Source organism: Adelges cooleyi, unplaced genomic scaffold, assembly GCF_023614345.1.
Source record: "Adelges cooleyi isolate 19-005CV unplaced genomic scaffold, UGA_ACOO_1.1 ACOO_flye_CR_arks_rails_tigmint_CR_PRNA_23, whole genome shotgun sequence".
NCBI lineage: Eukaryota > Metazoa > Arthropoda > Insecta > Hemiptera > Adelgidae > Adelges > Adelges cooleyi.
The window spans coordinates 2,571,589-2,859,946 of NW_026095893.1; the positions used below are offsets into that span (position 1 = coordinate 2,571,589).

At 30.6% G+C, this 288,358-nt stretch overlaps 19 protein-coding genes across 59 annotated transcripts; 7 read left to right on the forward strand and 12 right to left on the reverse strand.

Annotated features, from left to right (window-relative positions):
- Positions 1–6,067: 6,067 nt before the first annotated feature.
- On the forward strand, positions 6,068–8,123 carry LOC126835406 (cytochrome P450 307a1-like). Its single transcript, XM_050567980.1, has 3 exons — positions 6,068–6,496; positions 6,596–7,393; positions 7,463–8,123. Exons 1-3 carry the CDS (start codon positions 6,112–6,114, stop codon positions 7,810–7,812), a joined length of 1,533 nt encoding a protein of 510 aa, XP_050423937.1. The 5' UTR covers positions 6,068–6,111; the 3' UTR covers positions 7,813–8,123.
- A 10,613-nt stretch (positions 8,124–18,736) lies between these two features.
- Positions 18,737–24,246, reverse strand: LOC126835260 (tubulin gamma-1 chain-like). The gene is made up of 9 exons (XM_050567731.1): positions 24,109–24,246; positions 23,405–23,610; positions 23,036–23,319; positions 22,752–22,946; positions 22,123–22,234; positions 21,906–22,040; positions 21,066–21,248; positions 20,802–20,990; positions 18,737–19,130 (listed from the first exon to the last, which is right to left on the reverse strand). The coding sequence occupies exons 1-9, from the start codon at positions 24,155–24,157 to the stop codon at positions 19,107–19,109; spliced, it is 1,377 nt and encodes a 458-aa protein (XP_050423688.1). The 5' UTR covers positions 24,158–24,246; the 3' UTR covers positions 18,737–19,106.
- A 6,092-nt stretch (positions 24,247–30,338) lies between these two features.
- On the reverse strand, positions 30,339–67,992 carry LOC126835257 (inhibin beta chain-like). 2 transcript variants are annotated; one of them, XM_050567727.1, is made up of 5 exons: positions 67,346–67,992; positions 67,133–67,282; positions 57,388–57,855; positions 32,183–32,412; positions 30,339–31,259 (listed from the first exon to the last, which is right to left on the reverse strand). In XM_050567727.1, the coding sequence occupies exons 2-5, from the start codon at positions 67,257–67,259 to the stop codon at positions 30,648–30,650; spliced, it is 1,437 nt and encodes a 478-aa protein (XP_050423684.1). In that variant the 5' UTR covers positions 67,260–67,282; positions 67,346–67,992; the 3' UTR covers positions 30,339–30,647. The 2 variants fall into 2 exon arrangements, with proteins under 2 accessions (XP_050423684.1, XP_050423683.1); XM_050567726.1 differs by having other exon boundaries at positions 67,133–67,992.
- Positions 67,993–82,804: 14,812 nt separating this feature from the next.
- LOC126835164 (growth/differentiation factor 8) lies at positions 82,805–108,000 on the reverse strand. Of its 8 annotated transcripts, none has more exons than XM_050567478.1 (5): positions 107,827–108,000; positions 96,472–97,092; positions 88,040–88,248; positions 87,714–87,905; positions 82,805–84,049 (listed from the first exon to the last, which is right to left on the reverse strand). In XM_050567478.1, the coding sequence occupies exons 2-5, from the start codon at positions 97,031–97,033 to the stop codon at positions 83,654–83,656; spliced, it is 1,359 nt and encodes a 452-aa protein (XP_050423435.1). In that variant the 5' UTR covers positions 97,034–97,092; positions 107,827–108,000; the 3' UTR covers positions 82,805–83,653. The 8 variants fall into 8 exon arrangements, with proteins under 8 accessions (XP_050423435.1, XP_050423441.1, XP_050423439.1 ...); XM_050567484.1 differs by lacking the exon at positions 107,827–108,000 and adding an exon at positions 107,622–107,691; XM_050567482.1 differs by lacking the exon at positions 107,827–108,000 and adding an exon at positions 101,925–102,086.
- A 17,006-nt stretch (positions 108,001–125,006) lies between these two features.
- Positions 125,007–133,362, reverse strand: LOC126836140 (cap-specific mRNA (nucleoside-2'-O-)-methyltransferase 2-like). The gene is made up of 2 exons (XM_050569287.1): positions 133,222–133,362; positions 125,007–128,969 (listed from the first exon to the last, which is right to left on the reverse strand). Exon 2 carries the CDS (start codon positions 128,887–128,889, stop codon positions 126,859–126,861), a length of 2,031 nt encoding a protein of 676 aa, XP_050425244.1. The 5' UTR covers positions 128,890–128,969; positions 133,222–133,362; the 3' UTR covers positions 125,007–126,858.
- A 59-nt stretch (positions 133,363–133,421) lies between these two features.
- Positions 133,422–141,173, forward strand: LOC126836137 (DNA repair protein Rev1). 4 transcript variants are annotated; one of them, XM_050569275.1, is made up of 12 exons: positions 133,422–133,708; positions 133,784–133,869; positions 133,932–134,058; positions 135,256–136,156; positions 137,904–138,024; positions 138,707–138,860; positions 138,932–139,058; positions 139,279–139,474; positions 139,541–139,659; positions 139,836–140,155; positions 140,228–140,531; positions 140,626–141,173. In XM_050569275.1, exons 2-12 carry the CDS (start codon positions 133,825–133,827, stop codon positions 140,744–140,746), a joined length of 2,535 nt encoding a protein of 844 aa, XP_050425232.1. In that variant the 5' UTR covers positions 133,422–133,708; positions 133,784–133,824; the 3' UTR covers positions 140,747–141,173. The 4 variants fall into 4 exon arrangements, with proteins under 4 accessions (XP_050425232.1, XP_050425233.1, XP_050425231.1 ...); XM_050569276.1 differs by having other exon boundaries at positions 140,243–140,531; XM_050569274.1 differs by having other exon boundaries at positions 133,795–133,869; positions 139,836–140,531.
- Positions 141,174–141,522: 349 nt separating this feature from the next.
- Positions 141,523–151,271, reverse strand: LOC126836138 (GMP synthase [glutamine-hydrolyzing]). Of its 9 annotated transcripts, none has more exons than XM_050569281.1 (15): positions 150,829–150,956; positions 150,650–150,733; positions 148,642–148,754; positions 148,095–148,298; positions 147,732–147,826; positions 147,543–147,660; positions 146,177–146,330; positions 145,166–145,475; positions 144,946–145,091; positions 144,622–144,837; positions 144,376–144,555; positions 143,304–143,429; positions 143,004–143,237; positions 142,752–142,943; positions 141,523–141,902 (listed from the first exon to the last, which is right to left on the reverse strand). In XM_050569281.1, the coding sequence occupies exons 3-15, from the start codon at positions 148,710–148,712 to the stop codon at positions 141,801–141,803; spliced, it is 2,148 nt and encodes a 715-aa protein (XP_050425238.1). In that variant the 5' UTR covers positions 148,713–148,754; positions 150,650–150,733; positions 150,829–150,956; the 3' UTR covers positions 141,523–141,800. The 9 variants fall into 9 exon arrangements, with proteins under 9 accessions (XP_050425238.1, XP_050425235.1, XP_050425236.1 ...); XM_050569278.1 differs by having other exon boundaries at positions 148,642–148,802; XM_050569279.1 differs by lacking the exons at positions 150,650–150,733; positions 150,829–150,956 and adding an exon at positions 151,159–151,271 and having other exon boundaries at positions 148,642–148,802.
- A 1,745-nt stretch (positions 151,272–153,016) lies between these two features.
- LOC126835989 (activating signal cointegrator 1 complex subunit 2) lies at positions 153,017–157,567 on the forward strand. 6 transcript variants are annotated; one of them, XM_050568916.1, is made up of 13 exons: positions 153,018–153,212; positions 153,280–153,371; positions 153,479–153,630; positions 153,718–153,898; positions 153,966–154,157; positions 154,228–154,451; positions 154,523–154,687; positions 154,746–154,883; positions 156,197–156,290; positions 156,350–156,445; positions 156,516–156,667; positions 156,749–157,137; positions 157,208–157,567. In XM_050568916.1, exons 2-13 carry the CDS (start codon positions 153,360–153,362, stop codon positions 157,348–157,350), a joined length of 1,938 nt encoding a protein of 645 aa, XP_050424873.1. In that variant the 5' UTR covers positions 153,018–153,212; positions 153,280–153,359; the 3' UTR covers positions 157,351–157,567. The 6 variants fall into 6 exon arrangements, with proteins under 6 accessions (XP_050424874.1, XP_050424873.1, XP_050424876.1 ...); XM_050568914.1 differs by having other exon boundaries at positions 153,019–153,212; positions 156,347–156,445; XM_050568917.1 differs by lacking the exon at positions 154,746–154,883 and having other exon boundaries at positions 153,017–153,212; positions 156,347–156,445.
- Positions 157,568–157,885: 318 nt separating this feature from the next.
- On the reverse strand, positions 157,886–160,498 carry LOC126835428 (transmembrane emp24 domain-containing protein bai-like). Of its 2 annotated transcripts, none has more exons than XM_050568008.1 (2): positions 160,429–160,498; positions 157,886–159,060 (listed from the first exon to the last, which is right to left on the reverse strand). In XM_050568008.1, the coding sequence occupies exon 2, from the start codon at positions 159,019–159,021 to the stop codon at positions 158,404–158,406; it is 618 nt and encodes a 205-aa protein (XP_050423965.1). In that variant the 5' UTR covers positions 159,022–159,060; positions 160,429–160,498; the 3' UTR covers positions 157,886–158,403. The 2 variants fall into 2 exon arrangements, with proteins under 2 accessions (XP_050423965.1, XP_050423964.1); XM_050568007.1 differs by lacking the exon at positions 160,429–160,498 and adding an exon at positions 160,162–160,422.
- Positions 160,499–161,593: 1,095 nt separating this feature from the next.
- LOC126835214 (kinesin-like protein unc-104) lies at positions 161,594–179,385 on the forward strand. Of its 10 annotated transcripts, XM_050567622.1 has the most exons (36): positions 161,596–161,813; positions 162,952–163,092; positions 164,595–164,853; positions 164,940–165,083; positions 166,655–166,737; positions 166,793–166,871; positions 166,932–167,101; positions 167,194–167,372; positions 167,486–167,741; positions 169,234–169,391; positions 170,356–170,495; positions 170,605–170,640; positions 170,827–170,940; positions 171,026–171,159; positions 171,241–171,553; positions 171,618–171,677; positions 171,745–171,947; positions 172,018–172,129; positions 172,192–172,364; positions 172,432–172,601; positions 172,681–172,824; positions 173,284–173,540; positions 173,610–173,759; positions 173,825–173,996; positions 174,118–174,208; positions 174,280–174,401; positions 174,479–174,630; positions 174,699–175,084; positions 175,150–175,339; positions 175,483–175,706; positions 176,246–176,425; positions 176,500–176,606; positions 176,699–176,921; positions 177,610–177,746; positions 177,838–177,939; positions 178,908–179,383. In XM_050567622.1, exons 3-36 carry the CDS (start codon positions 164,847–164,849, stop codon positions 178,990–178,992), a joined length of 5,253 nt encoding a protein of 1,750 aa, XP_050423579.1. In that variant the 5' UTR covers positions 161,596–161,813; positions 162,952–163,092; positions 164,595–164,846; the 3' UTR covers positions 178,993–179,383. The 10 variants fall into 10 exon arrangements, with proteins under 10 accessions (XP_050423580.1, XP_050423579.1, XP_050423581.1 ...); XM_050567623.1 differs by lacking the exon at positions 162,952–163,092 and having other exon boundaries at positions 161,594–161,813; positions 173,613–173,759; positions 178,908–179,385; XM_050567624.1 differs by lacking the exon at positions 162,952–163,092 and having other exon boundaries at positions 175,150–175,330; positions 178,908–179,384.
- Positions 179,386–180,960: 1,575 nt separating this feature from the next.
- Positions 180,961–185,049, reverse strand: LOC126836052 (ring canal kelch homolog). The gene is made up of 11 exons (XM_050569027.1): positions 184,504–185,049; positions 184,263–184,415; positions 183,971–184,199; positions 183,688–183,863; positions 183,516–183,612; positions 183,264–183,420; positions 183,081–183,193; positions 182,600–182,899; positions 182,379–182,519; positions 181,290–181,545; positions 180,961–181,230 (listed from the first exon to the last, which is right to left on the reverse strand). Exons 1-11 carry the CDS (start codon positions 184,533–184,535, stop codon positions 181,046–181,048), a joined length of 1,839 nt encoding a protein of 612 aa, XP_050424984.1. The 5' UTR covers positions 184,536–185,049; the 3' UTR covers positions 180,961–181,045.
- A 2,092-nt stretch (positions 185,050–187,141) lies between these two features.
- Positions 187,142–193,188, forward strand: LOC126836051 (probable ATP-dependent RNA helicase kurz). Of its 2 annotated transcripts, XM_050569026.1 has the most exons (15): positions 187,142–187,288; positions 187,404–187,643; positions 187,706–187,895; positions 187,961–188,176; positions 188,236–188,371; positions 188,463–188,785; positions 188,849–189,081; positions 189,168–189,388; positions 189,453–189,674; positions 190,465–190,688; positions 190,775–191,006; positions 191,833–191,970; positions 192,401–192,572; positions 192,645–192,742; positions 192,812–193,188. In XM_050569026.1, the coding sequence occupies exons 2-15, from the start codon at positions 187,426–187,428 to the stop codon at positions 192,886–192,888; spliced, it is 2,700 nt and encodes an 899-aa protein (XP_050424983.1). In that variant the 5' UTR covers positions 187,142–187,288; positions 187,404–187,425; the 3' UTR covers positions 192,889–193,188. The 2 variants fall into 2 exon arrangements, with proteins under 2 accessions (XP_050424983.1, XP_050424982.1); XM_050569025.1 differs by lacking the exon at positions 187,142–187,288 and having other exon boundaries at positions 187,295–187,643.
- Positions 192,722–195,755, reverse strand: LOC126836053 (uncharacterized). The gene is made up of 4 exons (XM_050569028.1): positions 195,452–195,755; positions 194,574–194,690; positions 193,108–193,224; positions 192,722–193,042 (listed from the first exon to the last, which is right to left on the reverse strand). Exons 1-4 carry the CDS (start codon positions 195,479–195,481, stop codon positions 192,941–192,943), a joined length of 366 nt encoding a protein of 121 aa, XP_050424985.1. The 5' UTR covers positions 195,482–195,755; the 3' UTR covers positions 192,722–192,940.
- A 5,735-nt stretch (positions 195,756–201,490) lies between these two features.
- LOC126835894 (glutamic acid-rich protein-like) lies at positions 201,491–203,530 on the reverse strand. Its single transcript, XM_050568757.1, has 3 exons — positions 203,225–203,530; positions 202,039–202,177; positions 201,491–201,976 (listed from the first exon to the last, which is right to left on the reverse strand). Exons 1-3 carry the CDS (start codon positions 203,327–203,329, stop codon positions 201,915–201,917), a joined length of 306 nt encoding a protein of 101 aa, XP_050424714.1. The 5' UTR covers positions 203,330–203,530; the 3' UTR covers positions 201,491–201,914.
- A 6,049-nt stretch (positions 203,531–209,579) lies between these two features.
- On the reverse strand, positions 209,580–212,778 carry LOC126835252 (peroxiredoxin-5, mitochondrial). 3 transcript variants are annotated; one of them, XM_050567717.1, is made up of 5 exons: positions 212,754–212,778; positions 212,097–212,191; positions 211,350–211,484; positions 211,096–211,227; positions 209,580–209,989 (listed from the first exon to the last, which is right to left on the reverse strand). In XM_050567717.1, exons 2-5 carry the CDS (start codon positions 212,106–212,108, stop codon positions 209,798–209,800), a joined length of 471 nt encoding a protein of 156 aa, XP_050423674.1. In that variant the 5' UTR covers positions 212,109–212,191; positions 212,754–212,778; the 3' UTR covers positions 209,580–209,797. The 3 variants fall into 3 exon arrangements, with proteins under 3 accessions (XP_050423674.1, XP_050423673.1, XP_050423672.1); XM_050567716.1 differs by lacking the exon at positions 212,754–212,778 and adding an exon at positions 212,445–212,586; XM_050567715.1 differs by lacking the exon at positions 212,754–212,778 and having other exon boundaries at positions 212,097–212,370.
- A 2,492-nt stretch (positions 212,779–215,270) lies between these two features.
- Positions 215,271–225,764, reverse strand: LOC126835445 (proto-oncogene tyrosine-protein kinase receptor Ret). Of its 2 annotated transcripts, XM_050568038.1 has the most exons (15): positions 224,962–225,764; positions 223,113–223,174; positions 221,629–221,834; positions 221,376–221,525; positions 220,247–220,401; positions 220,005–220,166; positions 219,604–219,712; positions 218,979–219,114; positions 218,801–218,918; positions 218,288–218,477; positions 218,028–218,217; positions 217,830–217,959; positions 216,413–216,614; positions 215,662–215,819; positions 215,271–215,597 (listed from the first exon to the last, which is right to left on the reverse strand). In XM_050568038.1, exons 1-15 carry the CDS (start codon positions 225,014–225,016, stop codon positions 215,452–215,454), a joined length of 2,169 nt encoding a protein of 722 aa, XP_050423995.1. In that variant the 5' UTR covers positions 225,017–225,764; the 3' UTR covers positions 215,271–215,451. The 2 variants fall into 2 exon arrangements, with proteins under 2 accessions (XP_050423995.1, XP_050423996.1); XM_050568039.1 differs by lacking the exons at positions 221,376–221,525; positions 221,629–221,834; positions 223,113–223,174; positions 224,962–225,764 and adding an exon at positions 220,712–221,329.
- A 4,067-nt stretch (positions 225,765–229,831) lies between these two features.
- Positions 229,832–236,840, reverse strand: LOC126836126 (polypeptide N-acetylgalactosaminyltransferase 5). Of its 2 annotated transcripts, none has more exons than XM_050569223.1 (9): positions 235,897–236,840; positions 235,605–235,812; positions 235,411–235,521; positions 235,166–235,343; positions 234,072–234,252; positions 232,724–232,863; positions 232,538–232,636; positions 232,341–232,475; positions 229,832–231,179 (listed from the first exon to the last, which is right to left on the reverse strand). In XM_050569223.1, the coding sequence occupies exons 1-9, from the start codon at positions 236,510–236,512 to the stop codon at positions 231,021–231,023; spliced, it is 1,827 nt and encodes a 608-aa protein (XP_050425180.1). In that variant the 5' UTR covers positions 236,513–236,840; the 3' UTR covers positions 229,832–231,020. The 2 variants fall into 2 exon arrangements, with proteins under 2 accessions (XP_050425180.1, XP_050425179.1); XM_050569222.1 differs by lacking the exon at positions 234,072–234,252 and adding an exon at positions 234,751–234,931 and having other exon boundaries at positions 229,846–231,179; positions 235,897–236,789.
- A 43-nt stretch (positions 236,841–236,883) lies between these two features.
- LOC126836127 (elongator complex protein 5) lies at positions 236,884–238,927 on the forward strand. The gene is made up of 5 exons (XM_050569224.1): positions 236,884–237,343; positions 237,546–237,866; positions 237,953–238,128; positions 238,192–238,358; positions 238,426–238,927. The coding sequence occupies exons 1-5, from the start codon at positions 237,283–237,285 to the stop codon at positions 238,520–238,522; spliced, it is 822 nt and encodes a 273-aa protein (XP_050425181.1). The 5' UTR covers positions 236,884–237,282; the 3' UTR covers positions 238,523–238,927.
- Positions 238,928–241,339: 2,412 nt separating this feature from the next.
- On the forward strand, positions 241,340–256,841 carry LOC126836124 (polypeptide N-acetylgalactosaminyltransferase 3-like). 2 transcript variants are annotated; one of them, XM_050569220.1, is made up of 10 exons: positions 241,340–241,764; positions 251,354–251,463; positions 253,187–253,367; positions 253,439–253,608; positions 254,065–254,232; positions 255,013–255,341; positions 255,406–255,586; positions 255,651–255,793; positions 256,084–256,383; positions 256,450–256,841. In XM_050569220.1, exons 1-10 carry the CDS (start codon positions 241,622–241,624, stop codon positions 256,579–256,581), a joined length of 1,857 nt encoding a protein of 618 aa, XP_050425177.1. In that variant the 5' UTR covers positions 241,340–241,621; the 3' UTR covers positions 256,582–256,841. The 2 variants fall into 2 exon arrangements, with proteins under 2 accessions (XP_050425177.1, XP_050425178.1); XM_050569221.1 differs by lacking the exon at positions 241,340–241,764 and adding an exon at positions 241,908–242,040.
- Positions 256,842–288,358: the final 31,517 nt, after the last annotated feature.

Below are 288,358 nucleotides of genomic sequence, written 5' to 3' on the forward strand. Positions count from 1 at the left end.
TTACTCTTCTCCTTATTTATAAACAGTGTTAATCGAGTTTAGCGTCACTGTCGCTTCTTCTGTTTTGCGGATGACATCAAATTATATATGCGAGTATGTAATATTGAGGATTGTCTTAAATTACAAGCTGACTTTGACAGCTTTTCTAAAATGGTTAAGTGCATTGGGTTTAGTTTATCCCTTAAACTTTCAAAGTGTAAGGTTTTTACATTTTCTAGGATCCTATCTCCAGTTGTTTTTTCATATAGGCTTGGTATAAACGAAATTACACGAGAATCCGATTATGTTATGGATCTTGGCTTAAAGTTTAGCTATAACCTTGACCCTAGACCACATAATGAATATGTGTGCTGTAAGGCACCGAGTAATAAATATGTTTATTATCAGTTACTGCCAAATTGTTAAAGTTTTCATAGTTCACACGCCACATTATATTATATTCTTTAGGATAATAAGTAATAACCATTTTCTGTGACTCACTTATACATCTTTTTTTATGAAAAATTGTATTGTTTTAATGGTAGCACTGTTGCTGTAACTTATTAACGTTTACGACAAAGCATAATTTTATGAATAGTTATCATGAAAGCTTGGTTTTTATTTTACTAGGTGTATTATCGGTAATCACCTTTTCAACTTTCTATTATAAATACAGAAAATGTATGTATGTACTTTCATGGGGCGGGGGGCTAAAGGAAATTCTGCGTGGGCTATAGTCCCCTTGCCCGTTGTAAGCCAATGGTCTGACGTTGGCGAAAGGGGGAGCGTGTTAAACATTGAAAACAACTAAATACCGTCGCAATAATAATATTGTAAACAGTACGCCATTCGTGGATGAAATTTTTAGCAAACGCCGTTTGGTAATATTTGTTTTCACAACTCGGGATTTCCATTTGGACCGGTGGCGTCGGGGAATTCCAATTTGTGTTGTTCGGCGCTATAACCGGGCAAATCGTACGTGCAATTGCTCACGTATAATATTCGTCCATGCATAATAATGATTTTCGCTTTATCGGTCACGGCGACCATTTCTTACAATACAACTCGGGCTTTGGAAATTTTTTTTTTCTCCGTCTACTTTTCTCCGCGACATGTTTTGTTTTTAATCGCCTACCGTTTGAATATGTGTACCGCGCGCGCGCGTGTGTGTGTGCGCGCGTGCGCGCGCGCGTGTATAATATGTGTGTGGGGCTTATAACAAAAACACCATGAATTATCCATCAGGGCGGATAATTTTGGCGGCTTATCTAACGTACGACACTGCGTAGTCGCCGTCGTATTGACCTAATACTTACTTATTAAAGTCGACCGGCATGCCGTGCGTGCTGTCCCATACGACAGGGGAGACGCGGCTGCCGAGACTGCTCGCTGCTGAGATCTCGGTGTGTTTGTGTGTTAGTGAACGCGACACAATAGTCAATATGAGCCGCGTAATAGCATAGACCCAATGAATAAATCACACGAGAAGCTCGAGGGGGCAGGGAATGTACCGTTATATGGAGCACGACACGGCCGCACAGTGGGTATTTTACGTATTCAGAGATGTCCTAATCTACTTATTTGCACTGGCTTTATACCTGCCTGCAACAAAATAATAAACTGGACGTCCCGAGATAACCCTTATGGAAATATAGAGATGAAAATAGAAATACCTATGTGTGTTTACTGTTTACCATTTCACGGGTTTATCTAATAAAAATGTCAAAAGTGTATGAAATACGACGTAAACCATTGTTGTTTATGGAAATTAACGTGATGGATACGCCGTATTGTTATTTTGCCACTTAAATTAGGCAGGTCGAATAATATCGGTTAATATATTTTAACGCCACGGAGTAGAAGGTTGATTTTTAGGTATTTACCACTCGCCAGTAGGCTTAGAAATTATAATGTTTGGCTATCGGGTCCCGTTGTACAAGTATGAAAAAACTATTATTTTAGACAACAATCACACGGTACTCATTATTATGATATTGAACTAATGAAATTTGAAAAAAAATCCAAAATAATTATTTCTTCCTAAAGATACGTTCATCAGCTGCACTTTTATCGTATTGCAATCTATAAACGTATCTTAAAATAATTTAGAAAAGGTTTTTCTTCTATAATTAAATCTAACATATGTATATGCATATCAAGTTTTACAAATCATTTGCAAATCATCTAGTAGACCAAGTAAAAAAATCTGTAGTCACGATAATGATCATATTTTTTGTTTGCGGTAATCGGTACGATGTGATAAAACTTAAATTATAAATATTATGTACATTTAGTTTCGATGCGATAGCTGAGAAGGTTTTGGCTTTATAATTTTTTTTTCCGAAGACACAATAACTTTTTTCCCGTGGGTCGAATTAACCGTGGAGCACCTCTATAGATCCGAAATCGTATACAGATGGTACATTAATGGGTTAAAGGTAGAAAAAGTCAACTTCTTCGTCCTCAAAACCGGGAAAACCCGAACCAAAGTTTGACCGATTTTCAACCGTCAACTTTGATTTGCTTTATCTTCGCGAAAAACAGTCGGATATTGTAAAAAATTGTATAGATCATTATGATCAGGCATGTCGTTTTCAAAAAAAAAACGCTTCGATGCCAATCGAAGTATTTAGTACGGACAGTTGATCGTTCAACGCTTGGATTGCGCACACCGGGTTTTCCCTATCGTTGAACCCATTACCGAAACCATGGTTGCATCCGTTGCTCAATGAGTTTTTTTTATATGAGATCGTTGACGTTGTCGCACGGTTTGGATAGACAAAACGAGTCGTCAGTGTGTTGGACAACGTGTCCCGCTTTAATATAACCTTTTGTTCTGTTCTCGCCGAGCAAGCGTTGACGCTGATCATTTTTTATTGTTGGTACGTTCAGAGCCACACTCAAACCTCAGACCACATCCCTCGGTCGATTGTATTCTCCAGTCTTTACGGCTTTCGTCGAGTAGTTTGAATGCGTAAATTGTCTCTTTTCAGTTCTTTACCATTTGAATTACACTACTTTTGGCGATTCCGTCGATTAGATTATTACCTTCAGTTTGAAAACGACGAATACAACCACCGAACTATAAGAATTTGATCATGACCTATAATTTTAAGGCGACAGAGCCAAATATCTACGACTAGTAGAAATGTAGCTTTCGGGTGTTACAGGATACACAAATCGTTACTACGGTATAAAAAAGACCCAAAATATATTAAAATAATTTGGTATACTCAATTCTACTGACCGGTAAGCGTTTAAAAAGTGTAGGACGTTTAAGGAACAAGACACACTGGGTTCGTTGTTGTATATAAACAAGAATGAAAAAGACCGCGTAAAAGAAGTTTCTTTTTCAAGGAAATCGAATAAAAATGATAAATTTTCATAGACGGACTTTCCCGTGACCCTATGCAGTTTAGTAGCACATACTTTTGTTTTGTACAGTTAAGGTTTAAGGAGTTTTTTCATTGTCGTCACCTGTCGTCTACCATCTCTTTTCCGCGTTGCAACTTAAAAACTATCGCCTTGGTCTCTTGGTATATGACATTTAACTAACACATTGTAGTTTTCCGAAAGCTGAGCAAACATTTCCTTGAGCTTGTTTGTCATTTGAATTTTGGTCTATCTATTTTTGCAAGTCTTCTTTTCCTGCCATCACTTTTTTATAAGAAATAACTTTTTCTAGCTTACCAAATATCCTAACCAGGTTCTTCGGAACATTACTACAACAAATCGGTATTAAACTTAAAGGAACAAATCTAGTTTATCGGGCACCCTTTTTATTTCGATTTTTTTTTTATTTGATGGTATGTTTAATGCTGATTACGAATCTGCATTGTTTTGCCGGACGAACTTAATTTGGGATCTATAGACATTCGAAGATCGCGCGTAATGCAAAGCTCCGCGACAATACTCGTGGCGAAATCCCAAAGCTATATATTTTATCCAGATCGGGTTTTTATTGCAATTTAGATATTTAAATATGCTTAAAATGCCATGAGCTACCAAAATGGCTACCGAGAATGGTATACATTTATACGGTTTAAAAGAATGCAGTTTAGAGCGGTCTCTTTTTAATTAATTATGTCGTTTAAGGTTCTTTCTATGTCTGAACACACGAAAGTATCCGAAAGGCCATTTAATGACATAAATTAGTGATGGTAGTGTCATCGATAATTTCAAATGGGAATGTCAAAATAAAATGGAAATTCGTACAAAGAAAAAAATCGTTTGCAACAGGTAAAAATAATTTTTAAAAATGAGCAAATTTTTTCGTTTTAAATTTAACTTTTATTATTTATAATAGTGTTTCGTGGCATCGACATTCTTTTACCGGTCCCACTTACCTCTACTTTCCATTTTTGGTCAATGAATTGCCCATCCAGCGTTATTCAAATGCTTAATCAAACTATTGTGGATTGGGGATCTTAGTCTGTGTCATAAAGTATATTAATATCTGTGTACACGAGCGTTATCAGAAAGATATTACGGCAAAAAAATAGGACCACGACGGGCAAAGGGAGGTAGTACCTGCGCCTGGCCGAGTGCCCGCGTATGTCGATATCGGCAATCATTAAATGTCTGCAACTCTCAAAATAAGTTTGTCCGGCTAAACATTTTTGCAGATTCGTAATCAGTATTAAAAGCACTATAAATTAAAAAAAAATCGCAAAAAAGGGTGCCCGGTAAACTAGATTTATACCAAATGATTTTTATCTTTCATAGTTTTAAGAATTTCTCTATTTAGTTGTCAGTTGATCAGAACGAGTGTGAATAACACAAAATTAAATCACAACACATTTTAGGATTATATATTACTTTTATTTTTTACACGTATTAAAATATGTACAATGACCATTTTATTAGGTGTAGAATATTTGAAAATACATTTAATAATATTTTTTTCGTAGTAACATAGTTTTAATTTACAAATTAAAACTAAACGTCGAGCGTTGGGAGAAACAAACAAATAATTTTGAAAGACAAGTTCCTCGATCCCTCTAAAAAAAGTTTATTTAAGTACATAAGCTTAGTATCTTCAACAAAACTAATACGTAAAACATATCAATGCTTAAAATGCAAACAAAACCTGAGAAATATATACAATTTCTCCACTTATTTATACATTAGAATATTGAAATGTGGTTATTTATACGTTTGTATTAATAAATATAAAATACAAATGTTTATCATTTTAATTATTTATACAATTAAATATAATTAATAGACTTCCCAGTTTACACATTATTGTAATTTATGATAATAGGCGATGCACGACTGAACTCACCCAATTTTTAAGGTACATGGACAAAACTATAAAACTGATAGCCAGAAGAATCAACGATAAACCTTTACTTTATCGAAGGCCAAAGCAATAAACATTAAAAAAAAAAAGCAAAGTAATATTACTTGACTCTTATAAGTATATTAAAAATAGTAATAGCATATAAAGTAACGTTACGTTATTAACGCAACGACTTTAATAGTATAAACTTCACATAGCCGTGTCTAGCATAATTTTTGTGGAAGGAATACTGGTTTGATTAAGATTTTTCGTTACTGAAACCATAAGATGTCTTTGAGTAGATACATTTCTGAGAGGAGGGAGGTTAAATAATGAAAACTTCCCCTTAAAATACATCTGAAAAGTGTGATGTTGGTATAATAGCCTAATAAAGTTTCTTTTGTAATTAGTTTCGTTTAAAAATTAATAAAAGGCAAAAATCATAATTGAATCGGTTACATCCAAAGAGCGGAATATTACGTCACGTTCGATCAAAGATGGTCGGGTAGTTTGTGTATCTAGCCAGAGCAACGAATTTAACATATTGTAGGTGAACAGAGGAGGACAACAGGATGAAAGGGAAAAATGTTAATTTGCAATGGAAATGCGGTTATGATCTGTCCTTTTCGACAGCGCACAGTCAGCTGACACGACGTGCATATAAAAGGAAAACACGACCGCGACACATCAATTGTCGAGCGCAGGAGCTCAGCACACATCCACTAACCACAACAACACAACACACACCTTTGCGCTGCGCTTTACACGACAATTTAAAAAAAAAAAAAAACATCAACATCAACAATAATAACGATAAATTTAATTAAAATTAAAACATATTAATAACAATGGAGTTCGTATTCAGTTCTTTGACATATTTGTTGCTATTCGTGTTGACCGCGGTTCTGCTGTTTCTGATCCGGGACGAAGTAAAGACCAAACGCGTGAACGAGGATACGGGCGAGGGACTACTTGAACCACCAGCGCCAAAATCGTGGCCAATCATTGGGCATTTGTATCTGATGGCTCGTTACAAAGTACCATACCGGGTGTTTAGAGAGATTATGGCCGATCTGGGTGCCGTATTCCGCATGGAGCTAGGATCGGTACCGTGCGTGGTCGTCAACGGACTTCAAAATATCCGAGAAGTGTTAATGATCAAAGGCGACCACTTCGATAGCCGACCTTCTTTTCGTCGTTTCAATCAGCTTTTTAAAGGCGACAAAAATAACTGTAAGTACATTGCTTTATACATTCCGATTTCGAAATAACTCGTTGTTTCCTTTGTACTTGAACCGAAAATTCATGTCGTCTGATTTTAATGTCATTTAGCTTTGGCGTTTTGTGACTGGTCTCAACTACAGAAATCTCGTCGCGAGCTGCTGAGAGCCCATACGTTCCCCCATGCCGCGTCATCCATGTACAACCGGTTGGACCAATGCGTTAAGACCGAACTCGCCGAGCTGACAGACACCGTTGACGCTATGTCCGACACGGGATGCGTAGACCTGAAAAACATATTGCTTCACTCGTGCGCCAACATGTTTATGTCGTACTTTTGCTCCGCTCGCTTCTCCAAATCGTACGACCGGTTCCGAAATTTCGTCCGAAACTTCGACGAAGTCTTTTATGACGTGAACACCGGATCCGCCTGCGACTTCCTGCCCTGGTTGACGCCGTTGTACCGTAGACATTTCAATAAGTTACGAACGTGGAGCTCTTCCATTCGACAATTTATGGTAACCGAAATTTTCGAACGGAGGCGCTCGGCGTGGACGGTCGACAGCAAGCCGACAGACTTTGTGGACAGCATTTTGGAAGCTTGTGCTCAACCGGAGAGGGATGACGGGTTCAACGCCGACATCGGTTTATTCGCACTGGAAGACATCATTGGCGGTCACTCAGCCGTCACTAACTTCATCGTTAAAGCGTTAGGGTTTTTGGTAGAACGGCCAGACGTGCAGCAACGCGTACAAGAAGAAGCGGATGCCGCCGTCCGGGTGTCCGGGAACATAGGGCTCGCCGACCGTTGTCAAATGCCCTACACCGAAGCGGTCGTTTACGAAACAATCCGGTTAATAGCTTCGCCAATTGTACCTCACATGGCTAATAGAGACACGTCCGTTGCGGGTGAGTTTACATAATATATATTTTAACACTGGAGTACGCCATGTATTTACTGAATGCGTGTGATTACAGGCATGAGAATCCCAAAGGGCACCACGGTGTTCGTCAACAACTACGACTTAAACATGAGTCCGGAACTCTGGGAAAACCCGGAACATTACGACCCGGAAAGGTTTATAAACGAAGAAGGTAGACTGGAAAAGCCCGATCATTTTATACCGTTCAGCGGCGGCAAACGATCGTGCATGGGATACAAGCTGGTACAACTCATATCGTACTGCACTATTGCCACTCTGCTTCACAAGTATTTTTTACTACCCGTGGAAGACGTTTCATACTCTGTACCAAAGGGTAATTTGGCCTTACCTTACTCTACTTACCCGTTTAAACTCCGAAAAAGAACTGCCGAATTCAAAAAATAAATTAATAATGGACAGCTATAGTCAGCAGTCAGTCGTTGTTAAACATGGATGTATTGCAATGGAAAATAAGTAAATCTATACAGTAATTGTATGTCTGTGTGTGTGTGTGTTGTGTGTTGTGTTTTGGGTGTTGTGTGCTGTTAATATTGTTAGAGAAGATATGGATATTATGTACTATTAGGCGGATTTAACTTTAAAAGTTATTTTATGATCTTGCAGTTTTGTTGTGATTCTATAACTCGTCATCAGTAAATTAGTTAATCATTTAATTGGGGTTGTTACCAAGAGAAGATCAATTAACAAAGCTAATCGTTTTTTATTAATGTTTAAGCCTAATTTAGTAGATATCCAATTCGATTTTCTCATAATTAAATATTAAAATCGTTTTTCTAGTCTTCAAAAAATTGTTATAAATTTTAAAAAAAACATATATTTTGCGATTTATGAATACGGTGAAAAAACTAGGTTATGTAAGACTTAATAAATTATTTTTTACAATAGCTAAATAAAACAAAATAATTTTAGAATATAAGCCAAAGATAAATTATTTTTTATGTAGGTAAGGTATATTATTGTTGTTCATAATAATATAGCACCAATTTAACAATGTAAATACTTTGTAAAAATGTAAAATATATATAGAAATATATATATTACATCATTATTTATAATATTTGTAAATCCGAAAAAAATACTTATATATTAAAATTAAATTTAGTACTACATGTTGTGTTAAATATTGGTTTTGTAGTAAAATAATGTTAACAATACATAAAGTTTAATTTTAACAAGATTATAATTAATCGAACTTATATTAAGTTTGTTTTTGAAGTAGATATTGATGTAATAAATAATTGTATGATCTCTTAAATACGTTGTTTGATTGTATGTAATATAAATGTCATAGCATAGTCTATTCATACTATTATAGATAAATTTAAAGTGCTTTCTATGACCTGTAAGCAATTATGCATAAAACGATTTTGATTACAACTTACAGACTATGGTTGCTTATAGCAACATGATAGATACACATATAAAGTGGCTGGACGTAAAACATATTTTTAAGGAATAATAACATAATATTTATTAATGTAAGCCAAGTTATCATGAGTAATAAATATATTTGAATGTAATCTATCACTACTTTATAAACATGTTTTGCAACTGAAATGTCCAAGGACTGAATAAATAAACGCCCATCTTCAATAAGTGCAGTTTATGCCAATAAAAGTGGTTATCTGTTATTTAATACATTATACACGGTGTCCGCATGAGAATAAATTTTAATGTTTTATATTTATTGTTACAACCAATTGGTTATTTGATTTAAGTTATTCTAATCATAAAATATCTGCCTTCTAAATTTAGACCACTTCTATTGTCATCAATAACTATCAATTAGGGCTTCGATGTAAAGGTAAGAAGGTATGTAATTGCTTTTATAACGTTGGGTTTTTATTGTTTTCTATTTTTGTGTTTAGACTCATTATGACTTTTAACCAGCTTCGTCCGATTTTAGACTTACAGCTATAATTAGTAGAGTATAATAAGTGTGTTTTTGTTTCTTAATTATGTTACCTACCTTATACAACTTGTCTGATACGACAACGTGTATCCCTGATTTGGATAATCTTTATAATCTTATATTTTAATATCTTAAATCGTTCTCGTTAATTTATATTAATCGCAAAATGTACAACATTTTGTAAATTCTACAACATTAACATATAGGTTATAACACACATCATTTTCTTAAAATCTATTTATAAAAGAGAGCAAACTTAGCAAAAACTAGCACAGTAACTCACTGTTAGTCAGAAAGTATTATACGTGAGTGAGTAAGGAAAGTTCAGTTTTCACAGATAAAAATACAAATACAAGTATTGTACTTATTTATACCTAATGATAATTATGTGCTTACAAATGAGTATTAGGGTGGGTACGATTAGGGATCTTCTGTCAATACAAATGTCTATACAAATTGCCTTAGGTACGCTTACCTATATACCGTAATAAACAATATAATGAAAATGTTTTTATTACTAGTTTACTGTTGATTCACTCACACATAGCAACCTAGAAATTGACTACGGTCAAAATAGAATTTTTACTTTTTTGTCGGGGGGTTTCCTACTTAAAAAAAAGTTTTACTACGGACATTTGAGAAAATATTGTAAGTTATAGCTCCATTCTAGATCTACCTTCGGTATAATTGTCATACCTAAATCCCTAAAACTGCTTTAAAAACATTTCTATCCTTTCTAGGGGAAAGAGTTTGTGATATATTTTTGGTTTGTCAATATTTATCGGTAATACTATGTTTAAAGAATATTCGATACAAATTTGTAATTAATTTTATTATTTTTAAAAAAGTTATAGAGCATCGTAATTTTAAGATGAAAAATGTTTACATTTTTTTTAGTGTTTTATCGATTTTGAAGTGGAAGGGGTGAATTTTTGGCCCAATAAAGTACCATTTAGGTATGATTTCTGATCAGTAGAGTTGCTACACGAAGAAATCGGTTCAGCAGTTTAAAATATATCGTGCGTCCAGACACAAAAATTAAGAATAAAAACACATCATTGTAAAAACAAAATGAGTAAAGTCGTGCTGTTTATGATTCCTGTGTTGCTAGGTGTGATTATGTATAGGTAACAACGGTATTAACAAATTAACAGACGATCAACCCTAATCGTATCCACCTTAATACTTAACATTTTTAAGATAATTATTGTTTTTACAATGCTTATATCTATATTAAATATTTCTACCATCTATAGATTCGAATCGAAGTGTTTATTTGAAGGTAATTTTATCACATTCGGTTATAATTTTTGAAGATCTACCCGGACCCAATATGCTTTGTCCCCACTATAACCCAACCCCACTGTGCTGGTTTTTTAAATTTTATTTTTAACGCCATATCCCAAATAAGGAGCGCTTGTGTTGGTCGGGGGGAAAAAAGCTGGTTTTCAGTAGTACGGAACTCGAACACACGGAAAAAACTATATAGTTGGGACAACCAGAATTATGGTTAATATAAGACACAATAATAATAGTTGAGAACCAACTGTATTTATAGTAAATGCAACTATACATTTAGTTCGGTCAACTATTTAATTAGTTATTCCAGCTAGAATATTTATTCTGTCTTATAATAACCATAATTATGGTTGTCTCAACTATATAGTTTTTTCCGTGCACGATAACTAACACAGAATAATCAAAGTTTAGTATAAATCATTCACAATATAAAATAGGGCAATAAGAAGTCAAGTCACATTTGCATGGTCCAATCTCGTTAGTCATTTAATATGAAACATCCAAAGTTAATGAAACGAAAAAAGTTGAAATTTACTTACTTTCTCTGTTTACTCTGGATGGATTCGTCTGACGGTTTTTTATACAAGCACTGTTAGTTTTTAAGTTTTTTATGAATTAATCCAAACATATCATGAAGCGTCTTGAATCGTGTACACTTGGCTAACTTAAGTTAAGACAATTATATTGTGTTGTTAATTGATTTAAGAGTACTGTCAAATAATTTGTTGCGAATTTAGTGTTAATTCAAAAATCCAATACAATAAAAAGTGGGCTAACCGCGAATTTGTATAGGAGTGTTTGGCAATAGTTAAATCGCTTTTAGATTTAATGACTACTGCCGTGACATTTTTTAATTATTATTTTTTTAAATATAATCATTATCTCATGTACGTTTATATAATATCAACAAACTCTGTATCGAAACTCGAATTCGGGAAGCATAAAGGAAACATTATTAGGCTATGACCGGAAACGTTGAACCACTAAAATTGTAGTCATTTTACTTTACTGTACAAATGTACATTTTTTTTACAAATTTAAAAAAAAAAAAAAAAGATAAAAATAATATTGTGACCTGACTACGATTTTAGATTTAAGTATATTGTGACGCAAGCAGACTTGACAATATTTCACTCACTCAAAGTAATCACTTTGTACCTAAATGATGCAAATGATCGATTTATCATTTTATTATGCATTTATAAATCAAGATTTTTATCATATTCAAAATCAATTGACCTCGATCAGAAAACATAAACATCCATGAATGAAAACTCGGCTGTCGTTTTCTGTATTGATCTAAATACTTGGTCATTGTCAAGGTCAAGTGTGATCACCTTGTTATGAGTGTTTGAATTATATGTATGTGCTCATACATTTATTATGTATTTTATTCACAATACTTATTGAAAGAGACTACACCAATATATTTTGTTATGTAGCCATTATGAAAAATAATAGTGATCACTCCTTAGCTGTTTAATTTACGTATTTCATACACTTGACCATCTTCATTTTGTCTTCTAGCAGAAAAAACAATTTAATAGTTTAATTATTATGACAATAACTTATACAAACAAATTCGAACGCAACGCAAAGAAAAATAATACAAATATATATAAATCATTTGATACGTAAAACGTACCTAAAATAAATTAATTTAGTCATTAGGCCAAATGGTTCCTAAACAGTTTTACTGTAGTATTTCGTGGTAATTTATTATAATATAATATGAATATGCTTTTTATTAAATATCGTTTACTAAACGTCAACGTTTAAATCTGATTTACAGGTTGCGATTTAAGAACAGAAACCATCTTCATTTTATTTCTGAACAGAGATGTAAAAATACAGTTTTGTATTTTCCAGTTGTATAGTACGGTATTTTTGCTAAAAATGAATTATGTTAATATCCATAACTTGGGAGTGGCGACTACAATAATTAATACTACAATTTATAATATTTTTTCGATAGTTTAAACTTAAAAAAAAAAAAACATTATCTATCATTTAGCATTTAATAGTAATCTGTAGTTGTATACATAATACATATTACAGTGTAATAGTACATTTGTTAAATTGTATTTTTTTAATTATATTAACACAATTTAAATTTATATGCACAATCCTCATATATAAAATGAGTGATTTGTAAAAATGTAAATTTGTTTTAATAATGATAGTCAATTGTCTAAAACGTAACTTTTTACAACTACCTTTTGGTAAATCATTTTAGTAAGAAATAAACAAGTGAATAACGTGTAAAAACGTTATATACGTGATATTAACTACCATGTTGTTTTTTATTTTATACCACTTGTATTTTATTATTTTATACAATATGTATTATACGCATGTATAATACAGTATAATACAAATTGTATTATACAATTTACATCACTGTTTCTGAGAAATAGAGAATTAATTTAACGTATTTTTTGTATTACATATTGTGTTACATAGTATCACGAGTAATTATGTAGGTATAGAAACCGTTAACTACTACTCATATAGTTGTCACTTGTCATTAAAAACATGTAGTCATTGAACGTATTGTATCTTAATAATTTCGGCAGTTAAAACTAATAATTCAAAGGTATTTTATCGTTCGTCGTTATCATATTGTTATTAGCTTTTTAAAAACATATAATAAGTAGGTTATAGACAATATTTATTTCGTAGTAGGCTTAAAATTAGAAATATTTTGAATTATTCATTTTTGGTTCTGGATTTTTTAAGACATTTAATACCTATGTTAATCGTTAAATATCATTTCTATTACTTTCGATGTGAAGCTGATAATATTTAAAAGAATTTATAAAATGATTCATTAATTATTTTTTATGTTTTCTCTTGGTTGATTTTCTGACATAATTTACCCTAAATTTAACGAATTACACTACCATCAACTGTTGATAGTACACACATTAATGTATAATTATTGTTTCATCAATGATATCTATCTAACAATAGTGAAACTGAAACAAAACATTCAAATAACTTCAACCCGGTTTTTTTTGTTGCTAAGTGTAGTTTTATAGTTACACTGTGTTAGACGTATAATATTAAATTAGATTGTACTATTATTTCATTTTATTATACCGAATTTCAAGGGTAATGTGTTTTAAAAATCATGTTCTCCATAAATGGCTAATTTTTTTACATTCCGTAAGGAGTGTACTTTAATTATAATATGCGTAAACAATAATATCATTAAATTAATATATATTAACTAATAAGTTAATATTTTTTTATTAAATTCTGTAATTGGGCGTTGTTTATTTTCATCAACACAATCATCTAAAAGTCAAAACTAAGAAATATCAGTTTTTAATGGAAGTACAACCTTGATATTCAAGTATTGTAATGATAGGTCTGAGTATCTATTAAATAATGTATGTAATAATATTAAATTATTTCTTTAATATTATCGGTAGACTCCCCCATCAAAATTGTTTTTGACAGTGTTAAAAATATTTTTAAATCCACCCTAAACCGTCGGCCGTTTCATCTCACTGTCTTCATGTGTCAAATTGTCTTGGTATTATAAAGTTCAACATTATAATGTTACGATAAAAAAACAATTGGATTTTGAAAAATGATTCCACTACGGCCGCTTACAAAACTTACATTTAGGTAGGTAATATATACTACTGTAGCAATGATATGAAATAAAGATATGGCATCACTTTTTGCTTTTGAATTTTGATCTACCTAACGATACATACATTATTAGGAAGGTAAATAAAAATAATAAACCACATCGTAGTATCCATGCATTACTCGTTTTGCTACCCATTGAAATCCCTAGTTGGAAAATAGATATTATCGTTCTGTATAGGATCTGTCGAATGAATTTTCTACTTGACCAAGTTTGTATAGGTTCTAAATGAGGTGTTAAATTCGAAAAACGAGATATGTGTAAGCCAGACAAAACTCGATATTCGTCAATTCTGCCGATTTTGGGAAACTACCTGTATTATATACATCTATTGCGCCGGTGGAAAAAAGGTAGGTATACGAAAAAAATATACATCAACTGCGGCAGATTTTTTTTTTTACTTTTATTTTTTTTTTCAACGCTGTTCATTCGTATACGTGATTTAAATTTGGCTTAACGTTAAACCTGTGACCTCCTTCTAGACTTAAGCCAGAAAACCTTGGATTTTTTTTTAGTTTAGCGGAGCGAAGCGATCAAGTGTCAAAACACTCGGTGACCTGCCGTACGATAGTAGATATCAAAATATAAGGGGGGGTCCCCTGATTAACATACTAAAAATCTCATCCCCCACCCTCTCTGCTATTTTTTTTTTTTAGAGAGGGTTGAACACCCCCAAAATCGGTTTTTTTCAAAAATCTAGAAAAATATTATACTTACAACATAATTTTCTTGATAAAAGTTGTTAGTCACATAATTATCTATAAGTTTTTTTCTTATGCATTTTTGTGTAAGTGCAAAAGTAATGTTTTTGTTCATGCCAAACATGTAATTAAAATCTGTCTATTTCTAGTGCCGTATTACTCGTTTAAACAAATAAAGCCATAAGTAATATTTTATAGTTTAATAATTTAACGGAAAATATCAAAACGGATCGAGCAATATCATCATTACGAATTATTGGAGAATGCCGTAATTTTAGTAAAATAATGACACGTTAACAATTAAATTATTAAAAAAATGAAGATAACGACTAATTACAAAAGTCAAATATTAATATATACAGACAAAAAATTTGAATATTCTTCGTCAGCCGACTTCAGTACACCACTTGTCATCAGTCCATAGTGTCTGGTTGTCGCTGTCCGTTACCAAGGTTTAAGTTCAAGAGCTCGTTTGTTAAGCACATTGTACTTTTCCTCTCCACGCACGGGTTTTGAGATTCGACGTATCGTGTATTATATTATAGCTGTAACTTTTACTGCTGCCTGTTGTGCATCCTTATTTTGCCAATCTAATGAGTATTCTGGTCTAAATAGACAATAGTTAACAAAATATTGCTCAGCGCTTTTCGCGTCATTACACGAGAATCCGACGTCATTATTTTTATCTAAACTAGTTAATGAGCAACTTAAAGTGTCTTCGATGTTATCACAGATCACTCCGACGAAAAGAATATTGTGCGATACACAGCAAAACTTTCGAGGTTTTAGTGGCGAAATCGTAAAAATGAATTGACTATTTTTATTGTTACTGAAACTTTTAATAAATATGATTTTATGATTTTTCTTTGATTTTACTATATTTTTTAATTGATTAACTAAACGTCTTATGTGGGACGTGAAATTTTTTATTGTTTTCACATGTGGATTTTATTTTAGCATGTTCATATATTTTAAAATTAGTGAAGTTGAATTCACCACTGAAAGAGCTAATTTTACTTTGACTCGTGGCCATACTGTTAGAAAAGTCCATATCTCGTCGCTCAATAGTCAATATTGCCCGTCAAGACTAAACCACAGGTCTCTTGGACCATGCATTTATTTTATAGGTCCGTTCTTACAGATTTAACGATAATAGTAATGTTGGTTACAGGTGATTCAATTCCGCTCGAGGATACGCGGTTAAACAATTATCGAACACTTTCATGTAACGTCGTGGCGGTCTCGAAAAAGAAAATTATATTTCATAAAGAAAACGATTTAAACGCGCGAGATTGTCGTGATCACAATCTTGAAAATAATACGATCAATATATAATATAATACGACGAAGACGGCCATTGTCGATTCCCGTATAGCACTGCGGTTGAGGAATATCATTTACATGCGTTTATGTGCGGATGTAACGTGATGACCGTTGTGTAAAAATTCAATGTTAACTCTGTGAATCTGTTTTCGGTTTCCTACACGGTCTGCCATTTTTTAAAACGCCATCGGGTGGCTTCGTACAATTCAATTCAATTCATTATTTATGTTTTATATCCTTCCTTTTTTTACTTTTCTGTATTCAAATTCATATTTTTTGCATACACAAGACACACTGATGCACGACTCGGTTGTTATAACACGTAACGAGTAGTGTGTTTTTTCTTGTAATATGGTGCAAAATTTGAACAGTAATTCATAACATTTTTTGAACTATCATAATTCACGACCGCTATAAATGTGTATAAAACAATAAGTCATGTTAAGTTCGTCAACCTAACCCACATAATATATACATTTCTTGTATGTGTCTTATAATTTAAAAAAAAATCGTATTTACTAATTATAATTTTTGAGGACGCGATACCCCCTATTTATTAACGAGTTAGGTATAGGTAATTAATTATTTCACTAATTAAGACTCATTTGTTTGGTAGCTAGGTTATTTATTTTTTGGACACTACAGCATTCTTGCTGTAAACAATTTTTTTTTTCATCTAAACGCAGGACGCGTTTTACTCGGTTCGTAGTGGTTTTAGAGCAAATAATATATAAAATCGAAAGTAAACAACATTTTGGAGAAAATGGCATAGTTTATTGTGAATACACTTAACATTAATCTTACAATTTAACAAACTGAAAATCTTTTTTTTTTACTATTTAAACAAGGTATAACTCTAAAAGAGACATTATTTTGAAAAAGGATGTCATATTCTTCAAAATGTGGCTTACTTTATCCCTGGTATTGCTCTAAAGCCACCATAATCCGAGTAAAATTGAAATTTTTGATTACAAATAGTAATAATTTATTCAAAACCCCTCTAATCCAAAAATCAAAATTGTTTCCATCCACTGTAATGTATGGATGGTATAAAGGTGTCCAATGAAGAGAAAGTTATTTGATATTATGTTAACTGTTAAGTACTGTTTTTTATTTAAATTAATTTAGAAGTTTAAGAAACATCAGCTTTAATAATATATCCATCTAACTTTTGCCATAGCAATGATCACTTTACAAATGCATTATACTTTGTGTTTCAGCAAATAAATGTATTTTAATTTTCAAGCCGATTATATTTTTATACGTACATTGGCATACTTATTACTCAATGCTATAACTATAACTTATATTTTAATATATGTACCGTAAGTCTAAACCAATTATTGTAGTATTGTATAGTTTTAACTATTAAATTATTTTTTAAATCGCAGACTGATGTTATTGGATTTTCTAAGGAAAACAAAATAGCAAATAATGTCGATACGCTTACTTGGGATAAAGAACCGACGACAGTTAGATACAAAATATATGACGCGCGCTAGTTATGCTGCCTATACAGCGCCGTGTACTGGGTCTGCTCCGGTATTCGCCTACTATGGACATTCACATTCGACTTGCTTATTGAAAAATTCCCACTAGGGACTTACCATTACGTTCCCAACTTCACGGTGCTTATTATTTTTGTATCCAGACCATATCTCTTAAGTCGCCAGACCGAATTCTACATGTAGCAAGTATATATGGATCAGAAAGCGTGCCTAATTATTAAAGTTTACTCTTCCTCGTTCAAAATAAAAAAAAAAACACATTATTTGTTTGTTTTTAACTCGAAATTACATATTAAGGTCATTTTTTTAGCACAAATCGGAAGTATCAGAATTAGTTATTATTCGAGGGAGGGGGATGACCCTTATGGCACAGAATAGATTAGAATAGCTCTATTCTGCCATACGTCTTTTGACTTTTAAACATATTGTTTTTAATTTTTTTTGAGATTTTGTTAAATAACATTATTCCTTGACAACTACAATGTTAAAACAAATATGTTTTCCTGTGTGTTTTCTGTATATTATTATTATTATTTTTAAAAATTCATATAATTAACCATATTTAAAATCCATGAGCTCCTCGAACTTTTCTCATCGATTTTAGATTTTTACGCTTTGTTTTCACACTCCTGCAAACTAACCATCAAAAAGTCACGAAAACCCAATGTTATTTAAATGCAAAACTTTAAGAGAAGCAAAATAGCCTCTAGGAGCATAATTTTTTGACCAAAGCCAAAATAACAGTCACCCTAATGTGTTTAGTCTATAGACATATATAAATTTATTAATAAATGGAAGATAATATTAGCCATTTTCTATTAATGTTAATAGTGATAATTATAAAAATAGCAGCTAAATATTAATACATAGTATACATAACATAGAAATTGAATGGCAAAGTAGATTATGATTTTAATTTTGTTTTTTAATAATACAAGTTAATGTACAATATTATGAAACATTTATAAATGAGTTAATACATTAAAATGGCACAACACAGATTAGTAACAGTGATAACAGATTCGCAATAGCTTTTAACTACATATTTTGTGTTACAATTTATATATAATGTGTGGATTAATTTATTTTAGAATAAAACTTATAAGTTATATTTATAAATATGCAAAATAAAAAATTAAAAAATATAATTCAATAAGTTATTACAAATATTATATTCCTTATTAACAAGATATCTATAAAAAAAAGTTTCTAATTTAAGTAGTTCAGTCCATGCTGAATGCAAGAGGTTTCGGTGTCCATTTGTTGCCTATTTTTTAATTGGTAGCGTTATCATTTTTCTGAAAATAAATATTTAAGTTAACATATTAATATATTAAAAATATATATAGTTATTAATTATACACTGTGAACTTTAACTAGACTTATGTAACAAAAACTGCCTCAATTTGAAAATAAGCTGAAGTCCTGTCCACATTAAGAGGCAACTTGCGAGTTGACTAATGAAAATTGTTTGTATTGTCTCTAACATAAAGAAACAACAACATTGGAAACATGATGTACACATCAATGAAACGAAAGAAAATATTGAATCATTTAAAAAAAAACTGCTAGAATTATGTTTCTAAAACTCATTGACTTCATCAACAAGGAACCCATTGCTTATAATTAATTGATTAAAAGGGCGTCACAACCGTTATTTTCTTCAAAAAACCCACCTTGCGCGGCGTAATTTTACAAAGGCTGTGATGAAAACTAAGAAACCAAATGTTCACATAATATAGACAACGACATTGTCTGTGCTTTACCATGGCCCTTTTTTTTAATATTTCAACTAATTAATGAATAATTAATTAAGAAAGGACTTTATGAAAAATGATATAGTGTCGGTTGTATTATGTTGAAGCACAGATAATTTTGTCATGTATAATATGTATGAATTTCTTTCCTTAACTATATTATATGAAGCCTGAGAAACATTAATCCGCGCAAAGCAGATTTGATGGGAAAAAAATTGTAATTTATCCTATAGAAATAATTATTGTGATAGTCTTGACAAAAAAACATGTCAATCAAAAAGTATCCTCATTACTGTATTAATAAGTATACATTATAGTTCAAACTCTAAGTTAAGATTTTTCGAAAAATTGCCTATTCTTTACTTAGAAATTATTAAAAGAACGCAGTTGAAATTCCGTGATCAGAGCCTATATAGTAGTTTTTAAACATTTTTTTCAATATGGTGATATTTTACTGTTACTGCTGCACAGTGGCGCCGAAATCTTAAAAATGTGGTCGGGCAATTCCAAAATTTAATGGCCTTAGCCTGCACTTTTACAGATATAATGAACAATTTTTGGAAAAGTGGTCGGACCAAGGTCCGACCCTAGCATGGTAATCGATGCCACTGCTGCTGCATATATTGTTTTAAGTGCTGGCAATCAAGACAAACGCAAAAAGAATTTTCAAGTTTTAATGCGATATTGGTCCATCATAATGAACCAGATTTTGACATTTGTGGCTTGAGTTTCTTGGGTTCCAAAGATATTCTCTCTTACTGTAGAGTTCGACTAAATTAATCATTTTGTCATCTGTCAAAAAAGTCATTACGAGAAACTCAATTCTTATAATTACAATTTTTTTTTCTCTAAAATTATCAAATATAATATAATATAGTATTCAAATCATCTTATAATAAGATAAAATATACATGACAACCAGGAACACACAATTTAGAGTTAACTGACTAGACCGATAAACTTGTCATGTCATGTTTCTAGTTGTTGACTAATTTTCTATTTTTTGAAGGCAAAATGTTCTGCTTTATTTTGGAATATAAAACACAGGAATTTTCGTTGCACGCGTAACAAAAATAGGAAAACGTTTAGAAATGCCACAGCAGGAAAAATTGCTTTACGTTGTCTTAGTGTGGAATAGACTACAACACTAAGCAAGCATACTCTTAATTATTGTTATTTCTAGGTTAACAATAGTTTGAAAAATATAACTACTTTAGGTTGCCATTGAAGATATGTATCTTTAGTAGCTTCCAAGTATTCATCGACAAGATTTTGAACAACTGCTCTAGAGTCATCCATTTCACACAAGTCATCTTTAAACATATTTTGTTTGCGGAATTGATCTAAAAATGCTTCTCTATGACGTAGTTTATCATACTGATCCAAGACCCTTTGGAAAAGCTGTAATTAAAATACAAATATTATTTTAAACAGGCAAAAAATAAAAAAATAAGTTTAATATATAAATTATATTACTTGTGAAATGCTTGTGTGGTTAGCTAACATAAGACCAGATACTCGGTGAGCAGTGGGAACATATGGAGATTTTTTAGAAAGTGCTACTTGGATACTAGATGGTCCCCATTCGATAAACTGAACAGTCTTCCTCTCTCGAATCCTTTGTAGAGATTTATATACTTGAGTAGGGTCAACATCACCCTAAAAAGAAATATACAATTAAATATAATATCATTCATTTAGTACTAACCAATGCAAAAATGCCAATACAACTTGTATCAATAAACAATTAAATAATCATAAATAATAGAATTAAAATTTTAATAGTATCCCTATAATATTAAGTTTATAAATGTTGAATACTAAACTTAATCATGTTTAATTGCGAATGTAGTTGTATTCAACTTCTTGTTTACACCATAAAATTTCTTATTATACATGATGAAATTCAGATAATAGTATATTCATAGTTACTTTAGTAAGTTGATACAAGAAAAAAGTCTACATATGAAGGGCTGCAGGGAAGAAAGATGAATGTCAATTTTTTTTTGAAAATGAGATTTTGGTATCAAATTACTTGTATTGACGTATTAGAGAAATTAACAGAAAAAAATAATTAAATTAAATGTTTGTATTGGTACATGACGCGAATATTATTATGTTTATACCAGGTCTAAAAGCATTTTTTATGTTAAAAAAATAGTTAATTATCAAAACACAAAACTAATCAATTCCCAATAGCTGCCCAGGTAGATTATAATATTATATTAACTGGTTAACCTAATAAAGAATGAACTCATTCAACTTCAATATCGTCAATATTTATACCAAGCACTTCAGCTAATATATTATAATTACTTGAATTATGTTTAATATAGATAAATAACAGTGTGGTATGGATGATCTTTCTTGCGCTGTCGACACCATCATATTTTTCGGTTGTAGCAATCTTCTCATAACATCAAAAACAGTTGTTTTACGGATATTAGCACCCTGTTTTTATAATTTACGAAATATTAAATATTAAATAAATATTATAAAATACAAATTATAATATAATATTATAAATGATTACTTCATGATCCGTAGTTAATGGTGTATATCCAGTCATGAGAAAGTGTAAACGTGGTGAAGGTATTAAAGGACCAATCAAACCTACTAAATCATTATTCATATAGGACGGATACCTGCGAACAATAATAGAAATAAATATGAAGAAATACGCACTTAAAAAACAAAACAGAACTAATATTATGTTAATTTAATACTAGTATTATGGCCTTCATCCTAGTATAAGCTCTTTTTTTTTATTAAAAAAAAAAAAGAATGGATAAAATTAAATTGAAAAAATTTGTATGAGCACAGAGTTTTTACACATAATACACATATTACTCATAAAGAAAATGTGTGTTCTCTAGCCACGCAATTTTTGTTATAAGTACACGCACCTGGCATAATATATACTCCGGACACTTTAAGAAGGTACTTAACAGCCTCGTTGAGTCAGCAGAGAGCGGTTTCCACCTCGCAACATCGTCATAGTTCGGCTTTGCCTACTGTGCATACAGATACGACCTAGGCGGTGAATAACGAGTTTTGGTACACCACGCAGGTACCTTCTTAAAGTGTCAGGAGTATACACTATACTCTACTGAATATTGGTAGATATTATAAATGTTAATAATATAATTTTTATGAACAAACCTTAAAGTAGCAGTTGAAACAGACATAATAGTAGATACTAATGAGTTGATTTGTGCAAATGATGGGTTTTCTATATGCAAACGATCAGTGGCAATACGGTTTAGTGCAGTATTGTCTAAAACTACAACACAATCTGCACTTTGTGCAAGGCGCTTTAGAGTTAATAAAGAATTATATGGTTGTACTACAACATCACTGTAAATAACAGTATAATAAAATATTAGTACATTTCATTATATTTCACATTTTATATAATGAATGTATGTAAAATAATTATTTATTACCTTATTTCATCTTGATTTGGAAAAACACTATAAGTTTCAATAATTTTTTTTGGGTAACGATCAGTTAAATGTTCTAAAATATATGATCCCATGCCTGAACCAGTACCACCTGCAATAGAATGGCATAGTACGAACCCTTGTAGACTATCACCACCTTCAGCTTCTCGGTCTAATATGTCAAAAACCTCTTCTTGTAGTCTTTCACCTTGGCTGAAACCTGATGCCCAATTGTTACCGGCACCGCCTCCGTGTTTTGATAAATATACATTTTCAGGGTTGTACAACTAAATTGAAAATAATTGTTTTACTATAAGTAATTACACTCATCATACATTTTTATAAAAATATATAGCGTGAATATTATCTTACTTTAGAATAATTAGACGACATAATACTATGAATTACACGTGGTTCTAAATCAAGTAGAACGGCTCTAGGAACATAATGATTGTCATCGGCTTGATAAAAAAATACATCTTTTCTATCACCAACACCTTCTGTAGCAAAATCTTCGAGGACGCCTTCAGGATTGATACCATGTTCGGCGCAAAGTTTCTTCCAAAATTCGAAACCAACTTTACATTGGATAAAAATAAAAAAAATAAAATATTATTTACTTAGATATCTCATAAAAAATATAAATATTAGTTTAAATAATTTTATTAACGAAAAAAATTATTGCTAGTACAATAATTACCTACTGTTCATTGACAAGATATTTATCTCCTAAAAATACTTATCATGTGATTAAATTTACCCGATAGTAATCCAGTGCCTGAAGATGATTTATAAAAACACATCCAAGAGGGCTCATTAATAAGTGTAAAGTAAAAAGTGTAAGAATACTATTTTTCTATACATGAGAGTTTCACCCTATGTAGAAGTTATCTAGTAAGCTAATTTTACTGATTTAATAATAAGAAACGCTAGTTTTGCGTTAAATGTAAATTGGAATATAAATATACTTAAAATATAACGAGTAATCTGTATAAAATTAAAACTACACTTTTCTATTTTGCTCTTAGATAAATTAGTTAGTGCTTAATATTATAATCGGAGTTATAGTAACTTACTTTGATTTCCACACTGGCCCAGTTGGACCGTTATCATTTCACACGGCATAATTTCAAAATTAATATTTCATCAAGAAGTACATTAAAAATTACTCATTAAGCATTCAATTCGGAAGTAACGATATCTTACAAACGATTTTTTACCTTTAATATATTTAATCAATCATTTGTTGATAACAATGCATGGCTAATAGCTATTAAAATGGCGGGAAGTTTTCAAATTGATAACAGCAGGAACAGTGCAGTGTAGCAAACGAGAGTTAAAAAACGTGGATTATTACACTGGTTAGAATTTATTGAATAATCACTGAATACCTAAATATTAATTTCACTGACTGAGGACCGCGGCCATAGTCTATATTCACCGAATGTACTGCAGATAATATCGAATTATTTAAATTGATTAAATACATGTATTTAATCTATGGTAGCGTCATCACTCATCTCAAAACTCACAGTATAATAAGTGGCCTATACCAAACGGCGCATTTTTTCTGTTAGCTACTTTTGTCGACAGTCGACACAATGGTCGTATTTTGGTAGACTATAATTCAAATGGCTGACATTAAATGGATCTATAATTTTTTAAGGACGGGAAAGTATAAGTACACAAATGTTTCTATGGCATAAATAATGGTGAAAATAGTTCTTATGAAGAAACTGCCTCAGGGAAATTTCGGAAATTTTTTTTAGTATTGGTCCATATTTTATTTTATAAAAACGCTTACATGAGTATAATAAAAACAAATTAAGAGGTAAAAATAGACATATACAAATTAATTATGCGTGAAATACAGTTTCATAAAAAATTATACAAAAAACAAAACCGCTTTAATATTTGATATTTAATTCATAACGATTAAAATAGCAACGGTTTTAAATTTTATCGTTGATTAGAAAAATAACGGAAATTGAAAAACCTGGTTGTAATTTTTCAAACACATACGTATTATGTTCAGCATTTGCTGTAGAAAAAAATAAGAACTTAAGGAACGCCAAGAATACATCCAGCTACCAGGAGCTCATCTCAGAAGTCAAAACATACAATACGATTAACTCAACAATATGATTGAGTATTATTACTCGGAATAGAAATATACCTAATATATTATCGTATAATGATTAAAAACAAATCACGTTAAAGATGTCTATTTGAAATTGTATGGCAGTCGAACTTAAGAGGAAACATGCGATTCAGTTGTCTGAGTGGAGGAAAAACGTTTAATGAGTAGAGTGTAGACCGGATATCATAAACATTCCGCATATTTAGAGCCAAATAAACGGCGATATTTATTCTGAAAAGGATCATAAATAGTGTTTTTATTATTTCACATCGTTGTTTTCTCTTGTATTTGTTGCCGTTCATCTGGTGAGCCTACAATGGATATATATTGGAGTAGATAATATAGAGTAGATGTATCGGCATTAAGTTGTTACTGCAAAAAGAAGGTTGGCTACTTGTGCCATCCGTTTTGTTTTTTTTTTGGCTCGTCTGTTTTACGAGCCCGGTCGGATGTGCTAACTCGGACCGGTCGCTGTTTGTTATTTTTTATTACGGCCCGTTATTTATTAGAATATGCATTTCTCGTCGTTTCCGCTCTTGTCTCCAGACACATATAGACAAATTAATGTGGTTTTCCAAACAAATTCGTATACGAGTCATTGTGCAAGTAATAACGCAATATACTAAATGATTAATATCGGTCAAAATTCAATTATTATAAACGGAGTGAGTACATTTTTACCAAATTGCGTTGGACAACGAAACGTGTAAATTGAAACACCCTTACGGTCTGTGCAAAAATGCGACTTGCCAAAGAAAAATGCACAAAATGTTTTGTAGGTGTTGCGCCCTCTCGTTCTCTATATTTTTTACCCGCGGACCTCCGAAACGTTTACCAAAAAAAAAACAATACACCGCAATTGCCGTCTAAACACATGGTAATTAATACAGATTTCGACCAATGTCGAACGACGGGCGACTTAAACACGAATGTTCACTACGACTCGATCGACGATTTTCAATTCCCCTTTTTTTTAGAGATGAAAACAAATACCTATGCGATCCTACACGGACGACGTCGATTAAAAACGTACGTTTACTGGCTGTGCTTATACATGCCATTGCGCTGCTGGACGGATTGCATAATATATTGTAACGTCGGTGGTAGGTATCTGAGTTTTTGGAATAAATATAAAACGCGAGTGGTCGTAACAAATCATTGATCTAAATCGTTTATGGAGTGTGACGTACCGTTTATACATTGCCCGTATTTAGTTGTTCAGCAAAGTCTGAACATCGCCGTCTTCGTGTACGGTATTCTTATGTTAAAAAATGAAGAACGGCGAGCGCACATTCGTACATTAATATGTATTGGTGCTCTCGGAGTAGTTGAAAAAATATATTTTATGTCCTTTACAGGACATTTGTAAGGAAAAGTATATACTAAATGTCTATATATATATATAAAAAAATGATCGCGCTAGATATCGTCTGCCAAACCCATTGTTGTATTTCACTCGGACTGTAATCCCGATAGTGTATTATGTGAATTAAAACCCTATCGTTTTTCTTTTTCGTCAGACACTACAGCGTGTACAACCGCGTTGAAATTAAATACTGCGATATTGATTACTGGAAAATACAAACTTCATAAAAAGTCAACCGTGTAAAATCATATTAGTACAACATATAATATATTATTTACCAATGACGCTGCGCATAATATTAAAATTAAATTTGTTCAAGTGTTCGCTCACAGTCTAAATATTGCCATTACCGTCACTGTTATTAGTGTCTTAAAAACAGTACTCGAATTGGGAGGGGGGTCCCGAGTACCCCTAACTATTATTATCAGCAATCGTAGCGTACCCCCTATACTAGTTTTTATAAGCGGTGGTTTTTTAAGGGTAAACGAAAAATGTCGCGTATGCTCTTTATTTTAAAGTAAAAAACGTGCTCCTACTTTTATTTTTCCAATTCAAGTACTGGTTTTAAGGTCACGACGGGAAGCTGGAATGGTTTAACAATTTAGCGTTTTATTTATTAGAATATTTCAAATCATAGTCCACCAAAAAAAACGTTTTAAAATATATTCATAAATTCATTATTTGTAATAAATAATAATGTAAAAGATGTATATTATTAATATCGTCTCAGCTTCGCATTGAAGGTCAAAGCTAAAAGATTAATTTTGATCTCCGCCGTACGGTTATATCTCATATTAATATTAGTACCTTATATTATTTGTAAAAGACGCGTTTAACTATCCCCGTTCACTTTAGTTGCGCCATTCATACAAATATTGAGCAATTGGTATTAAAATAATGTTGTGAAAAATACATAGAATGACATACATTAAACAATAACTAATAATCAAATTTATTGCTAACAGATTTGTTTCATTTGTTTTATTGTTTCTATACATAATAATTATAAGATGTTAGTTATAACTTATCAGACAATAGTACAAATACATTTATAAAAAGCACATAGTAAATAGCAAGGTAACAACGCTAAAAACCTAATAATACTAATGAATAACATAGGTAAGTTTTATTTATTTCCATACATCGTGCAAATACATTTATGTATATATATATATACTTAGGTTTATATTATTATAAAATATTTTAGTTGTAAGTAATACAAGTAATCAAAGCTTGTAGTATCACAATATACATGGGCAATATAATTAAATTAAACAAAATTTACACGATGCAACGGGTGAATTGTTCGATATTTTTCTAAATGTAAAAAAACATAACAAAAAACAAATGTTTTCAAAATTTGTCTAGATTAATTTCCATTGAATTCGAATTTTGTCTAGATTTCGTGTATTTTATTAGTATAATTGATTACATGATTATTATTATACGATTAAAATTAAAACAATATTGCTAACATTATTCTACACTCAATCAGTCTCTGATTAGAAGTCGCATTTGAACAATCTTAGTAAGTACGTCTATTTCGAGTATTGAATAATAATTATTCTAGAAATAATCTTTTCACAATTTTATTTTTATTTTTTAGGAATTTTATCATACTTTCGATATGAATTAGTCGTTAAAAATTAATAATTAGGTACATGTCATTATCGAAGCGATTTTCGAATTTTATTTTTCATCGAAAACTGAGATATGTATACTCAAGTATTTACTTTTCGATAATGGTAATTTTACTATTGTTTTTTTTTTCTATAAGTTATTAATCGTATAGCTTTACCCGAGTTGTTGCGAATGCATATAGCTTGTTGAAAATAAAATCATAATAATTTCGAATGACAATTATTTAACTATAACACATTATTTAATAAGAGTAGGGTAAAAAAAAAAAAAAATGATTTATTTATGAAATGTTGTTTTTTGTACAACGTGAAAAGCGCGTTGGTGTGAAAGAAGTTAGTTAAAGGGGTGCCAGTTGCTGATGAAACGCATTTGTCGGTTTTTGTTGAAATGAAAAATTACCGTGGCCCGTTTAATCAGAAGGCGTTTTTACCACACGTTAAAAAATAACACAAAACGGAAGTGTTGGACGATAAGAGATTAGGCCTTGGGGTTTACACTTCAGAAAAGCACATTAATCCATTGAAACGTCAAAACGCTGTAAAAGATTGTTGATTAATTGAAACCTTTACACTATCTTATTTTTCTGGGTTCACCCCAGTTTTATTCAACGATGGCGAGGGTGTGCGCTGTAGCCCTTCATCTGAGATCGGTTTTAAGTAGCTTTTTTATGCTAAAAAAATACCCAAACATTTCTAAAATGTAAATAATTACTCTTATGGACGTTTGTAGGAATACTGTACAGTTTTACGAGTGCACAATTTATATTTAATACGTTTAAATAATTTATAATAAATGATTTCTGCTCAATATAACAATAATTACCATTGTAAAAATGGCCTAAAAGAAATCACAGTACATAGTTTTTACTAAAAATTAAAATATAGTAGTACAATTAATCATTATTGTTAATAATTTAGAATCCATACAATTATTAATTTAAGTTCAAAGACCAGCAAACTCGTATTTTTAAGAAGTATGTCAAACACGCAAAATTAATAAAAAAAAAAACAAAATAGTGGAATGTACTAGTACTGTTTAAATTGTAATATTTTTTTTACGAGGTTATGATTTAATATTTATAGTTATCTTATAAGTATTTATATTATAAAATATAAGGGATTCGAAGCGTTCAAAAAGATAATAATACAATGCTTAAAATAATGTCAGATGGTTACTACTTACAATATATTAGAAACTATGGCGTAAAATTAAGTTTTAAGCCGTGTTATTAAAAATCTACGTTATTAAATTGTCAAATTGGAAGTGGTGGGGAATAATTTGTTTGTCTTCCTAACTATAACGAATACGATTACAATACTTAAGGTACACACAAACACACATACACACAAGTAAGAAAACAATATTTTATGTAGTTAATGTATTGTGTATATTATATTGTATAATATAATAGTTTTATTGTGCTCATTTTACTCAATTAAGTTTGATGATTAAAAAATAATTCAAATTCGTCTGGTTAGTTGGTGATTAATTTCTAATCCTTAACGCTAGCTGCTTATATTTATGCAGCATTATAGGCCGGACCGCCTACTTCCATCCGAATCATAGGCCGAACCACTTTGATTAAATTGAAATTATTGCCTTTTCCTTTAAAAGCAACTTATTTGAATTCGTACTGTATTTATCCAGTGGTTTTTTTTTCTAAGAGCTTTCCGGTCTCCAGCCAGCTCTGAACGCTTGAAGACATTTTAGTATAAAATTAATAAAAAATACGTTTGACAAGTGTATATAAGAATAGCTGCATTCATTTGGATTTGCTTACGTTAATTAATACCTATTATGTTATAATTATAAGAAAAAAGAACACGAAATCTTTGTGTGCGATACGACGACACGTGCACATAATAATAATATAAACAATTTGAACGATAATGGGCAACGCGGGAATATGTTTTTCCTGCACATGATAATTTTGTGGCATTACAGACGTTAATGTATGTTAAGAATATGTTATGGCATGAATTACTTATGGAGTGACGTAGTATAGTTTCTAACATTATGATTAGTTAAGGAACTAGGACACGACGAGTCGTTTTTATATTACACTATACACTAATATAATAACGATGTACATATTATAATAACTATTAATATGATTATTAATATTATGGTTTGTCCTACAACGGATGCATGTACGAGTATTTCCTTTTTTTTTTTTTGGTTATAATTTATACATAATACAATAGTATAAGAATCTGATAAAAAAAATTAGAAACCGTAGTAAATAGTGAGACTCGCGTTTCATGTTGTACGCGTTTCGCATTACAATAAATCACCGTAGCCGTCGCAGGTATTTCAAATATTATTCGTATGATAAAATATTTACGCGGATACGTGTACAAAACGAAGGGATCCTAATTGAAAAATCCACACATTATTAAAAAAAAAAAAAAAATAAAACAATAATAATATTTGAAATATAATATAATATGTGTGTTATAGAGGCTCATCTACGGGCAGCCGCATTCGTCGATGACCATTTTGGGAAGATCCCGTTTAATGATGTTGCCGTCGTCCGTGAAGTATATGAGCGACATCGACGAAAACTTGACGGGCGCGCAACACGGCTGGAAGATGGACGAGTGTTTGGCCTTCCTGTAGTCTTCGATCGCTTGGGTGTAGAAGTTGAGATACGTATCCGGTGTCCTGTGTACCCCGCCACAGTCACCCCTGCAATAGTTGGCGTAGTACCCGCCGGGCGCGATTATCCACGAGTCCCAGCCGATATCCTGGAACTTGATGTAGAACCGCTGCTTACAACACTGTCCGCGTACGGCCAGCGAACAGTCCAGCGCGCGACGACGCACCCGCCTGGTCACCGTCGGATCGGTGTACACCATGAGGAACGGGTTTTCCCACTCGTTGGCCTGCCTGGTGTCGTGGAACAACACGGGCGACACGAGACCACCGCACCCGGAACAGTCGATGTGGAAACGTAGCCGGTGCTTGCCGTTCGATCTGTACCACTCCTGCACCGTGTTGGTCACGTCCACCGATATCCACCCCAAGTTGTTTAGCGATAGCGATAGGGACGACGCCAAGGTGGCGTGCTCGTCAAACTCCTAAAGACACCAAAAATCAAGATAACCGTTAAGTACAATGGAGTTATGTCACGTTGCGCTCAATATTGAGCGATCAGCGGATAACTTATTTAGTGCAAATATTCAAATTTTACCGCAATAGATCAAAATGAGTTTCACATAGTTTACCCTTAAATTCTACACGTTTAGATGAACGAAAGAAATATGTATTATTGGTGTTTATGTATTAATATTATACGCTAGAATAATGTGTTACTGTGTAGAATATGTAAGGATATGTATCTTTACCAATTACGCAAAACAAAGAGCGCGTTTAATACTTATGTAATTTATATACTATATCACATTTTTGTATGGTTTGAGTGAGTTTTACTTTTCACCCGATTTCAGTAGGACATTTACGTTGAGAATACCATACCAGCTACTAGAGACGGGTGTAATTTGATATTAGATTATTATTTTAAATATTCTTAAAATATTACAGTCAAATGAATAAAGAAGGTTCAAAAATGCTGGTTCTCATTAAGTATAGTACATATATTGTTGGGTTTTAAATATCTTTGAACAATAAATGTAAATATATTTGATTTTGTTACACTAATATATGAATTTAATTTCACTAAGTTTTTTTATCAACAAATTTAGCTGCGAGCGCACGAATTGTCTAGTGGGCTTAAAATACATATATGTTGCGTCGGACTAAGTGGATAAATAGAAACAATGAGTTGTGCAGAGTAAATAGATACAATGAATATTAAAGTAGATTTTTGTATGTACTAACTATTCGATACGATGTAACATTTGAAAGGATTTGGGAACTCAAAACCATATCATGGTTTAATATTCCAAATGATGAACACAATGGAGTGCAAGAAATGTTGTTTACTAATTATTATAACAGCTACAGTAGTATTGTATTTTTTTGTGGTTGTTGCGAAACATACCTTACCACTTAGGTACGTGGTATTCCGGAATGGGTTCGTACGGAAGTTTATCTTAAAAAGCCACAGAGTAACATTGTGGCTGTGATGTGTTCTACGAGCGACCGGAGGCACGTCCGGTCTGTATTCTAACCTAAACCACAGTTTCGCAGATTTGACTTTAACTGAATCGGAGCTTCCCATATCTTGTGACCACGGGAATTCCAACAATGTTTGTCCATTTAACGTTGATCCTGAAAAGAAAAAAAACATTTCATAAATTACACAAATTAGTAACACAAGGAGAGAAAAAATTACAAAAATCAAATTAAAAAAAAGATTTGGTATCTAATTACACAAGTCAAACGGCTCGATTGATTCACAACTGTTAGAAGTCTAGTGGTAATAACGTAACGGCCCAATCTATTAATTTGGTGTTTTATTAAAATATCTCACAATAATAATAAACATTTTAATTACTTATTTTATTAAAATGCCCCACAACTGTGTATTAATCAATTTTCAATGAAATAAAATCGTTTTTTACATTTTTCTTTGTTAAACTTCTTACTGCTTTATAAAATCTTAATCTTTTTTTCTCCTCTTCTCTGCGATAGGCACCGCATTAAGCTTCCTCTTATAAATCCAATCCTTATTTTATCTATCCTAGTTACTACACATATCCACCTCAACATTCTTTTAAACCTAACATCCTTTTTTCGTCTAAGTTTCTTATTGACTCTGCCAAACGTTCTAAACTATACTCATTACTAATCTCTACTCAGGCGTTTTACCTACCGTTATGTAACACATCAAGGTACTCAACCGTAGTAACTATATTTTGTAACATTTGCTATACTTCCACTAATACTAGTACCTACATACTAGGTAGGCCCTTTTTTTTTAATTTGGAAATTATTAGTTATTTTGACCAATGATTTCTTGTTAGGAAATGAACTGCACTATGTTTGTTAGCGTAATTTATAGCTGTAAAAACAATAATTAATGATAGATCAAATCTTGCTAAAATTGGAATAATTGTTTATAATATTGTTGTAGACTAGTTGCTGTATTAAAGTTGAACATAACCTGAATAATATAGCCGTACAAATATTATCTTATTAGATGAAAAAAAAAAAACAATTTGTAATTAGAAAAAAATGGTAGTTTGGAGGTATAAAAGTATTCTCTATGGAGGCAATTATGGCTTTTTCGTGTACAACTACTACTCTGACATCTATTATAATTATGATGTTAATTGTCGACAATGTACATATTGAATAATTTCAAATACGCCGTCTTATCCCGCACCGATCGCTGGCTGTGGCCCGAGTACTCGTCGATATTTATAGACCTCGATTTGGCCACTTTTGGACACACACGATAAAAATCGCCAAAGTCTAGACGGTTGTTGTATGATCAGGGCGAGGTAGGTAAAATTGTTCGCACTGATTATGTACTCTGATCATCACGCTACGTTGAATTATTAACAGTAATAATATGGTGTCGTGCGTACGGCGAAACATATACAACGCGAAACTAGCAATAAAAATAATAACAATAATTATGAAAATGTCGATTTTCAAAGGGACCAGCGCGGGCGTGCGGTTTTTATTATAATAACGGTCTTCTCGGAACATCCATCTACTATCGACCGTTTTATCGAAATGGCTTTTGCCGTCACATTAACCGTAATGGTAAGTGTTATTATATGCGACCCGCGACGTGAAGCCATCGTGGTCTTAAGGCGAGTTCGCGGAATATAGATTATCGCTGTAATAATAGTACAAACCATTATAATATTATTATTATAGAGGATTTCGCACCACATGTAACACGACTACACACACACACACACGTCATTATTCGTAACATGCGAAATGTTATTACCTGTAGGTCCTAGATTAATGTAAAGGCGACGGGAAAGTATGTAATACAAAGGCGTAAAAGACCAAACCAGAAACATTTCTATGCACAAATCACGGTTTTATTACAGTTATGAATGTGATATACATAATATCAAGAATCGGTTTTCGTAATCGTTTTAATGCAATAGCCAAGGCGAACCGCAGACTCCACGCTATGAGCATGAATAATGACCGCACAAACTTTAGGCATTACGCCAAGTAGTATCTGACAATGTTTTACAACAAAATCCCAGCGAGCCCCACAGAAAACATAGCTCGTCTTCATTGAGGTCTCTTTTAATACCAATTATTTTAAATTACATCACATTTATGTGAGATGTATTATCGCGTATAAATTACATTATTAGTAAAATTCTAGATTTCAACAAGTGTAACGAAATAATATTTAATATTTTTATAATTAAAAATCAATTAACAACAACGTTAACATTACAATTCGGTAAAATCATAATATAACAATAACGTGATCAATTATTGTGTATTTTATATAATAGGTCAATTTTAGTAAGAATAATGTAGTAGAATTGTAAAGTTAAACGATGAACTCAAGTAACTTTAATTGTTTCATATTATAGTAATAAATTATAATGTATTGTTACATATTTTAACTTTTTACTATACTATAAAAGTAAGACAATGTTAACGTCAATTACAATTATATTATAAATCGAATACCTATAAGTAGAAAAATAGACCAGTAATGCTAGGTGCTGTAAAAATTAATATAGTCTAAACAAAATATTATGAATCAGCATTATTATAACCTAGTACAGCATAAATTAGCACAGAATAAACCAGTACAGTGAGAAGTTGGGATAGTGGAGTAAAGACAATTATTATGAAATCTGAAAGTGATTTAAATGTGAGAATATAATGCAATGACCCAGATGAAGGGGGGCCCCTAGCCCAACTCCAAGAGGCCCCTTTACCGGGGCATTGCAACTACTGCCCCTGCGGTTTTTGAGGCACTGGCGTATAAATAATAAATATAATATCAATAATAATATGATAATCTAGGATCCGCTCACAAATCGCTGCGGTCAAACCGCTATGTATGAATACGTCTATTGAAAGCGGTCAACCGCTAAAATTGTCCCTTGCGCGATTTTCGGCTCGACGACCGCGTCCGTCCATCATAATTAAACTGCATATTTTCAATCATATCTTCATATTTAAAGGGGCCTCTTGGAGTTGGGCTAGCCCCCCCCCTTTATCTGGGTCATTGCATTATATTCTCACATTTAAATCAAATAAATATTGTATTAAAATTATTGAATACATTTATTTAGCGTCAGATATTGACTTAATGAAAACATTTTAATTTCTATTAATTTCTATGTAACTAAATTTTAATATAATATTAATTATATACTTTAATTAATTATGTCTTTTGACACTGAAAAATTGTATAATACTGAAAATATTTTATAAATTATAAAAACCGCATTAATAAACCGCGTTTGATCCGCTCCGTGTGTAAGTACATAGCGGTTGCGGTCGCGGATAAAAACCGCGACCGCGCGCGGCTAAACCGCTCCGTGTGTGACCAGCTTTAATCTTGCAAGGTCCATATGAAACGAATAGTATTGTTAGTTTAAGAAATCGGGTTACAAATTTTAATAGATAAAATGGCTGAAAGCAATTTTGTCTTAAAATTAAATAATACACCAAGTGAGTCAGAGCACATTTCATCTGTCTGTGATGGTAATTTAGTGGCTAATTTATATTGTATAATATTAACATGTATTATATTTAAAAAATGTATATATATATATATATATATAAAGAGTGAAATACGGTTGTACCGATCGAGCACCGGTTAGGTACATGGCGGTTACGGTCGACGACCTAGTGTAATTTTAAATTGTCCATGAGCAATGTCTGACCCACTGAAACGTCTTATATCACATATAGTACGAGTATAATATATCATTAGTTATTTTTTGAGAGTTATATATTAAGAGTAATTATAAAAATGCCAGAATGTTAAGTATCAAAGATATATTAAAGAAATTTTTTAAAATTAAAACTGTAAGTAAAATAGATAAAAAATATAGTTGTAAGACAACAGCTTACAATGTGATTATTGAATTTCACTTTTTTTAAAGGTACGTAAAAAAAAATGTACGAACATTAAAATAGATATTTTACATTTTCCTAAATAATGCAATTTCTCTATTATAGATAGTCAACAGTCCAATGTACACAGTATCTAAAAAGAGTATGAAATAATTAAATTAATTTAAATAATTTCACTGATATTGGTGAAAATTCACGGAGCACATAAATAATTTTCATTTAATTCACGGACCTATTAACACGAACCATTCTAATATTCTGATACACGTATTTTGGTGTACACGTGAAATATAAAGCTGTTATACGTGTATAACATACAGACATTCTGTCATTATTTAAGTCTTCTATAGTTGTTTGTGCGGCATCAATAAAGTGTTTATTGCCATTGGGTATAGCACGTGCCTACACAATACATAAGTCCAGCATTAATTCGTGTACAAAATATAATCGTTAAACCCGTTTTAGTCGGGTCTAGAGGGTAAACCGTTTAACATTCGTTTCCTTAGTATATGCAATCGCAGATAGTCGCCATTTTATATCGACATTAACATCAACATGTTGACAAATATGTGGAGTAGGTCAACCGTGTTGGGTCCTTGAGTACTATGCATACAGTTATCTAGCTAAAATGCCAAAATCGGCCAAAATTTGCTTCGGGCGAAACACAGTACGAGGTCGGAGCAGAATCCCGTTGGATTAATTAAATAAAACAATATATATTATACAGGGTGATCCATCCGATGTAAGACACGCACTTTTTCAGAAAATATGATTATTTCGAAAACAATTTTTTTCCTATACTTGTAGATATACATTTTACTATAGCATTCAATACCTTAAAATGGTTTATCTTCATCCCTTTTACTTAAAACAAATCAAGGGTACAGGGAAAAAAACCAGCAGTCACTTTTTAAAAATGGCAATTTTTTTGTCATCAAATTCGTTTTGACACAAATTGAATCTGATCTTTATTTTTAAGCACAATTATAAACAAAAACTAAACATTTTTTAAAAGTTTTAAATATTTTTTTAACATTTTAAAACATTTTTTAGCATTGCTTAAACATGTTTTTCTTAGATTAGAAAAAAGTGACTTTGCTGGTTTTTTCCCTGTACCCTTAAAGTATGGGTTTCGTTTTTTTAAATGGGAACATATGTTTTTATATCCATGAAAAGGACGCTACCCACCCGTAATTTATCCACGAAAATAATTTTTTCGGGGGACAAGAGTGTGAGGGGGGTAAATATAGTAGCCGTATACAATTTTTACAATGGATAGAGAAGAACTTTATCTACGGGGTAGCGTTTTTTGATAACTTAAGCACAATCAAAATTATTCATTCGTAAATATTTATTATTTTTTCTTTTTTAATTTGTTTATAAAAAAATATTAAGTATAGATATCAAACAAATTAAAACGCTACCCCGTGGATAAAGTCTTTCTCTATGCTTTATGAAAAATTGGTAAATTTACTGTTAATACTTACATACTTGACCCGCGCAAAGCAGTTTTGATGGGAAAACAATTGTAATTTATCCTATAAAAATAATTGTGATAATCTGACAAAAAAAAATGTCAATCAACAAAGTATCCTCATTAGTCATTAGTGTATTAAGTATACATTATTGTTCAAACTCTAATTTAAGATTTTTCGAAAAATTGCCTATACTTTACTCCTTAGAAATGGTCTGGGTAGCGTCCTCTTAATACGTAAAAAAACATTTTTAATAAATGTGTGTTTGAATTTTGAATTTTCATCAATCTGTTCGTTTGCTATGACTTTGCGTTTCGCCTTTTAATTATCATGTCTTAGGTTTTCCAAATCCAGTAGCCCATAAAGTTCATATTTATTGTCCGATAGGCGAGAACACTAACAACCAGACACAATGAAATATAGATAATGATAGACAAGCGGACTTTATCTACCTATTCAAACACAGAGACAGTGTTATTGACGGGGTCAATATTATTATAACATTTTTATGGAATTAACAATATATTATGTTCCTATTTGCAAAAATGAGATCCCTAATTATTTTAAGTATAAGCGATGAAGGTAAAAATGTTTTAAGTATTGAAAAATATAGTAAAATATTATGTACATAAAAGTAAAGGAAAAAAATAATTTTCAAAATATTCGTATTTTCAGAGAAAATGAGTGTTTACATCAGATGGATCACCCTGTATATACCTTATTTTAATTTTAGTTGAATGACGTTTTTGGTGTAAGATGAATAAAAACAGTTCACGGGTGGATTTTTTTACTCGACGATTTTATTTCCAAATTCAAGTGTACAAACTTATGTATGGACAATAAAAATAAACGATATCTAACAATCGTGCATTCGATAATCGAAAACATTTTACAACTAAAAATCAATTTCCCGTTCGTTTTAAAACAACGTTTCTAACATTTTATATTACTCATACGTCCATTAATTTTAAATTTAGGGTATACACCTAACATTTTTGAAGTCTTAATCGATAAACGTGCTGATGAGTTATTGAAAAAAATTAATCTATCGGCTTTTAACTCGATTTCAAAGTAACGTGAAATTTTTGAATCAATAATAAAAATCGTCTAGTTTATTATACACTAAGAAATAAATACTACAATTTTTTTTTTTTATTAGTAATAATGGTTTTATACTTAATATATCATTGTTATTTTTTATAGTTCAACGCACAAGAGGAATGAAACAACTATAAAATGTTGTAAGTAATTATAAATAAATATGTAGATTTCCAATTTTATTACTAGTTATTATATTTGTTTCCATCAACTTTCGAATATTTGATTTGAAAATGAAAAAATATAAATAGCAACGTGTACATTCGACGAGTTATTTTTTAAAAATACTACAATTTGTTATTATAACAGTACATAGTTTACAATTAATTTTCTTCTGTGCACTTTATGCAACGTATTATATCCATTGGTGATCCGGACCTTAATAATAGCCGAGGTCCTTGGAAAATGTTTATTTTCAAAACAAGTTTTCTCATTAATATACCGCATATAATCGACCGGGCGTTGGTTTCATACGCTGGTAGTTCAACAACAATTATTCAATTGCACAACAATACGGTACACTCATAGATACGGTTATTGAAAAACGTTAAGCTACCTACGCGGTGAAGTCTGACGGTAATGGAGTTTTCCGAGAACACAATCGACATGAGTGTTAGACATGCATTTGTATATAATTTAATACTACTCGTGTAACGAATAATATTTATTATTTTATAACTAATATATTATTATGGCGTTTGGGTCCGTACACTCAAGCACGGCGTTTCGGTTATGCAAAAGCGCATCGCGGTCGCGTAGGAGTCTCCCGTTACCGTATAAATAAGTACATAAGACCGAGGGTGTCGGCGTAGTAATGGGGTAGGAGTACAGTTTTACTAAAAAATAATATTATATTACCCAGGTAGTACAAACATTTTATATTATATTATAGCGTGCGAGTTTTAAGATAATCCGACGGATCTGCGAGTGACGGCGCTCCTTTTAATACAGTTCTGCCGTTTTATTATATTTACAAAACATATAATAATAATAGTAATACATTATATTATAGTAACAACAAACGGGGACGCCACGCCGGGCCGTTAAAAAACAACAAAAGCAACGTCTTTCGGTCGTTTTAACATTATTATGCGCAACGGTCGCGTTCGGGGCGTAAGTTTTATGCTGTCTGGTAAATAAATAATATATATATATATATATATATATATATGTATAAGCACTGAGCCCGTTGCCGAGAACGCAAACAAGTTTTGTGCGGTTTCTCAGAAACGCATTTCTGTTGCACTTGTCGTCCCTTATGTGTGCGCGTCGAATGCGTTATTTATTGTTATGGATGTGGGCCGCTGTTGCACGCGCCGTCGTGGTAACGAGATTGGATAGCAGAGTGACTGCAACGTAAAAGCGCACCATTAAAAAGCGGCCGGCCCGTTTATTGTCGTGAGCGCGCGCGTCCCCGAGCCGGTGGCGGCTGTGCCGATAGGTATGTTGTATAGGGTTCCGGGCGATTGTCTTTGGCCGTTTTATGAGATTTCCGTGTGGCGGTGGCACCGGATGGATCGGTACCAAATAATATAATAAACAGCTGCCTCCCCCGCCGGTGGTTGTTACAATGGCGTGTAATAAAAAAAAAACCTGAAAACTTTGCAGGGAGACACCGTTGCTACGTTTACGGGTTTTATTACTTACGCGTACGATTATTTTAGGGTAAATCCTGTGCAGCGGCAATCCCTCCGGATCGACGTGTTTAATTTCTGTACAAGACGCGCGAGACGAATCTCGTTGGGTCGCCATCGCTGGGGTCAATATTAAGTTTACTATTATGACCTAAGTTGATTATAAGAAGGTCTTGAACGGTCACGGTCTGCAAAGACAAGCTAATCGCTAAGCTACATGACCCTTCCTTAAAATCTGACTTTTTCTAATTTCAAAATAAATCAATATCAGTTCCACAGAGTTGTATAAAATGCATTTTTTAAGAGGACGCCACACCATCTGCATTTTGGCCATAAAACTCGTGCGAAGGGCAAGGTTTTTCGGGTTATACCTACACGTGGTAGAATTACAAATGTTTTACAGTGCATCATTTTACCTGTGTCTTAGCATTTTTATATATTAATAACTACAACATAATCTAAATTATTCACGTGTAAAACTGTATACTTTTTTTTCATTTGCTTATTAAACAGTGTGTGTTGATATAAAAAAAAATAAAAACGAAAGACACGGATAGGTACATTTCTCTTCAATGTATTATGCACATTTGTTAAACCTACTGTGAAATCTGCCCTCATAAATTCGTATTTTACTTCAACAAACTTAGTCATTTTTTTATTCTGATTTACAAAAGAACTTTAGTAGATAGTGTCATAAGATTAAAGTCAGCCTTAAAGCCAGGTATTCAAGTTATTTGGACTTAATAAATAACATTCAAGAAAACGATTCGATGTGAATCTGTGGATATTGAACCCCACTTCAGTAATTTCTTACTGTGCTAGTTTTTTTGTAGTCGTTACACATTTCGTGCACAATAGTTTTAATTTTAATAATATATAATAGCAGATAGCTCAATTTAGAAAAGCTTAATAACTGGAGCTGAGTCAACTAAATTTTGTATGTTACATTAATATTATTATCACATGGATGTTATTATGCAGTAGTTGTAAAAGCATAATAGATATTATATTGTCGAAGAATGTATGTAATTTTATATCATACGCTGTAATTTTATTTTTATGTTCATAAGCGTTGTTAGATATACGCTTACCATCGCATGGAATAGCATTTTACAAAGCAATTCTCTTGCTGATTTATTTAGTGTACTATAATATAAATTGTCGGTCTTGTGTCATCGTCTACAGCTAAGCTGAACGATTTATACGATTCGTCTATCAATTAGATTGGTGATTTAAATTGTGTGCTGCACGTATACCAATAGTTGTAGTCATTATAAAACCCGATGCGCCGCATAATTCTCATTAATTTTGTACTATACAAAATACGCTTATGTATGAGAATAACCATACAGTTACACGTATACGGTTGCAATAGCGAAACGGTAGCAATAATGCTATGTGATACAGGCCACACTAAGATTTGCTATTCATAATTATCTTACTGTAATTTTATGATAACAGAGATTGTGTCGAGTGGAGGTTTAGACCTTGGGTCAAGCGTGGCCGACCCAAATAGTTGTAATTAAGGCGAAGGAAAAGATGTTGTCGTGAAGTTCTGTTATTTTTTTTTTACTTTCAGTTCTGTACAATACTGTCAATAAATTGATTTACACTTCGCGATGATGTATTGAACTTGTCGTAGTACATGATGATAATAACTCCGGAATTAACGAACCAATTTCATACATGAGTCTATCTATTTTATATCTATGATGACCAAAATTTATAATTATTTTGAGCAAGTAAAATTGAAAAGTCTACTTATAATTTTTTGTACCGAAATGTCTAACTACAACGTAACGGTGTTGTTTGTCACATGCCCTAGTTTAATAACTTTTAAGTTTAAAGAATCACCAACATTTTTTTTCATAAGTGTTAATAAGTTAAAATTTAAATTATAAATACAAATTAAAAATATTTGAATAAACTACTAAAATATCTTGTCAGTTTATAGAATGTTTTGTGATTTTATAATAAAGACTGTAGATATACTAGATTGACATCGATCAGACGATAAATGATAATTTATTGAAAAGGGTTGGCTTGTTTTAATAAAGTATGACCAACAATTTAGGTTTGATTTGAGGATAAGGGAAGGGACAAGTGCGGATCCAACATCTATTTACGGTTGAGGCACTTAACATAGTCGAAATCATGAGAGTAAATAACTTAAGCTCCTCCAAAACCATGACTAGCTCCACAGCAATTTTTTCTGCTTTAGCCATCCTAAACTTTTAACCCTGGTAACTGGTTGTGCATAATATGTCATTTAAATAAATAACTTATATTCTATTACTTAAATACTATTACATGATTAGAAAAATAAATATAAAAATGTATTATTTACTATAAACATTTTTTTTAATCATTTCTTATAAATGTGCTGAATAAATAAAACTTAACTAATGCAATCTTAATGCTTTTATTTTATATTTATGTCAATGTCTTAAAAATAAAGTAATAAATAACTTCGTATTGTTAATGCACAATGGTCACATGTTTACGTATATTATATTATACTGACCACAGATTCACATCGATGCGATATCATTAAAGTAAAGAATATATATATATATTTTAATATTTTATAATATATTATATTAGAAAATCTTTTATTCCATTCGATCAAAACAGTTATAATTGGCTTGCCAAGTTGAAATTTGAAAAACTTCCTTACGTCATAAAACAAATTGGATATGCCTTCTGATCAATTTATATGATTAAACAACGTATTCAAAGCATACAAATAAAAATGTAAAAAGAAATCAAAGCAGTCTGCAGTAGTACAACTGATTGGTGTTATCTATAAGATACCATTCACGTTAGGAAATTGCCTATTTTTAAAACTACGAGTATAATACCTAGCGGATTTTAAATTATTCTAAATATTGTAATTTGAATGCAAAGCCGAAAAAAATATTTTGAAATATTGTTCTTTTAATAATGATTAAAGTTTTATATCTTAAGTTTTTTCTGTAAATAATTAGTCAATAAAAATTTACTGGGCCATATAATGATAATGACTATATTTTGTGAAAACTAATTTTGTTTATAATTTACTCTCGAGCTAGATTAGGATAAAATGTAAGTGCAAACGAGTAGGTATATAATAAACGATTTGCTAGCTAAGTGTTTAGGCGAGAGTTGCTACGTTACTATCCGAAAAAAATGCAATATCTTTAGTCTCAACGTAACCGCTGTTATTTGAGATATTGAGATCGAGACTATTCACCAGATAAATAAAGTATACTTGTTTTATATTTTACAATTTCGCATTAAATAATAATCATTCTTATAATGTTATTCGTAATTATTATATGACCTGACATTACGATCGTTCTTTTTTTCAGTTTTGTTTTGTTTATTAGTGTCTTAACGATTACAACGTAATTTTGGAACAAGAACCAAATTACATCGATTAATAAACTCTCTAAAGTCGTAAACAACTTATAAAGTAAAAACCACAGTTTTCTCATTTTTAGTTTGTATAAAAAAAATTAAAGACTACACATTTCATATAGAATATCAAAAATATTCTACCTTTTATTAATAATTGGAGTTTTCTATTTAGAATGGCTGTATGCTTTGTATAACACATGGTTCTAAAATATTGATAAAAATGGTTAGTCGTACCTACTTGGAAAACGAGCTGTGATAGTTTGCATAAACGTCACATTGAGCATCACGAACATTGTCTAAATAACATCATTGTCATTTAACTTCCACAAATATAATTGCAAAAAATCTCATTCCATAAGATGTATAGATTAAACATTCTATATTATTATTAAATAATTGCAAAAAATATTTTGGAAAAATCTATATATTAATTTTTTTTTTTTATTATTTCCCTCGGCGGCAAAGGCCATTGGGTTACATTAAATTATTACATTTGGGTTACATTGTGCAGAAACAGTACACCCTCATAGGCAACTGCATAATTTGGTCTGGGTCATAAAACTGACAAGCCTGTTGATGGCCCCGGGTTGAGGTCCGAGGGTTTCTGACAGATCCTCCGATATTTCGTTATCAGTTCGTTGAGTCTGATATTTTATATACTAATTATATTGTGCCACATTTTAAATTCGTTGTGAGTTATTACAGACGTCGAACTTTTAAAAAAATGCACACGCCTTAAACGTTTTGTCAGACTTAGATGGAATTTAACATCTGGAGTACAGTGTCAACCCTTTCAATATACAACATGCGCAGATCAAACCGAGTGGTACGCCAAGGTCATGGAAACTTTTTAATACACAGCGTAGATGTGTTTAAATTATTGTAAAAGTCCATGTAAACTCGGTAAACTATATTATTAACCGAATATTTGCTGTACCCGGACATCCAAAAATAATAGATCATAAAAAATAGTATTAAAAAAAAAATACAATTTATAAAGGTTTAAGAATGTTGTTAATTCAAATATTCTTGAAAAAGTATTTTTATACTTTACTGCCTGGGCTATAATTGAATGTTATATCATATATGCTATGGATATTTTCTTAAAAGTAACGTATGCACAGAAAAAATACATAGTTAATTCAACTAAAATAATTATGGGTATTATAGGGATACAATAAACTTCTAGTTGGAATAACTCAATAAATAGTTGGGACAACTAAATTTTTAGTTTAAGCAACTATACATTTAGTAATTATTAACCATAATTTTAGTTACACCAACTATGTATTTTTTATTTGTGCTTACACAGTATATTCAGTAAATTTTTGAAAGATATACGCGAGTAAAAAATAGGTCTGGAAAATAATTACCTGTAATTATTTTACGAGAAATCGAGTATCTTACGTTACCTGGATCACCCAATACACAGAAGATAAGTATACAAGGGAGTTAGTTAATAAAAAATATTATCTCTTTAAAATTATAACATCTCAAATATATATTCAAATAACTTGAATATATATGCCCTTTGGGCGGAATTAATTTACCGTTATGAAAATAAATTAACTTATCTGAATAAACCCATTACTATTACGTTATAGGGGCTATAGTTATAGCCAATAGTTTACTCGTATAAACTATAAAGTACTAAATATTAAACTAGAAATTTCATACATGTCCATTGTCCGGGCTGCTTCTCTTATTTTAAAAACTTGAGATTGATATATCTTATACCTAAAAACATTTAGTCCTCTTTTTATAAAAGTCCGTGTTAACTATTAGTTTTACGGATTTAATACGAAATTGACGCCTTTTTATTTAACACTACGACATAGAAATACTAATTTTCATTACTAGTTAGAGATTTTTTTTATTTGGGCTGGACACATTTAGAATATAATTTCGAAATTACACACGAATCAATATATTTTAATGTTGGAGCTTTATTGTTTTATTCTTAAATGAAATATTTTCAGACATTTTAATTTTATTGAAAGTCGTTTATAATAATTATTGCTTGATGTCGCAATGTGAAAATTACATTTTTCGTTAAGTGTAATTTACATTATACGCTATGACTGACAAAGTGACGATTTAAAATGACCGGTCAAAAAAAAAAAAATAATAATAACAAAACATAAATGTTGGGTAACCCTTTAAGAGTTAACCTATTTTTTATTTGCTCCACTCGAGATTCTGCCTTGAAGACGCGCGTCAGCTAAAGACGGTTTAATAACCCTTATCTATCTTGGCGGCGAAGCGACGGCAGGAAAAGAACGCATGCTCCTTCCGCTCTTTCATTGCCCCGTCCAAATAGCATTAACGAACTTTTTCTACTAAAATACTATTAAACACTTAACGATTGACCGCCACGGACATAATAAGCCGACGTTTTTGCGACCATTCTATGGGCGGGTAACGTGTCTGGTCGAGTAAACCCGACGGCGGCGGTATAGTGGTATATAGTAATCGATGAGGATGTAATATCGGTGTCGAGAGGGGAAAATGACATTGAAAGCTCTCAAAAAAAAAAAAAAATAGATAAATAACTTTTCAAAAATTGTATAACGTTATCTGACTATAAATGTATGAAATAAATAAAAGTTCTCTTTTATTTTCTTCAACCTAGTCATGCATGTATGTCTTTTTTGTCGGATATACAAAATGAATAACTTCTATTTTTAAGTTTCACTTATACTAGTTGTCATGGTAACACATAATATACACTCAGAGTGTAGAATTACGTCAAAACTTAACATTCAGAAAATTATCTTTTTGCGAACGACGGTTTGCTGTCCTGCCAATCAGACACAGTCTTATGTGTTACAAGAGTACAATATAATATGTACCTATATTATATACTTAAATAAATATACACTGTTGGTAAAAATAAAAAAATTAGGCCGATGTTGCAAAATACAATTTTTCAACAACGGTTGTACACCACGTCATATTATTTTACCATTGTGTACGTATCAGCGGGGTTTGCAAGCGTTACAATAGTAACAATTATTAATAACCGTAATAAAATAAAAAAAGGAAAAATGAAACAAAACGCGTAGCCTATTTACAATGGGGTTCTAGTGAGATACAAATCACAGTAATATACATTTTCTTAACAGTCTACGCGTCCAATAGCCCTGCATTACCCTTAAAAATTTAAGCGGCGACCGTATGGCTTCGGTCACGTGTCGTTGGTACAAATCCCGTGCTATGACGGTTTTACGAGCTTGAATTTTACGCTCTACACGCTTCTGTTCCCTGAAACCGTTTTAAACGCATGCAAAGTATACACCGAACATTCGTTGTTTTTCATATTTTAAATCGATTTCTACTGTAGTGTTTATGTCTAGAAATGTCAAAAAGTAAAACAAGAAATCTAAATTTATTTAAGAGGTTCACTGCTATGATTTCTGTAAAACAATTTTTACCATACATATCATATTATACAATTTGTCTGTAAAATAAAAATAATCATGATATTCTCCGTAATATCGCGTTGACCGTAAAACTTCAGATTTTCAAGATACTCCATTGGATCCACGCTACGGTATTAGGTTAGGTAATGTAACCTGATACCTGTTGACTTTTGATACAGTCACCATTTTTTTGGGGTTTTCGTAATAAAAAAAAAATAGGTCTGAAAAGAGATTTATAGAAAAATCGTATGAGTCCCACATGTTCAGCTATTAAGCCCAAAAACTATACCTAAAAAAGCGAAAAAAATAAAATTGTCTACCCCTTTAAAGGGAAAAAAGCTTATTAATATGTTTTGTTTGTTTGTACAATAATATTTCATAAAAAATTGTTCTAGTTCGAAAACTTTAAAAAATTGTATAGCACATCGTATTGTTAAGTTAAAAAATATGTATACTTTTTAGATAATTTTCTCGATTTTAAAGGGGAAGCGGTGAACTTTTAAAATGTTTAGCCCAATCGGTTCAGCGGTTTAAAAGATATCATTGGTCCAAAAAGAAAATCATTATTGTAAAAACAATACTTTCTCGTCAAAGCTAACATTTCCCTTTTTACGAAAAGACGTCCTAATCATAGTACGTTCTTACTGGAGTTATTTACTATTCGTTGTACCTAGTTGCACTCAGTTTTATAACATACTGAGCAAGAGAATAGATATCGGCTAAAACCGCTTTTCTCCAACACACGTGTAATCCCAAACGCGTTATAAGAAATATTAATAAACTATAGTTTATACAATTTTGTATTAGTGTTATAAATATTTGTGTAAACATGAAGCGAAGAATTATCGCGTATTACGTTAATATAACGTTACGGATTTATCATTCCGACTAATCAATCCGTCTTGTGGTACAATATTATTATTGTATCGGAGCTGTTAATTTAAGTGGGTTATATTTATTTTCTATGGCACAAGAAGACTGCGAAACACCATTGGTCCCACGACCTCGGGAGTGGGAGCTATAAAACCATAATCACAACCATTATATTATTATAAGCACACATTGTACGAGTGAGTGTTGTATAAAGGACGTCGGACAAGTGGCCTAAGCCGAGCGAGTGTGTCTGCAGTGTGCGTGCGTCTGCGAGGTCTCAGACACGATCGATGGCAAGTGGCTCCAGTGAAAATCCCTTTTCCGCCGAATGCCCCACTTACCCTGTCGTGGTCGTCTATACTCACCGGCTGGTCGGCTGGTCGCCGCTGTCGTCGCCTCCCCGCCGTCACCGCGAAAAAAAAAACATTTTCATTCCAATCGCTTATCTCTCCCGTCTTCCACGTCGGGCAATTTCTCGTTTGATTCGTTATGCAGCAAACGCACACTATTCGGAAAACGGTCGTATGTACAATACTATATTCGCTGACAGTTGGTTATGACGCGTCGGCCGTGACATAGTTTATTTCCATCGCCTTCTTGTCCCAAAATTGTGGCCAATTAGTTAACGCTGTTGAGGTACAGTACATCATCTAGGAACGGAGACAACGAATTCTCTCTACACATGCAAATTACAAACCATCTGGAATTGTTAATTGTATTGAAATCGTTTTGAAACCGATCGATTTTGTGCATATTTACACGCTCGAAACGAAAAATGAAAAGTTAGGAAAACGCGGGGTTCAAGTTCATTTAGCGAATGTTTTTTATAATATTGACACGTGGAAGCTGTGACTCTATTATAGGTTACGGATCCCTCAAGATCATTTTTTATTGTAATCTATACAATTTTTATCCAGGTTTACTTTAAACTATATTGTACTAGAAGTGTATTTCGCTCTCCCCCTCCTGAATTATCTATTTGGACACCGAAACATACTGCAATCTTAAGAAGAATATAATTAATTAATGCTTTTACAATTTAATGATTCGAAAAAAAGGCAAAAATGAAGTATAAAACTATAAAAAACGTAGATCCAAAAAAAAAAATACATCAATACACGATAATTGTCGAAGCGTTAATTAGTCATTTTAAAAATTAACCATTGACCATATTTTAATTAACCCGTGTAAGTACTAAATTACAATGTACACACTAGTGATGGAACTTATTCAGAAATGCGATTTTGAATATTTTGAATTGTAATAATAATAAATATTCGAAAATTAAGATCTAAATACTTCATCCAGTTTAATTTTATGAACAATTTGAATACTTATAACTATTCGAATGAAAATATTCAAATAATTTCTATCACTAATACGAATTGTGGTCTATGTTTCTAAGTAAAACGAGAAGAAAGCATTTAATGGTATATTATGATTTTACAGGTAATTGTTCATAACCCTTTTATGAAGCTATACATTTTTAATTACTAGTTCTAGTGAAAATACCTAACACTCATTTATACTTCGTAAAATTATTCGATCGTTAATAAATATAGCCGTATTTCTTATGTTAATAAACTTAAAACTAATTCAATAATAAAATATTAAAATAATTTGTAAAGTAGTTTCAATTTTAGTTAAAATAGGTGATACAAATGTTAGGATTTGTTGTACTCAGCATCTACTCATTTTCAATTAATCCTTTCTAGGTTTTGAAAATTAACTAGATTTTATCATAAATATAGTTAATTATGTATTATCTTAGATGTGATTTAAGCTCAGGATAATGCCATAATATCTAAAAACAATTTTAAACCACGGCCGATTAGTAGGTGCGCAGGTGGACATTAAATTCTGCGAGATCTACTACAGTGTGAAATGTATAAATGGCGGCTTTCCAAATCAACGTCACTTGAGTTCAATAACAAGAGCCGCTAATGCAGGTATACTTCGTACACGGCCGTTAAAATTCCTCGTGTCGCGTAGGCGCCGCCGTAAAGGTAAAGGTGCGCATATAGTATAATATATTATTGTATATACCTCACGACAGATGAACAATACATTATGCCGTACGGCGATGTTCTTATATAAAAACACGAAGGTGAAAATAAAACACATGCACAAAATAATAATTGTACTACGAACGAAAACAGGTTCTATTAATAATCTCCAGGAGAGGCTAGACGACCAGGATGACTCACGCACAGTCGCACGACATAAAAAAAATATTAGCGTTAAAATCGGTCTCGGTTTGTCTACACTAATCCTTAACAATGCATACACACACACACACACACACACACACCACACATATATACAAACACACACACATTATATAATAATATTATTATGATGTTACTCATCGTTATAGCCGCGCCGTTGCGACTATATCAACTACAGTGGCGTGCGCAGGAATTTTGTATGGTGGGGGGGGGATGTCATAAATAATATCATATATTTGTGGTTAATGCCTTTGGTATCACTTATCACGGGTTATCATTTATCACCACAGCACATATTTTCGATGATAAATTTTGTTTTCAACGAGTACGTAAAAATTACATAGTATGTTGATGAACTTCAATGTTAAAAGTAAAAATAAAAAGGGCCCACGGGAGGGATATATCCCCCATCATTCCCCCCCTGTGCACGTCACTGATCAACTACAGTTGAATGGCGTTATGCAGAAAGCATTTTTTCATGTAATAGATTAAACAATATTACAAACCCATATCAAAATGAATACTGATATATTATGTAAGCCATGTAGTCAATATTATAATATTTTAATAATACTAGTGAGTAATTAATGTAGTTACATATTTCTTATTAGTTATAGTAACTACACTCCTAAGTCCTACGACCTACAAAATAGAGAGACGATACGATCGCAATAATTTATACTATGTAGTTTTTTATAAAAAAAAAAAAATACTCTTGTACGAATAAAAAGTAGTACACGCGTAAGATAATACCAGAACATGACTAAAAATAAAAACACCCTCTTTGCCCTAAAAGGGCTAAGCAAAACAGCCGAGGGTAGTGGCGGCATAGATTGATGATGTATATACATTATACACAAAAAGATACGCTTATAGGCTGAGCGGCAGCTGTGGCGACTATTCGATAAATGTATAATTTCCACAGCGATGTTCGAGAAATTGGTCGAAAACAAAAACAGACAAATAAACGACGGCGTCGAAACAATGCAATTATTATTTTTTTCATTGTGAGTGAGTAAATATTATATGAATGACTGAATGCGATTTATCAATGCTTGACTTAAAAATCGACTCAACATTCATATTAATTAAAGATGGTTAAATAATATACACGATCATTAATTATTAAACATGGTTAAATTACTAAAATATGGATTTAACTCTCCTTTAGTTTTTAGCATTATATTGATACTCACAATCATTACTTATAAAATGTATTATTTAAACAAAATTATATTAAATATCTACAATGACTTTATTTTTGTAGATTATTAACGAGAGGAAAACACAGTATTTGAATGGAGGGATAGTCTTTTAAGCACCTGTCCCTCCGCATTTGTGTTTTCTATAACAAGCGCTTCGTTTCAGAAGAAGAATGTAAAAAAAATGACGTAGACCTCCGTACGGCATACGCACCGGTACGAATCACAATCAATATCCTTAGAATTTCATTCAATGGAGAAATATTTTGTAATCAATCGTAAAAATGGTATGTATGACATACCGTTTATCAAAATAATATTAATTAATAAAACCTACTATGGAACAGGGAAATAAAATATGCAATCTAAGGGAGAAACCGTTAGACGAAAAATAATATAATAATTAGAGAGTTGAGGATTTTATGTTGTTAGAAGATTTAAACCATCAAAATCAAAAAATTTTCCAAGCTATTAAACGTATGCTATATTAAAATGAGGGTGAGGTACAATATAGAGTTACGAATATTCTAGAATTTATCATCGATACGCCGTTCACAAGTACAGTCTAGTTTAAAATATTATTTGTCACATACGATTGATACCTTTACAACTCGTCTGTTATTAACAAGAAAATAAAGGTATGTCCTTTTTAATTGGTTTAAAAGATATAAATTATAAGTGCAAATAACCAAAAAATGATTAAAAATTCTAACAAAAATTGAGCATTACAAAGCATTATTTGAAACACAATAGTTTTTAAATTGTATTAGATGGAATTTAGTGGGGGCACGTTTAAATGAAGTTATCTTCCCAATGTCTATCAAAAGAGATGAATTAATCATATCATATAAAATTAAAAACAAAGGAGACGAATGTCTGGTGAGAAGTTATTTGCAATCTGTATTTTTATTCTGGCCAGCATGCAATAAGTATCTGCTATTCAAAAACCTGTTGGTCAGCTGATTTCCCAAAACCACAACTGGGTTTGTTATTGACGCTAAGGACAAATATGCGTAAAACTCGATAAGAGAGATTATAATTTGATATTTATATTATGGCTAAAATTCTTAAAATAATTATTACCGGGTTAAGTAACTAAATAAAAACGATTTTAAAATTTGTGCGTATCTTTTAAATATTTGAATAAAATATATGCTAATTAAGCAATAAATGAAGAGAGCATAAAACTTAATGCGTTAAACGACTCTCCCAAATCAGTAAATGACGGTTAAATCTATTCCCAGTTCAGATCTCAGCCCACGCTCCAGACGACCAGACAACTTATTTAAATTAAAAAATCATTATCATATTAATAGAAAACCAATCGTTTGAGCATAACGTTACTGTCTTTCGACACCATAGCCAAATTTAATTCAATTAACCGTGTGCATTGAGAACGTATGTTTTTTATTTAAAAACGAAAAAATATAAGTAATTAAGAAAAGTATTAATTGGTTTGTAATACATACTATCGGAAACGCTAAAGTCCAAAGATTAAAACATATATAAATATATCACCTACTGCTTCAATTTCTATAAATTTTTAATCAGTTAAAAATTTTGAAAATTGCAACACTAATATAATAATAATAACATAATAATGTTATTTTAATTTGTACGATTATGTATCACATTTGTCATAAAACTACAGATTTGGCGCCTCTGCGTACAATGTCTAATTTAAGCATAAACCAATTATTTATACTTCTCATTTCATATTATATTATTACACAAATCATATTGACACATTACCTCAATGTATTATCTACGTGCATAATCTAAAACTCAAGATTTATAAAAATCATTATAGCACTAGGTATTTAGAATAACTTAGTTTATCCCGTTCTTCAGCTCGTACTCAAATATTTGTTCGTACTACTTGACACAGATAAGAAAATATTACCACCCTGATGACGTGGTCATTATTCATTTCGAGCTTGACTTTGCAAAAATACATTGCAGAGGGACGTTGTGTCCATTTATGCTGTGTATGCACCGACATGAGGTGGGTTAGTACATCTAGCTACTTATCCCGTCGTCCTACGCGCTCCATCGTTTAGGACAAGGTCTCTTTGTGTGTTCGGTAAATACGTTCAAACGATATAAGAAAATAAATTCGGTAAAACGAGTTCATCGAGGACTTGCCATAATCAATAAAATATTGCAGTAAATCGTGTCGGAGCTCAATTAATTGTCGGCGGACCCGGCTCGTTTGAACCGTGTATAGTGTGTATACACAGTATGTTCTCATAATAATATCACACTGCAACGTACACGTGTAACATAAACGTATATTAATAATATCATAATGGCTGTATCGGAGCTCTATAAGTACATTAATCCTGTAGGTATAAAGATATCCGCTGGCGGGATTACGTTATTTAACTGCATCGCATCCACGGTTATACATTCAGGCAGTCATGAACACTACTTATTATATATGCCTCGGCTTGCCCATACCGCAGTGTCCCAATTAGCCGTAGTATCGAAAAAGAATATAATAAAAATATACGTATATAATACTTAATTAACTTAAATAAAAATAACAAAACGATAATGATAGTATATATAATAATAGTAACAATATTATAGAATATAATAATATGCAATAAATATTTGGGCGTGAACCGATGTCTATAAATTACAGGCATAACGATCTGGGTCTAGGGTTTCTCTACTATTCTAGTGCTTCTATATAAACGAGTTCAAATAAGGCAGCGGCGGTTGATAGGTATTTCTGCCCCCAAGCCGTCTGGCTTGCATCGCGCGGGTGCCGTATTCACCGCCACGTACGTATAATATGCGCCTGGTCTGCATTTAAATAAAATTATTTTAAACCAATACTCTCAGGGCCGTATCATTATTGTTAATCCTACATGTCGCCACCGCCACTGCTGCCATTTTCGCCGAGGTCGTCGTGTTGTATTGTCTTCTACGTACACCGCAGTCCGCAGAGACTGCTCGTAGTAAGAGAAAAATAGTTTCATAGTGGAAAGGGCAGAAATGGGACCAAATTTCACTCAGTTGCCGAGTAGACTATTTGTCCTGGGAATTTCGCTTTTTTTTTTTTTAATTTATTCATATTTTTGTTTTTATAATATATTTAATCATTCTAACAAACACAACACAACGTTTCTTCTTTCAAAATTGGGGAACTTTACAGCCGGTCTCTCTCGCTCAGTATTCATATCGCCGACCACGGTCAGAGTTTTGGGACGCGCAATTAATTTCTATACAAAAATATTCTTGTAAATGTTACGGGTTACCTACCCAATAATGACAGGTGTACCAAAACGGACAGAGACACATTGCAATGAATTAGAAACGAGACGACGCGGCCCATAGCAACTGCATTATTTACCCGATGAATTTATTTGCGGACAGCAGGGAGTCGCATTTGTCCTCGATCAACGTTTTCACTCAGCGTGCTTACCTCCAAGACAGGTCGACGCCGCTATCTTCCATGTAACAGTACTAACTACTAAATCCGAAGATATTCAGCGAAATTATCGCGCGCCTGGAGTAATAATACAAATTTAAATATCCGTGAACTGGTTGCCTTACAGCTAAGTGCTGAAAACAAGAATATCTACTCGTACACGCGCAATCTATTGATTTCTGATTATTTATTAGTTGTTATCTCCACAGTTGGTTAACATTTAACTGCTCATATAGTGGTTTAACGAAAATATAAAATAGCATAATATGTAATAGTACAAAAAATCAAATACGGTACTTATTATTATGATTCTGACTTTGGAATTTAAAGCTAGGACGTTTTACAGTAAAATAGATTCTATTCTGGCTTTAGAGTACAAAATATAAAATTTTAAAAATATGAATGCAATTTACTCATACAAATTGCCATTAAATACATGAACAATATAAGTGGATATGGTATTTAAAAGTTTTAACCAGATAAAAGTATTATTGCTTGATTAGTCATTATCTACAGTGGTATTACTGAAGTGTCTGATGTCATGTTCTTTATGGGTGGGTGGGTGATAAATATTTTTTTCCCCAAGATGTTAGTGGATGGTTCGGCGCCACTGCTGATGTGTATACCTGTACATAAATACATATATATACACGAAATATTGGTTTGGAGAAGGTAGAGAAGGTCTTCCTTGTTATGGTAAGATCTCTTGGCTCTTTGCCAATCTTCTACAACGAATATACTCACTTAACGTGTGTACTCTTGACTTTTTTTGTAACTACTGTTATATTATTATTTGCCGAATATATGTATAGTTATAAAAAATAACTTTAAGGTAATCATTGTATTATATGTTGGTAATATAAATTTAAGTATTTAAGAATAAGTTGTCATTATCAAAAAAAATGTCTTCGGTATAATAATATTTACATAAAACATTAGCGCAAATATTGCAATTCAGAGAGTTTATAACTTTCAAACTCCTCCAATCTTTCCTAGAAGTTGGTTTTAAAGTAACTATAGTTTACACAAATTCAATTGCTAATATTTTTCGAGAACTTGATGGAGTTAGAAAAGGCTAAGCTTTAAGCTGTTCGCGGCAATATTGGTCTAATTTAGGGCAATAAATATACACTTGACTTACAAAAAAGAATATCAATGCTTTACTGTACTTATAAATCAACACAAAGCTGTAGTTTAACATCTATTATGTTTGTATAGCCCATTTAAAAATCCTACAAATATAAATCAAGTGATAGGAATAATATTATACTTAATCTTTTATTTTAGTGTTTTTTTACCCACTAAATATTTTCAAAAACGTGTTCTAGTTAACTTGACCCATTTATGCACTGATCCAAAACATGTTCGTTAACAAAATATTTTACTTGAATTCCACGATACTTCTGCATCTGTACCTACGGCTTAAATATACTAGGTTATTGCATATCCCCACTTTATTATATTATCAATTCACAAAATGGCAGCGTAAGGGTACATCATTGCTTTTTTTTTATAAATATATACATAATACTTTTATAAAATAAATAAATTTGATTGGCTGACTTTTACGCTGCCATTTTATTTTTATCGTCGAAAATTTCGATGGAGAGGGGTAGAGATGCAATAATTTAGTATATTTAAGTCATGTATAAACTATACATTACTCTTTATAGTTTCCAAACTAATTAACTGATAAACTCTAATAAATATTAGAATGTTACAAGAGGATAATTTATTTTATGAAATCACCGCTTCTTTATAATATTCAAAGTCGTTAATAGGTGTGTATTTTAGATTGATTTGATAATTTTTTTTTTTTATTACATACTTAACCTCACAAAAACTTTTGAAGCCACCGACTTGTTCAGCCGGGAGGCTATGCCATTACGTGGATATTCTAATAAATCAAATTTGATAAAATGCACCAGAAACATACTAAATTATATTGAGTGTGCGAGAAGAGAAGATGAAAACTATTATATTTTTAAATAAAGTTAAATGACACGGTAATTGATATCGAAAAGTGAAAGATAATGTGTTTGTCTTTAATAATAGGATTTTGTTTTATGATACTAAGATAAATATTTATTTATATAATTATTAAGTTACATATTATTTCAAGTATTTCATATTATGGAGATTAGATGTTGGTTTTTTGTCATACAAAACGATCAATAGGTGTCTATACGCCTATTAAATCATTTTAATAGGCGTGTATAATATTAGGCAATATATAAAATGTACTAAAAAATAGTACGTATAATGATAAATTCTTAATTAATAATGTCTACGACTAGGTAAAATATTATTATAATTCAGATTGGAGGCAACAGCATAATTATAAATGTCGTCATGAGTAACAGCTAACGACTTCATAGTTTGGCTACCACAATATTATCGTCACTTTTAAACATTTATTATGACTAGATTATGAAAATATTTCAAAACGTACCCGGTTCTGCGAATCCGATAATTTCCCTGGTGCGACCGTAGAAGTCGTCGGGTTCGGAGTCAGCATCCCTGGATGATACGGGCAATCGCGTGCTAGGCAGAGGTGTATTGCCCGCCGCGGTGTCCGCATCGGTAGCGGTTAGCCCGGATAACGGTTCGACGGCCAGAGCTTCAACCAGAAATCTAGTTGACCGGGCCTTAGTGACGTTTGGCTTAGCGGTCATGCCTAGTTTTGAAAGTATCTGTTCCTTTATCGCCTCTATCCGCTGTTTGTCCAGGCTAGACCTAGCGGCGCTGTCATAATGCCGCCGGCCACGCGGTCTATGCTTTCGCCGGTGATGGTGCCGGTTGACGCCGGCTGTCGATGGTAATGACGACACTAGTGACGAAGACGATGACGGTAAAACTGGCGTTAATTCGTCAGACGCTTGTTTGCACCATAGACAATGCTGTTTGCTACCTGATGTACCTGAAAAAAATAGAAAAGTAATAATATCAACTACTTTAGTCTTTAGTTTTCTTAAGTAAATAAATAATAGAATCGCTCAATAAGGATGTTTCGATGTTTTTTAACTCTCCAATATTTAATTATTACAGATAAGAACAACAAGACGATTTTTATGAATTAATAATTGTTCGGTAACACGTAGAGTTAGAACTTAACTGTTATGTCTTATTAAACCAAGTAGTGCTATGGATTAACAGCAAGAATCAATTTACAAAAGTATTTGTAATTTGATAAATTACAGTTAATGTATTTTGATTTATTACAGATCATTATGAAGATAGAATATGCAGAAGAAAACAAAATGGAAATCAGTATATTTAACGTAAAATGTAGTTTAGTATTTAAACAATCAAATAAATAACATATTACATTTTTCTTAATAAATCTAGTTTTAAATATATTTTTTAAATAAAAAAAACCGTTTATTTTTAAGGAAGGAACTTCCACCATTAACTATGTTAGACTATTAATAAATGTAATAACAAGTGTTAATACAAGCCTAATGCCTGTGGGCTACAACACAAACATACACATCGTAATTTTAAGTTTTATCACTATGTGTCATTTAAACAGAAGAAATGAGTCAACCTTTTAAAACTCGTCTTTAGGGCGTCTTGTGACAAACATTACTTATTAGTCATCCTGTAAAAAATTTAACGACTATATCCAAAAACTAAAACATTAGTAATATTTTTTAAGTAAGTATTATTGTTTTCACTTTTCCTTGTCTATCATGTTAGCGGTAGTATTATAATGAGGGTTAAAAACTTGTTACAATTTTGTAACAAATAGTTTGTATTTATAAGTGAGTTATACAAAGTTAAAATTATTATTTTTTATCTACCAAGTATTACATTTTTTATTTTTATTAAGACAATTAAGGTTTATCGAAGGTGAAGTTTTTATGTGTAATAATAAAATAATATTTCTTTCGATTGATAATAATTAATTAATAAATAAAATTAAAAACTATCGATTTAGAATACTTTATAAACATACACCTGTGTTCAGTATTTTTAAACAAAGTAGTGCAGCTAGTTTGCTTATTAAATATTGATTTGACGTCATTTCTCGTTTTTTAATACAAACATTACCTCCATTAGGTACATTACTAAGCAACATAAAACCGCATTTTCAAACCGTATTAATTGACGTCATAACACGTTCTAATTTAGGCACCTTTATACTAAAAAATCGTTAAGAATATAGTAAAATCGTATACTAAAAAGACGACGTACTATCTATATTTAATGAGCAAAGTATAACGAATTTTCTGCAAAATCGTACTATAATGTATAGGATGAGCCAAAGTCATGTTGCATAGACCAAAAGTCATAAATTGAAAGTTGAATTACGTGAAGTTTTTTCACGATTTCACGATTTATATAAAAGTTTCACGGCATGACTTTTGGCTTACTCAATACATTTATTGATAGTTATGAGAAACGTTTATTGTTAGTCCTTTTTGCCAGACTATCATTATTCATCTAAAGAAGAAACAGAATATTCCATAATAAAATATTTTTTCGTATTTCAAATATTGTTGGTACTTGAGTAGACATACAACAATAGTTTGATAACCGTTTGAAAGATGATAAGTTCAACTATGTTTTGTCGGGATCGGAAACCAATATTACGAAAACAATAATTATTAATGAATGGGCTTTGAACTCGAATTATTATTTGGGTTGAGGTGATTCAGGTTATATTCGTATTAATTTCAAAGTTCTGTAAGTGAGAATGTATATAGACTCAAGGCTAAATCCTAAGGCCGAAACCGATTAATCCTTAGAGACCAAGATAAAATGAGCCTTTAAATAAATATAATTATTTTAAGTTGTTAGTTTTTTTAATTTTTAATTATTTTTGAGAAACCTTAGTAGAGTCTAATTTTAAATTTGTCCAAATTTGTACCGAGATTTCCTAAGGCGTCAGCTGTATTTTAACAACACTATTTTTTTAGTTAAACTACTAAAACATATAGATATTTATGTAAATCGCGTGATGCAATATATTTTATACATGTATACCACTGTCGGGAGCAATTACAAGAGAGTTTGCCGATAAAATGCATATACGCATTGTTACCCCGATATCTAATAATACACAGAGGGCATTGAACAGCTCGTTCCCCCTTTTATCCCTTAAATGAAGTTATTGATTCAAGCGTCCAATAGGCCGATACATTTTTATTTCCTGCGTGAGTGTTCGTGCGATCAATGCACATAAAACACGTCATATATATATGCGGGCACCAGTGGTCTACTCTCCGTGCCTTATCGCGGACATACGCATGCAATGCAAGTATAAATGCATCGGTGTATAGGGTTGCGGCCGTCCGCTTGAAGTGTAATAATACAGTAGCAAGCACGGTGGTGGTAATAGTGCAATATTGTATCCCTGGGGAGACCGATAAATTTATGTACACTAGAACTGCGACGGCAACGGTGGCGCCGCCCTTAGAGAGGGGTTGTCTGTGGCTGCAGCGAGGCTGATAGGGATGGCAGGGATGGTATGATGCGTGAGTGCGTGCGTACCATGACTGACCTCACGTAACGACCGATGATGGCCAGACGGACACTGACCTGCGTAACCGGATAACTCTGGATTATACGTTATCGGTTATGGTCTGGTTCAATTTCAAATTAAAATAACGGACATACGAGTACAATATCCACACTAAAAGTGTGTTCATGCCACCATTCATGTTGATGCGATTAACAGTATAATAAATAAGTACTCGATAAAGTTATTATAGCGATACAATATAATATGGTATCGTTAAGGTGAACAAATTTATAAGTACGTATTATTTTAAAATAGAATATTTTTTAATCATGTTTGAATTGTAAAATAAATAAAAAAATGTACTGTCAATAAAAATATATAAAATGCATACAAATATACACATTAAATATCTTTATATTTTGCTTTGTATGAGTAATAAATAATAATCATTACTATATGGGTAATAATATTATAGTGAATTATACATGTTATATAATATAATATGTTATTATTAGCATGTACCCATAAAAGAATAACCCAATAATGAATTGTTTATTTTTTATTTATTAAACATGAATTTACGCAGCTTAGAAAATATAATATGTAATGCATTTTATTCATGAAGGCGTTCGCCTGAGGTAACCTCTTGATTAAATTATTAAAACAGAAAAGCGACGTGGGAGCAATCGTTTTTGCAACGTTACCTATATATTTTTTAATCTATGTAAAATTAATATACATAGGGGTGGTTAATAATCAAGGGCAAATAAAGTGAAAAAAATAGATTTGCTATTGCAACGTTATTAATATGGTATACATCAAAACTAATGCCTAATAAATAATTCTCTAAGTATAATCAAACATGAATGAGTTTTATGAATATTGTATATTATACTGGACGCTTGTCGTCGGTTATTAAGTGCGATACCCTACGTATTATTTGAACACATCAAAATATTAAACAAATATTATGTTATACCTTTTATTATAGTCACGCTTCGTATCACTATGATGTTTTATTGAAAAGGGGGACTCACGTATAGTGTTATAACTCGAATTTTGAAACACAATATACACACGTGTTGGCATTTATTCTATACGACAGTAGGTATATGTTTATAATTAGTATGATAGCCAGGAACGTACCCATAAAAGTGCATAATATTAAATTAAGAACGGATGAGATAGAAGTGTCATGCAAATAAGCCGAGTCCGCAATCAAGAGAAAAATTAGATTTCATTTTAATATTTTAACTAATTATGCAATATATATGTACGCATAATCCACACAGTTTGTATTTTAAAAGTATAATATATATATATATATATATTTACACAACTATAAAAAAATAGCTTTTTAAAAAAACATTCGAGTAGTTGTGTAATGCTATGTCTTTAATCCAAATTGAAAAAATTATTTCTGAAATACCCACAAGCTTAAACAAAGTAGTGATGGGAATCCGAAAACAGGATTTTTATAATAAAAAAAAATCGCTACTTAAAAGCCACTTAAAAATCTTAAATACTATTACAATATAAAACAGTGTGTCTAAGTAAAATGTTTTTGATGAAAATTAAAAAAAAAACTATTATCTTTGACTATAAATGGCTTTCGGATTTCAACAAATCCAAAAGCAATTTATCTTTTTAGTATGGTTATTTATTTTTACATTTTCATCAAAAATATTAAGTAACTAAGTTCACAGCTTTATATTGCAAAAATATTTAATACTCATACGATTTTTAAGTGGTTTAAATAGCGTCTCTTTTGTGAAAATCCGGATTCCCATCACTAAAACAAAGCAGATGACCAAAACTCTCATGAAATTCTATTATATATCAAGTCTGCTAGTTTTTTGTACCTACTTTTACTAAATGCTGAGCGAAATATATGGGAATATTCGTCAGTTTAGTTTTAGATCTCATTAATAGCTATAAAATCTATATAATTAGTGTTACAACAATGACACCATTAACAGTCATTAAACATAAGTTAACTTTATATCTTTAAACAAAGTGTATCACTGTTATTTTTAAATCAATGGTACTACTCACATTACCCAGACCTATTAAGTTTTCTATAAATTAGTAAAAAATTAGTTTGATAGTTTTAGGATCTATCTATAGTGTCATTAGTTAGCGTTTAAAACCCATTACAGCGACTAACTCTACAAGTACTTTATGAATCTACTGAGTATAGTTGCGACAGTGGAATGGTTACTAATTCTCTGAAGATGGTTTAAAACTAATGACAACATGGATATATCTGAAATTAGTTTTAAAAAAAGTTCAACCCCCCCCCCCAAATTATATCCTATATACGCCACTGTATAGTAATATATTATTCATGATTTATAAATTCAAAGTTGATAAGTTATAACTTAAACTTTTTTCCCAAAAGTATTTGTTTTTTATATTATAACCGATTTCTCTCAACAAATCAGTCTACTATTCCTTTTGCATATTCGCGAATTAAAAAAAAAATGCTTGTATCTACAAATAAAAGGTGAATTCCCGACTTGAACAATTATAATAATATGTTGTGTTAAATATTGTATTGTATAACTAAAGTTAAAATCAGATTTGCGGATATTATTTAATAAAAAACCATGTTTTACTAACTGTTTTGATTTATGAATCGTAACGTTTCCAGGTAATGTATTCTTATTTGAATTCCAAACTATAACAGTTCAGGTCCGCATGATCCACAACGATTGATCATTAACAGCGGCTATTGCAATCCATTCATTAAAAAAAAAGAATATTTAACTCTACGCCGAGGTTGTCGTAATGGTGATGCCTGAGCTTGGGTTGTGAGGAGAGTTCTAGCTAATTATATGTGTGCGACGCATTCCAGTTTGCTTGCCCAAGTCCTTTTAGGACAGCCACCTTTCACGTGTGGCATTTAAGCATATGCTTATAGAGAGAGAGAGAGAGAGAGAGAGAGAGAGATTAACAAGATAACGGCACAAGCTGAAACCCCTGCTCGCGGCGTCAGCAAAATATATAACCAGCCAAAGTGCCATAGAGTTCCAACAAAAATCTCAGGAGGCATATGCCATCATAGAAGACATTCAACACGCACGCACACGCTGATGGTAACATGCAACTGAAAAGAACTACCTACATTGTTGAAGCGTTTTTTGGCATTTAGTTTGAGAGTCTACGTATTATAATATGAAAACTGATAATGCCAATTTTATTAAAATTAATAATTTATCGCCCTGTGGGTTAAAGAGTATAATATTTAAACACTTGATCTAGTATAGATAAATAAATAAAACAGGTATTTCATGTAGACTAGAATTGAATTAATGAGAAACAACCCAGGTTTTAGATTTTCATAAGAGGTGAATGTCGGAATTAGTAAGTCCAAATAATCGCACAGTCGATTTGTATTTTATACATTTAATGTATACAGTTTGACGACATTATCAAATCACAAAAATCAGAAAGTTGTATGTAATACTAAAGTTTAGAAATCACATTATCGGTTTTTAATTTTATAAATTGTTGTACTACAATTAAACGCACACAGAAATAAAAGTTAAAACAATCATAGTTTAAAAATCGAATAATGTGTTAGCGCATTTATAACGACAAACTACTAGAAAATGTGATATCGAGGACTATATTATGACCTAAACCCCCGTATTATATAACATAACATTGTATGTATAAATAAATGAGTGAAAAATGGAAGATTGCTGCCAACCAACCCCTGGGCTGTTAACACTAGATTGAGATAACATAAATAAAAACAAATAGTTCACCCAACATTAGATCCATTAATGAAAATATAATTATAATAACACTAAATTTATATAATTTTATGTCTTGTATAGTAAGTTATTTTTAAAATTGATAATACAACCAATTTATAAAAAAACATTTTTGGTCGTTCACAAACAAAATCTAATTACAGTTTGTAATAATACTTCATGGAGATAATTAATAAGAACCTTAAAATGGTTGAATAATAATTACCACACTGTAATACCATAGAGGTTACTAACCTGACATTGGAGAAAGAGTTGTTCTTTTGACCAACAACTCGAAATTGACGTTCACCTTCAGTCATCTCAATATAATACTTTATTTTATTTTAAAAGCTATTTCCGTAATGTTATTATTATTATATTATAATTATCGACATAGTCAAGCTACAATTTTATTCTAGTGATGTGTCTAGTACAGGTTTTTAATAATTTGTACTATTTAAACGAAAACTTCAGTCTTAGTCTACAATCAGTATATTTTTTCTTTAAACAAAGTATAATTTGTCATTTGACGTCGTTAATACGAAAAATTGATATTTGTCAAGGCATCTATGACCAGTGGAAGTATAAAACTATTTGAAAGAAATACATAAAACAGATTTACATAGATGGTTATTTCCAGAATAAAAGAAAAGTATAATTTAACAATTAGTAGAGTGGATTCCAAAATCTTATTTTTAAATATTTGTAGATATTCTTAAGAAATAAGGAAAATGGTTTTTTAATTTTAGATTTCTTTTACATGAAGAAAAATACCATTTAGGTAAACTTTTATTTTTTAGCCTTTATTTAAAAATATGACGAGCCAACAATAAAACAAAACTATGACAAAATATACAAATCAGTGAAAATAAATACAAATATAATTAATTATAGTATATACAACTAATAGTGATATTAAGTAGAAAACCAAACCAAAGAGAACACAGAGAAAACTATAATAATATAGTAGAGATTTAAATAGTGCAGCCAGCGCTCAAAAAGAAAGAAATTGTGGTTAGGTAAACATGTATCTTAATTCAAGATAATAGCCATGTGTTTGAACCGAAAATGTTATTGTAGTATTCAATTGCATACGGATGTACTGATGGAAATGTAAAAATCCGGATATTCATAAAAAAAAAACGCTATTGCAGTCATTTAAACAAATTTAAATACAGTATATAAATATGTATTTTGATGAAAAGTAAAAATAAAACACAATTCCGAAAAGATAAATTGTTTTTGGATTTGTTGAAATCCGAAAGTGATTGTCATGGCTATACGTTTTTTACATCAAAACATTTTACTTAGGTACACTGCATTCTAATGTAAAAATGTTGGTGTTTATAAGATTTATAAGTGGCTTAGAAAAGGGTTTTTTGTGGAAATCCGGATTTTCGGATTCCCATCGCCAAGAGTAGTAGATTCGAACTGTTGTTTTTCTGATATATTAAAAATAAAAACCAGTCGAAAAAAATAAGCTGGTTGTAATTTGTAACAATGAAATACAGTTATTATATAATAACAAAATATTTGGACTGTTAAAAAACATTTTTAGGTAATGGCCCAAGTTGCAAAAACTTAAAAAAAAAAATTCTGAATTCCGTCGACGATACATAGAATATAGTACATACTGTCAATAATACAATATGCATTTTAATATTGGCTTTTTAATTAATATAACTGTGATTTAATTATTTGTGGGTAATTTCAACCTTATTTTTGGATGGTTTTGAAAATAATCTTGGTTAGGGGGTCTATAGACTCCCTAAATTCCCCCAGGCTATAACCCTTTCTCCCTTAAAAATATTATTGTTACACTAGCGTAATCCTGAGACTTTTTTGTTAACATTAGGGGAAGGAAAATTTAAATTTTTACTTAATTTAGTCTATTTTTTATGATACGCATTATGTCGTGTCTTTTATATTTTAAAAAAACAACTAAGAAACCATTATTAGTGACGTTAGGGACGCTATAGCAATCACATTCGTGTTTGTTAGCTTACAGTTATTAAACAAGGTTTATTCATACATTTTGCCCATATTTTTTAAGAGGTATGGGGAGCGAATATGTGGGTATAGTAAGTGAACGTGTATAATAATATATATATATATTATGTATAACGAGTTATCTAGTCATATATAAATCATTGGCCGAGAGTATTACAGTATACTGCGAGCGCGAGAAATAAAATTATATTCAGTCACCGAAAAGGGAAAGTAAATCGGGTAAGGCAAGTTAAAATGAATCCGAATCGAACAACGAAAATATTAATTAATATTAAAATAAACGAAAATATTAAAATGTCTACGTCAATACACGACGAGAACGCCGTTTTAACAGACCCATTAGTACAACTTTCAGAGGTTCTCATGTACGTATCATTACAGCTAGCGTACGGTATGTAATTTTTATTAACGACTCAATATGAAAATACCGGTTTTGTACGAATTGAAATTCAAAGGAGAAGAATAAGACAGGATAAACGAGTGCAGTCAACAGGTGTTTCGTTTTAGAACTCGATCGTAAATTGCAATCGCCGACTTCATCAAACGCCGTTGGTCGTTTAAACTCAAGTCTCGGTTTGTAAACCAACGAGCAATAACGTCGACGCCGCGAATTAGTACCACCGCATAGGACAATAATGTCGAGACAGTTACCTCCTACATCATCTGTGCACCGGCCGAGTACTTTTACGGTGTCCGGCACAGGCGACGGTCGTGGCGTTGACTATTAGTGATAGTGAAATGCTAAACTCATAAACCTACTCTCGTATTTTCTGAGATTCAGGTTTGGTCGGTGCCAAATTCGCCGCGTCCTCAAACCCGCCACCGAAGATCACGCCTGCAGGCCCTCAGCATGGCGTATACGGCCCAACCACAGTGGTCTCCTAACACCAATTGTGAGCCTACTCATCCGAGCTTACTTATAGTTTAAACGAAAGGATATGGGGTTTGACCGTGCTTACCGGGCGTGTTCGTCTGGTGTTCTGCACCGTCTTGACCGAAGGCAACGGACATGAACGGAGCTCTCTCCAGTTGTGACGTGACGGTGGCAGTAGCGGAGGACCCGACGGATTCGCGTGGTTCGGACATGGCGACCGTGACGGCTGCGGCGGCTACAATAACGACAATACGTATAGACCACGACCAATTGTATCGGTTACGTGTCTTCCACATACTTCTCACAAGCGCTCAGGTCAGCGGCGGCGTCTTTACACACGCGACTTTTGGCCGACAACTCATCGGGCGGCCGATAGCGTACACTGCAACGGTACCGACATGGCCGCACGGTATGACTATGGGGATTGTTGTCGTGCCGTCGGGAATATCAATCGATCGGTGGGCGCTACGCTTCTATTATTTTATTATGCGTAAAATCGTCACCTTCTGTAGTATCACAGGGTGTAATAATTTACGGCTGTTACGGGCCCGGCCTCGACGGACGCGTATCAGTAAGCCGCGTGCCGAACACGTGTCGGCCGCAAACGCCGGTTCGGGTCGTCTGGCAGGGACATCATCGCTGCCGCTGCCGCCACCATCGCCGACGCCGCGCCGCCTCCTCCAGCACTTGCGCCACCGAGGTAAACGACAGTTATTAAATCGAATCGAACGGGACGTCCGACGTTAATAACGCGTAAGACGCGAGTCGTTAGACAGATGGTGTGCCCGCGAGAGTTGAAACAAAAACTGTAAGCGAGCAAGTGAAGGCGAATCCGCGGGTAAAACGAAGTTCGTCGGATCGCGGTTACGTCTGCGGCGAGGATCGGAAGATCGGACGCGAACGCGTGTGGATCGTAGGTCGGTCGCTGTACACTATAAAACACGCGCGCCGCGGCACATCAGTGTACCGGCCGGCCGCATTCGCCGTCGCCACCGTAATGTGGCTGGCGCACCGCGCATGCGTAACCGGCGCACACCACGTGTCTGACACCTAGACAAGGTTCAATTTTCAGCGCGGCCGGTGGTCTCCCGACGGTTTCTCTTGGCTGACCACGACACACGAGACTCCTCTGGCGGTACATGTCATTCGATGGGGGGTTTTTTTTTTTAGGGGGGCGGTGAACAATAATAATTGTAATAACACATTGCAATAAATTAAAACGATGTCGAGGTGTAAGTTGTGCATCACAATTATTCTTATCGACATGACATCACTCATTGATATGGCAGAATATTAATCATAGGAAACTTTTATATTTATACAGGCCACGGCAATAAATGATGACGATCGCCTCGAGAGAGTAAACAACGTTGTAGCATAAACCGCAAATGAGTACTCGCGATACTATAGCAAAATACTAGATAAACGGCTGAATCATCTAATACCTTTTAAATGTGTAATCCTTACGTACTCGTAACTAATAGCCTAATCCGGACGGATATCCTAATGTCACTTCAAAAATATTACATTATGTCTAAAGAATCTCTGAAGTAAAAAAAAAGCAAGATGTTTTGTTTAGGAAATGTACAGAGTTAGTTTGTAGTATATGCCAAATATCACGTGTATTATTAATTAAATGTAGTTTAAAAAAAAAATAGGTATCGTAAAGATAAAAGGTTACAGAAACGTATAAAATGTTATGTAATAAGTTGTCCTTTGTTTTAATTTTGTGTATATCTATTAGCCACTCTTATATTGTTTAATTTTATGTAATTGTCGAGATATATTGTATATATGCAGAATCTCAAAAACAAAAAAAAAGCTGTCCGTTTGTAAATAGTTCGTTTGAATTATAAAAGAAATATTTAATTTTGAGCCTATAGGTTGCCGAATTTCGGAGCGTATTTACAGGGGGGATATAGAGGATATTCATACATCCCCTATGAGCTGTTGTCTCAAAAAGTATATTTAAAATGGTCAAATAAGTCCATTTTTGAAACGGTCGCAATTTCACATTTTATGTTTCGAGTATAACTCAAAAACTAAGTAAGACAAGAAAAAACTATCGTATCGTGGAAAAAATTGCTGGGACTATACATAAAATTTAATATTTCAGTAAGACATGTTTGATGGTAAATAAACAAAATTGTAATTTAAATGTTGATATATCATCTACCTAGTACCAACCATGATATAAAATACTGTTACTATCTATATCACAATAATTCCAATAGCTGTGTAAAAAAAACTATTACCAAAAATATAAATTGTCTAACACGTGTAGAATGTGGGCTGTTTACCGTGATTATTCTTTTATTTACTTTACTAACTGGCACGTGTTTAGTTAAAAATCAAATTTGTGTAATGCGTATATAAATAAAAGAGTGTTTGATTTCAAAGGTTATGAAGTCATAGCTCAAAGAAATTTTAAATCGATGTTCTATAACCAGCCATAACTAAAAATGTAGTAAGTATATACTCTCGATACAAATATCAATTCTAATTCCGTTTAAGACTATTAAAGCGTTTTCAACCAACGACCGTCGATAAGCTCAAACGTATTATAATTTTGAGAAAATTGTATATGTTATAGCTCCATTCTAGCACCGTCGATCTAATTTTCAAACCTAAACCCTTAAAACTGTATGGAAAAGCAAAATAAAGAAAAAGTTCCGACTCCTTCTAGGGGAAAGGATTTATATTTGTTTGGATTGTCAACGTTTATCGGTAGTACTATGTTTTAAAAATATTCTACACAAATTTGGAACTAATTGGACTATTTTTAAAAAAGTTATGGAGCGCTGTAATTTTAAGTTGAAAAATATACTACCATACGTCATAGTCCTTAATGTAAAAAACGAAAAAATTACATTTCTAATATTTTAATACTGATTAATGTATGTGTAGTGGTGGTAGGGTTTAATCACTAATCACTTACCCCCTCCCTTCCCAAGGATAATAATTTTAACATAATTTATATTTCTCCTCTTAATTAAACTCCTATTTGGCGATACTGTAATCATACTCGTGTTTAAGTACAGATCAAATAAAATGGTGTTGGTGATAGTTTTATCTATGGCGTAGGAGAGTTCCTTTTTTATAATGAACAAGTTTGTCTACGTTAATTTAATCTTCTTAGTTCTTCTTATCGACCGTGAAAGTTTGAATGTTGATACATTCTAGCACAGAGCACTGGTGTTTGCAGAAATGGTTTGTAGAGATTTGTATATTTTAAACTCCACAGTTCTAATGGCACCTGATTGTTACTTATAAAGTTGCAATATTCGTATAGGATCTTTCGTTGTCACCCGTTTAATAAAAGTTGGCCTGTGTCTATTTATTATAATTTTTTTTCTAACTGTGTACCTCCAAGTTATGGTCAACATTTTACATAATTGATAATGGTCAACGGTTAATTTGTATTAGTCGCTGATAAAGCAACAATATTCGTGGTTAGTGGTTACTGAATAAGACACTTCTAGACTGTGAAATATAAGTGTTTTCCATTTTTAAATGTCAAAAAAATCCACAAGCATGCGGTTAATGTTAAAAATATTACAATAATTTAATATGAAGCGTCTGAAATAGTAAAAAGTTTAAAATATCACTGGGTCTACGGCTCGGTTCCCGTTCAGACTTGGTACTCCGTCATGACGAGCGACGACTATTAAACACGATTAAAATCATTATTGCTTTTAAAACCTATTCCATTGTTTTTTTTTTATCACATTCACATGTCACGGCAATTCGGAGAAGATCACTTCTTATTATTATATTGTAGTTGAAAGAAATCCCATTAAAATAGACGCTAATAGTCAAGAGATGTATATTATGTAGTATAGGTACTAATTTAGTGGTCTTAGTTCCGGGAACAACATAAGTGGACCCTGCATTGTCGATGACTGGAAGCAAGAGCGGCCACGATCGTGTTTCCGATGAATATTCAATATTTCTCCAGTCACCTAGGTCCTAGGCACTATATATATATATATATATATATATATATACCACACAAAGTGATTTGTCACACGAGACAGTTGGTCAATAGCAACAACGCAACAGCGACAAGTTCAAAGAACTAGCAATCACAATGACCAGATGTGTCTGTCGCACGTTTTTACTTTACTACAGCGGCGTAGCTACAATCACTAACAACGTGCGCTAGATAATCAGACATTATGTTTTATTTATTTGTACAAAACTGCCTTCAAAAATTACGTTCCCTGTTTTTAAAATTTTATTGTCGGGTGAGATATGATTTTATAAACACCCACGTGTATGGGAGACAGATCACATATATTTATTAACGCTGTGGTTATTTTACTTTTTATAATAGATTTTTTTATATTGTTTTTAACTACAAATATTGTTTTTTAACTTATTCAAAATGCGCGTATAAAAATTAAGTAAAAATTCATCAAACAGTAGCGTAATTAATAATTATCAATTTTTTGTTAACTAAAAACCATTGTTTCATGTAAAGTGTAAATATTACAATACCTATTGTATTTGGTTTTCTTATAATATTTGGGCGTTAAAATAAGTGCATGATCGAAAAGAAAAAAAACCATGTAGAATTCAATTTCTCGTAACTCATATCTATTACGATATTTTGGCTGACTTCAAGAAGCATGTACGTTAAAAATGAGAAAGAAATTGTAGAATCATTAAAAATCAAGCCTTGACATTTTTTTATCAACAATTAAAATTTAAAAAAATAATAAATGTATTTTTACTTTGGGTTTTGGTGTTTCTAGGTTGTGTAGTAGCCAGAGACGTTATCAGAAATTTGGCGCCCGGGTACTAATGTTTTTATGCCCCCCCCCCCACAAAAATTATTTGACTTTTTCTACCTACCGAGCGCTCCGGAGCTTACCTTCTGGTGACCACCCGTAATAACGGCCTGTACGTTATCGTCATCTTTTCTGGCGGTTTTTAACTTACTTGTTACATTTTTGTTTTTAATGTATTCACTTTTTGTAATCTCTGGTGGAACCAGTTGACATTGACTATTTAATCAAAAATTTCCATTAAAAAATGTTTAGTCGTTAGATAAAATTACTCTTCTATATTGGAATCTATAGTCACAAATATAAAGTAGGTTTATTTATTATCCACAAATTACAAAACAATAAATATTTACAACTCATTGATTATGTCATCTTACTCTAGTGATACTTATTATAGTGATACTTAGTCGTTCATCGGTTATTCTCGACCGCAAGTAACTTTTAATGCTCAAAATGATCACTCTGAAGAGCAGTTTGATACAGGACAACATAGTACATCACATTCTCAGAGCAATATTTACATAAGGGTATATGTCTTCAAATCTTTAAGTTTGTAGTGTTAGATACATCTCTATAATTGGTTCATTAACAGAATATGGGCTATGTAAAAATCTGTTGCTGCGATCGTCCCCTTTAGCGATCAACCTCCCCCCCCCCTAAACACGACACTGGTAGTAGCACTCATTAAACACAGACAGTATGATACAATGCACGAATCGTCGCTAAAAACCCTGGTTAGTCACCCATCCGGAGTCAAGTAGTACGCAGCTTAACTTCAGGTGCTAAGTATCACCTAAACAGACTATTGCACCACACCATGCCCACATTTTATTTTATTTGGGTAAAAATATTATAATAGACATAAATTATTGCATTATAGTTATTATTAAATTACATATTTTGTGTACCTATAAAACTGTATACATTTTCATGACCAACACTGAACATCATATAAGTACGGCCTATGCGACGTACCTACATATATGAAACCTACGCATATGAAACCATTCTCAAAAGGAGGGAATACCGAATACTTAAATAATAAATGTATCAATATATTATTGACATGTATATTATATAGTCGTAAATATTCTGGTTTTGCTTTCAGTATTTTGATCAGGTTAAAAACAAAAATAATTTATAACGAACATTGGTTTTATTGTTTTGTACTTGTAGAGTTGTAAACGTGTACTTATTGAAAACAGTCAATATATAGAATATCTTATTATGTCTGTAATAGTAAAAATATAATTTACTATTAGCTACTTGTAATATTTATCTATTTGTACGTTAAAAATCAATAGAAACAACACCGTTTAATATATACGCGTAGGCATATATACTTAAGTAGGTACTTATTAAGAGGATTATTTAAAAATTAAAAAAAATTGTTTGTCTATAATTTGATAAAACGACTTCTTCTCAATTTATATTCATTGATTATATTATTTTTTTTTTTATTAAAATATTTTCTTTACAATCTATACAAAATATGTATAATCAGCAAGTCTGATGACAACGATACAATGACATAATGTGTGAATAGGCAGGCTCTCAAGAGTGCCACCTGACCAGAAAAAATTATATTATCTTAAAAACGTTTCGGAAGAAATTTCAAATAGACGTAATTTATATAGTTTTTACTAAGGCCTTAGATCGTGTTTGTCATGTAGCACTAATTTAGATCCATTGTAAGTCTGAGGCCGCTGGTACTTTGATTACTTGTGTTTCCTCGTATATTAAAGACAACAAACAATATGTCAGAGTGCGGGCCTAAAATTTGAAGTTTAAGAGTAAGCTACCCAGACCATTTTAAGGAGTAATATATAGGCAATTTTTCGAAAAATCTTAAATTAGAGTTTGAACTATAATGTATACTTATTAGTTATTAATACAGTAATGAGGATACTTTGTTGGTTGACATTTTTTTTCAGATTATCAAAATCATTTCTAAAGGATAAATTACAGTTGTTTTCCCACCAAAACTACTTTGCGCGGGACAAGTATGTAAGGCCAGTATTAACAGTCAATTTACAAAATGTTCACAATGTATAGGGAAGAACTTTATCCATGGGGTAGCGTTTTAAATTTGTTGGCGTCTATACTTAATATTTTTTTATAAACAAATAAAAAAAGGAAAAATAATGAATACTTACGAATGAATAATTTTGATTGTGCTTAAGTTATCAAAAAACTAAAAACGCTACCCCGTAGATAAAGTTCTTTTCTATCCAATGTAAAAATTGTACACGGATACTCAAAATACCGCTCTTACATTTTTGTCCTCCGCAAAACCAATTCCTCTTAACATACTCACAATCAGTATAGGTACATATGAAGTAATAATCATATACTACAATTTGATTTTATAGGTTTTATAATTTAACTTTTATTAAATCATTACGCCCGTAGGTTATCAATGCCATCCAAGGTGAGGTTATGACCTTGCTAATTTTAATAAGACCAATTTTATAATTGCACATAATAATATCATCATCAAAAAAAAAATAATATACTATTCTCACACAATATGGAAAAGAAAATAATCTAATTAGATTTGCCGCCGTCGCACAGTGGTCTAGAATCCGAAAAAGCTGATCGAAACTGGATTTTTCAAAATGATCGTAGAGACCTAATTTGTTTAATAGTTGTTAACTAAGTACTGCAGTATATACAAATACCCAGTTTTAATTTTTAACATTTATTTTGCTACTCTAACTGCTGGGTTAAAGTTGAGAGGTCACCTACTGTTATTTTTACGTTTAAAAATTCTCTATATTCAATCAAATGTTTAAGGTATAAGAAAAAATATTTAAGAAAAGTTATGTCTTTTGGCTGGGGGGTCAATAAGAAAATCTGTGGGTGTGTGCATCACGCTGAACGTTACCGTAGAAAATATGTGCGTGTAACGCGCTTTAGCGTTGATAAATAGCTGAGAGATATGAGAGATAAGAGATAAGAGATTAGGTACTCCTAATTTTATTTAAATTATGATGTTTTCACAACGAGCACAATTAAATGAATGGTTTAATTTATCCAAAATAATTGACCAGGTGAATGTTACCAATAAACCGATTTAGGCCAAATATTAAAAACTGCTAAAAATCATTTGGCCACAACATAAACTTAAGACAATACTATACTATATTATCATATTTGAACGTTGCTATCGTTTTAAGAATGGTTTCAAAAAAACCGAGTAAACTCGGTTAAGGGTATCCACTCTTCATGCAGATATCAGCACATATCAATGTATTGATGTATCTGCTTGCAGTGTGGATACTATTAACTGATTTTACTCAGTTCTTCTTCTGATTTTCTTTTTAATTAATTTTTCCACTCTTTCTCGTTATTTTCATTTATACACTCTAATGTACTCTGTATTGAACTTCATTTGCCAACACCCCATGACTCCGTTGAAAATAGGTTTACACATTTGTCTTCATACTTAGTTTTCATAGGTTCTCAAGTTATTTTTTAGGTGACTAAAAGGTTATTCTTAAAAGTTAAATATGCTACGTATTCTCTCTTTTCTGCTGTTGCAGATAGCACTTTAGACTAGATAAAATTTGATTATTGCTCAATAAGATGTGTCGGTCATGCTTAATCGAATACTATTTTGCATATCCAGTAATTTGTTTAGCGTAATGTTGTCTTAACTATTTAAAATCGCCAACTTTAGCAGAAGTCGGACATATTGACTCATTCTAAGTCATGGTATAATTGATTCATTTCGTAATAATTTTAGTCTTACATCAACATTATATGTAAACCTATTTATAATATTAACAACGTGGATTATACAATGACATTTAAAATAGACATGCCGACAATGAAGCTTAGACTAATGAGATGATTTTACATTAAATGCTAAGAAACATAAACATTTTTATACACATGAACGTAATTCGTGCATTATTAGACAGACGAAAGTTACACCATTGATAATAAATTGATAACGTTTTACATTTATTACATGCAAGTCTATTGTAGGAAGGTCCTTTTGTTTGTATGTGAGTATGTGGTCGTTGGACGTCTTCCCGCAACAGCAGGCGGCCATCAAACATGCAGCCAGATCTGTATCAGTAACATTTTACATATAACATCTACTTCAAGATGTATCGCACATTCTTTCAAACGTGATCCGATCACTTAAACATTCAACTCAAATACATTTGTGAAATATGTATATGTTTAAATAAATATATATATATATATTATATAGAGTGTTTAGAATTGTATGGCCTTCCTGATTTATGAATGATATACTAAAATGTTGAAAAAATAACATTTGTAAAACTTTCTTAGTTATTATCAAATGATACTAATTTTAAGTTTTTATATATATTTTTTTTCAATCGGAAGACAGATTTAGGGAGGGTTACTTTTCAAACCTTATTGGTAACATATACATTTAATTAGTTATTTATTAAGAATTATTTACTGAACATTTTGACTGATCGAAAACCAGTTTTGATTCATTACTTTTAAAGTTATTATGGAGTTTAAAATGTAGGACAGGAGTCAGGAGGTGGGAACAGTTTAGTAATGCGCAAACATAAAAATATTACTACCTCCACCATTTTTCCCGTAAGTTTAAACTTTAAAAGTTATTATGCGAAACTGGTTATCGACCAGTCACATTTTCAGCAAATTATTCTTAATTTAAAAACGAATTAAATGTATACGTTACCAATTAGGTTTCAAATGTTAAACGCCGTAATCTTGTTACCAAAGGAAAAATAATACAATGACCATAAAATATGATTGTACGAGGTCCGGCAAAAAGAACTCCTTGGTTTTAGTGACGTGTTGCCTTAGGTGTGAAAGGGGTACAATAGTGGGACCACGGCTTTGTTTTTGTTGTGTTTAAGAAATCAAAAAGGTTTAACATAGGTAATTTTTTCATCATTTTAGTATATCATTAAGAAATCGGGTGGGCCATTCATTTTGAATACCTTGTATATTATAATATATAGTGAGGTTAATCAGACAATTTATGAGTTCTCAGGCGTTATTTTACAAATACTCAATTGATTATTTCACAATAAAGTTCTTATTTTGTTCTACATATTGAAAATGAGAAAACGGAGAGGGGCGGGGGTTAGTAAGTTTTTTTATTTAAATAAAAGGTATATCCATGGATGATGCCAAACTGTTTTTTAATTGTGTAAAAGGTTTCCTCTGAATCGAAAAAGGATGCTGTTATGAATAATGACAATAATACTTTTAAAACACATTCTTTTTTAAATAAAATGGAGACTATAAAAATAAGAATTCAATTACAACGCATTCCTAGAATAGCAATGAAATGTTCTCGAGAGAGTACTACAGAATTTATGTTGTACGAGTTCAGTTAGTAGAATCAGAATAGCTAAGTATAAATAACTTCTGTGAAGCTTTTTAAAACGAAAAAACGTACATTTAACAAAACAAGCGAAAAATATTATTAACTGAACTGTGCAAGAATTTAATTTAGAATGGGTAATTTTAGCTTCCATGCAAAGCTTTTACAATTATGTGTTTTTACTTTTGTGTCTGGGTCTGCAATCTGCGTTCATAATAACTAAACTGAACCGATTTCTTTTTATTTAATATATATATATATGTTCCAATTTATACCAACGTTTTTTTCTCTTGACCATCATTTTTTTTTTAACTTTTAAGGGTTTTAAGGAAAACTCCCTTTTTAATAAAAATCATTATCTACTGTCGGTCGGATTAGCCATAAAAATGTTGAAAAAATAAATTACGATTACAAACGCAGTAAACGTAGACTAAATTTTATATATTTTTTTAAAATTTAATTGTGTGGTTTAGTGTTTATTATATTTAATAATTTGTATGTATATCACCTTCATCAATCGACGAGATGTTTATTAAAATTATGTTTTGCCACCTAATAAATATCTAATAATAACTTAACAGCATAATGTAAATATTTTCCTTAAATTTACAAATGAATAATTTGACTGACTTATCATTGAAACTTGTAGGTCAATTAATATATTTGAAATATAAAATATATGCGATATAAACGTTATTGGGGAACGCAAGACAGGATATCTTAAGAGGGCGTCGCACCGCCTATTTTTAAGGAGTAAAGTATAGGCAATTTTTCGATAAATCTTAAATAACAGTTTGAACTATAATGTATACTTATTAATACAGTAATGAGGATACTTTGTTGATTGACTTTTTTTTTGTTAGATTATCACAATCATTTCTATAGAATAAGTTACAATTGTAACAATTGTAGTGCCCTCTTACCCACCCGTAATTTATACTAAAAATGGTTAGTTTTTGATAACTTAAGCACAATCAAAATTATTCATTCGTAAATATTCATTATTTTTTCCTTTTTTTATTTGTTTATAAAAAAATATTAAGTATAGATGCCAACAAATTTAAAACGCTACCCCATGGATAAAGTTCTTCCCTATACATTGTGAACATTTTGTAAATTTACTGTTAATACTGGCCTTACATACTTGTCCCGCGGAAAGTAGTTTTGATGGGAAAACAAATGTAATTTATCCTTTAGAAATGATTTTGATAATCTGAAAAAAAATGTCAACCAACAAAGTATCCTCATTACTGTATTAATAACTAATAAGTATACATTATAGTTCAAACTCTAAATTAAGATTTTTCGAAAAATTGCCTATACTTTACTCCTTAAAATGGTCTGGGTAGCGTACTCTTAAACTTTAGCCATCATAGAGATAATGTTTTAATTTATAACAAAACAATTTTTTTTTTAATTCGGTTCAGTAGATACTTCAGTACTTCATGCTTTAGTCGTTATTTGTTTATACAATTTGGCGCTTTTCGTTTCCCTTAAGAATAATTTTAGACGATATTTCAAGGAAAACAATAATAATAATATACTCCATGGATATAGTTATTAAGTGTATTCATAATAATTATTTATTGCTCAGTGTGTTGTGAGCTAAAAAAATTGTTAAGATTGTTTGTCAAGAAAGTATATACAGAGAGTATAGTAAATATATAATATAAAGCAATCGGAACATAATATAATTCATGACGCAAGTTTAAAACTATATTTCTGAGTTCTTACGATGTATTTCAAACAAAGTAAGTATTTAAACCTTTTATTTCATGTATTTTTCACGATATAAAAGCAGCACATTTTTTATAGCATTAACTGTCATTTTAATATTTGTTCAAGGTTTGCGTTTGGCAGTTTTTGAACATTTAAAATAAGTAACGGCCTCCAACCGTTAGTTGTTTTAAAAAAGTAAAAATAATTAAGATATAAGCTACATAATATCTCGTACACCGAAGAAGTGGTTTGCCCACGATTCGAAATACGATCAAGTTGCCCTTAAATACAATTTCGCCGTAAATCAAGTCGTAGAGGGCGGAGGCGCCAATATTCTGGTCTGCATAAATTAAATGTATATATTACGGGCAAAAGAGACAGCGTAAATACATTTTTTTTTACTCCTATTAACGCGTACGTTAAATAATACAATTTAGACGGCTTGCCATAAAAGGCTATGATATGTGTGTATGTAATAAATGACAGTTGTACAAATAAAATGAATTGCAATCACCTGGTCAAAAAAAAAAATCCCATCAGGCTATAGAACACATTACGAATTCGAAAAAAATATTTAATTCGCAATACCGTCTTTATGGTATTTTAATATCATAAAAAAAAATATATATATTTATTTTTTATAACGTTTTTTAATACATATGCACACGAATTTATTTTCCATAGTATATGTACTATGTATATCTATGGATCAACAAAATTAATACTTACGTAAATAAAAAATTATGAAAAAAAAAAAAATGTAGTATCACATTTTGTACGAAAAAAAATTAAAGATACAATTGATAAGAGAAAAAAATGTTTTTGTTGGTATTTTTTTTTTATTTAAAAATTAAAAAAAAATGTTTGTCTATAATTTGATAAAACTGCTACTTCTCAAGTTAATATTCATTGATTATATTATCTTAAAAACGTTTCAGAAGCAATTTCAAATATACGTAATTTATATAGTTCTTACTAAGGATCGTGTTTGTCATGTAGCACTAATTTAGATCCATTGTAAGTCTGGGGCCGGTGGGTTTCTTACTTGTGTTTCCTCGTATATTAAAGACAACAAACAATATGTCAGGGTGTGGGCCTAAAATTTGAAGTTTAAGAGTACGCTACCCAGACCATTTAAGGAGTAAAGTATAGGCAATTTTTCGAAAAATCTCAAATTAGAGTTTGAACTATAATGTATACTTATTAGTTATTAATACAGTAATGAGGATACTTTGTTGATTGACATTTTTTTTCAGATTATCAAAATCATTTCTAAAGGATAAATTACAGTTGTTTTCCCATCAAAACTACTTTGCGCGGGACAAGTATGTAAGGCCAGTATTAACAGTAAATTTACAAAATGTTCACAATGTATAGGGAAGAACTTTATCCATGGGGTAGCGTTTTAAATTTGTTGGCATCTATACTTAATATTTTTTTATAAACAAATAAAAAAAGGAAAAAATAATGAATATTTACGAATGAATAATTTTGATTGTGCTTAAGTTATCAAAAAACTAAAAACGCTACCCCGTAGATAAAGTTCTTTTCTATCCATTGTAAAAACTGTATACGGCTACTCAAAATACCGCCCTTACATTTTTGTCCCCCGCAAAACCATTTTTAGTGGATAAATCTTAAGAGGACACTACAATTGTAATTTATCCTATAGAAATGATTGTGATAATCTAACAAAAAAAAATGTCAATTCACAAAATATCCTCATTACTGTATTAATAAGTATACATTATAGTTCAAACTGTTATTTAAGATTTATCGAAAAATTGCACTTAAGCACCTAAAATATTTCTGTTGTCAAAAATACACACATGTACGTTTGGTTGCATAGCAAACCCCTGTTTTAACAACTTGTGTTTATACTATTAAATAAAAATTCGAACAATTTAGTTATAATTTTTTTTATCACCATAATCTGTTAAGTGCTTACACTAAAAAAATGTGTACAAACATTAGACATTAATATAGCATTAAATTATTTATATTTCATGTACAACTTACAAATTGATTAAGTAAACTGTTTCTATTATATTTGTATAATTACATAAATATTATGGTATTTTAACCTACCTAGCTAACTTTTTTCATTCATTAAATGATGAACCATTTTAACATAGACGCAACTAGGGGGGGGCTAGGAGGACTTAAGCACTTCCAGACTCAAAAATAGCACCCCAATTGAAACCCCAATCCTTGAATTGTACGCATACAATTTTAATAATGTACATACTACATAGTAATTACTCTGTTTAAATTTTAGAATATTTTTGTTTTGAAATGTTTTATTTTATATCAAATGGTTTGAAGATAAGATTTATGTTTAGTCAGGTACACATAATTTTAGCATCCCCTAAAATGTAGGCCTAGTTGCGCCTAAGCATTTTAACCAAATTGTATAAAAATTGACCGTTTCCGGTGTTTTTTGTTTTCAACATATTGAATATAAATTTTCGATTCTAAAATTACACTTAAAAAAGCGAAATAAAGAGAAAAAGTTTCAACCCTTTTTAGAGGAAAGGGTTTTTGATAGTTTTTTAGTCTGTCAGCGTACATAGATATGAATATTTCATACAAATTTGGAACTAATTCGTCTTAGAATTACATCGTATGTGCAGACACAAAAAATAAATAATCAAAAATGATAAGAAAAAATTGTTATTGTATTCATTTTAAATGTGACCATTCATACTAGTCCGGACTATGCACGGACCGGGCGTCCAGTGTCGAATCCGGGTCGAAAAAATATTGTTCTAGACAATTCTCTCACCGAGTTTCCGAACGGGTTTAGGAGTTCTTGCTATAAAGTATTAAACTCCTCTTCAGGTGTTCGCGTTTTCCAAGCTTCATGTACCTAGTAACGTTTTCGTTTCTAGCTACTGTCATTTCTAATGCGGTTTTAGGTAGTTGGTTTTCTTCTTCATCGTGTAGTAGTGCAGTACCAGTTCGATTTTTAATGTTTATCATAAAATGTTATCGGTGAATAAAAAGAAAATAACGTAGTGCACTAACATCAATTGCAAATTATTAGATAATTTCAAAATTGTTCTATACTCAATTATAAAACCAATGTTGATAATAATAAAAATTTATCACCAGACGTTCCCTGAACTTGTCACGTACATGTGTAAATAGGAGCTTCCGTTAAATCACGGATACGTGGAAATAGACTTTTACTCTCTAACAAAAGTAACTTTTTTTTTTAAATAAAGTATAATTTTTTTAATTATACACTTTTATTCTTTGTAAAATGATTATCCAATGTAAAAAAAATATTTTATATTAAAGATTTTCTTCGAATAATTAGAGAGTAATATGTACATTTTTACCGGAATTTTATCATTGAAAACAATTTAAAACACATTGAAAAAGTCAAGACTTTCGATTCCATTATTTATAATTCTAAAGACAAAAGTTACACGGAATTCATAAAAAAATAATTTTTTACAAACTTTTTGTAATCAATACATTATAAGAATAAATAAAATGTATACAAATTTTATGTATCATTATACTGATAAATAATAATAATAACAAGTTATATTATAATATTACCTATGTTGTAATTGTAAAGTTTTTTAAATTTTAGCACAATACATTTGTAAAATTACCCATAAAGAAGAATTGTAAAAAACTATAAAAGTTGTAATTTTGAAACATTTTGTTTTTATTTTTCGATTAATATCCAATGTGATATATTTAAAGAATAATTCACATGAAAAATGTATTTGTTTTGCCTAATTGATTGTTAAAAGCACACTTGTGTATTAAAATAAAGTGTATCCATTACAAAATAAGCAAATACTTACTTAGGTATTTAATAATACAATTAATAATTCTTATTAAAACATTATAGTGTAAATAATAAAAATGTAAAAATAAATATCAAATTTTGCAACATTAAAGTACCTTAATTCTAGTTTATTATATTATATGTACAATGAATTTGTATAGGATTTATAAGAAAGTACAAACTATAGTTTAGTTTAAAAATATAAAGCTAGGTAATAACATAGTGAAGTAAATACTTGATGCATAACAAAATAGATAGGTGGGAAACCTGAAGGTTAAAGAACTGTGGGAGGTAATATTAGATAGAAATAACTTATTACACTTTATAAATTATATACACGTTATAAGACTTTACAAATATTATCAATACTTATTATCTAAAAGCAAAACGGTCGGATGTTTTTGCGGGACATAAAAATATGTATTTACAAAACGCTTTCTAAGCTCTTTTAATTCTTGAAACGATTATTAATTATGTTCTATAATAATTCGTCTATAATCAATTATCCGCTTAAGCAGGCAATTTGTTATATTCATAATACCACTCAAAGCAAAAATAAAATAAAACCCGGTTTGAACAAAGAGTGTTGTTATAATGAATAGTTATATATTTTTTTCTTCTTTTTGTACTTAAAAAAATCGGAGCAGGTGTTTATTCTTAAAGAGCTTTTATAATTTATAAAATTTTAAACGTATTTTCATATTTCGTGCATGTTTTTATATTGTTAACTCGGGTAATTGCAGTTATTTAACACACCGTAAGAGCGCATTTTTTTTTAAGTGTAATTATTTGATATTGGTGTGCATACTTAACAACTTTTTTATTTCTGTCGGTGTAAATAAAATATTATATTATAAATCCTCCCTTCATTAAAAAAAAATGTAATAAAAACAAAACATACAAAATGATATTAAACGTCAGCGGCGTTAGGTACTAAAATAATTAACTGCACCCACACCGATCCACCACCATTCCAGGCAGCAGGCCATAAATGATGTTGAAGTCGTGGTCGAAGTACAGCATGGAGATGGCGGACATTTTGCGGGGCGCGCAACACGGCCCCGTGCCCGGATACATTCCTGTCTTGTTGGTAAGCTGCGCCAGATGGGTGTGAGGATACTTTTGCAGGAACACCATGGGACACTCGCCCGAACAATAGTTGGCCTCGTATTTCTTGGGTGCTATGATCCAGTCCCAACCAAAATCTTCAAAGTCCACGGTAAGTGGATACCGGCAACACAGCGGCTCTTGCGAGTTTTCGTGGCAGTTCAACCCGAGCACGTTGCGCTTGGCGCGTGTCCGCCGGCCGTCCTCCATTAACACCACCAGGTACGGGATCTACGCAAAACACACGGTTTACACAAACAATAAATTTCGTTTTGGGTTTAGGTGTATTGGTTTTATTCGGTTACAAATTTTGGTCGAGTATTGTCAAGTCGATCCAGTACCACTGTGTAAAGTTCCACAAAAATTATTATTTTACTCTATTACTATAGGTTATAGTAGTAGAAAGGTTATAGTATAAGTAACGTTATCGTTTTAAACTGGTACGTGAACAGAACATAAACGCAACATATTATTATTGTGCATGTATGTATTGTGTGTTAACGCGCGGGTTAGATAATATTATTATGTGATTTCGAAAAAAATACAAACCATAACAAAAAAAAAAAAATAAAAAATAATTATTTTATTTCTTACACAGATGTTATAATTATTGTATAAATATTTGGATTAATATTAGAATAATAATTTATTAAATATTATACTTTATAAATAATGTCACATTGCATATAAATTAAAATCATAAACGCTTCGACGCGTTTTGCACTAAATATTAATCAGTCGGTGTGCAATCAATATAAAATACAAAACTAACAGTTTAATACGGCATTGATTAATATCAATTATAACTATGCATTATAATAGCGTACAGTTAATTGCTGTGGCGGCTTTAGCGATAAACAAAGTCAATTAAATAAACTTTTTCTTTGGTTTTTATTGCGATTATAAAATCAGTGGCTCCTATTCTTAAATATTAATACTTAACTTTGGAAACATGATGTTTGGTTCTTTATGCTTAAAAATAGTAAATAGTACCAAGAAAATATATAATTTCTAAATGTACTACACAAATTTTGCAAAAAAAAAATATGTTTTTCAAAATATTAATTTGGTTATTATGAATCTTACTATGGGTAATAATTGTTATCGGTAATTTTCTAGGAACCCAAAAAAGTATCTACTTAACTATTTGGATAAAATATATGTAAAAAACACAAAGGAGCTGGGAAAAACACTAATATTTAGATACTTTAAAAAGTTAAGATAGAAGTCACTGATAATAATAGTTAATAAAAAAAGTAGTTAGCAATTTGTGGTTGATTAGACGATAAATGTTTTATACAATTTTACTATTTGTCTAAATGTGTGATTATATTATACAATTATACAATATATTAACTTATATTCTATACTAGTTTTTAACATAGTATTACCTAAAATGTATTAATAATTGGCGTTCATATAAAAGTTAGCAAAATGTTGTATTAATAGTATTAGGTATAACTTAAGCAAATACAAGACTTGTATTTTAAGACTTAAAACTTTCTTTCTAACAAATCATTGCATACTAGTTAGACAAACGGTTTTTAAAATCAATTCCATTTAAAAACGTCATACTTATTGTGTGCAAGTTTTACATTATTAATATTATTACAAAACATTTATATTTAAGTTTATATTAAGTGTGTAAATTATGGATATGGCATTGGCTTCGAAATATTAGTAGGTGTTATTAAATAGTTTAAATAATTAAAAATCAAAGACAGTAAGCATTGAACGCAAGTTGAGGTAAAAAAGTATTATAACAATACGCACCATGGTAACAAGTGTTTCCTCATTTGATTTACTCATTCCTATGTTATCGACATTTTTTCACTTGTACAATATAATATTATGTTTATAACATATTGTTAACATCTAGTGTTGGTAATACAAGTTTTAATTTTAACGCGTCGTCTAAATAGTGGACTATTCAAATTAAAAAAAAATAATAAATAAATAGGTAGTAAAAACAAAAACGTAAAAAAAGAATTTATTTACAATGAGACGTGGTGCAAATAAATAATACATAATGAATAAATATGTGTAATCTTTAGAACACGACAATACTATTGTATATAAACATAAATTATGATATATATATATATATATATATAGATTTAATGAGTTTGCTATCAGTACATTTACAGAAAAACTATATATATATTATAATAGTGTGTATACGTCGTGTTTGAGTGCGACACGTTTTTTTTTTGTTTTAGTTAAGTACATTACTGTTATCGACGCGATTTTGTAAATGTATAATAATTCATAATTGTATATATTTGTGTATGCGTGAGCGAGTGCTGTTTAGCGTATGAATGATTTACAATATATGACCGAACGTGCACGATTAGCTACAGCCACACCTGTCCACTACCATACCGGGCAGTATACCGTACACAATATTCAAGTCAACGTCGAAGTACACCATCGATATGGCGGACATTTTTCTGGGCGCACAGCATGGCCCGACGCCGAACTTCGTCATTTGCACCAGATGCGTATGCGGGTACTTCGTAAAAAGCATGGGGTCGCACGTACCGGAACAGTAGTTCGCCACGTACGTCTTAGGCGCGATGATCCAATGCCAGCCGAAATCTTCGAAGTTGACAGTAAGTGGGTACCGACAGCATCGGGTCTCCGCGGACGTCTCGTTGCAAAACAGGCCGGCACCCGCGTTCCGCTTGGCCCGGGACCGTCGGTCGTCCACGGTGTGCACCTCCAAGTACGGGATCTAGCAAGAGTACGGACCAATTGGATTAGAGAGAATGGGGGCACTCGCGGCTGCCAAACAACCTAAACGTTTGTACCGTGTAATACTCAAGGAACTCGAGGGAACTAGGGGAGGAGTTTGTAACGTCAATATTTACCTAATGCAGTAATACATTCTTGTTATACATTAGCGGACCGGTCCAGTTTGACTCAGACCGACCTCGCTTTGGACCCTGTCTGTTTCAGTAGTGCAATAGTCCTAGTCAGGCCGAACTTAATTACAATAAAAATAATAAAAATAATTTTCAAATAAAACCCGTTGTTGCCGTTTGTTATACCCCTTAAAATACTCCTGGGCCCAAAAGAAATGATTCAACTATTAGGCCCATATGTACCTCTACTATGTACATTGTCTTTCACTATTTATAACAAACAGCTGAGATCATTATACCATAATGGTTAAAATAACGAGTACATAGATAGAATAAGTAGGTAAAAATTAAGAAATTTAGCTAATCATTTTTTCTATCATTTTTTTTTATGTAGCATGTAGGTGTTGTCTCGCCGTAACAGGATCTGTGTAGACAATAATGTTATAACTTATATCTGAACGTTGTCAAGGGTTACACGCGCCACGCAAGATAATCGAAACACGAGTGGAACGTGTATCAAATAATGATTCGTCAAGAATTTTCTTATGCGTTAGATCAGTGGTGCGCAACCTTTTTTGATGCACGACCTCCAAATTGATTTATTTCGATGAGGAGACCCCTACCAACATTTTATAAGTATACATACATATTCGTATTACATATATCAATTATGTATATAAATTGGCGACCTCCTATTAAAATTTCGTAATCCCCAGGTTGCGCACCACTGCGTTGTATCACAACTAATCGGCATGATCATCCGTAACGTCATACCGTGTCCGATAACGATATAATTAGGGTTAAGATAGTTGAGTTGGCCCTACTTATTTTCGGACTGTTCAATGTTCATAACAGCAATAACATAATATTATAGTATACTCATTTCTTAAGGTCCATCTCCTTCTCCTAATATACGTCCTTTTGTGTTTCTATTTTTTATTTATCAATTTCCACTTTAACCACCACAGTAACGTCATTAATTTGTTCTCGATTAGAGTTATTCAACGTTTAAATAATAAATCATTACGTACCTCCATCATGTCGGCTCTTTTTCGAGCATCTGTAACGAACGGCGTTTTGGCGTGCGTCATGTTTGCGTGAACATAGGACGCATGCACCATGAGCGTGAGGTTCTTTGCCGTATTCGTGGTATCGAACCAGTCTGCCATGTGTCTCTGTAGGTTAATGGACACCCAGGTCGGTTCGGTAGTATTTATCACACGCTGAAGACACATAAAACAAACGAAACTAAGACAACCTCGAAATGTCGTTACGCACGAGATTTCTCATGCTTCATAATATGTTTTGAAAACGTTCTGTCACCGATGTTTTGTTTGTTTATATTTTATTATTTTACCTTTATGGTGGTCATGTACAACGGGTGCATAGTGACTGGATGGATCCTGTTCACTTCGAGATTGATCACCTGGTCGGTTTGATGCAGTTCGGTGGTTGTGCGCTTTTTGTATACCCACAGAACCGCCTTGGTAATCTGGTGCTGACTTGTTTTCTCAGAGAACGTGAAATACAGCAAATGGTGGCCCCGCAGTTTCGGCGTCGTGGGATCTATCGAAACAAAAAAACCAACCCCAGAAAAAAGGTAGCGGCGATGTTTTATTATTATTACACAGTACTATAACACATGTGTATATGTGTATGAGGTTTCAGCTATTATTACTGTTATCGAAACAACACCGTCATTATAACCTCGTTAAGTCTCGGGATGAAAATCATCGAAACCTACCCCAGCGGCGAGTTCCCACGCAATAGTACCACTGCATTTTAATGATCTCTGAACTTTTAAATTGTTGTTTTTTGTTGTAACTCAATCGAAGAAATAAAAAAATTAATTAAATCTCTTAAAACTAGATTTATAATTTACCATGGAAGCTGTATGAAGCTGATAATAGACCAAAAACATGATTTGAACCGTCTAGAACTGCAAAAGTGATACAAATTTAAAATTTTGCTGTAAAGTCTGTGATAACCATAAACAATCACTGTCGAAAATGTAACAATTTTCTAAACATGATGTCTAATCATATGATAATGTGTATTTGCAATTGATTTCCATTTCCATTAAAAAAGTTTAAATCGTATATATTTCTTATTTATTCGCCGAATTTATATGAACAAATCATTTTAACTAGAAGCATTTAAAGACAAAGAACTTCTAGAATTCTCATTGAACAGAGTAAAAAAAAAAACGGAATAATAATATTAAGAAGGGCAAAATGTAAAAACAGGTTTTACTTGTTGAGAAATATCGATAGAATAATTCACAGATACTACAATGCTGTACTCGGTACTGATCGTATGTCTTACGATTTGATGGATAGTTTCCACCCCTACCTCTTAATATATTTTATTACAGGTAAATGTTTACAATTTTTAAATACGCAATAAATAACAATACAACGTGTAGTCATTCCGTTATAACAAACATTGCCTCACAGGACATACATCCCACGCAGCCAACACAATTAATATTTAACAAACTATAATTATTGAAAATGTAAAGAAACTATACTTCATTATCGAAATATAGTGCTAAGTTGAAAACTGTTCTTATATTTTTTTGAATTGGCTTTTAAGACGTTATATTTTAATGTAATAATATTAACTTTTAAGCTAAAATAATGGTTAACTAAAAGCTAAAAAAAAAAAATAACACACTAAAGTAGTTTAACAATTGTTATTGACTTCGATGCGTATTTTCTTTAGTTTTTTACAATGAGCGTTTATTAGACTTTGTCAAATACAATAATGATATTATAACTGTTCTAAATTATTTTACCACTTATAATAGTGTAAACAATCCAAAGCGTTATTTGGTAAACATATTCTTAAAACGTCGAAGCCAAAATACTATTCAAACGGCCGGTATAAAAGTTGTCTTATTCCGACATTTGACGGTAGTTGTTTTGAAATCCATGAAAAAACATGTACTTCCAACTGGATGTGTGAAATACAATTTTAAATATTTATTCGTAATGGTCTAGAACTTATGTACCTATATCTCAACTGACACAAAAGCAAGTGGAATTATATCGGTAACAATGAGCGACAAGCGTTATTAATTCACTTTTTCTTCTTGGAATTCCTCTCCTAACGGAGGTTGGAAATCATCATATTAATCTGGATTGTCTCTTGGGCCGCTTTGAATACTTGGTTGTTGCTGTAATCAAACCATTGCCTCAGATTGTGCATCCATGATGATTTTTACTAGGAATAATTAATAATGTGGTGGGTCTTCCGTCTCCTTCCACATCGCAGTGATGCAACCATACCGCTGTACTCAGCTCTGCTTGCATTTCTTCAAGACTAAGCCGTTCCAATGTCATTCATTTTCCGCCTTAGCTTGATACTGATGCAGCTGCTACCCTGCATCAGGTTCTTTTTGTCGCCTCTTACGACAGGAGGAACATTCCGTGGTCCTATTCTTGCCCGGAAACCACACGGGAAAGTTAATTCACTACAGTACGTAAATTCACAGTTTTTGAAAATTACCGACAGTACTTGATTAATAATGATTAATGTTTTTTTCTACCTATTCTACGCTCTTGTGGAACGTTTGTAAATTTGTTTATTTTTTTTTTACAATTATTTTGCATTTTTGTTGTCACGTGTTGGTTATATTATATTTAAGCTCTGTGCAAAAGTTTAAACAGCTTGCGTACGAGTCCGCAACACCACGGGATACATTTTTGTGTATTTAAGGTGGCTAGTAAACATATCAAGTTTCTCGCTAATATTTTAGTGTTTTCATAATATCTGGCCTAAAACAATTCATAGAGAATATTTTGGCCCCTTAAATTAATGAATTTATTATTCATTTCTATTTTGAACGTTGTGAATACAACATATATGCCCCACCCCCATTCCCATTTCCATCCCCATTGCCACCCTCACAAGAAGGACATATAAGGATAATATATAAAAGGATATATTTTCGATGTCGGTGTTGGTGTCGGTGTCGATTTTTCCGGTTGTGTTCTAAAGTAAAAACCATATCTCTTATCTTTCTTATCTTATCAGATAAATCAGCTGATTTTTGGTGTCGGTGTCGGTGTTGATTTTAAATGGTATCGATTTTTCCGTTTATGTGCCAAAGCAAAGATATAAAAATGTCAAAAACAAAATTGATCGAAAATCATTTAAATAATCGGTGAAAGTGGACGCGTTTAACCCGAGTGTGTCCGGTTTTAAAAATTATACATTTTTCATGGCCCACGTGCAATTTTTATAATAATATTAGTATTAACCGACTTCAAAAAAAGTATAGAAGGTTCTCTATTCGACGTTGAGCGATGGAATCGATTTCTATTTAACGGAAGTAAAATTATTGATAAAACTTTTTTTAACATGTAGTTCAAGTTCTAATGGTAGTACCGTTATTAGCTTTATTGCTAAACAATGTTTATACTTTTTAAAAAATGCGAATAGTATGAATCTATGTAAACCAATACAATAGTAGGAATTAGACTATTATATTTATTTTCTTCAATACATAAATAAATAATATAATATAATATTAATAATATTAATATCATGATATTTATCAATATATAACATAACCATAATATATTTCTCAACGTTTAACTATTATCCTTACCACTCAAAGCCTAAAATAAAATTATTTTTAAAAAAACCGACATCAAAAAATTTGGTACATTTGAGTGAATTGACAATTAAACGAAATGTCTGGCACTTAAAAAAGTAAAAACCTAAAAAAAAATGAAATGTTTAAGGTTTAGGGCCAGACTTTTTATTTAGTTGTCAATTTGTACCACTTATGTGTAACAATTGTTTTGAAGTCAGTTTTTTTCAAACTCTATAACGCAGACAGACTTTTTTTCTTTATAAAACCATATGTTTCTAATTCGAACAGTATGTTCTTAAAAATAATCCGATTTAAGTTTTGAAAAAAACGTTTAGATTCTTCATGAAATTAACAAGGTATCGAATATCGATTGTGGCACAATTCTAAAATTATTTTTAATTAATTAATTAATAATTTATAAGTAAAAAATTGCAATTTTTAAAGATTTTTAATGGTTTTTACAATAGCATTATAAAATAAAATAAAAAATGTGCTTTGATTGATACATCGAACAAGTTTTGATAAATCTAAATTTGTTATCAAAACTATTTTCAGATCACGCGTTTCAAAGAACTGTTAAAACTGAATGAGTTTTTTCCGTTAAAAAATACGCAGATGTAGAGGACTCTTAATGCAATTTAAAAGAATTTACAATAATTGTATATAAAATTAAATTAAATTCTATATTAAATTAAATAAACTTATATTAAATTCTTATTTAGATTACCTATATTTTTTTATGTATTTATTTATTGACTTATTTATTTTACTATTATTATTATTATTAATAGTTTGTTTTATTTTTATTGAATTTTAAAATGTTTGTGATTAACAACTGATAGATTTTTTTTCTTATTATTGTAATTATTGGAGGTATTGTGATTTTTACCATTGTGTTTATATTATTATAGGCTGTATCCTCGTAATAACCCATGAATTGGGCAGCTCGCCGATATTTTATTAATAAGGGTTGTATCTTTTTTTTACTAGAATAAACGAGTATGATTGTGTAATTATTATTATTATGGTATTTTCGTCGGCTATTACATTTTCAGCCATTTAGTAATCTTGCGGTTTACCAATGGGTTCTCGTAATATGTACCTTCGTTTTTGTAGAATAATTTTAATTATTAAAAATAGAAGCGATGCAAAAAATAACTGGTCAGACTTAGAGCGTCCGTTGTAATTAATAAATCTTTAAAATATTAAGTCCAAATGATTTTGCTAAGACAGAACATAAATAAAACGATCTACAAAATACGAAATAAGTTGGTCGATAGTCTTAATAAAACCGTATGATATTTGAAAATCAAGTTGCTTATGGCGCTTTCAAGTTATCGACTATATGGTTTCTTAATTATTAAGAATCATTTATTGCAGTACGTGATTTGCACGTCTAGTAACCTGGGACGCGCACAATGACATGGGCACATACATTTCAAGTCATAAGTGGTAGACCGCCCCGGTCGCGGTGTGGCGCAGTGGACACCTCAGCTGCCGCATGGCATACAATAATAAGGGCTTATGTTTTCATAATATAAGGAAGGTTCTGGGTTAAAGTTTATATACCCAGGATAATATTTGGATTTGTCGCTTATATTAGGTGTTTAGACGGTCTTTGGCTCTTTGTCGAGATACAAAAAATAGTATTTTTAATCTAATGATGTATAATCGACAATGGGAGAGATCCGGCCAAGCTAAATGCTTTAGGTCGATCTTAATTTTAAAGCGCCAATGTCCCCTTGGTCCATTTGTAGTCTAGAACTATACATTGGATTGAGACTTTTGAGTAAACGATTCGAAGCAGCTTTTCATAAAAATGAGGCATAATCTTGTTTTAATAATAACTATAATGGTAAGAAAATGTCTGAGTGAGATATTTAGATTTGTTTTGTTTAGTGTCCAGTAGCTGTTTTCAAACAGATATAAAACATTTTTACTCTATTTGTGTTATGGCAGATTATGTTATGCCCATTAGATATAAGGTTTTTATATTTTCTAAATTTGGAAAAAAATTAGTTTATTAGAATCATAAAACTTATATAGATCAATTCAGCATGATAAACTCATTAATTGAATTCAATTTAAGGTAAAAACAATATTTATTTTTAATTTAATATTGTAGATTAAGTTTTAGGTTAGTGATTGAAAAACAATTTTGTCCACATACTGCAGTTACACTCTAGACATATATTTTTATCAATAATTATGCATATAATAAAAACATTTTGAAAAATATTTAAAAATTCGAGAGGACGTGCACAAACACCACCAATTTTTGCCTTTTTGAAATATGACTTAAGATACAAGCAATCGCCAAAGTAGCACAAATGTTCTTATCTAAATAGACAGGCTCGTTAAACAAATATATATATATATATATATTATACATAAACAATCCACTATAGTATGTTTACCACTGCAATTTTGTTTCGAAAATTGTCGATGCCGACACGTATTTTCATAAGTATTTACTCAGCTTATCGAATTTTAGTGGTTTAAAGTTAAGTAGGTATATTTATTTGTAACAAACGGGACAAATCTGATGTACGAATACTGTTGGATGATTAAAAAGAGTCTTTATTATTTAAAAAAAACCTGTTTTTGTGACAGAGTATCTACCGTAATGACAATAATTTATTCATATGTAAAATTTTCAAAATAGCATAACTGTCAAAGCATAATAAAAAAAATATCGTGGATTCAACCATCAAAGTAGAGATCCAAAACAATTGTATAACTACGGTAGCATATCCAAGATCGCTTCACAATGCCCACCCATTAAAAACAAAAGACGTTAGAAGATATGGAAGTCTGAACAGAGCTCAGGATTGCTAGCTAAACGTAGTCAACTTGCCGGTTGTATCATGGCTTCGTTAAAAAACCGCAGTGCTTTCGAGTGGATAACAAAAGAAATGTATACAGAGACAAAATATACGATCATTGGGTAAACGTGTTGGTGAAATTTCGTCATGAAAAACTGACCTGGCCGTTCGTCTGACGTCCGGGATAGGGTGAATGATCATCCCATATTGAAAGGACCGAAGCCTTTCTATAAGCCTCCTACCGATAGACCGAAGTTCGAATGGCGAAAACCTTACCCTCGGGAAAATACATTGACCTGGGCCTGGTGTGTCTGCGTGTGTGCGTGCCGTCGGAACCGGAGACCAACAGCTAGTGCGGGGGGGGTTATGTCCATTCACGTGTAATGTGTTATATAAAATTTGCAAAACGCCGCCACCGCCGACGGGTGCATTAAACTCCGCGAGCGAGAGATCGATCAATATTGACCTCCGCTTTCCCATCGCATATAACGCATATAGGTACCACACAGACCGATACCGATCATTATGTAACCGCCACATAATATACAATAGTCGGGTAATACGTCAGTTTTGGATTCACAATAATGTACGTGTAGACGTATATTTTGTTTCAGGTGTGCATTACCAACTCGGGCAACCCTGAAAAATCGTTGTATAGACCAAAAGACGGCGAATTGTAGAGCTTCGTTTGGAACGTGCGAAATACGATATTTTTTTTTACATCCGTTAAACAGTTCCGACGGACAACGGCTTGAAATGATTTCCAATAGTTATTCCGGTTCGCCGTATTATTATTATACACCGAAATACAAATGCGCAATTCGTTCAGAGATTTCCTGTGACCGGTGAGACGCACTCACGAATTCGTCACGCATATTATCTACATAGGTAGCGGTCAGATTGATGTATAACATTCCGTAACGAGATGCTCGTGCCGCTACCAGAATGGTATTTTCACTTTAAGAGTATATTGACACGTCGCGTTTTGCCACGTGTTCATTAGATGGAAAATCGAGGGTTGTTAGACTCGATTTTTGTCTAACAGTAGTACAGTTACAATAAAAACTGTATAAAACCTATAAATATACGTATTACATATCAGTTGTATATTTAAAGAATAGTTGTAATAACAGTCAAGATTAAAATATAATCGAACAATATCTCAATTTATTCCCATTTCCCAACCGGAATAATAAACATTAGCGATTCATATCGGTACAAATTGTATAAAAAATATTACTTTATGCTGCCTCGTCTCAGAAATAAGTTTCATAACGGATGTGCTTTTTATCGCCGACTATTTTTTAATTTTAGTTTGGACAAACAAATTTTTAAATAGTTATCTAAATGACGAGAAAAGTTCTGTACAAACGAATTTTAATCAGATTATAGGATTCCACTTGAGCAAGTATTGTTCTTGTCATTATTCCAACGACAACGATAACAATACGAGTCAACAAAACGACAATCTGAATTATTATACTCTACTGCTAAAATCTATGTGAAAAAGAAAAAAATATATTATTGCTATTTCATAAAACAATTATTTGCGTATCATATATATATGAGAAAATAAAAAAAACGTCTCCGAGTGCAAACGATAAACCACATACAAATCAAATAAATAGAACCATAATCTATGTGCATTTATAGTTTGTTTGAAACAAATCGCTAACGAATGCGGTATTCAAATCGACTAGGTTCTGTAAAAATAATTATAATTTATAAATAACGAGTTAAAAGTAATAGCGAATTCGTCCACCAGTATAAGTTTACAAGTACTCACGACGCCACTGCTTTTATTATTTATAATAATATATATATATATATATATAATATTAGTTGTACTTGAGGTATTAATTATTCATTATCACATAATCGATTTCCATTCGAAATCCAAATAATGTAGAAAAAACAAAAACGTTAAATTTTGTAATATAATATTAAAATATTATTTCTTAAAAGTGCGTAGTCCGCCCTTAGCTTAAAGTCATTGACTTTTCAAACAAATGAAACTATTGAACGGATAGTTTTAAAATTGGGGCGTTTGCATAAATTTGTGAAATTTCAGGTTACATCTAAATCGCCGTCGAGTAATGCAAATCGACGTGTTGGGAGCGCTAACATTTAATTCCCATTCATAATATTATAATGTATTGTTAGAGAAGAACCCTCTTCGAATTTCTAAACATTCCTAAAAAAACTATAACTTTGGTCTGAACAATTATTTACCGACTACGATTTGATTTCCACTTAACCTGCAGTAGGGCCGGGGAATTGTGAATCGTTAGCGTTTCGAACATTATTATGATCGGTGTTGCCGTCGGACTTACAGAAAACCGCTAAAGAACTTGTACTTACGTGGTTGCGCGAAGGCGATAAGCTTGTGCGTCTTCATGTGATAGTCGTCTTCGTCGTCGTCGTCATCCACAAACGTCACCGGCACGGTCGTGGCCGTAGGTGGAGCGGCGTTTCCGGGCGCCTCGTCGCTCTGCATGTCCGTACCGCCGCCACCGTCGCTGGACGCTTCGGTATGGTGCGATTTATGCCGGATGTGCGGCCGCACCAGCACAGATCCTCGGTCGTTGTAAGCACGCATGAGATCCTTGAGGGGCGGTAGGTCGGCGGGAACCTTGGGCGGCCGCCGACCACCAAACTCCGGCGGCCGCTCCATGCCCAACTTGTTCAATATCGAGTCTTTAATGAGCTCGATGCTCAGCGACTTGAGTCGGTCGTGTGCCAAACAACTGGAACATTGAACCGCGGACGGCGTTTCCGGAAGATTGTCGGCGGCGACGGTGGAGGCGACGGCAGCTTGCTGACGGTCGACCGGACCGCGTTGTCGTCCGCCGGCCGCCAGCACAGTGTAAGCGGTCACCAACACCAGAGTGGCAACCGCCAAATACCGCATCTTCCAACGCATTAAAAGTTTCTGTACGTTCGTCTTGTCCACGGTTTATTCCCGAACTCTAATCGTATTCCCTGAAACATACGAATTAAAATTGTCTAACACCACTTTGTGTAAAAGCTTCGAGCCGGGAATATGTTTGCGAATGCACATATACAAATACGGTGTTGTTATGTATGTTTCGTTTACGGAGATTCGATTTGATCGCAATTATTCACAAATCTAGTCTATGCCCGTCAGCTAAATGCGTGGTGTATCGGACGTCGAACACTCATGATGGCGCAAGTTACTGCGGCGGCGGCGGCGTAGGTACACACACACACACATACACACATTAAGTCGGGGACGTTCACGCGGCAGCCGGCAGACCGTTACTGGTGTTTTCCCGTCCGTCCGGCTGGCCGTCACCGCCGCCGCCGTCCGCGAACATGCACGCACACACGTTTCTATATTATTATTATTGTCATTATTATTATATATTTTTTTTCATCATTTTCATTATTATTATTACTTTATACATCGCAGCGGCGGCTGCGTTGTCCGTGTACTTGATTTTGTATTTTTTATTTTGGTTTTGCGCCGAGAACGAGAGCATAATAATCTAAACAATGTACGTGAAAAAAAAAATAACGTGTATATAAATTATATATATGCATAAAAACTGCATCGCGAAAATTTGCATAAGGCAAAATGTAGCTATTGTGTTTCCTATTTTAAACGCCCCCTTCGTCCTTCCCTCCCTTCTTTCGCTGTTCTGTCACCGCGCGAGACACGTGTACATCCGTTTCGACTTCGTAATTTCATCACCCCCACCGCAACGTTACCACTAGATATATATATATATATATATATATATATCATTATTATTGTAATGCACACATATAACATTAAACTCAGCACGGTTACGAATAAGTGTTTGTGTGTGTAAATGTTCGCGCATTGTCTGCGCTCAGGGTCAATTGTCAAATAATTGATTGTCTCGGGAGACGTAGCCGATACAAAATCGGCGAGACCCCGACAATAAGACAAGAGGAACCACAGACTATACATGACACCCCGGTACGGTAGCTAATATGCGGACCAACTCGTTTTTTCTCTCTTGCCAGACAAAATGTTTTCAATTTTCTCTCCAAATTTTCTAACCGATAAAGATTTTTTGATTACAACCTACGAAGTTTGTCTAATTCTGTGTAATAATATTTTGACACAAAATCTACCGGAAACCACAAGTCACTGCTAGTATAAATCGTAGCCACCTAATCTTAACCGTCAAATAAAATTTGTAGTTAAGGTCCAAAATAGCATAATAATTGATTTAGCCAATATGAGTTGGACCGCTTATCATAATATTATATTAGCGTGTTAACTATAACAAGCTAACACCTGCTTCCATTCATTGAAACGCACGTGTTCCAATGGAAAGTGAGAAGTTTAACACTTATTTTAATAATTAATAAGTATGAGATTGGCTAGACTAAAATTAATCAAGATACAGATAATATTTGCATTACAATTTATAACATTTTTGATTGGTGAATTTTAAGTAATCGCCGAAAAAATTACTACTCGTTATATTGTAGTTCAATGTCATTATAATACTATACCTATTATACCATATAACTTGTTTAATGAACCTTGATAATTCATCCATCGCTAAATATAATTGACCCTCTTAATTATATTTGATATGTAGGTACATTGATTGTGTATGCGTTATATATTATAAAATATGTATAAGACATAAAATGTAGTTACTGAATTACTGTTGTTCTTATTGGACTTAGTTTTTATTGCTGTATTGTAATAGCAAAACTGTACATGATCTAAAATTAAAAAATACTTCAACGTTAAAGTTAACTCTTAGTCATTATTGAAAAGTTTGACGAATTGAGTCGCGTAATCAAACATAAAATTAAAGTAAACCATTTTTATTTTAAAAGACTAAATAGTAAATACCAATATAGATTGACGTATTCTGTCATTACAAACGACTTCCTCAAACCATTTATTTAACGTAAAACTATTTTTTTTGGAATATATTAAATCTATAGCCGAACGTCGAAAATAAGAAATATAATTTAATTTTAACAAATTATGTTTGTTTGAAATTGTATAAAAAGTGTTATTCAGTTAATTTGTGCACAGTAGTAGTGGTATATTCGTTCAGCATGTCCCATATATAATCCTAAAGAAGTACAACACTAATTGCACAGACATTTGTAATTGTATTCGATGACTAAGTATTTACCACACAAACTACGGAAATAACCCCTTATACCTCGTACAAGACATACAAGTATGATTCTCACTGCAAATACCGATACCGCCTTTTTCTTTTTAGATTAGGGCTTTATGACATTTTTATCTATACTTGTTCTCCTTGTTCAAATGTATTTGTTTTTTTTTAAATATATTATTGTATACTATACCTTGGATTTTTAGCCAGTATGTAATAACAAAAAAATATAATATAAGAATTAACTTTGTAATAACTTTTTATTAAAAATTTGTTTATTATAATTCTTATCATTAGTAATTTGTTGAGAATCATACAAGTTATTTTTGGTTTTTTACGACAGAAAACTAAATGTTATTTTAACAATTTATGAACAAAATTGACATATATGATAAAACCAAATAAATTTACAAAATAACACTATATAACACCCTTAACACTATTATCCAATACATTTCAACATACATGACCTGAATATAATAATTTTTCTTACATTTATCGATTCCTATAAACACATAATACTTGTTAGATATTTTTAGACCGCTTAGAATTACTCATGGGGAATGCATTTTTATAATACACTCGTCCAAAAAATTAAGCAAATAAGCAACCAATAATTCAGTTTTGTATAGTTAATTACTTTAAATAAAGTATTTCAGTATGAAAAACATTTAAAAAAATACCTATAATAGCATCTCAAAAAAACGTAGGTATCTATAATTAAATTTGTATTAGTTACTGATCACTATAGTTTATACATTAAGATAAATACTTATTAGGTTGAAATGTAATTAAACTTAACAATAAACCCTTTTTACATTTATTAGGTAAGGTCTTATTATATTAAAACGTACAAAATGGAATAAATCGATTAATTGATGTGTCGCGAAGACCAGGAAATTTTAAGAACAATAATGATGGTATATCATATTCCAAATTACTATCATCACTGGTGAGAATCACTTTAGTCTATCAAAATAATATACTACGAATAAGTAATGAATAAAAATGTTAACATTGGAACAAAGATATAAATTGTGTATACCACTTATCTTTTCCCATACAAAAATATGTAAATTCATATTGTATTATCAATAACTGTCAAGCTATCATATTCAATAAATAAAAGCTTAACAGCAAAAAAACAACTAAAAATTATGCAGTGTGTGATTTATATTTGGAATCATTATTTTACATGATTAAATCACTAATATTAGCTATACAATTGAGAAAACATATTTTTGAAATAAATTAAACTAAGCTTCTAAATAAATATAAGACGAAATATCAAATAGTCTAAACTCAACACAATATTACAATAAAATAGATAATTGGATGTTGAAATATTAACAGTAAGTCATTCATAAACATTATAATGAGTACAATGCCCTCCAGGAGCTACAATATTCATGATAGCTCGCTAAATTCAAGTAGGAATCGACTCGTCTGAATAAGCATTCTTTTTCAAAACTATTCATGAATTTAGCACTTGGTATAGTTTGAAATTTGAATAAAGACAAACGTTTTTAAGATTAGAAGAAGAAAACAAAATATTTCCGATTCTCTAAATACCTATATAGCATTTATCTCAGAAGGAGGGGGAGGGGGAAATATTTATTATAATTTTTAAATGCCATTGTTCCCTAGAGTTCTAGTTTAAGAAAACTTAATGTAAGAATAATAGGATATCCCCAACTCGAACGAATAGTAAATTATAAAACAAAGAGATTTCATGGGGCCATATCATCCTTGGGACAAATATTTCTTTAAAATTATAAATCAACTTAAGAATTAAAAAATATTAATAAAACAATTGTGTTACTAATATTGGATTTTCTGTCAAAATATTATTAAAAAATATTATATTATTGTTATAAAATACTATATTTTTGCTGCGTGGGTGCACCCCCTCACTATTGTACTGCTATTATATTTTACCAAAACCTTAACTGGCAATGTACATTTTTAAAATAAAAGTGCATGCATACTACGTTTCAGTTATTCAATCTTACTACTAATCTTTGTCAGTTATATTTATTTAATTGTTTCTCCAATTTACATAAAATAAATTGTACTATAAAAATAGATAAATATACTAAAAATAATTTTATTGATATTAGTGAAATTACTTATTATATATTAATACTAAATACTATAATATATACTAATTTTTAATAATTTTCTTCTTGATTTCAAGTGTACAATATTAATTCTGAACTAAGAAACTCACTAAGAAAAATGCTCGTAATGGATATTTACATAATTGGATATAAACGTAATTAAATTATGATAAAATACTTACAAATGTATAGTATTTAAAATTTTGTTTTTAAAATAATTTAAATATATTACTAATGTGATGAGAACCAAAAGAAGAAAGTGACTTAAGTAAAAGTAAGAGTAATTCGAAAAATGACACCTAATACCGTAAAATATTTACCAACAAATCTAATTTTGTATTTTTACATTTCGTTTCATGAATTTATATTCTTTTTTAGTAACAATTATAAATTAAGAATACACAAATAATCGTTGTTTTATTCTCCTAATAAACATACTATGTACTTTTGATTCTCATCACTTCAATTAATTATTAAATCAATAATAATATTGATATCTTAGTTAAAAATTAGGAAATGACAATACTGTTTGTAATACTTGCAATAATACCATTTCCCACTCGGCTGGCACGTTTAATTACAAAACCCGGAACGGATAACGAGATAATTGTCGTATTTTCGTCCGCATTAAAATTACACACAAAACATATCTATACATACACACAGATTTTATTGCACTACTTGCGAACGTGTACGTCATGGTTCATTTGATAAAAACGTAATGCACTTTATATCGTTTCGCCAAAACACTGCATTGTGCGTGCGTTATAAATAAAGCGAAAATGGAGGGGCGTCCTAGGGGTGGGAGATAGGTCAAAAAAATAAATGTTTTTGCATTTCCCGTATGCTGTATTTTTTTTTATAAAAACGTTAACAGACGCGAATAATGTAGCGAAAATGAATGTCCATGGTTTGCACAAAGTGTGTTCGGAAATTAATTACACTTTACACTCATTGCGCACAACGTCCACGCTACATATAATATCATTTAGCACGGCGAGTGTGTACCTTAAATGCGCATGCATGCAAACAAAACGTTCATATTTTAAATAAACACTTCTGTATTTTTAAGAAGTATTTTTTAAAAAAACTGTCTTTAATTTTTAAAGAAGTCAATAAACTGATAATAACCATACAACAAATCGATAACAAATTTTAAAAATACATACCTACCTACCGTTTACAAATACGAAAAACGTGAACGTACGAAACCAGTTTGAGCAAAGATAACATTGAAAGGCGTACGAGATTCGTTGTACTATTATATTTTATGATTATTATGTATTAAACTACTGTATGGAACCAAGGAATTAGATAACTGCCGTTACATTTGCCTAAACCATTTTTAAAAACCAAGCGTAGGTATGCGTTTATCTTGTGAACTTTATAACTGATTGGTGACTGTTGTTACTTAATATTGCTGTCATGAATAACTTAAGTTGTAATCTTTTTATGTATATTCCTTCAAATTAAAAATAATAAAACTATTGGTATATTTGATGCATATTAATTGATATAATCCAACCTCACGGATTGTAAGTGAATTTTATTTAAATACTTTTAGTCGGTAAATTAATTTGGATAATTTAGATCTAAATATATAGCGAATTCCTTTCAGTATGGCAAAACATTGTTAAGAATATAACTACGAAACAAACGGTAAGGTTTAAATTTATTATTATACTTACAGACGTTTATTTTTTACCATCTAAGTAAATTACAATTCATTTTAAGTTATAAAATTATTGAAATAAATCCCTAAAAAACTCGCGACTATTTCTATGAGAAAACAAAATAAATACACCACATACAAATATTTAACACAATATGAGCAAAAAGAACATTATGAATAAAATGTTGTTTATATCATCATGTTTATATTATCTTTATTCAAATTTTATATGTAACTTATGTAAAATAATTATTATTATTGATTTGACGTATAAACAGTCCCCAGTCAATTTATTTAACCTCATTTCGTTTAGTATATCATGAGAAAATACTAATAATTTATTTTAAATATTTTATATTAATTCACTTATTGTATTCAGTTTTGTATTTATCATATATTGTACACAATAATATATATTTAGTTTTTTTGTAATTTCTAGAACTGTAAAAATATTAAATCGCAACAAATTGGTTTAAATTCTAGTAGGTATAACCAAAAAAAAATTAATTTAATTTCAAACAAAAATAACATTAATGATAAGTATTTTACATTTAACTGTCATAGTTTAAATAGTTTTTAATAAATAACTTTGGCAATATTTTTTAAGCTAAGCCCCACTGTGATTTAAGATGTATTATTCGTATATCTGCTACACGAGTGTTCACCAAACACCACTTATTAGTGTATATTTTCCCAGGAGGTACAAACGCAAAATCTTTTCAAATTTGGAAACCTGAGACCCCGTACATCTGCCCCAACCGTGGCCAGATGTGGTCTCACAGAAAACAAATCTAATAGTGTTCAAAATACACCACGGTCATTATATTTATGACATATTCTAGTCGTTTTTCATAATCACCACGGTGGTCATTAATTTAATCAGTTTAAAAAATGTATTTGTGTATAGTCATATAATTTACAAATAGTAACTCGCATGTCGACTAGTTAAATGCATGTACACAATTAATTTTTTTTTAAAAACCGTTGAAATTATTTAAAAAAATAAAAGTAACATTTTAAAGTACTCATACCTTTTGACAGCTGCTATCGCGTCTAAGCAATTATATAATATAAAAATGCACCTTAATTCGAAAATCGCATGGTATTCTACACCATTAACGTGTTAATTTGTCCGCTTTGTAGATTTTTTATATGATAATTTTCCAAATAATTAGAAAAATGCTTTACCATTTAGTAACTATATTTATACATGTATATTTACTTATATACAAAGACAGACTTACTAGGTATTAAAATAATACGTTTTACCCTCTTTTCTCTTAAAACTATATAATAGTATGGTTTTGTTGTACACACGGTTACCAATTTGACTAGTCGTTGACCTCGGTCACGCGAAATTAATTCCACAGCTCTTTAACATCACCTATTCTTATGTCATATACTCATATTCTATTGAACTGGTCAAACGCTATATGACCGGTTCCACCGTAATTTTTATTTTTTTATTCTGTATATTTACACTAGCAATAAAATAACATAAGGTCACAAATTGGATATAAGTGATTTTATCTGTATATTTTTTAATTTAAAAAAAAATAATACTATTAGCATATACTTATAATTTTTAATGAAAATATCCGAAATTCATTTTCATTGTTACTATACGATTTAAAAAGCTTACTTTCTAACAATTTTATTAATAGTGCGCTAAATTATCAAATACTTTTTTTTAAACATTTATCTTGGACACTTAATTAAAATAATAAATGCACGGCGTTATCAGAGCACTCTATAAATAATTAGCAGGAAATAGGTATTCTGTTCCTATATTATGAATTACAAAATAGTACATATTGTTAGATTAATTGGATGACTAAATGCTTAATTTGCAAAATTATAATACTGTTAAATTATAATGAATAATCATTATCAAGAATATGATAAAAAATGTCATGTTAAGATCTCAATGAAATTATGATTTATATTATATTTTAATCTTATCATTTAGGGAGTTTGCTATATGAATAAATAAAATAAATTAAAGTAGTTAAATTATTATTAACACAAATTGCAATCAAAAGTATATAAGTTGTTGGTTTATTTCAAAAATAGTTAATGCTTAAATATTTAATCATTATCATAAATTCATTATGCTACATTTAATTTTAAATTGTAATTCTTAGATACGTTTTTTCATTACTTTTCATTACCTTTTATAACTTCGCCAACTATTTAATTTTTAACACCTGCCCTTAAATACGAGTAATTGTTCAATACTAATTGGTATTATTCTTATGACTCATCTAATATTTAAATTATCCTACACTTTTATTAATGACAAATATTCAATTACCAAACCAATCAATATTACGGTATACATCAATCAAGAAACATACATAATATAACATCATAATATCGACTTATTTCCTATTCGTGAAATTTAACATTCATTAATTTCAAAATAATTCTCAATAAACACCAAGGTATAGGTAAATACACCTTAGGTCGAAGTAATAAACTCAGTATTAATTACTAATTTTACATACACTTTATAATAGTAACAATAGTATAGTACAATACACTTGTAAATAAATAAAACAACAGATAACTATAAAAAAATACGAAGTTAAAGAAAAAATTATCAATGTTTATGTATAATATTATAACATACTATTTTATAACAAGTAACAATACAAAATACTACTAAATTAAATTGTACTAATATTACAATCTTTAGTATATATAAATAGTAAGCCATTTATTCAATAATTTACAGATGAATAATAGTGAAACCAATACCGATTGTAAACACTAAATAAAAGTGCTAACCTGATGCAGTCAAAGATTACAACATTGGTATTAGTATCTATGGATTTAATTTCATTTATGATTGAATTCACCACGATTTTTAAAAGATGAACATATTTTATGATAATAACTTAGTACACAGTAGTATTTATCTACTGAGTAAAAACTATTTGAAAGCTGTTTCGAAAATAATTAAATTAAATAGCATAGGCCCATAATATCATTGTAGACTGATAATACAACGTATTTACAATACAGCTATGTATTTACTATAAAATGAGTTCGACGATGATGATTTTATGATTATATACAATTACATTTTTTTATTTCTTTTGCATCCAATCTGTCATCTAACTATAGAAGGTTACGTCTTATGAACAACGTTCATTATGTTAGTAAAAATAAATACTGTATCTAACTATTTAGTCTTAAAAGTATTAACTATTAGTTAATATTTGTTTACTCTTAAGAAAACATAGATTAACATCTAAACGCTTAATTGTTTGTTACTTTTTACACATCTTAAAGTAAACTATTTAATTGTATTTTTGTTGTTATAAACTTTTAAGGCATATTCCAATTAATACAAATTTTAAATATTGAATTATTTAGGAACAACAATTTTACATTTTACTGAATAAAACATAATATTGAAATAAGTTTAATAACTTTGTGTTTATATTCGTTTTATAGATTTATCTAGAGGATTTGGTTTTATTTCGTTAGTGACTTTTCAACGTTAATAAAAAATAGGTAATTTTACTAAAGGTAAATTAAAATATTCCGATATAATAATACTACAACCACCATTTATGTAATATTATCATTAAACATGTTTATAATAAAAAATATGATAAAGTTAACGGTTAACCTAAGGAGTGTTATGATAACAAATGGAATTTTTTATGCGGCACACGACAATCATTGTTACAACCGATTTTTTACACACCCTTAACCGGTAGCATTTTCGGGTCTTTTCATCTTTTTTTTTATTTTATACTTCACCTGGTGTTCTCATTTGGCAGTTCATCAAAATATCATCAGCACAATGTGGAAACTTGAACGGTATTATTGTTATTATATTGTGCTGGATATATACCCACGTCCGGATTTTATTTCTCTTCTCTCACTCTTTTTCCCCTCTCTCTCTCTATTTCTCACTCTCTTTTTGGACATGCATTATCTAAAACATCTGGTTCACGTCATTGTTGGAGATTTTTGCACTACCTGTAGAACACGTACGTTAGCTTAGAGCCCACCGGCGAACGTGCCCCTTGCAGATAACTACGCCGGTGGCCCCCCGCGGCCCTAATGTGTTGCTCTCGTTTATCAAAGAGACAAATGAGTATCCGTAGATTGTGACTTATGACTTGGTCGAACGCTACTCTTTTCATTTGAGTTTTATCGATAAGACTTTAACACCCTTAAGAAATCTAAAAACCCGCAACTAGCCTTGTCACTTTTGTATTTGGAAAATATATTGACACAAAATTCTTAAGAATCGGTTTTATTACTCTTGAAGTGGCGTGAATGGATAACGAAATCAAAATATTTTAGACTATGTATATTATATACCCCATAATAATATATACATTAATAAAAGAATACACCGTAAACAAATTAAATTATGTGTATTGCTGTTTACATTTCAACATCTAATTATACCCAGATAGATATTTTTTAATATCTCCTTTTGACAAACCCATCCACTAATGTTTTATATTGTTATAACATATAATTTACATCGAATAAATTGTACGAAGACGATTATATCATGCATTTAATACGAATGTTTTATCGACTTACTCCATACAAATACTTCATAAGTCAAGCACTAAACAGGTATTTTTATGAAACGAAAAACAATATTTATAAACATTACGAACGCACACTTATTTTACTAATATAATTAATAATGTAAATAATAATTTTAGATATTAAATTAAATCACTATTAGAAGAAACACCGGTCAAAGTATTATTTGTATTAAAAAGAAAATGGCAATACTTACAGGTTGGTTTGTCGTAAATAGACGGTATCCTGGATCAAACTTGACCACCTGTATGGTATAAGATGAACTGGTATACTATAAATTAAACAATTTAACGGGGTCCCGTGTTGAAATTGTCGAGTTCGGGGGGTTGTACTCGAAGGTGAAACAAAAATCTCCGGTTGGTCGGTCACTCCGTGGTTACTGTTACTGTCAAAATAAAAACTCCACCGAACGCTCCCACTCTCATAAAACTCGAACTGATCACCGTCCCTTCCACCGGTGAACGGGCGGTGTTATTCTCACTTTTTTTTACCCTTCGGGATCATATATGTGAGAAAAAAATAAACATATAGTTATATATACATACATAGACATACATAGATTTGTCTTTGATAATAAAAAAAAAAAACACAAAAATCGAAGAAAAAAACGAGAACAAGACTATTGTTAAGGAGGGGAAAAACACACACACCAATCGTTCGACGTACTTCATAAGATATACCTACTGTACACGCTCCTCAGATATCGGATCATAATGGAATTGGAGTTTTTGTCGGTTCGCGTGCCTACATACGATCGACGCGATTGTAAAACGCGCACATAAACAAAACGTTCGCAAATTGAATAATTTTTACAAACATATGAATTGTATCGGTTTTCAAGAAGCGGACGTTTTAATTTTCTTCGTATGTTTCTGCATACATATATGATATAGCCTAAATAGTAACAAGTAAAATATTGAAAAAACAAATCAGATTATGCTATTTAATTGGGTCATTGTTAATTTTTTTTTTTTTTTTTTTTTAATACATATTATTGGTCATTAATTAATAAGTATACGACTCAAAATAATATTTATGCTTTCCAGTTTTCATAACTGTTCACAAACCCATTTTTTCGGAATTCATGTTTTAACATTAAATAGAAAACTATTGCTTCATTAACTAACACAAATACCAAGAACAAACGTCATTCAAATTCTATTTATAGTTAGACACATAAAACACCATACAAATAAGTTTAAATTGACATTAAAATTTTAAATACTGCAGTTAAGAGCCAAGATGTCACATTTTATGGTGCTACATACAATTATTGCTCTGTAATAATAATTGCATTTTTTTAACACAATTTAAAATTTTTATTTTTATTTTAATGGCATATACATGGTTTTTGAGATGTGTGGGAAACAATTCTAGTATGTTTTTTTATTTAATCGTGCCTATATCAGAACACAAAATATGCGGCATATATTACATGTATCTGGCATCCGTGTTGACGTAAGATATACAAATAATAATGTTAGAAAAACATTAACAATAAAAATAAATATTAAGATCAAAACGGGTTCTTATACTTACTTTATAGGTATTTTTTTAATAAATAACTATTTAGTACCTAATTAGAAAACGTTGGTGTCTTTTTTTCTTTATTTTTTACCATTTAATACTAAAGAGTTTAACTAAAAAATTACTTAAGAGTTTAACATATACAAAAATATAATACTCAATTATTCACATTTTTTTTTCTTATATTCTTATCTGCCAAAGGAAAAAAAAATTATTCACATACCTACGTACTACTCAACACTATATGGTTATGAATGAAATTTAGGGGTCCATTGAATTATATATTTTATATTACGACCTTAGCAACTAAAATTGTTATTTTACATTCATGGTTATTTCGTAATTTTCATTCAAATTTTATACATTTGTCCTCCTATTTAGGACCGTTGGAAACTCAAAAGTGAGCATAATATACGTCATGCACTCTTGTGTAACAGTTTTCATTATTTTTTTTTTTTTTTGTTTCCTTTGGTAGATAAGAATACAAGTTTATAATATTCATAGCATTTAAATTCAAAAACAAATTGGGAATGAATACGATAAATAAATTTAGGAAATGAAGAAAAAATATGCATTTAGACAATACCTATATATATTACAGTATAAAAAAGAACACACGTGAAAAAATACCGTGGACCATATAAATAATATTATAACACTTCCGGTCATTGTATTAAGTATATATTAAAAACAATTAAAAACATATGTATAACTATTACGGATACCGAGTTTGTCTCCATCCATTGTCTTCAATAACTATTAGTACATAAAACATTTTTAATTAAAATCCCAATAAAATAATTTTGTATGCCATAAGGCGAGTAAGAAAAAAATGATTGGTTACTAATGTGTTCTAAACCAATTTTCTAAAAACTGAATAATTATCTTTCCTTTATTAACCGTTGTGCGTTTGTCACTTCCTATTCCATCTCCGATCTATATAATTAAGCTTTATTGTTTGTTTTCTAGATTCATTTCGATTTCAAATTCATTATCGACTTCCATTATTTTATTGCGTCGCGCTGTTTATAAAAAAAAAACAAAATGTTTTAGTTTCATCAATATTATTCCACTCAATACGATCTTTTCAGAAAACCTTACTAATCCATTTGATAATTTTATTGTATTTATTTTCTAACTATAAATATATTTATTATTTGCTGAAGCTTCGATTACATAGTAAAAACGAAACGTGACAGGCAGATTTTTGGACGATGACGTAATTTTGGAATAACGACATTTATATGAATAAAAATTTAAACTTTCTCTTATGTATACCCGTAGATTTTATAAGGTTTACTTTGCGTACTCAATAGTGCTGCAGCGTTCAATTTTCAATATAAATTCTTTAAATTTTCAATATTAATTATTAATTATAAAAATATTTTTAGTTTACTACGTTCATATTTTTTTAAGTTAAATAAGTAAAAACTATAATTATTTTCGTTGTAAAATCTCATTAGATGGCGATTACTTTTAAAAAAATTCTACAATTTTGCTACCGTAGATAAGCCAATTAATTTAAGCACAGCTAGTTTATTATAATGGTTATATATACATACATCATGCTTACTGGTTACACAGAATGATATATTATTATTTTTAATCATCTGAGCTTTTAACTGGCTACCGTTTTTTATAAACATTTATTTGATAAAGATAAATTACTGACATCAGATTTATACGTTCATTAATAGAGATACATAAGTATACAATAACTAGTTTTTATTTTTTATGACAACATTAAAGGTATGTCAATTAGTTGATTAAGTAATACAAACCAAATTTACCAAGTGAATTTTGAGAATTTATTTTGTATATAACTTAGTATATCGATGTGTTTTATAATTTATTATGCAACTGGTTGTAAAATTAACAGCAAAAAAGTATTTTTTTAATTATCTTAAATTAGTTTTTAGATAGTAAAATCAAGTACGCGTTTGGACATAGATTCTAATTTTAAGGAATCTAATAAAAAATCGGGTCGAGTCGGATAAAAGACAAACCGGTCGTCTGTCTGTAACTGTCTAGACGATTGATCTAATGTGAAACGAGGCAATTGTGTCTGAGAGACATAATATTTCAAATCAGAAATATCTGCCCGAATTCCATTTTTTATATACTTTTTTTGTGACATACCAACATTTATTTACCAAAAAATGTTTTATGAAAAGAATTACATTTGTTTTAAATATTAATTGTTTAAAACAAATAAATTGATATATATTCAATTACTACGTATTTTTCGATCGTCATAATATGTCGCACCTTAGGTGTAAAACTGCTATAAACTCAAAATTTGGGATTTTTTTAGTAAAAGAAACAGGTGTATTGATATAATTTTTATCTAAAAAATGATCTACCGCTTCAAGTCGTAACATAACCAATGCCTCTTTAATATATTTGTGTCGGTATAAAATTTCTTCATTTTTGCGGTCAACAAAAAATAATACTGACACATTTTTAGACACTGCGTATTTGGATTTTTTTTTATAGTTAGGCATTAGAAATCAAGACTGCCTCATTTCGGTTTGATGCGTTTTAACATAATAATTCTTAACCGGATGACACCGGTGAAAAATAATAGACTGCTACATTTTGTGTTGTAGCATTAAATGAATTCGACAAGAAAAACAAAACTGTCACAAAAACCAAATGTGGCAGTTTGCTTTTTTGAAAAATATTTGCTAAATGGCCATAACCTCAATTTCTGGTGTATGGTTGATATTTAACTAAGTAGTTTAAAATTAAAATAACAAGTATCGGGTAAAATAAAGAGTTGCAAAGTATTAAAATTAAAGCTTTAAAACTAATCATTTGGGAGTAGGTTCAATCTTAAAATTCAATTTTCTTAAAACTTTGTTTTTCGAGTTTGGCAATCTTGCACCAAGAGTGCGATGTATTTATTATTCAGTATCATATGCGTATAACAGCCGTACGCTTAAGTTAACTAACTGTCAATCATTTCTTCACGGGTAGACTACTCTTTGTTTGTCCCCAGGTCATATTAGGGTTTATTTATTTTTGCAATTTATATTCACTTTTGCAGACTCTACCTTATATCTAGTACACAACTATCACATTGCTGCTAGCCACTAATAAGTAATAGCCAGAAATATATTGCTGTTTCCAGAACTACATGCCTAAGAATGGATTCTTTCAATACCTCCTAAATAACTGTTCTTGATGTTTGTCTAATAAAATTGAATGTCTGAATATTATGTTAATATACGCCTGCTTTTTATTTGTACGAGAAAAAACAATAAACATAAATGACCCAGGTCATTATATTTTTTTAATTTTACAAAATATAAAAACTTAAAATTTAAAAATATTATGTGAGTCTTTATGAAATATTTGGTGAAATCGTGGGTCTTCGATGTGAATAGTTTACTGATTGGTAATTAAATAATGGCTGTCCAGTCTGATATTGTGAGATTAATGGCGTCCATAACTGTAACAAGAACAATAACTATAAATATCCGAAGGTCTCTGTTAACCAAAATGTAACCTGTCCTTGCACTAGCACAAGATGTTACTGTCGATCGTGTGTGCTCTATCTATGATCTTGTTGCAGTGGCGAATTGAAAAAAAAACGAAAAGAAAAAATTGCCAACGACCATAACCAGAATGATTGGACAAGTACTTCGCCTTAAATAATATATAATAATGATAAAAAAAAAGCAGAACATAAATGTGACTAAAGGCATTGTTCCAAGAAAAGCAAGTTGGATGCCCTCGAAAAATTTAACGCAAAATGTTGACTGTAATAAATTATATGAGCAAGTCTTGAGCTCCCAGCAAGTCTTATTTTAAAACGTTACCGTTTCGGATCATCGAAAATTTATGGTCTGTGAGTATAATGGTCTAACCAGAGAGACCTTGTTTTGACCTCTTATCCACGCCATCATGCCCATCACATGTCTTCCATCAGAGCTTTTCATTACAATTATGCATTCGTAAATTACGTATCGTATAAATGAGAAAGTACTTATGTAACTGTTAAATATTTTTTAACGATCGTTAAATCTTTCTGGAGCAAAGAATGAGTATATTATACTTATGAGTTTTGGACCATTTTTTGCACTTTCAAATATTAAACTCCAACAGTTATTTAGATATTGGTATGCCTCATACACGAGACATGGATCGTAAAAAAAACGATCTATTTACAAGCATGCTGTTTTTTATAGTGTCCAACGTCGTAAAAATAAGAGAGATGATTATATTTTCATTGCTAACAGTGTAAGATAATATCCTACGGTCGCCAGCAATTTAACAACACGAAATTGATTTACAGCAAGAAGTAATAATTGTCTGTTTTAAACATAATAACTTTAATATATTATTATAGACACATTGCTACTGGCAGTTCGACATCTAGAAAATCACTAACGGCTTTATTTTAAATCAATCTTACCAGAAATAAAATCTATTGTATTTTATCTATTAACATAAAAAATGAAATCTAATGACAGTCATATTATCCGATATATGTAATATAATCTTATTATTATATATATACAGTACTATAAAATAACGTAAAAACATAATTTTTCTTATTAACTACCCACTTTCCTATTAAATTGTTTATATGCGTATATTGAATAACTCTCGACTCTATACGACGCTTAGGGTATAACATTTAATAAAATCATTTTTAGAGAATAACTGTCAAGATTTATCATAAAGTACATAATAGAATACAGAAGAAACCGACACAGAGGATAACGATAACAGTTTTCAGCTTCCAACACCAAAAAGATTGAGAGGTAAACGAAATTTAATTACTCCAAAACTGGTTTGTGTATTAAATAGTCGTAAAATAAGTGATAGGTCAGCAGTTCATATACTTATAGCTGTAGTTGAGACTTAAGGAGAGAACGTGGACGATTTTATTATAAATAGAATATCGATTCAGCGTTGTCGAAAGATATTGAGAAAAGAAAGGACAGGTGCTATTAAAAGCCATTTTAAAAAATTTGATTTACCAGCTCTCGTTCTGCATTGGGACGGTAAACTACTTCCAAATTTAGTAAACAAAGAAATTATTGATAGAATTTTAATAGTTGCCAGTAGTGGTGCTACTGAGAAACTCCTTGCTATTCCCGTTTTAGAACATGAAACTGCAAAAAATAAGCCTTTAATGGCGTTAATTTTAAACAAATAAATACATTTCTAGCATGATAACTTTAGTTATTTTTTGTTATTCATTAACTTGACTTGATACCTTTTTTTTATTCACTTCCTATATCAGTAAGAGAGTAGGCATTAAGTGTTCAGCTTTTCTAAGTTCAAATTCTTTTTTTAATTTCTCGTCTGAGATATTTTTTAAAAAACGTTTTTAAACGACTAGTGTGGCCAATAACTTAATAATAAAAACCAGCAAAGCAAAATGTGCAAAAAAAGAAGTATAGCTAACCAAAAGTGTAGCTGTATGGTTGAATCTTAATTCAGAGGAAACCAAAAGGTACTTCAACAAATGTTTAAATTTAATAAATATGTTTCAAACTTTTGCAACATTAATGTCGTTAATTACATATTAAGGGCTGCGGGGAAAAAACATCAATGTCAATTTTTTTTTTAAATGAGATATTAGTGCCATCTTTTAGCTTGTTCCCAAAGGAATCGAACTACGAATCGGTTTTAGATAGAAAGTTCATTGCTTGCCCAAATATAAAGGGAAAAGAAAACGTGTGACGGGAAAGACTCATCAAGGTCCACGCGGTGGCGGGAAAAAACGGTCAACCACAACACTCCCGGGCTCGAGATGGAAGCGAACCGCGAATGATGCCCACCAAGTTGGTTTACTATGGTCCCTACAAGTCGTCTGTTATCACACTTACTTCAAAGCAGGTAAAAATAAGAAAAAAATAAAGATACTACTCTCCGCCTTTCTTACCAAGGCCCCCTTTCACTAAAAAAAGCAAAGCTTGATGACCTATTACACCCGAAGCAGTTTTTGACAAAGCCTGAAGCTCAAGCATTCTACGATACACTTGCGTGTGATGACACAAACAGCACTGAAGAAGAGGTGGAGTACCTCGATGACCCTCCGATTGACGATTTGGAAGAACTGTGATGCGAAATACTAATCAAGGTCAATGACTTTTCAGAGATTTTATTTTATTTTTCACTTTTTGTATAAGTAAAATGTATTTTCTTTTCTCTCACTCAAATATATGTAGTTTACCGACAACATATGTTTTTCTCTCGCTCAAACCCTTGCTGCAATGTCATTTTGTATAACTTGTGTGTTATTTAAATGGAAAATGTAATTAAGATTTAATGTGCGCGAGTTCACGATATCCTTCTAAACTACTGAACCAATTTCGGCATGCAGTAAGTACCTATACAGATTATAAATCATACCAGCATAAGGTACTATATAGGGCCAATAATTAAAAAAGTCCATCCAAGTTTTACGCTCAATTTCACATTTATAGATAGACTTTAATGCATGAGTAAAAGGCATATTGGGCAATTTTTGCATTTTTACCCTTATACCCCTTTTTACCCCTATAGGAGAATACAAGGGTGCAGTCGAGATCCACATCTGTTAATCATCATTTCATGTTCAGGCCTCAGGGCATTCAATTATATCAGTAGAAAATGTTGACTGGTCGATAACCAGTTTGGTAATTTGCTTTTAAAGTTATTAAAGTTTAAAATTTAGGACGGAAGGAAATGCGGAGTGTAATATTATTTTAATCTGCCCGCATTACTCTACCGCACTCCACCTTTTACCCAGAGCTGTGCATCATTTGAATAAAACGTTATATATACGTTAAGTATTTTAACTGTGATTTTCTTCTTTATTTCAACTACTTCCATTTTTCATCTATTTATTTTTATTATAAATCAATTATTAGCAGGGCTGGATTGGGTCCTTGTGCTATTGCGATAACGCGTTTTTACAGATTTTACAAAATTTGAAAATAGCATTATACCCAAATATTTTTAATAAAATATTTAGGCTGAAAATTTGGTTTAGATTTTTAATATTAAAAATCTGGTATTGGCCTAATTCTTTATTATTCTAAAAACACACATTTTGAGATGCATTCTGACCTATATTAAGGAGATAAAACCGTCTTAGTTGAGGTCTGATTATTAGTTAGTTAGGTTACAATAATTAGTTATTTATTTTAATATAGAGTTCAAATTCTTAAGTCAATGCCCAATACTTACTTACACTTACAGTTTTGTCAAATTTTCCTTATACTCTAAAATAATGTCACCTTACAACATTGGACTCAGGTGGTAACTTACTAACCGGGTAAGGTAAATAAATGTCTACTATGGGCCACTTGTCACCGTTTTAGATTATGGTCCCGATGTACTACATTATTTTGGCGAGCCAAGTTTGTTAAACATTTGATTTGGCTATAAAAATATCCAAATAATAACAAATAAGCTCACATTTATGCTTTCAAAAACTGTAAATAGAGGTTAATGATTCAAATGATGATTCAAATAGTATTATAATTTATAACTTATTTTACATACACAAACCACTTATTAGTTAAAATTTAGCGCCTTCACAAATAAATACTATGACCGATGACGTAATTATCGTGTTTTATTTAATAGATACGATGTCAAACCATAGTTTTACAAAATAAAACTGATCTAGAATAAATAAATTATAATAATTAAAATCGATCAATATAAAATTTACATAATAGTTATATGTCAGTATACTATTACGCATTTTTAAGCGCGCAAAACAAAACATTATCAAATGTTTTAGCTTCGATGAGCATTGATATCGATGATGATTTGATTAATTCCCGCATAAACATTGACGTCAACATTTATTTGAGTAATTTTTCCTATTTTTATTTAAATAAAAACTATTTCGCTTAAATTGAAAGCGCTTTTTTTTATTAGTTTTGATGCGTAGGCCGTAAAAAGGTAATGTTTTTTTACATCTAAACATAGTTAAGTATATATTCTCTATTATTTGCTAATTAGTAATCGTAAAACGTTTTTTTTTACACATTTAAAATAATGAGAACTTTATATAGGTCCTCTCGTCCTATTATTTTATTATTAACCGGTAGGTTACTATATATATTACAGTTGTGACGTTTTTTACATTATTAAAGTGCTTGTATTTAAGAAAAATTTGAAGTTTTATAAAAATACCATCTAGAGAACGTAGTTAAAAGTTTTCCTGTTTTAACGGTATAGAAGTTTGTTTTCCATGACCATTTCGCTTTGATTTACACGCTTTGCTGTAAACACGTTTTTACGATTATTTTTAAAGGGTATGACGTCCTTTTAAAGTGATTACGATTTTGTAGTTTTTCTTTTTGAAAACTTTTACTTTTTTATTGATGTTATTTTTGTATACGGTATTTAAAAGTTACCAAATATATATATATTTTAAGACTTAAATGGTAACGCATATAATTAATTAACTATTAAAAATAAGAATAATTTGCTATACATTTAGACTGGTTAAAAATCGGTTTTAAATAATTGCTTTTAAAATTATTGAAGTTTAAAACTTAGGACGGGAGGTAGAGTGCGATTCAGTAATGCGCGCAGATAAAGAATACTACACTCCACCTTTTCTCCCATCTTAAATTTTAAACTATTATAATTAATTATAACTATTATAATTTAAAAAATAATTGTACAAAACTCGACCAGACAGTTTTTGGTAAATTATTCTTATTTTAAAAATGATATATACGTTAACAAGTTTCTTGATAGAGCGCTGGAATTCACCAAAAAGATACATTTGAAAATTGTAAATAACTTAAACTAAAGTGTCTCCAAATACTACAAAATTGAAAAGGATTGTGCAATAAGAGCGTTAATCCAAAAACGGCACTGAAAAAAATTAGTTCTAAAGTTTTCATACATACACACAGCACTACCCATAAGTTATTTCCTTTACACCTTTTCCATTAAATTTTTATATTCTTCTTTACTTAAGATGGGCTAATTCAAAAAAGGTTTTTGAAAAGAAAAACTATAAAATATAATAATTGTTTAATATAATTTTTATAATTATCTAGCTGCGTTACCCGGCTTCGCCCGAGTCTATGCAGTATGCTTATTATTATTTTTAATTTGTTCCTAGCTAACAGAGAGTTTTTGTTGGTTGCTGAAAGCTACATTGTACCTTTGCCGATTGTAATGTAGAATTTTCAAGTAACAATTAGCGAATTCAGTGATCCGGTTCCCGAGGTTAGGTATAACTTGTGTACAATATATCACTCGCGTCTTCAAGATACAATTGAGGGCATTGAATCAAGTTTATTCATTTATTTGTTTATAAAGAACTTAAACTTTCTTTCGTATTTAATTTAGTGAAAGAATACTCCGCTTTTTATTTAATTACGTTTTCACTTTATTTCATACTTAATTTATTTATTCTATCTCAATACTTGCTTAAAACTACATTCGTCATCTTATTATTTGGTAAATAGATAAATAAAATCTTTGGGTTTACCACTGACCACTCTAAAGCAAGCCACATATAACATTCTGTAGGTACCATTCTCGGCTTCTTCGGCCCTCTTTTGACATTCATATCTCCGAACCTAACCCCTGCAGACTGCAGTTCCAAACCGAAACCTTAATCAAGGATGAGGGATGAAGGGCTACCAACCATATAACCCACAGGGGGCTGCGGGATATATATATATTATATATAAAGATATTGATTTTATAATTAAAATAATAATTTTTATGTATATAATATATATTATGACCTTTTTACAATAACATTTAAATAATTAATTTTGTAATTATATGATCATTTTTATAACCAAAGCCGCAACGGACTCTTAAGATTTAATGCGTCAGGCCAAATCCGTTCGTGTATATCGGGCTATTGGTCGACCGCTCGACTGCTGCAGTTATAAATAATACACACCGCACACCGGAAGCGGCTACGCTGCTGAATAACCACAATAATGGAAACCCATATCGTAATTCACTTATTAGTTAATCAATTTTGTATATTACAACATGTTATTATTGCTGTTCATATGTTGAGTTATTTTTGTCTTCCCGCTAATTTTGCGGTAACAAAGTAAAAAAAGTCATAACAGCCCATTCTCCACAATTAGGGCTTTATAACAGCTGATAACGAAAACAATTATTTTTTATAGAATTTTGTAAGCATAGCGAACATGGTGGATCGATTTTTACTTTCCCCCTAAAAAGGGTATATTCCACCTTATTGCTCCGGCCTCCTCAATTGTTACTTTAAGAGAAATCTGATGTATTGCGTTAAATGTACCACCCTGTATATTATTGTATCAAGAGAATCGTGTTATTAACAACGGGGAATTGAATTTTCTAAAATATTAATTAAAGAACTTGGGGTAACAACAAGACATGTCCTTTTTTCACAACGTTTTAAATTCCAAAAAACAATTTTTAGAACGGTTTTTTGGAAAAAAAATGTTTAGATTTTAAAACGTTTTGAAAAAAGGACATGTCTTGTTGTTGCCACAAGGTCTTCAACTACTATTGATTATTGAAAGATGTGGCAATAAATCTGGTTATTTGATTAATTGAATAATATAGATTTCGGAATGTAAATAACATAACATAATATTTGTATTCAACTTCGACTAATCATGTTACCATTCATATAAAAATCTTGACAATTACAATTTTTTTAACATTTGAGTCTCCGAAAATCTGGATTTTTGTACTTCGGCTAATTCAGATTTCCCCTACCCTAATGCAAATATATTTATAATATATATATATATATAACATTATCAGCTTATTAAATGAAATAACAGTATTAACCTTCATATACTTTAACTAACCTATGATTTTCTTTCTAATTTATAAGCAAATCTTATATATTATTTAATTATTACAAAAAAGTCTATTTTTGTTTCAATCCTTTTCCACCTTTTATACCTAATCCAAAATGCACATTGTATTCAATTCAAAAATTGGCTTGCGCACAGCTGGTGCCATCTATCTGTAGCAGTCGCAGCCTACCAGATATCTAGGCAGGAAGTTTGAATTGTTGTGTTTTGATTCGTTTTGTTTTATTTCAACTACTGTGACGACAACAACGGATAACCTTGGGTTGGTTCCCAAATTTACAAAAATCGCGTGAATTGGGTCCGAACGTATTTTATCGAGTACATGAGTTGGGTTCCAAAGTATATATAACAGAGAAAGCTCGAGTTAAATCCCAAAATATTCAATTGCTTAATTTATAATTCGAATCACGTAGTAATTTGGTACAAATCTAGATAAGTCCACAGGTTAAGCCCAGTCTAATAGCGTTACCTAGCAGAAACCACGTGGAGGTTGACTAGATAATCTCACGAAAAATTTGTTCTTTGTTAGGGTCTCTTGACGAATAAAATTTTATACTGAACTATATGTTACTATTCACGTTTTCATCATAAAAATGTTTTTTGTCATAATCATAACTTTGGAGGAGAAATTTTAATGACACATCTTTATCTTTTAGAAATAGTATCTAGTATCTAGGAATATTAGATAAAGTTCTCATTATTTTAAATATGTAAAACATATTGTTCTATTGTTATTATTTAGTCAATAGTAAAGAATAAGCGTAGCTGTATTTACACAAAAACATTTTTTTTAATCGCTGACAAGGATGCTGTAATGGTCCGTAAAATAAATTAACTACCAAGAAAAAAGAGTTTCAATTACCGAACTAACACATCTCTCACATAATAAATAACTACACAACATAGTGTAACATTTAATATAAGATTTTGCAAAAAAAATTGCCTATACCTAGTTCCTTAATAAATGTTTATTAAATGTACATATTCTCTACTATAGACTAAATAATAGTAGTAGAACATTTTTTATACAAATTTAAAACAATGAGAACTTTATCTAGTGTCTCGCGTCAGTTTTTTTATTTTTAACCCAATATTCACATTTTATACTTTAATTCTGACATTTTTTTACTTGTTTAAGTACATAATATGTATGTAGTATTTAAGAAAAAATTTAATTTTATAAAAATACCGACGAGAGAACGTAGTTAAAAGTTTTCCTCTTTTTAACGGTATCAAAATTGTTTTTCTATGACCATTTCGCTTTTATTTTTAGGTGTGTGACGTCCTCTTAATATTTAAAATTAAAAAAAATACTCGTAGCTTACCTATTTTCTTAGCTTTGTAAATCACTAACTAGGTTCCCCCTTCAGTACGTATAAGAATGCAAAATATGTATATGTATGTAGTACGTATGCACAGCTTACATGGTTTTACAAAGTTTTAAGCACTTATAAATATTAAAGCAGTTCATGTAAAAGATCAAACAAATAAATACTCACAACTAATAAATATTGCAAAATAATATTTGAACATACTTAATAAGTAATGTTTTGAACTGTTAAATGAATAACAAGTTATAACTATATAATGAATACAGTAAGAATAAAAAAAAATGACATCTTCATACTTCAGTCCTTATGTGTAACATCTATTTTTTTACATAAATTTATATAAAAAGCATATTAACGAATTCAAAATCATTGGATAAAGCCCAATTTTTTTCTTACTACGTACAAGCCTGTCAAAAATGTATAAAAAATCATTTCTATGTTAAAAAAAATAGTTGGTACACTAGACAGTGTGGTAGCCATTGATAAATTACAATAACTTAAGTCTTAAGTTACCGAGGAAAAATTATAAGATTCTGGACTACATTAAAGTACACAAGGACTCCAGCTGTACTTAAACCTACGCCGTAAAAAACAACGTACAAAATAAATGTATAATAAAATCGTAAACAGTTACCTCTTAAATAATACATTTCATGTTTTTGTTGGATTTTATGACGAAAAGATTTCGTAATCGTCTACTTCAATATAATAATTTATGTTGTTTTACTATAACTGATAAAAAAATTACTTGCTATTCAATAAGATGAATTAAAGCATAACATTTCATAAGAGTCTACGCATTTAATAAATAATATGTATTTGTATGTACGAAATATTTTTTATTTGATTCGATGTAGGTAATAAATTACTGAGTTACTTATTTAGAAACTAAATGCATTTTACATGATCTCCTAGGTCCTATGAACTTATATTCCTTAGCAATCGATATTTAGGTCCTCAATAAAGTACTAATCGATAAAGATGGTGTATAGTAGTTACTTCAGCGAGTAATTTAAGCAGAAATATAGTTATCATGTTAGTAGACAAAAATGTAACACTAATATTTTCTCAGCTTTGCATTACAAACAAAATAAAACTTGTCAACACATGATTTGATTAATTTTTGTTTATTTTATTAATACGAATTAATTTGTATAGCATAAATTGGTGTAAAATACAAATGTTTTAAAATAGTCTTTAATTTATTCCAAAATAAATAAGTACACTAAATGTTCTAGATTTAATTTCTAGAGTGACATTTAACAAAAGTGTTGCTTTACACAATCTTTGGGCTAGCACAGAAAACATAATAAAGTACAAGCATATGATAATTTTAACTAGAAAATATATAACTAGTCAAAACAAAAAAGTTATACTTTAATTGGATGCGAACAGCTGATAACTTTATAAATACAGGTTCTAAAAATGTTGAAATTAAATTTTTAAAAATTATATTATAAATTTAAAGTAGCATTATTTTAATATTTTAATATTTACTTACATGTGGAGAGGTAAACAAATAACAATAGTAGTATGTATCTCCAACAAAAACCTAACAATGAAAAAGAGCTAAGTTCTAGACCCCTTCCCAAAAAAGTCAGCCCGTCAAAGTAGTGATATGCACATTGTGGCCAAGTCTGCTATTACTTTAGTTAAACTTTAACTGCGAAAATTTATTAAATAGATTTTATGTTATTTTGACGGCTTTTTCATGTAGTTGTTGAAATAAACTACGAACGATTCGACAAATTCGCAAAAGAAATTTGTTTTAATTATAATTTTCCTCAAATATAAGTTTTTAATTTGTTTTTCATTTAAAAATAAAAATAATTTAAAAAAAGTAATACTTTTTAATTTCTAGATTAAATAAATTAACATAATTTTGATTAATAATTCTACGAATATTTTATGCTTTTCTTAATAGTAATAAGTGTATACCTACCATTAAAATATAATTTATTATGTATATACTAAATAGTAAATACTATATAGTATATATTCATAAAATTTAAATACATTAATTTGGTTGTATTTTTGGTCATATGAATTTTGGCCAGGTAGAACTCGTATTCCTCCCACTATGCGGCGCGGGGATCTAATTAGTTAATAAAAACCCGTGCTAGTCTAATTAATCAATATGCATGCGCGTCACATCATGCATTTAGAGCTACATTTACACTACTTGAAACGGCATTCATTTTGAGAAAATTGCAACTTTCAGATTTTTCCCTTTAGTTACACCTAAAGGTCCCTGAGAACATTAGCGATCGGTGTTACCCTTGACAGCGTTTGTGGCTAAAAATCGAGTAACTACATATAAATGTTTTTCTCTGGACTTCCTGGAAGATATCCTGTACAAAAAAATTACAGCCAATGGATCATAAAATTGTACACCAAAGATACTTAGGGAAACCGACGTTTTTAAAATGTCAACACTTCCCGTTCAAAATCCATAAAACCAAAAGTTAACATAGAATTTTATTTATTAAATGTAGCACGCTATATTATTTTCTTCTTCAAGAAATTTTAGAATTAGTTCAACATTTGGTTAAGTTATTTTTTATAGTTATAACTACCGAATTTCAGTTAAAACCCTAGAAAATACCAATAACTAGCAGTAACATATCCTCTATACTTAAATAGTTTTCTCTGAATTAAAGATCTCTGTAAGACCTCCCATAGAAGAAGTTATACATTTTTTTAAATTATAAACTAATAATTCTAAAATTCCATAACAATAGTATTATAATATCATAATACTAATATTATAATAGTCTATCTTAAAATATATTTTTTTTATTTATCTAAAACAGCACTGTTCCCCATTTAAGTACCTACAACTCTGAGACACGTTTAACACAAAAATAAAAAGTGGTGTGACAGCCTCTAAAAATAAAACAAATAAATATTGTAAAGTTCATATTCTTCTGACGGTATTGCTCTTTGGGGTGCCGCAAAAACCTCTAACATCAGGACAATTCAGGTGTTCCAGTCCATATGCCTCCGCTTGGTCACCAAAGCTCCGTGGTACGTCACAAACAACTCCCTCCATGAACAGTAAAGCTAAATTTAATTATAGCCTGTGTATGTTGTTTACACTTTTTTTTTTAGGAATACGTAAAACAATCTTTATCGTCTATCTTTATTTAATTGACTGACTTATATTATCTTAATGTCATTCAAATACCTTGAATCAGTAATATTTTGTTCGAGTATAAGTACATAGTACATACTATACACCAAATATTTTTAAAAAAAAAAAAAAAACAGTATCAAATCAATTTAAATGATTTTGTTTGTTTATTATTATACTGTGTAAGAAAACGCGGGAATGAGTTTTACTCAAAATACCTATAGATAAATATCAAACAAGATATTACTAAGAAAATTCCATGTATTTCATTCTAGCCATTTCCGTTTGTTACAATGACCCCGAAATACAAGATAACTTGACTGTTCAATATAGTAAAAGAAATAATAAAAACCCAGGGAATGTACAGTTGTGTAAAAAAATGTACACGGTATTTTGTACATGTTGAAAACAACGTGAAATGTTAGTTGCGCACAATAACGAAAATCAAACGTAGGTAATTCAACATTGAATTACGTACCTACAAATAAATGTCAAGTTCGAAGGTTATTATTGTTCAATAAATGAATAAAAAATAAATTTGATTCTGCATAAATTAGCGAAACAAACAAATTTGTTTTTTATGTTCAATGTAAGTACCTTCTTGTTTTCTTTAGCTGTACACAAAGGGTCTGCATAAATTGAGTGTTGAAAGAAAAAAACTGTAACTGATCGATGGTATTTTGTAGACAATGACTGTATATTCGAGATTATTTATACATTACATAATTTGTACCGAAATGAAAATTTCCAATATGCCTTTGCGCGCAATACAATAGGCGGACAAACGAACCGGATTTAAACTGATGCCCATCAGAGCAATTTTAAAAAAAAAATTCTTTATCTCGCTTTAAATTACAATTTCACATACATTTAGTTAACTTACTTTATGATTTCACGTATATTATATACTTAACTATTTGATAGGCACCTATCTATCACTATGTGTTATCACTAATTATTATTATATACATTTTTAAATTTGATTTACATTGCTTTATATTCTGTCAATAATTATTAAAGTATTCCAGATACACAGAACAAGATAAATATGCATACATTCATTTTTTTTGTAAACTGTAATTGGATCTTTATAATAACATATTTGTTCCTATCTTATATTTATATAATTATTTTCCTGTTAATAGTAACACATTATTTGTGGGGATTAGGATCCGACTGTTATGTAATAGGTACATACCATTTTACTAAGTTGATCAAAGTATTAAAAACGACTTATTTCAGTGATTACATGATCTACGAGAATATCAAATATGTATAAGTAGTTAATAATAGATAACAGTACACAAATATGTACCATTTTTACAATTAAAAAACAACTAACATTTTGATAACGTGAGTAGTACATAAATCAATCAATCTAGTTGGTAATCGAGAGGATTAAAATGGAAAAAAATCCCCTCCATCCCTCAAATCGAAAGATAAAAGCAATTAGGAAGTAACATAGTAGGTTTCTAAATGCTGTCACTTAGTAGTTAGTATGGACTGGGCTTTATACACTAACGCCTTAAGACCGCAACTAATAAGCCTAGTCCACCTAACACACGATCCAATTTATTCAGTCAGTCAGGACTCAGGCGATCAGATGGAGTGGCCACCTAAATAGATCCGAAAGGATTTTAGTTAGACATGTTTGACTAACCCGGTTGTGTCGACTGTAGAGATTCTAATTTAGTCGCAGTTTCAATGTCACGAGGTTATTTTTTTTTAATTGTTTGACTACTTTGCAAATTGTATACAGTACTAGTTGATACTGAGTTTGGCTCATAATATAGTTACCTACAGTACGTTTTCTTAAATTAATGAAATTCGGGTATGTAAAAAGCCCTACAGAAATGTCAAATTTATATTAAGTAATTTAAGTATTTACTTTTTGTACGCATTGTATTTCATGTTATATTACCGGTTTTTTTTTATTAGACCATTAATATTACTAACAATAAAGATAAAATAATACAGTTTGTTAGACATAAAATAATTTTTACCTAACTATGAAAGGAAGAGAGTAATACATTTCGGTGAAACATAATATTTACGTTTTTCCCAACTTACCTAATTAACTGCTGGACCTATTTTAATAATTTATTATGCAAAATATCCTAAGATTGCCTTTAGCTAGGTTTAATTTTTATAAGATTAAGCATAATTTTTCAAAAAAAATCTCCTCCTCACGATGACGGACGGCACATGGGCGTTTCCAAAATTTAATAGTGTATAGTATTATATTGACTTTATCACGTTACTCCAGTGTAGTTATGTTTATTCAGTTTTTGAATCCACGTAACACGTTATTCATCATATTGCTACTTATTAATTAATAAACAAAAAGGATATGATATAATAAGTTGCAAGTTAAATTAAAATTTTAAGATGCATATATTTTTTTCTTGAAAACAAAAATGATATTAAAATTCAGTTTTAACATAAGACGATAAAATCGGTTCAACTTCGTTTATAATACATACATTATTTAAAGCTACTATATCAGGATAAGCCTTTTGTTTTAGAAGTAACTTGATCGGTAGCCACGAAACCAAAGCTAATCCAGAACCGTTGTTTGGTAACACATGATCTGTTGCCTTAATTAACATGTCAAGCCATTTGGTGTGGTTTCTAAACGTTAGAAATATAAAGGCATGGCCAAATTGGTTGTCAGGCTTCATTATACCAAACATTTCAAACATACTCGCAATCGCGAAAAAACAAGCCACTGCCATTTGGGTATAAAGCGGATAACCAATAAGTAACAAATCTCCTGAAGTTTGTCGCAATGTATCGATAATGACGTTCAAACATTTAAATTGTTGTACAACGTTATCATTGCGATTTTCGGTGCATATGTCTGTTAAGTCACAAATAGTAAGTTTTGACTGGTAATAGTTAAGTTTAGTTTTAAAATACAAGCTCCGAGATTCGGTGTTATTTTCATTACTAACCCAGGGAAATGTTGTTGTAATCTTATATCTATGTTGAAGTAATAATTCGTTGCAAAACTTCGAGCCTCGAACCTCTGTCACCGGCTTTCCCATACGGAATCGAACATCTGAAATATTTAAGCTTATCTGGTCGCGCCGTCCCCATAAAATGTCCTTGCATCTACCCCTACTCCAGTCATCTCGGCTTATGATTTCTTGATATAATAATGCAGCTTCTTCTCGTAGGTTCAAATTACGCCGTCGTATTTTTTCTGCATATGATAGACTGATCTTTTTTGATTTAGTTATGACTTTTGACCAATTACCTGATGAGATCAACTCTTGATCCCACCGAATTGCCTTCAGTTTATATCTGGTAATAAACTCTTGACACGTGAGCCACTGGACAGCATTCATTTCACAATAACCATCATCTTTCCTATTCCATGATTTAATATTGTTTTCAATTGTTGTAATTTGTAAGCCGGTAAAATATTTAGAACATTTGTATAACTCATCGATGAAATCACAAGGTATTTGATTTAGGGGGAACATAGCGTTTTTGTGGTCATTTGTGAAAAATGTACGTATGAAAGGTAATGCCATGGATTTCCCTTTATATCCCGTACATACGGCATACACTTCTGAATTTCCAGATTTACTCGTAGCTGGTTTCCTAACAACTACCGATTCAAAAAGGCAGCAAAGTAGATACATTCTACATATAGTATTGCACTCGAACATGGTAAACATTTTTAACACTAATGAGCCCCTATCCTGTAAAATATTCAGGGCTACCATCATTTCGTAGTTATGTAAACGCATTACAATATTCTCCTGCTCTCCTGGGTCATTTGAACAGTCTATACTTCCATCAGCCGTCACTAAACTAACATCACCACCAAATTTTTCTAATACTGTCTCGTAAAGGTGTTCATGATATCTTGATTGAAAAATATCGCCTGTGTAGTCTGGCCCGAATTCCCAGTTCTCCATGGTATTTAATATCAATCGATCATCACTAACAATATGAGGATGACCGTTTGACTCGTGGTAAGGATTCAATGTCATTGCCAGCCAGTCAAACCTCACAGAATTGTAATTAAGAGCCATGAAGTGATTAAGAGCAGATACAAACGCTCCAGGAGCTTCACATAGATGCACAGTAAATATATTACCTTTAAGTAACGCATCTTGGTGAAATAATGACGAACTACATAATATTTCATAAAATTTACACCACGCTTGAGTTAAAAAATCAGGATGTATATGTTTTCTTACATGATTCATGACTAATCCTGCAGGATTCATTTTAGCTGTATGCTCGTGCCATTTATCTAATTCAAATTCGTTTAACTTATGTTTGACTAAGTTTAATTTATTTTTTTGATCTTGTAATTTTTCTATCTGCCATAGACATTCTATGAACATGTATTTTATATCTGGTAAATGCCACTCAGTGCTAAAAGCGAACATTTTAGAAAATTCCTCATTTTGTGTATGCTTTCTAAATGTGGACATATTTTTTTTTAATACTTAATTACCAATGTTCATTCCGAAAAGTTTTTGTTGAAAAATTGATGTGTATATTTTTACTCGATCTAAAATCAAAAGCAATCATTACGTTAACACATAAAAATATACCCAAATTTCTTTGAGATATTTTAAGTTCAATTTTTAAGATAATATGGGTACGAAAAATAGTATATTAAATATTTTATGTGATTGACTACTTGACTATTGTGACTATTATTTAACTAATTTTTTTTTTAGCTAAGAAAATATTTTACATTGATGTGTTTATTTTTGTGTGTCTAATCCCACCCACGGTGTCTCCTAAATCACAGATCACATAAATCATACCTTAGTAAGGCAACATAAAGCCACTATATTATAGGGTCCTTTTATTGAGACTAAATCTACCGCCCAAGTAGGACTAACATACAACATATTCACAAACATCTATAGTCAAACTTTTTTTATTAAAGAAAAACCATACAAACAAGGAAATCCAGATGAATATCCCATGGATAAAGTTCTTCCCAGTTCCCTATGCATTGTGAAAATTTGGTAAATTTACTTTTAATACTGGCCTTATATACTTGTCCCGCGCAAAGCAGTTTTGATGGGAAAACAATTGTAATTTATTCTATAGAAATGATTGTGATAATCTGACAAAAAAAAATGTCAATCAACAAAGTTTCCTCATTACTGTATTAATAAGTGTACATTATAGTTCAAACTCTAATTTAAGATTTTTCGAAAAATTGCCTATACTTTATTCCTTAGAAATGGTCTGGGTAGCGTCCTCTTAAAAGGAAAAAAGAATGAATATTTACGAATGAATAATTTTGATTGTGCTCAAGTTATCAAAAAGCTAATAACGCTACCCCGCAGATGAAATTCTTCTCTATCTATTGTAAAAAATTGTACACGGCTAGGTACTCTAAATACCGCCCTCACATTCTTGTCCCCCGAAAAACCATTTTTCATGGATAAATTACGGGTGGGTAGCGTCGTATATTATGATTTTCATTTCCTAATGGTCCACTTGTACAATAGATTATACTCGAATCAAAAAGTTTATAAAATATGTATAGTTAGGTACCGTTGAAAGAAAAAAAATCAAATGTCCATTTCCATCAAAAACCAAAACTGACCCAACTAAAAATATTTCATCTGCTAAATGGCAGAACTTAATTTGTTTGAGACTGGAATATGAATAATGCTATTTAAAAAAGTATAATATAGAAATATGTTTCCGCCATGATAATGTGAACAAACAGCGTTACTCACAATGAGTAGAATACAAATGGGGATGGGAGCATACCGATCAAGCCCAATTCCCTGTATGTTTAACCTTGCTAGGATACCTCTTCTCAAAATCAGAAGAATGCAGCTTACCCTCAAATACGAGTTAAAACTAGCCACAACATCATCAAGATTTAACTGTAAACCTAATTTACAAAAACTAACGACACTACTCAAGCGATACAAGCTCAAGATTTATGTTATCATTCCTTCATGTCACCTACTAACACCCTCTGAATTCATTCAATCGACGCCATAATTATTCATCTATCAGAATTGAAAAAAAGATTCCATTAATAACAATACTTATAAGCAACTCTTCCTTCAAATGTTACATAGTAATCCTGAGGAAAAAACGTAAATCAATGCCTCAAAAAGCCAGACAAGAGTAGGAGCATCGGTAATTAGGAATAATGTAAACTTATGTACAAGCTCCTTAATACATTTTTAATTTTCACCACAGAATCATATGCAATCCTCGTAGCCTACATAAAATATACCAAAAACGACAATTTTTGTCAGATTCCCTTAGAGCGATAAACAACATTAAAAATGTGTATAATGCTAATGATATAAATTTGCAAGTAAAGAAATGTCTACAATATGCCAATGAAATTAAAGTAGTATTCAAATATGCTGGATACCCAGATTATCTAATATCAATAAAAAATTAGTTGGTAGATCAAGCAGCAAAGAACACGATAACCGACCCTATAGCAAAAACTTAAGTTATTCAATATTTTCTGAATCTAACGGTTTTGTTCGAATCCCAAAAGGTTACTCGTTCATTTGATATAGTAATATATGAACTATATGCTCGTATAATAAGGTATCATAGTAATTTTAATATTAAATATTGTTTTTTTATTGTTTCCAAAGTCAAACTAAAAAAACATTAATTAAGTAGATTTTATATCTTTACTATATATTTAACCATAAGTTTGCTTAACAGTTTTTTCTAGATTATATTTACAATTTTGATATGATATAAAATTGTATTCAATTTATAGTATTTCATAAATTAAAGCTGTTTTGCACACTTAACATTTTACTATAACATTGAAATAGCTAAATACTAAGCACTTTTTTTTTATTGTTTAGGTACTATTTAATAACATTCATTCGTTCAATTATTTTTTTTAACTAACCTAATTTGTTTTTAACAATCTGGAAATTTATTTCTGTGATTTTCAACCACTTTAAGTAGGTATTGTCGTCTTGGCTTTTCATTGTAGGTTAAGCAATCATTAAAAGTAGTCATGAGTGCAATTCTTCTCTCTACATGATCATTTTTTACGGTTAACTGTTTTATTCTATTTAATCCTAAAATATAATGTTCGTTTTCTCTCCAAATTTGAGGTGGTTTAAACAAAAAATTTGTATTTATATTTAATGCAGTAAAAAGCTGTTTTGTATTTTGTGTACTTAAACTGCTTGTTGTTGTAGAAATATTTACAGTTGCTAAATTAATTCTTTTTGTGAACTCTTCTTCACCTAAATACCACAAATACCGAGAAAATTACTTTATTTTTCAGCTTTTGCAACACTTAAATTTGTAAACATAACTATACAAGTCTTTCAGGAATTGCAAATCATTCCTTGCTGTACTTGATGTATCAGTATACATAAACCAGTTTTATTACATATAATATCAACAGAAATAAGTTAAATTGACGTAGTTCATTCAATTAAACTGTATACAGCAGTGGTTCCCACACTTTTTTGGTTCACGCATCCCTCAAAATAAAAAAATCGTGCCTCTCATGAATAAATGAATTACAAATTCTCGTACGAGTAATTATCTTTGATATAAAAATATCAATATTTAACTTGCGCATCCCCTGTTACGTGCTTGCGCCTCACAGTTTGGGAACAGTTGGTATACAGTTTACTACTTAAAATTAGACAAAAGTTCAACAATTGTATGTGACCATCGCGTTGAAACCATTTTCCTTGGAATACAGAAGGTTTTGTTTGGCTGTATGTATACAACATAATATTATTAACAAACTCTAATTAATATAACAAACAATTAATACTGATTAATTATTTTTAATATTAAATTATTAATAAAATTTGAAGCTTTTTATAGATCATATCGCCGCCCCGGTAGAACAATGACACAACTGCAAAATTTGGTAAAATAGACTAAATGCTTCAATGTGTTTAGATATAGCGAACGCATAAGGTAGAAAAACAACGTAACTGTAGTTGTAATATTAGCTGTAATAATTAATTGTGCATTCATCAATTATTAACATTTTAGTGAAAAATAATTTGGGTTTTAGGTTCTCCTGTAAAATTTCAATTATTGCAGTTATGTCATTGTTCTACCGGGGCAGTGATATCATAAATTTATGAATTAAAAAATAAAATATACAATCCTTTTATAAGTTTGACTTTGGAAATAATAAAAAACATGTATTTAATGATTAAAATTGCTATGAAATCATAATTCAAGCTTAATATTTTGTATATTATGAAAGAGTAACTTTTTGGGATTCTAACAATTCAATTACATAGATTCAGAAAATATTGAATAGTTTTAGTTTTAGAATCATAAAGATACATAAAATTATAATTTTAAATAATTATACAAATGAATGTAAAATGTCTAAAATTTATATTAAATGGCATTGAGCGACCTGTAAAACTTTACCAAATGACCCCAAATTTGTATGAACTTTTCTATGAACATTTTACATCTTGTTTTGAAGTTCTGGTCTTAAGTATATGTTTTGGTCAACGGATTCTGATAAAATGTTTTTATGATAAAATGGAATTGATATAAATAATAAATCACCAAGTACCAACAACTGCATTAAATTAAACATCACCTATAAAAAAAAACTCATTCCTTTTCAATAGAGATAATAACCATAATACTAATCGGTACAGAATTATCTACACCTAACACCATACTAAATTAATTAATTGAATTTTAGAACGTTAAGATTGCACTCCACTAGTTTTGTATTCTTTATACAAATATAACGATAATACAACCCAAAAATTGAAACATACATTAAAGATATACTATACCTGAGATTTTTACAATATTCTACCATTGGGCATTGGAAATTTAGACAAGTATTTTTTATTATTCACAATAAGAAATAATAATTGACGAGCAGCAACCATAAACACACAAGAATACGTCTACTGATAAGTGATTAGCATTAGTCAAAAAAAGTACGTCAATGCCGCATGTCTTTTTGATAACAGCATGTATAGCAATTTTGAATTCTAGTCACTGCAGGTGTCAGTCCAAGTGATAAAAAAACTGGTAGGAACTAGGATTATATTAATACTATACATTATATTATGAAAAGAATGTACATTGTCTGTGTCAACATTAGCCAACAATCACTGTCCACTGAATAACACAATATTGAACTAATCAAAATATAGTTAATAGTGACAATTATGGAATAATAAATAATAATACAATTATTTGTTTTTATTAAACTCGTAAATATCATAGAGAAACACTATACTCAATAATATATATATATATATAGATTTAAGAGTAAGTACTTTGAAAAAATAACATTACACACATCTTACTTTTTATCATTTAACATTAAAAAATTATATTATATAGGATTATTTCAGAATTCTATATTTATTACTATTTACTACAAAATGAAAAAACGACAGACAACTGAATCTGATGGTTTTGAAGAATGGGTATAGTCTATTCATACTTCATTTTGTTAAAATATTTCATATTAATATGTTTTGTTTTTCAGGGTGGATACATGGAAGCAAAAAAGTCTAAATTAGAAGACCAATTTATGATGAAAGCAACTAGCTCAGAAAACAAAGTGAAGAGCCAAATATTTAAAGGAATTTCTATATTTGTCAACGGATATACTTGTGCGTAGATTTTTAGTCTATATAAATTTATTAAGACGTTTTTAATGGAATTTTTTTTTAATATTCCCTAGAAAAAAATGTATTAGGTGCTGTTTAAAAAAGTAAAAAATGTATGTTTATTTTATTCAAAATTAGTCAAATACCGAGTATAATTGACAAAGGATTTGACATTCCATAATGTTAGTATCTTACAATTTCTTAATTGTTGTTTTTATTCTAAAAACCATCGTCAATAGAGTAAAGCTGTTTTGATAAAATAAAATAAATATAAAAATGTTTGTTTTATGGATGATGCTTAAATAGTTATGGTTTCAACATAAAATTTTATGACAAATTTTCTACATCTACTTCTTAACAATTGTACCGCGAATAAAATTTTAAAAAACAACTTCAAGTTAGCTAAAAAATCAAGTATACTCATAATAAAACAATAGGTATATTTAAAATATGGTTTTATTCTATTTGCATTAATAAATTATCTATATAATTTAACTAAAATTACATTTGATATTATTGTACAGCCTACTGTTTCTTAGCGCTATTTATTTTATTATAAATTATAATTAGGCCCTTATTTAAGGGAGGGCTCGGAGGGACAATTGCCCCTAGCGGCATTATTAGAAAGGGTTTAGGGGTGGAAAAATGTTGAAATGGTCAAAAATATAAAAATTTATTAGTAGCTTATGTTACCCAATGAATAATAAATAATAATAAAACACTAACATGAAACAACAACAATAACGATAAGACTTTATTCTCTTTTGTTGGCTAAAGAAATAACTGTAAACTGATATGACAACAGACAACAGAACGATTGACACATTCAGTGCCAGGGTCGACACTTAGTTTTTTCAACTAAATACTAGATACGCCTATTATTTATATTTAAGTCTGATTTGGACTTTATCAAGCTCTGTAGGCCTATCAGTTAGGTTTGGTTGGATTTAGAATACTAAAATAACCAAGATTTGTTTTTTTTTTTTTTTTATTGCCCAAATTTCAGATAAAATTATATTTTTTAAATGCTTGTAGGGTAGACAGAAAGTAAGACATTTCAGTGTTTTCGTTATTTAACTCGTTATAACTTATAATTTTTGTAAATATGGGCCTGATTATAATATTTCGTTAAATACAATAAGTAAATTTATTATTTTGTTGTATATGTCATTATAACTGATGCATTTATTTGTATTTCAGTACCTTCTACCGAGGAGCTTAAATGTATTATGATGGAAAATGGTGGTATTTACCATCATTATCACAGGCCCGGTCTTACCACACACATTATAGCAAGTAATTTACCTAATGCAAAATTAAAATTGCTTAAACAGTATAAAATAGTAAAGCCTGAATGGATATCTGAAAGCCTCAAAGAAGGGAAACTTCGAAATTATAGAGACTATTTACTTTTTGTTGATAAAGTAGATCAACCAAAAATAGATTTTCCAATGCGTGCCAAAAATGCATCAGAACCATCATTTTTGTCAGAGTTTTATAACAATTCCAGATTACACCTTATATCTACCATGGCTACAACATTTAAGCAACTGGTAATTGAAACACGTAAACTTAATCAAACTACATATCCTGGAAGGTTACGATTAAAAAAATGGGTAGAATGCAATGAAGCACCTGAATTTGTATCAGAAAACATAGATTATGGTCGAGTAATTATGCACATAGATATGGACTGTTTTTTTGTATCTGTTGGTCTAGTAGAAAGACCCGAATTACATAATATGCCTGTGGCCGTCACACATGCTAAAGGAAATTCATCTTTTAAAAGATATGGTGTTAACCGAGAGGCAGAATTTAACTTGTACAGCAAACGTTGGAAAGGAAATGATACTGATAGTGATGAGAATGAAGGAGAAGAAACAAAAAGACTTCCATTAACTACTAAAAGAGATGGTATAAATGACACTGATTCGATGGCTGAAATTGCCTGTTGTAGCTATGAAGCTAGAAAAGCAGGAATTAAAAATGGCATGCTAGTAGGTCAAGCATTAAAAATGTGTCCTGGACTAAAATTGATACCATATAATTTTGAAAACTATAAAAAAGTTGCCCACATTCTATATACGCACATTATGAATGAGTAAGTTATACAATATTCAATATTGAAATATTTTATTTTTTGTTAATTATTGCAGTAAGTTGAGCACCTTTTCATAGGTATGCACCAAGAGCGAGCCGGTTAAGAGCCACCAGGCGGGACCCAAAAAATTGTATTTTTTAATAATATTTAAATAGTACTTTTCTTTTTATAAAATAAGACAATATACTTATTGAAGCTTGAGTGGGGTATTATATTTACACTATTTACATGACTTGAGGTTACTCCCACTTGGATGTCTTGACTGGTTCGCCAACGTTTCGGAACACTTGCACGTTCCATCTTCAGGGCTGTGGTTCAATGTTGCTCGTAACTCGCTCTCCTGCAGACTGACCGATTCGCTTCCGTGGGCGTAGATTATATACCATACCCCTCACCGCATTCTCTGCTTCCTCTTGCCGCTGCCAGCTCCGAAATGAAGTGTTCCGAAATGTTGGCGAACTAGTCAAGACATCCAAGTGGGAGTAACCTCAAGTCATGTAAATAGTGTAAAGATAATATACATTTTGAAAGTACTAAAAAAACCAGCCAAGTTCAAATTTATCCTATGCAATAGAGTTCTGTACTAACTAACACGCTTAGGTAACAGCTATTTACAGAAGTAGAGTTGATATCTATCATAATGCAATATTGATAATTTTTATTCAGTCTACACCTTATTCTCAGTGTTTTTAAGCGCTATTTCAAAAAAGTTTTAAAAAAGAGTAACATACAATTTAGGGTGGTCCTTAAAAAGTTGGTATTCGAATTTCAACCTTGACGTCCCCTAAAAAGTTCCTAAATACAATAAAAGTACGATAAAAAAAATGTCGGAAAATATTAATTTTTTAAAGTGTTTTTTGGTACTTATTTTTATAAATGCGTTAAAGCTTTCGTGGATTGATATATTATTTGAAAGAGTTTTGGATGTATCCATATTACTAGTTATATACAGACGTTTCGGACTCTTTGCAGGGTCCATCTTCAAGGCAATAATGGTTTCGACTATTCAGTTGCCGTAAAATACTTTTTTTTTTGATAATTTTGTACTTAATTTACCAAAAATCACTTTTTTCCAGTAACTTTGACAAGTGTGAACTTTTGGGTATAGTGTACGTATTCAGCAGACTCTAAGCTACAAAACCATCAAAACTTAACTAAGGAGTAGGAAAAAAGTTATGCACTGATTTGTGCACAAGTGTCGAAATTCTATGTTATATCACATTTAAACTTTAACCCTTGTAAGGCCTTGTTAAAATTAATATTTTCGAATTTTTATTGTATTAAGAAACTTTTTAGGAAGTGCCGAGGTTAAAATTTGAAAACTTTACTTTAAAACTCTACTGAAAACTGTAAATTTTACTTTTTAAGGACCACCTTAATATACATTTCTTAATTCATTTTTCAACGAGCTTTCAATTGACACCCCACATCATAAGCACATAAAATTGTTTTTTAACTTCCCATTTAATCCTTCAAAGTCATAAATTAACTTTTAAAGTTCTCATCTGTATTTGAACTGAACCATTAATTTATGTTATTTCTGGCAATTCAAAAAAGGGCTAATCCCATAAAGAACCTTCTAAACTTAAGATATATTCTTTTATTCATACTTTATGAGTGAACAATTTCTATATTAATAAAATACATAGTTAATGTACAACTTAAACTTTAATGCTGCTCACTCTATTTAATATTTAACCAATTGTGTTGTGTTTTTTTTTTTTTTGCAAAATCTTTATTTTTCTAGTTATACACTTGATGTTGAAGCAGTTAGCTGTGATGAATTATATTTAGACTGTACACAAATTTTAGAAACCACTAAAAGTTCACCTCTTCAACTAGCAACTTTCCTACGTAAAGAAATAAAGGTTAGCTTACTTTAGTGTGCTAATATAGTGACTCTAACAATTAAATAGGACAGGAGCCTTTCTTTGAATTATTTATTTGTGGTTTTTTTTTAAATAAAATGTTTTTGATTATTAATATTCTTATAATTAATGTGAAGCCTCGTCTGTATCTATTTTCCACTATTTATGAGAACTACTACACCAATTTCTATTAGATAATAAATTAGTTTGCACCTATTATTATTATATTTGTATTTCCCTGTTGACCTAAAATCTAATTCAGTCACAGTTTTGGAAAAATTAGATTCTCTTATGAAAGGGAAGGGAATGATAATTCCTTTCTTTAAGGGGTTTGACAGGTAACATTTAAGAAAAAAGTGGTTTTAGTAAATTTATTTTCAGGTTAATTTGCATAAGCTTCAGGGTATAATTTTTAACTCTTACAATTTTGTCTATGTGTAAAAGCCATGTTCTGTGCTCCGTTGATACATAGCAACGTTAAAGACATTTTTTGTGGGAATATACACATTGTAGTGGGCACAAAAAGTCATAATACACTTTTTAATTACATTTTGATTTTGTATGACCTTAGCTTTAGACAGTCATCATCCCAGTAATAAAGAAAACCTCTCTATATAATTTAATAAAAAAAAAAAAGATTATTGTATTTTGAATAATAAAAATAGTTATATATAATTTTAAGGAAAAAACTAACTGTCCATGTTCTACCGGCATTGGTCCAAACTGTCTTCTAGCTAGGTTAGCTACCAAGAAAGCAAAACCTGATGGTCAATTATATGTGGAACCGGATGCTTATATGGACTTTATGACTAATATTAACATCTCCGACCTTCCAGGTATTTTATCAATATTATAACTATTAAAAACTAACTACTTTAATTACACCAGTTTTAAATACTTTTATAAGGTGTAGGAAGGAATTTGAGTCATAAGCTTTCTACTCTAGAAATAAGCACTTGTGGTCAATTGAGAGCTTTGTCACTTCAAACACTTCAGTCAGAATTTGGAAATAAGATAGGGCAATCATTATACAAGTATGTCATGACGCATGTTAAAAAAACATGACAATAATATTTAATTTTAGTCAGTGCAATCATAAATTATCCTTTTTATAAAGATTGTTCTGACAATACGCAAAAAATGATATTGTGTGATTAATATTTATATATATTATATATCTCATCATCAGCATAACAGGCCTTTAATGAACAGGCTATCAGGCTTAACAGATATATATATATATGTGTGACTTAGGTATTGTCATGGTGAAGATGATCGAAAGCTTAATTATGATTATCGACCAAAATCAGTCTCTGCTGAAGTAAATTATGGCATTAGATTTAGAAACCAAGAAGAATCAGAAAATTTTATTAAACAATTATGTGAAGAAGTTGAGAAGCGATTAGATGATGTGGAAATGAAAGGGAGAACAGTGACACTAAAGTTAATGGTATGTTTAATAATTTTATTTTGATTACTAGTATTTTTTAAAAAAAAAAGGTTAATTTATTTCTAGGTACGTAATGCTGAAGCTCCTAAAGAATCTGCAAAATTTTTAGGTCATGGGTTTTGTGATCATGTAACTAAATCAAGTCCATTAATTAAACTAACATCAGACTCTAAAATCATATTTCAGTAAGTATTATATTTATTGAATAAAATTATGCTTATTTAAAAAAAAAAAAAGCCCGCATAGCTGGATCGAGGAGGTCTTAGGCCCTTAATATCTATGTGTATGGTGTTGAATGGATAGAAGGTAAACTTACTTAACTTTTGTTTGGATATAGTACATTTTTTTTCTTTTTAAATAGGACTGTAGTCAAAATAATGAATCAACTAAAAATTGATCCGACAGAATTACGTGGAATAGGAATTCAAATTAATCGTTTAGAAAGTCGTACATTAAAAAGATCTGGTCGGATTGAAAACTTTATATCAAACATGAAATTCCTACCAAATCATACTTCCCCTGGTATTGATGCTAACTTGGTAGTTAGATTACCAAAATTGACTGAAGCAAATGCAATCCATAACTTACCAAGTGAAGCTATGAAAAACACTGAATTGAGTAACAATAGCAAATCAAAAAAAATTGTTGAATTTTTCCAACCTAAAAACTACAAACCAGATAGTGAAGTGCAATCATTAACAGTTTCACAATCAAAAATAAATATTTTGAATAACATAAGTAAATCTCAAGTAGATCCATTATTTCTAGAAGCGTTACCAGAAGATTTGCGTTTGGAGTTAGAAAATGAGTTAAAATATCAAGAACAAACACATGTTACTGAAACCAATGAAAAAAACGTAACTACTATCTCTGAAGAAAGTTCTAGACTATATCAGCAAGTTCATATTGATCAAATGAAAGAATTTATGGAAGAATGGGTATCGACTGAACACGAACCTAAAGACTGTGACAATATAATGGTTTCTGAATATCTATGTAGTCTAATAAAAGATACTCGGACTACAGACGCTTATGAATTATTAAGAAAGCTCTATAGGTAATATTAATCTTAATTGTACCCATTATACATTTATATAACTATAAAATGATATGCAATAAAATAATTACAATTTTCTGTCTTTATTTTTTAGATTAGTAAAATGTAAAGAACAAATTACTTGGAAACAAAGTTATTTTAACATTATGAAAAACGTACAAGAAACTATGTTAAAACTGTACAACGCAAAAATGAAAGTAGAAACATTATTTTAATAATTTTTTTGTGTTTTTCCGCATTAATCATTTTATAAAATATATTTAACGCAACAGTTTGTTATATTATATAATATAAAACAGAAGATAATATATAATAATAAATAGTACAGAACATGATCACTATTTAATATAGATACTACTTTTCTACAGTTATAATACCAAATAGAAACTATATTTAATAAATAGTTGTTGGACTATGGTTGGTTTTAAGTACAATTTAACAAATGTAGGTAGCCACGTTTCCAAAGAAGGTCCATAGGATTGGAAATGTGTAAATGTGTAGTAGCCGATTCTAACCAAAAATAATGCCAAGCCTTAATCATAAGGTAAAAAACTAAATTGGTTTTTACATTGACAACTATATTCTTTACTCGTTTTCTCCAACAATCAACTATGTGTTTTTATAATACAGAAGTGCACATAAAACTATAGGAGTATGGTAAAAAAATAGAACATATTATTTAAGAATAGTTTTGTTTTTTATTCAATAATTACAACTTTGAAACATTTAACAAAAAGAGAAATAGAACTGTTCTTCGTTGATAAATAAAATATATATATATATATATATTTTTTTTTTTAGATATATTATTTAATGCATTAATCATAACATATTAAACTAATTAGTGTTGGGCGATATAGTATAAATTCTACTAAGAATTACTTTGTACAAAAGGCTCTTGATTTAATTATAAGCAATATAATTTATATTATATTAGTATAATGAAATAATAATATTCAAGAATCTACTTGATGTTAATTATTTACACTAAGTATACAAATAACAATCAAGACCACTCTTGTCTTGTTACAAATAAATAATAGCTCAATTAATTAAGAATCTGAGAGTAATGTTGTAAAGTAATTTATTCTTAGGAATTAGAATAGAAGAATTGTAGTAACATAGTAGTACGAGTCTTAAACTGTTGATATCACCAATGAGCAATGAACGTTGACTTCTATTTTTTTTTTGTATTTGGTAGATTATGAAACGCAAGTTCCAAATGTTCTGACCAGGATACTTTGGTCTTTCATAAAGATAAACAACTTTTTATTCCCACTCAGTAGTACCTGGAGGTTTTGGTGTCAAGTCGTACAACACTCGAGATATTCCGGGTATTTCTTGAGCAGCAGCCATCATTTTTTGTACCAACTAGAAAGTATGAAGGTTAAAATAAAATCTGAATTACAGAAAAACCCTTATACATTTCACTATTTCACCACGAAATGTACCACGTATAACAACACATTTCACAGTTTATCCACGACAGTCTAACTACAAACGTGTTGTTTTTTATGGGAAAATAGTGAAATGTATAAATATTTACAATGAATACTGAAACTATAAATAATTTTTAAAAATACTATTATTCTTAAAAACCTTAAACATGCTGATTTTTTGTAAGAAAAATGACACGTGCTAGCTTTTGTAAGGGATACAAAAAGTAACTTTTAAACTAAAAAATTCGAGAACTACTCTTAATTTAGCATAATAAAAATCTAAGTTTGAATAAAGATTTTCAAAAAAAAAATTGTAGTTACTAAATTTACCTTCAGTCTAATTTCAGACAATTTCTAAAATTATTATGTAAGATTACTTAACTATAACCTCATGTTTTACTATACGTAAAAAAGCAAAATAAAGAAAAAAGTTATACCCAATCTTGAGAAAAGGGTTAGTTTCTTATTTTTTCTCTCAATATCGGCAGCAATATATGTAAATAATGCACACATATTTAGAAGGGAATCAACTATTTATCAAAAAGTTTAAGTGAGCTCAAAGTTAATACGTTTTTAGTTTTTAGTGTTTTATTTAATTAATAAAAGCACATTATTGTAAAGCCAATATCTTTTCAGCTCCTCATCAAAGCTAAAATAATATAACAGTATAGATAGAAGCAACAGTTTAAAGGCCTTTGTACTATCAAATAAAAACTGGGGAAATAATGCAGGTATGTTAATACCTGCCTGTAATGTAAATTATACAGTAAGAAGTACATACCACAGCAGGTATATGTTTTCCAGGCAAAGCAGGTATTCCAGTCATAAAATCTTCAGTGATAAACGGTCTGATGACAATGGAACGTTGACATGAAGGATGCCGGTATGCAATATCTCGATCAAAATGAACTGGTATGAGAATTATAGGCATCTGGCTTACTTTTCGCATGCTAATTGGACATTCTGCTAGTACCTAATAAATTGTTTTTTTGTATTATTATAAAATATAATAGGCAAATTAAATCATATTTACCTTGTTTACAACATAATCAGCTTCTTTTAACAAATTTATTACACTGCTATTTAGATATGTGTTTGTTATGTCCAATACTTGAAAAACTACAGGTGGACCAGCAACATAACATACTCTATTGACATTGTGGCATACTCTAGGTATTATTCTAGCTAAATAACTTAAGTCTTCCCAAACAGGGTCAGATTCTGTACAAGATATGGCTACCACATAACTATAAGTACGTTTATCACCCTGTTTAACATTAAACGTTAACATAATATTTATAGAAAATAATATATATATATAAAAAGCTCATACTTGGACCCCAACACTTTTGATTGGCAGCAATGTGGCAGCCATTTTTTGTTTTGATGAAATTTCTCTCAAAATATTGCGTTCATTTTCTGAAGTGGCATTTTCTATTCGATTTAAAAGTGCATGACTCTGAAAATAAAAATACACTATAAAAATCTGTGTAGTTAGAAGACGATCTTATACAAACAAATATGATTTATTAGTGAATTATGATTTAATTGTATGATTATTTATTCACTTTCGCTAATGATAAAGTACACAATACAATTAACAATTACAATTTGCAATAATATAAGTAACACGTATCTACATAAGATTGACACTTGCTACATGATACACGATATCACAACTGTCTAGAGCTAAAGCAACTAGATAATACAAATGAAAGAAATGCTTTATGTTAATGTTAACCAAAGTTGGTTACATAAATATGGTTGCAACAAATATTCTGCTTTATAATAATTTCTACTGTAAATTCAAATTTGTGCATCATTTTTAAAATATAATTTATGAACATAATAATAAATAAAGGCTATTTTTGACTTGTAAAATATAAAAAAATGTCCAACTACTTTAATTATTAGGTTCAATAAGTTTTGTTTACCCCTTATATTAAAGTAAAGTTAATACAACAATATTTAGATAATAAGGGCCATGGTGTGGCGCAGTGAACACCATACTGTGTTAAGCTGTGTCCGTTGCTGCTTGATCCTGGGTGGGTGACCACCCGGGATTTATAATGGCAACCCATGCATGTCCCTACCACACAAACCCAACCCAAAAAACCAACAACACAAATCAACCAACAGCTAATAGCCTATGTTTCCAAAGCTTGAATAAATATATAAATAAAAATTCGATAATCATTTTTTGTTTTTGTGGAAATTATAAAAATAATTGTGCCCACACCAAATATTATTTAAACCATCAATATAATTATAAATAAAATATTTTGCAATAGTAGCCAGAGATGTTGAAACAAAATAAAATAAAAAACTATTTTAAATAACGCTTATACTAAACCAACTAAATATAAATTATTTTTTTAATAATCTTTTAGAAAAAACACACTTACCTTTAAAACCATGTCATTGTACTCTACAACAATTTTAACTAAAACTTGAGTTTCAGAAAAATCTTTTTCTATAAAAGGTTCATCGCCACATATCACACGAATGGCTAAGCCAGGCCCTGGAAATGGATGTCTGTACACAATACTCTCACTAAGACCCAAATCCATTCCTAATCTTCTAACCTATAAGTATAAATCGTTTTTTACATATTAAAATGGACTCCAAATTGAAACTAATTTATAGCTTACTTCATCTTTATGGAAATCTTGTAAAGGTTCGATAACACGTCCTTTGTCCCTTAACTCTCGTATTAATTTGCTGTCATTGTGATGTGTTTTTATGGTATCAGCATGATTACTGGCTAATCGGGAAGCAGATTCTATCAAGTCAGGTCTAAGAGTGCCTTGAGCAAATATAACATGTTCGGATGATAAGTTTAATGATTTCAGGAACTTGTCTGCCGTCTAAAAGTGATAAATACAAAGAACATAAATACATGAAGACCACTTATTAGAACTTAAAATTTAAATAAAATCGCTGTAATATAATACATTACACACTGCAATTAGTACCTTAACAAAAACGTCACCGATTATTTTTCTCTTTTCTTCTGGGTTGCTAACCTGACACAATGGGGCAGACACTCTAGTACGATTTGCGACATGTAAATCGGGTAGAATAGTAGTTCCATACTTAAAGTCAAATGTAGCATTTACAGCTAAGAAAATATTACATTTTTTTGTTTAAATCATCTATTAATTTAAAATTGTTGCTTTCATGAAGGTTACAAACCTTTGACATCAAGCCCAATGGTTGTTAATGATTGCATTACTTGTTCACTTTCATATTTGCGCATAAACCCATTGTCTATATGTACAGCTATTACTTGTTGTGGATTTAATGCTCGACATACAAGAGCTGCACAAACTGTTGAATCTACACCTCCACTTAACAGTACTAATACTTTATTCAGGCCAACATAGTCTTTTATATATTTAATGCATTCTTCTTCACGACTTCTTATAGTGAACGTCCCCGAAAGCCCAGCAATGTCATATAAAAATGTCTTTAACATTTTAGTCCCAGATTCGGTTAAATTAACCTAAATTTGAAAAAAAAAATTAATAAATGTTAATAGTTTAGCACTTGCATCTAATGTTCTTAAAATAAGAAAGCCATTTTGTTAGTGACAAATTACTTTACGGGAAAAATAATGACACATCAATAAGGATAGCACCAAACAAAATAGTAAGCATCACAATAAAAAAATAATTGTTGTCTGTTCAATAGATCACCAGAAAATAACTTCTACAAGTCATTTTTTATCAAACTATTGCCATAACTTTAAGCAAAATAACTTTTCAAATAGCAAAACTTCATGTTTATTTTCACCTTAAATTTAGTCAGCATGTTTAACATGGCTACTAGATCAATTTTTGTCAAATATTGCTTATCCTTTGCCCCTCAATAAATGGCCTATTCTATTCTCCTTAAGTAATTGGATCTTGATAACTTTTTTTGTTTTAAAGAGGAAGATTTACTACAGCTTACACTGGGGTTTCAATGTGTTATTAAATTACCAAAATAAATTGAAAAAAAAAGTTTAAAATTAAGTCATATTCACTCTTACTGAAGTATATTAGAATTTTGAAAATCGAACCATAATGTACTGTATGAAGTTTTCCTACTCTAAAAAAAAAGCAAAATCCCATAACTCTACAAGAAGTCATCACTTTTTCCATAAGGCATGTTACAATAACAAACTGCATTGGCGCCTCAATAAATAAAAATAAAATATTTGACCTCTGGATGAAATTGAAGTCCATACAACTTTTTGCTATCATTGCCAATAGCAGCAACCATATTGTTAGATGTAGCTATCACTTTAAATGTGTCAGCTACTTTTGTGACATGATCTCCGTGTGTGAGTAGAACACTCTGGGTTTTTGCTAAAGACCTGAAAAATGTTTCATTCTTATATAATAAATATTATAGAAATGTCGTGGTTTCGTGATCGAGGGGGTTACTGCCGCAGTATTTCTATGCACTAGCCATGGTTCGAACCTAAGTCGCTGGCCATTTCTCTAGCTGGCGAGATAACCGTCTGGAGAGAGAAATACCCACCCGATTGACTGGTGCGGAAGTCAATGGGAAACCACCGCACCATACCCACTTCCCCAGGATTATTAGCTCCCCATGAGGATCTTGTAAAGAAAGAGTTGTCCAATCCGACCTATACAGGTCGTAGACTATAAAATATATATAAATATTTGGGTGGTCCTTATATTTTATATGGTGTTGGATAGCCGTCATTCAGCTCCAAATACTGAAAAAAAATATTTCTCTTATTTTGTCAGACTTTTATTTCAAATCCTTGGTCTCCCTGTTGCACATCAAATGTATACTGTCACTCGGCCCAACCCAGCCGCAGCAAAACAAAGGGATAAAATAAAAATAATCTGAAAAAATTCAGTATTTGGAGCCGAATGACTGCCATTTAACGGAATGTCAAATTTAAGGCCCTTCCTTATATATATATATTTATATTAGGGTGGTCTTTAAAAAGTTGATTTTCGAATTTTAATCTCGACGCCCCCCTAAAGGGTTTCTAAATACAATAAAAATAAGATCCAAAAAAAAAAAAATTTGAAACATTAATTTTAACACGTGTCCCAAAGGGTTGAAGTTTTAATGGGATTTAACATAGGATTTTGACAATTGTGCACAAATCAATGCATAACTTTTTTCCTATTCCTTAGTTTGGGCTGAAGTTTTGACGGTTTTCTAGCTTGAAGTCTTCCGAACACGAACACCATACCCAAAATTTCATACCTGTCAAAATATTTAGCTGCCAGAATATTTAGCCACCGACCATTGGCCTTGAACGTTTACTTTTTGTGAGCCAGACTAAAGCGTGTAAAATGCCTTAATTACTCCTTATACAATATAAGACAGTATTTAAGCTTTATATAAAGTTAATTGTAGGCTGCAGCAACTGCTGGTAGTACATTTACATGAAAATAATGATTTCATAGCCCTTAAACTCTTGTAAGGGATAATTTTTAGGTTGTTATATTTATTTACAATTTTGATGTGTAGTAGCTTTGAAGTTTAATATTAATGTAGAACACTCCAGTGTTCTACATTAATATTACACCACAATACTTACTTGAAAAGTAAACATTGTGAGTCAACATCAACATTATATATGCCATCTTCTCGACCTATAGTTGCTTCTACCTGTCCCCCAAATTCTTTATTCATCATTTGCATACCATAACATATTCCTAAAAAAACAACCATAAAATATAATGTTTATAATCAAGATATTTTTTAAATGATTATGTATTAAAATTACCTAAAACTGGTAATCCAATTCGAAATATATCTGGATCATATGTTGGTGCATCTGCAGCATTAACTGAATTTGGCCCTCCAGATATAATTATAGCTCTGTAAATGTAAATTTTTCATAAAAACACTTATTTATATTTGTATGATTCTACAAAATGTTAAGATTATGAGCTTATATTTTTTCATCAGTCACAACATAAACAAAATAACATTATTTAAGGTATAATTACCTAACTGGACATTTTTTTATGCTAATTTTTAATCTACAAAAATTGTTGAAAGCAGGTTTGTTTCTAATTAGAGTAAACTTAACAACTAACAGGGCTTAACAATAACTAAATCACTATAAATTGCATTTAACACTTACTTATATCCTTGCTCTTTTAATGTTAATGCTGAAATCTGCAATGGCAACATAACACTTTCTACACATAGTTCTCTAACTTTCCGATCAATTACTTTCCCATATTGAGCACCAGCATCCAAAATGGCAATTTTTTCAGAATCTAAATTATTATCAATTGATATATCCATATCTGGACCCATTATACTATTGCCGTTTCCTTGACTGCTATAACATAGAATAAAGTATGGATTATTAAAAATTAAACAAAACGACAAATAAAAATATCAGAATATTTATACACCAAATTAAATTTTTAAAAAATAATCTACCGATAAACTTATAACATTGTTAACAACATAGGTACAAAACAAAAAGCAAAAAGTATAGTATATGATGCTTGGGAGTACAAACCAAAAAAAAAAACAAAAAATACCAGATACAGGCAAATAATCCCAATCCAGTAATTGGTTTATTTAAAGCATAAAAGCTCAAACTATATAAAATTACTGAAGATACCAGATCGGTTTTGTACAATTTTAATTATAAAATTAGGTTATTTACAACTTACTATCTCAACTGAGGTGTCGGACTGGAAGGTTTGTACCGTTTAATCGGGTTCTCATCGATTTTTGTGGCCATGTACCAGATTGCGGATTCATGCGTTTATTTCAGTAACATTAACTGAACAACCAGTCAGGATTATAGTGACAAACTTTAATTATACTGAATCTGCAGGAGGATGGTATAGTATATATATATATATATATATATATATATATATATTTATATATATATATATATATCGTCACGTATGCTGCAACAGTATGTATTTTAGAATTTTTTAGGTTTTCAAGGAAGGCAATAAACTATATTATGATAACTACATAAGATTTTTATATAGATAGTACTATTTTTTAAATTATTTACAGTGTAACCATTAGTCTAACAAAATATGTTCTAACCAATTGAATTATGACATTTGAAGATAAAATAATTTTACCAAATTTTGAGATACATACAGTTGCAGTATAAGCGACGGTATGTAGCTAATAAAATGATCAAGAATAAATAAGAATAATTTTAAAATACTGGATAGATAATTGGGTTTAATATACTTATAGTACACTTATTTGTTTAGTTCTTCTAGTATTAAAATTAAAATCTTATTTATTAATACCCATTTATTATTATTTTTAGAAATCTTTAAGTTATTGCACCTACTATACTTAAAATTTAAGTAGAGTTTATGATTATTTTAGTTTTGTTTTTGTTAAAGTACCCATAAAATTTGAGCATAGTTGATACAATTAGTTTATAACTATAAAAATAATGAGAAAAACATTAATTTTCAAAATACCTTTATACAAATTGTAACTTACAAAATCATAAGAAAATTAAACTATTTAAAAATAACCCCCCTTTAGGTAATTTATTTAACATTCAGGATAACAATAGGAATTATAGAACTTAAGATGAAAAATGTTAGACCATATCTGTCAAATTAAGAAAAATTAAATACGACTCAGATATTTAAAGTTTTATTATTAATATTTCATAATATTCAAACTTTACTAAGTCGAAATAATTCTAAATAAAGGTTATGATATTTTTAGATATGCTACTTCTGAACAATAACTGAAAATCAAAAATTACTATTATTTAATCAGAATTGTTTTTTTTTTCTAGAAATAATTTTAGACTTTTTGATAATAATTAGACTATAGATTAATTTAATGTACATCCAAAACAGAAAAAAGTAATGAATATTTTGTCATAATTATCACTTATTTACTAAAGAACTATAAATATTATACTTAAAATATAGGGTATAATATTATAGTTCTATAAATTAAAATATTAAAATATATGTTTGTAATCAATAATATCTAGATTCACATCAAGAGTTATGCTAAATATTATTTTAAGTGATATATTTTTCAGACATAATACCTACAGATTAAAAACTGGTTCTCTTTGGAGAGGCTATTAATAAATTACATTGAAACGGGCTAAATGATATTCAAATAATACATAATTTGTATTAAATGAATCGATTATAGCATTAAATTTAGAATTCAAGCAGTTCTGTGGATCATACAATATGTATATAAAACAAACTATGACAAACAATTGATTAATCTGTTGGTGAATTTAAACACAACTCTGTACAAAATTTGAGAAATAAAGAAAAAGCTGACTAAACATTTGACAAAAGTGAAATGTAGTTTTCAGTAGGTATTCACACGAGTTAGTAGATGGAATAATATACGGCGTATAAACTATATTATACAAATAAGAACCGACATTGTTACATGCAAATAAGCAAACAAAATGAATATTACAGTATTTCCGAAATTGTTTAGAAAAAAATGAACTTTATACTCTTTATGTTTGTGTTATGTGGTAAAATAGAATAATTAGTACACAACGTAACGAGATAATAGAAAATGTATTTAGGACCCTATCCAAAAAAAGTAAACTTTAAAAATGTGTATGGAATGTTTAGACTAATTATAATAACACATGTTATTTTATTTTATTTTAACACTCATTGCCACCTAAATGTTCCAACTTACTTTTTGTTTTTCTGAACAAATGTTATGGGTAATCAACAAAAACCGACAGAGTAACGTGTTTTTAAGTTTTTACCGCCAGATAATCTATTCACAACACGAACATAATATTATTATCTAACGTTAACACGGCTAAATACACAAAACAATTCGTACGGTTCCTGAAGCCCACTATAACCTACCCGTATCATGAGTGAGCGATCGTTAATTCCACCGATATTCCATTCGAGAAATTTATCAGTTCTCAATATTACAAAATTCCCTTACACGGTGGTCAGTGACAAACGAGAAAACAACCGATTGCCGTATTTTCTCTTCCCTTTCCCCCCTTAATCTGCAATGTTACCAACACCTGGCTTAGCATTAATATGGTGTCATTAAAATGACACCCAAAAAACTACAGAGTTTATTTATTTTCGTTCTGAAATTTAAAACGACGAACCTCTCACAAGTCGTAGCTCACTTGGCGGGCTTCTTATATTTAGTAGTACTTATTTGTAAGGAAGACTTACTATGGTTGAGACTTGATATCGTGATTAGTTACTCAATATATACTACTGATGTTAATATTGGCGCATAAATGCAGATTGCAGTCTTGCATACCACTTAATAGTTGAGCATTATCACAGATTTCATCGATATTGTGGCAGGTACACCTATTATCTTTCTTATATTTGTTTTAGGGAACACAAACCACCGTGTACGATCACAATAATGTGACAAACTACAAACTATCATTGGCAACACCGGTTTACCTCTTGATTACCGGCGCGGTGGCAGCCGCGGTGTTTTTAAAAAATGGCGTTTATCATTAACTTCAGCCGTATCAAAACAACATTTATCATGATCACGGCATAGATATAGGTATATAATAAACTAGATTGCTAACTTTCGACAAGAATTGAAGCCGACGGTCCGCCATTCTGGTGGGATTTATGTGTGTTATCAATATATATAATATATATCTGTATATATTATTATATCAATATTATATATATCTGTGGATTGTATAATCATATATTATTCTCGCGTGATAAGGTTCTAATTCCCACCAAGATGGCGGAAAATGGCTGCTTCAATATTCTCTATTGGTGGCATGTACAGTTAGCAATCTAGCTTATTATATATATCTATGGATCACGGTTATCTATTGTAATCTTAACTCGTGATAGTCCAGGTGGATAGACTGGATACTGGGTTATACTGCAAACTGAATAGTGAAAATCTGAATGAAAACGTTAAAGTTTATACTGTAAATTGTAGCTTGTCGCTTGGTGAATCACGATTCACGATAGTATAAATATTATTTTATTATGTACCATGGATTATGATATTTGTGCCGGTGTATGGAACTAATAACTATGTTGCTGCATAGCTATGAACCTCTGCCTACATAATGAGCTCTTTTAACCATTTGAACGGTGTCCAAAATCATCACTGGCCTTTTTTAGTTTATGTTAAAATATTAGGTTCTTCATGCCATCATTTTTATTCGTATATTATGTAAATTGTATTAATACCTTTTTGGCCGTTCCTAACCATACACTGCTATACTAATAACACACGTTCCGGAATAGCAAAAAAAGGAAGGACAAAAGACTGTTTTTTTTCTAAAGAGACGCATAGTTTTGCCAAACTCCAAAGGGCAATGGCTTTTTTTAACCGAATAATGAATAATAATAATAATAATACATTTTATTCATAGACATAACTATTATTACATGCTTTTCTTTAACTCGCTAACACGTTTGTACGGGTATTTTTCAAATCTTGCAAAATTAATTTAATCCACTTTCCGATGTCATAGAAGGCTAAAACTTGGCACACTCATCTCGAATGACAATTACAATATCCTGTAAAAATATTGGGACTCGCATGAGGTCGCCGTACACAGGGTCATATCCACAGACCATAGATGACAAAATAACTGAATACTGAGTAATGAGTATAGAAATTCAATTGCCTGATAATTGGCAATTTGCGTTATATGTAGCAATCGATCACTGTACAAAAAATTAAGACTTCTTATGTTCTTAGTGTCATGTTTATCCTATCGTTGAAATATACAGATTATTAGCACAGAATATTCCGTGTTATTAGGTATTACACATCGTCTCGAATTGTTATCTTCAGAAATAAAACGACAGCGTACCCATGATTTAAATATACTAGATTATTGCATTTCTACCCCTTCTTCACCGAAATTTTCGACGATAAAAATAAAATGGCAGCGTAAGGGTTAGTCAATCAAATTAATTAGTTTTATAAAGGTATTATTTACAAATTTATCAAAAAAACAATGATGTACCCTAACGCTGCCATTTTATGAATTGATAATATAATAAAGTGGGGATATGCAGTAACCTTGTATATTTAAGCCATGAGCGTACCGACTACCAACTAACGGGATATCAATTTGACTATAATATAATTTACTATTACAGTATTACTATATATTTTACCGTATATTTTATATACCTGATTTTGATTAGCTGCCCGTTATGCTGACATATTTGATTTTATCATCGAATATTTGATGAAGAAGGAGTATATGTGCAAAAACTTGGTATATTTCAATCATGGTTCATCCTACTTTTGAATACTTAATTTTAATGCATATGACACATTTTCAGTAATATCAGATATCCTATTCAATAATTTCTAATATTTGGTTTTTGGATTATTACAAGGTGTTGGTGCAAACCCAGTTTAAATGGATGTCAAAGTAATGGTTTCAATAACCTTATTAATTTATACTTATTATGTCATGTATAACACTTATACTAAGAATAATAATATGTTTTACTGCAATGTATATTTAAAATATTATAGAATAAAAAATTAGCATTGAACAGGCGATTTATAAAATACATTCATCCATTAAAATCGATCACCGATATTCCTGAACAGAAACAGTGTTGGTTAGACCAGATGAAATTTTTAATTGAAGATTTTAATATTCTTCTTAAATTACCATACTATGAGTGAATATAAATATGTTTTTTTAATTGATCTAGTAAAATTATTTTTTCTAGTATATATTTATAGGTGTTTATTTATGTTTTGAATAGATTCTGGATAACTATTGAGTTTACTAAGGACGCTATGATTGGTTTTCAAACATTTCTCCGAGAAGCTGCTCCACCACATCTAAGTGATCATTTTTCTCAAGATTTTGATATAATATCAATGTATAACGAGATTGAACACTTGGCGTATCTATTGTTAAAACGTTTGACTGATGAAAATGAAGTATTTATTAATTAAACCATTTTCGTTTCAAATTTATATGTTTTATTAAAACTTGTTTACTTTATAGGAATTGACTCCTAAATACCTGTGTGGTTTACTTGTTAAAAAAAATGTAATAAATATTCCCATGCTGTTTGACTTATGTGTCATTTATAGTCACCTGCATACTAAAGAATTAGAAATTATTATTAAGAAACTTTTTTCACATGAAAAGTTATTTAATGAAAATTTGAAAAGTTGTATACAATGTATTAATAAAGTGCGTATTATTTAAATTTTTATACATTAAAATTTATTAATACAAATAACAAAGTATCATATTTAAATAGTGTTTTAGTCAGTTTCAAGATAAAATAGAATTAGATCTTGCATTTGACAATAGACCGAATCAAAATCAAACTGGTAAAAGTTCAACTGCAATGAATAAAGCCAATCTCATAATTATTCAAGATATTGTAGATTTTCTTTTAGACATTTCATATAGTATCACAGGATTTTTAGAAATCTATCCTATAGCTAGTAATATATTTTATAAAGAAAAATTTCATTTGTGGTATGTACTCTAATTGACAATTTACAGCTCTAACCATCTTTTTGTATTTGAATATTTTTTTGGTTATTTAGTTTGGCATCATTTTATCATAATGTGAAGCCTCTTATTTATAAAAGGGTAATTATGATGAACAAATTGGAACAGTTTAATGAAAAGCTTCATGCTACAAGATTACTACAAGTAAAATGTGTACATCAATGTTTAAATAGCCTAACTGAACAGATCAATACCAAAAAGTAATTATAATTTTATTATCATTGTTTTCAATACTAAGTATATTACTTTCATATAAAGAGAATCGAAAGCCGCGGTAGAAGAATACTTGGAAACAATAACAGAGCTATTAGCCTTTAACGAGTTTGTAAACGATTACAACCTAGTATACAATTTAGGCAACAGCTTAAAAAAATGTCAAAGTATAATGAAAGAAAAGTAAGATAACTATTTAATTTTTTTTTTTTTTAGTGTATTTATGCTGAAAAAATGTTGACTGATTAATAAAAGGCTATTTGCAATATGTGACATAAGCTGTATAGGCAATAGGGCTATACAAGTTAGTCTGTAGCTTAGACTTGTAGTTGAAATTTATCAATACATTTATTTTACTATGTGTTATCAATGTTTAAAGTTATTGCAGTACATATATATTATGTAAATAAAAATTATTTTTTCTCTATACTAAAAGATGGGAAAAACGTCAGTTACAGCTATTGCCTTATAACCTGGTTTCTATTCATGCCTGAGAAAAAATAATAAAAACTATACATTTTTAACATAATACAGGGTTTCAGAATTTCATCCATCACTTCATTTTTCAATGATGTACTAACATTTTGAAAAAATTATGTAAAATATTTTAAATTTTTGTCAAACAATAATAAATTAAAGATTTTGTATTTTTATCAGTCAGAAGTTAGATTTAAGGAGGGGGAGAGGAGGTAACTTTTGAAATTAAATGATAATGTATACAATTAATTTGTTTTATTAAATTAAGAGTAATTTGCTGTAAATGTTGACTGATCGATAACCAGTTTTGAGTCATTACTTTTATAATTATTAGAGTTCAAAATACAGGATGAGAGGTGGAGTGCAGTTTTGTAATGTACACAGATCGAAAAAAATACTACACTCCACCTTTTCTTCTGTCCCAAATTTTTAACTAATAATTTTAAAAGTAATGATTTAAAAATGGTTATTAACCAGTCAAAAGTTTCAGCAAATTATTCCTAATTAAAACCGAATAAATATTATAATATAGAAGAATCGCATGGGCTGGCCACGTATGGAGGTCAAATAGCCTAATGAAAGCGGTATTAAAATGGAAACCCCTTGGGAAAAGGCCACTAGGCAGACCAAAGCAAAGATGGATAGACAAAGTAAAAAAGACTTTAAAAGAAATTGGAATACAAGATATGGAAGCAGTAGCACAGGATAGAGACAGGTGGAAGCTAATTTGTGTTGCGGTAATGGGCCTCAATGGCCTCTGAAAAACCGAAGAAGAAGAAGAAAACCGAATAAAATGTATACATAATATATGTTTCAAAAGTTGTATGCCTCCGCCTCCTAAATATGAATTCTGACTGGGAAGAAATACATATAATTAAATTATTGTTTGATAAAAAATATGTGTTATTGTTTCAAAATTTTAGTACATCACCTAAAAATTAAGTGTTACATGAAATTCTGAACATCCTGTTTACTTAAAATTGTCATTAAAGTGAAAATTTGATGTCTGTTTTATTTAGGGATACAACAAGGTATGATTATTTACAGAAATCTTTAGCTTTGACTAGTGAAACAAGTATTGAATGTGAACAGTTGCCTGATGACCAATTGGAGGTAAATTAATAATTATTTTATTTTCTACATCTATTTATGTATTTTTGGTGGTTTAGCAGTTAAACAGTAATAACAACTTGGAAAATGCAAAACTTCAATCACTTATAAGTGATGTTAAAGACTTATTACCACATTTAGGCAATGGATTTATACAGGCTAGTGAATTATTTTTGTTTTTATACTCTTTTTTTTTTTAGTTTTTAACAATTATTTTGTTTTTATTAGTTATGTTTGGAATATTATGATATGGATTCAGAAAAAGTGATTAGTATGGTTTTAGAAAATAGCTTACCACTAGAACTTACTCAGTATGATTTTTCTCTTGCAAGTTTGTCCCTTGAAGAAAATTCCATAATTAGTGATAAACCACCATTATTGTAAGTCAAAAAGTTGTATTAATATATTAATAATATTTATAAACATGTATATTAGTGAAATATTTATCTTTCCATTTTTAGAAATAAAAAGTTAAAAAAACTTAAAGCAGTATTGGATGACAAATCGTTTCGTAATGAAATGCGACCATTTTATGAACAGTACAATTTTACTGAAGTTACCAGTGCTGAATTAGAATCATACTATGATGATGAATATGATGACACATATGATGAAGTTGAATATATTATACCAGAACCAGCAGATGAAAACGAAAAACGTAGACAGGATGTTACACCTAGAGTTTTAATACAAAAAAAACCACTAAATGAATGTATAGAAGAATATTCATCAGATGAAAATTCACAAGAACCAAAATTAAATTTTCAACCATTTTGCGAGAACCCTGAAGTTGTCCGTGAACGACAAGCTAGAAAATATGTAGCTAGGCAAAACAACAAGTCAAACCGAAGTAAATAACTGTTTTATAATCTAACTAAATGTTTTTATTTAAAACTTAATTAATAATTTCTATTTTATAGGTAAACCAAAAATATTTATTTCTAGCACTTCAGGTTCACAAACAGAACTAGATAGACAAAGAAAAGGTGAAAATAAAGCATTTCAAGGAAATCATAATAGAAGAAATGCAGCAAGAAATAAGCAGCAAAGAGGAATGTTTTAAAATGCATTTTTTCGTTATAATATAGCAAGAAATGTTTTTTGTTTTTCAAAATTAATATAATAATATATAAATTGGAAATTAATTTTTTTTTGGTTTCTTTAAATTTAAATAATTCATTAGTAAACTGTAAGTTAGATATTATTTTGCCAAGTTATGTTCCTCAATAATTTACTAATTTTATGAAATTTAAGATATATACATTTTGGTATACTAACAATCAGTATTTTGATTAACACAATTACAAACAATTAGCTAAAACATGATGGGTATTTATGCAAGTAAGTAGATTATACTCTCAAAACGAAAATACAATTACACAATTGTAAGAAATATAGATTAGCTATCTAATTAGCACTAAAAACGACCAAATTTTGCATTGGTGCCAGGTGCATCCATTTATGTGCTAATAAACACTACCAAAATATGTACTTCCAACTTATGTTTTCATTAAAAAACTGTTTTATTTGAACACATATTACTGATTAAAATGTATATTGGTATTTTATTAAATTTTTTTGAAAAGAAAAACAAACACTTTTTAATTTATACAACAGCTAGTGTTTATTTAGATAAAACATTTTAGGTAATGCCATTGCTTGCAAACCGCATATTATAATTCCAATAACTGGATAATAAAATGGACAGTCAAACATACATGTTTTACTATTTTCGCAAAACATTTTATAAAAATATAATATAATTTTATCTATATATTTACCTATATAACTAAAATACTTTAAAATAAGCAGTAATATTTTTAAAAGTATGGGTAATATAAAAAAAATTCAAAATACGCAAAATACAATTTTTAATCTAGATTTAATGGAGTATAAGTTAAATGCATAGCTTACTTAGCTAGACTTTGATCATCCAGTCAGAACTTTCAAATTCATGAATATTTTGAATAAATGGAATTAAAAAATGTATTTTAAAGAAATGTTTTTATAAAATATAAAAACGTTTCTGTGAAAAAATGTATTTTAGTGAAATTAATCAGTTTTTATTCTTCATAATCAATAAAACGGTAGTACATAACAGACATCTAAAAAATGCTTACTCAATAAGTTTTTTAGCCTTAAAGTATCTTCTTAAATATAGAATTTGCCAGACACTCAGTCCAAATAAACAGCAAATACTAAATACACTAAACCATCGTAATCTTATACTAGTTGATTCATTTGTATTTCTCATGTCTTCAACACGTTGTTTCATGTCTGAAAAGTCATTAACAATAGATGATGACAAATCTTCTAACATCTTCAGATCTAACTCCAATGGCTTCAATTTAGCAACTTCCCCTAGTCCTTCATATACTTTAGCTTCTACTCCAGTTTTAATGTCTAATAAAACCTCATGTAAAACACCTCTTTGATAACCTGGTACACGTGAAGTGAAACAAATTTCAAACATATCATAGTTCTCTGTGCTAAATGTAAATTTTCCTTTTGTTATATCTTGCTTATTGGCTAAAATATGACCTTTAGAATCACGGACAATATAATCCATATGTTGTCCTTCAATAGGGCGAACATCATAGTCACCTTTCACCAATACATTTTGTCTAAGTTCTTCACGCAAACATTTTTGTGTGTTTGGTTGCATATACCAACTAATTGGAGTTACGGTGGTAATGAAGAGCATACATATTACACTGGTAATATTTATTATCATTTTGATGTATGAGACGAAGCTTGAATATTCTATCGCAATCTGTTAATAATAAAAAATGTTTTAACAAATTAAAAAAAAACAAACAACTTTTGGAACACATACATTTTGAAATACAGGGAGTTTCAAAATGATATATCTGATTTTAGTAGGGTATAAATCTTGAACCCATAGTTTGTGGTGAACGAACTACCAACCATATAAAAGAGGGGCTCCTAATTTTTTTTTACCACCTCATTAGTTTTTAAAAGTCCACAGATTTATCAACAATGAACTACACCAGCTATGGATTGGTCGTTGCGGCACTCTCAACGAGGCACATTGCCTTTGGCCATTCTGTTTTCCAGACCTAAACAGTCTGCGATTTTTTACTTTGGGGGGAATATAATTTATAAAGATACTGTTTATGTACCTCCCTTTCAAAAGATTTTGATGAACTGAAAAGTCACCTTCCATTGTAATAAAAAATTAATGTAATTTCTAACATAAACTAATCCTAACCTGTAATTACTCAAATTTTACAATAAATATTATTTTTTTAAATCGGATGAATCATTTTGAAATGCTCTGTATAATATGTTATATTTATATAACGCTGCAACTAAATTGGTTAACATTGCCTTAATTTTGAAATAACAATTATTTATATTTTATACACAATAAATATATTCTTAAATAATATTGTAGAATTGATTAATTAACGAACAAGTAGAAGATGCAAAAAATTGAACTATCTTAAAATTTATATCTTAGGAAGTACTGGAAAATTGATAGATTTAATGTATAATACATATTACTAAGGGGTGGGGGGAAGGCTATGCTAATTTAAATATATCATGGTATTTTGAATGTAAAATAGTGTAAAAGCCAATGAATTTTAAATTTGCAGTGCCAATTTTTTGAAGAATAGCCAATGTTTATACGTAAAAAAAAGTATATATTTCACAGAAAAGGTTACTATACGATGACCTATATTTATCATCATGGCAAACCTATTAAATATGTATGATATACTTCAAAAACATATTGAGAGCAGAATAAGTAATAGTGAGTGCCAAGCGGATAAAGTACACTAAGGCTTAGTCTTAGACCTATGTCCAGTTGTTTGTTAAGTGTTAACTACCGAGGTACTTCGTCTCTTACCTAAATAGCGAGTTGTAATCAATAATGATTTGTTCTTCAGTGGTATTTGTTGTGCTCGGTTATTGTTTATTTGTATGGATAGTAGTGATAATTTTTTCTTGTATATAAATATGAATTGCACTCCCAATGAATATTAAAATCCAATAATACTGGCACTACCGACGACGGCGTTTACATGTTTTATAATTTTATGTATAAGTTACCAGTTTCTAAAAGAACAATTTACCAAAGTGGTGAGTATTGATATTACTTTATCATAATTCATACCAATTTTTTGATGAGGTTTACAGTTTTATCCACGCAGACGGCTATCACGGACTATAATACAGAACTGGAAACGGACGGGCCGGCGGAGTGCGGGGTGTGGCCCGATTGTACAACGCTTCCCGGTTCAATCGCGCCTTGTGCGCCATCTATTGACGAATAATTTAAATGAAAAGTTTTCAATAGTTTATAAATAAACTATTATAGTCAGTGGTATTAGTTTAATAGATCCGTGGATTAACCTAACATAATACGGAATTGGCGGGAATAGGGCCGACAAAAATGAGAAAATTTAGTATTAAATATTTTTATACATTTTCGAAAATGCCTCGCCAATGTAGCGTGCATTTATGTAAAAGTGTTTTAAACAAAACAATAAAATGCACTCTATTTAAATGCCCCAAGGAAAAAAATATTTCCATAGCATTAAATCAAGCCATTTCAAAGGCGAATGGCAAAAGTTCAGTGGCAAATTTTGTGTCAAAATCATTTTTTACCTGACGATTTAGTGTAAATTAATATTTTTAGGAAAGACTTATTCAAGCAAATCCGAAGCTGCGTTTACCAATTTAAAATCCAGGGGCAATTAATAAATGAACATTTTCATAAATTAATAACTACAATAGAAAACTCTTTTTTTAAAACATTGTACGGAGGCTAGTGTCTTTCAAGACACATTTGATGATGTGTTAGACAATAACGCCAGTGTACTTACTTTTCCTTGTGATGAACATAAGAATGAAGTACTGATGTTCATTCCTAAATATTATACCTATTACTACAAGGATGAGACAGTTTACAAACATACAAATAAAAACCTAAACAAAATTAATTCGAAGAAAAATTTAGCAAAATTAGTTACTTTAAATATAATGTATAATGGTGAATATATTGTATAAAATTTGTTTTGTTTAGTATTTTTGTATGCAATTACTGACTGACCTATAGATGGCGTTAAAAGCGTCTTTGTACTAGCAAGCGTTGTACCTTTGATTATAAATATAGATAGCCCACCGAGACAAATTTCAGTTCTGGACGTCGACACGGGACGGGCGCTAGTAGTATCGTTTTCAATGAAAATGGCACTACTACCGCCTATCCCGTGACGACGTCCAGAACTGAAATTGGTCTCGGTGGGCTATCAATAATATTTATAATCAATGGTTGTACTTTGGTTCCATTGATATGAGTGTCGTTTCCAGTCCTGTGTTATAGTATTTGCTGTAATCAGTATACAGTGTTATCATTGTTATTTCTTAATTATCAAAGATATTTGCAGTTTCAGTTTCTTTTAAATATTTGAGCTTAATGATTTATTATTGTTGTTTTAGGAGTTATTTTAAAAATGTTAATACCTCTGATGTTTATATATAAGTTAAATCATTTAGGTAAGAATATTTATTTAATGTTTTCCAATTTGTTAACAGTTAATCTTTTTAACCTGATTTTTTTTTTATGATATCGGAAATAATCATAATTTTTGAATAATGGATTAGCTACTTTATTATGTACTATCAATTTTATTAGGTCTAATTATTCAAATTTTCAATCATGGTAGATTTTAACAATTTCTGACGATGTTAAGAAAACAACATGTACAAGGTACAATTTAAGCTTGAATCAAAGTCAGATTTAGGGATAAAACACACATGTATTTTATTATTTTTTGTGAAACTATTGTGTAAGGTAATATTATATCTATTATACTCGGGTTTACTTATTTGTTTACTAAACATGTGAAAATGTAAAAAATTAAATAAAAAAGAAATTGCCACTATTATTTATGCATATAGTTTATTTTGTGTAATAATGTTTGTTTATCTAGGACCTAGGTCAGAATACACTTAAATTTGTTTATACTATTATTATTTTTGTTTTTTTTTATAATTTGTATTAGTATAAATAGTAATATGAAATGTTTAAAGTTATAATAATCTAGTTTAAAAAAATGTGCGCTATGTTAACCGATGGTTGCCGATATGTTGCCGATGGTTACTGAGGAAGTAGGAAAACATTTCACAATATTTATTAATTTTATAAAATTGTAATAAATAAATTAAACCATAATATTTGAAATAGCTTTAAAAAAAAAGTTGAATGAGCCTGTGGATGAATATTAATTTGTAATTCCCCATTCAGAATTAAGTTTCCCCTGCACCTTAGCAGGAAGGACAAAACAAAGAAAATCCATTTGATAAAAATAAAAAATAAAATGCAAATGTTGCTTACAATTTTGGAGGCTATTTATAAAATAACTAGAAAATCTAGAGACAAACTTGGATACACAGAAAATAAAAAATTTGTTTACATTTTTGTTCCTCACTGGTTTTTTACAGTATAAATATAATACATAACTACTAATTAGTTAAAAAGGTAAATTTAAACATTCATTTTTTCAACTACTCTCTCAAAATTGGTATGGAAGAACTCATGTCAATACTATTTGATCTTTATAGAACTATTAAATAATCGAGGGTCTGTAACTGAATATTAAAATATCTTAACTAAGTATATATTATATTACAGGCCACAACGAGGCTCGCGAGCCGCATGCAGCTCTTGAAACTAAGCTTAGAGTAAATTTTAATTTCTTCATTTTAGAAATATATCTTAATAATGTGGTTCGCTTCGAATTAGCTTTATAAATTTGCGACTCCCAAAATTAAGGTTAGTGGCCACTCTTGTTATATTATATGGGTTAAAATTGCTTGTAACCATACATTACTGTTTACATGTTTAAATAGTTTGCACAGACGCTTTAGTTTTTTTAATAAAATACTTAAGTTTGTTAACACTTAGTTTAACCTTGATTACAAAATACTAATACATATTTCAATTTTACAAGATAAAATCTAAACGGGTTAATAGATTTGTCAGGTGGATTCTATATTTATTAGTGATCAAACTTGTATGATTATATGTGAAAGAATGTTATAGATTCGACTATATTTATAATATTGTGCTGTTAGTCAAAGTTAGAACTAAAATAATATAAAAATGTATCGTTATATTTTTTAGAATTTTTAAGTTTGATTTTAAACTTGTTTAATTAGATAACAATAAATTATTTCTGAATCAAGTCAATGTTCAAAATTATGCTATTGCAATGTTCCTGAAACCATTTTTTTTTTGGCATGTTGACTGTTGAGTACTAAATAAAAGTATTAACATAGGCTTTGGCTAGAATCAATATATAACAACATAAATACATCTAAAGTATATACAAAGTTAAATTAAAATTAAAATGACACTATTATTAAATAAGCATACAATGAATTATTGAGTGTGTGATTTATTTATATTTCACTATCGCGTTCCCGACCCTATGTACATCGACATTCAAAACGAATTAGTATTATATCCCAATAAAACCTATAATTAAATAAGGTTAGTGGCGTAATTGCGGGGGGATTTGGGTGTCGTATCCTCCCTCCCTTGACGTTATATGTATCACAATGGTATACATACAAAAAAATAATTGAGGGAGGGAGGGGTTGATGAGTAAAATGTATGCAGTTTTTTTCTTACACCCCCCCCCCCACACATAAACATTGCCAAATTACGCCACTGAATAAGGTAACTAGTACCTATTTCTGTATTCCACACAAGTATGAAGTGTCAATTTTAAACCGAACATAAATATGTGTAATTAAAATTATCCATAGTTTTATAACTCATATTAATATAATATGTTTAAATAACTATAACTAATACTACTTTCGTAATACTGGTAATAGTAATAAAAAAATACGTCAAAAGACCGGGTGGGCGCCTTTACAAATATATATATTACTAATAACTGATAGATTGGTGATAATCATAATATTATTACAATAATTGTGTTGTGTGCACATGTCTCATGTTTGAATCAGAATACAGATTACTAAATATTTATTGATTGGCTGTTTGAGAACGGGCTATAAACCAAAGCAATTTCTTTGGCGCCAGACTTGCAGTAGCGACTTTTTTTATGATTACACGCATACGACATAACATTATATTTACATCTATCCTTGAGATATCTAAATTATTTTTAGAAGTACATTTTAGGTAGAGCTCATGATCGATAGGTACGGGGCGGGGTCCAATCCTTATAAATGTATATTATTTAGATATTTTAATAACATTTCATACGTTTTTATATATTTTTAAGTGTTTGTTAATTATAGAGCTTTGACGTTAATCCGTTGCCCTAGTCCTGATTCTTGAGGACTGAGGCCAGTGTCAGTGGGCGGATGCCTAGTTATGACGTCACCCTTCAACCCTCGCCTACCTTCCAAGTTATTGATTTTCACCCTTGCTTTCCTTTGGTCGTACACAAGCGCCACCCAAGGGTTATAAAAGTAGTTTGCACTTTGCTAGTGGATGCTGATGAGTACGAGTCTAAAAGTGGGACAATTTCTTGACGATGTGATACTCGTATGACAGGTTATCTATTATCCACACATCAATTCGAAATTTAATTATTTTACTTGTATCGTTTTTTACTCATTTTTTATATTATTTCAGGGTAGTTCGAGTCTATTTAAATTGTTGCTACAACATAACAGTTTCAATCATGTCTTCAGTTAAAGTGGCTGTCCGTGTTCGGCCATTTAATAATCGTGAAATATCCAGAGACTGTAAATGTATTATAGAAATGGCCGGCTATACTACATGTAAGTTAATTATTCAAAAACAAAAAAAAAGTGCAAATTTCATTTTCATTATCAATTTAGTTTTTTTCTTTATGACCTTACAGTTTTCTTTTAATAATGTTAAACATTATAATTATTTTCAAGCAAATTGTTTATTTTGTGAGCATTCCAAACCAGTGTAAACTGAATTTATTATTGGTCTTCATAGTGATTGAGCACAAATGAATTATTATTACGTTGTAGATTTGTTGTTTTTTTTTGTCATCAATTTTTATTGCTTATCTTATTGTAATATTTTAACTTGTAATGTTATTATGCATTAAAGAACAAATAAAAAAAGCTAGTACAGTGGGGTCGAGGCATAGTGGAAATGGAGAGGTCACAGGTCTACAGGAATTATTATTACTAAAAGTGATAAAATCACTTTTAAATAAACGCTTTGATGCGAATCTGTGGGTAGTATGTATAATCACACATAGCAACCTAAAAACTGACTACGGTCAGTGTAATTTTTTCCTATTTTTTGGTTTTTCCTCAATAAAAAAAATGTTTGACTACAGATTTTTGAGGAAATTGTATATGAGTATCCATTCTAGGTCTACCTTTGGTCTAGTTTTCATACATAAACCCTTAAAACTTTGCATAAAAAAGCGAAAGAAAGAAAAAAATTTCACCCCTTCTAGGAGAAAGGGTGTACGATAATTGTTAAGGTTGTCAAGGTTTGTCGGTAGTACTATGTCTTAAGAATATTCTATACACATTTAGAACTAATTGGACTCTTTTGAAAAAAGATATAGAGCGCCCTAATTTTAAGTTGAAAAAAGTGTAAATTTTTCGGGTGTTTTTCTCAATTTTGAAGGGGAAGGGCTGAACTTTTTAAATTTTTGGTCTAATAAAGTACCTAATAGGTATGATTTCTAATTTTAAGCTGCTTTAGCTGCTACACAAAGAAATCGGTTCAGTGGCTTAAAAGATATTGTGAGTACAGACACAAAAATTAAAAAAAAAAAATCTTCAACAATACCTTCTCAGCAAACGCATCGAAGCTAATTGTATAATATATATAGTATATATTTATAAATTTATTTTTTGAGGGATTTAATAATGAAGTATCAAATCATTAGATCAGTGTTTCTCAACCTTATTCTATTCACATACTACCTACTAAACGCAAGTGACAAACTGTATATATTACGATATGAAATAGACTGTTCCCAGTGGTGCCGAAGTCCGTTGCCCACTGTTGCTGCTGCGGGCTGCCTACCGTGTTATAATATGCACATATATATATATATTATATATAATATCAAAAACTTATCTTAAATATTTCACAGATGACAAACTCTTTAAAATAAATAAAATTCTATTTTTTTCCACTTTTAACCTTTCTTTTTTTGTGCGCCCTTGGGGGTAACCTTCGGTTGAGAAACGCTGCATTAGAAAATAGCTAGTTTATAAAAACTTCACAATTATAATTTAAATGGCCTATATAGATATAGACTATGGATAAAATTATATCTATCTAAATTCTTACCTTTTAATCTATTCAGCACACATCGGGTATAAATAGTTTAATTTTTATTTATTTACAGCCATTTCTAATCCAAAAGTTCCAGCCAATATTAAGGATGCTACAAAAAGTTTTAACTTTGACTACTCTTACTGGTCCCAAAATGTAAGTGTTAGAATAATGTCAAAGTAAAATTCGTATTGATAATATTATTTTTCAGCCTTCTGATCCAAGCTTTGCATCTCAAACAATGGTTTATAGAGATATTGGTGAAGAAATGTTGCAACATGCGTTTGAAGGTATTTTTGTTTTAATATCATTTTTGTTTCTTATATTACAATGTACTAAAAATAATTTAGGGTATAATGTATGCATATTTGCCTATGGGCAAACGGGTGCTGGAAAGTCATATACCATGATGGGCCGTCAAGAAGAGGAAGGTCAGGAAGGCATTATTCCACTAATTTGTAAAGATTTATTCCACAGAATTAGTTCAACCACTAGTGATGAATTGCAATACTCTGTTGAGGTTAAATTTGAATTATAAATTAATATATTTACAAATATACTTATGAATTAATAAATTATGATATTTGAATTAGTATTTTTATCATTTAATAGGTCAGCTACATGGAAATATATTGTGAAAGAGTTCGTGATTTATTAAATCCTAAAAACAAGGGTAACCTACGAGTTCGTGAACATCCTTTATTAGGACCGTATGTTGAAGATTTATCTAAGCTTGCTGTTACCACTTACCAAAATATACATGATCTTATTGATGAAGGCAATAAAGCTAGGCAAGTATTTGTTTAGATCTTTTATCTATTAACATTTCTAATTTCTTTATTTTTACAGTGTAACTATTATTATAGTTAAAGTATTTTATATTACATTATACATTTTATTATAGGACGGTTGCTGCAACTAACATGAATGAAACATCAAGCCGATCGCATGCAGTATTTACTATATTTTTTACACAAAAACGGCTCGATGATATGACACAACTAACTACAGAAAAAGTCAGTAAAATATCGTTGGTTGACTTGGCTGGTTCAGAGCGAGCAGACTCAACTGGTGCTAAAGGAACTAGACTCAAAGAAGGAGCAAACATAAATAAAAGTTTAACCACTTTAGGAAAAGTTATATCTGGCTTAGCTGAAATGGTAATTACTAAAAATAATTTTTTTAGTAAGTTGCATGAAATGTAATATAATTTAATTATGTATACATTTTTTTACCAATACTGCGTTGAGTAAAAATAAATTTTGCACAATCTGCCATTCATAATATACATTTTTGTCAGACTTCTGAATTAACATTTTTTTTGTGTGTTTGAAAAAGTAGAAGTTTTATCTTTTTCATTCGCTATACATTTTCGGCTATCTTTGTATAATTTTTGTGTTAAAGAAAATGGAAAAATTGTTTTGCAAAAAACACAAAACTTGTTTTTTTAGCTTAAGTGCGGAGTTAAGAAGGTATTCTTTTTACAATGATGTGCTTTTATTTTTTTCATTTATGTCTGGACTCACAATATGTTCCAAACCGATTTCTTTGTGTAGTGACTATAGATCAGAAATCATAGCCGAAAGGACTTTATTGGGCAAAAAATGTATATATTTTTCAACTTAAAACTACTGCTCTTTATAACTTTTTGTAAAATATTCTAATTAATTCCAAATTTGTATAGAATAATATTCTTTAGACATAGTATTATGTATAAACGTTGGCAAACCAAAAAATCATAAACCCTTTTTTCTAAAAGGGGCGGAAATTACGCTTTTTAGGTTAAGTTTTAGAGCTAAAGGTCTAAAAATTAGACAAAAAATGAGTATAATAGAGCTATAACATACAAAATGTTCTCAAAAATCTCTAGTCAAACCTTTTTTTATTAAAAATAAACCCAAAAAAAAAAATGGATAGTTATACTTTGGCCGTAGTCAATTTCTAGGATACTATGTGAATTAACAGTAAACAAAAATTTGAAAATATTTTTATTATATTATTAATTACGATACTGTGGGTAACTATGGAAATATATTATTATAGACAGACCATCAACCTTATTCATATTCACCCTAATAACAAAAATACATTTTTAAGCACATTATTGTCATTAGATACAATTTTATTGATTTTTGTATTTTTACCATTATAATTGAAAGATTTATTTGAAAGTGATTTTATCACTGCCGCCCTAATATGCTTCGTCCACAATATGCCCTGACCTCTCACTTTACTGGCTTTTTTTAAAATAACTTTAAAATTCTTAATTTGTTTTTTGTTATACTAGGTAAATAAATTTGAACTCAAAAATTCATTTTTTTTGCACAGTGCGAACTTTTCTTTTTCTATTGATAGAAAACAAAAACAAATTTTTTTATGCAACTTTCTTACACATTTTTCAAGTAAATCTCTAACACTATTATAAAAAAAAATATGCTATAAAAATTGTTTGTAGTTTACTAAAAAAAATAACTAGGCCAGTCTGAAATTTTAAAAACTGTGATTTAATATTGTTTTTCTTTTTTATCGGCCGTTTTGGATAACAGTCTGTAAGTATTGACCTTGATTAAATTATCATGTTTTCTAAAATGATCAATAAATGTAATGTCAAAGTATAAAGATTATTTAATTTTAGTAAATTTTATTTACAAGGCCTCAAAAAAGAAAAAAAAAGCAGATTTTATTCCTTATCGGGACTCTGTGTTGACATGGCTTTTACGAGAAAATCTTGGTGGAAATTCTAAAACTGCTATGATTGCTGCTATAAGTCCTGCAGATATTAATTATGATGAAACTCTATCAACTCTAAGGTAGACTATAAAATAAATATTATCTATAGCTATTATACTAGTTTGGTGGTTAATATAAATTGCGGAAGCAATTTTATACTTTTTTTTTATGTTTTACATTTCAATCAATTATGTTCATATTTTTGTAAATCATAAGCACTTTTTTTATAATAATCAAATATACAGGGTGTAATGTAAAGTTCTACCGAGCTTCAAATGAGACATTCTGGATGCTCAATTCTGGGTACAATAAATGGTATTTTTTTAATAAATTCATTTTTTTACTCGTATCTTATTAAAAAATCGTCTTTTGAAAATAATATTTTCAGATTTGAAATCAAGAAAAAAAATCTTCTTGAATTGATATGTAATATGATTTTTTGGTATCTGGCCACATTTGCGTTCACAGAGTGGCCCCCATGTGACTAAAACCAACATATGGCATGCGACACATAATTTAATACAAAACAATTCTAAGGACACCTCGGAAATGAGAATAAAATTTTAACTGATAATAATGTTTCACTTGCCATGGTTTTGGTCACATGCCGGCCATTCAGTGGCCACTCGGTGGACGCAAATGTGGCCAGATACCAAAAAATCATGTTACATATCAATTCAACAAGATTTTTTTCCCCGATTTCAAATCTAAAATTATTTTTTTTCGTAAGACAATTTTTTCATAAGATACGAGTACTATTTTAACTAATTTTAAAATTAAAAAAAAATGAATACCATTTTTTGTACCCATAGAGCATCCTGAATGTCTCATTTGAAGCTCTGTAGAACTTAACATTACACCCTGTATAATTATACACTCCTATTTGTACTTTTTATCTTGAAATCCAGCTGCGGGATTTCCCGGATATTGATATTTAAGAGTTTTGAACATAAGGAATCTATTAGTCCAAGTCTTTTTTTCTCAAAATTTAGATTAAGGGCTAAAACTTCTCTTTTTTTTTTTACAAAAATGTTTGTTTTTTAGATATGCAGATCGAGCTAAACAAATTGTTTGTAAAGCTATTGTTAATGAAGATGCTAATGCCAAACTCATTCGGGAACTTAAAGAAGAAATACAGAGACTTCGTGATTTATTGAAAGCAGAAGGAATTGAAGTACAAGAAGGTAATTCTTATTTTTTAAAAACTGTAGCATATAAATTAATTAAGTCTTTAGGATCTAAATTTAGATGACCTAATTTGGTGACGGTGGTTTTTATTTTTATGCAAATTAGATGGTAAAGTGGTTTATGAGAAACATAAAGAAAATAGTAAGTAGGGTTTGCCATAATGCTTTCTGTGCTCATCGCCTGAAAAGTTTGCTTGGCTTATAAATTGTTTACATTAAATTAAAAGAAACAATAAGAAAAATTGATTGGGCTCAGCTATTTAAACTGCATTATAAAAAAATATTGTCTTATCAAAAGTATGCATATTAATTTTCACTTTGGTCACAGGTGATGATGGAATGAAGATGTTAAAAAATGGAGATGAAAAACCAAACATTCCTTCATCAATGATTGCTGAAGAAGCTGTTGATCAGCTTCAAGCTAGTGAAAAACTAATTGCTGGTACAAATTTATCATTATTTTCTTACTACTTATGGCAAGCTTACAAACCGGAATTAATTTAATTAGTTTTTACTAAATTTATTAGAACTGAATGAAACTTGGGAAGAGAAATTAAAACGAACAGAAGAAATAAGAATTCAAAGAGAAGCTGTATTTGCTGAAATGGGAGTTGCTGTTAAAGAAGATGGAGATACTGTAGGAGTATTTTCACCACAAAAGGTAACTTTTTACTGTAGACATAACTTACAATGTGTTTAAATCCAACTGGCTGTAGTTAATTACTATAAATTAATGTTAAAGACACCACATTTGGTAAACCTAAACGAAGATCCATCTATGTCAGAATGTTTAATATATTACATCAAATCGGGAGTAACACGTGTAGGATCTGCTGAATCTAAAGTTACTCAGGACATAAGGCTTTGTGGTTCATACATACACCGAGAACACTGTAGATTTGAAAATAATAATGGGATTGTTACATTAACACCTATGAAAGGCGCACTGTGTTATGTAAATGGACGAGAGCTCACTGAGTCCATTGTATTAAAAACTGGTTCTAGAGTAATTTTGGGAAAGAACCATGTTTTCCGGTTCAATCATCCTGAACAAGGTGATTACGAGTATTCTTTAATCAATTTTTTTTCTTAAATAATATTAATATCAATTATATTTAGCTCGAGAGCGGAGAGATCATAAAACTAGACCAGAGCCCTCAGTAGAAAACATTAAAGAAAGTAAGGCAACTAATTAGTTTTATTTGAATACTATTAAGCAATAATTTTGTACATTTTATTATTACAGTAACAACTAAACCAGAAAAAATGTCAACTGCTGAAACTCCAATTGGTAATGAAAATGTAGATTGGAATTTTGCACAAATTGAGTTATTAGAAAAACAAGGTATTGACCTTAAACAAGACATGCAGCAAAAATTAAATGCTCTCGAAGAACAATTTAGAAAAGATAAAGAGACAGCAGATCAGATATTTGAAGAACAGCGAAAAGTAATATCAAAAATATTACTTAGATTAGTAAATAATTATTTAAATTAAACAAGTTTGCTTTTTTAAACAGAATTATGAAGCTAGAATAGATGCTCTTCAAAAGCAGGTCGAAGAACAGAGTATGACCATGTCAATGTACAGCTCTTACACTCCAGATGACTTTGTACAAGAAGATATCTTTGGTATATATTATAAAATATTTTAAATTTGTAGTAACAATTAAAACTGAGTATTAATATTTTAGTAAATCCATTATTTGATGCGGAGTGTAATTGGACAGATAAAGAATACCAATTAGCTTTAACAACGTGCCGCAAATGGAAGTACCATCAATTTACATCCTTGAGAGACGATTTGTGGGGAAATGCTATATTTTTAAAAGAGGCCAATGCTATATCCGTGGAACTTAAAAAAAAGGTAATAAGTTTTATGTGAAAATCCAAAATAATAGTATTTTTGTTCTAAACGAATTAAATATTTTCAGGTACAATTTCAGTTTACCTTATTGACTGAAACACTGTATTCTCCATTGCCTGTAGACTTCGTAACTGAAGATGATGATGTAGATCGGCCTTATCCACGTACATATGTTGCTGTTGAAGTGTTGGACACCAAAAATGGAGCCACACACTACTGGACGTTAAAAAAATTGAGGTGTGTACTTTTGAAATTAGTGTAGAAATTATTTAGGATACCATAGGGTGGGTGATTCTAACGCTTTTCTTTGTGTTAGAACTAGACTGGATTTAATGCAACAAATATATAATGGCAATATTGAAAGTCCTCAAAACTCGCCTTGCAATATCAAGGATGATTTTTTCCAATGTCTAATAGCCTGCTCTCCTCACAAGTCTTTCTCCTATTTAATACCCTCAAGGTTAGTTGTTGATTCCTATATAAGACCTAAAATTAATGTTCAATGGTATTTATCAAATTTTAAGTTACTCAGGTTGATATTGTTACCTAATATTTGTTTATGTTAAACTGTGTCTGTACCCTTGCCCCAAGTGCATCATTATAATAATAAATAAATATAATAATATAAATGTTTATACATAGTTAGGAAATCATCAAACATTATCATTTTTCCCATTCTAAAATATAGTCCATATTTTATCAATTATAAATTTTATCATTTTTACTTAGTACAAAATCGTTTGATATACTCAACCCATTAGTGCCGTGCGTTGCCATATGGCAACATCAAATTGAAATTTTTTTTTTCTTATATAATAATAAACAAGAACCCAAGACACCAATTATTGGAAGAAAAAAAAAATTCCAAAAAAAAACTCCGGCGTTAATTGGTTAATATACACTGTAACTTAATTTACAGACAAAGATTGGAACTAATGCGTGAAATGTATCAAAACGAAGCTGAAACATCACCGACATCACCAGACTTTAACATTGAAGCAATCACAGGTGGCGATCCATTTTATGACCGTTTTCCATGGTTTAGGCTTATTGGTCGAGCGTTCATATATTTAAGTAACTTAATGTATCCTGTCCCACTAATACACAAAGTAGCTGTGGTAAATGAAAAAGGAGATGTTAAAGGATATTTACGTGTTGCAATTCAAGCGGTTTCTGGTAAATATAGATTTATAAAACTGAATTATTAAAATAACCATTATAAAAAAAGAGTTTATATGGTGGCAGAAGATGAAGCAAATGATAATTCGTGTGGAGTTCGACAATTTGCAAAAATTTCTTTTAACGATAAAGACTTATTAGGTCGTTACCCAGCCAAGAAAAATACTGAAGTAGTTGAAAGGATTGTTGTCGGGAAATGTAGTATAAAAGAAGAAGGTAACTAATTTAAAAAGAATTATAATAATCATATTGATATTACATTTTTTGATTTGTACCATCAGAAGTAGAAGCTGATGGAGACAGTGGTCATGGAGACAGCTCCGTGTCTTCTGATATAAAAGATGAAGAACTTCCCAGTCACTTATTAACCAATAAAGAATTTACCTTCAGAGTTACCTTATTGCAGGCTGTTGGCGTTCCAAATGAATATGCTGATATTTTTTGTCAGTTCAAGTAAGCCAAATTATATATTAATATAATAAATACGAATCATTATATCATAATACAAACAGTAATTTAATAAATCATATATAAATATATACAGTGACCATATAAATATGTATATTTTTTTCAGTTTTTTACACAGACATGATGATGCATTTTCAACTGAGCCAGTAAAAAATTGTGGAAAAGGAACTCCAGTGGGATTCTATCATGTTCAAAACGTTAATACTTAAAAAATTGATTAATTACTAATATTTTTCATGTCTAGTTAATTTTTATATTTATAATATAGATAACAGTTCCTGTGTCAAAATCATTTATTGAATACATTAAAACACAACCTATTGTGTTTGAAGTTTTTGGTCATTATCAGAAGCATCCTCTTCATAATGACGCCAAACAAGACAGTACTTTGTACGTTCGTTAAATTAATAAATAAATTAATAATTGTTCATTTGTTACATTCTCATTTTGTAATAACTAATGTATAGCGTCAGACAACCTCCTAGACGAATGTTACCACCATCCATTCCAATTAGTTTGCCAGTGCGTTCTCCTAAATTTGGAGCATTACCTTCACTATGTACATCGCATGTACATGCCAAGTATGATTTACTGGTTTGGTTCGAAATATGTGAACTTGGTAAGATTTATAACTTTTTTAGTAAAGTAATTTATTTGTGTGTACTTATTATTATTATTTTTTTTTAGGACCTGATGGGGACTATGTACCTTGTGTGGTTGATCATAGCGAAGAATTACCATGCCGCGGTCTTTTTATGCTCCACCAAGGCTTACAACGACGCATTCGTATAACTATCGTACATGAAACTGCCCCTGAATTATGCTGGAAAGAAATACGTGAACTAGTCGTAGGTCGTATTCGTAACATACCTCAATCTGAAGATGACGACACAGATAACTCGGTTCTTTCATTGGGTTTATTTCCTGGAGAGTATCTTGAACTGCCCGGTGAAGACCGTTGCATGTTCCGTTTTGAAGCCGCTTGGGACAGTTCATTGCACAATTCAGTACTACTCAATAGAATATCTACTGGAGGAGAACACATTTTTATGACTATATCAGCTTATCTAGAGGTTATATAAAAACTATTTTAGGATATTTTGTCTAAAGAACACTAATTATTTTTATTTATTTGTAGCTCGAGAACTGTGGTTGTCCGGCTATCATTACTAAAGATTTAAGTATGGTTATCTATGGTAGAGATGCCCGTACAGGCCCTAGATCTTTAAAACACTTATTTAGCAGTACCTACAAAAATTATGAAGCACATCGGCTGTCTGGAATTTATGAACTTGTACTGAAAAGAGCTTCAGAAGCAGGTAGTCCAGGTAGTTTTCGTGACACAAAACAGCAGTAGAAACAAGAATTATTGGCTTGTTGCAGTAGTTAATGCTTCTGTAGTACCTACTCGTTTCCACTTTTAATATATATAATTTTATTTATGTATTTATTATATTGTTGTTTTACGTAGGTGTTCAAAGACGACAAAGACGTGTTTTGGACACAAGTTCTACTTATGTGCGAGGTGAAGAAAATCTTGAAGGCTGGAAACCCCGTGGAGATAGCTTGATATTTGATCACCAATGGGAATTAGAAAAACTAACAAGGCTTGAAGAAGTTGGACGTACTAGACACATGATTCTTCTTAGAGAACGCATTGGTCTTGACAAAGTTCCTATTACAAAATCAGAAAAGGTACATATATATATATATATATACAGAGTGTAATGTCAAGTTCTTCCGAGCTTTAAAGAAGACATTTAAGATGCTGTATGGGTACAATAAATGATATAAATTTTTTAATTATTTAAAATAGAACTCGTATCTTGTTAAAAAAATAGTCTTACAAATAAAATAATTATATAAAAAACCAATATATGGCATGTGACACACCATTTAATATAAAAGGGTGGTCTAAGGACACCACTGATTTAAAAATAAAATTCTAACCTAAAATGATGTGTCTCATGTGTTTTGGTCCCATGCCGGCCACTCAGTGGACGCGTGTGTAGCCAGATACCAAAAAATCATGTTACATATCAATTCAACAAGATTTTTTCTCCTGATTTCAAATCTATAATTCTTTTTTTGTAAGACCATTTTTTTAATGAGATACGAGTTCTATTTTAAATAATTTTAATAGAGATTAATAAATGTCTTAGTTGAAGCTCGATAGAACTTAACATTACATCCTGTATATATTACGTCATTATAATTTATTGAATATTTCACAGGAAGTTTGTAATATAATGGCTAAAGCTTCGAGTTCAGCTAAAGAAATAATGAGACCACCTAGTCCCGTGACAATGCGTAATGTTGATCCTAGTGTTTATGAGCCTTGGCAAATGACTGAAAGAGAGCGATATTTAGCAACCAAATGTATCAAGTTAATTCAAGGAAAACTTCCATCTAAGGTATGATTTATAATGAATATTATGTACTTAAATGTATAGTTTTATATTTTTTTAAATGTTATTTATGTTTTAAGGAAAGTTCTCAACCCTCTTACATTGATGTTCTTAGTCCAACTGATGAAAAAATGATCAACTCGTATATTAGTCGTTCGTCTAGCAATATTACAATTTCAAATCATGAGTAAGTGCTAATCAATATTTGTTTACTTACTTAAAATTAATAAATAAATAATTTATTTACTTAAATTAGTAATTATTCATTTGTTGTTGTAGATTATTCTCTCCTGATCGCAGTTTGCAACAAAGTTCAATTATTGGGGATTTAACTTATTTTAATCAAGATACTATGAATTTGTCCCAAGTATTGTCATCTGAACCACAACTTGTGCTATATGTACCAGAAGTTGAAGAAATACGAATCAGTCCAGTGATCTCCAGAAAAGGTTATTTAAACATATTGGAACACAAAACAAATGGCTGGAAAAAGCGATGGGTGGTAAGTCTTTCAATTAAAAAAAATAAAATAAAATTCTAAACAGTGGCATAATTAAACCTTGCAGTTAATATTTTGGATTGTGAAATATTATATATTTTGTGTACAAAATATTATTGTAAATTTCAAATCACAATAATTTTAAAATGTTTGAATGTACTTATTAATATATTATATTATTATTTTTGAACATTTATTTTGAATTCCTTAAGTTTAATATCTACAGAAACGGAGAGAAGTAGTCAAGTATGCTTCTGACTAAGCTTTATTACAATATATACATAAATCAATTACAATTACAATTATATGAGCCAGGGAAAATGAAAGTGACCTAAGTCACATTTAAGTTGTTTTGAGAAATAGAAGGTTTACGTTTTGTAAACCTATTAATTATTCTATATAACTATATTATACTTATAACTATTCTATAACGTTGTATTAACTATATATTTCTATAAGTTTGTATTAACTAACAAAGTTTTAAGTGGCGCTCTCTCGCCAACAAAGGCTCAACTTGACTTACTTCATTGACTAAATGACTCTTTTAGAGTATACTAATATGCCCTAGCGGTATAGGGGATTTTTTCAAAATTAGACTTACGTCACTTTCATTCTCACCAGCTCATATATATATATATCAAAATAAATGTATATACTGTTTAAAAGAAATTTATTTTATTTTATTTTTTAGACTGTAAGACGACCTTATGTATTCATATTCAGAGATGAAAAAGACCCTGTTGAAAGGGCTTTAATAAACTTAACCACCGCTCAAGTCGAATACTCAGAAGACCAATTAGCCATGGTTAAAGTACCAAATTCATTCAGGTGAATTCATCTCTAAAATATTTCTTATTTTTAAATTTATTATGTACTTATCAGTAGATTATAAAAAAAAATGTAATACAATTTTTTTTAGCGTGGTTACAAAACATAGAGGATATCTAATGCAGACTCTTTTGGACAAAGAAGTTTATGAATGGCTTTACGCTATCAACCCTCTTTTAGCTGGTCAAATTCGGTATGTTAATAAATATTAAATAATTATGTGAAATTACTGTATGATTGATTTGGAAAGTAACTCGTATAACGAAGCAACTCACTGTTCTTTTAAATGTATTTTGTTATTTAGAATTATTGTTTTTTTATTATTACATAAACCATTGTTTCCCTCCTGTCTAGTAGTATTTACTATCTATACTATGTTCAAAAATTTATTTATTTATGTGTTATAAAAACTATGTAAAGTTTGGTCTCTATTGATGAACTATCAAATGAGCTGTATTATACAGGGTGTCCCACAGAGATAAGACAAATGAAAAAGATTTGTTCTAGTGAATATTTTTAAGATTTTTTTTTTTTAATTTATTAGTACTCATTTGCGCTATAAGCACCACGTTTTTTATTGCACTTAACTATTTTACTTTATTAAACATTTTTTTGTTATATTTTTTTAAAAAATTCAAGATAGCCATTTTATTAGGAATAATTTTCTGAAAATGTTGACTGGTCAATAACCAGATTTGGATAATTACTTCTTAAGTTACTAAAGGTAGTATGGGAGTTGAAGTGCGGTAGAGTAAGCACGTAGAACTATTTTTATCTGAGCACATTACTTTACCGCACTCCACCTCCTATCCTACCCTTTAACCTTTAGTAACTTAAGAAGTAATTATCCATATCTGGTTATCGACCAGTCAAAATTTGTATCAAATTATTCTTAATAAATCTGGCTATCTCGAGTTTTTTAAAAAAATATAACAAAAAAATGTTTAATAAAGTAAAATAGTTAAGTGCAATAAAAAACGTGGTGCCCATAGCGCAAATGATTATAAATAAATTTAAAAAAAAAACTTAATAATATTCATTAGAACAAAAGTTTTTTCATTTGTCATATCTTTGTGGGACACCATGTGATACAACCATCCTATATAAAATAGACTGACATTACATTGTTATATAAATATTAAAAAAAAATTTTTTTTTAAGATCAAAAACTTCTCGTCAAGTTATGCCAAATGGACAAATTCAAAAACCTGCATTTGTGTCTAATCCAATGGACACACACCAATAAATAATTTATAGAATGTTTATAATTAAAAATTAGTTATGTATATTATATAAATAATGATATATTTCATTATAATTGTTAATTATATTATATTTCATTGAAAACAATCGAGAGCACTATATAACATTTTGCTATGTACTGTTAACCAAAATTTAGCTATGAGCCATTAAGATATAACGCTTTACTTGTATGCTGCCATAATACATTTAATTGCTTATAAAGACAAAATAAATTTAATAATGGTTGTGAACAAATTGTTTAGTAATCATAAGCAGGTTTTGATCTTTTATAATTCAAATTTGTTAACCAAACATATATATATATATAAATATTACACTACTTAATTACCTTATTAATTAAGCATTATAATGGTGTATTGATCAATCATTTATGTGATATTTTATTTATTAATAACAATTTTTTTTGTAAATTAATATCAAAATATTAACTTCTAGTCAAATTAATAATTTAAATATTAATTCATATTATTTAATAATTATACAATACAAATCTTATTATCTTGTTCTTTATTTCATTATTATTATCATGTTGATCAATTCAATTAAACAATTCCAATTTCCACATAATAATACAATTTATTTTTATTTTTTTAGTGGTACTGATTTATTGAAATCAATATTTAAATTATTCAAGGATTATGAGCATAGCATAATTAACCCGCATACTGATAGTACATTTTGGATAGATTTATTAAAATGAATGAGTGATTTTTAAAAATGAAAAATTTGTTTTTAGTTATAGGTAACACTTAAACGTTTAAAGTCTATGGTCGACTCAAAACATTTTTTTTTTTTGTGGAAATATTTTAATTAAACAAAGTCTTACTAAAAACAAAAATGGCTAAGCATTTAGTAATATGTTTAAATCATTTTCGCTTTACATTTTTTCTTTTTTCTTTTTATTTTAATGTCATGTTTTATAAGAAAACTCCACATATTATAAAATGAGACGGAGCATATTGGGGTGTGGGAGGTCGTCATAGGTATTACAGGAATTATTATAACGATGCAAATATGTAAATGGTAGAAATATTAAATATCAATAAAAATATAAATTATAAAGGTAAAATTGTAATTACTAATTTTAATATTAGGGTGGATAAGTGCAGGACTGATCGTCTGCGTCTATAATAATAGTTGACGTTGTTACCCATGTATCCTTACTAACAGAATTTTGACGAAAATATTTTGCAGTTACCTATCTCTGATGATTCGCTCACTGCTTACGCATAGCAGCTTGGTAATTTACTACTGTCAATTTATAATTTCCCCATTTTTTGGGGTTTTTTCCTTAATAAAAAAAAGTTTGACCACAGATTTTTGAGAAAACTGTATATGTACATATAATTGTACATAGTATATAACGAATATATTTATTATTTTTTAATTAAATCATAAAATTTGTCTTATATTAATAGATATTCATACCTTGGATATTTTTTATTACTACTAGTATGAAATAATATTGAGCTAGGATTATATTAAAAAAGTTATATGTGTGTTATTTCTGCAGTAATTTGACTTTCAGGAATATTTTCATAATTTTTTTAAAAAGGTGTTAGCCTGGTTTATTAACTTTTGTTGGCAGACAACTATATAAATTTGTGTCCTGGAAAATTTGTTTGTTTCAATGGTTTTTCTTTGCTTTCTGCATAAGAAGTGTAGTCTTTTCTTTTCCCAAATAACTGCCCGCTAGGAAATAAAAATGTCCACTGCAACAATACTTAATCACATAGTCTCACCATTTTCATAATACTTATTAAAAATATAATGTATACTTTTATATAAAAAAAATTAACTTTTCTACTATTTTTAAATGAACTAAATAATGTACCTAAAATATACATCCAAATACATCCATTTGGCAAGTTTAAAGCCAAATAATAACAAGTTGTTAAGAAAGTGTTAAAATTATATTTTTTATAAAACAATAACAATTAATTTTTTTACATTCTTATACACAGCTTATTTTAAAACTAAAATTAAAATAATATTATGTCACTTTTGAGTGTTTTAAAACAATAAACCTACATAGTTCAATCATTAAAATGCGGAGGCTTATCAATAACTGTAACTCCAGCATAACTTCGACCAATATTCATGGATGTATTCAATATAGCCCAAGTATTAGTGTTTGGGTTATAAATTTCTACTGAAGCTAAATTTGATGCTCCATCATCACCGCCCACAACATACAACAAACCAGCCAATGCAATCACTCCTAAATTGAAAGAAAAAAAAGAACAATACTTGCAATATATTTTTATAATTTTTATTTACCAGCATTTCTCCGACACATATGCATATCAGCTATAGATGTCCAAACTCCAGCACTTGGTCTATACGCTTCAACACTATTGCGAACTTCAGGTCCATCATGACCACCGACTGCATACATCACACCATCTAAAACTCCTACTCCAGCACCACTGCGTCGTACACTCATTTCAGCAACTGGTGTCCACGAATCGGTGCTCGGATGATAGCATTCAACTGATTTTAAACATTGACGAGATAGACCATCGTAGCCTCCAACCTATATTATACAAAAAAAAAAAGTAGTTCAATAACATTTCATACTGTGCTATATACTCATACTTTTATTATAAATTAAAATTAATAATATTCAAAAATACAGTTTAATTTGTTTGTTTTTATAAAATGAAACAATATTGATCTATATTGTGTGATATAAAAATGTACAAACTGCTACACATAGTGCTGGGTAAAATTTATAATAATTTTATAATAATTTATGATAATAATTTGTTCAGTAAATTTTTTTGAAAAACAGCATATTAAATGTTGTTGACCTCAATCGCTGCACATGACGTTATTAATATATTATCATAATATAAATATATTATCACATGGCAAATATATTTTCTCATGATAGAATGCTACATGAAAATTTTAGCTAAGAACCAAAAGTAACTCGTGACTTTTTTAACTTAACAATGCCAAGCCTTATAAACAGATGTAGTATTTACATTTAATTTTGAGTAACAATACAATATGTACAAAAATATTTTGAATGAGTACTTAATTTAAAATGTTTGAATATGTTCATATTTTTAACTTGATAATCATTGGATGTTTCTGATTTGATGCTGAAGTTTAAGACTCATTATTGCAGAGTCAATCTTTGTAACGATAGTCACATTGCACTGTTGCTACTATATTGATTATAGTAGTATAATAGTATACTTGAGTATAGTCGCACCAGTGGAATGGCGACTATTGTTCTGGAAATGAACTCTACAATGAGTCCGTAACGTCAGCAACTAATCAAAGACATGGATACATCTGAAGATAACCAGTTAATAATATTTCAATCTATTAAAGCTTTAACACATTAATTATATTTACCGCATAAAGTAAGTTATTTAATACTCCAACGCCAACACTACTTCTTCTAGTTGACATATTTGAGATCATTCTCCATTCTTGAGTATTACAGTCAAATACTTCAGCACTATTTAAACCACTAGTGCCATCAAATCCTCCAACCTATTAAAATTGTAATTCTGTAATACATTCTTTTAGGATATTTCATAATAAAAAATTGTTCAAAAAATAAAATTACTTACTGCATAAATACAATTGTCTAGTACAGCAACACCTAATGTACCTCGTCTAGCTAACATGGCAACTGTTGGTACCCAACATGGAGATGGTGAAGATAAATCTAACATATCAACAGTACGCACTCGTAATGAACCATTAAAACCTCCCACTGCAAATACTCGTCGGTCTTTTAAAACGGCTAGACCTGCTCTACAACGGCGCGTGCTCATTTCTGGTCCTGATTGCCATCTATTGGTTTCTGGATCATACCATTCTACACTACGAATTGCTTTTGGTGCTTGACCACCTACTACAAGAATAACCTGAAAAAGATTGAATTTTATCTTTACTACTTAAAAGTCTCAGAATTTTTACCAAACTCAAAGTCCAACAATCTTATATAATTAAAAGTCTTATCACAATACAGTTTGGCTTATTAAAATTAAAAAATAAATATTAAATAATATTTCTTAAGTTTTAATTTTTTGAAAGCAATCTACTTACTTTAGGCAAACCAACAGGTTGTCTAGGTTTTGTACGAATTGTTTTAGGTATAGTGCCAGGTTGCTCAGATTTTAATAAATGAAAATTCAATGCTTCGATTATATAATCTTTACCTACAAATATTAACAGTTTTTAGTTAATAGTCACTCTTACTGATTTTTGGAAAACCTGTGAATAACATACATTCTAGGCTATTTTTTAAGAGAGGTTCTTCTTCTACTCTTTTAAGTAAATATTCTTTAGAAGCCAATGGCAAACGAACGTGTTCCATTAACTGTGGTAAAAATTCTTTTCTTATACTTGATTCATTATTTACCCAACAAATTACACACTCGAATACCTATGTATAAAACATAGATAATACAAAATGTAAATTAATATTACATAATATGAAATTACTCTACAAATTAAAATTTTATAACAATTGTAATATACTTTTTCTTCAGATGGAACTGTAAGTTCATCGCTTGAGATCAATTTTATTACTTGCTCGGGGGATAAAGATAGGAACTCATCTCCTTCAACTACCTCTCTGTAGTAAAATAAAAAAAAACCTTCTTATCGATGGAATAAAAATATGTTAACTTAAATTATTAAAACAACATACGAAAAATGTTGTTGTATGTACGATTCAGAACTTGATAGCAATTCCATACATCCATGAAGATCAGCAAATGATTTGATACCAAGACAATTTGTAGGATGCAGCTGAGTTTGTAAAAAATCACAACATGCATCTTGAACATCATGTAGTTGTAATAGATTAGCAGCAGGTAACAGAATCTATAAAAGGTAAATTGTTTTTGTCAAAAATAATAATTTGATATTTAAATTATTTATATACAGTGTATAGCTATAAATTAATAATTAGACCATCATACATTATTTACCTGTACATTGTCTTCAGTGACCATGATTTGAGCAGTATAAATAAAATCTATCAATAACTTTAATGCCGTAGAATCTAGTTCTCTAATTATAACACGGTCTTTATTACTTTCTTCAAAACTAGTAAACATTGCATGGAAATATGGACTAGTTGAAGCTAAAATTATTTTATGACCACAAACTACAGTACCATCATCAGCTTCTAACTTAATATCACATAATAGTTCATCCCTTTAAATAAACATTGATCAATTAAATATTTATGTTTCAATGTACATTTATGAAAATCTTTACCTGCGAAGTGATTGTAAAATTTCAAATGCACGAACTGTATGAGAATTGTTTCTGTATGGAGCTCGTTCTCGTCTACACGACTTAGGTATCTGTTTCTGTGAACTTTCATCCAACGAATTTTGGCTAGCATATCGCAACAATAATCCTCCTCCACTAAACATAATAATAATATCAAACAAAAACACGAATACATGCTAATAGTACAATATACATTTTGTGAAAAAATCTTTGAGATATTTACCCAGAGTTACTTGATATGTTATCTCCCTCCATTATACACTTTTTATAAGTTAGAATAATAGTTCACTTAAACAATAATAACGCGGAGTAGCGAACAACAAAAATAATGCTCTACCTACAAAAACTAAATAATTCACAAGTATTCTGTAGAGTATACTGGTTTTAAGTTTTTCATGTTTAATGTTTATCAGTGATATGAAGAATGAACACTGGACTGTGGACAAAACGCAACGTTTACGATTATAGAAATAGTTATCAATCGATTTATTTCTTCCAGTCGTGTCTGGTGTCCACACATGGTCAAACAAAAACAAATATAGGTCAAGACTGTGGCGGGTAGCCCATTATTGTCATTCCATTGTGTACAGGCATTATTAATAATACCTACCAACTCAATGATTTAAAGGTACTATGATTAAACTTATACGCCTAATTATCATTGCAAAACTAGGGAATAAAACAAATTTATATAATAGATCGCTTTTAAAAAATTGTCAATATAAACAATTTAAAAAAATACTGAATGTCCAGTAATGGCAAAGAGAAGAGAAAAATACACATGCTACTAATTAGTTCTATAATAGCCAAGTCCAGTGACTCAATTGGGGGGGGGGGGGAGAGCTTCGCTAATGGTGCCATACTACACTTACTGACATATTTTAAATAAAAATGTTAACTTTACTATTATTATGTATTCTTACAAATTACATATGTAAATACCGAACAAACATTTGACCAAATCAACTCACAAGCTGCTGTTAGTCATTATATATAACTATTCTAAAATCAATGGCCAAAGTAATGTAATGTATGCGACTATGTGCATTTTGCACATACTCTGATGCACACGAGACAAAGACGATGACAACATCCGCCATGCAACCCTTCACCTAAGAGTTAAGACAACTTAATTTCACTATTTTTATAACTTATAATTCATATAAATACTCCATGAATGAAGTACTTAATTTAAGTTTGTATTAAGTATTTAATCTACTGTTTAACTGTACTATTCATTATATCAAGTTATTGTCAAACGATTGTGCTGTTTCGGTGAAAACCATCTGCCTTCAGAAACCAATAGCTTTGTCCTGGACGATCTACCTACCGCACTGTCCAGTGTGTTCTGCTAGTTATTACAGAAAAGAATACTCGAAGAATAGATTATTGAAAATACAAATAGTAAGATCCCCATGAACATTATAGAGTACTAATCAGTGCACTGATGATGGATTAACATATTATTAGTATTTTACTCTTTTTTTTTTTATTGCGCTGTCATAATTCAAGGCTGGATTCAGGGTTGTGAGGGCCCAGGGACCCATAACAGGTTGAGACCCCTATGACTAAAGACTAGTTTCCCTGAATCCCCAAAAATGATTAAACGCAAGTAAACTATATTTAATATTTTAAAATTATATTTTACAAAAATAAGTATAACTAGGTATGATTTATAATACACTTTAAAAAAAAAAAATTAATTAAAAATTCAGGATCATTTTTAACAAAAAATACCTTCTTTGTTAAAAAAAAAAAATTCTAAAAAACAGTGTTTATTATTAAGTTATAATAATTAGTAAACTTTCAGGTTTACTCAAAGGCCAGTAAGTAAGGAAAAAAATGCGCCAAACCACATGTCAATCGGATTAAAATTAATTGAACTACATGCGTGCGAAGTATTTCTTTTTTGAGAAAAACGCGTTTAAAGTAGCCAATTTTCCAAGTTTTCGGCGTGCGCTGTTTGTAGATAACCTCCAAGATTTGAAATTTTTTTTGGCATTTTCATGCTAAATTTTATGATTTTTTCAACAAATAATGTGGTTTTATAGTCAAAATATCGAATCTCTTTCATAATACTACCACTCAAGTGTCAAAATATTAAAATAAAAAGTATATTTGGCCAATTGAATGAAAGGTAAAACGTTTACGCGCGCGGTCGTAGGTATAATATATTAACTGCGCGTAGCACGGTTTGGAACGCGCCACTAGAGTGCGCCTTTATTGGTACACCATAAGTATATTTAGACTTAAAATTTCAATTTAAAAATTTAAGAGAACATTCTACAAATGATAAACTAATTTTCTAAGGCCTAAGCAATAAAATAAAAATGTATAAAATGTTTTATCACACGACCCTTCTTCTTAAGAGGACGTCACACAATAACAACAAATAAATAAGTAGACCTTTATTATGTGAAGGGCTGCGGGAAAAAAAGATCAATGTCAATTTTTTTTGAAAATGAGATTTTGGTATCAAATTATTTGTATTGACGTATTGTATCTTTTTATCGCTCGAACCAGGGAAAAAAACAGATTAGTCGAGAGTAACGACCGCCGGTAGTTTAGGCATATAAGCAAAATGTACTACGTTTTGAAATTAAATACATGATTTTCTCAAAATGAAAAAAAATTGATATTGATCTTTTTTCCCCGCAGCTCTTCAAGTGGGTACGACATTTGCCGTAATCGGTAATACACTTTATACTAAAAATATGAAATGTTTTGGCAACCCAAATAATGGCGCGTACTTTTATGATGCTTCATGTGATAACAGGAGTTATCTCCTTCTCAAACCTTATCTAGTTATAAAAAAAAAAGTAAATAGTATAGAAGTCTGTGATTATAATATATAATATTATCTTGGCGGCGACTCATAAGAACCCTTGTAACTTTTCTAAAGTTTTCCTTCTGGTTATTCTGTGATTATAGTATCTTTAAGATATAAAGTGATATGATAACAGATAAACACCACATGCAGCTCACTGCTCAATAGTCAATATTGAAAAGTTTGATAAACCTTTACTTTTATATGAAAAAATACAGAATACTATATTATTTAAAATACTGAAGTATTTCACAATATCTAAAAGTTTATTAGTTTTGATTTCAATTTTATTTTAGGTCTAATATATAAAAATTAACAATGAAAACTTCTAAAATTGTCCCTGTTAAGAAACATACAATGCTAGTCAATCGTACTGCAGAAATTATAGAATCAAGATCAAAACTTCCAATTATCGGTGAAGAGCAGATAATCATGGAAGCAATTCAAGAGAATGACGTTGTAATTGTTGTTGGGGAAACAGGAAGTGGTAAAACTACACAACTGCCACAATTTTTATATGAAGCTGGATTTTCGAGGTATAATTATTTAAAATGAATTCTAAACAGTTAAGATTTTTTAATTAAACCCTTTTTTGTAGTGAAAATAAATTGATTGGTGTCACAGAGCCCAGGCGTATAGCTGCAATTTCAGTATCTAAGCGTGTAGCTGAAGAACTTAATTTGTCTTCAGATATTGTTTCTTATTTAATACGTTTTGAAGGCAATGCAGGACCCAGTACAAAAATTAAATTTATGACTGACGGTGTATTATTAAAAGAAATTCAAAGTGTAAATTCATTAAATTAAATATAGTGTATAAATGAATGTAATTTAATTTGAAAAATTGTTTTTAGGATTTTTTATTAAACAAATATTCTGCAATAATATTGGACGAAGCTCATGAAAGGCGTATTTTCACCGATATACTAATTGGAATATTATCTCGTATTATCCGGTTACGAATTAAAAGAAACAACCCTCTTAAGCTTATTATCATGTCAGCTACACTTAAAATTGATGATTTTTCAAAAAATGAAAAACTTTTTTTACAACCACCTCCAATTATTGAAGTAAATTGGCATATTAATCATAGTTTAAAAAATAATCTATTATTTAAAATTATTCATAGTTGAGTTCGAGGCAGTTTCCAGTAACTATACATTTTAACAAATATACTCCATTTGATTATTTAGCTGAGGCTTATACTAAAGTGTTTAAGATTCATACTAAACTTCCATCTGGAGCTATTTTAGTATTTGTGACAGGTAATTTTTGAAACTGATTAATTATTGTGATATAATTTATACTTGATTACATTAAATAATAATTTTTAAATGTTTGTTTAATTTTTTTTAGGAAAATTAGAAGTTAAACAATTAGTGACTAAACTCCGTAAAACATTTCCTTACAAAGACAATATATCGAAAATAGCATACAAAAAAACTAAAAAAGGTGTAACTAAGTTTGAGTTAACTGCGCCTTTGCCAGATATTAATTTAGACGATTATGATATTGAAATGCATTCTGAAGATGAACTAGTGCTGTCAGACAATTCTAGTGATTATGATAATGATGCCGATGATTGTAATGAAATACCAAGTAAAATGTTGAGATCTACTAATTCTCCTCTTTGGGTTCTACCACTTTACTCTATGCTACCCGCTAACAAACAGGCCAAGGTACATTATTATTTATAAATGATAAAAATATAGTTTTAAATAGTTTCCTTTTGTTTTAAATAGATTTTTGAACCTCCACCTGAAGGTTGTCGATTATGTGTTGTAAGTACTAATGTGGCAGAACTATCATTAACTATACCTAATGTTAAATATGTGGTTGATACTGGGAAAACCAAAATCAGAGAATATGATCCAATAACTAGTATTTCTAGATTTTCAGTAGTTTGGGAAAGTAAAGCATCTGCTAATCAACGAGCGGGACGGGCTGGAAGAACTTCCCCAGGACATTGTTATCGGTAAAAAAAAGATAACGGTTATTACCTAATTAAATAACATATTGTAAATCTATCTTTTTACAATCATTTTTATAATTTGTTTAAAGGTTATTTTCTTCTGCTTTATTCAATGATGAGTTTCCCGAATGGAATTTGCCAGAAATTCTAACTACTCCTATTGATAATGTGATTTTACAAATGAAAGCTATGAAAATTGATAAAATAATTAGTTTTCCATTTCCAACACCACCAGATAAACAAATCATTGATGAAGCTGAGAAAAGATTAATTTTACTTGGAGCTTTAGAACCAGATAAAAATTTAACTGGTAAATAGCTATTTAAATCTTTATTAGGTGTAAAGAACATGTTATTACAACTTTCTTTTTTTAGAAATTAACAATATTACATCTCTTGGTAAAAGTATGGCAGCATTTCCATTATCTCCTCATTATTCAAAAATGCTATGTTTATGTAATGACCGTCATCTACTACAGTATATGTTATTTATAATTTCGGCTATGTCTGTTCAAGAATATTTACCAGGAGATGATGTAGAAGCCTGGAAAAAAACAAAGCTTTCGTGGATAAACAAAGGCGAACATTTACTTTTAGGTAAATATAATAAAGTATTATTTTATAGTTATTTGACTTCAATCTTTACACATTATTAAATATTACATGTGCGCAAAACATGTGACACAGTGGGCCATTAAAGTTAATACATTAAAGGTACCATAAGCGTAACAACAAGGCCCAAACTTAAGAAGGCTAAGTCTCTAAAAATTTATTTTAGCCACAATATTCTAACTCCTTTTTTACAAACTTAAATTTATTTTATTTTTTAAGTAAAAAAAAATAAGCTGTAAAGCCCACAAATTAAAGTACCCAGTTTCACCTACAAAGAAGCTATGGGGATGAGCTTTGTAGTTTTAATTATACTAGTATTTCTCAACATTTTCCAATGTTGTAAGAGAAAATTTAATACATAAACGCTAATATGGGTTTAGAAAAAATGTAGGAACCGAAGATGCTTTATTTGACATAACTAATTTCCTGTAAAGTAAGAGGGAAATAAAAATCCTTATCTCTTTTAAATTTAGAAAATACATACAGATAAAGGGTCAACTTTATTTACGATTATATAAACAAATTTAAACTCTTTTTTAGTACAAAGGTATTCTGCCCTGCTAAGCATGTGTCGTAACTTGAAAAAAATCAATTGTACAAGTTTCCTGTAGCTAATTTTTTTTTTTGAGATGCACTTTTGCTCAGCAGGGCAATAAGCAGGGCAATTAGCATTTAACTATCATATATCTGTTATATTTTTATTAATCATTATATTCACTATTTTTGATAAAAAATTCTCTTACAATGTATGTTCGTTTTTTCATTGTACAATTAGGTGATCCAATGGTTATTTTACGTTCTATGGGTGGAGCCAACCATGCAATGAAAAAACTTGGTTTAGGTGGTCTACAAGAGTATTGCACAAAAACTGGTTTACATCAGAAATCAATCTTGGAAGCTTGGAAACTTAACAATCAATTAATAACTCAACTTAATATGAATGTTCCATCATTAAAATTGGAAACTGATGTAGAAATGATTCCACCAACACCCATTCAAGTATGTCTTGTTAATTATTTAAATATTTTAACATTTTGTAAAAAATGAATAAATAAAATAATTTTTAGAAAATGTTGTATATTTAGGTGAAACAAATGAGACAAATCATATTGTCAGGTGTGGTAGATAAAGTTGCTAGGAAGTTAACACCTGAAGAATTAAAAAGAAACAATATTAGACCAAGTAAATCAGCATACTACTCATCAAATATAACAGAAATTATTTACATCCATAACAGTAGTATATTGAAAAGAAGTAAACCAGATTGGTTGGTATATCAGGATATATTTGAAGTAGAGAACAAAATGTACATTAAAGGTACATATATTTTTCTTATTAATACCTTAAAATCTATCATTCTGTAATAAATTATAGGCCATGTGGTATAAATCTAGTTTATTGGGCACCCTTTTATTTCAATTTTTTTTCAAATCAATAGTACTTTAATGCCGATTACAAATCTGCAAGAATTTTTTCAGGCGAACTTAGTTTGGGAGTTATAGACATTTGAAATTGACATAAGCGGGCATCCGGTGGTGCATGTATACACTTTTTTTTATTTTTATTTGTTTAATCAATTGTAATTTTAATGCTGATTACGAATCTGCAAAAAAAATTTGCCGAACAAACTTTATTTGAAGATCGCTGCAATCGACATACGCGGGCGCCTGGTGGTGGACGACTACCTGCGCTGCCGACGGGTCTATTTTCCCTGGCTCTGTCTGATAACAATTATATAAAATCAAAAAATATAGTGTAGATGTACACTGGTGGGTGCCCACGTATGTCGATCTCAGGGGTGTTCAAACGTCTATAACTCCCAAACTAAGTTCGTCTGGCAAAAAATTCTTGCAGATTCATAATCAGCATTAAATGTACTATCGATTTGAAAAAAAAAATCGAAACAAAAAAGGGGCCTGGTAAAGTAGATTTGTTCCGTAGTAGTGGTAGTATTATAACTACAAGAACAATTCAATGTATCGAGTCTTATTTTCCAAATTGTTTAAAAAATGTTAAACAAAACCACTCATAGTAAATTTATTAATTTTCCCTCAATCTACAAATCCTACCTTCAATTTAAGCAATGATTGTGTAATTATATTAACTTATCAATTTGTATAGACAAAATATGTTTATTACTTAGGAATTACTGCTATTGAGCCAGAATGGTTACCAATATATGCTACAAAGTTGTGCAAAACTTTAAAAATATTAGATGAACCCAAACCTAGATATTGTGATGAAACTGGAAAGATGCTATGCACAATCGATGCAACCTATGGTATTTATTAAATTACGTTTATCTAATTTTTTCATTATACCCTTTATTTTAATATATACAGGTAAGCAGTGCTATACACTAAAACTGCAAATAGTTTTTCTGAGGAATTTGTGCCATAAGAGGTACCCTCATCTTAGTTTATAGATAAACTAGGTAGAATCCTTATAATGTCGGTAACTAATATTGTGTACTCTAATTACTGCTTAATTGTATAATTTAAAATCGGTGAAAAAGTAGACTGTCATGTAAATTGTATTAATTTTAAGTTTTTTTTTTTGCTATTTTTATATGTGTTAACCAAGAACATATTTTTAATTGATTTATATTATATTGAATACAATTTACTTAATAAAATCTAAATGAGCCATTTGAGCTATTTAATACAGTAAAATTGTATAAATTATTATTATTATTATTATTATTTTTAAAGGACACGCTGGTTGGAGATTACCACATGCAGAAATTGAGTTTCCAGATGTGGAAGAGAAGTATTGTTGGCTAGCTTTCTTTATACTCAATGGTAAAGTGTTCCCAAAACTTGTTGATTTTACTCAGCATTTGTTATCGAAACCTGATCTTTTATTAAAGCCTCATATGAGATAGTAAGTTAATAATAAAAACTTACCGACATTACTTGTTTTCATTCAGTTACTAATAATATTTATATGTTATAGTTTAAAAGAATCATTTTACTTAGTTCCACAAACTTTGCAAAAAAAAAATGATGACTCGGCTAAGAAAATCGCAGAAAGTTGGAGCACAAATTCAAACTGTAATGTTTATAACATTTTGATGTTTTTTTATTTTACACGTATAATATTATAAACATTTTTTTCTTTAGATTTATTGGATGAATATTTGAATTGGTTACCCAAAACGGCACATAAGGAGGTGAAATCTATATGGCCACCTCTATAATGTTTTATCAATTTAACACAATATACTCCAAAAAAAGTAATTTTTCAGGAATTTAGCTCTTCATTTGTTCATTGATTCCATTATCCTCGTTAATTAACATTACACCTGAACTGTTTTGGTTGATAGTTGATTTTTTTGGTGTTTGTTGTTTTTTCTAAGAATGAAAGTTATTAACAATTAACGATTTGTAAATAACCTTAACAAAAATAAATAAATTACTTTTTCTTTCATAACGTTTCTTAATCCAGTAGTTTGTGTTTGGCTAATAGATGTCATCAAGGATAATGTAGGTGCTGAAAGCTCTAAGCTTTTCAATTCATTGAGCATGTCAGATCTCTGAAACATCATCAACCAATACTTGTTATGCGTTTAATATTTTTAGCACTATATATCAACACTTTAAAGTAATTGAATTTGTTTTTCAAACGTTTTTAAATTTTTTTTTCTATAAAATAATATTATAAAAAAAATACTTTATATTATTTTGGTCCTACTATTTTAATTAACTTTCATGGCTATACAATATAGTAATGGAAATTCGAAAATTTTAGCTATTAAATCATATTAATGCTAAATATTAATACAATATAAAGTTGTGTATCCAAGCAAAATGTTTTTGATGAAAATTAAAAAAAAAAAATGCCTAACTTTGCCGATGAAATACTTTCGAGTTCTTGTTTTTCGGACTTTAACAAATACGAAATCCAAAAGCAATTTATCTTTTCGGTTTTGTGTTTTTTTTTTTATATATTTCTATTAAAAACTTTTTATTTGAACACATTTATATATTGTATAAACTCCTCATTCTACAGGGTTGTTCAAGTTGGCTTAATCCTTTCTTTAGGACAACATGAATAACTCCTGAAAATTTCTGCTTGATCTGTTGCTGAATTCTGAAGTTATGGACATTATATGTATACAAATTAATATTCACACATATATATATATATATATATATATATATATGTATATAGATTTGTATACAGTATTTATACAATTATTAAATGGCTAAAATAGCATATTTAGTGAAAGTCCGGATTTTCAAATTTACATCATTAGTATAATATTTTGTATGAATTGTGTTCATATAGATTCAATAAGTAGACTATTTGTGACTTTCTCCACTTAACAAAACACGTGGTTCGTCTTCTAAGTGTTAACAAATCTATATACATGTATAAATTAATGTTTGTCCTTTATGCGTTAGTACACCATTGATCCGATCGCCATGAAACTTTGGGAAGTTGTTGAGTACACTCTGGCGAACCTAACTAGCATATTACTTTTCGAAAATTCCACCCCTAAGGGTGGCCTCAAACACGAACTTCGTACTTAGAATACGAAATGAAAATAAATTAAATGTTTTTAACCATGGTAACCACGGTTCGAGCAAATGGTAGGTGATGATTAAATAAAGGAACAGGCCGATTCTATGTACCACGATTCTGGGCAAGCTTTTAACTGTTGGAACGGGATCTGGGACTGAGACTAGGACACTTGAGTAAGAGGATATAATAACCGAAAAAAGTGTCACAAAAACGCTGTCACGCTATTATCTGATAAGAGATTAGAGATGGGGGTGGGAATGGGGATTTTTTTACTCAGCCCTGGCAGACTAAATCTCGGGCAACGCCGGGTCCGGATAGCTTGTGGTTAATATATTATAATTTATAAACTATAATTACCTTTTGACTTTTTTGCTTTTTTTCTAAAACTTTTGTCAAAGCTTTCTTTTGTCTGCTAGTTAATTTTTTTTTTTTAATTGTATTCAAATTAGTTTCTTCTACATTACAATTTGTTTTCTGAAACATTTTGAAATTTTAAATTATACACCTAAAAATATAGTTATTAATTATTAATGTTAAAATATATAACTTATAATTAAAAATGCTATAATACATTTTTTTTTACAAACAAAAATGTAAAACCTATAACTTTATACTTGATTACATTAGATTAATAGATAAAATATTATTTATATAGGTAGGTATTATATTTTTATTAGATAAATGAAAAAAATAATAAACACTTTAAAAATATATTCCGCTCCCAGTACTTACAATTTGTCAGGCATGTTATTCAGTGAATAAGACCAAACTTGTCTAATATTTGTTTTTTTCCATTAAGCACAAGCTTATTTATGGAGGACCATATTACATAAATGGAGAAATTTGTGAATGGTGAAGCAAGAAGGGGTGTAGTTAACCTACGTATAACTCTAACAGTGATTTAGGCATGTGCCCATACATTTGGACCACATCACTGCCCTGACTCAACTGTGCTGTTTTTCGTATTTATAGAACATATTTTAATCACAATAAAAAATGATAATATAATTAATATTTTAAAAATGCACGGTTTGAAATTATAAATAAACTTGAAGGTATTTAAAAGAAAAAAAAAATGGAAAGTGAGCCTTGGTACAATGTATTATTTTTCTGATGATTACTATAGCGCCTTAGACTTAAACATTTTAATTGAATTACTGTCTATTATCTACGTAAGTAATGTCTCCAAATAAAAATAACCTGAACATTTCTTAACAATTATTATGTCAACTTACAGGTGTACTAGTTGCACTTTTCTTCTTCATTTTGATCTCAACCAACTTGCAATTTACCTATTAAGTAAGATAGATTATGTATACTAGACTTGATAAAAAAATACTGTGGCTATATTCACGTTGAATGACCCATAACAGATATTTAAAATTTATATTATTAACGGTAAAGTGAACATTAAACATCTATAACTCCAAATTTATAATACAACAGTTATAACTTAAGCTTTTAACTATTAAAACACAGTTGAGACTTCAGTTATCAGTTAGCTGATAGTACCTAATATTAATATCTTGCTGCTTGCATCAATTATAATGAATAATTGATAATGAATCGCTACCTTTTGTTCCACAAATTTTTTATTCTACGAGACATTTGTTCCATAGACTTTTATCCAAGATTATGGCTTGTTCCAATCATAGCCCATATACTACCACACGGAGCATCCGGGTAGGATGCGGGCGGGTGGTGCGAGCACGACTATTGTCGTAGCAGTGATACCACTGAGAAAAGTATAAATTATTGTTTATTAGAATTGTACAACATTATTTTGTTTTGTTTATAATAGGTTACTATATTATTATGAACAGTTATTACTTATTACAATATTACAAATATTTATTGATTCTGAAGGTACATATCAATTATCATTTATCATACAATACTTTTTAAGCCGTGCACCATATTTCTTAAACTGGAAACTCGAATGCGCAGGAACAGATCGCCTCATGACGTCATCGGGTACCGCCGTCAGCGCAGCGCGACGGCTCGCTGGAACTACATGCATGCTCCGTCTAGTATTATAAGGTCTATGGTTCCAATAGACATTTGTTACAATCACCTTATTTTCCGCTAAACAGTTATACCAACGGACGTTTTGTCCAAATGAGTTTGTTCCACAATACATTAATTGCTCCAACCAAACAGCATAACAGACTGTGGAGTGTGGAACAATCGTTCATGGAAGTTAAACATTTTCGAGAAAAAAAAAAATTGGCAAAAATTATCTTCGGAACATGAGTAAATAAACGTTGGATTAGTATTCCAAAAAATATAACTTCCAATATAACTATATAAATGATAATTGTATATGATATTATTCACATACATAATATATTGTTTGGTAACTATGATTTATATTATGGTTATATCGATAGTGACATGGCAAAAGGGTCTAAGCGACATAATTCATAGTTTTCAGGATAGCCATTAAACGTTTTTTTGTAATTTTACTATTTTTTTTTTAAATTTATATTAGATAAAAACGTTAAAAAATTGTTTACAATATTTTCAGTTCTTTATTAAATAAAAAAAATTCAATATTTAACGGTTTTCTAACCAATAGTATAAGCCTTGTCGCTAAGACCCAAAGTGTCGCTTAGACCCTTTTGCCGTGTCACCATCGATATTATGATTTATGTTACATGACGTTTTAAACCTTTGGTTTTCTTACTTTTTAATAGTACTAAAAGCATTAATGATATTTATATTTTTATAAAATTATATTTCAAATAAATAAAAATTAATCAAACACGTTGCCAAGTAGTTTTGGGTTATATCGCTCTATTGCACACAAACCCATTTATGATTTAGTAATTTTATTTATAAAGGGCTAAGTATTTCATTATTATATGAAAAGGGTTAAGTTAATTTAATTAAACCCCTTTTTGTTGGTTATACAATTTTTATTAACAAATTTATAAAAGTATAATGCATTTGAATAAAAAAATACTTTTTATATATTTTTTTCAGGTAAAGTTTTTTTTCTCATAAAGATTACCTACATTTTGAACAAAAATCCCTATCTATTTATACAAATTTTATAATTATTTTTAAATATTCATATATAAGTCTATTTATCTATTCTAAATTATTTTTAGTAATTACTAGAAAATAATGTATTAATAATATATACATAAAACTGAATGTTTTGACCTTGGTTGCTAGTTCGAAATACCCAAATATTAAATATTATAAATAATTAATATTAAATTTGGAGTATTCATTTTGGAAATCTTTAGTATTGACTGCATATATGTTTAGCGTTAACTTTTTATTTGAATTCTCTACTAACGTTTTACGAAAGCAAGTAATTAATTATATACACCCTTTGTTTTATTAAGTAAAACTTACTTTTGTAGTACCTAAGTTTTATTTCGTATTTTTATTATTAATTAAAAATATATTATTGTTTATGAAAAAAGGTTTTAACAATGGTGGTACTTAAAAAAAAGATAAATTAACATTTTACCACTTTCTATAATTATATTTATTGCATACCCCATTTAAATTTAATATACATAAATAGACGCTTATAAGGCTTCATCGTATTACTGACATATTGATCCATAATTATTAAAAAATATTACGCATGTATTACAAGAATTTTTCATAATTAACACATTGTGAAATTTAAATAAACTTTTATATTTAAATATTATTTCGGCACATAATTATAAAAAGATCCCTTTTCGGTATTGTAACGTTCTAAAAAATAGGCGCTACGGATCACAGATAACATACATAAAATGCAATTAGAATAACAACTGACTACCGTAATAAAATGTATATATGACATTCGGACATACTTCTTAGTTGGAAACAGAGCTATATTATATTATAACAAGCTATAGAAAAACTACAAAACCCGTTTTAGTGAATTAAATCACACTCTGTGTAATAAAAGTAAATATACCGATTATAGTGCAATTATTCAAATTTTGAATAATTTTTCACGAATCACATGAATTGAAACAAATAATTCAATTAAAAACTATGCTTATTTATTTAATAGATAAATTATTCAAAATAGTTAATAATTCACTTTTTAATGTGATTAAAACACATTAAATCGATTTTTAAATTATTATTATTAATCGAAAATAATAAGCAACTGTTTTTTGGCGGTTACAGAAACTGCTTTTTTAGGGATGGCGGTGGTGAGGCGTCTCCTTCAATCCACGCTTGGTGCCTGGTTAATACCTGCTTATATAGTTTCGTTCATTACTTATATTCACAATTAATAGCCTTTCATAGAAAAGATGTTAAACTATAAAACCAAAAAAAAATTTATTCAAATCGGTTCAGTAGACACTTCAGAAAGTGCTCCGCGTTTTAGTCTTTATTTGTAAAAAAATTGACGCTTTCCGTTCCCCTTAAGATGATATACCTATTAGGGTAGTCTGTCTCACTAATAACGGTGGATAATTATAACAAATTAGCGTCATGCCAAGAATGATCAGTAGGTAATCACATTAAGAGGGCGCCACACACCCGTTATTTTCTTCAAAAAACCCGCCTTGCGCGGATTAATTTTACCAAGGCTGTAATCAAAACTAAGAAACCAAATTTTCACATAATATAGATTGTCTGTGTTCTACCATCACCCTTTTTTTAATATTTCAACCAGTTAATGAATAATTAATTAATTAAGAAAGGACTTTTTTTACTTTTGAAAAATGATACAGCGTTGCTTGTATTAGGTATATCGAAAAAATACGGATGATGGATCACAGATAATTTTGTCATAAATAATATGTATTAATTTCTTTCCTTAACTATACATGAAGCCTGAGAAAAATTAATCCGCGTAAAACTCAACTCAACAGAAATATTTTTTTAAATAGCTGTCAAGGATGCTGTGATAGTCCGAAAAATAATTCAACTACTACAAAAGAGTCCTAACTACTGAACTCATAGTTAGTTACACATCACAGTTTAACCTTTAAGTTAAGATTTTGTAAAAAATTGCCTATACTTTACTCCTTAAAAATGGGCGGTGTGGCGTCCTCTTAAAAGGGCATCGCACCACCCACTGTTAAGGAGTGAAGCAGGGGCAATATTTTACAAAATCTTAATTTAAGGGAATTGCATGCGATATCTTATCTCTACTATGTATCAAAACAAGTTTGAACATTATATAAAAATTTTAAATTTTAAAATCAAATTTGGAAAGGGTTAAAATTAAAAATTGAAATAAGTACCCTGGCAATTCAAATTTATTTTTAGATTGCTTATCGGATCACTGGTTCGGTCTGTGCAATGGAATAAAAATGATGTGTTTGACTGAAAAAACCGGCCGCATGCAAACCCCTTAATCTGCGCTGTGTAATTATTAGTTCAACAACTAGGACTCTATTTTAGTAGTTAATTTATTTTTTGGACTATCACAGCATCCTTAAAAGCGATTTAAAAATGTTTTTTCATCTCTACATATTTAAGCAGACTGAAAATAACTCGGTTAATTTTGGTTTTAGAGTAAAAGCACCCATTATATAATTAAAAGAGAACAATATTCCAGAGGGCAAGACAGTGCGTTTTTTTAATTATTCCAAGTATAACGCTCAATACATAGTTTAGAAATAACTACTATTTCAACATTTTTAAATGACTGTAACTAAAAAATGAATTTTTTTTTAAAAAAACGCAACGTGGTGCCCTTGGGAATATTGTTCTTTTTTAATTTTATAATAGGTTCTTTTACTCAGAAAAAAACAAAGAGGTTCAGATACTCTCCCAAAGAAGTCAGCCAATCTAAGTAGTGGTATCTAAATTGCGGCCAAGAATGTTATATGCCTCATTCAGAACCTGGCCAAGTGTTAAGCAATAAAAATACAAGAGCAGTGTTGCTCATGAAATTAGGAGTGAAATGACGTTATGAACTAAAAAAATAGCAGACTTGGCCACAAATATCACTACTTTGATAAGCTGACTGTTTTGAGAGGGGATCTGGAACTTGTTCCATTGTTAGGTTTTTGTTGGATTTAAATTACATACATGAACTACATAATATTAATAAATTATTGTCTAAACATTTATTTACGATCCATAATAATTTATAATTAGGCTTGAAAAAAATATGTTTGAGGCAAACATTCAATTTTTTTTAACATTTTCCTTCTTTCCAATTTATTATTATGATAATAAATAAATTATTGTTTTTACATTGAACTGATTTGTTATTTAAGACTAGTTAAAATATAAAAGTATGTTTTTAATACTGTTGAATTGCTAATTTGACAAAATGTACTTAATTAGATTATTAAGTTATAATTATAATAAAACAAAGTTATTAAAGTTAATTAATCATTAAACACCAATTGGATTATAACTATCTATTCCCTTCATAAATATTTTTTTCCCTATGTCCAATTCCTAAACAGACATTAGACTCAATACGCTAAATAGAAGTTTGATATTTAATTCAAATCTACAAGAAATTATTAAGAGTATTTATAATTATTACGACGATTTACATAAATACTTAAATTTCACTCATTATGAACAGACCGCATAATTGTTTTTATTACAGTATAGATTATTTACAGATTTTCAGCCATGATTATTAATTACTTGTAATCAGTAGTAAGTAAAAATATCAATCACATTTTTTAATATATTAAATTGGAAAAAAAGATAATAAATGCTGAGCATAGCAACTGACAATATGTATTAAGATTATTAACATTCCATTATTATTGTACTAAAATTATTTACAACATAAAAAAAATTAACTAGAATACTGTCTTATGCACACATGTACATGTTTGACGGGTTAATAAAAGTACACTTTATTTGGTTTATAAAATTGAACTGCCATTTTCTTTGTTTATGCAAAAATCTTACTAAAACATGTTCAGTGGCTTCTTCAAAAAAAATATTGTAGTTGGAATGAAAAACAAATTTCCTAAACTTTAAAACATGTCGAGAATACAAAATAAAAAAACCAACACGAGAGTTTTTTGATTATCTTATCATTTAATCAAAGTTTTATACAAAAGTAACTTACATGCTTAAACAATATATATATATATATACACACATATATATATATATATCTATATACAATATAAATACATATATATATATATATATATATATATAAATATATTTTTCAATTTGTTTAGAAGTTAAACCTATTACCTAAATTAAAATTTAGCATTTTAAAAACGTATTTGTAAATATTTCTATTATTTACTTATAAATAGGAAATATTACTTAAAAAACAAAATGTATTGCGTTGTAACCTGTTACAATAATAATAATAAAAAAAATCAATCATAAAAGTGGTCGAGTTAGTTTTAAGTATTCCAGTCAACAGTTAGCCAAAGTTTAAAAAACTTATTCCACAAAGCACATGCTCAAAACTTGACCGATAGTGAGTGACTAGAGATTTGGAACATGTACACAGAAAAAAATTAGTAGGAATCATGTTTTTAAATAATTAAAAAAAGGCTAATTTTATCTTAGTCACTCAGTAGCAGAAAAGCTTATTCATTTGTTTGTCATTCATATGTATGTGAGTGTGTTATATATATATATATATGTTCATATATAAAAAAAAAAAAAAAAAAAAAATACATTTTGAAATCAAAATTCTATCAAACAGGAGACACTGAGTACATGCGCACTATGTATAAATTATATAAAAATTAAGAGACTTGTTCAATTGTACATTTTATCAGTTTACACATCATCTTCATCTTCTTCTACACCATCAACATCATCGTCGTCTTCTTCTGAACACACTATTAAAGAATTTATGTAAGAAAAAAATATACACATTAATCGTATTTGAATAAACAATTACCATCAGCCTCATCTAGATCGTCGTCTCCCTCAGCAAATTCTTCTTCCTCATCTTCTTCACCCTCAACCTCTTCTTCTTCTTCAATTTCTTCGTCACCGTTTTCTTCTTTTTTCTGTTTTTTTACTTCATCCGATTTGTCCTAAAAAGTTAAAAAAAAAATTACTTTTAACCTTGATAAATAATATTATTTGATTTTCTATAATTAATTATGCTCGTACACAAATAAAATATATAGTTGAATTTCAATACAATTGGTTGTTATAAAATATTAAATACAAGTATAAAATATTTTGATTATGTTCTATTCAATAAAAGTAACCCCACAGCGATATAATCTTTGTAGTTATTATAATGACAAATACTTGAAATTTAAGGACAGAATTCAGGTAAATACTATTGATGTAAAAGTTAATAGTAATATGAATTTGTGTGTATCACCTAATTGAATGTAAGCTTTTATAAAAATAAAAAAAATAATAATATTATAAACTAAGTTTTCATAATCATCTTAACGTTCAAACTAACATTGTTATCATTTACGAGATAATATTTGTACTCCTAACACGTAGAATAATATGATTTTTGATCAATCCAAACGCATAAGTTTCATTATCAGAAAACCCGTATTGAGTATTTCTCTTTACGATAATTTATTATATAATAATATAAAAACATTTGACAAGTTGTAACCTAGTCGAACAATTTGCAGACGGAAGATATTTCAAAATCAAGTCGGAAAACGAAATCAAATTTTCCGGTGTAAACGAAACAGCGGGAAGGGGAGGGGGTAAAATCGAGACCAGGCCTAGTAAAAAACCGTTGATGCCGGAAACGAATGGTATGGGACGCTACCGAACATCTCTCTAAATACTGGCGTCATTCACTGAAATCGATATTGTAATAATTAAAAATCTCGTTCGGACGCATCGAGTGGTTAAGAACAACGACAACGCCAAGTACTAGTGATATACATATTAAATATCAGGCAAAACGCACGCGGTACCACACGATACGTGCCGGGGTAAAAATGGCGGGCATAATGAATTGCCGGTAACCGGTACGCCGGGTGACACTACGAATTTATTTCAAACGAAGCCCGCGAAAATCCAGATTCCGTCGTTCGTAAGAATCTACGGGTGTTGTGAATTTTCTGAACGGATTAATCATACTTTTAACGGGTACTTACGTCTGCCGGCCTTTTGGTTCCCTTGATGATGTCGGCCTTGGGGTCTGCAACGTCGTTTTCTGCGATTTTTTCTACCACGTCGTTTTTTGCTTCTTTTGTACTCATTTTTGGTTTAAATTATTTTTTTTTTATTAAAACAGAAGTTACACCGAGATCCGGTGGGAAAAATACACAAGGTATTGAAAACGGAAACGGCGTACTAACACGTTTAGAAACGAACCGAAAATGCACGCGAGTCGGCACGAGAAATAAACGGAGCAAACGAACGAGCGGACAAACGTACAACGAATACGGCTCGAGCGAGCGGTGTTCTTTGTTTGTGAAGATTGCGCGTGCTGGTGGGGCCGGCCGACGTCAAATTTTCAATTTGGTTTTTTGTTATTTTCGGGCCGAATAAAACCCCTACGATCCGTTTAAAATTCGTACACTATTATTATAATAATGTCCTTTTAACTTTTGGCTTTTAAATTAGAAAATTAAGAAAAATTAGGAAAAATCTAGAGGGGTTTGAGATTAAAACCGGCAAAACGCGACAATGGCGACGAGATTAAAACGAACAACAGCGCCTCTGACGGACGCTTTTGGCGTTAATATCGAACAAAAATATTAGGCAACGTATTATTTGATGTACATGCTTGTGCTCACGAATTTAAAATAAATATTAAATAATAATTTATTTGAACAAAAACAATTTATTATAAACACGTTTAGGAAAATTGTATTGCTTACAGTGTTGTGTTTATAATTCAAATTAGCTAATCAATTTCGATATTCGTATCGAAAATAATTTAATACTTATATTGCATTGTGGGATTTTTTATTGCTGCAAATACAAATAAAAAAAAAAGACCCCCCATCAGTTATTTTCTAGAGTAGTGTTAAGAAATATTTTTTTCTTTTCGCACCGTCTTTATCCCAGATAAAGAAATTATAAATATGTTAACGGGAACTGTGGCGATTAGTATTTTATTGGTTAACGAGTTTGTCAACTTGGGCCAACTAGCAACTATGATAAACTGTAAAGTTTATTGTGGACAACATGACTTTTTGAATTGGGAGTTGACCACTAATTTTGTTTTATTCTAAATTTGTCTTTAATTCAATGCGTGGCATTTAATTAGTCGGAAAATATTATTTATTGAACACCCTTTTTTGTATACCTACACAAACAAGCCGGGTCATTGATTTTACGTCGCATCATTATTATAAACACCCTCCCCCCCTAGTGAAAGTATATACCTGCTACTATAGACAACATATATGAAATACAAAATAATAATCATAACAACAAGTCACAACTGTAAACGTGAAGCGGACTCCGCAACATGTTGTATTTCAGTGGTACGAGACTACGAGTAACCGTGTGCGTCACATAATCGCACCGGGCGCCGGTACGGTACGACGATCGTTTGTGTAACGGTTTCAACATTTTGTTTGTGGTAAACATCGATTTTCCAAAGACATTGTAAACCATAGGAGTTGTAAAAAAAAACCGTCAAACGCTTAACGCGCTAACCCGGCATGTCGACTATTAGCGCCATCAACAGATAAGATGCGTTTAACAGGCAAGAGGCCACAACACTTGGGAATAATAAAAACCTACGTGTTTGTATGTAATATTTTCGGTAGGCAACAAAACACGGCCACTGAAATGTAATATAGTAAGCTACTAAGGATACGAAATATATTTGGACGAAACGTACCCCCTGTAAATAATTTCGTTTGATCAATTACAAATTGAATAAAAACCTACGCCGCGAGATTATATAGAATAATTTTAAAACGAATAAATACATATTTCGGGTTTTCATTAGACTAAATAAATACAACCGCAGTTATTATGAACAAAAAGTGCAAAACATTTTATTTTATTAACCACACACAGATAAAATCAGCTACAAACATCTGAACAAATTGTAAGAATTAAATACGGGTACGAGAAATATGAGTGCTAAAAAAAAAGCCGTGAAAATATTTTTTAAAAATATTTTTAAGTACCCACGCTTATACTATTTTTGTAGGTCGTTGGTTAAATAGACAATTTTGAATACAACATAACATATCAGTATACGACATTTAGTTTTTTTAATACGTTTTATAAATATTTTGTCGGTAAAATTTCAATTGGGTAATGAATAGAGTTTAGATATAGAATTTGAAAGTTATTAATAAAAACGACTCGCCGCGCCAGTGGGATCGATACTGACGTTGGTTGGTGGACAAGATTCTTCAGGGGGAAAAATTTGGGAACACGTTTGCCGGGTTGGTCTAGGTAAAAAATAATATAATGGTAATGTAACTGAAATGAAATACAAATCACTATTTGAGTGCATTGGTCACTGTACCTTAAGACTAGCTATGGCGCATGCGCATAAAATGTTTGTTGGGCCTTTCATTCTCTCTTATTTAAATGACTTGATGGGTACACCGTGTTTTTATTATAATTTGTAAATTGTAGTGCACTGTTAAGTCGATTAAACTTGTAATGGGTTAATTATAATTATTTAATTGACCGTTAGAACTCTGTTTAATAATATGGATTTTTGTTGCACTTGTTTACGTAACAGATAAAAATAATACCATGATTTTTCTGCGATAATTTACACGTATTATATTTTATTATCTATAGTATTGGTTATCTAAAACAGATAACTATTTATGTACTAATAAAAAATATCGTACCTAGTCTGGGTGCTTTCAGTATTAAGCTATAATTTCTTAGATGGAAGTTAATAATTATTAGTTATTAATTTAAGAAAATAAAATATTTATTGATTTCTATTCATATCCGTGGGATTGTTAATAATATGAGATCGTAGAGGCAACCATCATACACAAAAAAAAAAAATAGATTAATTCGTTTTTAAATTTACATCCGTATTCATGCCTAAATATTTAGTGATCTGAATATATGTATTTGAAAAAAAAACATAACAAAGTTTGTACTTTAATAATTATATTTTTTTCTGAAAAAGTAAACAGGCAATACGAGTTAGAAGATCAAGTTTATCTATGTGACTGCCGAATTTGGGAACAAATTGAACACAACTAGTCGAAAAGTTATTTGAACTTGAGATACGGCTTCAAATCTATGAATTCTAGATCTAAATATCTTAATGAGATCTTGTAATAAAACTATTGAATTAACTACACTCTACTGAGCTTATGCCTAAAACAAAATTGTTAATAAAAATTATTTTGTAAAAGGTTTAATTGACAAGCGTACTTACATTTCTCCATATGTTCAAATCACCTCAATGACCATTTTCACTGACCAAAAAGGTTTTTTTTTTTTTGATTATATATTATAAAATGTAAATACTTATGTTTAGTTATAGTTATTTAATACCCTCGAGTGTATTTATTGCCAATTTATTAACTTATCTTGTCTAACGTGAAATGTCTCGACAATCAATTCTTACTTTCGGTGTACAGCAACTTACGGCCTGCCTAGGTACTTCAACTTAAAAAGATAAATAAACAATTTACTTCTAACCTATAACCATAGAAAAATTACATTTAGGAATTACAATGTTGTGCATTTGGTTGTATACAGTCGATAAAAAATAATTCACGTTAATACCTTAACTTGACTTAAAATGTATCAAAAAAATTATTGATGACAAACCTTTTTTAATTATTGTGTATACAATCCGTTAACTTCTTTGTTTTAATTAACGAATGCAAAATCATTTGGCCAGCACGGTTAAGTATATTTAATTGATCTACCCCTAACCGAAACAATTAACATAGGCATCACATCACAGTTTTTAAAGCCGCGGCCGTTGCCAACAATAGCATTATACCTACCCCCAAATACCGTAAAGCGCTTGATCATTTGAACGAGTACTGAGTATAGCAGTGTAGGGTAAAATATAATAAGGGATACCCGTCAAAAATCTGTTGCTGTTACCGGACCCCTTTGCTGAAGGCTGTAGCAAGGTATAGTTTTCGCAATGGTTTAACGATAAAGGTCAAATAAAGAGGGGCTGAGGAGGGTAAATATTTATTGAACGAGATATGGAGACTGCATCCCAATTCATTTTCAACGTAGCTAAATATATTTATAAGCCACGGGAGATACTCATTTTTAAAAATAAACAACTAAATATGCTTTATGAGTTAGTATTTTAACTTTCAAGTCCATAGAACATTTAACATACATGATATTATTTAGGTAGATCACGCCATAGACTTGTGAAACCCCAATTTTGGACGCAAAACTATATTAACTGTATATTCGTTGTGACCATTTCGCTGTCATAACGGTTGCTGTTTTCGATTTACTATATTTAATCTACGTTAAAAACTAAAAAGTGACCACGTTGCCGGAGTGTTAGGACCTGAACTCTATTTTTAATTATGTATTCCAATTGGCTATTATGTAATAACAATAAGCACATATTATATTACTAGTATAACAATTACCACTAACCAACACACGCCCAAATTGACCTTAAAATGGGGGTGTTTATAAGCGTTGGTAAAAACGAATGCATCAAAGGTGTAAGACCGTCTACACACGTATCTATTCAAAAGAAACAGAACTTTGACGCAAACCACTAACCAGTCCTGTTTCTACCTAAGTAATAAAATGTCGTGCCGTCTACGCTACTGGTTACTAACCAGTTAGTAACGCGTTGGTGATAAGTTCCAAGTGACTCAACTGTCGAGTCACTTCAGTTTCTCGTCATCAAGGCTTTTTCCGATTTCCTTGTGTTCAAAAAAAAAGATAAGACAAGCATGGACGAACAAAAATTGAACACGTCTTTAGACATGCGATAAAATCATATACATTTAGCATCTGAAAGATAGTATCCTCTTGCAGCAACGAATAATCAACGGTGACAATTTCTTTCGAGGTGTGGATGAACACAAATTCTCCTTTGTCTTATATTCCTTCTATAGTAGTAGTATGCTAACACCGTTTCTTCATCACTATTTCACTGGAATCGCTATCAAAAAATTCACGGTGTTGCAGAATTATGACAACGAAAGTCCTGCTTTATATGAGCACACATTAAAACAAACTACTAATCTCGATCACGTTTTGAGTAGATTTCGAGTGCAGACTGCAGATCCGAGTCGCTTATACGTATTAATTTAAATCACATATTAATTACTTTTCTTTTGAATAGCTTTGTGTGTAGATTCTACACTCTACTGGAGAGGGCCTAAATTAACCGCAGTACAAAAAATATCGGGTAGTGTCATTATTATAAACTGAGTGTGCTATTTGCTGTGTCCCTGGGCTTTGCACTTCCAATACAATTATGTTAACTGTAATAATATGTATACATAAAATTATTGTATATTATTATTATAATGTATATTATGTTTAATAATATACACGTTATTATTACAGTTTGTTTTACTATTAAGTTATACTTACAATTACTACATGTCTACAAACGACAAAAAATAAATAAATAAATATAATGTGTAATCGTAAATAAAGATGTTAAGTATGGATTTTTTCAGAAAGGACGTATTATTTTTTAAAATTAGCGTGTACCGTCTTAAATGAAAAACATATAATTTTTAAATTATAAATATCTAACAAATACGGGTATTTAAGCATTGTTCTTTTTTATTACATAGCGAATTTGTATTTAAAATGCATTTCTTGTTTTTTGTAAAATCTAGGGTATAGAAATCAACAAGTTTTTTTCTGTGTTATTGTTGATATAACTCATGTAAAGCAATAAATATTTCATATTATACATTATAAAAGGCCTTGTATGTTAGCAAGAACTAAGTTAAGGCCACGACGTTAAAAACGTATGTTAAAATATAGATTAGCCTTTAAGAGTTGTTTATCTGTTTTTTATCATATTAGAACACAATCTTAAAATTAGGTTATAGTTAAATATCACTAGTCAAGGTTTAAACAGAATTTTTCATAGTTATTTTTAATTCTATCAATATAAACGTTACATATAGGTACTTAATCCTTGTAACAAATATAATAAGTCTATTTATCACAAATTTTAAGTTTTAGCTAAAATGCTTTGATTTAAATCAATTTTTTTGGCCAAAACTGGGTTCAGCGTACTTATAGTGAACAACAATTTTTATTTGACTTATCAAAAAAATAGGTTATGTAAATTATATGGTGATGTTACGTTTTCAATTTGGTTAATTTCCTTAATATTATAATTAAAATTCCATAATCTGTAATATGTTCAAAAGTAATAATTCAGAAAAATTAGCAGTTTGAAGGGAATGCGTTTTCATAATTAAATTATAAGCTAACGATAAAAATGCAATACTTTAAATTTAAACTTTGACCACTTGAGTGTTTTGAGACTTTGCATATGATTTTTTTACTATCCATAATGTAAAGTATAAAAACTTTAAAATAATTATTTTTATAATGTACATTTTCAGTAAAATATTGTTTGATTACACAATATATAGGTTTTTAATGAGTTTCATTAAATAACATTATACAAATGTATACAGTTTTACATAGAAATAAGCAATATTGAAATGAAAATTGATTAACAAAGTTTAAAACACAAAAAAAAAAATTATCATGAAGCCAAATAAAATAAAAAATAAATTAAAGAACTACAAAGTGAGATTGTTTGCCAATGAGCAAGAAAGACCAGTGTTGTCTGGTTCCACATTCAGTTGTTCTACTTTGCCATTTTTAATCAACATAGAGTATCGTTTGGAGCGAATACCACCTAACGGTGGCAAATCAATAGCTAAATCAAATGCTTTTGTTAGCTCGGCTTGGGGATCAGCAAGTAAACGCACCTGGATTAACAAAAAAAAAATTTTTTTTTAATATTAGTGTTCTACAAAGCCCACACAATGGGGTCGCATATCTTTAGGAATTGTTAAAACTAAAAATGGCGAAATCACTTATAAAGAAACGCTTTGATGCAAAACTGTAGATAGTAAAAAATTATAGAATTAAAAATGGATACATTAGTATATCTAGAAAAACTTAAGCAACACTTGTAGTTATATGTTATAAAATAATTACAAATTTAAAACTTCCATTAACCACAAAAATAATACTCTATAGTGTATATGAATTTCGGCAGCAATGTTACCATCTTCAGCGCATACAACAGACTAAGACTGAGTGCAGTTTATTGTATGCGCTGAAGATGGTAACATTACTTCCAAAATATTTATACACTATTGAGTATTATTTTTGTGGTTAAGGGTTTATTTAAATATTTCATAAATTAGTATAGGATTAACTTTTTAGGTTGAGAATAATCGATTGAAAATTTGGAGTGATCAATTGGGGTATGAATAATATTATAAAAAAAAAAAAATAATAATAATAATAGTGTCTCAAGTTTAATTTATTATATGTAAATATATATTTATGCCATTAAAATAAAAAAAAGTCAATATAAACCATTTTAAAAGAATAATATGTTTTTAGTTTTATTTTTTTTTCTCAATGAATAAAAGTTTGATTATAACGTATTTTTGAAATATATTATTTGGGTTATGCTAGATGCATCTTCAGGTTAATTTTCAAACATTAAATTCTAAAATAGTGAAATTGGAGGAAAGGGTTAATGAAATTTTCTTGGGTTTTCATTGTATATCAATAGTATTATATCTAAAGAATATCCCATACAAGTTTGGAAGAAATTTAACTAAACAAAACTTTTAATTTAAAAAAAAAATGTATAGCATGTAATTTTGAGTTAAAAAATGTGCAAAGTTTTAGGGTGTTTTTCTTTATTTCGAAGAGGGAAGGGTAAATCATTTTTGATTTTATAGCCTTATAAAATACTTTTTAGTCACTATTTCCAATCAATACATTTGCTACGTGACAAAATTGTTTAGTGGTTTATAAGATATTGTGGGTTGCCATAAAATATTTAAATATTTACCTTTCCTTCTGAATTCTGATCTTTTGCCCAGGCTGCCATAACAAATGCATCATTCACTGAAACACAGACAATTTCGTCTACTCCTTTTTTCTTTATATCATCAGCTGTGCTTACATAACCAGGTAAATGCGACTGAAATTACAAAATATCAGTTTTTAAAAATAAATAAATGTAAGTGTGGCGGATGCATGGCTCCACAGCTTGTGCTATATACACGTAGAAGCTAAAATAAATAATATGGTTGTTGTTTTTACCTTAGAACATCCTGGAGTAAATGCACCAGGTACTGCAAATAATACTACAGTTTTATCTTTGCATAGGTCCAAAATGTTAATTTTGTTGTTGGGTGTATTCTCTGATAAATCCACGCTGGGTATGACGTCTCCAACCTGTAATAATAATTATTATCATTTATCACTATCAACTATCTTAACAGGCCTTTTAGACCCACACTGCATGAGATGGTTTTTAATTATTATTAAAATTATAATATAAACAATTTACCATTATCAAATAATGAAAAATAAAAAATAAAATATAAGAAGATTTATAATTGAAACTAAAAAATATTTGATAATCGACAATTTTTGTTAGAGATAAGAACATGTGAATTAGTCTGGAACTTTGGAAAACACACTGGGTCGCTTAAAATATAATGAATTAATACTTGACTGTATTATTTCCTTAAATGTCATTTTTGGTGTTTTACAAACAAATATTTTATAATATTCTAACCGACTATTAGCATTCCTGGAATTTGAGCTTAGGTATGTCCAAGCCTTTTTTATATAAGCAATTTGAAGAGGTCTTAAAAATTTCATAAATAACGTAATTCTGTTTTTTATAAATATATTTATTTTTATTTGTTAAAAAATTATTTTGGCTAAATAATCATTGTAAAAAGTTACTAAGCAACGCTTGCTCGATTTATCATTAATATTATAATTTGTTACAAGTGTCATTTTGTTAACGGTAATTTGTCTGTAATCGTGTTTACTTACTTTGATAGGCATTTTTGTATTGATGCTGAAGCTCAAAAGTCGTTTCGTTACAAGGCTAATTGGAGACTGACACTTGAATGCGGCGTGAAGAGTAGCTATAGCGTTAACAAACATTTAAAAATATACGTATAAATAGATTGTTAACGAAAATATAATTGGGTATTTTCTAAACGAGTATTTTACTAAAATATATTTTAAACTTTGATTAATGAACTTGGTCCTCGTATTGTAAAGAAAAATATTATTAGTGATATGAAATTCATATGTTATGATAAAGTTAAGTGTAAGCACTAAGCACCCTCAATGACCGCTAAATAGAATATAGCATAATAATTACTAATAACTGACCTTTTTTATAGTATAATATACCTATTACATAGATAAAACATATAAATAACCAATTTTTTCTATACAGATAAAATCACACAATATTTTATTTGTTCTGTGAAACGATGTACAGTGTACTAAAGAGGTAGATACTATAGATAACGTTTCACAACGGTACTTTTAACTAACGTCTAACGCGGAACACCAATCGCCAGCGGCCAGACCTTGACAACTGTATACAGTAGTCAGTACCTTTATCGCTTTTGTCTATTGATTATTGGACGATTGGCTAGAAAATGGAAAACTTTACCTAATCCGTTATTGACGTACCTTATAATTTAATATAATAATATATTATAGTACTATAATATAGTGATCAGCTGTACTATTAATACACTATACATACAAATTCGAATCTATTATTTATTATATAGACAAAGGTCGACGTTTTGGCTTTTGAGGTAGAAACTAAAATGACAAAAACCGGAGTTCACCGGTCGACCGCTATTTATCATTATATATTTTAATATTTTATCAAGTCGAGAATTGCCATTTAAATTGCATTGAACCGATTTTTTCTTCCATGACTGATTTATAGGCCGGCCGGCCGCATCCTGCTATTCCACGCATTCCACCCATTCCACGTAGCTTACACTACACTTAGCTTGGCATCATTACAGTCGATAAATAATTGTATATAATATGTGTGCCTTCTGGAGTTTCGCCTTGAATTGGGTTTAATTGTTAAACCTAGTTAAAGGTCATCCCTAAAGGATAAACCTGGGAGAGGAAGAAATATATGTATTATTGTATATTATATAAAAGTTTATATTATACTTGGATGAAAAATGTATAGATTACAATAAAAAAATATCCAGATCACCCCATCGTCTCTTCCCTAAAATACTCCCTTGCACATGATTATAGTATTTATAGATTTATGTACTCTCCTCAGAGGCGTATAAAAATGAGTGCATAATATTATAAGTAATTAAATGAATTACTGACAATCCTTTCTTAGTTGGTACTCCCCAAGCCAGTATACAAGGGGGAGGGAAGGTTAGGGATTCACCCTCCCCCCTCGAAATTTTAAAGAAGTAAATATATAATGTAACAATTAATAATATAATTATTTATTTTGTAATTCTCGTATTAGATGCGTACTTGGTACTATCTATGCAATATAAAAGGCGTATTGTACATAGTATTCTTGGGCATTGATTAAAATAACACAAGAAATTACTTACCACAGATCATTTTTAATCGTCAATCCAGAAACTTTTTAATAAATAATTAAGAAACTTTATGTTTTTAATTCCCTTTTCACTTTGTTGTACCTATTGTTCGAATTTTGATTTGTTTAGTGTTTTTACATGCAGATTTAGTACGAGAGTTTCTAGAAAGTGTTGGTTTTTAGGATGAACCTATTAGTTATTAGTCTTACAATTATGCCCTAACACAGTGGCGCCAAAGTATGTATTTCTAGTGTTTCCTTTTAAAATAACTATTTATCACCACTTTTTCTAAAATTAGTAAAATAAGCCAGTGTTAAGTCTTAATCGAGATATTTACATATTAGTATGTTGATAGGTACGAAAATTATTTGGGTTTCTCATTAAGAGAACGCCACACCGCCCATTTTTAAGGAGTAAAGTATAGGCAATTTTTTTACAAAATCTTAACTTAAAGGTTAAACTGTGATGTGTAACTAACTATGAGTTCAGTAGTTAAGACTCTTTTGTAGTAGTTAAATTATTTTTCGGACTATCACAGCATCCTTGACAGCTATTTAAAAAAATATTTCTGTTGAGTTGAGCTTTACGCGGATTAATTTTTCTCAGGCTTTATGTATAGTTAAGGAAAGAAATTAATACATATTATTTATGACAAAATTATCTGTGATCCATCATCCGTATTTTTTCGATGTACCTATACAACCAACGCTGTATCATTTTTAAAAGTCAAAAAAGTCCTTTCTTAATTAATTAATTATTCATTAACTGGTTGAAATATTAAAAAAAGGGTGATGGTAGAACACAGACAATCTATATTATGTGAAAATTTGGTTTCTTAGTTTTGATTACAGCCTTGGTAAAATTAATCCGCGCAAGGCGGGTTTTTTGAAGAAAATAACGGGTGTGTGGTGCCCTCTTAATATATCTTAAGCTCAGCATGTTTTTGTTGTCTAGTTCAATCGTTGGATATCATTGAAATATTTTGTTTTGGAAACTAAATTCGTAGTCATTTAAAGTTTGTTCCTTTTTCACTTAGCATTTCTCGAGCTGCAACTTCAACGTAAAATTTCAAGAGTTAAATAAAAATAAATATAATTTACCATGTAGCACTCTTTAATAAACACCACACTTAAGTCTATAATAGTAAATACAATGTATTCGGAATACCCTCAGATAGCAACTATGACGACTAAGTTAGAGGTTACTGTATCATCGAAAATCATTTTTTTAATATTTACGAGAGGCAATTCGGATAAAAAATATTTAATACCTAACGCGGGAAGAAACTAGCACATAAGACATAAAGGTCACCGGAGACAACTATAATATACATAGGATCCTATATCCTATATATTAGAAGATAGTATTTCGGAGGCAGCTAGTGTCTTGTATTTATATAATGTTATCGACTATCTAGAGATAGGAGGAAACATAACAGGATGCAACATAAAAACTAAATACACATTTTTACTTTTATCTCTTCTGACAGCACGTAAAAGATTAATTTGGAGCCACTGCCTTTAAAATAAAAAACTTAAGACTGGGTTCGCTAAATACAGATACTCTTGATAGCAATAAACAACCATTCAAGATATTTGTATGAGGAGTATATTTTAAATTGTATGATTAAAAACAATGTTCGAGGAAAAAAAGTATAGGAAAATAAGATTTGACTAATAATAATTTGTGTTCAATACAGTAATGTCAATGTAAACATTAATGCAAGTTTGACTAGGTTCTAATAAATGCTTGAAAGAGTCTATTTGGCAACAATCACACACGTATACAATTCTTCATGCAATATGTGTTTGAAGTTCTGGTTCAAAAACAAAATCTTTCATTGTTATATATGACATTCCAATTTCGGTTATTTGTTTTGGTGATTCGTATTTTTGTTCTTCTTCTTCGTCTTCCTTATTTTTGTTTTGGGGCTCCTCATCTAAATCAATTAAAGCAAATACATTATGAAGTGCAAGATAACTAATTAATTATTTGTATTTTACCATCCATAAAGTAACACATATTGCTGACAAATGTTTTGAAGTCTAATTGTAAGTAATCATTTCCTTTTTCTAGCATTTTTTCTAGAGTTAACGTTAAGGATTTAAAACTAGGTCTTCTATTCTGATCTTCTGCCCAACAATTCAACATAATATCATAACTAAAAATAATAAGCAAGTATTATTAATTAATTTTCATCGTTTATTATGTATACATATATGTTATAACTCATAAGTTTTATAACTATTTCCCTTAATGTTTTACATTTTACTTTACGCTTGGTTTTTTTTTTGTCTTGTATTGTATAATGGTAAGGTAAGATGTTTTAAATGGAGACAGGGCATATTTTTCTACCGATTTGGGTGAGAACTAAGATCTTTGTATTACTTCAGAACAGGAGAACGAGGTTCTGTGTTTATTTATTTTTAATTCTTAGATGTTTATCATTAAGCAAGATATTGAGCAAATATAGTTATATAAAATTATTGTAAATTTAAAAAATGCCAATAAACTTGGGCGTATTTAGATATTTTTTTTTTTTGGGGGGGCTGGAGCCCCCTCAGCCACCCTCATAAATACGGTCCTGCTAATGAAAGCAATCTAAATCATAACTACCCCTTCGGCCCTTGGAGTTAGGTATAATATAAGATATTAGTATACGTGTATGTTATACAACAAATATAATGTAACAAAAAAACAATATGTATAAACAATTTTTATTTAGATTCAAACTAAAATGAATAAATTTCTTACAGTTCATCTGAACAATTGCTTGGCTTGTCCATTCTATATCCATCTTTCAACAATTGAAATAAATCTTGAGCGATTATTCCTGGATAGGGAACTGATCCTAAGGTAACTAATTCCCACAGTAATATTCCAAAGCTCCATACATCTGATCTACTAGTATATATATGGTCCGCTAATGATTCAGGCGCCATCCATTTTACAGGAACTATACAAAAAAGATGCAAATTCCAACAATAGTATTTTGAGTACAAACATTTAAAATTTTATTTTGTGGCTAACTTTAATAGATATTTTTGTACTATTAAGTTTAGTACAAATATAATTATTTATGAATATGTGTAGTATAATAATTAAAGTGTACTGCATATTTTATTTGCTGTTTTTAGAAAAAAGTTACTAAAGGGCGAATTTGTCATCTAAGTTCAGGTTGCTGAACACAAATTTGGCATGCATTTTAAAACTGCCATTTTTTTTTGAGAGCGGGTTGGGGTAGTTTTTAAAATATCTTCCCTACCCTAACAACAACACGTACCAACACATTTTCAAATTTTATGTTTTAATAAAAAATGATTCAGAATTTACTTTTGCGTATTTTTATTTATAACCATATATGTATATGTATCGTAAATATAATATTAACCACAAAAAATACTTATTAGCGATAATTTGTCGCTATAGTTGCTGTTAGGGTAGTGTTTTGTATGTTAATAATACGATGCATATCGACTTATTTTAGAGTTCTTAATTTCTAAATTGTTATTAATTTGAATTTAAAAATGTAGGTATTATTTTAGAGGAGAATATGAGAATACCTTTAACTTGAATATACCTCTAGAGAATATATTTCTTAACGTTTTTTGATATGGCCATTATATAACGAGATACGACGGTAGCTGTTTTAGTTAACTTTGATATTTAAGAAATATAGATCACAAATATCGTATACTGGTATACACCTATCCTTAGACAGGTTCATTTGAAGTTTGGTAGAACTTTATAAGACATTCAGAAATTAATGCAATAAAGTACACATTAAAACAAAATAAGTTTATACATTTTTAAGAGAGGTTACGATTACACAGGTAACCGTGCAAACAAGAAACCCGTATTTTACAATTTTTCTTATTACCCGCATAAAAAACACGAGTAGCCATGTATTTTTATTACCCATCGACCGCTCAAAACCTTTATGCTCAAGTTTTAGGTATTACAGTCCTTTTAGTTACTAATTAATAAAAAAAATTGGTGTTTTAGTCAAACACCTCTTTTTAAATTTTAAACCAGTTGGTGTGCCAGAGTGTGAACATATATGTAAATAATAAAATGTACTGTTGAATCGCGGTTTTTTTTTTAAGACGAACTGTATCAAACTTGTATACTAACTTAAAAGTAAAATTATGTTATTGATTTAGATTCAAACCTCTTCCTTTAGTTTTCTTTAAGTACGCGTTATCTTCATATACATCTCTAGTTAAACCAAAATCTGATATCTTGCACACCTTTCCTTCAGCTACTAGCACGTTTCTAGCAGCCAAATCCCTATGAACCAGCTAAATAGGAAACAATTATAATATTAACTTGTTTTGCTAATATTTAATAATAATAATTTGTTTTATACTTTAATTTCAGTCAAATAGGCCATTCCTTTAGAAATTTGCCATGCAAATTTCAATATATCTCTAGGATTAATTGGGTAGAGTGGTAATGTTACAGACGGTCTCATTTCATTTCGCAGCAATTCCTCTGGATTTGATACAATACTGCCCGAACTGTTGTTGTCTATGATTCGGATTTTTCGAAGGTATGCCCTGTACGTTATTTTGTTGGTAAATAAATACATTTTAGTCTTTATAATCAGTTAAATAGTAAATGAATAACCTTAATGAACCATGTTTAGCATATTCAATTATTAAGTAAAATGGTCCGTCGGGCGTAGTACAAGCGCCTAGTAATTTCACGACGTTTGGATGGTTTACTTCTTTTAACAAGTTGTACTCAGACAACAAATCATCTTTTTCAATTTTGTCTGATCCGCTTTTAACAGTCTTTACTGCCACCGTCGTCATCCCTATAAATATTATTATTAATAAACATGTTAGATCATATAACTCCGTTGGAATTTGGAATGTGAAATTTAGAAGCATTCTCTGGAAAGGGATGTGTAGAATATGCGAATGTGCAAGATAATAAATGACTATAAAAAGACATTTGCATTTATAATAATATAAATTCATATTTCTAAAAGGCAGAATCTTGGTATCATACCGACAGGAATGTGTTCCGCCTTTTTGCGTTTAATAACCTTTTATCGCGTTTGGTGTGTATTTATACAAGAAGCATATTATTATATATTTATTCGATTTTCAGATAGATTATTGAGTTAAACTATACCTTTGGCCGCAGCTATGTCTATGGCTTGGGCTCTTAGAACTTTACCGAATTCACCTTCGCCAATTATTTGTTCTACCACAAGCCTACTCCTTGGAAATTCCCATTTTGGGTCAAATTCCTGTGAAACCCCAACTAGAAAGTTAGTTTTACGAACATAAAATAATATTAATATATTTACAGTGTTTATAAATGAAGTATCTCTGTTAATCGAATTAGGTTGATAATCGCTATGACCTCGATTTGGTAATAATCCTTCCAAAGCTCTCGTATTTCTGTTTAACTTGTTGGTATTAAAAACGCTGCAACGGGAAATTCTAAAAAAATTGTATTTTGCATGATAATAATTTATAGTACGAACATTAATTAACAATATTGAGTTTATATTAAATATTGTTTAAATTGGAATGCTGTCTTTGTCTATTATACATACACAACCATTGGCGGTGCGAAGGGTGTTTATTTGAATCAAGTGATTCATGTGTTGACAAATCTGGATGACTCGACCAAATATATAAACTAAAAAAATGTAAAATTATTCAGGTCAGCTAAGTTGAGCTGAAATATAATAGGTCATTGGATATCTATCAAGTTATAGGGATTGAAGTAAAAACTTCGCACAGCCAATGTACAAAATATTATCTTTATCATTGCATAAGAGAAATTTTGGACAATATTTTAAAAGTTCTTCACGTATTTATATAGTATCAAATAATGTGCAGTATGCATAATATTAATTTGGATATTTGTATTTTAAGGTTAAATATATGTATATTATATTATTATATTATACAATATTCACTTACTTATATCTAAAACAATACAAAAGAAGTCCACTGGTTACAAATGCAATTAAAATAATCGCGCTAATGATGACACTGCTATCGCACCATTTATTATCGCATGTGTTTATTACTAATACAAATAAAGTATTTCGTTAAATATATTAATCTTTTATTACTCAGCGAGCTTTATAATAGGCAATGCCAACGAATTAATCTATATAGAATCAAGGTTCAAGGATATATTTTTCCTTAATGATACCCAGAAAATCAGATATTTACAAGTACAATGTAAATTTAAGTGTTTTCTAAAATACTATGCAATAGTATGGAGTTACAAATGTATTTTAAAGCTTTATTTAACCCAAGTTAATGAAGTATAATTCGGTGACATTAGAAAGCTCGTCTTATAATTGATGTTAAACCTGGTGATAATGAGGAGTATTCTTTTAGAAATGTCTTTTCTTTTTTTTTCACTGCCTTGGGTTTTGTTTCACATGTACACTTGCCAATTTCATCGCATGTACAGACTCCCTTTGCAGCTGCTATTCCTTTATTACCTTCTTGTCCCGTACCAAATACTTCTTCTGTACGACGGCCATATAATCCGAGTTGAATATTCGAAATTATCAGTAGTAATTATAAATATATTATGTATTATACTCACCAGTGCAATCTTGAGGACATATTAGCGAATCTATTGACTCTAGTTGATCACAATTACCGTCTGGACAGGTGTTTATGTCCGGCGTACATGTCGAATAATTCGTAGTAAATAAATCTGGTTTTGGCGATTCTCGCCATTGACATTTGAAAATGGATCTACGTGTAAAGCATTTCAATGTATAATTTGTACTTATTACCATTGTGTTTTTCATTGTCATTTTTAAAAAATTAATTTTGTTTTAATTGTTGAAATATATTGCTATGCAAAAAAAAAAAAAAAATACACATTTACACGTATGAAAATATTGTTATCGTCTATAATATGGTATCAAAAAATGTTAACGTATTAATATTGTGAACTGAATTCTTCGGTCGCTGTTTCTTCTAATCGCGGTTTAAAAAAAATTGTGGGTACAAACACAAAAAAAAATTAATAAAGAAAACCACATCATTGTAAATACAATACCTTCTCAGCTCCGTATCGAAGCTAAAATAAAAGCACAGTTTACTGTAGAAAGAAAGGAGCTTATATCCAATAAAATAAGAATTTCCGTATATATTTTTTAGTTGATAAACAATTAGAGTAGTCATTACTCATTAGTTTCTCTGTTATAGGATAAATGTATAAATGCATACGAGCAATACAAAATAGATGAAAAAATAAATTTTTTCAAAAATGGACTTCTAAATTCTGAATTTAGTGATTAAGCTGTTATAAAATTCTATGATACCGTTGCTAGTTTTAGTTGTAGTTTTTATTTTTCACGATTATTAAGTTAATTAAAGTCGTCATTAAAACTGTTTAATGCAAAAGTACGGTTTAATTTAAAACGGTTCAATTGTTTCGTAGTGGTAGTAATAGTAGTAATATTATGATTATATTGGAAATTCTGATTACCCAAATAGACGGCCTAGGAGCGTGACAGTCAAGATTCATAAACAATGAATGCATAATTCAATGTAAATTAATCGTCGTCACCAACTCTATTTAGAGGTCACCTTTAGTGATTAGCATTTTATGTACGTGTAATAATTGTTATATTTATTAGAAAAAAATCGTGTTTAGTTGATATTAAGTGCTTGTATATTTCTATTAATTTATATTCGTTTCAAGATCATTTTACACTCACCCTAATCCGCACGACGATGTGCAAATAGCCTCTGTGTCCATTTTAATGTCGGAGCAGTGTGAATATGTATCCAAACATTGTTCATTAGGGGAATCGATTAAATGCAACAACACCTTAGCTCTATGACCGTTACCATAGGAAATAATAAGTCTAAATTCAAATTGAAATTTTGCAGTACTTAGTAATTCGTATGAAGCATAAACTATTTAGGTAAATACCTAATTTATTTCTTGTAGGTTTTATCAGCACTTACGTGATTTCCGTTTGGTTTATTTCTTTCAGTCGGTCCTTATCTTGTACATATATTATTCCTCCTTTTGGGGTTATACCAAAAACCATAGCATACACATTTTTTGATAATCTAAAATTATGTGCCAAATTGATGTCCTTTAAAGGTTCGGCGATTCGAGCGTACTTGCCAGAACTTTTGTATACGGTATACGTATGATTGGGGTAAATCTGTCGTTAAGAATAAATAAGCAAATTAGCTATACATGCGAGTTCAATCTAGATTTAAATTTATTATTTACAAATTTATTTAATAGTAAAAATATTGTTTAAAATAAATCGAGCGTTGTCGTAAATATTTATTGGAAAATTATATTACTTTCTCCCCCTGGCATCCAAATGTATGTTTTCCACGCGTGTCTTACAATACAATACGTTTCAATTTGCATTATGTATATAATATATTATGTTATTTTGTATTATTATAGTTTAAATGGATAAATGAAATCGTTTAAATTAACTGGATACTCTAATATTTTGTAAGGTTAACATTATATAAACCTACTTTTAGTTTACAATATAATAATCAAGCTACTCAACTCAAAAATAGAAATCTTTTTAACTTATGCTGATTTGTTAACATTTTTATCATATCATCAAAAATTTAAATGTACTACAGTCAGACATCTTGGTTATCATCTCGATCAGCATAGAATTTCTGAGAAGTCTATTCGTGAGAACGCAACACCATTTAATATGGTTTATGTTTACATTAACACCCTTTATCGAGCGGAGAATGTACGGTGTACCTATATAAGCTTTCAGAATTAATTGAAACCACTAGATAGATTATTATTGAAAGTGTATTTAATAAAGCTTTAATGGATTAGGCTGTCGTCAATGTGTCACCTATAGGATGACAGAGAAAATGTTACTAAAAAAACAATTATTTTATTTTATAAAACGTTATTTATCAGATTCTGATGATCAGAACAATATATTATATCAGATATTATTCTATAGTCATGTCACATATATTTAGTCATAAAATGGACATTTTTTTTCATTTTAAAGCAGTATAAATGTTATTTACATTAATAATACTGGGTGACCCATTTAATCAGGCACTTATTTTTCTATTTTTTATTTATTAAAGTTTAAAGTTTAGAACGAGAGGAAGGGTGGAGTGATGTAATAACTCGACAGCACTTTATAGTACTCTTTATAGCTTTTTATAGAGCTTATTAGCTCTTTATTATCTTAAACTTTAATAGCTATAAAAGGTATTTTAAAAAATTAGTTATCGACCAGCCACAATTTTCATCAAATTATTCTCCTTAGGTTAATTAAATATTACGTTCCCATTTAAGTTTCAGTATAGCTATTAGCACATTAGAAAATACTAAAAAGGTATTTGGTAATTATTTCCTTGGAATTTGAGTGTCTTGTGTTAAATGGATCACCATTCATCCTGTATAAAAGTGTATTTTAATAATCTTATTAACTCACCTGAAATGACGTAGAATTGGACGGTACACTCCTTTTTAGGTGGCCGCCACAAATTATTGTACCTGGTCACGACATAAATACATAAAAATGTAGAGAGAGAGGAGAGTAATTATAAACACAAATATACACTATAGGGCGGTAGTTTGTAATATATATATATATATATCATATATAATTATACCTAATTTTATTGTACAAAAAACATAAATTTCTAATTACGGAGAATTTTTTTTATTTACATAGCACGTAGTTTTATTTGTGATTTCCATGTAATTTTCATAATAGATATTTCGCGTAAAACTACGAAAAACCTTGAAAATATTATCAATACGAAGCACACCTATATAGGTATAAAAACGGTATTATAGTTTCCTTGCACGGAAATAACAGAATTTTCATTTTCCTAATGTATCCAGTATCTTCATTGTACATAACTATGAACCTAAATAATTGTATTATTAGGTTGTTGTTGCTTTGAACATTTGTTAATCGTTATTAATTATCTTAAATGTACACAGACCTCTTATAAATTACGTTATACAATTTTTCACATTGCAAATTAATAATATAAAGCATATTAAGAAGTAATTTTTTTATCAATTTATAGGCAACATAAACTGTTTATATTATTAGTACGTTACAGTATTGTGTTAATTTTTTTTAATAATAAAATTAATTTGTATACTATTAGTAGTTTATGCACTTTTAATGATCGCCAAAAAAGTGGTAATAAAATATTTTCACTACCACCATTATCATGTCAAAGTTTATTACTCATCACATACCTCCCTAAAAATCGATATTTTTATTATTATTCAGCCGTATAGCGAAGCTTTTTGGTTCACAGTGTTCAACTACAGAATCGTATTCTTATCGTCGGTATATAGTTAAAATATAGGTACACCTCTCTATCCATTGCTCTTTTATTAAGTTAAAATAGTACATATTAAATGTTAATTGTTTGAAAAGTATATTTGTTCGATATCATACATAGTAATGTATTTTTAAAATACGTTTTTGAATTCTGTTTTATACGTTACATACATATTATGTAAAATGTGAAAAACACAATTGAACTTGAGTTAGGACATTTTCACATTATCAATTCATTACACAATTAATGTATTGTATTTTTAATTTTATATTTTAGCATAATATGTAGGTGTATAATAAGTATAATTGGCCATTGGGTCTATTTATTATTTAACAGTTGACGAATACGCATAAGTAGGTAGGTAGGTAACTACAGTTTTATTATTTTTTTATACAGTTACCTTGGTACGTTAAATTTGTTGCCATACTTCATTAATTATAATCCTCCGTCACGAGAGGTTGATAGTTCCAACGTTTTAATAAATAATATTAATTAAATTTTCGCATATAATTAAGTATACATCTTTATAATTAAAACTGAAAACACAAGATAATTTAGCAACGCTAATAAAAGTAATAAAATACTAATCAATTTTGTTCATGGCATCTACCTAAATTTATAAATATTTACATAATATTATATAATATTACAAATGCCCTTTATAGTATGCAAGTATATAAGTTTATTAACAACGTATATATCGATTATACGTCGTGTTCGAGTAATATAATTGTTATCTTCAAAATTAGGCGTAGTGTATGAATCAAATATTAGGTTTTAGGGAATTAAATAACTAGTTTATGATTATATATATATTTATAACTATATAATCTAGTACGAGTATACAGCTAGAAGTACTTAAATACAAATTTGACGTACATTTTATTGATGTCATAACTTATAATGTTTAATACAAACGCAATGCTGTAATGTTTTACTTAGCTATAATACAACAGTTCTGAAAAATATACATACCGCATACAGTAATCCAAATGAGTATATGTAAATTGAGAACGAAAACCATGGTCATTGGAAACAATGAATATATAATTCTTAATGCACTATATTGTGCCGAGTCGTTTAACCAACTGAAATGTTGTCAACAGGTCCACTCTACTCGAACTGAGCGCTGTACAAAGTCCACATGTTTATGAGTTATAAGTTTCCCGAACGGTCATGCTCAGTTTTCAATTTTTCTTTGAAACTTTTTCCTTATATTTTTGCATTTTACAAATTAAATTAAAACTCAAGAAGCGATATTTTAAATTAGTTATGATAACACATTAACACCACGAGATCGCATAAGTAAGCAGTACTAAAAAACATGATTAGGTAATTTTTATTATTAATGATATCTAAATGACAATAGTGACAGAATTCATAAACTACAAGGATAAAAGCCTAATATGAAAGATACCACACAGCTACCAGCTAGAAGCGCTTGAGCTAGTACCTTCAACCATTGAATTTTGAATAGAACCATCAACTAGGTAGGTACTTAAAAAACGGTCAGTTATAACGACAATTGAATATTATATTACGATACAGGATATTACTATACAATGCGATCTGGTTTAAACAAACAATGTAGACAGGTTTCTAAATAAGAAAAAAAAGTGTTTTGTATAAATACCGAAGAAATAAATGATTAAAAAATGAAAAATTACATGTATTTACAAATTTGTTTTTCACAACTCTGATAAATGATAATATGTAATAGATAATTTTATGAAAAAGACATAATGTGGCACTGTGGACACCTTAGCTGTTACGCGGTACCTAAGGTTAAGCTGTGTCCGTTGCTGATTGATCCCCGATCCCGGATGAGTGATCACCCGGGATTTTTAGCGGCGACCCATGCCATATCCCCACCACACGTGTTTCATATCAACACCAACCCAACCATACCCAAAAACTAACCACAAAAACCAATATACAACAAAATCAACCAACAGGTTGTAACCATTTTAGCCGAAGCTTAAAAAAAATGTATGCATAATGAATGTCTTATGTCACCCAAGAATTAACTTAATGAAACAACTAAGTAAGTATAATAGATAATATCATTTATGTTTTTAATTTATTACAGTTTTACTTAAATTAAATCTACTAAATGTTGGTAAACTTAATATTTTTTTTGATAAAAGGTAGTTTTACCTCGAGAGTAATTGTATATTTTGAATAACAATAACTTGAAAATTGTATTAACCTACATTAATTCTATGGTTTCGGAAAAAACTCGTAAATAATACGTATATTAATTTACTTAGGTAGGTACTAGTGATGGGAATCCGAAAATCCGGATTTTTCAAAAAAACGCTTTTTAAGTCATTTGAAAATCATATAATCGTTAAATACTATTACAATATAAAGATGTATACCTAAGTAAAATTTGTTGATAACAATTTTTAAAAAAAACTCTTAAATTTGTCTATAAAATGCTTTCGGATTTTCGGATTTCAACAAATCCGAAATTCAAAAGCAGTTTATCTCTTTGGTGTTTTGTTTTATTTTCACATATTTATCAAAAAAATGTTACTTAGATATAGAGCTTTATATTGTAAAATTATTTAACACTTAAATGATTTTTAAGTAGCTTAAAAAGCGTTTTTTTTGTGAAAATCCGGATTTTCCGATTCCCATCACTAGTAGGTACACATTATTTCAAAGAGCTGTATTTAATAATGGAAATGATTGTTTGTAGTTTAACAATATTATCATAATAATCATATTAAAACATTTAATTTTAGTGGTTATGCGGACCCGTAATGTTAAAAACATATCCATAGTTTAATATTTTTCCGTGGAGTGGAGAAAATAGACGTTTTGTGATTATTTTACGCGTTTCCAAATTCAACCTCGCGGAGTCCTGACCACACTTCCACGTCGTGCTTTTCTTCCCATTTCCTCCCCGTCCTTGGCTCTAACTTTCTTCTCTTCCTTTCCCCTCAGTTTCACGTTCTGTGTCGCGATGACACTTAAGTCCAGATAAATCTCCAGCCCGAAAACAAATGGTTACGTTAGACGGGGCCCTTCCGAGAGTGGCGGAAGAGCTTGCGTATCCCGACGACCCGGAGGGCTGCCATCACCCAAAGTCGGCAGGCCAAAGGAGAGCGAACAGACTAAGCGACTCTCGGCAGACGAGCTCATAAGTCTTGTAAGACAATCGCCTGAGGGAGGGGAAAGCCTGACAGAAAACCTTGGCGGACACACCGCGCTGATGAAACGAAATGCTCTTAGCCGGGTGGTCTACGACATCAGTGCAGCAACGGAACAAACCCTAGGGAGATTGATCACCTCCCTGGTGACCGGACGATCAGGGGTGTTCTGGACACGGTTTGGACGCAACGGAGCCCGGAAAACCCCCACCAAGGCATCTTCTATGTGCGGCAGCGGCGACCCGTACGTTACATAGCTATACATGGTGCATACAATGATGGAAGAAAACTTAACGGTATTTTGTACCCCAGGTGGTAAGCCGACTTACTCTGTAAATCCACCCTCTGCAAAGGCCGGCCTCACAGAATCTGAGGGGGGGGGGCACCCATCACGTGCATTTTCTAAGGTGCCGAAGCAGTTCTCAACTCTACTGCTGATAAAAGACAGCGGATACGGACAATGGAAAAATTTGGATTTTTTGATGACGTTATAAAAAACGAAAAAAAAGAAGATGAGAATGATCAACCGCTGGCTGTTTTCTATCACTTAGAAGATGGATCTGTTATCTGTATCCGATAACGACAGTCGCAGTTATGACGGTGATTCTAATGTCTATACACAAATTACCGTCGGTGAATCGCCTTGCGAAGACGACGAAAATATCGTTGTCGAGGCATAATGGACTGACGGCCTAAAATAATAAAAGAAATCAAGTTTCTGTTGGCTATTAAACAATCAAAGTGGACACATTAGTAATGACAGACTTTATCGATTTATTACCAACGATAGACCAAAGAAAAAAATTAATAATTTAAAATACAAAAATCGTTGAAAAAAAACAATAATAAGAATACAACAAATAAAAGTAAAAAATAGAAACTCAGAGAGAAAATGATCCCAATGGTAAGCATAGCTTGTGCAAGTTTAGGCAGACAACAAGTACCATGTAGCAGCTCCCCAGAACACTGGTGGAGAGGGGGGGGGCGAAAGTGGAGATTGGGGGCGTTATTTACTATAGAGCAGGGGCGCTTCGGGAAAGCTCCCAGTATCCCGGTGGGCCAGAACGGGCCTGGTCACTAGATCGAACACCTAAATCAACCACTGGTTGAGAGGTTGCTCTGAATGAGTGTATTGCCAACTAACTAGATTATTTCGTTTATCTTGAGTTTCCGCATCCCGGCACCACCTTAACTAACAATATAAGGTATTAGTAAACGAGAACAGACAAGGTCTATAGTATGGAGATAATAAACGTTTTAAAAGCAAATCCCCACTTACATTCTTTACAATACAACTCGTTCTCCTAGAAAATCTTAAAACGTTAGCAAGACGAAACGAAAAACTTTATCGTAGCGGCTATGCTTATGAGATTTGAGGTTAACCAAGACAATACCAAATAAATGGTCGTATACAGAGGAACTAGAGACGCACAGGACCTAATGTACCTGAAGCGCTTAAGAATTAAACGTTTGGAGTGGGCGGGACATGTATGGACATTCGTAGTATAATTAAAGAAGTAATGATTGACACTATCAATGGAAAAAGACCTAGAGGACCACTAGGCAGAGGTGGATAGACGTAATTAAATCAGATCTCGAAAAATTTGCACCAGGATTAAAACTAGAGGTGAGTGAAGATAAAGATGGCGTGAAATAGTAGGTAGAAGCAGCAAAAGCCCTGAGTGGGCTATATAGAAGCTAGAGAAGAATATGAATTAAAAAAAATAAGAACAATCTATTGAACTAGGACTTAAGTCCATAACAAACATTTTACTAAAATTCGTAAAAACACGTGTTGACGATGAACCATCACTTCCGGCGAAGTAAGACGCTGTTGTATAAGTATAAAAGAGGTTGTTTGCTCGTAATCGATCTCAGCCTGTTGTGAGCGCTATAGTGTAGTATTTTTTGTAATTATGGTTTTTTGAAAATATTTTAGTCTTAACTTAAATTATATGTTATTTTTTTCCGCTTTGAACTATTAAACATGTATTGAATACTGTACATACTGTTAGTAACCTTTCAAAACTAAAACAAAATAGAAATAATATTGAATACATAATTATATATTTTAATACATATTTTCATTTAAGATTACCTATTTAAAAATTAATGAATTATTGATATAATGTACAAATAAGATAAAGTAATGCACCAATGACTGGTACAGTTTGATTTTTTTGTAATGTAAAAACTATAAGTAAATAATAAACAATAAAACATAATTTTTAAAATAAAGATTATAATAATAATTTAAAAAAATACATAAAACAATACAAAACAAGATTAATTAATTCGAACTTTTTAATAACTACTGATTGCACACTATGTTTTAGCTGGTAATAGATACACATATTTTTATCACAATTTGTGAAAGAAATCAAAATAATAAGTAGAACGAAAATAAAATATAGTAAAAATATAACATAATATTGCAGTACCTATAAGACAACTTTAAATATGTAACAATTTTTAACCTGTAAACAATAACAAAGAAATTTAAATTTTATAAACGATGTTCAAAGATATGTAAAAAAAAAAGAATGAAATAAAAAAGAACAAATTTAAACATTATAACAAACATTTAATTTAGGGAATTAACTATTCCTACAATACATCTATACAAATCGTTTCAATTGTAAGACAATTTGAACATTTACTTATAGGTATCATTTTTAATAAAGTTAAATTATTTTTACAAAAATACTCTTTTTCCATATTTTACAATTATTATAGTTTAAGTGGGTTAGTTTACTTAGTTTAATACAATTTTTAAAAAATAATAATATGATTTAAAGAGGACGGATAAAAGCTTAAAATGGCCATTCACATTTTAATAAATATCATTTTAGATATACACGTGTGTGGATAAAAACACTATAATTTCTTTACTATTTATAACTGAAATATTATTTATACAATTATAACTTAAAACACATTGGTAATATTGTTAATTAAGTAATTAAAAAAATGTTGGAAACTTCCATAAAATCAGCAATACTTTTGTCTTTGATTTTTTGTGTGTAAAAATAAATTTGCTCGATTGCATGTACAATAGTATTGAATATTTCAGAATACACCAACTATGATAACTCTGTTCAACTAGTAATTTTATGTGTTAAAAAATTACAATACAAACATCAGATCTTGTGTAAAATCAGATCAGAATAGTATAAAAACAATTATTAATAATATTTTAATAATTTCTATTATAATAATATCAAAATTGTAAAGGGTTATAAACATGTTAGATAAAGAGGTAATAATTGATATTCTGAGACATACTAATCATTCAAAATTTTGTAAGCAAACAATGATATAAATATAGCAAAAAACTATTTGTCTAAAATTGTGTGTTAACATGTTGAGTTATGTGTGAAATTTGTGTCTTTATGTGAATTAGCTAGTAATGTACTTAATTTATGTATGCATATTGCATAAGACGATTCTTATAATCTATATAATTATTTAATGAAGTAAATATATATTTATTTTTACAAAGTAATAATTACGATAACCTAAATCATTTGTAAATATCACAAGTGTTTATTTTCACCAAATTTCCATTAAGACATAAACAATCACTAAATTATATTTTTTTCTTTTTAAGTAACATTGTAAATTGAATAAAACTTTATATAAAAAAATTTGATTTATGGCTTTTAGATTTTAACTAATTAAAAAAATAAACTGTCATGGATTGATAGATTGATCAATAACTGGTGATGCTTTGCTTCTATACTTTTTAAGTAGTATTTTGTTCAGTAGAAAATATTTTGATCCCTTACGACATAATAATATATATATAACTATATATATACTAATTAATATCAAATAACATTCAATTACAAATATAGCATTACTATAAAGTAAATGTTAACTTGAGCTTGAGCTAGCTGCTTGCCAGTGGAAACTACTCTTCATTGTCCACTGTTGGGTAGGTGATCCATCACAATCACTTAAAATGGCAGTATATTGTTCAGCATTAGAATGTTCAAGACACTGTTCTGTAGTCCTATGCTTTATGGTTAACGTCTTAAAATGAAATATTATAAAAATAATATTAGTATATTCAAAACATAATAATAAAAGTGAAAAACATAAGTATCAATTTTTGAAAAATTTGTAATGATGAAAATATTGGGTGGCGTTGGACAGTGTTGTTAACCGTGGTTGAATAAGATAAAATATCTTTGGTGATTAGTCAAAACAGGTTAAGTCAAATATTAAAAAAAATAAAAGTGTAACTTATTTTGATCCATATTTTTTCCATTTTTGGATCAGGGCAGATTAATTATAACATAAATCCTATTGACTAAAAATCAAAAATATTTAAGTCATTTTTTTAACAGACTGAAAAAAGCAAGTACATAACAGTATCTTTTATTAGATATAGTTAATACTTTATGCCTAAGTATCGAAGATGTATACAAATTAAACATAATACAGGTTGGTAATTATCAAGTTGAAAACCACGGTTACAGTTATTAAAACTAATATGCTTAAAACTCTTTAATAAAAATAGTCTCAACTAGAGGTCCCTATTACACGTGTATTCGATTACACCCGTTAACCCGTGTAATTAACATACACGTGTATTCAAAAAAAATTATTTTTGTTATTAATTTTAGTTTCACGTTTAATATCACGTCTATTTAATCAGACAAACTCAAACACAAGTATAGTTGTGTAAATACGTTAACTCAAACTAAAATTGTTGACAAAATAAATTTTTTTAAATACACGTGTATGTTAATTATACCAGGTTCGTGTACACGTGTATTTAAATTACACGTTTAAAATCACAGGCATTAGCCTCAAAATTTTCTGTTACCAAACATTACCAATGTTTTCCGCTTTTTATTTAGTTTCACCAAATATAATTTTATATATCGTCAGCTTATTTAACAATGGGCGTGACTCCAAAATACCACTACTTTCACGCTAAAAAAGAAAAAAAACGATAAATTTATTCTTTATATTTCAATGTCAATTGCTTACTGTTAATTACACGTTTCATAGTAAAGAGCACTGAAATATAATCATTATTATACCAGTCGACGCACAGTTTCTTTTTTCATTCAAATAATAAGGTATACCGAATATACCAAAAATTGATTTTTTTGGAGTCCTTTGCTAAATAGGCTGACTTTATACTCTGTGTTTGCTTATGGAGTTTAAATATAACAAACATACCTTGGTATCATATACCCACGCTTGATTACCTTCAAGACCGTGACATCTAACTAAATTAACTGGTCCTAACATGTTGGCTGAATCCAAACAGTTATCGTCAGACATTATTTGTGCACGTTTCGTGTACGCAAATACCTAGAGAAATTGTAAATAAATTAAAAAGTTAAAATGTGTACATACTCCCGAAGAAAAATTACTTGATTTCCTCCAAGACCATGACAAAAACTCATGCCAACTTTTTCACCGCTTTTACGTGCCATTGTATCTAAACACTGCATCGATTCAACATTTTTTATCTGAAATTTTTTTTTTTTTAATTAATAACTACTTTTAATATAATGATAAAATTAAATATCAAAATATTAAAAAACATATAGATTTACTTCTCCTAAATAATAATAATCCAATGGCATCTGTGATTCTGGATAAATATTTTCGAGATACCAACGGAATGGTTTGCATTGCAATTTTGTTCGTAATGCTAAACGATCTGATACATCTCCTACTTCTACACTAGATGCACCTGATGAAAAAAAATGTATTCATGTCACCAAAATGTGAATTAGTTATTATATAGTTTATACAATAACTCGAATATAATATACTTGTTGTTCGACACATTTAAATAATAATAATCATTCAATAGATTGTTTGGCATCAAGTTAAACATACAAACAAAGTTAGAGAAATAATTAAAAAAACCGTAAACAAATATGCTGAATGGGGTTAGATTTGAACTAGGCACATTTCAAGAGCAGATTAGCACACATTAGTTATAATTATATAATTGAAGTTGCTTGATCCTAATGAACATTTTGACGGTGTTTTGAAAATTGAGTATTTCTCCAACTTTGTCATGAGCACCAATTTATTGTTGGTATAACATTTAACCTTTAAGTTTTTTAATATGCTGTTCATATATTTTCAACAAAGAAACATGCATTAACAAAACAATGTAATATTATTTTGAAATTTGCAAAAAAAAAGATATTTTGTAATATAGCTGTACAAGTATTAAAAATGTTTGATGTTATTTATAAAAGCAGCATGCACAATATATACCATATGTAAATATCTACTTTGCAAAGTAATTCACAAAACATGCTCACTACAATTTATGATCATTTTATGCAGTGGTTTTGAGTAAATAATTTTGAAATAAAATCTATATCACTTATAAAAAAACAATTATTAAACAGGTATTCATCGATAATTAATTGAAAAACTGTTTATATTTATATACATTTAAGAAAATTGAATACTGAAATAATTTGGTTGGCGCACCACTTGAAATATTATCATTTAACTTTAACACTTAATTCCATTTCGTAGTATGTTTTTTAAACAAAATTAATTTTTGGTTAGTAATTGTTGAAGTACAATTTTAATAATAATAAAATTTGTTTTAACTAGTTTTACCTTTAATAAAGAATTTGTTTTTTTAATCATTAATAGACTAAAGACGTTATATCAAATTACTTTACTCAGAATAACCAATTGAGGTTAGTGTTAAGTGAATAACTTAGCTATCTACAAGTTAATAAATATCTAAATTATAACAATACAATACTCTATATTATTAAATATTTATACATAAAAAATATATTTTTTGATAATACAAAACGTGTCTTTAATATTCAAATGTTGTGCCACAGGTGTGAAAAATCATAATTATAAATAAATGTGTAGGTGGGTGATGGTGGGATTAAATCAATTTTGGTATAGGGATACCTGGATTAATGGCGTAGTAAAAATGTTTCCAATCATCCATCCAAACTTCAGCAAGGCGAGCATTGTTGTGATTGACTATGTGTGAAGTACCACCTGGGAATGTATATGGTGTGGATTTTCGAAAAACATGGCCAACATGTGAACATGGCGATATTTCCAGAGTGCCACCACACATCCAAATCTACGACCGGACGTTTCAGTAAAGGAACTCAAAAGATATTTTATAGGCCACTTATTGGTACATATATAACTTATGTACTTATTATGTTCTACGCTTTAATAATGACATTTCTCTTAAAACACTTACAAGTTACCTTTAAGATTATTTTATTATTATAAAATCAAACACATATTGACCTCTATACCTACATTATGTTGTGTATTAATTAAAATAATTGTTTGTTAACGCTGGTTGTACCTACCTCCCACTTTTTTATAAGTACACAGACACAAAGTATACGAGAATGGGAAAAGTGGAAAACGGGTACACACAGAATATAATATATTTTATCATACAACTACATCACTGGCTTGTTATTTCGAATCTAAGAACAGTTTATAATTTGTATTTTGTACAAGTTAGCAAGCAGGATTAATAATTAGGTTAGATAAAGAACTACATCGTGTTAGTAATCCTTAGAAAAGCAGAATGAACTTTTATATGGGATACATCCTATACCTGGATTCATTGCATAATAGAAATCTCTCCATTCGTCCAGCCAAACCTCAGCCACACGAGCTGCATTATGTAAAACAATTTTTGATACGCCACCCGGAAATGTATATGGTGACTTGTCACGAAACACGTGTCCTACGTGTGAACATGGCACTATTTCCAACATACCACCACATTGCCACACCTAGAAATATGCATATCAACAACAAGTTTCCCCCATAGCTAAACACTTGGGTACGTTTTCTCAAGTATACATGTCGGTATTATATATGTCATATAATGTGTATAGAAAAACAACATTGCTATAATTATCCTTTTACTAATAAGATTTTTCAAGTAATAACTTAAATAGATTGTTTTTTAATTAAATACATTTTTAATAGCATGGTATATTATATTAACGCTGAATAATACTTACACGGAAGGACATTTCAAGATTTTCACCACCCCAAATATCCATTCCTTCATCATAAGAACCTATTTCATAAAAATAGTCTTTGTCAATTGAAAATAGTCCACCAGCCATAGTTGGAGTTCTTAGTGGTGCTGTGCGATCGTTTTTACGTCTTACCATTTCTCTTTGTGGAACTCGATACCTAAAAAAAAAAAAAAAAATATTTAATATTATTATAAATTTAATATAATTTTAAATAAAAAGTTTACCATCTGAAGTTCAATTTCCAATTAAATCCTCCCCAAGTCATGTCAGATGCAGTAACATATTCAAAAGTGTCATCAGAAATTACATCAATGACTGGGCAGACTACAGTTTTCCTAAAAGCAAAGTAATGTTAGCAGACTTATTAGTTTGATAAAAGTCATATTAGTTTTTTATATTATATAAATAATAACAATACCTATTAATTACTATTCTAGCTAACAGTGGTTCTAGCCAACCATCAGCACATTCACAATGCGCATCTAAAAATGTAATTATTTGGCCTTTCACATGTTTAGCACCTAGTAAGCGAGCTCTGATTAATCCAGAACGTTTAACCGTTCTTAATACTTTAGTTTCAACAGGTAGAGTAGCTACATAATCTTCTAATTTTTGTCCCAAAAAGTCTGAAAATAAACATTAATCAATATGAGATATGTTCAAGAATAATACAAGTATTAAGTATTACAAATTTTAAGTGAGTAATTTACCTCTTTCACTAGCATCATCAACTAATAAAATCTCCCTTAAAAGTGCACGAGGTGACCGATTAATGACACTCCAAACAGTTCTTAACAATGTAGACCAAGCTTCATTATGAAATACAATAACAATAGAAGTGGTAGGCATTAGAGTAGGGTACTTTTTATTTTTACAATCAGGTTGTCGAACATCTTTCAAAGACCGATTTAATGAAATCATATCACTAGCCATTATATTGAACTGGTTTTCTTTAAACTTTTCTTTCATAATGAGTTCTTGTTCTGGTTTTATTATGACACCCTGCCCTCCTTCACCGGGTCTTCCATGTTTTTCCCGTACTGGAGGCATAGGTTTCCAGTGCTTGAGCATATATGGTGGATAAGTAGTATTGTCACTGTAATGTTTGAATCGTTGGAGCATATTTTTTTGCATGGATCCCCAACCCATTCTAGCTGCAGTTGCTTCTTCGTAGGACTCATCTTGTTCATTAATATTGTTCGATTTGCAGTTAGGACCGATGCAGTCTGGGTAATACATCAGTATCAAAATGTCGATGAATATCCATAGTAATGAGGTAGCTATGACTATCTTGCAAGTATGAAGGCGAAACTTACTTCGAAACATGATTTATTTCTAACACGGATTATGTAGAATGCCTACCTTAACTTCAATAAAATCATAACAAATGTTGTTGCCCAGTATCAGGTGAAGGTGGTACACGACTGTCAAAAACCGTCAATAACATGTATATGTGTGTATTTCGAGAGAATGTAATTATATTTGTTCGATAAGGAAAATTAAAAAATTAAAATAGTTGACATTTAAATTTTAATGCATTTTTTTAATGAACATAGTCCGTAAAAAGTCAACACATCACCAAAACTCTTATCATTAGTTTTAAATCAGTGTAAACAACGTGGATTTCTAGGTTAGATTTGTTATGCAATCGCTTGAATTTGATTTATATTTTTTCAGCTATTGGCTTGGAAAAATATTATGCAATTAATATTACTAATTATTTAAAATATATTTTGCTTGTTCACGGTTTACTAATTATGTATTTTTTTATTTAACATTAATTAAAGCGTTCAATATGAGTGTTTTTAAAATTATTATTTTCAGTAGGTAAATTATTGATAAACCGTTGTCCAGTGATAACAACTAGTGACAACTGACAAGCCAGACGCCGTGAAGTTTAAGCGGCGAAGAACTTTCTTAAAGCTCGATCTTATTTTAAAGTTCCGATTTCGACGTATATTGTGTATTGAAAAACTAATATGATGTGCCCGTGTTTATAGTATAGTACGTTTTATTTTACAAAAACTATTAATAAGTCATACAGTTCAAGTTTTAAATTAAAATTCCTTAAATAATTACTTTCATGTTGAAAAAACATGAATATTTACGACACTGTTCTTAAAGGAACCCAAGCTAGTAAATTTATATTAATTGAAGGTAAATATTTCATTATGATACTAAAATCTAATCAAGGATTGATAGTTGAATTGGCGGTAAAAATGCTTTAACATATTTATCATGCATATTATACATTTAAAATATTTGTATACAAAGATTAATCATTAATAAATAGGTTATTTGTATATCACTACTAACTGTTATTTGTATTATATACAAATACAATTTTTAATTGTTTCAGATTCATACTTGGCAAAGGGTCAGTTTTTGTTAAAATATATAGCAGAAAATCGAAAAGCTCATGATGTTCATGTACTGTGTTTTCAATCATTGATTTCTGATTATCAACATTTACTTCCATCATTACAAAATATTTTTATACATGATTGTTTGGTAGATACTTTATCCAAAAATCAATGTCCAAGAGATGTTGTTAATAGTATAATTAAAAAAACCAAAAAAAATATAGTACTAATTATTGATTCTTTATCTATATATCTGCTTCACACAAAGTTTTCTACTGTGTACAAAGAAATACTTGATATAATTTCTTTAAGCACGGGTAAGTTAATAAATTATAAAAATAAAATAAAACTATAGTATTGACAGTATTGATTAATAATGGGAAATTACTGATATTTTTATTAGAGCCCAAAGTTGTACAAACTATTGCGGTGATCCATGATGATGTGACCGAAACAATTAAAATAGAGCATTTGAAAAATTTATGTAAAACTCATATACATGTGCAAAGTACCGACAGTCCTAGGGTTTTAAATTTAAAGTTAGAACATAAAAGATCTAGTGGAAAATGTGTTGTACAAGTATGGAAATTTATGTTAAAAACCAACTAGTAGTTTTTTCTAAAAATTATTATACTTTTTTAGAAATTGAAAGGTGAGATGAAAGTAGATGGTAACTTTAAACTCATAGTAGACACACCGAAAATAATTGAAGATGATAAAAGTGTACCTATGAATTTAGCCAGTTTCAAGTTGGTTCTCGAAGACAGTGAAAAGATAGCGAAAGACAAATTAATTTTGCCATATACTCAGTAAATATATTATTAAATTTTTGTTTTTTATTTAATTAAATAATATTAATTAAGGCAATATTTTTAGAGTGCAAAATACTAAAATCGGAGGAACTATTCATTATATCCCCGATGAGGCTGATGACTGGGATGAAGAAGATCCTGACGATGATTTGGAAATCTAACAGAATATTTTGATAACGATAAGAATTTAATTTATCTCATATAATAATCTATACCAATATATTGATATGAGTCAAATATTATTCATTACTAGAAATTGAAAAATGTATTTTATATATATAAACATAACAGTTTTTGTTTAACTTTCTTAGTGTCATAACAAATGTAATGGTCTAATTTTCTCAAATTGTATTATCATATAATATAAATTTAACTATATTATGTGATATTTATTTATTATTAAGTTATTCGATTAATGATAATTTTAACTGTCAACAAAGGATCTAAGGAACATGAAAAAAATATAATTATGAAAGATGAAGTAGTTCAAGTCATAACTTCCTCAAAAACGAATTCTTTATTCCACCTATACATGACCAAAAAAAAAAAAACTCGGGGCCAAAAGGTATAGGTAAGCTCGAACTGATAGCAGCAAGGAGTGATTTCTGTTTCTTGTGTTTGGTTCTTTTAGATTAATATTAACTTCAAAGCACCTAGAAAATAAATTTCGATAGGCCATCATTTTTTTAATATAGTGTTTACGTCCTTCCAGTGTTTAAGAGTATTCTAATAACTTGAAGCTATAGATCTTCAATACATACAAAAATAATGTGTAGGATTCTTGTAAAATCGATGGCAATGTGATTAAGATGACCCCTGACCACCTATTTGTTAAACAGTAAATTACTGTATGTAGCCTATTTTTCGATAAAACTTAACAGGAAGCTGATATTTTTACACTTTTACCTTTATGCATATTAACAGAGCAAAGTGAATTTCAAAATTACCTATATTTAATTTTAAATGTTATCAACAGTTACAACGCATTTGTTAAACTATTTTTATACAAACACATGGTTAAGCGGAGATGTACTAGAAATTAAATACGAGAATAGTATCTTAATTTTGGCAGTTTTTAATTATCAGAAGTTGGGTTATAGAAAAATTAATTTTATGAAATTTATAATTTTTTTAAAAGTATGATTTTTTCCAAAAACTGTGGATCGACAACCAGTATGCATAATTAGGAAAACAATACATTTTTATTTGTTTTTCGGTTAAGTTTAATTCTTTTTTAACATTTTTATTGTTTATTGAATACCAGACAATTTACAGTAAAAAATGTTGTACCATAGAAGAGATTCTGATGAACTAAACTCTGTTTTCAGATTCCTTATCCTTTAAGTAGATTGATCAGTACGTAAGGGCAAAAATACGCCTAAATGCTTAAATTGTACGTTAGACGAGGAACAGAAAAATAAATATAGTTTTTCAATTTTATTAAAAGTATTTTTTACAAGCAAAAAAATTAAAATGTGTTGTCTGCTTAAGGATAAGACTACCAATGGGTGGTTTCTTTTCACGATATTCAAGCTATGTACCTACATAATTTTATGAAAAAAAACTCATTGTAAATGAATTGTATACAAATTGTTTTTGTTAATAAAAGGATAAGACCAATTGGAATTGTGAGTATTGGTGTGCTATGGCTAAAACTATACCTAACCTAACATTGTAAAAACACAATCACATCGTGCATGGCTATATTTAGATTCATCGTTTGGTAAATAGCAAAACCGCTAGTTAAGTTTGAAATTAAATTGTGGCGGTAACAATTATGACAAGTGACAACTATAGTATTAAAATCACGTGTGTAATGTCAACTCGTTACGCGAGTTTAAATAGTATAATACAATTATTAAGATATTTTATCAATCGCGAAATATGTTCATTGGATGGTTAATTTGGAACGTAGTAGAAACCAACAATTGCAGGAAACGAAATAAATTAGTTTTGATTTTTGACATTACGTTACATCATTATACATTTCGAAGCTCAAAACATGTACCAGAAAGATATACATAATACCCAGACCAATACCAATACTCCCTATTTATTAAGGAGTTCGGTATAGGCAATTTTTGTAAAATCATAATTTAACTTAAACTATAATGTGTAATTAGTTTGGTAACTAAAATTGATGGATTGATGGATGTTTAATTTTTTTCTGATTATCATAGCATCCTTAACAGCGGTTTTAAATGTTTTATTTGTATTTTAGTATTAGGGGTTTTAGAGCAAGAACACCTATTATGAAATTGAAAGATTTATTTAATGACTTATCCTTTTTTTTTATAAGTTCATTAGGTATTTAGCTACTTGATATTAAATAAAGGTATATTTTAATTTTATAAAATCGTAATCATTTTTTTTTTTCATTCTAAGAAATATTTTTATTCTGGTCAGGTGCCACTGCTGCGAGCCGTCTTCTTCCTACATTATTGTCACTGTATCTTTGTCATCAGACTTGCTGATTATACATATTTTGTATAGATTGTAGATAAAGAAAATTGTTTAGTAAAAAACTTACTTACAAGTAACATACTTTAAACGGAGCACAGAAACAAATGTACTTTTACGCAGAACGGGCGGCAATGGCCAAGTTTCCCGGTAACGTACATCTCTAGATATATGTTTTAAGTTTTTGTACAATAATAGCTAGTTGACTGTGTTGTAGAAGTCGGAAACAAAGAATATTAGATTTTAGTAAGTTTTTTCTATACTCTCAAGTTTCATCATTAATAAATAGGTGGGGCGACGTCCTTCAGCCTTCTTAAAAAATGTAAGAAGAATAATTATTTATTAATAAGAAGAATTGAGTATGTACCTACATGGGAGAATCGATGTCCGGCGTAACCATTTTTGGATACGGGTGTGGCAAATACGACTGTAAGATTCTTTTGGATTTGGTGGCATTACAGATGGCGCTAGCCGACGATTATACCTGCTTGGCCAACACTGCCGTCATTCTGTGTTGTAGTTACTGGAGACTTACTTTGGCGGCACCGTAGCAGCACATGCTGCCGTCGCGTCGTCGTTTCTGCTCATTCGGTCCGTCACGGTCTCGAGGAGACCGGTATATGTGCATTCGACATTGTCAGTGAAGACTTCGGATCCGACGAAACCGGTTTGTCGGTGCACCGTACACGGTCACGTTATCTATTATTATTATTATAACATTATTACTTTTGATACTTGAGATTTCCGTTATGGCGTGATTTTACGACGTGCAATTATCATCGTGGGATGCTGGCAGGACAATGATGGGCTGCCGACGAAGGATTCGCCGCGGATTGCCGTGGGCACTTGCGTTCGTGTTTACCTCTGGGCTGCTGCTGTGGTCAAAAAACGACGGCGGAACCGGCATTGACCCAGCTCTACAGGACGATTGGAACTCGCTCAGGTAACGTCACATTTGAAAAATAAATACCGACGTATAATATTATAGTGAATATGATTTAATTACAAATTACGAATTGTATACGTCTTGTAATCCACGTCAACTTACAATGTAAAACATAACGATTGGAATAATCTTGTACAGCAATCAACTGTCAACAAAAATACTCAAAACTACAATATTTATAGTAGGCAGTACGCGGGGAGAGGATTCCTGAGATTATTACATCGGCAGAGTTGAAAAAAAAACCAATAAAAATAAATTCCTAATAAGATGATAGTAAGTCTTTTTAATATTATTTAAGCGTAAGAACGAAAAAAGGCTGTCTCACGTTACATAATATTTGTTTTTGACATTTTTATGTCTTTGCTTTGGCACATACACGGACAAATCGACACCGGTTATCATAACGAAAAATTTAAGGGAGGTTTTGTAAAAGCTCTTGCTTAAGCGGGTTTTATGTCTTGTGAACTGTATTTTTGAGAAGATTAATTATTACACAAACTGCTCTAACAAGACTCTCTAATACATCATCAAAAATGGAATCTAGGTACGCAAATGGACTATAATAATAATAGTAATTACTAAATAACAATAATATTGTTGTACAAATCAATGTTGACTTAAGAAATTAGTAATGGTGATGTTATGAGACATATACATTACACATGACATGAACGCTGGTTATTATGCCAAAACCAAGTTTTCACCTTGAATAAATCCGCCAAACGGCCATTTTCCGATGATGAAAAGTGTGCAAATCTATGTTGCCAATATAATATAATATTAAAATATAAACGGTGAATGAAGCTAGATATTATTAGTTATAAAAACTAAGAAGGTAAATTGTGAATAATTCAATAAATTAAACGTTAACTGAACAATTAACGGATGACGGTTAGATCTAATGATTATGTGTTTAATTGATTAAGAACTTTCGCGCGTACATATATGTATTTTATAATAGTTATTACCAATGCGTCACGAAGGTACACGGACATTCTATGGTGACAACATACCGTAGCTACCCGTTAATAACACAGTTTTTAGTCAAATTTTTTTTAATTACACATTAACTCTTGGGTAATAAAACAAATCAGATATTGAATAAAAATAAAATGTCCGAATAATTCTGCAACATTTTAGTCTTGACTTTTTTATTACCTATAGGTAACCAAGTATAACTAGTATAACCAAGTTCACTCTGATCTATGGCTTCCTGATTTTACAAGGAATCAACGTTTCATTAAACATAATTATTTACCTGTGAATCTGTGATTAGCCAGTAAGTAATAAGTGGTAAATACTACTTACATGCATATATCGAGCAGAAAGTATATTATAGTTAAGAAAAACTATAATGTAAGGTCGGCAATATCATCAATTATGCATTTTTTGAATTTCATGGTTATAAAACTGTTATGAAATTTAAAATATTGAGTATCGGATTAATATAGTATTATGATTTACGTATATTACTTAACTATAATATATATATATATATACACGGAAAAAACTATATAGTTGGGACAATCATAATTATGGTTAATATAAGATACAATAAATATTCTAGTTGAAATAACTAAATAAATAGTTGGATCAACTATATTTATATTAAATGTAACTATACATTTAGATCGGTCAACTAAATGTTTAATTGGGTCAACTATTTATTGAGTTATTCCAGCTAGAATATTTATTGTGTCTTATATTAACCATAAATATGGTTGTCCCAACTATATAGTTTTTTTTTGTGTATGGAATCGAATAAACTAATACGAGTAACTTCGATCCAACGATCCACCAAGATCGTGTTAAAGAATAACACGAAATGATTATCTCCAAATCGGAGGTACAGGAGAACGTTTCGATGCAGATAATTTATTGTTTGTTGTGTTAGCTCAGAATTGTGCTGGTGAGTACGGTAGTTTATACTAAGCTAGTTTCTTACTATTTCCAGAAAAGCATTAAAATGTTTGACAGTGATTTAATACTATAAAATTACTTTTAAAAAAACGACAACTGGTCAATTTTTTTTTATATCCATACTGCTGAAACTTTATAAGTATAGAACTTTTTGACATTTGATTTAAAGTGCCAAACGAGTATTATTTTTTATTGATATGTAGTCAATATTAATAATATTGATATCGATTATATTGTTGATAAAATATATCAGTGGCTCAAAAGATACATAAATACACACAACAAAAAACGTACTATTGTAAAATTTGTACCTTCTTAGTTTGGCACGAAAACTAACACAAATGGGACTCGTACTCATAAGATAGTTCTAGGAATATCATAAGCCCATTAAAAAAATTTGATGGCATTAAGCTAAAATTATTATTTTATTGCTGTTTAGTATATAAATTATAGATTAAGTTTATAAATTATAAGGAAGCGTGAAATAGATTAAAGTAATTAGTATCGGGTATGGTAATATTCACATTCGCGGTAATACAAAATAAAAAGAACTATAGACGGTTTTGAAATATCAGTGTCTAAAAATTATCGCTATCCTGAAAGAATATTATCTTTTTGAATTTATTAATCTATCAACACTACGTACCTTTTTCGTTTGTTTGAAGGAGTGTATGGAGTTCTAGTATATATATATCCATTTATGTGGTATTATAAAAGTTTGAATTACACACTTTTTGTATTAATTGTTGCCTGTTGGTAATATAATAAAACATCGAAGGGCAATAAACACCCTTAAAAGTGTTCTTCTTTAAAACCAAAACAAATAATTAAAATCCTATCACTCTCTGAGGTGTCGTCTTTAATCCCATATAGACCGTAGTCGGTTTTCATTACCAAATTGGCCGTCACTTATAAAATATTTAATGGCCTAAGGCTACCAGTAATACAAGTTATCTTAAAAACAAATAGATTAGATCGAAACGAATCTAATAATTAATTTGTATTGCTTATATTTTGTTCTATAATAAATGATCGACACCGTTGTGTTTAACCTTATACTTTTATTTTATAACTTGAGGTTGTTAGATTACACTGCACACACAAATATAACCAATTTTAGCTACAAGATCCAAAGTATAGTTATTATACAACATGTTTTTCTTGCTAAATCAGAATCTGGCCTTATGGTAGTTTGTTCAGTTTTTGGACCGAGACAGGAGTTTTCGTTGAGCCAATTCACATGTTGTTTGTATTGTGTCAGTTGCATACTTGCATCACAGTTCGTAATCAGTGTAGCGTGAGTATACAACACCTAAGTAAAAATTAGCATAATTTATTAGCACTTCGGTTTTTTAAAGTGCTGCGTGTCATAGGAGACAGTACAATACCATAATGATGCGAATGGTCGTCATTATTTTTATTTTCTCGGCATCGGAATTTTGGAGATAAGGAAAGCGGGAGACTCGGCTAACAACTTTTGATCCCTTAAAATACCAAACGATTTTGATAGTCACGTCGCGCCGCGTTGATTAGAGGAATCGATTTATCATCTGGTGGTACAACATAATACGAGTGTGTCGTGCGGATAGTTAGAAAAAAAAAATTACTACCCATCGTAAAAAAAGAAAAACTTTCTCGATTCCAAACAATGGTGATACGCGTGGTATCATCCAGTCTGTAGTGAATAATTGCATGTAGGTACTACACGACTAGGGAATAGTGCGCAGTGATCCGCGGTAAAATTCAATAGATCTCTGCGACCGGCCGTCTTGCGATTTGCTTCAAATCGACACGCAGCCGCGGCTATACGTTCAGCGTTCTATATATTATTCTGTAATAATATTCAAAAACGTTCATTGTTATTGCGCGTTATCATGTCGCCCGCAGACTAGCAACAATGACGTGGGACGGCCGGCGACCGGGTTTCAATTACAGGTCGTTCATCCGTCGGGGTCCTTGAGAAAAATCGGTTTTCACGACCGGTCTCACCGCCTCTGCTTCTGTCGTGGAAAACCAACGGCCCGTTGGCTACGACCCTCAATATTATACATATACTGCTCTGGCGATGTGCGAGTACGTGATGACTTTAGAATGCGTCTGCTGTGTAACGGATTACTACACATTATCACATTATTACTATGTATATTATACTGTTGACGTACAAGCATAGCACGCGTATGCATGTCACTTTAGCGCGTGAGTAGTTAAAAGCGAGTTACGTTTAGACGCGGCAGATGAAATAGAACCTCCCCCCTTCACCGCATCGAAGATATTATTATTATTATTATTATGGTGATTGGTGTGTCCATCGTTCATTCGCCGATATTTTTACCTATTATTATTATTATTATTACTATTTTACGCTTCAAACGCCTATACCTACTTTTTTGTTTATAATATTATAAAAAAAAAAGCGTCTTGCACGACTAGCTCGTCAGTCGTACGCATTAATGGATATTAATATGTTCCGGAAGGAGATGTCACGTATTTATTTCCCTTAGACGACCATGTGTCGTGAAATGGTTAACGCGATTTGTGCTGGTATTTTTCAATTCTAGTGCGAATTGCCGTAAATTTCGCCGCCCCAAACGAGGAACGAGTAACGACCAACACGACTTTGACATAACTTTCAGCGCACCAATTTAAACTTGCTTTTTTTTTTATCATCATTTTAATGACTTTTTGTTAGAGACAAATACATTATTTGGAAAAACAGAAAAATGTAAAAAACTCTTATTATAATATTGAATTATGGTGTTTTTCCTAGATTTTGAAGGGTTTATTCTCCTTTTCAAGTACCTTTGGTGTATTTTTTTTTATTATAATATACTGCAAATCTAAAAACACACACACAAAATATAAAAACACTTAAACCATTACCTTCTCAGTGTTCTAACGTATCGAAACTGTAAACAAAATCAGCTCATATTAATATACTGATATTAATATATGTTTTGTTTGTATATTTTCAGTACCTATTGGCATACTCGTATTTCCGTTAACTAAATTATCGATATTCTACCAACTTGTTATGTGTAGTGGTAGAGTAGCGAAAAGGTCGCGACTGTGACAATATTAATTATGGCTAGACGCACACCAATAGTAGTTTTTACGGCTCTTCACTTGCAGCGAAAAATTATTTTACTACACGTGTATTCTTATGTGAATGCGCACACTTATGCAGTGTGGTGGTATTGCTGTCGTGGTATTGTGGCAGTCGCGGTGGCGCGAAAGTTGTACGCCACACGAACCGGACGTTGGTGGTGTTTTCGTTGCGCACCGCATGTGGTGTGGTAAATAAAAACTAGATTTTTGAAATATGAATATTATATTTTTTTAATTATGAATGCATATTTTATGAGGTTTTTTAAAAATTGTCCATAAAAAAAAAAATTAATTAATGAAGGTAGCATAATGCATATTTATTATTTTTTTGAATCGTAGTCAATAACTAGCCAATTATAAGTCAAAAAGTGGGCTAAACACAAATTAGGACATAAGAAAAAAACATACCCCCAACCTTCTCTTCTGAGCAATATGCGATCCACTGACTACTTCTAACTTAAGTGGGTACCCAACAGAAGTTTAAAGATGTTCCTTGAAAAACTGTAGGTAACAATGATTCAAAAATGATAATAATTTGCTTATTACTCCTAATAAGTAATTAAGAATTACGGTAAAACAGGCAGAGGCGTGTCTAGGGGAGTGCTTGGGGTCAATTGACCCACAGTTAATTTTTCATTTTAGAACTGACCCCACTTATGCTTTTAGTAGTCCAGTCCCTAATGAAAAACTTAATGTAACTTATAATTCACTATTTAGCACCTTTATAGTCCAGTATTACAGTACCTATAGTCGTTTTCACTCGTGTTTTTCGTGAAATATAATAGAAATTTCCTTTTTTAATACTATACTAATTAATTTTAAACGGGTCATATTTTAATGACTTAATTAGTAATAAGATGCGATTATAAACCTGATAATATTATAATCAACAATAGTAATTAGGTTCTTACATTATTGGTATATATAAATATATAATATTCACATCTCATTAAACGGCATAAATGTAATAATCAGGGATATTCTAAAAACATACTTCTTGACTAATTAGTTTAAACATATAAACTTATAATAGTGTTATTATACACTATACACTTATTCCGAGAATAACGGTGCTAAAATACAGCAATACAGTTAGTTAAAAATATTATGTTCCTGGAAATTTACAACATAATATAATAATAATTACTTTAAAAATTCTGCCATTTCTTGTGTAATTATAATAAAATATTATGAAAACGACAACAGTTACGACTTTATTAAGCAACAACGTGAAACACCCTAAATTATTTAATGATACGAGTAAAATCTTTTTGGAAAAATTAACCTTTTAAAAAGACTACTGGTTTTTACTTCAATGTGGAGCTGAGAATGTATTGTTTTTAAAATGATGCGTTTAATTTTTGTGTCCGGAGCAACGAAATCTTCCAAACCGCTGAACCGTATCTTCCAAGTCTATTTCTAGGTTGTTATATGAGAGGTAATCAATGTAGTCAAAATGTATCCGAAAAATATTTTTTTATGCTGTTGTTTTACCTATTTGTAACAAGGACAACGAATTATCAGATAGACAATCAGCTCTAGTCTTGTCCACACTAGTATTAAATATATAATTTTAAACACATTTTTGCCTTTATCATTGCTTTGATTGATAATTAATATAATAGCTGTCTACAAATTCGCATAGAAACATTTATTTCAGTTGTAGTAACTTGTGCACAAGTGTCGAAATCCTATGTTAAATCCTATTTAAACTTCAGCTCTTGTGAAGCACGGGTTAAACTTAATATTTTTCAAATTTTTTTTTAATCTTATTTTTATTGTCTTACCACAGAATAAATGAAATAGATATAAATATAACAAAAGAACAACCACTGAGAAAATGGCCGAAGGTCCATAGAAAATGCGTCTTATATTTCCCATGTTATATTATCAATGTTTCAATTTTGATTTCATTCATTCTGTGGTCTTACGTCCATCGTCTTATAATAAAACGGTATTCGTGGAATTAACAGAAGTAAATACTAATACATGATTGATGTATAAACTTGTCTTGGTCGTCGCAACAACCTGCTAGCCGTATGACAAACGAGTTCTTTGGCTTCGGTGCCATTTTCGAAATGCCGTATAGTCGGGCTGAGTAGTAAACATTATGAAGAGAATGCAACCACATCCACTACACAGGGTGGTCCATTTAATGCAAGCTCATTTTGCTGTGAAAAAAACTTGTAGTTTTTTTTTGGGATGCATTTAAGCTAATATTATTTTCGGTATTAAACAATTTTCAAATTGATGTATTTTTTTGTAAATTCTAATAATGGGAGCATTACAAATTTTAGTGTTTTGTAAACCCTTAAAACTTAAATGGTATTACTTTAAACAGTATAAAGCGCTCTGCAACGGGCTATCTATATTATTTATAACCAATATTATTATTATTACTCAACCGCATTCCACCTCTCGTCCTACATTTTAAACTTTTCATAATAACTGTAGAAGTAATTACTCAAAACTGGTTATCAACCAATCAACATTTATAGCAAATTATTCGTAATTAAAAAAAATAATTAAATTTGTATGTCACTATTTAAGTTTTAAAAGCCGAAAAGGCTCTGAAAAATGCATATATTATTATCTTTATTTAAGTAAAACTACAAAAATTGTAATTGTTTTAAGAGATGTCGAGTGTTTGTATGGATATATATATATATATAAGTAATATTTTAGCTACCTAGTACTTAGGTACGTATACCGATTTCCTGTTACCGCGACCTCGGTTGTCGCGCGTGACTGCTGTTGCGGTTGGCAAAAAAGGGATAATTTCCTTTTAAATGGTTCGAACGATAAAGAAAAAAGAAGGAGGAAAACGAGCAGGATGATGAGGAGGCGGTGGTGGTGGCGGGTGCAGTTCGATCGGGAACAATATAACGATATTATATTATGATGGGAAACCGCAACACTATTGTTCTTTACTGTATTATTATACATTTCGCGTCGAAATAACGACCGTTTTCCACAGGAAACCATTTTCGTTTATATATTAAACACCGCAATTTCCCGTTTTGAGATTTTACGCGCCGCGTATTTCACGTGAACGCAAATCTGAGTGAAAAAAAAAAAGAAATAGCCAAGTATAAAAAGACGAGCTACGATCATGATATTGTTATCGTCATTCGCGGACGTTCAACGCATAATTCGGAATAACTGACCGCTTACTGAAATATAGTCGTTTGATCTATGTACATATCATCTCTTCTTCTCTACTAAAGGCCTTGCCTTGTCGTTGCAAATCTAACTCTTCATTCGTCTCTGTCATTCTTACGTTTCACCTTCATTGCTTGATGTTTGGGAAAATTACCGCAGTGGTTTGCCGCTGCCTTCTGCCTCTTATTACTAAGGGACGCTATTCAAGTATCGAAGATAAATCTATACTTGATACTATAACAATGCTGCTGCCCATTGCTAGGTCCATTTTGGTCGCTTTTTACGACGAGCATGGACTGCAGTGAGTGTATTCTGGCCCCCACTCACAGGGGAAATCTGTGTACATATTAAAAAAAAAAACAAAAAAACACTTATTTATTTCTTGATGATAGTTCATCGTGCGAAATGTACGTTGGTTAGGCACACGGGTTAGACAAAGCACGTCAACCTAATGCAGTTTCGCCATCGGACTAGTTTCCCGACCGACCGTTTTGGTAGGAGCTCATCGCCCGCGACGTGTGGTCATTTGTTTCAACGAGTACCGTAGCTGTTATCACACACCAGAACGGATGACCTCGCATAATACAATTTATTATGCGATGATTATTTTATAATCATTGCACCATCTTTACTACATTATGTACAGTGTCCGCTACTTACACCATAACGTGTGTTATTTTGTCCTAATACCAACGTGTACATCTGTTTAACATCATGTTAATACTTAATAACATTAGCGGCGATGATTTACTATAAACATGTACAACCACTGCGAAAAACTGAGTTCAAAACAATAATAAAAATATGTTATTCGTACATTGGTAGTTATTAATAATAATATCAATTAATATCAGCTTCGTCGTGAGGATGGATAAAACAAGTTAATCAGTTAATTCATGACCGTTCGTACCAAAAAAAAGAAATTGATTTGTTCAGTATACCTATTCTTTTAGTAATGGAAACGATACGTTCGTTTTAGACGTATTTTCAAGAAGATTCGATCTGACCCAGATTCGAGAGTAAAAAAAATTAGGTCAGTCGATATTTTTTAATTTTGTCAGTTTTAATTTGTCAACTTCTTACCAGTTATTTCACGATTTACCATATTTTTAATTTATACAATAATATGTTATATGAAATATATATTATTTAACGTTTAGGATATCTGGATAACAAAAAACCTACCTTTCATTTATTATGAACGACTAATGTAAAAATGTATTGAATCTTAAGATTATTTTTAACTGCCACTCACATTTAATATTAGGATGCAGTTTTTAAATAACATTTTTATCGTGGGAACTTGGGTATATAGTATTAATACGAATAGTAGTATTAGTTGTATTTGATAGTTGTATAATGCAGTACATCAATATCTATAATAATTTTATTGTTATAGATTAAAAAGAGATCAACAGGAGTATATTGATCGCAGAGGACTTCATGTTGTCGTGGGATATTATCTGGGAGACGCTAATAATGTTGGTTCTAGTGCGAATCTCACTGAAGGTAAGTAATTTATTTTAATATTAATATTTATATCAATATAGTATACAATCTCAATAATAAACATCAGTGGGGAGTGGACAACACTTCTTGTCTGTTCTAATTATAGCATACCTACAAGTAGATGCTTTATATTCTAAATAAAAATATTTATATTCTTATGAAACATTTTTCTAATCCAGTTTTATATTTCCCTAAAATTATTTTTATTTTTTTTTTAAAATTGCAAAAAGTTTTTGACGAATGAGACTCGAACCCGTAATTCATACGTGTGGCAATCAAAGTTCTAAACCTTAAAGTAATTGCTAATTTGGCTATTTAAAAAAAAAATACAGATCCAATGAGGGGGAACTGTTGATCACATGACTTCCCCTCATTAGCCATCGTTTATTTACATATGTACATATATATAAATACTATTTTTGTAAAAAAAATCCCCTTTACCCCTGTGGGTGGTGGGAAAAAGGGTAGTAGTCCATTTATGAACATTTTCAATATATGCCATTAATTTTTTTTATTTATGTCAATAGATTGTTTAAATAAATACATTTGTATTAGAATATTTTTTTTGTTCTTATGTAAGAGGGAGAGGAATTCGCGAACTTTGACTACTACCCTATTTACCCTGTGTTCTTCATTTACATGTCCGGTTTTATACAATTATTTACAATTATTACATTAATATGTCACTTTTCCTCTAAGGAGTCGCTCCCGTTCTCTTCAGTCTTTTGCTTTCGTATCCATGATCATGCCCACTATGCTGACGAATGCTGTCCGCGCTTTGTCAGACGCCTCCATTAGGTGGTCCCCATGACTACCCTCTGGAAGCACTTCCACGTTAGGACCGCACAATAGATCTTCCGAATCTTCCGAATTTGGTGGTCTTCTCAAGAGTTGATAAAGTTCTGTCATATAATGGGCCCAATGCTCGCAGTTGAACACTGTATGCTCCACAGTATCCATCGGGCTATGGCAATAAACACATTGTGAACTCCGAGCTATTCCCCTCCTCTACAAGTACTCTTGGAAGCACCTATGACCTGTCAACACTTGTGTTAGGTGAAACGTGACCAATGGGTTCGGTCTCCCTATCCATCGGACCAGCCCTTAGCAAGATTCGTCTAGTCCAGCTACCTTTAGGTCAAGCGCTCCACCTTTCCTGGCACTCACTAGCTGTTAGAAAGTCGGGTGGTAACTTCTACCTTTCGAAACTTAACCCTCTCTTGTGTTAATAAGTCCGCTGGTGGCATGCAGGCCAACATCGGGGCCGCATCGTCAGACACGGTGCGGTAGGCTCTGATTAGCCGTAGGGCTACTCGACGTTGGACTAACTTATCCTATTTGTTACCGTCTTGAATGCAAGTTTCGCCCATGTTGGTGATGCGTGGGACATTTTCGAATGCAATACCTATCGATTTTTAATTGTGGGTTCTAGTATGCCCATCTCCTCGTGAGCGTTACCGCTTCCGATTTTTGCGATGCCATTTGCAATGATCCATGTTTCTGTTACACCTTATTAGAGTTCTGGCTATTTGATTGTGAAATGGACCATGCCGTGACAATATTTTTTGCTTTTCGATTGTAAATGTAAATCCCCAAAGATAAAACAGCAACAGCATTGTAATAGCGTTCTTTATTGTACTTTTTTTTGTTGAATATTTTCCCGTGTTTTTTTTAATTTTAACTGGTTTTTTGTACGTGATCGAATTGAATGTGTTTTTTTCAGAATTGCTCAATCGAAACATGTTTGACCCAAAACCAAGGGAAGGCCAAGACGGAGTCCCAGTTGTCATACCACCACATTTGTCTTTGCAAATGCAAAAACTCTATAGAATCAATAGATTCAACCTAATGGCAAGTGACCGAATACCGCTCAACAGGTCGCTTCCGGATGTCCGGAAAAAAATGTAATTGTTTTGCCAAATGTCATTTAAAAGAACATATCTGTTGTACTCACACTGATGATTTGCTCAAATAGGTGTAGACTGAAAAAAATTATCATAGATGGCTTGCCGTCTAGTTCAATAGTAATTGTCTTCCACAACGAAGCTTGGTCTACGTTGTTGAGAACTGTTCATAGCGTTATTAACCGTTCTCCAAAGGCGCTTCTTAAAGAAATAATTCTAGTCGACGATGCCAGCACTCGAAGTATGTTCTAACGTGTAATTATTATTTATTTATTATTATACATATTATTGATAATATATGCCGTGGTCTAATCTTTATAACTCGTAGTAGTGAAGTATGCGATAAAAAAAAAAGTAAATTAATATTGGTATTGTGTATGCTACTATAAGTCAATTTTAAATCTGTAATATATAAAATAGTAGCCTAGATCTATTAAACTTATTTGGAATATATTAACATGGAAATGTAATTATATAAAAATGAATCATATATAATTATTATAGGTTTGCAAGAATAATTAAAACTAAATAGGTATGTTGCTTTTTTAATGATGCTGTTATTTTATGTTTTTGCTTATCATTATAATAACTGCGCTACTTTGAATTTGTTTATTACAACATCTTGCTTGTAAATTTACCGATGCTCTTACAACACTTATATTGAAATACTAAAAATATTATGTAATAAATATTTCAGCTTTTTTGGGTGAAGAATTAAATGAATACGTTGCCAAATTACCTATTCCTGTACATATTTTACGTTCGGAAAATAGAATCGGATTGATCAAAGCCCGTTTGATGGGTGCTCGAAAAGCAAGCGGCGAAGTATTAGTGTTCCTCGATGCCCACTGCGAATGCACCATAGGTATGTTGACACTTCAAAATTGTTGTATAAAATACCATTAAAGAATGAAAGAATTTAAAAAAAATTGAAAGATGCCCACAAAATTCTTACAAATTTATAACTGTAAATAAAAGGGTCGCTGTCTTCAGGGCGCTGGGTTGTGTGCTGGTTACTTGTTGTTCGCTCCCCTTCCTGACCCTTCTCAATGTTTGCCGCAATCAAAAGAAGATGATCTTTTTCTGACATAAACGTTGAGTGAACTGTTTATAAGGGTAGGGATAGAGAGGGGGGAGAACATTAGGAAGGAGAAACCGGTGGCAGCGGTAGAACGAGCAGTGGTGAATGACAAACAAAAAGGCGGTGGTAAGAAAATTACAGTAGGGATAGAACACGCATTGGCATTGGTAATATATAAACTACGACTACAGAGGCAACGCTTCACTCTTCAGTCTACGCTCACTACAGGCAGCAGCGGAGCGGGCAACGCGTAACTAGCAGACAATACATACTTGTAGATTAAAGATGAAGGCTTCCGAAACGTTGTCAAAGCCTATAGTAAACATAGATAACTGTAACCGTAACCATCTAAATATTTCAAACAAACCCTACACAAATTTCAACTAATTTTTATATTTCTACAAACATATTTTTCTGTTTATTAAGTGTTACATAATTTACAAAAAAAAATGTTAAACATGATTTTTTTTTAGACATAATGAGAAGCGAATATAAATTAATGGTTTTTAGTAGTTAAGTTGTAAATATAATTATCTGACAAATAAAAATATTAATATATATCAGGATGGTTGGAAAGTCTTATCAGTCGAGTGGCAGAGGACCGAAAACGAGTTGTATGTCCTGTCATTGACATAATAAGTGATGAGACGTTCGCTTACGTTCGGAGCTTTGAATTGCATTGGGGTGCATTCAACTGGGATTTGCATTTCCGCTGGTATACGCGCTCCACTCCTGATATCATTAGAAGACAAAAGGACATAACTCAGGCGTTTAAGACCCCTGCGATGGCTGGTGGTTTATTCGCAATGGACAAATCGTATTTCTTTGAGTTGGGAGGTTACGATGAAAAAATGGAAATCTGGGGTGGAGAAAATCTCGAATTGTCATTTAGGGTACGTTTTTTGGAGTGTCTAAATGTTTTGTTTGAATGATTACTATTGTTATTTTTTTGTGCAGGTTTGGCAATGTGGTGGTAGCATTGAGATAGCTCCGTGTTCTCACGTTGGACATATATTCCGTAAATCGTCTCCGTATACGTTTCCTGGCGGTGTGTCTCGAATACTTTATACCAACTTGGCACGAGTGGCCTTGGTGTGGATGGACGAATGGCAAGAGTTCTACTTTAAATTCAATCCTGGTATGCATAAATCTCAATTTACCTGGACATATTAATTGATTTAATTTCTTGCCGATTGTTGTAGAAGCCATAAAAGTCCGCGATGAGCAACAGATCAGAACTAGATTGGAACTTAGAGATCGGTTGCAATGCAAAGGGTTTAGATGGTATTTGGACAACGTATGGCCAGAACATTTTATGCCTACTGACCAACGGTTTTTCGGGAAGGTAATGACAATACTCATAATGAGTCTTGTGCACGAAACAACTCTAGGCTGAACGTCTGGTTCCTTATAACAATTCGTACACTTGCAATGGAGTATTACATATTTCTAAATGTAAATCACTGTCTTCAATTAGGAATACCTTATTTTTAAAAAAAATGCCTATAATGAGTTTTAAAAAAAGAATAACAACTATACTATACTGTAGCTTACTATAACGAACTTCAGTTCTGTTATATAATATTTAATAATATAAAATTAAGCATAAGTCATAACAATATGTTTTTGTTTTAGATAAAAAACACGTTGTCCAACCAATGCCTTGAAAAGCCCACAGGACGTGGCTCATTAAACCAGCCTATGGGTCCAGTATTGATTAGTACATGCGATGTCGAAGGACGGGCTGCTTTAACGCGTATGTTCGTCATGGCACCAACGGAAGGCCTCTCTTCCAAGGTATGGTCTGGAGCATTGATGACTGATGAATCTGTATGCTTGGATACACCAGACCTAGAAACGGCTGATGTGACGCTGAAAGTTAGGATTGTTGCTTGTACTGGACAAAAACGTCAAAATTGGAGATACGACACAGAGGTATGAAATAGGCACAAATGCTCATTCAAGTCTTTATAGAGTTTAATTAAAAATGTTTGATTATAGACAATGAGCTTAATACATTTAGAGACCAACTTGTGCTTGGATATGCCTACCAGTGAATCAAGCATTGTGCTAAAAGATTGTGTTGACCATGCTAGTCAAAAGTGGATTTTCGAACCAGTCCATTGGAAATAACGTTAGGGTTTTCGAAACAATATGTAAATGAATTCTACTTAGCGAACCAAATTGTGAAATATATGTGATGTATTAAAAGTTCCTGTAAAAATAGCTTTAATCTAAAATCTATTTTTTTTTTTTGTTATTTTTTTATTTTTTTACGTTTTCATTTTTACATTTCTATTTTATTTTTACGGAATACATGTTATTATTTTTTAAAGACATACGAATTGATAGTTTTATATCAATACATTTTCAAATAGTATAAGCTATAAATTAAATTTATTAATTTAAATAAAATCATCAACGATTGTGTTGTATATTGATAAAAAATAAATTATAATTAAAGATTATATGATAAATGTAATGAACAATTCAATTTTTTTCGAAATATAAGTTATAATTTGTAATTTAAAAACAATATTCGGTGTATTTTATATTGTATACTTTACGTATATCGGTATATAAGTTATAAACTAATCATAACTTCATAGTAAACAGTTGAATATTGATTGATGCGTACAATGGACATTATCGTTCATTGAATATGGTACGTTTGCTTGGTTTGGCTTTCTAAGAATAATTTAGTAATTCTCTTGTGTCCATAATTTATATTTTATATAATACTTTTTTAGGATATATATTTTATAACATTTTAAGTTGTACACTTATACTGTGTATACTGATACGACATAAAATGTCTTAATTTTTGTGTTTATTCAAACATTACTACTAATAGTTAAAGAGTTTATTGATAAGTAAACATTATAACGGCTTTAAATTACATTTTTTTTCTAAAACTTATGGTTTTGGTAACTTAAAGAAGATGATCTACTGTATATAATTAGCACTAATAACTGATGTACCAATAAAAATAAACAAATGTTATACTAATAATAGCTAATATACAGTTTTAAGTAAAAATGGAGTATAATATAGTAAAATACTTAAATTTCAAACCATATTGTACGAAGAATGTAGTTAGCGACACGACATTAATGGAAATAAATTACAACTCCGAAGAATTAACTAAATTATACAATTTAATCTAATATTATGATTTATGATGTTTGAAAAACGTGTGTATTACGGTCTACAACGGTTTTTTTTTTTTTTAAGAAAATACTAGTGGCTGACAGGCGACCGGGTAGGTCACAGATTCCGAGTGGGTTGTGGAGATCAGTGTCTAGCCGTTAGTCTAGCTATCTGCCAGGTCAGAAACGATCTACCTATTAAAAAAGCGAGTGTCTAGTGCTGCTTACTTTACGGGTTTAGTAAGCAATGGTTTAAAAAATAAATAAATATCTAGAGGTCAGTTGGCTAAATGTCTGGTATGGTGTTCCTATGTGAAACATAACTTTTTCAAACGTAGTATATGTCTAGGTATTGTTTGAATATTAATCTCCTAATCAGTTCAAAAATAACCGTTTATGTCAGTGTAACAGATAATGACGTACTGTACATTTAAAATTTAATCATCAGAGGGTACACGCGGCAAGACGCATTAAAGGTGTATACTGAAGGTCTGGTAATTTAACAGAATTTCAAAAGTGTTTAAGAACTCAAGAGTAAAAACATGAATGAAAAATGTCTAGAGAGATGTTTTAAACTTTATTCCTGAATAAATAGCTAATAACTAATTTTAAATGTGATATTGCGTAGAATTAAATTATAAAAATATAACTTTCATATAAGTCACTTTTTGTTGCATGTATTGAACAAATGTCTAAATTGTATTTTAGTTTTAAATCGTACTGTTGTGGTTATAGAAGGACAATTTGTTAGGTTTTCATTAAAAAATTGTTTTAACTAATATAGACTATATTAGTTAACTATATTATATAGTTGTTTTATATTATTTATTTATTTTATGTGTAAAAGAAAGTTACAAAAGTTTAGAACTCAATTTTTGCCCCTACAAAAAAAAATGTTTTTTATGGCACCTATACAAGTTTGCCTTTTTAGTTTTCCTTAAAAGCTGTGTGTCACATTCTTCGGGTCTCAAAACTGCCCCAGGAGATGTACATTTATAGTCAACCTAGTAGCTTTGGCGCTATACGTACTGGTTATTATAACCGTGATTGAAATAGGTCGTTTATTAAACTATACAAACAAAATTGAAGATAAAAGTTAGTCTAAATATGTATAATAAGACAATTTCTATCAAATATTATATTTATTGATTTTGGAAAAGGCAAAATTTAATATCCTAACTTGGTTTTTAGTAACAGTTTTAGTGGAAAAAATATATAATTATGGTTAGTAAATAGGCAGTGTGACTGCCTGTTATAAACTTATAACCTATACAAATGTGGTGTCATCACTTTTAATCATAATAGATTGAACAAGACATTTAAATTTTTGTATAATGTATTTGTAAATTGTTTTTAAGTTTAACTGTTTAAAGTAATTTTAAATAACTATAATACAATTTCATTGGTAAAATCCAGATATTTGTTGTCCCATTCTAATAAAAAAAACATTTTTACATTTTTATAATATATATATTGTACTACGTTAATCATACTTTATCCTAAGAACAGTTATTGTTGTTCCATTAAGTAATAATGAGTATGTTTAATAACTAGTTTGCGCCAAGTTTTAATGTTCTGGAAAAAAAGTATTATTTTTAATTCAATTTCCAGAGAAAGCCTTACAAGTTACAACAGTGCGCAGAATAGAGTACTTTTAATCTCCGGGTCGTTTGAAGAAGAAGAACTAATCATAATAAACAAAGCGATTTAAAAAAACAAATAATTTTTCAACGTGAGTTTATGACCTACTCAACTGCTTTTTTGCATCTAACTATACCTACGCCTTGTCCCACACATGCAATGGAGATTGAAAAAAAATTATGATTTAGTGCACGTATTAATTTCGCGACTACAGCCAAGCTAGAGGGCAAGATTATCAGACGACGCACTCGACTTTAAGAGGACGCTACCCAGACCATTTCTAAGGAGTAAAGTATAGGCAATTTTTCAAACAATTTTAAATTAGAGTTTGAACTATAATGTATACTTTTTAATACAGTAATGAGGGTACTTTGTTGGTTGACATGTTTTTTGTAAGATTATCACAATCATTTCTATAAGATAAATTACAATTATTGTTTTCCCATCAAAACTGCTTTGCGCGGGACAAGTATGTACGGCCAGTATAACAGTAAATTTACTAGATTGTCACAATGTATAGGGAAGAACTTTATTTATGTGGTAGCGTTTTAATTTGTTTAATATCAATACTTAATATTTTTTTATAAACAAATTAAAAAAGGAAAAAATGATGAATATTTACGAATGAATAATTTTGATTGTGCTTAAGTTATCAAAAAACTAAAAACGCTACCCCGTAGATAAAGTTCTTTTCTATCCATTGTGAAAATTGTATACGGCTACTCTAAATACCGCCCTCACAATCTTGTCCCCCGAAAAACCATTTTTCGTGGATAAATTACGGGTGGGTAGCGTCCTCTAAAGATATCAAACAATGACGCTTCCACAATTTATGTTTAAAACTTAAACTAAATATAGAAAAATGCTACAAAAAGCAATGTATAACAAATAGCGAAACATACACTTTACTTATTTTCTCGAAATAATTCTCTGGCAATCCTACTCAGATTTCCTCTTTATTGACTCCCTCTCTCTCTTAAACCTTTTTCAGTTAAATACCGTTGGTAGCGCTTAAAATGGCTTACTCGACCTAATATTTTCTTGTACATATAACCTAAAAATCACACAGGCAATCTTACCTCTTGTATCTCCCTGACTCCTACCATCCTCCTTTGTTCATGAAGTTCCTGTTCTCAACTACTCATTACTCGAACCTTTCTAATTAATTATGCGCCGTGACTTCAAATCTGGGGACTATACCTCTATGTCAGTTTTTTCAACTAGCATGCTACCTTTTCTCGCTACTTAGTTAATTATGCTGCCACGGTTTTTAATGATGCGATTTTTAATTCTATTAATATGTTTGAACCGAAAAAATCGTACACAATACCTAAGTTAGGTCTCTGTCGACCTGAAAATGTAATACTTCTCAAAAAAAAGCACATCTGGCAGACTACTCCACAAAGCAAACCATCGATCGCATATCCAGCATACTGAAAACATGCTGTTTGCTTCCACTAAAATTGTTTTTGAAATATTTAGAAGAACTTAAACGTATGCCTCCTACCCCCTCTGTAGTTAATTTGAGTAACGAGTTTTCTGTTTCACCTGCTAGAGCTGCAAACATTTTTTGTAACCTAACCTAACCGTTGAGAAATAATTCGTCCTCTGGGCCAGAGGGCGTCTTCACTTTAGTTTTATATCACTGCCGTTACTCTATTTTTTTATCCAGTTCTACTCGTATTTAGGTGTTCCCTTGATGAGGTTATTTTCCTTAATATTTGGAAAACTGATCGGTGACCCAACTAACGACGCTAATTACCGCCCAATTTCCATACTTCCTCGCCTAGCAAATTTGTTAGAACGCCTACTTTATTAAAAACAGCCTGAGCCATATTTTCATAGACGAGCAGCATGGGTTTTGGTCTGGCAAGTCTTTAACAACTAGTGATGTCGTATTTATATCCTATATTTCTGACAGTTTTAATAAGAGCCATCAAGTAGATGTTAACTTCACAATTTTCAAAAAGCATTCGATTTTGTTGATCGTGGCCATTGTAATCACTTGGATCACATCTTATCTTTCCGATAGAATGCTATGCACTAAAGCTCACGGAGCGTTTTCTGAACCTTTTACTATCTCCTCAGGCGTCTTATAGCAGGCCACCTTAGTCCTCTTCTCTTTTCGTCATCACATAAGAGGAAGTTTTGCAACACGTGATGTTCGTTTTGTTTGCGGACGACACAAAAATCGTCTTTAGTATTACCTATCATGTGGACTGTTGTCCCCTACAAACTGAGCTTAATTAATTTATTAATTGTAGTCATCTCCTCGGCCTGTCATTAAATGTTGAAAAATGTCTTATTATGACATTTTCCAAGAGCCGTAATCCACTCCTGCATGATTATTTTCTTCGAGGGATTCCACTGTCTAAGTTAATAGTAATAAATAATAATTGTAGAAAAAAAACTAATACATAATTTTGTTAGTATTATTGAAATGCACAGTGTCATACTTGTGTATTAGATTTTTAGAGTATCTACTAACCAGTAAACAGTTCTAATGGTCGATCATCTATTTTACTATGGTAAAATTGCGTAGGTTATAACTTTTTGGTAGTGACTAATACCCGCGGCTTATTTTAATTTATTGACTGGAAATTAAATTTGGAAATTGAAACCAGAATGCGACTACTGTACAGAAAAGCTGATATTTAACCATATTGCTTTTAAATGTCCAATACATTCTTACCTGGGACCCAGTAGATTATTATCGCATAGGGTATCACTACTAAAATGACATTTGACCTTTTAATGAAACCCAGCAAGTAGCGGTGTTATACTTTAACTATATAGAAATGCTTGCGAAAAGTAAAAACATTACTGTACATTCTTATGATGTTTTTGCTGGTTTCCAAAAAGAAGGTTGGAACCTTACCACCGCAAATTACGGATGCTGTGACAGCTTAACGCGCTCTCGTCTATAATTACAATACACCGAATAATTACACGAACAACCGTGTAATTAATGAACCGCGATCGCGCCTTCGGTGAATCTTACACTCGCGGGATGCTTTACTTTGGCCTAAAACGAGTATCGCACTTATGATGATTATCAGTTAAGTATCACCTTGTGTGGTCCTCGAGGCAAGCCTGAAAGCACAATAATGTACAGAAACCATACGCGTACGCATGCATTGCCGTTTTATGTTGTTTCTTATCTGACGCCGCCATCATTGGATCTCTAGTTTGCTCGTGTTAATCACAGGCAAACTTGTGAAAAAACGCGTGGGTCCGATGCCGGTCGGTACTGATGACAAGGGTGGCGGACACCGTTTAAGCGATGGATTCCGAGTCGCAAAGGTTACAAGGTGCTTGGTGAGTATGGGCTAAGGTATAAGTACCTAGAGCTTGTAGGTCGTATCAGCTGCTGAGGCTGCACAGGTTCTATACCGTATTGCGCCGTCGACGAATTACCAAGCTACTGCACAGACGGGGCTAATGTCAGTCAATGTACTAACAAGAACACTTGACTGTATCAATGACGAGAACATTCTTAAATAAATTGTATTCATAATAATAATTTTTCGTTTACATTCTTCATATAGGAAAAAAGTATTGTGATTCGTGTTAACAGATATAGTTATAATTTTTTAAACATTAAAATTTACCTATACGATTTAATTTAACTAAATTGTGTACCACTATGATAATAATTATTGATGGGAAAGTAGGCGAAGAGTCAACTACCATATTTAGATAAAAAAATTCTCGTCCAACTGTCCAAGCAGGAATTTTTTTATGAAACGAAAAGATTATTGAATGTTTATAATAAAATTGGAGAAAAATTCAATCTACATATGAAGGTATAGAAAGAAATAATAGGAGAACGCAAACAAAACGAGAAACTCAACACGTGTTTTATTACTTTTCCATCCCCGTAAATTAAGCAATTCAAAATGTAGAAACTTTTTCGTCCTCTGCATGTATTCCCCCCCCATCAAGAATTGTAGAAGATTAAATCACGAGTGTATTACTTACGTTTATAAAAAAATATATAAAGAAAACAATCTAGTGTCCAACCAGTTTTTGTTTTTCGAAATAAAAGTATTGGCAATGGAGACACCGCGGGATCGTCGTTTCGTTTGACGTCGGACTAGTTTTATCGGGCATGACATAATGACCGGCAAATTTTAACTCGCACGGCATTTCCGCCAAAGAGAAAGTACACGAAAAGTGGAGATTTTCAATTAACATGCTTGAAAAAAGCAGATTTATCGGTACGGTGGAATAAAAAAAAAAAAAAAAATCACTAACAAATGGCCAGCGTTGGCGCGTATAGGCGCTGGTCAGTTTTGCGGCTGAGCGATTTTGAAACAGAAGGGTAAAGAAAATGAATAGTAAAGAAACGCCCGGAAAAAAAAAATACATACACAGATACAGCGCATAAGCCAATTATTTACGGATTATTGGATAATTGATAGAAACCGTTCAGCGCGCGCGAGTTCGCTTTCCTCGCATATACCTACACTCACTGTTGAAACAAATACAGTATTGCGTTACGGTACGGTACGGTGCCGTACGTCGGATTTGGTTCCAGATCGTCGAGACAATGGTACAAGATAAATATGTTTGTATTAAAATGTAGCCGGCAGGGTCGTGTATGTGTGAGCGTGAGCGTGTGCGTAAAATGAAAAAATATAATTTTTGTAAATAAAAAAAAAAAAAAAAGGCCTCCAGGAACGGACGGTCGTGACAAATAACTAGACCGACGATGGAAACGGCGGACAGGGCGGCGGCTTTAATAGCTGCCGCTGGATCGTATAATTATCGTTGTACGGCTTATTAGGGTTCATCGTCCCTCATCCCCCGCACCGTAGTCTCGAGAGGACAAATTAATAGCGATTATGAACCTTCGAGCGCCGCCGGTGACGTCCGGCCACACTCGTTAAACGCACTGCTTTTTATCACATTTCGGACCTCGGAGCGGTGTAATAACGTCGTTGTACAATATAATATGTTCCTAATAAGAAAATAATAAACCGACTTGACCGTCGCCGCCACTGCGGCGCGTTTTCGGCTGTGTGTATATACTTTATTGCAAATTAACGATAACGAGATGCCGGACGGAGATGCGCGGCGATGGGTACAAGAAAATAGTACACCGAAATGATTCCGGCGAGTTATTGACAACTAAACAACGTCCAAAATAATAAACTTCGATTTATGATCTACAGTCAAACCCACGGGGGAACGGAGGTCTGATTTGGAAATTTACCTACTCCGATCGCATCTAGTACGTGGCAAGACTAAGTCCAAGGCAACTAGTATGTAGTAATATTTGTTTTATTTTCTTAACTTTTCAGCCCGTGTAGATTGGCCTTCGCTGTTTGCACTATAAAAAATACCCTACCTTTCATTCAACTTACAATGAATGATTATTGTAGTGACAAGTTTTTTGGGTTGTTTAACTCATGAAACAAATATAGTTGATTCCGAAAAAAAAACCGAAATCAAAATTTCAGCATTATATTTTTAAAAAGGTCAAATATAAATTGCCTAACGTAAAAACAAGGTAGTTGTTATTATTCATCTTATTCAACACAGACAATTCTGTAATATCAGTTTCAGTGTGGTCGGTCTTGTATTTAGTAGGGTATGGTATCTAGATCAAACTATATCGTTAATCTAAAAATATTAAATGGTATAGCAAATAATCAATAAAATAATTGTTATTTTTTGTTAAATAATTAAAATTTTTAGAAATGATTAAAAAATATTTAAGTTTTGAGTTACATAATTCTCGACGCCTCTTGAATGTTACGAGAAGTAGTAAGTTTCATTTTCCGCACCAAAAACAGTATACATTTTATTTTATTTATATTATATTTTGTTTGCTACAAAATTACAAAAAGTATAATTTCGGTGTGTATTATAAAAATTAGTACTGGCCTAATGGTCGTCGAGTATAAACTGATGTTTGCTATTTCCCTCTAAATTCAAAAAATAATATATATTTTGTAACTTTTGCACCTAAGCCGAAGACTTTTGAGTGTATAAATAATATTTATGTACTTATAATCTATACTCAATGCTAACGTTAAAAACAAAAAGTTTTACCTAAATGTATTTTTAGAATTAGGGGAGGATACGATTACGATTGACCATCTGCTTATAATATTTTATGCAATTGTTACCCACATATCGTAATTAACAATATAATGAAAATATTTTTAAATACCTGTTGCCAGTTGATTCACTCACACACAGTAACATAGAAATTGTCTACGGTCAGTGTATTTTCCCCTTATATTTTGGTTTTCCTTACAAAAAAAAAAGTTTGATTTTTGAGAAATTTGTATATGTTATAGCCCATTCTAGGTCTACCTTCTATCTAATTATCAGACTGTAGGCCCTCAAACTTCATCTAAAAAAGTGAAATAAAGGTTTATGATTTTGTTTTGGTTTTTAAACGTTTATCGGTAGTACTATGTCTAAAGAATATTCTATACAACTTAGAAATTAATTTATTTAAAAAAAAATTATAAAACGCCGTAATTTAAGGGAAACGAAAAGCGCTATTTATTAAGGGGCAAAGGATAGGCAATATTTAAAAAAAAGTAAATCTAGTAGCCATTTTAAATATGCCGACTAATTTTATGATAAAAAAATATTAAGTTTCTTTATTTAAAAAAAAAAAATTGAAGTTATTTTTCTCCATGTTATGGCGAAAGTTTGATAAAATTTGACTTTCGTAGATGTCGTTTTCTAGCGTATCTATTGGACGGATTGAAATTTTGTTTTATGTGAAGCTTACATTTTTCTCTGTGGGAGCTAAAGCCTTAATGGCCGATTTTTAATTAGCTATTAGAAAAAAAGTTAGATTTCTTAGAAAAAAATACAAAAATATAAATATGTAACTTTATAAAGTAACTTTGTGTTGTAGTCTTTATTTGTATAACATTTGGCGCTTTCCGATCCCTTAAAAAGACAAAAATAAAAACATATCATTGGAAAAACAATACCTTCCCGCCTCCGTATCGAGGTTAAATTTATTTATTTCTATAAACATTTATGTACAGATATTAGGTACACTAATTACTACGTTCTATAATATATTTTAATAATTTGTTTTATCGTAGTATTACCTAAATTTAAATGATAATTACTCATTAAAAAAAAAAAAAAAATACCTCAATGATCAACAAGAACTGATCCTAAAGTTTAGAAAGTTGTTTGTACTTATTATATCGTGATCTATTTGTTATTTTTTGTGATAGACATTCATAAATGTGTTTTGATAGCGGTGCAGCGTTGCTGTAAATATATTGCCGGTGTCTAATCCTCGAATTGCTTAAAAGACTCATCATGAACGATTACCGCAGTAGCAATGCTATTTTTTACAGTCATTAGTTCTGCGGTAGCAATCTTAGATGATTTCCAAATTGTTTAGACGGCTTATGCTAATGTCTAATGTTTACAGCTAATTGCTCTCAAAGCATAATTGGAATGAAACCTCTACCAAAAGGTTATGTAGGTTATTTTTGGGAGTTTTCTCACAAACACGAGGGATAAATCATTAAGGTCTTTAAAAACAATTTATCAACTACTTATTACATTTATTTTCTACTAAACCGCTGGCGATAAAGACCTGCAGTGTTACCTATAGTTAGACTACAGTATAAAACTCATAAAAAAGGTAAATCTTTTTCAGGCTCATTGGAACAAAATGAAATGAAAGGATTTACTTACAAAAAACAATAACATGAATAAGGAAATAAATGTGTTGACTTTGTAAAAGAAAATCTATTATTATAATGACAAATTAACGAACAAGGTATTGTAATAATGAGTCTTGTCCTAAATTGAATAATTAATTAATACACTTGGTGTGTACCTAATGATGTTGACCAAAGAGCCAATTGTAATGGGTTCTTTTTTGGTACTTAATATTGATTATACTATCATAGCGTATATTAACTGTCTTTTTTTACTGTAGTGGTCATTATAGAATCTGTAAATGTATTTTAGAAGATTTTTTAATTATGTGCTTTAATAAATATTTTTTTGTGGATCAAAAAATAAAAATTATGATATTGGAAGTATAAAAAAACCTAATAATAAACCGGTGTATAATATTGTTTTCTAAGTGTTTACATAATTTCAAACATTTACAATGACTACGGACAAAATATAGGACAGTTTAAAGGTAGATAGTTAAAAATACGAACATTTGACAAAAATCAATATCTTAGTTAATTGATTATTTGTCAAAGCTTTGATGCAGAGCTAAGAAGGTAATGTTTTTACTTTTATTTTTTAATAATTATTATTGTTTTTTGTTTTGTTGCTGGACCTACAATATCAGTAATCGCTATTTACTAAATTGCTGCATCGGTTTCTTTATGTAGCAAGTTTAAAGATCTAAAGGTATTTGGCCAACAATTTAAAAAGGTCACCTGTTCCTCTTCATAATCGAGAAAAACACACAAATAGCACTCACATATTTTTATAATTACGGCGTGCTATAACTTTTTAAAAATAGTCGAAATAGTTCCAAAATTATATCTAATATTTTTTTAGACATAGTAACAGCAACATATTATTAGATGCAGACAATCAACCCTAATTGTATCTACCCTTATGTTCAAAACATAATTGTAATTACATTATAGTTTTTACAATTCTTTTATTCATGTTTGAATTGATACTGTCTAGATAGTCGCATTGCAGAATTTATTTTAATGTGATGTTATCACATTCAGTCATAATAATTCCTGAAGACCTGCTTGTACACATTGATCTTAGATTTTTTTATTAACTGACAAAAAACAACCAAATAAATGTTGAGGAAATGCATAGGTATAGTCTTAAGATATATAAGGTTTTAATAAATAAGTTTTAGTAGATAAGGTTTTTTTAGAGAAAAGTGTAGTTTTATTGTTTGTGGCTTAGTCGGCGTCTAAAATGTAAACATTTTTAAAAATAGTTTATTCGATTTTATTATGCGTATTAAACTAACAGTAAAGATCCAGTGTTTGGAAATAAAGTAGAGCAAAATGATAGCATATTTTTCAATTTCGTAGTGATTGATGGGAAATATCTCGTTGAAAAATATATTGAACTAGATTCCGTTTGGTCTGCGAATTAAATGGTTGTAATTGTTAATAAATAATACATTTAGCGATAAAAATAATAACGATTAAATGTTACTCTGGCACCGGTCTGGCGTTGAAGTCTCTGGCTGACAATGTTAGTGTACAGATAGAATAAAGAACACAATATTTTTGTACAGTTATTTCATTACTAGATGTACCGGGTCATCGTAAACGGATATTACCGGGATATCTGGATGAATGATATATAATAATATTATATTATGTACAATTCGAATACTCTGACGTGATTTAACAATGGGGAGAAAACGATGATTATGATGATGATGGTGAGTATACATAAAGTGGCGGCGACCATAGACGACGGTATAGAAAGAAGAAAAATAAACTATGAAGTTCACAAAACGAACACGGAACACGGCGCGGATTCCACACAAAAGGCGCCGAACAATATTGATGAAATTAAGAAGACGAAGATTGAAAATATATAACATAATGGCACATACAAAGCTGGTTAAATCGGATGAATAGACATTATCGAATGAAATATATAGAGTTGTATGGGTCCGTCATGTGCGTGTGTGTGTGTGTGTGTGTGTATGTGAAATGGACAAAGTCCGAGACATGCGCGGGTAAAAGGTGTCTGAAACACGTCGGAAGAGAATGTCGTGGGCAGTAGAAAATCGAGCATAGTATTATATGCATGTAAAATATACCTACATATATACCGGACGACAATAGGGCCAGTTCAAAAGGGTTACATTATTATACGCCCGTGTCACGTGCGTATAAGCGGCGTTATCTTTGTGTATATGCACGCTTAAGATGAATGATACATTTTGCTAAGAGCCTTCTTATGTACTTGTCGAGAATTGCAACGATTAAGACGCGAGAGGCTGTCGCACTCGCCGTTTTAAGCTTAATCTATGTTTTACACGTTTGTATATCAGTGCCCAGTGGTACGACATATTATGTATCATAACAAAAATATAGATCACAACTGAAGTCTGAAGCGTATTATAGGCATTTTACTACGAAAAACCCCATCAGTCGATCGATTTTCTTTAGGCGAGTATAAACCTGCGAGAAACCACGGGAAAATCCAAATAAATGTTTCCAGATAAAAAAAATAGACTCAAAATGTATTAAAATGATCTATTACTCATCAGTAAATAATATTCATTAGTCGATATCAGAATCGTCTCATGTAAAAAGGGACGTAAGCCTATTGAGACATACTTTTAGAATAGGAAAAAAAAGAGAGAACTTTATTCCTATTCGTGTGAAACACAAAAACGTGATGCCGTTATCTGGCCTAACGTTGTCTTGTGTTAGCTCCTTTTTTGCATCAAACGTTAAAACTACCTTAAAACCAAAAATAGGTACATATAATATGTTGTTGTTTTTATAAAATTGTATTCGTTTTATAATTACACGGATCGCTGTGACATTTATATTTATGATGATAAGTTTAAACGTAAAAAAATTATAAAAAACTGTTATCGTAAACTTTCTAATGCCAAAATGACAAGCGATACTTAAATGTCACATGTGAATACATAAAAAGTAAAAACAAACATATCAAATGTAAGCTGTATCGATAAACAGGCAATAGCTTCTGGTATAACCCTTTAGGGGTTTAGATAGTTAGAATATACCGATTAAGTTAAAATATCCGATTGCGGGTCATTTCGCGGAATCCTCGTATTAATATACAATGAAAATAATATGCGCGTAGGTGCAACGCCACTGTCATTATACAGCGTTATAATATAATAATACAATAATATAATATAATAAATATGTCTAAAAGTAGTCAGTGGCGTTATTTCAGTTTTTAAAACTAATCGCTAACTACCATGGCTAGGCAAGTAAAGTTAATGAGCAATGAGTTATTCTATCACCATCATTAAACCACCACAGGTATAATCTACTGATCTGAGAAAACTATTAACTAGATAGCTGCTGTAGGTAAAAATTAAAATTAACGTCGATAACGCACTGCTTTAGATAATCAACATCAAACAAAATCAATAATAAACATATTGATTGAAATATGCCAAAACCGTGGTTATTTAAACTATAGGTATTATAAGTTATAACCATACACTTTATAGCGTCTAACTACTAATTTTAATATTATTTACATCCACTGTGCGACTTACTATTACTATAGGTTAGGTTAGGATACCATATAAGTATTAACATTTCAGCACGAATCATGTCAGCGGCCTATAACTAGTCTGACACCGGCCCATACCTGGCTGAACACGGGCTCACTGTCAACAAGGGAGGAGGGACAAATACTTAATAACGCCACTGAAAGAAATATCTAGAGGTTTCAATAACGTACATTTTTGCTAATAACTAAGTAAGAATTCGACCAATTTTTCTACACAACTTTCCTAATCTACTGTCACCCGATTATATGTTGAATTCGGTCCAAATGTTCACTCTTAAATATTGGCCGATAAAAGGGTAAAATTTATATGGGTTAAATGAGAATGCTCTGCTTCGTGTTTCGGATAACGTGTAATCGATTCAGTATCCTATTTATAGTAATTAATATCCCACAGCTTTAAACCATGTATTAAGATGATTTTTGTTTTCGAGTTGTGATTTTTTTTTGACAGGTCTGATGTTCTGGTTTAATATTGTCGTGACAACAGAAAAATCATGTCTCTTGAAAAAAAAAAACAAAGCAAATCCTCGAGGGTCACGAGGTGATGGGTAATGGCCGGATAGAGAGTCACGTCCGAACGAGTAATAAAAAAATTACTACCAGTGTTTTCCGTTTTTTTTTTCCAGAAATTCTTGCTCAAGATAAAAAGACAATGTCGAGCTTATGTAATAACAAAATTGTCCTCTTTTCAGAATAAGAAATGAACAAATTTGCTTTATCTATTTGTGTCCGAGCTTATGGGAAACATGTCGAATGACGGTCACGTTTTTCGTGTCACTTGGCTTGTTCTAAGCTTGTGGAGTTATTATAAACGAAATTGGTCGTCTGTATATGTCATAGTTAGAAAGAAAAAGTGATAGTGATAAAGATCTGTCACTTTTAAAACGATGGTTGTGTGGGAATTAGGTAGCACCAGTTCGACGACGGTAGGTGACATGTGGTTGAACATATTATTACCAGCAATTGATGTGCTCACACGGAGCCTAAAACTGTAGTGCTATTAAACCATGAATATTAATGATCAACTTCTCATAACAATAAGAGGCGTAAAAATAAATAAAGCTAAAAGATGAATTATGAAATGAACTAGATTTACCATCTTAATCATTAGGTTTTGGGAAATTATTTTAAAATCTAATGGGCAACGCTAGTTTATTCCTATACTATAAGCCTTATAATTGTATCGTCCAAAGGAATTATGGACTTGCAATTCATATTTTATCATCTAGAAATTGATTTCTACCTCGGACCACCGACGTTGTTATGCGTACATGATATATTTTTTCCACCAATGTGTACGTATCCACATTGAACGGGTTTTTACAAACCGATTTTTCCAACAGTATTAAACCGTGCAGGATGATCTCGTTAATTAAGTTTAGAATAGCCATCAATTACCTGGCTAAATCATATAAGTCATTTTATTCCATCATGTCATATACAGTAATACGAGTACTATAGTTAGATTTATTGCCATGTTACTCCTACAAAAAAAGGAATAATAATAAAAGTTATAAGACGTGTGCTGCGAGTGCGACTCAAAACATACAATCTCAATTGTTATTTAAATATACAGAATAATCTACAAGCTTATTTACACATTATAATATCCTTAAAATAAATAAAGATATTATAATATAACTTTAGCTTCGATGCGAAGTCTTAAATGTATGAACTATGAGTGATCGAGCAACCACTCGCGGACCATGTTTTCTTCTATCTTAAACATATCTCTAATAGAACGACTACTAACCTAATCTGAAAAGATTACCTATAGCGATTCAACATTGTAGGCTACATTAGGTAAAAATTAAGTATAATTTGTATTTAGTTTACCTGATTTACATGTTATATGTAAACAAACGGATAGCTTGATTGTTGATCGGTGGTAATAAACAACGACGCTTAATTAATTACTAGAGCACTAAATTAATTAATTAACTTTACTTATCTCTAGTGATTGATAATTGGTTTATTCTAATTATTATTTGTATAGTTAAGTAAAGTTGCAAATACGAGGTTTAATCCTCGTTTAGTTTTTATTCGCCATTTACTTAGATTTTATCCAATTTTCTATATACCTGAATTTGTACCTACTTATGTCTGTATAAGTATCAGACGGTGGGCTTGCTGTTAAACTAATATTCTACAAATGACACAATTTAAATAAATAGTAAACAAAATTATACATAACAGGATATTATTTGTAATTACTTATCAAATCAAGAGCACATAATATATAAAATATTATGTTTAATTCTTTGAGGGGCGGTGGTTAGTATATTAACCACTTTTGTTAAGACTTAAGGCACTGTTAAGAGTGGTGGTTAAAGCAGATAATGTGCCATTTGGCGTTTGTTTAAAGTGATGATATAAAAAAGTCTACTTTTTTAATTAACATATCATTGGAACACGAAGCATTGTTTATAATTTTGATTTCCTTCTTGTATTCTATGTTTATTTGTATTATTCTTAGCTTGCTTAGGGGGGAAGTAATGCCTTACCAGGCTGATTGTCCCCGAGTCTCTATGGATGCACGGAAAAAAAAAGCTTGCCCCTTAAGGGTTTATTATGGGTGAGATTTCTTGCCCTTCAAAAAGTTAACAGTTGTGATAGATAAATCCAACAAAAACCTAACAGTGAAAAAGGGCCAAGTTCCAGACCACCTCCCAAAAAAGTCAGCCTAACAAAGTAGTGATATTTACATTGTGGCCAAGTCTGCTTTTTATTTAGTTCATAACCTCACTTCACTCCTACTTTCATGAGCAACATTTCAATTTTATTTGTATTGCTCAACACTGCCAGTTTCTGAATGAGGCATAAAACAGACTTAACCACATGTAGATACCACTATTTTGATTGGCCGACTTTTTTTGGGAGGGCATCTGAACCTTTTATTCTTTTCTTCTGAGTTATCTCTTTCCTATCACCCACGTAACTTCTAAGTGAGTACATTTGATAATGATGTTTTATGCTTCATTCAGAAACTGGCCAAGTGTTAAGCAATACAAATAAAAGAGTAGTGTTGCCCATGAAAGTAGGAGTGAAGTGAGGTTATGAACTAAATAAAAAGCAGACTTGGCCACAATGTAAATATCACTACTTTGTTAGGCTGACTTTTTTGGGAGGGGGTCTAGGACTTGGCCTCTTTCACTGTTAGGTTTTTGTTGGAGGTATCATTCCTTTTTGCTGGCTATGATTTGATTCACGCGGCCGCATCAAAGATTTTGCTCTAATACAATTTATCTTAGAAAAGCGGCACTTGCTATTTTTTTTATATTTACAACGATCGAACGAATTTTTCGACAAAGAATAACACGGGTATACGGTATACAGACTGAATTAAATAATGATATTATTACAATTATTAAAATATTCTGTATTTGATGACTGAAATGAAATACAGTAAAATCACGAAAACATTATGTTTGATGATAGTATTTACTGTCAATTATAAACAATTGCTTTATTTTACTTCATGCATTTAGAACTACACTCCCTAAAGTGGCATTCATTTTGAAAAAAATGCAACCTTCAGATTTTTTCTTTTAATTACACTATAAGACCTACCTTTATGGCTAATTTCACGTTTCTATCACGTTTCTATCTGCACGAAAAGGGTTTTATAGTTTTGATAATAAGTGAGTGAGTGAGTGAGTCAGTAAAAAAAAATTAAAACTTTGGAATTCTCCCATTTTGAAAGGGCACTATTAAGAGCTCATGTTTTTACAGTGTCCTAAGCTACTTGAGTTTAATCTATGTTTCAAATTTCAAAAGCTTATCTTAAGAAGAAACAGAGATATGTGGGTTAGATAAACTGGGCGAATTGGTTCGTGTAAAGATGCACTGTCATTGTTAGAACTTGGCCTGACGCACTGCCGTGCGCTCAAATAAAAAAATTAAATATAATCAATATATGGGTCAAGTTGGCACCGGCACATCATGCTAGGAATACATACTGATAATTTGCTAGATATTTTTAGAGGGTAAAATAGTATTATGTATTAACACAGGATTCCAATTGCTTGCATCGTTATTTTTCTTTCTATGTCGTCAACCCACATCTTATGTCTGGAAAACTGGCTTTTCCCTCTTTATCAGAAATTTGTCCATCTCTTATTTAAAGTTTTGTATTTACGGGAAATACGTGCATTTTTTACAATACAATTTAATTTCGTTTTGAATCTTCGAAAGTGTGATGTCCAATTTTTACTAACTCAAGATTTTAAATATTTAACTTTTAGTTGTTGGGAAGTAACGCTGTTTATAGTTTATATTAAATATAAACATAAATAATTTGTATTATTCCTACATGCTACTAAGAAACTAAGATTTAGTATTTAGAAGTAAACACAAATCTTTTATAAAGAAACGTTTCATTTAAATGTTCTTACAAACATGTTATAGGTTTAATGAGCTATTGTATAGTAGTATATATAGGAGGTTATGAAAACAATGATATCCGCAGTTATCATCAAATAACCATTTTATGGTTTAATTTTAATGAGATATATTTAAAAACATTATAGCATGTGAGATCTGCGTACATATAAATTACTACACGACACACGTACTAATTTAGGTTTAAGCGTATGCCGTAGAGGTGGGACTAACAGGAATAATTTTTATGAGCATTTAAATTTATTGGAACACGTTTTATAGTCTGGTCTTCAAAAGGTAAACAAAATCTAGTTAAGGAAAGAGAGATCGGATTTAAACGAATACGGGTAGCACATAATCGAAAACTCTTTAAAAAGGAAGGCGTTAATTTCTCATCCAATTATTTGTGTGGTTGTTATTAGTTATTGATCGAACTGGCTCTCATAGCGGCGGCGGCGGCGGCGGCGGCCTCATAATACTACGCGTACAATTTATAATAAAAAATCACGGCAGACGTTTTAACCGCAAACTCATCAAGAGCTTGGACTCCGTCGAGGTCGAGTGTGTATTTGAAGATCAACGATTGTGATTGCTCGTCCGTCCATCTGCCGTACGTGATCTATCTGCGATATTGACCGTACGATCATTAGCATAATCTGTGTCCATTACGACTGTGTATAGGGGAACGGGATGCCAAATGAACAGTCAAGAGAGAACGGGTAGGAAAACACGGTGTGCTGGTCGGGCGAGAAGGGATGCGGCGGGGAAACAACCGCACGGCGTGTAGTATCCGTGCCAAGGTCGATTCAAATGCCGTTCCATTATTTCGGCCGGCTCGTCTTGGCTAGAATCGCGCTGAATCACGCCGGTAAATTAGTTTTTGAACGTCTAATGGACGACCATCGCTGTAGAGAGCCACGGTTAGTTTTATTATTATATCGATCGGACGATGACGATGGGAACCGGAGTCCTTATTGCGATTTTTTCTCTCTCCGATAGATAGGATATAATACACAACAATATACGTGTGTGTACTTACATATTACATTATTATTATTATTATTGTTATGTGTTTTATTTCATTTTGTCAGGTCTCATTAGAATCGCATTACGAAAGGGAAAACGGAAGATCGCACACGCGTAGGCGTAATGCCCTTTTCGTCTTGGGCAACGCGCGGCGTCACGGAGGAAATTCGCCTCGGCCGCGATCGGATCGTGTGCTCAGTGCTACCCGTGGCCGCATTGTTGTCTATATTGGTGTGTGTGTGTGTACTGTGTTATATTATTATTATCTATGGACTATGGCTTTTGTACCAGTTGTGTTATCATCTGCGGTATGAAGACGGCGACGTTGTGCAACCGCATCGCCGCGCCGTATACGGTGTTGCCATATTATTAAAATTCGCCAGCTATACTGGGTTGTTATCAAACGCAATGAAAAACTTACAAGCGTGAAATCGTCGACAACTGTAGTTCTGCCGTTCAATACACGCACACTGTCCGCTGGTCGTTGTTAATATAGGTACCGGGACGTCGAATTGATGAAATCGTTTTTTGAGCTTTGACACCACACACCGTGTGAAAAACGGCGGGCGCGAGATCAACGGAATTTCTCTAAAATTTTGGCACGGCCGGAACGGATTTTTAAAAACTCAGCCTTGACGTTTTTCAGACCGAATGTGCCGACCACCGCCACTATACCATAGGATGACCAACAATAATAATTGAAAAATTCTTCGACGCACTCGCAATATAAAAGACACAATGAGTTACTATGTTAATACTTGGTTTTACAATTCGCCGACATCACTAAATTGTATTAGTATATCCTTTTTTTTACCGTAACGTCATGGAAAGCAATCCTGTCCCGTCCTCTCGTTTTCTATCTTATTTTATCTTATTATCGCATTCTAACCTATCGACGATAAAAGAATCTGTTTCGAGTACTCCGAGTATGCTAGAACTGAAGGGATTTGTTTTGTCATATCTTTCAAACTATTATCGTGGTTTCTCTGTCCGAATACTTCCTGGACATTCGCGTTATTTCTACGAACCGACCGATCGAACAAATCAACGCGTCGGACCTAAGTAAAACTTAATAGACGGAGCTGGGTGTACGCCTATAGTTAATTTAGGAGTATTTAAATAACGCTTAGTTTGGTCGAAAAACCACCTTAGGTACTCCGGTGGGTGTCGGGATGATTAAATTGGCCCCCGAAGACAATCATGGCGGTCGTGATGTTCCTAATGGGACGATCAACGGCGGCGCGAGTAAAAAAAGCCGTATGATTTCCCGTGGGCGCTTCGGCCTTAATGAAGCGTTTATTAAGCGCCGATATGACATTTTGGTTCCTGTTGTTTTGTATTATTGAAAAGAACCAGAGAGAGTTAGAAGGGCAAACCGGGAAACCAAAGAGAATATATGGCGGCGGAAAGTTAAAAAAATTATTATCACGAAGCGGTCGCAATTATCCGCGGCACCGGTCACGACATTAAACTACTTTAGGCAATATTAATATAAAAACCCTTGGCTATTAAACACCTAGACCGTTGCCACACTTATTTTGCGTTTGTGTTATTCGTCTTCCACGTCCGCGCGGTGTTGTTTATACCAAACGAGAATGGCCGGGCTTAATGAAACTCGCAGATATTTATTCATTTACTAGACGATGACAATCGGCGACTAAGTTTAATGATACCACCCGGCCGGTGGTCGTGATCATTTCACGTGTCCGCAAAATTAGGAATATCTTCCACTGGTCATTGTTGGCGCGCGTCCGTAGACAATTAACATGTCACAATAATAATATAATAACAACGTGACCGTCGAAGCGGTTTCCTCAGGCCGTCGTCGGCAGTGTCAGCACTTGCCGAGCAGTCGCTTTCACGCGAAACAACGGCGTTTCGCAATGCACCCACACAATGAGAGTAGTAACAGCAGCGTAATACAATGAATGACCATTGTACTGGTCATCGTCGACCTCTTGGGTAACAGTTGTGGTGTGGTGTACGCAGTATTGAGGAATTTAAAGAAAAAAAAAACTATTTCTTTATTAGAATTAGATACACTCAATAGCCTATTTATTCAATACAATCTGTTCCATTACAATTAACAATAAGTGATTCACGTATATAATAAAGATTTAGGGTTCTTAGAAGCACGTGATATCCCTTATCTATTATCGTACTAGGGAGTAATTTTTTGTGAAAGCTTACATTGTAATGTGTGTTTATTAGTAACTAGGACTATTTTTTGGTAATTAATTTATTTTTCGAACTATCATAGCATCATTGACAGCGATTTTAAACATTTTGTTTACTACGTTTACTAGGTTTTACTAGGTTCATGGTTATTTCAGAGCAAAAACACTTACTGTAAAAATAATAACGTGAACAAAAGTAATAGCTTTTAAAAAAAAGTAATTTTAGTTGTTAATTATCAAGCTTATATTAGGTTTATCGAAAAAAGAATATGGTAATACCTCCGAAAACTTGTCATCTTTAATTTTTGTTATAGATATTTTTGCTCTAAAATCATCACGGAGCGAATAAAATACATCTTGTGTAGGTTAACGATAGAAAATTGGGTGTATAACGTCCTCAAATTGTCCCAATCATCATTTATGGTTAGGTTTTATGGAGTATTTAATTGAAATAGTGCGATTGGAAAGTGCGCGCAGATGAAAGTAATACCAAATTCCATCTTTCCTCCTACCCTAAACTTGAAACTTCATTAACTTCAAAAATAGTTATCCGAAATTGTTAATAAATAAATAAAAATTCAAACGCTAAAATATTTTTTAATTTTTTATTTACAAATTTATGTAATTAAAAACCTATGTTGCCATTTAAAAAAAATTAAAATCCCCCCTTTTGGCCTTCAAGGATTGGTGATAAAAATTTTCAAAATATTGAAAAATATAGTACAATATGTACCAACAAATCTTGGAAAAAAATATTTTTCAAAATATTAATATATTCTGAGAAAATTAGTGTCTTATCCTTAATGAACCACCCTTTATATGTTGTATTCACAACGGTCCATGTATAACTAAAAATAAATTCAATATAAGAGGTTCCTATAAATTGTTTTAGGCCAGATATTATGAAAACACTAAAATATTAGCCAGAAAATTGATATGTTTACTAGCTACCTTAGATACTAGCTTATTAATATACTATTTCATTATCTTTAATTCCACCACTACTCTAAATTTATTCGATACTTCAACGAGACATGAAAATGCTCTTTCGTGGTTGCGGACTCGGCTGAAAAATGTTTTTTTTTTATATTCTAGTCGAATAAATTAATAAAGTGCAACATTAAAAGTTTTCAGTCATGTAATATTATAGTAATCAATAATCAACATTTTAATTTTTAAACCTTATAAAATAACATATTTTGTTATCTATTCGTTTGATTTTTAATTAATAAGAAGAATATTTATGTTATTTGAATTCATAATTTTTTTTTAAAGTTGTATTATTGTTAACAAACGCTTTATTATTAGCTAAAAATAATTGCAATAATAAGAATAATAACGTACGACTATATTGTTTTACCTGTGGTAAAAATGGTATAATAGCTCATTATTTATACCAGACTTGCGAACCCGGGTACAATACGCATAGAAAATGCAAGTGTTAGTAAAAATAAATTATAAAAGGAACTTACGAAAAAATACTTTTTTGACTAATGATGATATGCTTAAAAAGCTAAAAGGGGCATAAACAATTATTATTATTTGATGTACATAATATTTGTCTTTGTTTTAAGTATTTTAGGTAAATGTATTATATTTCTAGAAAAAATCCTCATTTTTTTTTAGTATAAATAAAAATTACTGAATGACAATACTATTTAGTTTTTGCAGGAGCTAGTACTACCAGTACATTCATGTACAGTATCTTAACTCCTAAGCACTGAACTCAATATGTGGAATTCGTATTGTCTATAGTTGGCTGCTTATTAAAATGTCCCATGGTATAGTGGCTGTGATCTTAAGTATCAGCTTCTTAAATACAGAACTCTTTTTGGCCCGAAAGTCTCGTATCATCAATTGTACGAGACGTACAATGAACTTAATCCGTTGCTCTTATAACGATTAAAACCAATCATAACTCGAGGGACTGGTATATATATATAATCTTGGACTATATTATATGATCCGTTTTGGATAATTCCATTTTATAACATTCGGCGTTCGCTCATTATCAACGCGCGCTCGCTCAGTCTCTGATCCGGCACAGAGACGAATCGCTACAAGTCCATCGCCGCAGCAGTTGCGGGTATGATATTATTATGTTATCGGATGGGGGGTTTATTTTGACTATGCGCCTTTGGCATTTTTATCGTTATTTATCGTGGCCCGTATCGATATATCCCTCAATCGTCATAGATCTGCGTTGTGTTCGTTCGATCTATCCGCGAGCAATTGACAAGGACGCGTGTCCGGCCACGATAGATGTATTGACAGACCGAAGGTTCGGCCTGTGATGGTTCAATTAAATTCGTGTCTGAAGTTTGAACGCACGCGAGATCTGATAACAGCACGGACAGGCTCGCAGCGGGCGACTTTCCGCAGCACGTCGCCACCATGTCGCGCGCACACGCGGGGCGATTGCCTAAGAGATTTTTCGACAAACCTCTGTTGTCGTGTAGGTAGGTCGTGATCTGTTCAGTAGAAAAAGGGTGATGTCGACCGGCCGGCCGGCCATATTCCAACGGCGAATGTCGCAAATTGATATCGTAGAAAAGTTTTCGACCTGTACTACAAGGCGGCGTATAATAAATCCCGGTTGTTATAAGCGCCAAAAGTGATTCGCCTGCCAAGTAACATTGTTTGTATAACATACTGTAGCGATGGTAGTAGATGCGGTAGTAACGCGCGTGTCTCTCGGATATTTTCGTGACCGAGTGCGGTTTTTAATCCAACTTGACTGGCCGGTCGTTATTTGTAAGGAGGCCAAACGAGCAACGCATTAATTTGGCGCATTGTTAATAATAATAAAAAAAAAAAAAAAAAAAAATGTACTGTGTTGTGGGTGAGAGGCAGCCCGCAGGTCCTCAGCTTATCAATTTCGATTCATCGGAGTGCCCTCGTAACGCTATTATCCGCGTCTCAATCTTTCAAAACTGCTTTCTATATATGTTTGTGTGTCTTTATACTATCGAAGTGTGTCGATTCACGGTGTTTATGACGGTTTTTAATTCCATATCCAACTGTCAGCAGCGAAAACATTCGTGTTTCCGAAGAATGGGGTCCACCGTCCACGCATAAGTATCATGGACGGCAAACATTTTGTGGGCTCTCCAAGACAAATATTTACTTTAAGATATTCCGCATGGTTCCTAAATCGTTTACATAATTCGGTTATATAATACGATATTTAAGAATCAGATTGAATAGATTTTTTTTCGGCTATAGCATCCTTATGAAGTTTCCTAAAGCAATTGCGATTTAAGACTGTAGATCGAAATTGTATTATTAAGTTAATGTGATCTGCAGTTAAAATAAAAATGCCTTAAACGTAAGCACATTTTCGGAAAAGTACAAGTCCCCATTACAGTCATATACGTTTTATTTTTTATTTCAATAAATTAATAATATGCACTTAGATGCACTTATGTCCGTTGATCATTGATAGATCCTTATCCTTGTATAAAATATCTTATTTGCACCAAACCTTCTAATAATCTTTATATTATATTTTTTAAGTATTGTGAGTCGTGAGAACATAGTATTGTTGTAATATGGAGGTGTGATGTTAAATAAATACAACGGTCATCATTGAACCGTTCTACAATTAAAATATATAAGACGTTTTTGATTGAAATGAATAACATTAAAACAATAATGACTGTTTGAAACTATAAAAAGAAGAATACATGTATTGATGAATACATTAACAGTCGTGTCATGATGATTTGTATATAAAAGAAAAATAATAACAATTACAAAATATTTCACTCGACAATCTTTTTCTTCTAGATTGAAAAATGTTGTTGTTCCATTCAATCTATAATATAAAACGTATACGATAATGAATAGGTACACACTCGTTGTTATAAAGTTTACACATTTCAAAGGAAACAGCCTGGACCGTAATTGAATAAGGACTGAGAGATTTTATTTTCCTAATGAAAGTTTTAGTGACACCATTAAACACTTTAAAGTTTAAAATCAATTATTATGTTGGCAAAGCACTTTCTGGCAGTGTACCCTTGGTAGTGTATTTTACAGGCGGCTAAGACTTACCACTTTAGCGACTGTTGTTATGAAACTAACGATTCATAATAGTATTCAGCATGCAAACCTAGACCAGTATCAAAATGGCTCATTACAGAGCCGCAAGACTTATGATATAGGTCCTCAACTTCACATTTTACAACTTAATACAAAGGGCATAAGCCGTAATAAAACTGATTGCCTTACTATCTAGACTATTACATAATAACTAAATAATAGTCTTACTCTTACAAGAAATACTCATGGTAGCCTAATACCTTTGCAATCAAAAACCTAAAAATAAAAAAAGTAGCAGGAATTGATGGAATATACCCCGAGTCTATAAAATATTGCAGTCCTAGCCAGGCAACGGCTCTCAAAATTGTACACAGTATTGTGAGTAATAAGAAACTTTCCAAGTAGTTTAAGAAAACCATGATCCTGACAATAATTAAAGTAGGTAAACCTAACAATGAAGTACACAGTTATCAGCCTATTGCTCTCTTTGGCGTTGGACATAAACTCCTGGAGTGACTTGTATACAACATTTCCATCGTATTTTAAGCACAACCAATAAACACATTACAACATAAATTAAATAAGTCCACAGATTACTCATAAAAACGAAAAAAACCCCCATAAAATATACATATCCTTCAACTTAAAATTACGGTGCGCTATAACTTTTTAAAAGTAGTTGAATTAGTTCTAAATTTATATGGAATATTTTTTAGACAAAGTGTTATCAATATACGTCGATAAACCAAATAAACATAAAAAACCTTTTCCCCAGAAGGGGTAATTTTTTTTCTTTATTTCGCTGGTCTTTATTTAGGTGTAGTTTTAGGACTTAAAGGGTTTTTACACTAGCATTTATTAAGGCGCATCGTATAGGCAATTTTTTCTACTAAATTTATCAATAAGCTAAAATTAGTAAATATATATATATGTACAAACACAGAGAAGAGATCCTTTTTATATTTCATTTTCTTTTTTTAACTTTTGTAACGCATACGTTTCTACTTCGAACATTAAGTTTCTAAAAATACTTCGATTTCAATTTTGTAAAAACATTTGGATCCTTAAAAAAATGTACTAAGTATTGATAGAGGCTCAATTATACAATTACTTGTTAACTAATAATTTTTATTTGAAAAATATCAATTTTTAAAGTTTTTAATGATTTTTAAAATAACTCTAAATATTATAATAAAAAAAATGTACTTAGATCGATACAGCATTCAAGTATTGAAATATCTATATCTGTTTTCAAAAGTAAAAACTATTGTCTAGTTTACGCGTTATTGAGTATATAGGATAAAATTAGAATGAATTGTTGTAGAGAGAAACCTCTGAATAAAAAGTATAGTTTTCTCAAAAATTTGTAGTTAAACCTTTTTTTGTTAAGGAACCCCCCCAAAAAAGGCAAAAATACACTTTGATATATTTTTATTATTATTATTATTATTTTACATATTTCGCATAGGCGGTACGCGTCCAGATGGATTGACGTGTTGGACAGAGAATCGGGTATCGCCGGTTCGAAATAGTATGAGACTTATGACGATACAATTATTATTACTATCATCAATGCTTCCGATAGTTCTTTTAATTGGATGTTGCGGAGAAGCGTAATATACGGATGATAGGACGTAACTGGGATTGCGTGCCGTTGTTGTTCTCACGAATACGGACTGACAATTGCCGAGTGCATTTGGATGTGGTCCAAATAATAATAACAATTTCGCGTATTAATGACCGGCTATTCCGATGCCCGGCATTATGTAAATGTGCTTTGCGGATGCTATTGGTTCTATGTGGTTTGATCTCCGTCGTTGTTTTCCGCAGTTTCTTTCTTTCCATACACATACACACACAGCAGTATAGTAGCGTCAGCTCGCATTCATTGACCGCACGTTTCTGCAATTAAATTTATCGGTCCGGTTCTTCTGGATCGATCAAATAGCGTTGGCTGAAAAAAAATTGTACTTAGATATACACACACACACACACACACACACACAACAAACACACCATACACATACCGTAGTACCTAGCCGCAGTCCTCCGCATATAAAATCACAACTGCTATAGATACCATTATTACGACAACCTCTTCGGGATTCTTATAAAACGCGATCACATATTTTCATTTAAACTAAACAAAATATGCGGTGTGTCCCATATTTGAAGACATGCATTGTAGCTAAAAATTAAAATGTATATAGTTTATGAAAAAGGTATTCATTCAACCGTCCATCGGTAGGTACTGTTTTGTTGATTTTTTTTATAAGTTTCTCTATTTCAATAATGTTATGTGCCGTGTAAGCATATATAATACGTTTTTATCATAGTAACTCAAGTAAAATTCAATTGCAAACGTTATATCGATAAAATATAAACAGCAAATCTTAGTTTATATTCTTTGAAATCAACAATGAATACTTCGTTCTATTAAATTGTACAAAAATCAAATTTAAAGCTAATACTGTGATCTGACTGCAAACATTCCAGTTTTCTTTCATTACATTTAATATTTTTACTGTGTTCAATCCAGGTTACTTGATGTTTTTTCGACGTAACTTCATTTGTTAAAAGCATGTTTAATAGAATCATTACCCGATGGTATAAAATAAACACAAAGTAAAAAAATAACACCTGCCCATGATTTGTGTTACACACAAATTTATAATGATACATTATATTTTAATATTAAAACTTCAGTTGTACGATGGTAATAATTTAATCATAAAATGCGAATAAAATGAAAAGTCTGTAATTTTTTTTTTTGAAGTAATAAAAAAATATTTACATAGATAAATACTGATGTATTGATTATACAGATATATTGAAAAATGTTTTACAAATTAATGATTATTGCCTACACAACATCAAAACCATTTAAAAAATTATGTGATAAAAAATAAATCGTAGTTCGCAATAGCAAATTCAAATGAAAAATGTAGTTTTTTATCGTTTTGAAAATGCCAATGCCAAACTTCTGGTCAAAAGTGTTTCAGTAAGCGTATGACGAATTAAGTCAATTTATAATACACATATTGTGTTATTATTTAGAATATTTTAATCATGTATTAATTGCAAAATATATTTCAGATTTATTAAGCCACCATGGAATGTTCGATATTTTAAATAAATATTAGATGATTTTTTACGGTTGCACAATACTGTACATCTAAGTACTTTATCGTTATAAGTTGTAACTTTGCATATAAATTTAGCTTTACTATTTAAATGTAGATAATATTTATTTAATATTCTAATAAATAGTATTTTAGTACTTTTATTAGCTCAATTCGTTATTCATGTTAATTTATCAACGAGTGTATACTATACTAAGTGCTGTCGCCTTAAGCGATGAACTTGTTACTTCCCGGTGTTATGCGCGTATGCATACATGTATAATTGCGTCAAACTGTGTTCATTGAAATGAAAAATATGTAAATACATAAAAAAAAATCCTGCATATTAAACCATGAAATAGTATTTTGGCTATGTTTTAATAACAGAAATTGCATGTCGTAGAAGAAATTGCAAATATATCAATGATAACTGTTTTCTTCGCTATCTAGACATGTACAACCATTTGGACTGGAACGGCTTAAGAACGCAGTGGACTAAATAGCAGCAGAACGCACCTGTTCGTTCACTGTAACAACCAAATGATTTGTGCGTTTATGATTTTTTTTCTCTCCCATTCTTGTTGCCGCCGCAATGTTGTTTTCTCATAAGCCACCCAAGTAGCAAGCACACCTATTTTTTGTTATAACAAAGTCAATAACTTACCTACAGATAGAGTGATGTCGCTGACTATTGCCGCAGTTGTGCGATTTACCAATGGGCATCACGATTTTAATAAATACCGGAAGACTAGTGTAAAGGTCGTGGATTTACTCATAACTCAATTAGATTTCAGATACTGCGAAAAAGTTATAATCACTTACAACAACCATCGATTTAGAGTCCAGGCTAAAACAAAATAATTGGATAATACCAATGTGAAAATGATGGTAATTAGGAACAATGAAAAGACATTTTGAAGTTTTATATGTACATTAAGAATCAACAAGCGAGAGCAATAATCTAAAACTTTATACTATATTATACTCGATATCAATTCAAATATTATTACTTAGTAGTGTGTTACTAACACACGAGCATAGTAGATATAGTTTTATTAAAATATAAAGCGTGATATTACAAAAAAAAAAAATCCAATGTACCTGTTGGAATGGAATGTAAAAGAATAAAATCAGGAGTTATTGCATTCGAAGAACGTATAATGTTAGTCATTTCAGTATTTATCATTTCTATATTTTGGACCTAGACACCCGAAACAAACTTATTAGACTGTGAGAAGAGAAGAGATCAAAATGCTGGCCGGGCTAAGCTATTTAAAGAATGGTATTTTAAAAATTACATAGGAGTATGTAATACAAAAACGATGTTGAATAAATGGACTAACCTTAAGCCAATTTTACAAGATGAAACTTTTATATTTATAAAATAAATAACCTTTATGAAAATAAAATATATATACGCATAAAGGTATCTTAATAATGACGTAATTGTACAGTAGTAATTTTGATATCGTTAATATTTTTAGAAATGTTGATACTATGCAGATCTCGCATAAATGTACAGTATTCTAGCTACTTTCACAGTTATTAAGACAAATCTTGAGGATATATTTGAAATATATATCTTTAAAATACTTTAGATTATTATAGTTATTGTATTAAATACTGTAAATATTTAATAAGGAAAACTTTAGCAACAAGTTTTTAATGCAAACAAAAAATGTTTTCTTTGAAAGGCTAAACGTTGGAAAGTGGTTTAATAATATATGTAGAACTAAAATCAACCGTAATAATGTTAATTCATTAATGTGCTGCTACCACAAATCATATTAAGTATTAATAAACCTGTTTATTAACACCGGATACATTAAAAACTATCAGATCGAATTTCAGAACAAAAATAATAACAGATTCGCTGATAATAACATTCGCTGAGTGTGCTAACCCAACTACAAAATAAGACTAAGACCACTTCCATATCCAATCTAATTATATCTCAAATTAATAAACTGAAAACTTCCATCCAACTTGTATGGGTCCCAGGTCATAAGGAGACCGAAGGTAACGAACTTGCTGATAAATACGACAAGGAGGCCGCAGCCGACACTAACCTAGAGATTTGGGAAACCACTACCACACAAGACATTCAGCAACAAACAAAAAGGGCAATCACCAATCATATCCAAAACCTATGGCACAGATTCAGAGACAATAAACTCCGTGAAATCAAACACTGCTCAACCAATTGGACAAATACTACTCACCTAGACCGAAGAGAACATACAGCCTTAACAAGACTCAGAATAGGGCACACATGGCTAACCCACAGTCATCTCATGAAAAAAGAGGAAGCACCAATATGCGATACATGCAACACCACTGTATCAGTAAAGCACATCCTCACCGAATGCATGAAATATGAAGACATCCGAAAGGAATCCAACATCCCAGATCACCTCCAGGCAGCACTTCACCTCAACCTTCAGGCTGAACGCAACATCATCCAATTTCTAAAAAAATTAAATCTACTCTCTCTTATCTACACAATTGTATACTTAATTTATTAGTAATTCTCCCTATTATACTATAACATATGTATACCAAAATTGTACGCCAATGAAAAAAAAAAAACAGATTATAACTTATTCTAATTGTTAAAATACACTCCTTAAATTAAAATTATAACATAATGAATTTATTAAAATTTATAAATGCACTTCTGTGTGATTTTTTTTTCAAATGTCAACCTACGATATGTCGCGCCAGTATCTATATGTTTTTCTTATTTAATATTGCATTTTTTTTTAATTACCCTGCAGTATTACGATGACAAAAAAAACATTACATAATGTTTCGCTTTTATTTTATCAGTTAATTGTTTAATTTTTTATGGCAGTATCAATATTACTATGATTATCATAAATACAGCTGTATTATCACGAAAAAAAAAACAAAATATATATTTTATTTACATTGCCGTTTATATTAATTCAGTTGGTGCATCACGAAAAGAATAAAATACTAATAATTTATATAAAATGCTAATTTAATAGAATGCGTATGTTAATGAATAACGAGTTGTATAGTAAATTAAAAATTACATTTCCCTATAAACATGGCAAGTAATAATAATTTGTAAAGAACCATATTATTTACATGTTTTACGTAGAACTAA

What these genes read in the sequence shown, in the direction of transcription:
- LOC126836127 (XM_050569224.1), top strand. Translation starts at nt 237,283, where the DNA reads ATGAATATTTACGACACTGTTCTTAAAGGAACCCAAGCTAGTAAATTT. An exon ending in TATAATTTCTTTAAGCACGG is followed by an intron (nt 237,867 to 237,952) that starts GTAAGTTAATAA and finishes TATTTTTATTAG; the next exon opens with AGCCCAAAGTTGTACAAACT. An exon ending in GTGGAAAATGTGTTGTACAA is followed by an intron (nt 238,129 to 238,191) that starts GTATGGAAATTT and finishes ATACTTTTTTAG; the next exon opens with AAATTGAAAGGTGAGATGAA.
- LOC126835257 (XM_050567726.1), bottom strand. Translation starts at nt 67,343, where the DNA reads ATGTGGAAGACACGTAACCGATACAATTGGTCGTGGTCTATACGTATT. An exon ending in ACACCAGACGAACACGCCCG is followed by an intron (nt 57,856 to 67,132) that starts GTAAGCACGGTC and finishes TATTTTTTTCAG; the next exon opens with GTACATCAGGTAGCAAACAG. An exon ending in CCACGTACCTAAGTGGTAAG is followed by an intron (nt 31,260 to 32,182) that starts GTATGTTTCGCA and finishes TGGTGTCTTTAG; the next exon opens with GAGTTTGACGAGCACGCCAC.
- LOC126836052 (XM_050569027.1), bottom strand. Translation starts at nt 184,535, where the DNA reads ATGGAGGGAGATAACATATCAAGTAACTCTGG. An exon ending in AACATATCAAGTAACTCTGG is followed by an intron (nt 184,416 to 184,503) that starts GTAAATATCTCA and finishes TATTATGTTTAG; the next exon opens with TGGAGGAGGATTATTGTTGC. An exon ending in TATGTGTCGGAGAAATGCTG is followed by an intron (nt 181,231 to 181,289) that starts GTAAATAAAAAT and finishes CTTTCAATTTAG; the next exon opens with GAGTGATTGCATTGGCTGGT.
- LOC126836126 (XM_050569223.1), bottom strand. Translation starts at nt 236,512, where the DNA reads ATGTTTCGAAGTAAGTTTCGCCTTCATACTTGCAAGATAGTCATAGCT. An exon ending in GCTAGAATAGTAATTAATAG is followed by an intron (nt 235,522 to 235,604) that starts GTATTGTTATTA and finishes CTTTGCTTTTAG; the next exon opens with GAAAACTGTAGTCTGCCCAG. An exon ending in ATGGTCTTGGAGGAAATCAA is followed by an intron (nt 232,476 to 232,537) that starts GTAATTTTTCTT and finishes CAATTTCTCTAG; the next exon opens with GTATTTGCGTACACGAAACG.
- LOC126836140 (XM_050569287.1), bottom strand. Translation starts at nt 128,889, where the DNA reads ATGTCCACATTTAGAAAGCATACACAAAATGAGGAATTTTCTAAAATG.
- LOC126835445 (XM_050568038.1), bottom strand. Translation starts at nt 225,016, where the DNA reads ATGACCATGGTTTTCGTTCTCAATTTACATATACTCATTTGGATTACT. An exon ending in ACATCGTCGTGCGGATTAGG is followed by an intron (nt 220,402 to 221,375) that starts GTGAGTGTAAAA and finishes CTTTACACGTAG; the next exon opens with ATCCATTTTCAAATGTCAAT. An exon ending in ATACTCCTCATTATCACCAG is followed by an intron (nt 219,713 to 220,004) that starts GTTTAACATCAA and finishes TATTTGTATTAG; the next exon opens with TAATAAACACATGCGATAAT.
- LOC126835164 (XM_050567478.1), bottom strand. Translation starts at nt 97,033, where the DNA reads ATGCGTTGGAAGATGCGGTATTTGGCGGTTGCCACTCTGGTGTTGGTG. An exon ending in TATCGCCTTCGCGCAACCAC is followed by an intron (nt 88,249 to 96,471) that starts GTAAGTACAAGT and finishes TTGTTTCGATAG; the next exon opens with ATCCCACGACGCCGAAACTG. An exon ending in TGTACATGACCACCATAAAG is followed by an intron (nt 87,906 to 88,039) that starts GTAAAATAATAA and finishes ATGTGTCTTCAG; the next exon opens with CGTGTGATAAATACTACCGA.
- LOC126835989 (XM_050568914.1), top strand. An exon ending in TGCCTGATGACCAATTGGAG is followed by an intron (nt 156,291 to 156,346) that starts GTAAATTAATAA and finishes TTGGTGGTTTAG; the next exon opens with CAGTTAAACAGTAATAACAA. An exon ending in TAGGCAATGGATTTATACAG is followed by an intron (nt 156,446 to 156,515) that starts GCTAGTGAATTA and finishes TGTTTTTATTAG; the next exon opens with TTATGTTTGGAATATTATGA.
- LOC126835260 (XM_050567731.1), bottom strand. Translation starts at nt 24,157, where the DNA reads ATGCCGTGTGAAATGATAACGGTCCAACTGGGCCAGTGTGGAAATCAA. An exon ending in GTTTCAACTGCTACTTTAAG is followed by an intron (nt 22,235 to 22,751) that starts GTTTGTTCATAA and finishes TATTGTTCGCAG; the next exon opens with GTATCCGTCCTATATGAATA. An exon ending in CTATATTAAACATAATTCAA is followed by an intron (nt 21,249 to 21,905) that starts GTAATTATAATA and finishes ATTTCTTTTTAG; the next exon opens with GGTGATGTTGACCCTACTCA.
- LOC126835252 (XM_050567715.1), bottom strand. Translation starts at nt 212,210, where the DNA reads ATGTTTGTTAACGCTATAGCTACTCTTCACGCCGCATTCAAGTGTCAG. An exon ending in ATACAAAAATGCCTATCAAA is followed by an intron (nt 211,485 to 212,096) that starts GTAAGTAAACAC and finishes TTATTATTACAG; the next exon opens with GTTGGAGACGTCATACCCAG. An exon ending in TTACTCCAGGATGTTCTAAG is followed by an intron (nt 211,228 to 211,349) that starts GTAAAAACAACA and finishes TTGTAATTTCAG; the next exon opens with TCGCATTTACCTGGTTATGT.
- LOC126836138 (XM_050569279.1), bottom strand. Translation starts at nt 148,712, where the DNA reads ATGGCCACAAAAATCGATGAGAACCCGATTAAACGGTACAAACCTTCC. An exon ending in AATTGGATTACCAGTTTTAG is followed by an intron (nt 147,661 to 147,731) that starts GTAATTTTAATA and finishes TTGTTTTTTTAG; the next exon opens with GAATATGTTATGGTATGCAA. An exon ending in TCAAAAGTGTTGGGGTCCAA is followed by an intron (nt 143,238 to 143,303) that starts GTATGAGCTTTT and finishes AATGTTAAACAG; the next exon opens with GGTGATAAACGTACTTATAG.
- LOC126835428 (XM_050568008.1), bottom strand. Translation starts at nt 159,021, where the DNA reads ATGATAATAAATATTACCAGTGTAATATGTATGCTCTTCATTACCACC.
- LOC126836053 (XM_050569028.1), bottom strand. Translation starts at nt 195,481, where the DNA reads ATGAAGAAGAAAAGTGCAACTAGTACACCT. An exon ending in AAAAGCAAAAAAGTCAAAAG is followed by an intron (nt 193,225 to 194,573) that starts GTAATTATAGTT and finishes ATGATGTTTCAG; the next exon opens with AGATCTGACATGCTCAATGA. An exon ending in GAAACGTTATGAAAGAAAAA is followed by an intron (nt 193,043 to 193,107) that starts GTAATTTATTTA and finishes TTTCATTCTTAG; the next exon opens with AAAAAACAACAAACACCAAA.
- LOC126835894 (XM_050568757.1), bottom strand. Translation starts at nt 203,329, where the DNA reads ATGAGTACAAAAGAAGCAAAAAACGACGTGGTAGAAAAAATCGCAGAA. An exon ending in GAACCAAAAGGCCGGCAGAC is followed by an intron (nt 202,178 to 203,224) that starts GTAAGTACCCGT and finishes TTAACTTTTTAG; the next exon opens with GACAAATCGGATGAAGTAAA. An exon ending in CGATCTAGATGAGGCTGATG is followed by an intron (nt 201,977 to 202,038) that starts GTAATTGTTTAT and finishes ATTCTTTAATAG; the next exon opens with TGTGTTCAGAAGAAGACGAC.
- LOC126835406 (XM_050567980.1), top strand. Translation starts at nt 6,112, where the DNA reads ATGGAGTTCGTATTCAGTTCTTTGACATATTTGTTGCTATTCGTGTTG. An exon ending in TAAAGGCGACAAAAATAACT is followed by an intron (nt 6,497 to 6,595) that starts GTAAGTACATTG and finishes AATGTCATTTAG; the next exon opens with CTTTGGCGTTTTGTGACTGG. An exon ending in TAGAGACACGTCCGTTGCGG is followed by an intron (nt 7,394 to 7,462) that starts GTGAGTTTACAT and finishes GTGTGATTACAG; the next exon opens with GCATGAGAATCCCAAAGGGC.
- LOC126836124 (XM_050569220.1), top strand. Translation starts at nt 241,622, where the DNA reads ATGATGGGCTGCCGACGAAGGATTCGCCGCGGATTGCCGTGGGCACTT. An exon ending in CGACGATGCCAGCACTCGAA is followed by an intron (nt 253,609 to 254,064) that starts GTATGTTCTAAC and finishes TAAATATTTCAG; the next exon opens with CTTTTTTGGGTGAAGAATTA. An exon ending in ATTGGAGATACGACACAGAG is followed by an intron (nt 256,384 to 256,449) that starts GTATGAAATAGG and finishes GTTTGATTATAG; the next exon opens with ACAATGAGCTTAATACATTT.
- LOC126836137 (XM_050569274.1), top strand. Translation starts at nt 133,825, where the DNA reads ATGAAAAAACGACAGACAACTGAATCTGATGGTTTTGAAGAATGG. An exon ending in TATACGCACATTATGAATGA is followed by an intron (nt 136,157 to 137,903) that starts GTAAGTTATACA and finishes TTATTTTTCTAG; the next exon opens with TTATACACTTGATGTTGAAG. An exon ending in TCCTACGTAAAGAAATAAAG is followed by an intron (nt 138,025 to 138,706) that starts GTTAGCTTACTT and finishes TATAATTTTAAG; the next exon opens with GAAAAAACTAACTGTCCATG.
- LOC126836051 (XM_050569026.1), top strand. Translation starts at nt 187,426, where the DNA reads ATGAAAACTTCTAAAATTGTCCCTGTTAAGAAACATACAATGCTAGTC. An exon ending in AACCACCTCCAATTATTGAA is followed by an intron (nt 188,177 to 188,235) that starts GTAAATTGGCAT and finishes AATTATTCATAG; the next exon opens with TTGAGTTCGAGGCAGTTTCC. An exon ending in TTCCACCAACACCCATTCAA is followed by an intron (nt 190,689 to 190,774) that starts GTATGTCTTGTT and finishes TTGTATATTTAG; the next exon opens with GTGAAACAAATGAGACAAAT.
- LOC126835214 (XM_050567622.1), top strand. An exon ending in TATTTGAAGAACAGCGAAAA is followed by an intron (nt 171,948 to 172,017) that starts GTAATATCAAAA and finishes TTTTTTAAACAG; the next exon opens with AATTATGAAGCTAGAATAGA. An exon ending in GCTGGAAAAAGCGATGGGTG is followed by an intron (nt 176,922 to 177,609) that starts GTAAGTCTTTCA and finishes TTTATTTTTTAG; the next exon opens with ACTGTAAGACGACCTTATGT.